Source organism: Heterodontus francisci, chromosome 1, assembly GCF_036365525.1.
Source record: "Heterodontus francisci isolate sHetFra1 chromosome 1, sHetFra1.hap1, whole genome shotgun sequence".
NCBI lineage: Eukaryota > Metazoa > Chordata > Chondrichthyes > Heterodontiformes > Heterodontidae > Heterodontus > Heterodontus francisci.
Genome location: NC_090371.1, coordinates 37,558,907 through 37,847,264, shown reverse-complemented (window position 1 = coordinate 37,847,264; position 288,358 = coordinate 37,558,907). Strand labels below are relative to the sequence as shown.

Genomic DNA, 288,358 nt, shown 5'->3' with positions numbered 1-288,358 from the left:
TCTCAATTGTGTTGTTTCATGTCAGGATTATAGAGGGATAATGGAGAGTAGATAACCCCAGGTCAGGTCTCTGTCAATGTTAGTCTCGATTTGGACACTGAAAGCAATGTTAGAGTAGTCCAAGGTTGACAAAGCTGTCACCCTGAGAAGCAGTGCCTTCTTTCCACTCAACCACAAAGATCGAGAGACACGAGGCACCAGAAATTGGGGCTCCAACTTACACTGGTGCAGCACTTTGTGGGGCTCTATTCGTGAGCAGCCCCTCAGGCTCTAATGCTGTTTCATATCTTGTAATTATTAACTCTTGCTATTTATTTGGGAAAACCTGTAAATAAATAAGTGCTCTATGAAGCACTTTAATAGCATATTATAGGCCTAGGCTCACCAGGATCCATTTTGATGCAAGGTAAAATTGAGTGTTAAAATTGAACCTGGTGTGTTAAAACCTGAATTCATTTCAGATGTCTGAGTTCATTAGTGCATTTGGATTAAATGCTCATGTAGTTATTGCCTGACTGAGATGGAGTGAAACTATGTATCTTTTATGGGTTTTACAATAGCTTTCAGCTAACCTGACTTCGCCTTTAAGTCTGTCCCTAATACAAAACACATTTGACTGCCAACAGCTGCTAGTAAACTCAGTACTCTATGGGTTAATTAATCTCATCCTATTCCGCATGGTCTACTACTAATTCCTATCATAAATTACTTTCTGCCATTTCAGGAATGATCCAGCGAAGGAGCAGCATTTCACAGGAACATCACACAGTGAGCTGGTGTCTAGCCAACACTGACAGGGGAAGCAGACGTATAGGAAATTGAAGACCAGATATAGGATTGCAGGAGATGTTGTGCAGAAGAGAGGTTAATCCAAAAGAAATGATGTTGACTGTTAGAAAAAAAAAAGAAGCCACTTTTCTTGCGAATCCACGATCAGCCTCTAAGAACAGTCAGATTCCTAGACGTGCAATCTGTTCGGCACTTTCTCTTCTTGTTTTGTTGAAGGATGATGTTGGTTTTGGGCCATCACTGACAGCACAGATAACAGGGTAAAGAGGAATCATGCAATTTTATGTTGATAGTTTTGTTTTTAAAGTCAGGAGAGTTAAACTCAAGCCTCTGACACTGAATTTGCTATAAACACATGTTGGTCCACTGGGTACAATGTAATGCATAGTGTTTTTGTGGCTGGTTAACAAGAATTTATACAACTTTAGAGGAGTTTATAACAATCATCTGTGTACTGGGATTAATTGCATATTTTTGATATTGTGAATCTGAATAACTTGCTGTAAAAGGGTCTGGTAAATTTGATGAATTAAGCTAAAACTAGTGCTAACAATGCTAGTTATTTTGAAACGCCAATATTTTTGGTCAGTTGGTTATAGTGCTGATGACCCCACCTGTGATCTCATGTGTATTTTCAGCTTGTTTTCTGATTGTGTCCTGGCAAGATCTCCTGCTGATAGCAAATTGCAGCAGGGACTCTGGCAATCTTCGAAGAAACAAGTGGTCAGACAATCAGAAAGCCTAGTGATATGACATGCACTTTATGATCTATGTAATCACACTGTCCTTTCTATTATTGCGGGGTTATTATAATACAAATGTTTATAAAGGTATTTGAAACATTGGATGGCATTTGGAAGTCAACTATTGTGTTATGAAGAAGTTTATGTACACGTAGTCATGAATGTGTACTTTTCTGGAATATTTTTCAACATCAGAAAGGTCAGCCATACAGATTAGCACATTAATATAAAAGCAAAATACTGCAGATGCTGGAAGTCTGAAATAAAAACAAGAAATGCTGGAACCACTCAGCAGGCCTGGCAGCATCTGTGGAAAGAGAAGCAGAGTTAACGTTTCGGGTCAGTGACCCTTCTTCGGAACTAGCAAATATTAGAAATGTCAAAGGTTATAAGCAAGTGAGCCGGGGGTGGGGCAAGAGATAACAAAGGAGAAGGTGTAGATTGGACAAGGCCACATAGCTGACCAAGAGGTCATGGAGCGAAGGCAAACAATATGTTAATGGTGTGTTGAAAGACAAAGCATTAGTACAGATAGGGTGTTAACAAACTGAAGATTGAACAGCAGCAAGTACAAACATGATAAAAAAACAGTGGGTGAACAAATTACAATGAAATGAAGTAAACAAAAGAAAAAAAATTGTAAAAAATGTAAAAAAGAATAAAGAAAAAATAACTAAAAATAAAAGTAAAATGGGGGGCCCGTCATGCTCTGAAATTATTGAACTCAATGTTCAGTCCGGCAGGCTGTAGTGTGCCTAATCGGTAGATGAGATGCTGTTCCTCAAGCTTGCGTTGATGTTCACTGGAACACTGCAGCAAGCCCAGGACAGAGATGTGAGCATGAGAGCAGGGGGGAGTGTTGAAATGGCAAGCAACCGGAAGCTCAGGGTCCTTCTTGCGGACTGAGCGGAGGTGTTCCGCAAAGCGGTCACCCAGTCTGTGTTTGGTCTCCCCAATGTAGAGGAGACCACATTGTGAGCAGCGAATATGGTATACTACATTGAAAGAAGTACAAGTAAATCGCTGCTTCACCTGAAAGGAGTGTTTGGGGCCTGGGATAGTGAGGAGAGAGGAGGTAAATGGGCAGGTATTACACCTCCTGCGATTGCAGGGGAAGGTGCCATGGGACGGGTACGAGGTGGTGGGGGTAATGGAGGAGTGGGCCAGGATGTTGCAGAGGGAATGATCCCTTCGGAATGCTGACAGGGGAAGGAAGGGGAAGATGCGTTTGGTAATGGCATCACGCTGGAGGTGGCGGAAATGGTGGAGGATGATCCTTTGGATATGGAGGCTGATGGGGTGGAAAGTGAGGACAAGGGGAACCCTGTCACGGTTCTGGGAGGGAGGGGTAGGGGTGAGGGTAGAGGTGCGGGAAATGGGCCGGACACGGTTGAGGGCCCTGTCGACAACAGTGGGGGCTCAACGCCAACTCACAGACACTTCTTCCTACCTCCCTCTGGACCATGACCCCACCACCGAACATCAAGCCACTGTCCAAAGGACTGTCACTGACCTCATCTCCTCTGGAGATCTTCCGTCTACAGCTTCCAACCTCATAGTCCCGCAACCCCGGACAGCCCGCTTCTACCTCCTTCCCAAAATCCACAAACGGGACTGTCCCGGCAGACCCATTGTGTCAGCCTGCTCCTGCCCCACTGAACTTATTTCTTCCTATCTTGACTCTATCTTTTCTCCGCTGGTCCAGTCTCTTCCCACCTACATCCGTGACTCTTCTGATGCACTATGTCATTTTGACAATTTCCAGTTTCCTGGTCCCAATCTCCATCCCCCACCAGGATGGTTTAAGGGCTCTCCGCTTCTTCCTTGAAAGAGGCCCAACCAGTCCCCATCCACCACCACCCTCCTCCGCCTGGCTGAACTTGTTCTCACATTGAACAACTTCTCCTTCAATCCACTCACTTCCTTCAAGTAAAAGGTGTTGCTATGGGTACCCACATGGGTCCTAGTTATGCCTGTCTTTTTGTGGGATATGTTGAGCATTCTTTGTTCCAGTCCTACTCAGGCCACCTCCCCCAACTGTTTTTCCAGTACATTGATGACTGTATTGGTGCCGTTTCCTGCTCCCGCCCTGAACTGGAAAACTTGTATCAATTTTGCTTCCAATTTCCACCCTTCTCTCACCTTTACATGGTCCATCTCGGACACTTCCCTTCCCTTCCTCGACTTCTCTGTCTCCATCTCTGGGGATAGGTTGTCTACTAATATCCATTATAAGCCCACTGACTCCTACAGCTACCTCGACTACACTTCTTCACACCCTACCTCCTGTAAGGACTCTATTCCATTCTCCCAGTTTCTCCGTCTCCGACGCATCTGCTCTGATAATGCCACCTTCCATGACCGTGCTTCTGATATGACCTTTTTCCTCAGCCGAGGATTTCCCCCCACTGTTGTCGACAGGGCCCTCAACCATGTCCGGCCCATTTCCCACACCTCTACCCTCACCCCTTCCCCTCACTCCCAGAACCGTGACAGGGTTCCCCTTGTCCTCACTTTCCACCCCATCAGCCTCCCTATCCAAAGGATCATCCTCCACCATTTCCGCCTCCTCCAGCGTGATGCCATTACCAAACGCATCTTCCCCTTCCTTCCCCTGTCAGCATTCCGAAGGGATCGTTCCCTCCGCGACACCCTGGTCCACTCTTCCATTACCCCCACCACCTCGTCCCCGTCCCATGGCACCTTCCCCTGCAATCGCAGGAGGTGTAATACCTGCCCATTTACCTCCTCTCTCCTCACTATCCCAGGCCCCAAACACTCCTTTCAGGTGAAGCAGCGATTTACTTGTACTTCTTTCAATGTAGTATACTGTATTCGCTGCTCACAATGTGGTCTCCTCTACATTGGGGAGACCAAACGCAGACTGGGTGACCGCTTTGCGGAACACCTCCGCTCAGTCCACAAGAAGGACCCTGAGCTTCCGGTTGCTTGCCATTTCAACACTCACCCCTGCTCTCATGCTCACATCTCTATCCTGGGCTTGCTGCACTGTTCCACTGAACATCAACGCAAGCTCGAGGAACAGCATCTCATTTTCCGATTAGGCACACTACAGCCTACCGGACTGAACATTGAGTTCAATAATTTCAGAGCATGACGGGCCCCCCATTTTACTTTTATTTTTAGTTCTTTTTTCGTTTTTACATTTTTTACAATTTTTTTTCTTTTGTTTATTTCATTTCATTGTAGTTTGTTCAGTTTGCTTACCCACTGTTTTTTTCATGTTTGTACTTGCTGCTGTTCAATCTTCAGTTCGTTAACACCCTATCTGTACTAATGCTTTGTTTAGTTTTAGTTTAGAGATACGGCACTGAAACAGGCCCTTCGGCCCACCGAGTCTATGCCGACCATCAACCACCCACTTATACTAATCCTACCCTAATTCCATATTCCTACCACATCCCCACCTGTCCCTATATTTCCCTACCACCTACCTATACTAGGGGCAATTTATAATGGCCAATTAACCTATCACCCTGCAAGTCTTTGGCATGTGGGAGGAAACCGGAGCACCCGGAGGAAACCCACGCAGACACAGGGAGAACTTGCAAACTCCACACAGGCAGTACCCAGAATTGAACCCGGGTTGCCGGAGCTGTGAGGCTGCGGTGCTAACCACTGCGCCACTGTGCCGCCCTTTGTCTTTCAACACACCATTAACATATTGTTTGCCTTTGCTCCATGACCTTTTGGTCTGCTATGTGGCCTTGTCCAATCTACACCTTCTCCTTTGTTATCTCTTGCCCCGCTGCCGGCTCACTTGCTTATAACCTTTGACATTTCTAATATTTGCTCGTTCCGAAGAAGGGTCACTGACCCGAAACGTTAACTCTGCTTCTCTTTCCACAGATGCTGCCAGACCTGCTGAGTGGTTCCAGCATTTCTTGTTTTTATTTCAGATTAGCACATTTCCTGAGTTAGCCAGTCTCAGCCAAGGTTGTAGGTAGGACCAATGCAATTGGTCTCTGTGCTCGTTTGATGAAAATTGTCCAGTGTGCCTGCTCCTGATTGATATCCACAGACCCCTGCTGGAAGTACACATGTATGGATGTTACATGAGGGCTACAAGTAGGTTTGGTTATGATGCCCCTTTGTCAAAAGACCTGTCATGAATGATGAACACTTGGAATAATGGCCATATAGCCTACAGTACCTACTAGAGGGTATAATTAGCACCTGTGGAACCAGAAACTATCAGGTGGCAAGAGGAGAGCAGAAAACTGGTCAAGAGAAAAGTCATACAGTCATAACGGCACAGAAGGAGGCCATTCCGCCCAGCGAGTCCATGCCAGCTCGCTGTAGAACAATCCAATTAGTCCCATTCCCCTGCTCTATCCCCGTAGCCCTACAAATTTATTTCCCTCAAGTGCCCATCCAATTTCCTTTTGAAATCATTGATCGTCTCCGCTTCCACCACCCTCATAGGCAGCGAGTTCCAGGGCATTACCACTCGCTGCATAAAAAAGTGCTTCCTCACATTCCCCCTGCATCTCTTACCCAAAACCTTCAATTGGTGTCCTTTAGTCCTTGTACAATTAGCTAATGTGAACAGCTTTACTTTGTCTACCTTATTCAAACCTGTCATAATCATGTACACTTTTATCAAATCTTCCCTCAATCTCCTTTGTTCCAGGAGAACAACTCCAGTTTCTCCAACCTAACTTTATAGCTAAGAACAGTCATCCCTGGAACCATTCTGGCAAATCTCCTTTACACCTTCTTAAGGACCCTCACATCCTTCCTAAAGCGTGGTGATCAGAACTGGACACAGTACTCTAGTTGTGGCCTAACAAGAGCTTTATAAAGGTTCAGCATAACTTCCCTGATTTTGCACTCAATGCCTCTATTTCTCGATTTATAAGCCCAAGATCCCATATGTTTTGCTAACTGCTCTCTCATTATGATCTGCCACCTTAAAGATTGATGCACATAAATCCCCAGGTCCCTCTGTTCCTGCGCACTCTTTAGAACTCTGCCAAAAGTCTTTAAAAGTCTTTATTGCTTCTCCCTGTCCCTTCTACGAAAAAGCATCACCTAACACAGTATTGAATTCCGTTTGCCACTTGGCTGCCCATTTTGCTAGCCTATCTAGAGTTTAGAAGAATGAGAGGGGATCTCATAGAAACCTACAAAATTCTAACAGGACTGGACAGACTAGATGCAGGAAGGATGTTCCCGATGGCGGGGGAGTCCAGGACCAGGGGTCACAGTCTAAGCATAACGGGTAAGCCATTTAGGACTGAGATGAGGAGGGATTTCTTCACCCAGAGAGTGGTGAACCTGTGGAATTCTCTACCACAGAAAGCAGTTGAGGCCAAATCATTAGATATATTCAAGAAAGAGTTAGATATAGTTCTTAGGACTAAAGGGATCATAGAACATAGAACATAGAACATACAGCACAGAACAGGCCCTTCGGCCCACAATGTTGTGCCGATCCTTTGTCCTCTGTCAAGGACAATTTAATCTATACCCCATCATTCTCCTTTATCCATATACCTATCCAAAAGCCTTTTGAAAGTCCCTAAAGTTTCTGACTCAACAACTTCCCCGGGCAAGGCATTCCATGCCTCGACCACTCTCTGGGTAAAGAACCTTCCCCTGACATCCCCCTTATATCTCCCACCCTTCACCTTAAATTTATGACCCCTTGTAACGCTTTGCTCCACCCGGGGAAAAGGTTTCTGACTGTCTACCCTATCTATTCCCCTGATCATCTTATAAACCTCTATCATGTCACCCCTCATCCTTCTCCTTTCTAATGAGAAGAGGCCTAGAATGTTCAGCCTTTCCTCGTAAGACTTATTCTCCATTCCAGGCAACATCCTGGTAAATCTCCTCTGCACCCTCTCCAAGGCTTCCACATCCTTCCTAAAATGAGGCGACCAGAACTGCACACAGTACTCCAAATGAGGCCTTACCAAGGTCCTGTACAGCTGCATCATCACCTCACGGTTCTTAAATTCAATCCCTCTGCTAATGAACGCTAACACCCCATATGCCTTCTTCACAGCCCTATCCACTTGAGTTGCAACTTTCAATGATCTATGCACATAGACCCCAAGGTCTCTCTGCTCCTCCACATGCCCAAGAACCCTACCGTTAACCCAGTATTTTGCATTCGTGTTTGTCCTTCCAAAATGGACGACCTCACACTTTTCAGGGTTAAACTCCATCTGCCACTTTTCAGCCCAGCACTGCAACCTATCCAAGTCCCTTTGCAGACGACAATAGCCCTCCTCGGTATCCACAACTCCACCAACCTTTGTATCATCTGCAAATTTACTGACCCACCCTTCGACTTCCTCATCCAAGTCGTTAATAAAAATCACAAACAGGAGAGGACCCAGAACTGATCCCTGCGGCACGCCACTGGTAACGGGGCTCCAGGCTGAGTATTTACCATCTAAGACCACTCTCTGCCTTCTATCAGTTAGCCAATTCTTAATCCAACTGGCCACATTCCCCACTATCCCATGCCTCCTGACTTTCTCCATAAGTCTACCATGGGGGACCTTATCAAATGCCTTACTAAAATCCATGTACACCACATCCACTGGTTTACCCTCATCCACTTGCTTGGTCACCTGCTCAAAGAATTCAATCAGGCTTGTGAGGCAAGACCTACCCCTCACAAAACCGTGCTGACTGTCCCGAATCAAGCAGTGTCTTTCCAGATGCTCAGAAATCCTATCCCTCAGCACCTTTTCCATCAACTTGCCTACCACCGAAGTAAGACTAACTGGCCTGTAATTCCCAGGGTTGTTCCTATTCCCTTTCTTGAACAGGGGCACAACATTTGCCACCCTCCAATCACCTGGTACCACCCCCGTCAGCAGAGAAGATGAAAAGATCATTGCCAGCGGCTCTGCAATTTCATCCCTTGCTTCCCATAACATCCTTGGATATACCCCGTCAGGCCCGGGAGACTTGTCTATCTTCAAGTTATTCAAAAACCCCAACACATCTTCCCTCCTAACGAGCACTTCCTCGAGCTTACCAGTCTGTTTCACACCGTCCTCTTCAGTAATACACCCCTTCTCATTCGTAAATACCGAAGAGAAGTACTCATTCAAAACCTCACTTATCTCTTCCGGCTCAACACACAGTCTCCCGCTATTGTCCTTGACCGGACCTACGGTCCCCCTGGTCATCCTCATATTTCTGACATACGCGTAAAAGGCCTTGGGGTTTTCTTTTATCCTACCCGCCAAGCATTTTTCATGCCCTCTCTTAGCTCTCCTAATCCCTTTCTTCAGATCCTTCCTGGCCATCTTGTATCCCTCCAGAGCTATGCCTGTGCCCTTTTTCCTCAACTTTATATACGCATCCTTCTTCTTCCTAACAAGACTCTCAACCTCTCTTGTCAACCACGGTTCCCTCACATGACCATCCCTTCCCTGTCTGACAGGGACATGCTTATCAATGGCCCCTACTATCTGCTCCTTGAAAAAGTTCCACATTTCGACCGTGCCCTTCCCTGCCAGCATATGCTCCCAACTTATGCTCCTCAGTTCCTGCCTGACAGCATCATATCTACCCTTCCCCCAATTGTAAACCTTGCCCTGTTGCACATACCTATCTCTCTCCATTACCACAGTGAATGCTACAGAATTGTGATCACTATCTCCAAAGTGCTCGCCCACCAACAGCTCTATCACTTGCCCTGGTTCATTACCTAGTACCAAATCCAATATTGCCTCCCCTCTGGTCGGGCAGTCTACATACTGAGTCAGAAAAGCTTCCTGGACATACTGCACAAACACTACCCCATCCAAACTATTCGATCTAAAGAGTTGCCAATCAATATTTGGGAAGTTGAAATCCCCCATAATTACTACCCTGTGACTTCTGCTCCTTTCCAAAATCTGTTTCCCAATCTGCTCTTCCACCTCCCTGCTGCTATTGGGGGGCCTATAGAAAACTCCCATCAAGGTGACTGCTCCTTTCCTGTTCCTGACCTCAACCCACAGTGCCTCAGTCGGCAGATCCTCCTCGAAAATTCTTTCAGCAGTTGTTACACTATTTCTAACTAACAATGCCACCCCCCCACCTCTTTTACCACCATTCCTAATCTTATGAAAACATCTATAACCAGGTACCTCCAAAAACCATTCCTCCCCCTCACCTATCCACGTTTCAGTGATGGCCACAACATCGTAGTCCCAAGTGCCCATCCACGCCTTCAATTCACTCACCTTATTCCTGATGCTTCTTGCGTTGAAGTATACGCACTTTAACCCTTCTCCGTGCCCATCTGTCCTCTGTGACAGTGCTACCTTCCCCAATACCTCACTACGCTCTTTGTCTTTCTGAGTGGACCCACTGGTCCCTGGATTACAAGTCCGGTTCCTATCCCCCTCCCAAACTAGTTTAAACCCTCCCGAACAGTACTAGCAAACCTCCCTCCCAGGATATTGGTGCCCCTCTGGTTCAGATGCAGCCCGTCCTGTTTGAACAGGTCCCATCTTCCCCAGAATGCAGTCCAATTATCCAAGAACTGGAAGCCCTCCCTCCTACACCATTCCTGCAGCCACGTGTTCAGCTGTGCTCTCTCCCTATTCCTAGCCTCACTATCACGTGGCGCCGGCAACAAACCAGAGATAACAACTCTGTCCGTCCGAGCTTTCAGCTTCCAGCCTAACTCCCTAAACTCACTTCTAACATCTGTGCCACCCTTCCTTCCTACGTCGTTGGTGCCAATGTGCACCACGACCTCTGGCTGCTCCCCCTCCCCTTTAAGGATCCTGAAGACGCGATCACAAACATCACGGACCCTGGCACCAGGGAGGCAACAAACCATCCGTGCGTCTCGCCTGCGCCCACAGAACCGCCTGTCCGTACTCCTCACCATCGAGTCCCCGATGACTAGTGCTCTCCCATTTTCCCTCCTTCCCTTCTGAGCCACAGTGCAGGACCCCGTGCCAGAGGCCCGGTCACTGCAGCCTGCCCCCGATAGGCCGTCCCCCCCAACAGTATCTAAAACTGTATACTTGTTGTTGAGGGGAACGACCACAGGAGATCCCTGCACTGACCTCTTCCCACCTCTAACTGTTACCCAGCTGCCTTTGATTTGTGGAGTAACGACCTCCGTGTAGCTTCTATCTATCAACCCCTCAGCTTCCCGAATGATCCTCAGTTCATCCAGCTCCAGCTCCAATTCCCTAACACGGTCTGATAGGAGCTGGAGACGGATGCACTTCCAGCAGGTGAAGTCGGCAGGGCCACCGGAGGTTCCCCTCACCTCGAACATTCTGCAGGAGGAGCAATACACTACACTGGCTGCCATTTCTTTTATTCAATTACCCCTTAGTTAAGTACAACTATAGATATTAACAAAAACAGTAAATAGCTTACCTGCTCAGTCCTTTTTGGTTAGAGGAGGAGGGTAAAAAGGGTCTTATTATTAGGTTAGAGGAGGAGGATGGGTGGGAGACACTACATGTGTAGTGGCTCGGGTTTACTCAGCTCCGCACCTTTAAGGAAAATACCTACCCAGGAGTCCTCGCTGCCGACCAGCTTCCGGTTCCTCCGGCGCCAAAAGAAACTCAAAGACAAGGAAAACAGTAAGTAAAACAGTAAGTACTTACTTTTAAAACACAGCTCCTGATGCCTTCACTCACCCAACGAAGAGTCGCTACCTTCTCCTGCTGCTCCGCCGGGAAATGAGGCCGAGTCCACGGAGCTCCGCACCTTTAAGGAAAATACCTACCCAGGAGTCCTCGCTGCCGACCAGCTTCCGGTTCCTCCGGCGCCAAAAGAAACTCAAAGACAAGGAAAACAGTAAGTAAAACAGTAAGTACTTACTTTTAAAACACAGCTCCTGATGCCTTCACTCACCCAACGAAGAGTCGCTACCTTCTCCTGCTGCTCCGCCGGGAAATGAGGCCGAGTCCACGGAGCTCCGCACCTTTAAGGAAAATACCTACCCAGGAGTCCTCGCTGCCGACCAGCTTCCGGTTCCTCCGGCGCCAAAAGAAACTCAAAGACAAGGAAAACAGTAAGTAAAACAGTAAGTACTTACTTTTAAAACACAGCTCCTGATGCCTTCACTCACCCAACGAAGAGTCGCTACCTTCTCCTGCTGCTCCACCGGGAAATGAGGCCGAGTCCACGGAGCTCCGCACCTTTAAGGAAAATACCTACCCAGGAGTCCTCGCTGCCGACCAGCTTCCGGTTCCTCCGGCGCCAAAAGAAACTCAAAGACAAGGAAAACAGTAAGTAAAACAGTAAGTACTTACTTTTAAAACACAGCTCCTGATGCCTTCACTCACCCAACGAAGAGTCGCTACCTTCTCCTGCTGCTCCGCCGGGAAATGAGGCCGAGTCCACGGAGCTCCGCACCTTTAAGGAAAATACCTACCCAGGAGTCCGCGCTGCCGACCAGCTTCCGGTTCCTCCGGCGCCAAAAGAAACTCAAAGACAAGGAAAACAGTAAGTAAAACAGTAAGTACTTACTTTTAAAACACAGCTCCTGATGCCTTCACTCACCCAACGAAGAGTCGCTACCTTCTCCTGCTGCTCCGCCGGGAAATGAGGCCGAGTCCACGGAGCTCCGCACCTTTAAGGAAAATACCTACCCAGGAGTCCTCGCTGCCGACCAGCTTCCGGTTCCTCCGGCGCCAAAAGAAACTCAAAGACAAGGAAAACAGTAAGTAAAACAGTAAGTACTTACTTTTAAAACACAGCTCCTGATGCCTTCACTCACCCAACGAAGAGTCGCTACCTTCTCCTGCTGCTCCGCCGGGAAATGAGGCCGAGTCCACGGAGCTCCGCACCTTTAAGGAAAATACCTACCCAGGAGTCCGCGCTGCCGACCAGCTTCCGGTTCCTCCGGCGCCAAAATAAACTCAAAGACAAGGAAAACAGTAAGTAAAACAGTAAGTACTTACTTTTAAAACACAGCTCCTGATGCCTTCACTCACCCAACGAAGAGTCGCTACCTTCTCCTGCTGCTCCGCCGGGAAATGATACCGGGAGAAAGCGGGAACAGGGTACTGAATTTGGATGATCGGCCATGATTGTATTGAATGGCAGTGCAGGCTCGAAGGGCCGAGTGACCTACTCCTGTTCTTATTTTTCTATGTTTTTATCTATGTCCTGTTGCAGTCAGTTGGTATCATCCTCACTGTTTGCCACTCCTCCAAGTTTGGTATCACCTGCAAATTTTGAAATTTTACTCTGTATTATGATATCCAAGTCATTTATATATATTTACAAAAACAGTTGTGCTATGACTCTAGCACTGACCCTTGGGGAACAGCACTGTCTACCATCCTCTGGTCTGAAAAACAACCATTTACCATAAAATGATTCATGGTTTTCTGTCCTTTAACCAATTTTGTTTATCCAAGCTGACATTGACCCTCCTATTCCATGAGCCTCAATTTTGTGAACCAACTTTTTCTGTTACTTATGTTACTTTTATTTTACTTTGTCAAACACTTTGTTAAAATCCTTGTAGACAGCATTCATTGGCTTTTCTTCTTCAACCTTCTCTGTTACTTCAACAAAAAATTCAATTAGATTAGTCAAACACGATCTGGCTTTTATAAATCCATGCTGGCTCTCCTTAATTAACTCAAATCTCTCAAAGTGCCTGTTGATTTTTTCCCTAATATTATTTCTAATGTCTTACCCACCACTGATGTTAAACTGACTGGCCTGTAGTTACCAGGAATATCCTTACACCCTTTCCTGGATAAGGATGTCACAGTCAGGAATGAAAAAAGGCCACTTGGCTGATTGATGCTTGTCCCTCAAACCTGCTTCAGATTAATATAAAAGAACATGAGTCCTATATTGAGTTTTGTCTCAAGTGGTATCCATGACGTGGAACTGGTTATAACCATGATGCCCAAACTGGTCTAAGATCCAATAAGGTAAATTAACTATAAAGTCATGTCAGTATTAAACAATCCCACCCAGTGGAATGAATTTCATCTTGTCCTATGGGTAATTCACATGAAAATGCTTTTCAGCCAAACCAAAAGTAACACATCAGCCTCAAAGATGGAAACCCTCCCACCGACATTGAGACTTTGACAGCAAACATTAAAGATATGGACAACTTAGGTTGGCACTTCTGATTCACTGTGCTTGCTATTGTCAAACCATTAATTGCAAGTTCAGGACTATAGTATATGAACAGACAGGTTGAATATTAGCTGGTGTGTGATTACACAAAAAGACTGTAAAATGATGATTGTCCTAAATTGCATGTATTTTAATTTGAAAGGACTTTATCTGACTTGTCAAAGGGAGCAGTTCCTCAGTGTAGAGATGGAGGGGAATGATGAGGCATGTAATGTATTTATACAGCATGTGCTCACTGAAAACTCATGAGCAAAGAGGTTGAGCCCAGCACCCTAAATTATATGTATCTCAAACTCTACATTACGCACTTGGTAACACTCTGCTATTTGTTACAGAGTTTAGAGAGTGGTTGAGTGCCAAGGGGAGGATTTGTTTTTAAGTCAAGCTAATGCCCTTAATTTTCACGAATTATAAAAAATATATCGGATGATTGTGCCATCATGTGCAGCATAAATATCTGAGTGCCTAAATGTGGGACAGGGACATAGGGATCTGGGGGGTGGGGGGAGGTGGCGGTGTGCGGGAGGGGGTGGTGGTACAGATACACAGATCACTAGAAGTAGCAACCCTGGTTAATAAGGCTACAAGAAAACAAACAAAGCACTGGGGTTTTGCATTTAAAACATACGAACATACGAATTAGGAACAGGAGTAGGCCACTTGGCCACTCGAGCCTGCTCCATCATTCAATAAGTTCATGGCTGAACTGATTACTTCACATTTCCACCTACCCCCGATCACCTGTCACCCCCTTGTTTATCAAGAATCTATCTACCTCTGCCTTTTAAACAGTGACTCCTAGTTCTAGATTCTCTCACAAGGGGAACCATCCTTTCCACATCCACCCTGTCAAGACCCCTCAGGATCTTATATGTTTCAATCAAGTCACCTGTTACTCTTCTAAATTCCAACGGATACAAGACTAGCCTGTCCAACTTTCCACATAAGACAGCCTGCCCAATCCAGGTATTAGTCTATAAACCTCTATACTGCCTCCAATGCATTTATATCCTTCCTTAAATAAAGAGACCTGTACTGTACACAGTATTCCAGATGTGGTCTCACCAATGCCCTGTATAATTGAAGCATAACCTCCCTACTTTTGTATTCAATTTCCCTCGCGATAAACGATAACATTCTATTAACTTTCCCAATTACGTGCTGTACCTGCATACTAACATTTGCGATTCATGCACTAGGACACCCAGATCCCTCTGCATCTCAGAGCTTTGCAATCTCTCAGCATTTAGATAATATGCTTCTTTTTTATTCTTCCTGCCAAAGTGGACAATTTCCCACATTATACTCCATTTGCCAGGTCTTTGCCCACTCACTTAACCTATCTATATTCCTTTGTAGCCTCCTTATGTCCTCATCACAAATTACTTTCCTTTGTGTCATCAGAAAATTTAGCAACCATACCTTTGGTCCCTTCATCAAAGTCATTTATATAAATTGCAAAAAGTTGAGGTCCCAGCACTGATCCCTCATTATATCTTGCCAACCAGAAAATGACCCATTTATGCCTACTCTCTGTTTTCTGTTAGCCAGTTCTAAGGCAGGGGTGTCCTACCTTTTTGTGTTGGCAGCCACATTACAATTTTTGACTTACATAGGGGGCCGGTGAGACAATTTTGGAAAGATAAAGGTATTAAAAATTTAAGTATTAATCAAAACAACAACAAATGTGCATTTTTGTAAAGAAGATTTAAATGAACTAATTTATTGACTTACTTTCTCTTCACTATGTTGGACACTGATTTAGTGCCCATTTTTTTTCTTGCACAAGTCATCAATGTTTGCTCACACACTTCTTGTAGCGATGCCGAGTATTCTGGATAGATGTTCATCTGTTGGGAGTGATCTTGATCACTCTCCCTCCCTCCTCTCTCTCTCTGTCTCTCTCGCTCTCTGTGTTCCCCTCTCTCCCTGTGTTTCCTCCTCTCTGTGTTCCCCCCTCTGTGTTGATCTCCCCTTTCTGATCCTCCTCTCTTTGTCTTCCTCCCTCTGTCTCTGTCCCCACCTCTCTCTCTGCCCCCTCTCTCTTTGTTCCTCTCTCTGTTCCCTTTTCTTTATACCTCTCTCTCTCTCTGTCCCTATTTCTCTCTGTCCCCCTCTCTTTCCTTGCTTCCATCTCTCTCACTCTCTCTGTTTCTTTCCACCACCACCCCCCCCCCACCCCCCGACAGTTGCTGAGAGTGAGAATGTTCAACAGAGCAGCTTTGTGGTTGGTCAGTTTTTTTAAAAATCGGAATGTCAGTTTCACAGCTCACAAGTGCTGAGAGCAGGAACATCAGTTTCCCAAACATTAGGCAGCTTTGGGATTTTCCAACAGGCTTTTCAATAAAAAAGTTGGAACCCGCTGGTAAACCCTGAATCTGCCCAAAGTTCGGAAACCAAAGCGGCACTTCCGCTTCTGCAATTTTTGCCGGTTCCCATGCAATCGCATATTTAAATTTATGTTCCAGCAGTGGGCATGAGGGACATGTGTGATCATGTGGCGGGAACAGCTTTCTATTTCTTCCTATCGTGACTCTATCTTTTCTCCCCTGATCCAGTCTCTTCCCACCTACATCCGTGACTCTTCTGACACCCTACGTCATTTTGATAATTTCCAGTTTCCTGGCCCTAACCACCTCCTCTTCACTATGGACGTCCAATCTCTCTACACCTCCATCCCCCACCAGGACAGTCTGAGGGCTCTCCGCTTCTTCCTTGAACAGAGACCCAACCAGTCTCCATCCACTATCACCCTCCTCCACCTGGCTGAACTTGTTCTCACATTGAACAACTTCTCCTTCAACTCCACTCACTTCCTTCAAGTAAAAGATGCTGCTATGGGTCCCAGTTATGCCTGTCTTTTTGTGGGATATGTCGAACATTCCTTGTTCCTGTCCTACTCAGGCCACCTCCCCCAACTCTTTTTCCGGTACATTGATGACTGTATTGGTGCCATTTCCTGATCCCACCCGGAACAAGAAAACTTTATTAACTTTGCTTCTAATTTCCACCCTTCTCTCACCTTTACATGGTCCATCTCCGACACTTCCCTGCCCTTCCTCGACTTCTCTGTCTGCATCTCTGGGGATAGGCTGTCTACGAATATTCATTATAAGCCCACCAACTCCCACAGCTACCCTGACGACACTTCTTCACACCCTACCTCCTGTAAGGACTCCATTTCATTCTCCCAGTTTCTCCGACTCCGATGCATTTGCTCTGATGATGCTACCTTCCACGACAGTGCTTCCGATATGTCTTCCTTTTTCCTCAACCGAGGATTCCCCCCCGCTCCCCCACTGTGGTTGACAGGACCCTCAACCGTGTCCAGCCCATTCCCCGCACCTCTACCCTCACCCCTTCCCCTCCCTCCCAGAACCGCGACAGGGATCCCCTTGTCCTCACTTTCCACTCCACCAGCCTCCAGATCCAAAGGATCATCCTCCGCCACATCCAGCATGATGCCACTACCAAATGCATCTTCCTCTCCCTTCCCCTGACAGCATTCCGAAGGGATTGTTCCCTCCGCGACACCCTTGTCCACTCTTCCATTACCCCCACCACCTCGTCCCCGTCCCATGGCACCTTCCCCTACAATCGCAGGAGGTGTAATACCTGCCCATTTACCTCCTCTCTCCTCACTATCCAAGGCTCCAAACACTCCTTTCAAGTGAAGCAGTGATTTACTTGCACTTCTTTCAATGTAGTATACTGTATTCGCTGCTCACAATGTGGTCTCCTCTACATTGGGGAGACCAAACGCAGACTGGGTGACCGCTTTGTGGAACACCTGCGCTCAATCCATAAGCATGACCCTGAGCTTCCGTTTCCTGACCATTTCAACACACTTCCCTGTCCTGATGCTCACATCTCTGCCCTGGGATTGCTGCAGTGTTCCAACGAACATCAACGCAAGCTCGAGGAACAGCATCTCATTTACTGATTAGGCACACTACAGCCTGCTGGACTGAACATTGAGTTCATTAATTTCAGAGCATGACAAGCCCCCCTTTCTATGCTTAGTTATTTTTTCTTTTTTTCTTTTCCCTTTTTTACTTGGTTATTTTATTTTAGGTTTTTCAGTTTGTTTAGTTTGTTTTCACTGTGCTTACCCACTGTTTTGGTTTTTTAATGTGTGTGCTTGGAGTGCTCTGTGCTTTACAGTCATTCACACCCTCTCTATAATAACGCTTCGTCTTTCAACACACCATTAACATACCATTCGCCTTTGTTCCATGACCTTCTGGTCAGTTATTCTCTGTAACCTTGTCCTATCAACTCCTTCACCTTTGTTATCTCTCGCCCCATCCCCGCTTTACTTGCTTAAAACCTTTTACATTTCTAATATTGGTTAGTTCTGAAGAAGGGTCTCTGACCTGAAACGTTAACTCTGCTTCTCTCTGCACAGATGCAACCAGACCTGCTGAGTATTTCTAGCATTTCTTGTTTTTATTTCAGATTTCCAGCATCTGCAGTATTTTGCTTTTATTTCTATTGGTGGATCCCGCCGTCACTGCAAAACACCATTAGTGGCAGGGCTATAAAGCATTCTGTATTGCAATCATGGATACTGACCAGCCTGCACTCTCTCATTTCCTTTGCACAAATTTATGAGTAATATAGCTTCAATCATTTTTATTTATCACCCTACTTCATCTTTTATTTTTTCTCTCCCACCCCAGCACCAAATTCCAGTACCACGTGCTAGTGAGCATAGGAATAGGAGGATTAAGCAATTTAATACGTGGCTGAAGAATTGATGCAGGAGGGAGGGTTTCAGATTTCTGAGACATTGGAACCTGTTCTGGGGTAGGTGGGACCTGTACAAGATGGAGGGGTTGCACCTTAGCAGGAGCGGGACTATCATCCTCGCAGGGAGATTTGCTAGTGCTGTTGGGAGGGTTTAAACTAAATTGTCAGGGGGTTGGGAACCTAAGAGGGAGCTCAGATTAGAGAGAAGCAAAACTGGTACCAGGAAGTAGAAAAGTAGTAAGCAAAATTGGAAGGCAGACGAGACAAAGGTAAACATCAAATAGGATTGGAATGTTGAATAATGTTAAGATAAAGTTAAGGGCACTCTATCTGAATACATGCAGCATTCGCAACAAGGTAGATCATTTGAAGGCACAAATAGAGGTAAATGGGTATGATTTAACTGCCATTACGGAGACATGGTTACAGGGTGACCAGGACTGGGAATTGAATATTCAGGGATATTTGTCATTTAGGAGGGATAAGCAGAGGGGAAAAGGAGGTGGGGTAGCGCTGTTAATAAGGGACAAGATCAGTACATTCGTGAGAGAGGATCTGAGATCGAAGGAGAAAGATGTAGAATCAGTTTGGGTGGAGCTGAGGAACAGCAAGGGGCAGTAACATTGGTGGGAGTTGTTTACAGACCACCAAACTGTAGTGGTAATGGTGTAGTTGGGCATGGTATAAATCAGGAAATTAGAGCTGCATGTAGCATGGACAATATAATAGGTGACTTCAATTTACATATAGATTGGGCAAACCTAATTAGCACTAATGCTGTGGAGGATGAATTCCTGGAGTGTGTACGAGATGGGTTTCTGGAGCAGTATGTTGAAGAACCAACGAGGGATTGGGCTATTTTAGATTTAGTATTGTGTTATGAGAAAGCGCTAATTAATAATCTTGCTGTAAAGGAGCCATTAGGAAATAGTGACCACAATACAATAATATTCTACATTACATTTGAAAGAGGTATAGTTAATTCTGAAACTAGGGTTTTAAATCTGAACAAAGGAAGTTATGAAGATTTGAGGAGCAAGTTTGTTATGGTGGATATACATTAAAAGATTTGACGGTAGACAGGCAATGGCTAGTATTTAAAGAAATATTAAACAGTTTACAACAAATATACATTCCTCTAAGACAAAAAAAATTAAAGCAAATGGGATTGGGAGTAATATACGGCAATGGATTGAGAATTTGTTAACAGACAGAAAGCAGAGAGTAGGAATAAATGGGTCATTCTCAGGATGGCAGGCTGTTACTAGTGGGGTACCGCAAGGATCAGTGCTTGGACCACAGCCGTTCACAATCTATATAAATGACTTAGATGTGGGGACCAAATGTAGTATTTCCAAATGTGCTGATGACACAAAACTAGGAAGGAATGTAAGTTGTGAGGAGGATGCAAGAAGGCTACAAGGGAATTTGGACAGGCTAAGAAAATGGGCAAGAATATGGCAGATGGAATATAATGTGGATAAGTGTGAAGTGATCCACTTCGGTGGAAAAAAAAACAGAAAGGCAGAGTATCTCTCAAATGGTAAGAGGTTGGGCAGTGTTGATGTCCAAAGAGACTTGGGTGTCCTTGTTCACTGTCACTAAAAGCTAGTAAGTAGATGAAGCAGCCAATTAAGAAGGCAAATGGTCTCATTACAAGGGGTTTTGAGCCCAGCAGTAAAGATGTCTTGCTGCAATTATATAAAGCCTAAGTGAGACCGCACCTGGAGTATTGTGTACAGTTTTAGTCTCCTTATCCAAGGAAGGATATATTGGCCATAGAGGAAGTTTGCCAGACTAATTCCTTATGAGGAGAGATTGTAGAAACTGGGCCTGTACTCCCTAGAGTTTGGAAGAATGAGAGGTGATCTCACTGAAACTTACTAAAGGTTCTTACAGGGTTCGACAGGGTAGATGTGGATAGGATGTTTCCCCTGGCTGGGAGGTCTAGAACCAGGGGACACAGTGTCAGAATAAAGGGCAGGCCATTTAAGACTGAGATGAGGAGGAATTTCTTTACTCAGAGGGTGGTGAATCTGTGGAATTCTCTACCCCAGAGGGCTGTGGAAGCTCAATCATTGAGCATGTTCAAGATAGAAATTGATAGATTTCTGAATACTAATGACATCAAGGGATATGGGGATAATGGGGAAAAATGGCATCGAGGTAGATGATTAACCATGATCTGTTTAAATGGTGGAGCAGGCGCAATAGGCCAAATGGCCTACTCCTTTTCCTATTTCCTATCCAATGATCCTATGACCCAGCTTTCCTTCTTTACTCATGGCTCCATCATCACCACCATCCTCCCCCACCCAATAGTAGCAAAGAAAACAGCTAGTACAGACTCTGAACGCTATACCATACTTTGCCCTGAACAACCACCCACCCAATACCCTACCCTGTACCACCAATGCCCACACCCCCAATTCTTGCCCTGCCATCACAGCAGAAGAATCACACTTGATCGTCCAGAGCCTGGAGCCAAACATCTATTCCAATGTTGGCCTTCTTTGTGCCAAACAGTTCAAGAAATAAAACTGCTGACCTGAGACACAACTGCACAATGCCAACTGGTGTACACTATCTTTAAACAAATGTGAACCGGGTGCCACGAGATTCCCGTCCGCCACTGACTTAATCTTGCAGGTAGGATTTAATCTGAAATAACTATAGGGCAGTAAGAATTCATGCCCTGTAAATGTATGGAAAGTTGGAATCCGCCACAGGACAGGGTGAACCGCTAACACGCCACTGACTTAATCTGTTAATCAGTGTGGGCAAAGCTGTATCTATTGGCCACCCCTCATTGCCCTGAGTGTATTAAGACCCAACCACGTGGTGTGGGACTGGAGTTACATCTAGGCCAGACCAGGAAAGGGTGGTAGGCTCCCTTCCCTAAAGCACACATAGGAACAGGAATAGCCCATTCAGCCCTTCAAGCTTGTGTATTAGGTTTTCACTGTCATTTAACATGGTCATTTTATATGAGGCCAGTTCACAAATTAGTAGATTTATTGAACTCAGTTTGACAATCTTCCATGATAGAATTCGAACTCACCACCTCTGAGTTACTCATTCAGTAGCCTTTAAGCTACCACAGTTCAGCAAAGCTCTAATTGCAAATTGGCTTTGTAAATAAAATCTGTTCGTAATGTCTTGTATTATACAATTATTGGAAGGTTCCCAATAACACAGTTCCATATAGTTTAAAAGCCAAGTGCTGCAGATTAATTAATTATATATATTCACATTAATATAAGTAAGGCCTCTTTGGTGAGAGGTGGCTCCATAATAACATGCCTGGCAATGGAAGCTCAATACCAAGTCAACCTTCTGTGGTTGACTCGTTAATGCAGATAGCTAAGCAGCACTTTAGGACATTATTGATGATAAAGCAGCTGGCTTGGTTCATCAATGGAACATGAGTGGGACGATCTGTCACTAGGAGCTGGGATTAGTCCCACTCCGTTTCAGATAACCCCACAAGTCAGTGCTCTAACTGGTAGGATGGCCCTTGATGGATAAGGAGTGGGAAGCAGTGCTCTGTACTGGTAAGCTGCCCAGTTTTAGATGATTAAACTCCAGCATTACCCTTACACATTCTCGGGACTTCCTACGCCTTTGCTTAGTCAACCTATAACTCATTCCTATGGGCTTAGATCAGTGTAGTGTGTCCTTTTGTACAACAGATAGACAATGCACATTGGGACTTCAACTGAACCATGCTTGGACCAGTGTTCTAGCGAGTTGTATAACTAGGGAAGTAGAGAGGGCTTTAAACTACGTCGAGGGAGGAAAGGATCATGTAGGGAAATATTGAGTAAATTAAAGGGAAATGATAAGGCAATAGGTCAAGGTAGCAATAAAGGTAATGATAATCAGAGTACGGCAGGAAGGTACAGTGATTGCAAACTTAAGCGTGTGCCAGCAGATAGGGCCCGAGATTACAAAAACAGTTTAAAAAAAATTGAATTAAGGGCTCTGCATCCGAATGTCCACTGTCGAGCTGGGCCCCCACCTGCAAAGAATGAGGCACACTCATTTCGCCATATGGACATTAAATTTCAAATTGTTGCTAGGAAGACGAGAAGGCCTATTACAAGGGCTGCCAGACGTGGATGGAAAACATTTGCATACTAACAGATGGTGCTTGTGTAGACAAGGACCATTCCCTGACACATTCAACCTATAATGGATGTTTATCACTAGACAGTGAGGGAGTGGGGAAGCACATTCCAGGGCCTGCTCGAGTGATGCAATCCACAGGGGCCAGGACTTGTTGGAGCGGCTGGTCACATGACTAACTGGCTGTTCCAGGGTTTTTTGAACTAGCCGCAGAGTGCTTGAGGAGAAAAATTGTTTGCTCCCGGACTGAGAAAATCTCTCCTGTCTGCTCCCATCTCTTTCTCACAAGCCTCTGAATCCACTGAAGACACATGAACCCCAAGAGAGAAAAGTCTCCTACAGCGAACAAGGTTTAAAAAGAATACTGGGTCCCAACGAAAAGCACAATCTATCTACAATCAAGGACTCTACAGTGATCTCAAAGAACCGTAACAAAAACTCTTCAGATATTGCCTCAAACATTTCCACTTTATTTTTCTGCTGCTCTTTTCTGTCTCTATTTGCATGTGTGTATCGTGTATGCATGCTAGCGTGGGCGTGTCGTGTATCCATAGGCATCAACCGAATTAGAATATAAGTTAAAGTTTAATAAACCTTAAGAAAAGCTGTTTGTGCTGGTTTCTTTGCCTTATAATTGGACAGCGGTGAACAAGGATTCACCAGGGGGGAACTAAAAACATGGTGTGTTTAAAAGTAAACCCAGTTACGGTAAGACCAGGTGAAGGCTGAGAGGGACCCCTAGACCCCTTTCTCACCTGGTCGTAACACCACAATAAAACAGATGAATTGTCAGCTCAAATAGAAATTCATTTGTATGACCTGATAGCCATTACAAAGTTGGGGCTACAAGGAAACTAGAGCTGGGACCTGAATATCCAAGGATATTGGACATTCAGGAAGGAAAGGAAGGTGGGAAAAAGTGGTGGGGTATCTCTGTTAATGAAAAAAGGTATTAGTACTGTAGTGAGAGATGACCTTAGTTCTAAAGATCAAGACATAGAATCAGTTTGAGTGGAATTAAGAAACAGCAAGGGGCAGAAAACATTGGTGGGAGTTGTTTATAGGCCACCGAACAGCCATGATAATGAAAATCACAGTATAAATCAGGAAATTGGAGGTGTGTGTAACAAGGGTAATCATGGGGGATTTCAATCTACATATAGACTGGGTAAACATTATTGGCACTAATGTTATGGAGGATGAATTCTTGAAATGTATGCAAGATGGTTTTTCCAGAGCAGTATGTTGAGGAACCAACTAGGGAACAGGTTATTTTAGATCTAGTATTGTGCAATGAGAAAGGATTAATTAATAATCTTGTTGTATAGGAGACTGTAGGAAAGAGTGACCATAATATGATAGAATTTTACATTAAGTTTGAAAATAATGTAGTTCAATCAAAACTAGGGTCTTAAATCTAACAAAAGAAAACTATGAAGATATGAGGCGCAAATTGCCTATGGTGGATTGGGAAACCTTGTTGAAAGGTTTGATGTTTTAGTTTTAGTTTTAGAGATACAGCACTGAAACAGGCCCTTCAGCCCACCGAGTCTGTGCCGACCATCAACCACCCATTTATACTAATCCTACACTAATTCCATATTCCTACCACATCCCCACCTGTCCCTATATTTCCCTACCACCTACCTATACTAGGGGCAATTGCTAATGGCCAATTTACCTATCAACCTGCAAGTCTTTGGCATGTGGGAGGAAACCGGAGCACCCGGAGGAAACCCACGCAGACACAGGGAGAACTTGCAAACTCCACACAGGCAGTACCCAGAATTGAACCCGGGTCACAGGAGCTGTGAGGCTGCGGTGCTAACCACTGCGCCACTGTGCCGCCCAATGTTTGGTTTCTCTGCCACTTCCTTATTTCCCATTATAAATCCTCCTGACTCTGCTTGTAATGGACCCACATTTGTTTTTGCTAATCTTTTCATTTTTATATACCTATAGAAGCTTTTACAGTCTGTTTTTATGTTTCTCGTTTGATTACTCTCATAGTCTGTTTTCCCTTTCTTAATCTTTTTCTTGGTCCTCCTTTGCAGAATTCTAAATTGCTCCCAATCCTCAGGTTTACCAATTTTTTGGGCAAATTTATACACCTCTTCCTTTGCTCTAATACAATCCTTGATTTCTTTTGTTAGCCATGGTTGGAACACTTTCCTTGTTGGGTTTTTGTGCATTAAAGGAATGTATTTTTATTGCAAACTATGTATTATTTCTTTAAATGTTAGCCATTGCCTGTCCACCATCAAACCTTTCAACAAGGTTTCCCAATCCACCATAGGCAATTTGCACCTCATATCTTCATAGTTTCCTTTCGTTAGATGACACAAAACTAGGTGGAAGTGTGAGTTGTGAGGAAGATACAAAGACACTTCAAGGGGATTTGCAGAGGCTAAGCGAGTGGGCAAAAATTTGGCAGATGGAATACAATGTGGAGAAATGTGAAGTTATCCACTTTGGTAGGAAAAACAGAACTGCAGAGTATTTCTTAAATGGTGAGAGGCTGGGAAGTGTTGAACTTCAAAGTGATTGGGTGCCCTTGTTCATGAGTCACTGAAAGCCAACATGCAGGTACAGTAAGCAATTAAGAAGGTAAATGGCATGTTGGTCTGTATTACAAGGGGATTTGAGCATAGGAGTAAAGATGTCTTGTTGCAATTATATAGAGCTTTGTGAGACCACACCTGGAGTATTGTGAAAGTAAAATAATGCAGTTGCTGGAAATCTGAAATAAAAGCAGAAAGTGCTGGCCAAACTTAGCAGGTCTGGCAGCATCTGTGGAGAGAGAAACAGAGTTAACATTTCCAATCGATGACCTTTCATCAGAACTGAAAACATTAGAGACCTATCAGGTTTAAAGAAGTACAGAGGCAGGGAATGGGGGGGAAAACAAAAGGGAAAGTCCACGATGGGGACAGGAGAGATTAAATGACAAAAGGGATGATGGTGCAAGACAAAATGATAAGCATGATGATGGATTGTCACATGAGTCAGATACCCATCGATCAAAAAATAGGATATTCATTTCATTACATGACTGCCAGGAAACAGCACATATTTGTACCAAAAGCTTATTGCATTTTTGAGACACCAGTGATGAATAAGACACCTGAGGTTTTCCTTCTGCTGCTCCAAGTACAAAACAATTAATCATTAGACAGTATACTCCTGTGTATCCTTATTCTGTTACCTGAAACCAGAACAAGGATGTTATAAATGTGGTATACTCTCAGTGGAGTTGAGCATGTAGCTTGGAAAAGTAAAGCTAATAGGAATTCTGCTTCCATCTAGGTTTAACGTGAATGATGGAATCATAGTATCAAAGAAACATAGAGTGATACAGCACAGAAAGAGGCCCTTCTTCCCATTGTGCCTGTACTAGCTTTTTGAATGAGCTATCCAATTAGTCCCATTCCTCTGTTCTTTCCCTTTCTGGAATTATCCAATTCCCTTTGAAAGTTATTATTGAATCCATTTCCTCCACCCTTTCAGGCAATGCATTGATCATAACAATTCGCTGCGTAAAAAGGTCTCCTCATCTCGCCCCTGCTTCTTTTGCCAATTACCTTAAATCATTGTCCTCTAGTTACTGACCCTCTGCCACAATCTTGTTATGAAGGAAATCAGCCACTTGTGAGAAAACAGCAGTTCTTTGGCAGTTTGTTTTCCAAAAAATGTTCAGCATGCAAGCATCTCCTGGGGTTCCTTACAATGTGTTGACAGGATACAACTTGGGCCAACGTTTGATATTCTGTTGATAGGTTGTTTCTTTTTCTGTTGGAGAGTCGTGCATCTCATGCTTCTTTTCTCAGTGGCATTTCAATAAAAATCATAAGAATCATGACCTGTTATCTTGTCAGAGATTAAAATTTAATTGTTACCATTCAGCCCTTAATGACGGTGTCCCCACACATCCAGTTCCAGTTTCCAGTATCCTTAACCCAGGACTAGTTGTCATCTTGTTATGACTTAAAGCTTGATAATTCATCCTATCTTGTTCCACTGTTAGATCCAAAACAGTGAGTCTCAGATGCTCATTAAATTATTTGAATTGTCTGATAGCATAACCATCAGCTGTAAATGGTTCATTTTACTGAGAATATTTCACGCTGAACAATCCTGACCAAGAAGTGAAGGCCATCCCAAATTAAAATTCACTTGTACAGTTTTTGTAAACTTGCCATTTACTCTGCAGCACTTCCTATTAAATTGATAATCATTCTAATGCACATTTCCCTCTTTATTGTAATTATGATCGCCTACCTACCTGTCTTAGCAAAAGTCTTTTTGTTTTGATGATCTGGTTATGATATGTAAATAAAGTTGCTGTCACTTATATGTAAAATGAAGCAATACTGACTTGGGTCAGTTGATAATCATGTTTATCAATGTTTCCAGTCCAATTTTCAATTCAGTCGCGTCTGATTTTAGCTAGGTATCAGTGTGTAAATTCTCTCAACTATAACCTGTGTAGCGTTTTTTAATTTCTCAAATACAATATCCACATATCCAGTACCTTCCCTGTGTCAAATTCAAAATTGATCACACTATGTCCTTCTGGAAACCCATTCTTTCCCAGCACCTCAGAACTGTGGAACTCCTTGCATTCATTGGGCTCCCTTTCCTCTCAGAACACATATAGTCTTCAAAAAAATAAACAAACTTGGAGTCACCTGATCACTATTTTTAGATTTATCATGTCATCCATATTTTCAACTGGGTGATCTTCTGCACTCTGGGCCTTGATTCTAGTACCTGCTGCTTCCTCTGTCTCAGCCATATCATTAGCCATCTCCAAGTTTTATCCTTTAGCTTATATTTGTGTATAGAATCATAGAATGTTGCATTTGGCCTATCATGTCTGTGCTGGCATAAAAACAGAAAATGTGGGAAATACTGAGCAGGTCTGTCAGCATCTGTGGAGAGAGAAACAGAGTTAACGGGCAAGATTTATTGAGGGGTGTGAAGAAACCGACAGCGCTGCAAAAAGCGGGTTGCAAGTCTGCACTTGCCGGCAGTGGGACTGCCTCGGCAATTTTACCACAGGTGGCCTCCTAATTGGCCACCTGTGTGCCTGCTGTCCAATTAAGGACGGTGGGCAGGCTCCTGATGCTGCCTGATGAAAGGTCATAGAACTGAAACGTTGGGCTGGATTTTAAGAGCCTACCGCCGAGCCACCGCAGCGGCTCATTTAAATACTCAGGACGGCCCTTGCACCCCCTCCCCCCCACAATCTTATGGAGAGGGCGGGCTTTCCGACGCCAGCAGCCTGTGCGCAGGCATGGCGCCATTATTAAAGGGCAGCCATCCCTGCCGGTGAAATTAAATGTTTAAAGTCATAACCCCAGCCCCAACTATTACAATAAAAATGTTATCATCCCTTTCCCATCCACCCAATACCAGTAACATTAAGTATTTGCCCTTCGCCACAAAAAGCACTTACCCTTGAAATATGACCTTTCCCCCCAGACTGTACAAAGTTAAAAGTTCACCCTTTCCCACCAGCCCCTACACTCATGATGATTATTTGACCCCGTCCCTCCCCCCACCCCCATTAAAAATCTTAACTACTCAGCCCACCCCCACCAGTATGCTTTCCCAGAAGGGGAAGTGAAGGCGTGGGAACGCCGGCCGTTCCACTGAAGATTCTGCCCGATCTGCTGAGTATTGCCAGCATTTTCTGTTTTTATTATCGATGCAAGTCTTGTTTCCTTCTTTTAAAAAAATTCTCAACCATTTCTGTGGAGCCAGGAGGAGCGGGAGTGCTTCCCCTTCTCCACAGTATTCACAATTGCCGCCCAACATTCATCTTTTTAAAATGGTGGAGCTGGCTGTGGAGGTATAACAGGCGGCAACGACTCACTGAAATAATGTTAATGAGGCCTGAGGCCTAATGTCAGGCCAGCCTTGCGCCTCCTGGTCAGGGTATACTCTCGGTGTGTGAGACCCATTTCAGGCCCAAAAACGGGCTAAAGGAACTTCTAGACCGTGGTGTTTAACTGAAGCCAGAAACGACAGCTATCTGACAGAAACAAATGAGTCTATGAGTACAGGAACTAAAAGTTTTTAAGGATTTGTTGGAGCTGTGTCAGTGTGAGCTGCTACCCTCTACAGGCCAATTTTTGATGTCTTACGTAAACAAATTTCAAAGTTCCATTAACGGGTCACCTAATCTTGCCAAATCAAACAAACAAAAAGATGCTGCAGATTGTGGTAAAAAGGAGAAATTATGAATTTTAGAAAACCTCAAATAAAATCAGAAAATGCTGGGATTGCTGAGAAGATAGGTTAATATTTTACATGTGCCCGTCACCACAACTAGCCAAGAGTGACACTTGAAACCACAGGGGGCGATTTTCCTTATTCTCCCTCCTGGTGGGGAAACACATCCATGGGAAATGTATCACATGAATTTGGAAAGAGAGGTCACTATTTTAAATAGTCAAACAATCAAGCACAGACAATGTCCAAGGGCTGGATTTTCTCAGCCCTGTGGAGACAGGGTTGGAGGCGGGGTGGGGCGGGGGGGTTTTCCAGGAAAATATAGGGGAGCCGTGTTGGGAGGGCTCCCCGATGCATTCCTGCATCTGGGGGACTTTCCCAGGAGTGAACTGGGAACTGGGTAGGCTGCTTGCTCCAGGAAGGTGGGCAGCCAATTAAGGCCCCACTTAGGGGCCATCTTGCAATGGCGCTGGTATTTTGCCACTGTTGGAGTTGCCCCCTGCTGTGTGCGGAGGCCGCCAGCTCAACCGCATCTGAAAACAATCCTGCGGAGGGGCTTTCCTCCATTCCAATGGCCCTACCGGCTCCAGACTTCTATGTTTGAGGACATCAATGCAGGCAACCAAGGGTGCCCCGTTGAGGTGCCCACTTGCTCGCCTGCCTGCCTCGTCAGTGCCTACCTCTCTCAATGAGGATGCCAGCCCTCTAATTGGACCTGGGGAACCCACCCGCCGTCCTTAATAGGATGGCGAGCATGAAGGTAGCCAATTAGGAGGCCACCACCTGGAATGTTGCGCAGGTGGGCGCCCTGATGACAGTGACAGGCTCGGGACCCCAATATGGCCCAACGCCTGCTGGAAAATCCAGTCCCAAGTTTCTGATATATAATCCTGCTGGGATAGGTATTCCCATCCCGAGGATCAAATAAAACAAAAACTATTGTCCTGTCTTTTCTCTTCCATGTCCTGATTGACCTGCTGTCCTTTTCCAGAGATTTCCCTTTTAATTTTGTGCTTTCTACGTTTGTGTGTTTTTAATCATTATCCACCTCCCCACTCCACATCCTCTACATCGTGCAGCATTAAATGTGCATGGCCTTTATCGCCTTTTTAATCTGGCTAATGCAGCATTAATTACTAAATTGCTGCAGGCCTGTTTGTTACAGCTGTTAGACTATTCACAGATTTTGCTCACCAGGCACAAATGTCTCATGGAGCATGTGACATACTTGGCTGAATTGTGGGGTCTCACAACTAACACCCCTGGGCTTCCCCTAGCACAGTAATCAAAACATGCTACATCTTGTGTTTCAGGCTCAGTGTGCTCTCATCTCTTACACAAATATCCTGGGGGAAGTCAGAGTGTGAGCTGCTACCCTCTACTGGCAAATTTCTGATGTCTTATATCAACAAAGTTACAAACTTCAGAGACCCATTTATGGGTCACCTAATCCTGTTAAGCAAATGAACAAAAAGAATCCCCCAATTCGTGATAAACCGGGGAAATGGTAAATTTCAGGAAACCGGAAATAAAATCAGAAACTGCACAGCAGTTCAGATAGGTTAACTTTTATTATTCGAAAGACAGGGAGAGGATTAGCCAAGATCTAATTGAATGGCAGTCTCTTCCAGTCATGGATGAGCTGGATGAACAGCCAACAAAATCGGAACACAGTGATGCCATTGATTCTCTAGCCAGCGGAAAAGCCCCTGGGAAGGACGGCATTACCCCTGAAATAATCAAGAGTGCCAAGCCTGCTATACTCTCAGCACTCCATGAACTGCCTTGCCTGTGCTGGGATGAGGGAGCAGTACCACAGGACACGTGCAATGCCAATATCATCACCCTCTATAAGAACAAGGGTGACCGCGGTGACTGCAACAACTACCGTGGAATCTCCCTGCTCAGCATAGTGAGGAAAGTCTTCGCTCGAGTCATTTTAAACAGACTCCAGAAGCTGGCTGAGCGTGTCTACCCTGAGGCACAGTGTGGCTTTGGAGCAGAGAGATCCACCATTGACATGCTGTTCTCCCTTCGTCAGATACAGGAGAAATGCCGCGAACAACAGATGCCCCTCTACGTTGCTTTCATAGATCTCACCGAAGCCTTTGACCTCGTCAGCAGACGTGATCTCTTCAGACTACTAGAAAAGATCCGATGTCCACCAAAGCTACTAAGTATCATCACCTCATTCCATGACAATATGAAAGGCACAATTCAGCATAGCAGTGCCTCATCAGAGCCCTTTCCTATCCTGAGTGATGTGAAACAGGGCTGTGTTCTCGCACCTACACTGTTGGGAATCTTCTTCTCCCTGCTGCTCTCACATGCGTTCAAGTCTTCAGAAGAAGGAATTTTCCTCCACACAAGATCAGATGGCAGGTTGTTCAACCCTGCCCGTCTAAGAGCGAAGACCAAAGTACGGAAGGTCCTCATCAGGGAACTCCTCTTTGTTGACGATGCTGCATTAACATCCCACACAGAAGAGTGTTTGCAGAGACTCATCGACAGGATTGCGGCTGCCTGCAATGAATTTGGCCTAACCATCAGCCTCAAGAAAACGAACATCATGGGACAGGACATCAGAAATGCTCCAACCATCAATATCGGCGATCACGCTCTGGAAGTGGTTCAAGAGTTCACCTACCTAGGCTCAACTATCACCAGTAACCTGTCTCTCGATGCAGAAATCAACAAGCGCATGGGAAAGGCTTCCACTGCTATGTCCAGACTGGCCAAGAGAGTGTGCGAAAATGGCGCACTAACACGGAACACGAAATTCCGATTGTATCAAGCCTGTGTCCTCAGCACCTTGCTCTACGGCAGCGAGGCCTGGACAACATATGTCAGCCAAGAGCGACGTCTCAATTCATTCCATCTTCGCTGCCTCTGGAGAATCCTTGGCATCAGGTGGCAGGACCGTATCTCCAACGCAGAAGTCCTCGAGGCGGCCAACATCCCCAGCATATACACCCTACTGAGCCAATGGCGCTTGAGATGGCTTGGCCATGTGAGCCACGTGGAAGATGGCAGGATCCCCAAGGACGCATTGGACAGCGAGCTCATCACTGGCATCAGACCCACCAGCTGCCCAGACGTCTGCAAACAGGACATGAAGTCCTGTGACATTGACCACGTCGTGGGCATCAGTTACCAGTGATCGCCAGAGCCGGCGGACAGCCATAAAGGCGGGGCTAAAGAGTGACGAGTCGAAGAGACTTAGCTGTTGGCAGGAAAAAAGACAAAAGCGCAAGGGGAGAGCCAACTGTGTAACAGCCCTGACAAACAAATTTATCTGCAGCACCTGTGGAAGAGTCTGTCACTCTAGAATTAGCCTTTATAGCCACTCCAGGTGCTGCTTCACAAACCACTGATCACCTCTAGGTGCTTACCCATTGTCTCTCGAGACAAGGAGGCCAAAGAAATTGAATGGTGCAACAGATTGGAGGAGCTGAATGGCCTACTCCTGTTCCTATGAGTTCTCCTGTTGTTCTGGTCAGTATCCCTCAAACATCACCTAAAGCAGATTATCTGATCATCTGTCTTGTTGTTTGCGGCAGCTTGCTGTGCATAAATTGTTGTTTCCAATATTACAACAGATTTACATTTTAAAAGTATTTAATTGGCTGTAAAGCATTTGGGAATTCCTAAAGTTGAGAAAGGGTCTATATATATACAACATTTTTTTCTGTTATGGAGCCTAATACTTCAGGTGCTGAAGAGTTAGAGGTGGCCAAGATGGGGTCTTGAGTTGTAATGCTGGTTTAGCCCATGTTTAGCCATCTTGGTAAAGGAGTTGAATCTTGCACTAGGAACGGCCACCCTGAGGATTATCACTTAAAATGCCTGCTAGATCTCACAAGGAGGTTCACGGCATTTTGGTGGCTACCGCTACAATGAATGTGCTCTCCTAACAGCAACCAACTGTTTGGGAGTAAACCCAGTGCTGATGTTGATATCAAGTGCTAGTTGAAAGGATACTCGACATTTCATGGTAATTGTAGTATAAGGGTATCAAAGGGTGAATCTTGAGAGAATGTAAAGATTATCGCCCAGCATGATGAGGTAAGAGATCATGTAGGAGAGACTAGTTACAGCATAGCTTTTGAAGGAGACACACAGGCTAGTGTGGAGCATATATAGTTGCTATACAATAAAGATTAATGTTTAAATAATACAGTCGAAGAACCTCTGGCTAGACTCTATATGGTGGCAGCATAAAGAAGCAAATATATAACAGTAATTGCTGCTGGAGCTGTGAAAAGGACCTCTGAAACACTTTGGGAGACTTTCTGTGACACTTTGTCAAGACTTCTCCAACACTCAAGTGATACTTATTCTGGAAATTCTCTGAGGATTTCACTTAAAAGAGTAAGTGCTTTGTTACTCCAACTTACTTGGTAACTGTTATGAGTCACCAGGAGAAAAGGAGTGCTTGGTGACTTGCCATCTTGCTCGTGGTCCCCCTTGGTCTTCTGGAAGAATGCGAGGACAGGAGACCAGGCAGAACTGCAGCAGCTGCTACAGGAAAGAGGAACAGGAGGCGCATCTACAATGACGTCTACAATTTTTCAACTTCTTGGCACCATACATTCCAAATTTTTCTGACAAAGCATCATCACTGAGAGAACCCTTAAAGAAAGACAGATGTATGGCAGGAGGACCATCAGCATATGTTTGAGTCTCTCAAACAAGCATTGTCAGCTGCAGTACTACGATCCAAAGAAGATGATGATCCTCGAAGTCAACACCTCATAGAAAGCGCGAGGAGTGTGCATCCTGCAGGATGGCAAACCAATTGCATTCGAATCCAAAAGTTTATCCTCAGCACAGTCCAATTACTTAAACAGAGCGTGAAACACTTGCCCCAGTATTTGGGATCACAGGGTTCCACTTTTACCTGTTCGGTTAGCAGTTCATTGTGGAAACTGACCACAAACCACTGGAGATGATCTGGCGCAAACCATTGAGAAGCACACCACCTTGACTACAGTGACATTTAGTGAAAGTACAGGGGTACGACTTTGACGTCTGCTACAAACCGGGTAGCAAAATGGTCACCTCAGATTCACTGAGCAGATTGCCAAACCTGAGCAAGAGTGAAGAAGTTCCACTGGATCTACAAGTAGACAGCATAGACATCGAGGTGGAAGATGTGCTCAAAATCGATTTATTACATTTTGGTCAGCACAAATGTGACCAACTACAAACAGAAACAGCCAAAGACCCACAACTGAAGGCACTGTGGAGAGTCATCATAGAAGGTAGGCCAGACACAGTAAAACAGGTGCCAGGGACCCTCATATGCTTCTGGCCTTACAGAGATGAACTCGGTATCTCAAGAGGCGTAACACCCAAAGGAAAAGAAGTGATTGTGCCCAAAGTTCTCCGACAGGACATCTTGTCACAACTTCACCAAGGCCACATGGGTATAGAGTGAATGAGATGACTGGCACAAGACACTGTTTATTGGCCAGGGATCAATGGTGACATAGCAAGGTTAGTCAGGATATGCGAGGCATGCCCGAGCCACCAGACACAACGTAAAGAGCCTTTACACCCAAGATTCCATCAGTCCCTTGGTCCAAAATCGCCACTGATCGATTTACTGTGAATGGAGATTACTTTATCTTAGTCATCGATTATCTCTCCAAGTTTCCAATTAGCAGACAGGTAAAAGCCACTTCAAGCGTGGTTATCGCAGACACATTGAGTGCTATATTCAGTCTGTTCGGTGCACCTGAAGAAATTATTTTTGACAATGGGCCACAGTATAGGGGCAGACCTTCCAGGGATATATGTGCCAAATGGGGTGTAAACCATGTGACATCCTCACCACACTACCCTATATCTAACGGTCTTGCCGAGTGAATGGTTCACACAGTTAAATTGCTTATCCTGAAGTGTAGGACAACGAAACAAAACTGTCGTGTTGCCAAGTTACATCTCAGAGCTACACCTATGGATATAGACTTACCGTCACCAGCAGAGATCATGTTCGGCAAACAAGTGAGAACAACTCTGCCAACCCATCATCAGTCCAAATTCTCCAAGATGCAGGAAACACTGTTCGAAAAACAGGGGAGAATGAAGATAGTGCCTGACCGACATGCAGGGGCAGAACTACCTCAACTAGACGTAGGACAAAAGGTCAGGGTCATACATCCCACAATGTGAACATAGTTACCCGCAGGGGTATCCGAAGTATGCAGTCAGCCCCAGTCTTATGAGGTTACAACATCTAATGGAGCAGTGCTGGGGAGGAACTGAAGCCAAGAGAAGTGTACAATACTCGAATTGCACACAGCAGACTCGAAAGAGCAGACTCCAACGATGAGGGTGTGGCGGAACAACAACCAGCACATTGACAACACGTATGCAAGCCAAAAACAGCCAAGGGTAAAATCCACATCCCCAGAAGGTTATACCATAACAAGATCTGGAACAGTTGTTAAACCACCGAAACGATATACGGGCCAGAATTTTGCACTTGTCAGACAGGAGCCATCCACCAATTGAAAAGTTGATGGCGATCCCGCCTCCACCGGGCCTGGGGATCCAGACTGGATTTAACGGTCCCAGGCCCTTAATTGGTCTTAGGCGGGACTTCCACCTCATTGAGGCAGGAATTCCAGCCTAATGGAGCTGCTAGCCAATCAGCGACTTGACAGCTCTTAGTCTCAGCAGTGCCACCGGGAGCAGTGGCCAATCCTGGGACTGCAGCCCAGCTTCAAGATCAAGATGATGGAGAGGACGGAAAAGAGGTACGTTTTGGGGGTCTCGCCAGGGTGTTCAATCGGGCCCCAGTGAGGCAAGGGGGATCGATTGGGGGTCGGGGGGCGTGTTGGGCGTCGGGGTGGTTGGGGCATTGGGGGCGGCCCTCCGTTGGTCACATGGTGCCCGATCAGGCGCCACCACCGCCACCCCCCCCAGGCCATTAGAAGGCCGCCGACTTTTTACAGGCAACTTTTCTCAGGCCTGGGTTGCCTGCCTGCCTACAGTAAAATCTCTGTGACGGCAGGCAGAGGCCCTTAAGTGGCTGTTAAGTGCCCACTTAAGGGCCTTGATTGGCCTGGGGCTGGTGGGCTGTTTCTCACCGCCGCCCCGCGTAAAATGGCGGCGGAGGCTTGAGCGGGTTGAGAGGACCCCCAGCCTCCCACTCCAGTGTAGCCTTCAAAAAGTAGAGACACGCATCCATAATGATAGAGGAGGGACTCAAAGCCCTCTTTGTGGGGTTACAGTTACATTTACAGGTGGCTGTGTGAATGGGAGCAGCTGAGAAATTTTCCAGCGCATGTTAACATTTAAGAATAAGTTAGATAGATAGCTGAAATAAAAAGGGATGTGGGAACAGCACAAACACGTGGGATTAGGACTATTTCTCACGTAGAGCCTGGACTGGCTTCCCTAACTCTAAAGTAGTCAGCATTAGCTCCCATAGTGTTTCAGTGGGTTTACCCAGTAAGTACTGAGATATACATATTACAAATGAACCAAGTTCTATCCCCAGGTCAATTTGTGAGGGAATAGGGCACTAATCTTGTACAGGTCAATGGGAAACCACAAGCAAAGAGAGCAAGGCTCAGAGAGTTGGCATGTCCCCTCAATAGCATGTGATTTTCTTTGGTTGTTGGTGGGCCTTGTGCTCAGTGAGGTGAAGTATGTCAATACTAGAGAATAAAACATTTTCATTTCTGGCAATTCATGTGGATATCAAACACTCACAGATCAGCTATAACATGCTGAGTACCTCACCCACAACCTTACATAACCATCATCTGCTATATCAATGCAATACTACATGCTTTCCACATTAACATTACTATGGGCTTTCTGAGTGACAGTGCCAATTTAGTGTCAAGGAGAATAAAATTGTATAGAATTATCGCCTAATTACAACACAGAAACAGGATTTCAGCTCCACCAATCTATGTTGCTGTTTATCTTCCACTCCAGCTGTAGTCCTAATCCCAATTTCCTGCTCTCTTCCTTTTATTTCTATTTCCTTAACCACCTATCTAATCCATTGTTCAATGTTGACATGGACCAGGAGGTTCCTCGGTGCCGCTGTGCCAGCAACACTTTAAGGTAACTGGCGTTTCTGCTGCACTTCCAGTGAAGTAGCGCTGGGATAATGGGAGCAGCTGCTGGGAATTTCCTTGCCATGGTCACTGCTTCAATCACTCATTCTGGCAGTGCTTTCCACAACCTCACAACCCTCAGTGTAAAAAGATCCCTCCTGTCCTTTGTCCTATGGTGTCAGTCTTGGCTTAGAAGGTCACGGTCTTGCCTCTGAGTTAGAAAGTTGTGGGTTCAAGTTCCACTCTAGAGACTAAAGCACAACAATCTATGCTGGCATTGCAGGGGTACTGACTTCTGGATGAGACATTAAACTGCCCTGTCAGGTTGATTGTAGAAGATCCCATGGTGCTGTTTTGAAGAAGAGCCGAGGAGTTCTCCCCAATGTCCTGGACAATATTTATCCTTGGACTAACATCACGTAAAACAGGTTATTAATTCATTGTCATATTGCTGTTTGTGGGAGCTTGCTGTGCATAAATTGACTTCAGCATTTCTTATGTTACAACAACAACTTGGCTTTAAATTGAGGCATTACTAGACTAGAAAACAATACAGATCAGCGAGTGCAGGAGTGATGGTCGAATGGAATTTGATACAAGTTTGGATAAAGGCAGCAGAATTTTGGGTGGGCTCAAGTTTCTGGAGGCCAGTCAGGAGAGCATTGGAGTAGTTGAGTCTCGAGGTAACAAAGGTATGGATGAGGGCTTCAGCAACAAAGAAACTGAGGCAAAGGTATAGACAGCATTGTTACGAAGGTGGAAGTAGATAGTCTTGGTGGGCAAACTCAGCTCAGGATCAAGAAGGACACCAAGGTTGTGAACAGTTCGTTACAACAGTGCAAACAGCGGAAGGAGCATTCGGAATTTTGAGCATCCCATTCACTCAGCTCACCAAACAGCACCTGCCCCACCTGTGGCAGAGTGTGCGGATCCAGAATTGGACTATTTAGTCACCTAAGAACCCACAACCCTGGAGTGGAAGGTGGTCATCCTCGTTCCCGAGGGACTACCTCAGAAGCAGACAACAGTGCGTACACTTCAAAAGAAGTATTGCTGAAAATAGAGACATGTTGTAGAAGCTTTTCGTCTTGCACTCATCGGGACAATCCACAAGAATAACAAAAGTAAGGGAGAACAACAACTTATACCGCATGAGAAGAGAGTGCTGATTGGTTGACAAGTGAACTTTAATTGGTAGAGGCGTTGTCATGGAGAGTGCCTCAGTTTATGGTGACTGACAGTTAACTGCCAAGCTTTGTTTGAAATTTAAATCAGGCAGCTTGACTCTGATTGGTCAAGGCATTGCCCTGAGGAATGAACCAGTGAATGGCTGTCACTTATTTTGTTCAGCTGAAACAGGCACAATGTTTGTACATATTCTTCCTGTCTGCAAAGTACAGGGTATTAATATATGTGCTATATAAATGCAAGTACTTCTTTCTTTTTCAACCAATTACACTTAATCTTGTATCTAGTGTCAGCTGTGGCTTAGTTGGTAGCACTCTTACTTCCGAGTTGCAGCAATTCTGGGATCATGCCTTACTCCAGGGCTTGAGCAACAAAATCTTTGCTGACGTTACAGTGCATTACTGAGGGATTGTTGTGCCATCTTTTGGATGAGACATTAAACCAAGGCCCTCTCTGCCTCCTGGGATGGATGTAAACGATCCCATGGCACTATTTCAAAGAAGAACAGGGGAGTTATCCCTCATTCAATATCACAAAATAGATTATCTGGTCATCATCACATTGCTGTTTGTGGGAGCTTGCTGTGCACAATGTGGCTGCTGTGTTTTCCTAACTTACAACCGTGATCACATTTTAAAAGTACTTCATTGGCTGTAAAGCACTTTGAGACATCCGGTGGCTGTGAAAAGTGCTATATAAATGCAAATGTTTGTTTCTTTTTATCTACGCTTTGACCTCTTTGTAGTAGGTCATGCCCAGTAGGAACCAGATTAAGACCACACCAAGCTCCTTTAACTAGAATCCTAACACCAAATGAGGGCCATCTCACCAGTCTTCCCTGGATTTGAACCAAGATCCTAGCAGTAAATGGTATACACCAACCAGTTCCCAGCACCCATGATAGTTTATCAAAATAGGACATAGATATTCTGTAGGAAACTGATATGCATGGAATTTAGCCTGTGAGTGATGAGGAACACAATAATTCAAGAGCAGACAGGTACAAATGAGTCACAGGCCCCACTCACGAATGTGATAAATTCTGTATTCTGTGTCTTAGTATTCTGCCTTCTCCTCAATATGTGAGAAAAACTGCAGGAGGCTTTACTTGATTTATTGTTGAATTACCTTAGTTTAATGTTGGATTACTATTGTTGTGCAGTGGGCTTTAATAGATCCCCATCTATGTGGCTTGTCTTTCTCCTCTCTTCAAAGGTATTTTCTCTGCCAGCATAAAAGTCTCATGAGCAGGGATTAAAGTTATAAATTATGGATAAAGACATCACAAAACCAAGTGTTATAATAAAACATTGTAAATGCATCTTATATTAACATCCCGACTGCTTGGCACTCTAAATGCTCAGAAAAATGTAAAGCGACAGTTTCCCTGAACCTTGCTGCTGGAGAAATTCTATGTTCCTGGACAGAACCATATTGTTCTTTCATTGCCTTCCACCTATATCCATAGGAAACAAGGAACAAAGTACTGAAATAAAAGCAAAATACTGCAGATGCTAGAACAAAGTAATGTTGCTTGTATACAAGAAAACCTGTTTGTTTACCCTTCCACAATTTAGAGGTCAATTTTCCCTCCCGTTTTCCAAATTTCCCGTTTGTCTGGCAGTTCAGATCCCAGACAAGCCCCCAATTGGTTACGGCCACCTGGTGAGGGTGGTTTGCACTGTTCAACTCCCACCTGACTGCAGCAAGTATTTTTTGGTTATGAGGGTATAACCCTAACTTGTTTTATTTGTCAAATGAACAGCTGCCTTGTGGGCGTCTCGGGAGAGACCACGGCTAAGGGAGTAAACCCTAACAGAAAATCCGGAGTGGAACCCCGTAGGCGGTCATGTGTCACCTTTGGCATGTTTCCGGCAGTTCCTGCAGCCATACCGGTGCCAAACGTCGTGCTCTGCACTCCTTTGGACCCCACCAGAAAGGCCGAGAGGGGGGTTTTGACGCTTGGGCAGCTCTCAACCTCCATACATTCGCCCAGGCATGCGCCATGGAGAGGTCACTCCATAGTTGCCTCACAGCGACTGACACCACTGACCACCTCTAGGCGCTTACCCATTGTCTCTCGAGACAAGGAGGCCAAAGAAGATATCCATAGGACTCATACAGGAACAGTAGAAGGCCATTCAGCCCCTTGAGTCAGTTCCACCACACAATAAAGCTGTAGCTGAAAATTGAAAGTCTTGGCGTGCGTACACCCCAACACACACACGCACATGCACACACACGCACATGCACACACATTCCTGCACACGTAAGAATGCTATGGCACAACTTAATGACACCCATAATTGGCTTCAGTTGCAGCACATTTCTGTCACTGTGCATGTGTACCTTCAATTTGCAACATGTCAAGAGTACTTCTTTGCTAACAAGATAAAGTGGCACCTAATACAAGGGCACTGATGTGAACCAGAGTTCTGGGCTTTGGACTGCCTTGTAGGATGCCGCCAAGGCCACCCTTGCCTACAACAGTAGGCCTCCTCCAAGCTATGGGCTAGTATCATCCATTCTTATGTCTTACACCCGTTCTTCATTCACTCCCATGCATCCAAACAAACAATATAAACAGTGTTCCGAAGAAGGGTCACTGACCCGAAACATTAACTCTGCTTCTCTCTCCACAGATGCCGCCAGACCTGCTGAGTATTTCCAGCATTTCTTGTTTTTATTTCAGATTTCCAGCATCCGCAGTATTTTGCTTTTAATATAAACAGTTAATTAGTGTGTTGAAATGCAATCTCTGTTGGAAGACAACTTTTGAAGACAGCACAAGATCACTTTTCTGTAACTATAGAGCTGGAATAGCAGCCTCCCAGTGAAATGAGTTCTTTATGTTGTCTGATGCAACATAACTGAGATGCGTGGAGTCCAGTTTGCTGAAGATCTCTAACAGGTTTATTACAGCTAAACTATTATATACAGTACAGAGCAAACTATTTACAGAATCTTCGTCTGGATATTATAGTTGTAGTGACTCTGGCTTGTAGTCACATGACTATGTCCTGGTACTTAGCTTATTAGCATACTGAGATCTTAAAGCGACATCACTCTTAAGGCGATCATACAATACCCAGCATTGCTATTGGGTTATAATAAGATAGCACCTCACAGCACTCTTTGATTCTCTCATTAACCTTTGCAAGTACAGCACACATCCCAAGAATGCAGTTTGCAAGCTTGATTTGCAACAATTTTTAGGGAGGGAGGGAGCTCCAGAATTTCGACCCAGCAACAGTGGAGGAATGGTGATATATTTCCAAGTCAGGATGGTGAGATATTTAGAGGGGAACTTGCAGGTAATGGTGTTCTCATGCATCTGCTGCCCTTGTCCTTCCAGGTGGTAGAGGTAGTGTTTTGAGAATTGCCTGATACATATTGTTCACTTGAGGCTACCATGCACATATGAGCCAGCAGAGGGAGCTGAAAGAGAAAGTGAAAGTAAAACAGAATAAAGAAGACTCCATTATGTTCAACAGCATGCTTCCTCCGTCTTTGCCTCATACGTTTTACTAATCTTGGCTAAACCTCACTCTAGTCCCGGGAATATCATAGTAGAGGTCACAGGTTTAGAAAGTGCTGTCGAAGGAGCCTTGGTGGGTTGCTGCAATGCATCTTGTAGATTGTACACACTGCTGCCAATGGTGAAGTGAATGAATATTTAAGGTGGTGAATGGTGTTCCAATCAAGCAGGCTGCTTTGTCTTCGATTATTTTAATGCATGCTAGGTCCCTGCTGTCTTCCGCATTGTCCACATAATCTTCTCTTTAACTTTTACAAAAAGCACTTCAGATTTCTCACTTGATGGGTTATTATTCCTTCCCTTGAATACTTCTGAAAAGCACAGCTCTTTCACTTGCTCCCTTGCTGTTTCTGACGCCCTACATGTGTGCACTGCTATATTTGATTGTGCTCTCACAGTAGGTTTTTCTTTCAGCAGCTTATTGGGTATTGCGTACAATAATCTCTCCCTATTCATGATTTTGTTAGTTACTTAAATTCAAACTTGTAACAAGCTCCTACTTCAGTTAGTTAGGACGTTTCCACTTGTGGGGATGACCAAAACTGAAGATCATAAATCTAAGACAGACACTAACAAATCCAGTACTGAATTCAGGAGAAATTCTTTACCCATAGAGTAGTTGAGGCGAATAATGCAGTTGCATTTGAGGAGAAGCTAGATAAACACCTGAGGGAGAAAGGAACAGAACGATATGCTGATCAAGTTAGATGAAGTAAGGTGGGAAGAGCGTCATATGGATTATGAACACTGGCATAGACTAACTGGGCCGAAAGACCCGTTTCTGTGCTGTACATTCTATGTAATTACATACCAATGAATGGTTTGTCCTGTTTTCTGCATGTTTTGCTATTCATGCTCACGCTTCATTTAGCGTTTTGTTCAGTATCCCTTAAACTTAATCATGGCTAAGTTCAGAAAGATACTGTTACTCTGCTTCAAAGTTCAATTTATGATATCTAGTGCTCCTGAGTTTTCAACCTGTAATGAGACGATTACTGGGTCCACAGCCCAAAATGGTTTTGGCACAACTGGCAGCACAATTCCAAGCGGGTTCATGTGCCTACTTGCCCAATTTTATGATGAACTCTCACCCCCAGTGAGGTTCTGTATGGGGAGTGAAGCTTTGTGAAGCGTATACATATATCTTTAGGAGAATTATCTCAGCCAGGAAGCAGGAAGGGGACAGTATGTTCTAATCCCTGGATTAGAGGAGGGAAAGTTGCTCAGAGATTCTGCTCCTGATCCCTATTCAGGAAGCGAGTCATGTAAATATTGGGTGTAGACAGGATCCAATTGGGTTGTGATGGCACTTTTTTGTATTTATTCTTTCATGGGATGTGGGTGTCGCTGGCAAGGTCAGCATTTGTTGCCCATCCTTAAATGCCCTTGCCAACTGAGTGGCTTGCCTATTCCATTTCTGAGGGCAGTTAAGAGTCAACCACATTGCTGTGAGTCTGGAGTTGCATGTAGGCCAGACCAGGTAAGGACAGCAGATTTCCTTCCCTAAAGGACATTAGCAAAGCAGATGGGTTTTTACAACAATCAATGATAGTTTCATGGCACCATTACTGAGACTAGCTTTCAATTCCAGATTTTCCTTAATTAATTGAATTTAATTCCACCAGCTGCTATGTTGGGATTTGAAACAGTGCCCCCAGGGGATTAGCCTGGGCCTCTTGATTACTAGTCCAGTTAGTATTACCACTATGCCACCATCTCCCTCCTTCCTAACATCCCTCTACACCCCCTGCACCACCCCCCACCACCACCATGATTGTGTAGTCTCACTGTTTGAGCCAGACATGAAGAGTCACTACTTTGGTGAGGTACTAGGGGCAGTCAATATCTGTGGAGCAGTACTTCAACAAGGAGACAACACCTACTAGAAAGGGGGCCAGGATGTGAGGCAGGGTATTGGCAGAAGAGGAGCAAAAATAAGGCTTTTCCCTCTGTGGCCTATCCACTCAAGTTGACTCTCTGATTGTCTCTGCATGTCGAAATTGTTTCTGAAAGAAAAAGCCAGGCCTCTTCCTCTGGTGCCAACTGAGTCTGTCTCCCCTGCTCAATGGGGAGTCAAACTCTTACTCCTAATACTCATTGGCTTTAGCTTTCCTTACTGCTGCAATATATTACTCGAGCATAAACTGAGTCAGTTCTAGGGGACTGAGTGCAACCAGTAAAAGCACATCTGAATACATTATTGACAGAGAAAAAAAAAGACTTCCAATTATGTAGCATTTTCCACAACCTCAGGATATCCCAAACCACTTCTGAAGCGTAGTCACTGTTGTGATGTACGAAACATGGGAGCCAATTTGCACATGTAGCAATGTCATAATGATCAGATAATCTGCCTTTAGTGATGTTGGCTGAAGGATAAATATTAGACAGGACATTGGGGAGAACTCCCAGCTTTTGTTTGAAATAGTACCCTGGGATCTTTCCCGTCCATGTAAGAGAGCTGGCGGCACCTCAATTTAATGTCTCATCCAAAAGACGACACCTCTGACAATGCAGCACTCCCTCAGTGCAGTACTGGAGTGTCAGCCTAGTTTCTGTACTCAAGTCTCTGGAGTGGGTATTGAACCCACAATCTTCTGACTCACAGATGACAGCACTACCCATTCAACCATGGCTGACACCTACCAAGTTCCACTGAGAATGACAGAAAAAGCATCCTGTCATGGAAATGTTATCCAAATAAGTAACTCCATCGTCACACAGCTTTTATGATGGGATGACAACTTTCTGACTTCACAAAGTTGCTTGATTGCTTGCTGTGTTTCAATCTCAGATAAAGGGCCAATGTAGCTTACTAACTGTTAAATAAATGAAGTGCCAAAGCAGCTAATACTTGAAAACTGGCACAACATAATTCATCTTTTACATTATATAATAAATAGTATAAAACAGATTACACATGCAACATTTTACTGATAAGGATCACAAACCACATCGCACACATGACTGCATTGCTCATGCCTCAAGAGTTCTAGGTATTTCACACTTATTCATTACGTGTCCTCTGTTTATCAAGAGGACTTATTTCTAATAACAATTTAAACCACAGGGATTGGTTTGGCAGACTGGGAGTTTTCCAGTTTGAAAGTATGTGTTTCCTGGCTCCAACCAGCACTATATCATTCACTTAGTATGTGCCTCACACTGGGTTGTCATACAGTTGGCCCGAATCAAAGCATGAGACTCTCATTGGTAGCACAATGCAGATTATACGCTGTTCATCAACTTTATCTTTTGCACAATGCAATGCGTCGTTAACAGAGTGTTATTAATTGTTCATGTTGTGAGTTTTCCCCTCACCCTCCTGCACACTAAGTCCAATCATTTGTTATCAGGAAATAAATACAGAAAACAACTCAAGTGGGTGACCTTTGGCCCATTAACTGAGTGAGAACAGCTCTTTTTTTTTGCCTTGAGAGTTAGGATTTGCTTACAGAGCAGAGAGAATACTTTCAGAAGAGCAAACTGCTTCCTCAGATAATAAAGTGAATCTTCGCACACTTTAGGGGTTGAGATTGTGCTGCATGATATCAGTAATATCACGCTGGTTGCATTTTTAGGATTAACTCAGATATATTTCATGTGCTTGCCCATTTCTATAAGCCCCTTTATATACCCAATATCTGATAATGTGGCTTTGTCTGGGGGAGGGTCAAACAGAAACCATTCTTACTGTAGTACCCTGCAGCCTTTGCCATGAGGCCTTGTTTACTCCTCGCCTACAACTATTGGAAATCTGATCAGTCTAGCGGACTGCATGATTTCGGTTTGAGCCTACAAATCATGTTTATTAAAAGTAAAGGTTAAACTGTAGCAACTTTAGCAGATTTCACTGGGTTACAGAGTTTCTAACTTACACTTCCTTGGAAGTTCAAAAACAACAAAAGATATGGCAAATTCTCTTAGCAAACCTGGACTGCGGTCTGCATAATAAAACTTATGCAGCAAAAACAGCCTTCATTTATTTATAACACCTGCTTCACTGGTGTTATCAAACAAAATCTGACACTGATTCACATAAGGAGCTATTCGGACAGGTGACCAAAAGCTTGGTCAAACAGATAGGTTTTGAGGAGCATCTTAAAGGTGGAAAGAGAGGTAGAGAGGTGAAGAGGTTTAGGGAGGGAATTCCAGAGCTTGGGGCCCAGGTAGCTGAAGGCATGGCCACCAATGGTGGCGTTCTTAAAATCAGGGATGCACGAGAGGTCAGAATTAGAAGAGTGCAGATATCTTGGATGGTTGTAGGGCTGGAAGGGATTACAGAGATAGAGAGGGATGAGGCCATGTAGAGATTTGAAAACAAGGATCACAATTTTTAAATTGAGGCATTTTCTGACTGGAGGCCAGTGGAGGTCAGTGAACACAGAGCGGTGGGTGAATGGGACTTGATGAGGGCAGCAAAGTTTTAAATGAGCTCAAGTTTACGGATGGTGGACAATGGGAGGCCAGCCAGGAGAGCATTGGAATAGTCACGTCTACTGGTAATAAAGACATATACAGCGTTACAGCAGTAGACAAGCTAAGGCAAGAAGGGAGACAGGGGATGTTACATAGTTAGAATGACACAGTTTTGGTGATGGAGATGAATGAGGTCAGTATCTCAGCTCAGGGTCAAATAGGGCACAAAGATTGCTGAACAGAAGCTTTAGTCTAACTGCCACAGAGACTCTTTGGCTTAGAAATTTGCAGGAATGCAGGATGCGTTACCTGCTCCTGAATGGTGAAGGGCAAGTCACCCCTGTTGTTGGGTGGCTGGCCTCTTCTCAATGGAGCTAGTGTGGTACAAACAGCATACTGACACAGAGGAGGCTAACATCAGGCCACTGCTAGTGTCACAGCAGCCCTCAGCTAAGTGAAGATCACATGTAACAAAGGAGGATTAGAGGTCAGAATTGGAGTCAGATGCCATGATCGGAGGCCGGCTGTGCTGGGGGTGGGGCTGGGGGTGGTTGGAGGGGCGGTGGAAGATCAGACATTGGGTGGTTGGTAGGGGAGAATTAGAGGCCAGGGTGGGGGGGATTGGAGGGTTGGGAGAGAGGAGGGGATTGGAGGTTGAGGGGAGGCTGGAGGATTGCAAGCTGTGGGAGGATCCATGGCTGGGATGGGGTGGATTGGAGACAGGGTCGGGGTTGATCGGAAGCTGGGACGGGGTTGATCGGAAGCTGGGACGGGGTAGATCGGAGACAGGGACGGGGTGGATCGGAAGCTGGGACGGGGTGGATCGGAAGCTGGGACGGGGTGGATCGGAAGCTGGGACGGGGTGGATCGGAGACAGGGACGGGGTGGATCGGAAACAGGGACGGGGTGGATCGGAGGCTGGCATTGGGTGGATCGGAGACTGGATAGGAATGGACTGGAACCTGCAGGTGAATAGAGTCTGGAAATGGGATGGATCAAAGGCATATGTGTGGGGGAGGGAGGATTAGAAGTCAGAGCAGGAGAGATTGCAGGCTGGGGGAATGGCGGGGGTGGGGGAGGTGGGTGCGATGCGGGGGAATCGAATGCCAGGTTAGGGGGGATGCTGGAGGATTGGAGGTGGCTAGGGGAGACGCAGAATCTGATGAGAGTGGGACAATCAGAGGTTTTGGATCAGAAGCTGGGTGGAAGGTCCAGAGGCTGAGGAGAAGGGAGGATCAGAGGCCAGGGAGAGGATCGGAGGACAGGGGCAGGATGGGTAGATCGGAGATTGTGGGGCAGATCGGAGGCCAGTGGTGGGGGAAGGATGGGAACTGAGGGGCACTTGGAGAATTGGAGGCAGGTGTAGAGGGGGTAATATCACAGGCTTAGGACTGGGATCAGAAGGCAGGTGTTGGATTGGCAGTGATCTTACATTAAATATGTGGCAAGAGGATCACTCTGGCTCCCCTTGGGTTCCACAATCATCTAAGTACATTTGAGAAAGTTACCTTTTGAGGAGCGAGCGATCACAAGGCCTGACTTTACTGACTGTAGCTGGCACCGGAACTAGCTGCCTCAGGGCAGTGGGGGCCTCAAAAATGTGCCAAGCTCCCTATTATTATTTTAGGGTCTAATGCCTGTTGCCCATTTCTTTTCCTTCATCAATATGGCTGGTGGCCCACTTACAGCCAGAAATGGACAAGCAATTCCTGTCCGCCATATTAGAGGCTTAGTTGGCCAGTTAGTGCCCAAGTTACAGGCTAAATGTATATGCCTATATGTCACTTTCACACAAGATGCAATACATTGATATCAGAAGTGATACAGTAAAACTATCGAAGATGATTCACAATGGAAGCAGCATGTTATAGACAGAGCTAAGCAACTCCCACAACCAATGGATCAGATCAAAGCACTGCATTCTTACCACATCCAGTCATGAATAGTGATGGACAATTAAACAACTATTGGAAGGAAGAGACTCCATGAACATCCCCTCCCTAAACACTGGCAGAGCCCAAATGTCAGTGTAGAAGACAAGATGGAAGTGCTCGCAATCATCTTCAGCCAGAAGTGCCAAATGGATGATCCATTTTGCCCTCATCCTGAGGTCCACAGCATCACAGAGCCCAGTCTTCAGCCAATTCAATTCACTCAACATGCTATCAAACAGCTGAGCGCATTGGATGCAACAAAGGCTGCAGGCCCTGGCAACACCCCGGTTGTAGCGCTGAAGACATTAGTTCCAGAACTAGCCACTTCTCTAGTCAAGCTGTTCCTATACAGCTTCAATACTGGTATCTATCTGACACAGTAAAAAATTGCCCAGGTTTGCCCTGCCCAGAAAAAGCAGGACAAATCCAATGTGGCCAACTACCCCCTTTATTCTCAATCACCAGCAAAGTGATGGAAGGGGTCGTTGACAGTGCGATCAAGCAGCACTTATTCACCAATAAACTGCTCACTGATGCCCAGTTTGGGTTCCACCAGGACCACTTAGTTCCAGACCTCATCACAGCCTTGGTCCAAACATGGATAAAAGAGCTGAATTCCAAAGGTGAGGTGAGAGTGTTTGCCCTTGATATCAAGGCAGCATTTGACCAAGTATGGCAGCAAGGAGCCCTAGCAAAATTTAAGTCAATGGGGATCAGGAGGAAAACTCTCCACTGGTTGGAATCATACCTAGCACAAAGGAGGATGGTTATGGTTGTTGGAGGCCAATCCTCTCAGCCCGAAGACATCACTGCAGAAGTTCATCAGGACAGTGTCCTAGGCCCAACCATCTTCAGCTGTTTCATCAATAACCTCCCCTCTGTCACAACATCAGAAATGAGGATGTCCTTTCGTTAATGATTGGGTAGTGTTCAGTTCCTATGCAACTCCTCAGATAATGAAGCAGTCTATGCCTGCATACAGCAAGAACTGAACAATATTTAGGTTTGGTCTGATAAGCAGCAGTAACATTCGTGCCACACAAGTGCCAAGCAAAGACCATCTCCAGCGAGAGAGTCTAACCACCCCCCTTTGACATTCAATGGTATTAAATTGTTGAATTCCCCCACCATCAAGTTCCTAAGGGGCGCCATTGACCAGAAACTTAACCGGACTAGCCACATAAAGACTGTGGTTACAAGAGCAGGGAATTCTATGGTGAGTAATTCACCTCCTGACTCCCCAAAGCCTGTCCACCAGGCACAAGCCAGGAGTCTGATGGAATACTCTCCACTTGCCTGGATGGGTGCAGCTCCAACAACACTCAAGAAGCTCAACACCATCCAGGACAAAGCAGTCCGCTTGATTGGCACCCTGCATCCACCACCTTCAACATTCACTTCCTCCACCGCGGGCACAAAGTGGCTGCAGTATATACGGTATCTACAAAATGCACTGTAGCAACTTGCCAAGGCTTCTTCAACAGCATCTCCCAAATCCACAATCTCTACCAGTTAGAAGAACAAGGGCAGCACATGGAAACACCACTACCTCCAAGTCACACACCAATCTGCTTGAAAATATATTGCCGTTCCTTCATCATAACTGGGTCAAAATCTTGGAAGTTCCTAACTAGTAGTATTGTGGGAGAACTTTCACCATATGGACTACAGCGGCTCACCACCACCTTCACAAGGGAAACTAGGAATGGGCCTTGCCAGCGACAGCTACATCCCATGAATTAATAAATAATAAAAAAATACTTTCTATCAATTTTAGAGTTCATTTAGGAACTAAGAAATACAAACATGTACCTTTCACAATTGAAATAATGTTATCAAACATAAACAGGATTTAAAGTACATTAGGATGCTTGGAACCAGGAGACCACAGCTCTTCATGTGCCAGAAGTTTCAAATTGAGCTCGGCTCCATCCTGGAATCAAATTAAATTATTTTAACACTTTGCTAAACCACAAGATCTTTTCTCATCTATTGAAGAATTTTCTTACATGACTACTCTCAGGACAAAGCACGCAGTTAAACAAATCAGTGCTACTTAACCTCTTGACATTTTGTGGAACACTAGGCTGATTTCCTGAGCAGTGCAGAACCTCAGCTGCTGGCCACATTTACGAGAAGAATGGGCCCTACTGTTTCATCACAGCCAGTGTGACTGTAGGACTGAGTTATATGAGGCTGCGTAATTTTCAAAAGAATAAATTTTCACCCTGCAAATACTGGAAAGAAAATGAAAGTAACATTTATAGGACAAAATGGTGTTAGCTGTGATTCAGTGGCAGCACTCCCACTCCAAGGACTTGAGCACAAAATCTAGGCTGACACTCCAGTGCAGTAGTAAATGATTGCTGCATCATCGAAGATGCCATCTTTCCAGTGAGACATTGAACTGAGGCCTCCTAATGCCCATAAACTAAGGCCATAAAATTACATTTGGGTGGATCCACTAGGCTCATATCTTGCTTTTTAGTATACGAGATATGTCATTTTATATTCGCCATTCCAGGCCTTCCATGCCACTCACCACTTCTCAGACCTGTTCCTAAGCTTCTGCTGATGTGACAGGCAGTCTGGATGTGCCTGAAAGGGTACAGGGATTCCCTCCCTGCCTATATGGAAACATCTATTTTGTATGTTCTCCTGATGGCAAGACTAAGATAGGAAGCTCATTGCATGGGGGCAATGGGCTTCATCATATTGTCCCACTCGATGGGCTGGATTTTGTTCTCAGTCCAACATTAGGTTCTGTGGCGGGTGGGGGAGTGGGGGGGAGCTGGAGAATCAGAGCTGCAGCGGCCCGCCACGGAACGAGACACCGGGATTGCCGGGCCCGATCTGCGACGGGACCCAAGTTCGCATATTTAAATTACTTAGAATATTGCGTGCAATTCTGGTCGCCACACTACCAGAAGGACGTGGAGGCTTTGGAGAGGGTACAGAGGAGGTTTACCAGGATGTTGCCTGGTCTGGAGGGCATTAGCTATGAGGAGAGGTTGGATAAACTCGGATTGTTTTCACTGGAACGACGGAGGTGGAGGGCCGACATGATAGAGGTTTACAAAGTTATAAGCGGCATGGACAGAGTGGATAGTCAGAAACTTTTTCCCAGGGTGGAAGAGTCAGTTACTGGGGGACATAGGTTTAAGGTGCGAGGGGCAAAGTTTAGAGGGGCTGTGCGAGGCAAGTTTTTTTTGCACAGAGGGTAGTGAGTGCCTGGAACTTGCTGCCAGAGGAGGTGGTGGAAGCAGATTCGATAGCGACGTTTAAGAGACATCTTGACAAATATATGAATAGGAAGGGAATAGAGGGATATGGGACCCAGAAGCGCAGAAGGTGTTCGTTTCAGCAGGCATCAAGATCGGCGCAGGCTTGGAGGGCCGAATGGCCTGTTCCTGTGCTGTTCTTTGTTCTTTGTACATCTTTGCATTAATTAACATGTAATCCGCAGAGATCTTACCTTCAGTTCTCAATCTTCAGTGCGACGTGCGGCACTCTTGTGCCTTCGCTTTCCCGTCCAGGGAATGTTGGTGCCAGCAAGGTGGGGAAGGGGTAAACTCTACACTATGTTATGTATGGGGGTGAGGGGGGGGGGGGGGAAGGGTCCACTCTGCACTATGTTGTGTTGGTTGCAGGGCTGGTAGTGTTTCAAAAATGGCACCAGCAACTGCTCCTTCATCAGGTGCTGCTGTGAACAGTGATGCTGAGGCTGCTCCCACCACATGATTGGGGGCGGTGGCTGCCGTGCATATGCTAATTAGGCGCCGGACACAAGATCATGGCAGTCTGGCGATGCAGGGCCCGTGCATGGTGGCTGCCATTTTCTTCACCCCGCCGCTGCTCTCGGCAGCAGGAGAACAAGATCCAGCCCTGTGTGCCATTTGTCAATATGTATTTATTATTTCTACATTATTCTACCTGTCCAAAAAATTATGGCCAAGATTCCAAAGTACATTTGTGTGGAAGAAAGTTATTAACTATTATGGTGATGAGAGCTCACCAATGTCTCTATGCTTTTGTCCTGTGAACAACTGAGCCACATTAAATCAGGAAGACCCCAGATTCGAACCCCAGTCTGTGCTAAGTTAGCCAATCTGAGCCAGGGCAACGGTAGGGGTAATACAGCTAGCCTCTCAGCCCCAGAGGTCGGGAGTGAAGTAAGTCAGCACGGATTACCATGCGTTAACTTTGCAGTGACTCCTGCTGCAAAATTACACTGATGCAGATTAGTTGAGGACAGGATTTGGTACGTTGGGACTGTAATGACCCATGTGGCAGTATAGCATGCAGCCATTCACTCTTGAGGCTCACACAAGGAAGAATGGGTGAGGTACTATCGGGAAAGTGGCAACTGCGGAATTGCTATCACAGTGAGGAGTCACTGTCTTCAGGGGTTTGAGAGGGAAGGAAGGGATAAAATTGGAGAGAGCAAAATAGTAAAGAAAAAAATTGATTACTGTTGAAGATAAACATCTGGAAAAGTGCTACTGTCTGTGTAAGCAACTGCAGCACCAACATTTTCACTCCCAATGCTGCCAATCAAAACACAATTATAATTCTTTGGAACAAAGCTGAGGCAAAACGTTCCCCTGACAGTTCAGAGAATTCCTTCATACAGAAAACACAGATTGATCATATTTTAATTAGGTTTCACTATGTTATTCACAGTTCTCAGCTTTTCAGATTTTTTAAACCAGTTTTTCAACATTCTATTCTGTACAAAGGCCCCGAACCTGATCTTTACCCCCTACCCACCCCCATTACCACTGCTCTTCTCCTCACTCATGTTCTATGAACACTTCCACCTCTCTGATACCTTCCCCAGGCCACCATCTCCATACAGGAAGCTTGGCACTGACAGCTGGCAAGTTATTCAACCATGGAGAACATCATAAACCCAACATCGCTATCAGCTGATTGTTAATTGTACGTTAATAGTGTGTTTAATTGTATGCAGGTGGTGGGCATTAGCTGGGGATTCATTTGTGCTCCTATAAATGGGAACAGACTGAAACTGTGGTTGTTGGGTTTGTAGGTGCATGTTTGTAATGTGTATCTCTGTAAATAAAAGTTTATAAAGGTGTGTAACGTTTAGGCTGCAGTTCTATCCTTCACTGCTTGGCTTCATGGAATAGAACATTGATGTCCATATATGATGTTGCTAGGCTGGATAGAGGCCCCTCATGTTTAAGAATTAAAATGATAACAGGAAACCCTACAAGAAAACTGACTTTTCAAATAATGTGGGATAATGGCAATCTCCCATTTCTGTCAGTCTCCAGTTATGATTAGCACATGGGCCATGCAGATCAAAAGGGCAAAACATACAACACATGAGATCCTGAGCTTTATAAATAAAGGCCTAGAGTACAGAAGCCTGAAAGTTACACTAAACCTATAAAATACTAGATCGACCTCAGCTGGGTTATTGTATCCCTTTCTGAACACCACACTTTAGGAAGGAAGTGAAGGGTTTGGAGAGGATAGGTTTTAAGGACCATCTTAAAGAAAGAAAGAGAGTTAGCGAGGTTTAGGCAAGGGGAATTCCAGAGCTTATTGGCTAGGCAGCAGAAGGCATGGCCACCACTGGGGAATTAAAACTGGGGAAGCTCAAGTGGCCAGAATTAGATGAGTGCAGGTATCTCAGAGGTTTGTCGACCTGGAGGAGATTATAGATAGGAAGGGGTGAGGCCATGGAGGGGTTTGAAAACAAGGATGAGAATTTTAAAATCAAGGCATTGCTTGACATAGGTTAGCAAATATAGCAGTGATAGGTGAATGGGACTTTGTGCAAATAAGGATAAGGGCAGCAGAGTTTTGGATGACCTCAATTTTACAGAGGGTAGAATGTTGGAGACCAGCCAGGATTGCATAGGAATTTTCAAGTCGAGAAGTAACAAAGGCATAAATGTGAATTTCCGCAGCAGATGAGGTGAGGCAGGGTGAAGTTAGGCGATGTTCTGGAGGTGGAAATATGTCGCCTTAGTGGTAGCCCAGATATGTGGTTGGAAGCTCATCTCAGGGTCAGATGTGACATCAAGGTTGCTTAGTCTCAAACAGCTGTCAGGGTGAAGGATGGAGTCAGTGGCTACAGAATGGAGCTTGGAGCAGGGACCGAAGATATTGACTTCAGTCTTCTGAATATTTAACTGGTTGAAATTTCTGCTTAATCAGTACTGAATGTCAGATAAGCAGTCTGATAAGTTAGCAACAGTGGAGGAGCCAAAAGAGGTGGTGGTGAGGTAGAGCTGGGTGTCATCAGCGTACATGTGAAAACTAATGCTGTGCTTTCAGATGATGTTGCCGAGGGGCAGCAGATAGATGAGAAATAGGAGGGCGCCAGGAATAGATCCTTGGGGAACACCAGAGGTGACGTTGCAGGACTGGGAAGAGAAGGCATTGCACATGATACTCTGGTTATATCGATAAGAATGGAATCAAGCAATTGTGATCACACCCAGTTGGACGACAGTGGAGAGGCATTGGAAGAGGATGGTGTGGTCAACCGTATTAAAGGCCACAGACAGATCCAAAAGGACAAGGCAAAGTTTACTTCTGTCACAGTCGCACAGAATGTCATTTGTGACTTTGATAAGAGCTGCTTCACTACTGTAGAGGGGAGAAAACCTGAATGGAGGGATTCAAGAATTGAGTTCCAGAAAAGATGGGGACAGATTTGGGAGGTGATAACATGTTCAAAGACCTGAGAGGTAAGGGAGGTTATTAAAAGCTTACAGAAGAGGCCACTCAGCCAATCGTGCCTGCACCGGCTGAAAAACGGGCCACCCAGCCTAATCCCACCTTCCCCTGCAGGTTACGGCACTTGAGGTGCATATCCAGGCACCTTTTAAATGAATTGAGGGTTTCTGCCTCTACTACCCTTTCAGGCAGTGAGTTCCAGACCCCCACCATCCTTTGAGTGAAAAAGCTTTTCCTCATCTTCCCTCTAATCTTTCTACCAATCACTTTAAATATATGCCCTCTCGTCACTGACCTCTCTGCTAAGGTAAATAGGCCCTCACATTTACTCTATCCCGGCCCCTCACAATTTTGTACATTTCAATCAGATCTCCCCTCAGCCTTCTCTGTTCCAAGGAGAACAACCCCAGCCTGTGCAATCTTTCCTCATAGCTACATTTTCCCTGTCCTGTCAACATCCTCATAAATCTCCTCTGTACCCTCTCTAGTGTATTTACATCCTTTCTGTAATGAGGTGACCAGAACTGCACACATTACTCAAATAGTGGCCTAACCAATGATTTTTACAGTTCCAGCATAACCTCCCTGTTCTTATATTCTATACCTTGGCTAATAAAGAAACGGATTCCATATGCCTTCTTAACCATCTTATTGGCCTGTTCTGCTACCTTCAGGGATCTGTGGGCATTCACTCTAAGGCCTCTCACTTCCTCTACACCTGTCAGTATTCTCCCATTAATAGTGTATTCCTTTGCCTTGTTTGACCTCCCCAAATGCATCACCTCACACTTCTCTGGGTTGAATTCCATTTGCCACTTTTCTACCCACCTAACCAGTTCATCGATATCTTCCTGCAGCCTACAGCTATCCTCCTCGCTATCAACCTCACGACCAGTTTTTGTGTCATCTACAAACTTCTTTTACATTTACACGCAAATTGTTAATATATACCACAAAAAGCAGGGGGCCCAGTACTGTGCCCTGCGGAGGTTGGAGATGGTGCCGTAGTTTGCAACAACGATAGAGTCAAGGGTTGATTTTTTTGAGGAGAGGAGAAGGACAGCACCTGAACAGAGAGAACCATTAACAATATATCAGCTAACATTTGGATTTTTGAAAAGCATTTCATAAGGTACCATAGAAGAGGTTATTACACAAAATTACAGAACATGGGATTAGGGGTTAGTTAACAGAATGAAAAGAGTAAAATAAATGGGTAATTTTCTAGTTGACAGACTGTAACTAGTGGGATACCACAAGGATCAGTGCTTGGGCCTCAGCTGTTTACGATCTATATCAATGATTAGATGAGAGGACTAAATGTAATGTATCCAAGTTTGCTGACGATAAAAATTTAGGTGGGAAAGCTGTGAGGAGAGAGCAAAGAAACTGCAAAGGGATATAGACAGTGTAAGTGAGTGGGCAAGAACATGGCAGGTGGAATATAAGTCACTGATGGAAGTAGTTTATAGGCCCCGACCAGTAGCTACAAAGTAGGACAGAGTATACATTAAGAAATAGTGGGAGCTTACAAGAAAGGGACAGCAATAATCGTGGGTGATTTTAATTTTCACATCGATGGGACAAATCAAATTAGCAAAGGTAGCCTGGAGGATGAGTTCATAGAGAGTATTTGGGACAGTTTCTTGGAACAATACGTTCTAGAACCTACCAGGGACCAAGCTATTTTGGACCTGGTAATGTGTAATGAAACAGGACTCATTAAAGACCTCATAGTAAAGGATTCTCTAGACAGGTCTGATCAGAACATGATAGAATTTCACATTCAGTTTGAGGGTGAGAAATGTGGGTCCATAACTAGTGACTTAAACTTAAATAAAGGCAATTACAAGGGGATGAAGATTGAGTTGCCTAAAGTGGCCTGGGAAAACAGGCTAAAAGGTAAGAAGGTAGATAAGCAGTGGCTGACATTTAAGGTGATATTTCATAACTCTCAACAAAGACATATTCCATTGAGGAAGAAAGACTCTACTAGAAGGATGCACCATCCATGGCTAACTAAGGAAATTAAGGGTGGTGTCAAATTGAAAGAAAAGGCGTAGAATGTTGTAAAGATTAGCGATAGACCAGAAGATTGGGAAAATTTTAGAAACAAGCAAAGGATGACTAAAAGAATAATAAAGAGGGAGAAATTAGAGTATGAGAGAAAACTAGCAAGAAATATAAAAAGACAGTAAAAGCTTCTACAAATACATAAAAAGGAAAAGAGTAGCTAAAGTGTACATTGGTTCCTTAGAGGGTGAGACTGGGAAATCAATCATGGGAAACGAGGAAATGGCAGAGGCTTTGAACAAGTATTTTGTCTGTCTTCACAGCATCCCAAGAATAGTAGAAAATCAGGAGGCAAAAGGGAGAGAGAAATGTAAAACAATCACTATCACTAGAGAAAAATTCATGAGACTACTAATGGGGATAAAAGCTGACAAGTCCCCTGGACCTGAAGGCCTGCATATGAGGACCTTTAAGGAAAGGGCTGCAGAAATTATGGATGCATTCTGGATGCATCCTAGATTCTGGAAAGGACCCAATGGATTTGAAAACCGCAAATGCAACACTTCTGTTCAAGAAAGGAGGGAGACAGAAAGCAGGAAACTATAGGCCAGTAAGTCTAACATCTGTTGTCCATTATTAAAGAGGTAGTAGCAGGATATTAGAAAATCACAATGCAATCAGGCAGAGTCAACATGGTTTGAAAGGGAGGTCATGTTTGACAAATTTGCTGGAGTTCTTTGAGGATGTAACAAGCAGAGTGGATAAAGGGGAACCAGTAAATGTAGTGTATTTGGATTTCCAAAAGGCATTCGATAAGGTGCCACATAAAAGGTTACTACACAAGATAAGAGCCCGTAGTGTTGTGGGTGAATATATTAACATTGATAGAGGTCTGGCTAACTAATAGTAAACAGAGAGTCAGGAGAAATGGGGCGTTTTCAGGATGTCAAACTGCACCTAGTGGAGTGCCACAGGGATGAGTACTGGGGCCTCAACTATTTGCGATCTATATTAAAGATTTGGATGAAGGGATCAAGTGTATTGTAGCCAAATTTGAGGATGATACAAAGATAGGTAGGAAAGCAAGTTGTGAGGAGGATTGGGATCAAATGGATATAGATAAGGTTAAGTGATAGGCAAAAATTTGGCAGATGGAGTATAATGTGGGAAAATGTGAGGTTGCCGACTTTGGCAAGAAGAATAGAAATGCAGAATATTATTTAAATGGAGAGAGGCTGCAGTACAGAGGGACCTGGGTATCCTTGTACATTAATCACAAAAAGTCCGCATGCCAGTACAGCAAGTATTTAGGAAGGCAAATGGAATGTAGGCCTTTATTGCAAGGAGGATGGAGTATAAAAGTGGGGAGGTTTTGCTACAACTGTATTGGGGAGACTGCACCTGGAGTACTGTGTGCAGTTTTGGTCACCTTATTTAAGGAGGGATATACTTGCATTGGAAGCAGTTCAGAGAAGGTTCACTAGGTTGATTCCTGGGATGATGGGTTTGTCTTATGAGGAAAGGTTGAGCACGTTGGGACTATACTCATTGGAGTTTAGAAAAATGAGAGGTGATCTTATTGAAATGCAAAAGATTCTGAGGGAGTTTGATAGGGTAGATGCTGAGAGGATGTTTCCCTTCGTAGGGGAATCTGGAACCAGGGGTCACAGTTTCAAATTAAGGCGTCTCCCATTTAAGGCTGAGATGAGGAGGAACTTCTGATGGGTCGCTGGTGTTTGGAATTCTCTTTCCCAGCGAACAGTGGAGGCTGGGTCATTGAATATATTCAAGGTTGAGTTAGACAGATTTTTGATCTATAAGGGAATCAGAGGTTATGGGGACAGGCAGGAAACTGGACTTAAGGGCACAATCAGATCAGCCATGATCTTATTGAATAATGGAGCAGACTTGAAGGGCTGAATGGCCTACTTCTCCTAATTTTTATGATCTTATTATCTCACACAACCTTCCACTCCCCTTCTTTTAGTTGAGAATCTGATTGAGTATCAAGGGGAATCTTCTGTTCTCAGAGACATGAGATGCACTTAACAGATTGGGGTATCTTACTTTCACTGCTATTTTACTTCCTCTCCACCAGTCAATGCAACAATTATTACTTCGCAGCCTGGTTGATAAACTGCTTGTACAAGGTGTCAGTAAGGCTACGATTGGATTGAAATCTGACTCTCCGAATGCTGTATCACCAGAACATGGAATGAGAAAAAACGATTTAGTTCATCAAGCCACTTCTTCTGCAGACTACATCCATTTTAACTTGCCATGGGCTCAATTGATATAATCTCCTGAAGGAATGTTTCTGTCCAAATATTCCCTGTTCAGCCATCTTCCAATTTACTCCAATCCCAGCAGCAATGGACCATTGTGTCTGATGGTGTGGTTCATTATTGGTACCTATATTCATCTCTGTAACATTCAATACTGTTCTTAATCACATATGTGGGTTAACATCTACATTGAGAGATTTTGTTAAGTAAATAGGGAAAAGCGATTCACACTGGTGAGTCAGTGACTAGATGATGTAATTTTTAGATCACCAGGCGCTGCTTCACAAACTACTGACCACCTCCAGGTGCTTATCCATTGTCTCTCGAGATAAGGAGTCCAAAGAAGAAGAAGAACAAAAAGAATAAAGGGAAGAGGTTCGAAGTTTTTTTGCGCTGTCATGAAGACCAAGAATGAGGCATATTAATTACATATGAACATTAATTTTAAACTGTTGCTGGAGTGAAGAAATGACTTGTTTTACAAGAGATCACCTGACACTTGGCTGGAGGACATTTGCATACTAAGAGACAGTGCTTGAAGAGACAAAAGAATTGCTCACTGATTCAATTAACAGAGATTGCACTGGGCAATGGTGATCCACATCTTATCAGTGTAAGAGACAGCACTACATCTCCAGCTTTGAAATCCACAAATGCAGAAGTGGTTAAACCAGCTGGTCACATGACTAACCTGCTAGTCCAAGCTTTTTGAACTAGGCACAGGACAGTTTGAATTCAGATGGAAGTTTGCAACTGAACCTGGAACAAGAAAGTCTCTATCCTGGCTGGCTCTCGCTCGCTCACAAGTCTCCGGACCCGCTAAAGACACGTAAACCTCAAGAGAGAAAAGACTCCTACATCAAAACAAGTTAAAGCGTGCACTGGGCCCCAATGAACAGCAAGACTTACCGGCAACCAAAGACTCAACATCAAACTCAAAGGACCATAGCTACAATCCATCTATTGCCTCAAATATTTCCCCTTTATTCTTTTCTACTTTTTCTGTCTCTATCTGCGTGTGTGTTTATCGTGTATACATGCTAGCATGGTCGTTTTTTAAAAAATTTTTTTTAGAGATACAGCACTGAAACAGGCCCTTCGGCCCACCGAGTCTGTGCCGACCATCAACCACACATTTATACTAATCCTACACTAATTCCATATTCTTACCACATCCCCACCTGTCTCTATATTTCCCTACCACCTACCTATACTAGGGGCAATTTATAATGGCCAATTAACCTATCAACCTGCAAGTCTTTGGCATGTGGGAGGAAACCAGAGCACCCGACGGAATCCCACGCAGACACAGGGAGAACTTGCAAACTCCACACAGGCAGTACCCAGAATTGAACCTGGGTCACTGGAGCTGTGAGGCTGCGGTGCTAACCACTGCGCCACTGTGCTGCCTATTCGTGTTGCATATTCGTAGCCATTACCCGAATTAGAGTTTAAGATTAATAAACTTGTACCTTTCTTGTTTAAATCTAAGAAAACCTATCTTATTGATTTATTTGCCTTACAATTGGAAAGAGGTGAACAAGGATTCACTGAGGGGGAGCTAAAAACATGGTGTTTTTAAAATTAAACCCTGTTATGGTTAGACCAGGCAAAGGCTGAGAAGGAACCCCTAGACCCCAATCTCACCTGGTCGTAACAAAACAAAGGTCTGTGAGGACAGGGAATGCTCTAACCAGAAGCATTATGAAAGTACAACCTTTATTACATTTTAAGAGGGAAATGGATATATATTTGGAGAAAAAATGTTTAAAAGATAAAAAGGCAATGGGACTAAGCAGATTGCCCCTTTAGGGGTCACTGTTTAAAAATAAGGGTTGCCCATTTAAGACAAAGATGAGGTGAAATTTTTTCTCTCAGAGGGTTGTGAGTCTTTGGAACTCTCTTCCTCAATAGGCAGTGGAAGCAGAGTCTTTGAATATTTTTAAGGCAGAGGTAGAAAGATTCTTGATAAGCAAGGGGGTGGAAGGTTATTGGGGGTAGGTGGAAATGTGGAGTAATCAGTTCAGCCATAAACTTATTGAATGGCGGAGCAGGCTCGAAGGGCCGAGTGGCCTACTCCTGCTCCTAATTCGTATGTGCATACGCATGTTCGTATGTTTATAGAGAAGGTAAGGGTAAGAGTGCTGTAACATTCTATGACCAGAATTCTTGGTTGCAGAGTTGGCTGTCCCACACTCTACACACACCCAACCACAGACCCCTGTCTCCACATCACCCCATTCATTTTCATGGAAAGAAAATCATGTGCTAACAAGCTCAGAAGTGGAAAACCACAGCTTATGATTCGATAAAATGGTAACGTGAGGAATTTTGGCAAAAGAACCATCAGTATTCACATAAGCACTACGCAATCATAATTCCTACACTATTTATCCAGCTCTTTTTTTTTTGGTAGAGTTAATCATTTCAGACTCAAATAGTTTCTTGACAGCCCATTCCAGACAACCAAGCTTCCTCTAATCTCTAATCCATCTGTGGTTTGTTAATTTGAAACCTGTGCCACCAGTTCTCTTGACTGCAATTCATCTTTTATTCCATGTTATCTTAACAATCATGTATCATCATGCCAGATGTTGCGTTACCATCCTACTTAAAGAAATTGGATGCAAAATAGTTGTATTTGAATTTCAGGTCCCAAAAAGTCCATGTGGCTCTTTGCAGTGAATTGGGGACAGGCCAGATGGATTTTAGGGTCTAGCTGGTTGCTCCAGCTCTCTCCTCTGTGCAGCACTGTGACTTCAACCTGACATTATGTCCAACATAACACAAAAGCAAAATACTGCAGATGTTGTAAATCTGAAATAAAAACAGAAAATGCTGGAAATACTCAGCAGGCCTGGTAGCATCAATGAAGAGAGAGAAGAGTTAATATTTCACATTGATGGCCTTTCATGGCTAATGTGTCGAACAAGATGGCATCACCAGCTGGAAGCCCTGCCAATCCTGCCTCTGATGCCTCTACAAGCATTCAGAAGTTTCAAGAAGGTGGCAGTGGGGCCCACCAGATTCTGAAAGGCTAGTCTCCTTACAATAGCCACTATTTCCATTCCAAATCCACAGGGCCAGGTGTGTAAATGTCCCAGTGGAGAACTCCCCAGTTCACCATGGTGACTCACCGATTTTTAGCCCCTGATCGGCACTGAACAAAATCTTTATTTTGTGCTGCATTTAAAATTGGTACAATCCAAAACTGAATCTGTTAACAATGTAACTTCAGTTCTCTGAAAATGTGCTTACTAGCATCTTTATTACTAAAGGAATTTGTGTCATTTTTTCCATTAGATCATAAACTTCATATTAATTTGCTTTAAAGCTGTTCCAGGGCTGTAAAATGAAACATCTGGTAAAAGGACAGGATATATATGAGGAATTCCTAAAGACTGTCCTTGGAAATGCATTGAGTTACCCTAAAATATTTTATCATGTGGCTGATATTTCAACAACATGACCAAGTTGTGGAAAAAGAATAAATGGGTTGAACAGTTAAACAATTTGAATCAGAATGAGGAAAATATTTTCTGCATGCGTTTGCGGCTTAATTAAGTTAAAGGGGCATTCTGTGGAACAGAGTGTCATTGCCAACGGAGAGGAAATGTTTACACCTGCAGCAACCCAGAGCCACCATGTGAGCTCTGGCTTACCGGCCTGTGAATCCTCCGTTCCTAAGCTCCATTTTCCACCTGTGCCTTTTCACTCTTTAATTATATTTCTCTCATTGTTTGCCTTGGTTTAATGCAGAGAAGCTCCTTTGCTAGATGCGAGGTGGTGGCCTTTTGAGTGGGAGATCTGAAACAGACGCCTTCAAAATCTGGACCCGCTGTCAAGCAAGGCTGTGTGAAAGCCCCCATACCATTTATAATCTACCTACAGTGGCTCTTCACCTCATGAAAGATCAGCTGCCCTCAATTGGTGGACTGTCGAGCAAATGCTAGTGTTCTTCTTGAAGCCAGCTCCACAAGCATTCAGGCAAAACTCCTGCAAAACCAACTTCGATGGACTGGACACTGTGTCTGGATGGCCAAAAACTGTCTCCCCAGCCAGGTCCTGTTTTTTCAACTCTCAAAATTCCAGGGGAGAACAAAGAAAATGCTTCAAAGACACTCTGAAGCTCTCTTTGAAGCGCGACAGCATTGACATTGATGACTGGGAGGAGCTTGCAACCAACTATTCAAAATGACGACAATTTGTCCATCAAGCTGTATCATGCTTTGAGTCCAAACCCCTTAATGAAGAGGCAGAGCGGTGGCAGAGAAGGAAAGAAAAGGAAGAAAATCCAGCACTCCGGATCCCACTACCTCGTGGGATGTCCTGCCACATGTGTCCAAAGACCTGCGGGTCGAGAATCGGCCTGTTCAGTCATCTGAAGGCCCATGGCAGAAACCCGCAACCCTGAGTAGATGTCATCCTTGAATCGAGGGACAGCCGATGATGAAGGTAGAGAAACTCCTTTGCTAGATGTGAGGTAGCGGCCTTTTGAAATGGCCCTGGGCTGAGAAGTTCAAAAACCAAAATCAACATAGGAAACAAAATATAGTTAAAGGAGGTGACCATCGAGTATAAAAGGGAACTTAAGGAGAGATGGTGGCTTAGTGGTAATGTCACTGAACTAGTAATCCAGAGGTCCAGGCTAAATCCCTGGGGACACAGTTCAAATCCCACCACAGCATCTGGTAGAAATTAAATTCAATTAATTAAAAAAGAAAATCTGGAATTGAAAGCCAGCCTCAGTAATGGTGCCATGAAACTATCATCAATTGTTGTAAACACTCATCTGGTTCACTAATGCCCTTTAGGGAAGGAAATCTGCTGTCCTTACCTGGTCTGGCCTACATATGACTCCAGACCCACAGCAATGTGGTTGACTCTTAACTGCCCTCGGAAATAGCCGAGCAAGCCACTCAGTTGTCAAGGGCAATTAAGGATGGGCAACAAATGCTGGTCTTGCCAGCGATGCCCACATCCGATGAAAGAATTAAAAAAGCAAGAGATACTGTCATCAGATAATGCTCAGTCTCACACAGGCAGACGCTAAAGCACTGCTATTCAGTATATTACCATGTCAGTAGTGCTTGAAGAGGTGTTTGCAGACAGAATTCTACAATATATTCCACATTAGGGGTCACTTTAACCTAACCCACCCAGCAGCAAACTGTCAGGAGCAGCCAGATGAGATTAAAATAACTCCATTTCTTTCTCTTAGCATCCAAGAACTACCGAAAGTTCTCAATGTCCCCGAAAATGCCAGCAGCACATAGCACAGAACATTATTCACTCCACCTATCAAAAGCAGCACATAGCACAGATTTACATCCACCCTGGGGATTCAGATAGTCACCAGGTGACTGTGAAGGGGTCTGATGGTCAAAGGCCTGGATCACATCTTCCCTCCCATGGCATCTTGGGTTTCAGAACATCTTGGGCGGCACAGTGGCGCAGTGGTTAGCACCGCAGCCTCACAGCTCCAGGGACCCGGGTTCGATTCCGGGTACTGCCTGTGTGGAGTTTGCAAGTTCTCCCTGTGTCTGCGTGGGTTTCCTCCGGGTGCTCCGGTTTCCTCCCACAAGCCAAAAGACTTGCAGGTTGATAGGTAAATTGGCCATTATAAATTGTCACTAGTATAGGTAGGTGGTAGGGAAATATAGGGACAGGTGGGGATGTTTGGTAGGAATATGGGATTAGTGTAGGATTAGTATAAATGGGTGGTTGATGTTCGGCACAGACTCGGTGGGCCGAAGGGCCTGTTTCAGTGCTGTATCTCTAATCTAATCTAATCTAAACACATAGGACTCATGCATTACAAAGAATTGTCAGCAGAATGCAGTCATTCTGTGCATTTTGCCCCTCCTGTAACATTGGCTTCATTGGAGAAGGCTGAATCCTTCTCTGTGCAATCCATTGTGGAAAGCATAACAATTCCAAGGCTTCTGCAGTGAAGCTCTCTTAACAGAGGTTCGTCGTTCATGTTGCTAGTTTTACTCATAGGGAGGCTTTGAGCTCTCCTCAATGGGCTGGGGAATCAGATGAGAAAACAATTGAGTTGCTGCCCAGTTCCTCTCATGCAACTTAGTGGACACAGTGAGCAAATGCCAGGTGGTATGGGAGATGTTTGGAGTACGCATGGATAAAGATGCAGCATCCCGGGGTGACTCAGTATCTGGCCAATCCCAGCAACTTGCTGGACTTCAGTGACATGTCATGGATTGCAGCACATTTGGCCTATCCCAGCTGTGCTGACTATTTGACAAAGCTATCCAATTAGTCCCACTCCCCTGTTGTTTCCCCATAGCCCTGCAAATGTTTCCTTTTCAAGTATTTACCCAATTCCCTTTTGAATGTTATTACTGAATTTGCTTTCACCATCCTTTCATGCAGTACATTCCAGATTGTAACAACTCACTGTGTAAAAGAAAATCTTCTCATCTCCACCCTGGTTCAAATGATATTGCAGAAAGCAAGCTGGACCAGTCAGGCAATGCAGTTCAAGATTGTGGCATCAGTTGCAGGACATTTCCTGATCCAGTACGAGCTTGTACAGGGCCACGTCCGTCCGAAGGGCGGCTAGCTATCTTGCTTACACCTGCTTGTGGAAAAGCTTTTGGAAGTACCACTAAGTTATTTCATAGAAAAAACACATCATGCACTGTCACCAAAGAGACACGTGGAAAGCAGACAAGGTGCATAGATTTATCAATTTTATATTACAAATTTGATTGGCCTTAATTTTAATGTTGCTCAGAGAGTTTTCTTCTGAAGGTCGAAAATAAGATAGCAGCAGATCAACGGATGGCTGTCTATGAGATAGTGCAGAGGACAATGTTGGTGAAGGTTTATTGGTTCACTACATATTACACACGGTTAACTCTCTATGAGAGCCCGATGAATGACTCTTGCTACTTGTGGCTTTCTCCTTGGTCAATTTTATCATCGTATTCTGCTCGATGGAGGCTGAGCATCTATCTCCATGTTAGATCTCTGGATGGTAAAATTGTGCAGCGTGGCAGTAGTGATGGTCGTCGAGGTGGGGCTGTACTGTAATATCACCTGATCTATCCAGGCATCGAAAATGTTGCTTTAAGCTCAACAGTAGTTTTATTGGCTACATTAGCCTACTTGTATCTATAATTACCTGGTGTTCATGGCTGTTGCATAGGAATCATAAGCCAAGTCTGAAATCAATAGACTTTGTCTCCTAGAGGCCATCCTTCTGCTTTGACATTCCCTTTAAATAATTCAGGTACAAGGGATTGCTTTAACATGAATAATATCATGACTGCTGTGATGAAGCATGACACTGAATGCAATGATCCTGCATTTCTGGTCACTGTCCAGCTGGACGCTGTTGGTGATTCTTGAAGTCCATGCAATTGCTCAGCTGGAAGACTATGACACATTCAGGGGCTTAGCCAAGAAAAGGAAGTAAGAGATGTGGCAGTAGTTGAGAGTACAGATGGGTTTGATCAGAAGTGGCAATGACAACAATTTTGAAAGGAAAAATATTGTTTAACTATGGGGAATCACAAAGACAGTGAAGTATTGAGGCTGAGAAAGATAAATTAGTGGTATTCGTTGGGGTGAGGATCAAGAGGGTAGTACGTGGGTCTCATAAAAAGGATAAGCAGGTAGGAATGATATCGAAGAGAAGCTTTGGCAGGATGGGGGTGGGTAGAGTTGGGATGAGCAGGGCATTAGGGGGAGCAATAGCAGCTCGGGGAGGGCAAGGTGAGTAAGGTGGTGCATGATTTAGTCTAATTTTTGCACCTCTTATGTATGTCAAAAGCAATACTGCCTTCAATAAAGTATCCTCTAAATTTGGCATATACATCCCTGGGTTGTGGGAAGGGTTTGGGGGTGGGGAGGACAGGGTCGGGGGGTGGGGGGTAGGGGGGTGCCATGATAAGCACTGAGTGGTCAACCACATGTTGAGGAGACATATTTTTCATAAGAGATTTTATTAACAGGGACAGGCCATTAAAGCCGACCAGCCCCCTTGCCTTCTGGCCAGGCTTCTCAGTCTCTTCTTTCTCCAAGAGTACACTTAATTATCTTTTAAACCCTCCTAACTCTGACCCCTCAAACAGCCTTTCTTGGTAACCTATTCCACTACTCTATTACCAGTTTTGTAAAAGCGGAGATAACAGGGGCAGTTTTGAGTTCTCGCCATCAACTAGCAGAACAGAAATGTGGGTGCACAGTGCCCACAGTTTTCCAAGCAATGGTCTGAAAATTGTGAACAGCCTGCACTGAATTTTTGATATGTGCTGCTAGTCAGAGAGGCTGCCTACTGGACTGCTGGCTCTAAACATACCATCAATGGCCAAAGCAAGTCAAAAACTGAGCTCAGTAAAACTGACCTTGTCTTTCTAAATATTGACCATTTCTTTTGAATTTGGCCACAAAACCATCAAGCAGTGATACCAACATGTTAATAGTAAACGGGTAGTAAATTGTGTGGTGGGGCCAATTAGGTATAGTATATGCTTCGAGGTGTAGGGCAAGGCTAGAATACTGAATGAGTACTTTGTATTGGTGTTTACTAGGGCAGAGGATGCTGACAAAATATTGGTAGAAACAGAGATGATAGAGGTAATGAATGGGGTAAAAGTTGATGCAGGATGGCTGTGCTTAGAGTGGATAAGTCGCCTGCATCCCAGGTTGCTAAAGGGAGTGAGTGTGGAGATAACAGAAAGGCTTGCCATGATCTTCCCTAGATATGGGGGAGGTGCCAGAGGATTGGAGAGTGGCAAATGTGACGCCCTTATTCAAGAAAGGGTGTAAGGACATTCCTAGAAACTACAGACTGGTCAGTTTATCATCAATGCTGGGTAAGTTTCAGAAACAATAATCAGGGAAAACAATTAGTAGGTGCTTGGAGAGGTTTTAGTTAATGAAGGATTGTCAACATGGGTTTGTAAAAGGCAGACCATGTTTGACTAACCTAATTTAATTTTTTGATGAAGTAACAGAGAAGGTTGATGAAGGGAATGCGGTGGATGTTGTTCATGTGGATTTTAAGAAAGTGTTTGGCAAAGTACCAAATAAAGGGCTGGTTAACAAAATGATGACTCATGGAATAGGAGGGTCAGTGTTCAATTGGATAAAAAAAAAATTGGCTTAAGGACAGAAAACAAAGTAAAATTTCAAATTTTCTGATGATACCGGCCTTGGAGGTGTGACAGACAGTGAGAATGATACCAATCGACAGTAACAAGACATAGATAAGCTAGCAGAATGGACAGACAAGTGGCCTAAGAAATTTAATACACAGAATTGTGAGGTGATGCATTTTGGCAGAGGGATAGGGAGAGGCAATAAAGACTAAGTGGCACAGTTCTAAAATAAAAGTAAAATACTGCAGATGCTGGAAATCTGAAATAAAAACAAGAAATGCTGGAACCACTCAGCAGGTCTGGCAGCATCTGTGGAAAGAGAAGCACAGTTAACGTTTCAGGTCAGTGACCCTTCTTCGGAACTAGCAAATATTAGAAATGTCAAAGGTTATAAGCAAGTGAGCTGGGGGTGGGGCAAGAGATAACCAAGGAGAAGGTTTAGATTGGACAAGGCCACATAGCTGACCAAGAGGTCATGGAGCAAAGGCAAACAATATGTTAATGGTGTGTTGAAAGACAAAGCATTAGTACAGATAGGGTGTTAACGAACTGAAGATTGAACAGCAGCAAGTACAAACATGAAAAAAAACAGTGGGTAAGCAAAGTGAACAAAGTACAATGAAATGAAATAAAGAAAAGAAAAAAAATTAGCAAAGCATATGGAATCCTGAGCGTCATAAATGGAGATATTGGGCAGCATTTTACATTCCAGCAGCGGATGTAAACAATGGTAAACAACGCCCGCGCGGACCGCACGTCGGGGAGCCACCATGATATTAAATGCTGCGGTTCATTTAAATGGCCGGGGCGGACCACCTACCTCCCCCCCTCCCCCCCACCATGACATGGAGGGGATGGGCGGTCTGTCCATTGCCTTTGAGAAGGTACTGACACCATTTTTAAAGGGCTTCGAGCTCTTCCATTTAATTTAAATATTTAAAGAAAGAGGTTACAACAAATTTTAAAAACATTTGCCCCTCTCCCATCCCCCAATAACCATGCAATTCACTATTTGCCCTCCCCACCCCTCCCAAAACACTTCCCCTGCCCACCTGACCTTTACCCCCCAACAAAGTTCATAAACTGTGCATTGCAACCCTTCCCACCTTCTCCTATACCAATCAGATGAGTTTGACCCTGCTCCCCCTCTCCCGCACTGGAAAACTTACCGGCTCCCCCCTCCCCACCAGTGTTCCGCCTCAGATCGCTGGACGGGGATCCAAAGACGTGGAGGTACCGGCCACCAGCACTAATATCGCTCCTGGACAGACAGCAGGAGCACAACGGGCATTAATTCAGGTATTTACATTAACTTATATATTGAAATTGGGTTCCATTCACTGGGTGGTGGGGGGGGGGGGGGGGGGGGGGGTGGGGCCGCCACAAGGCCTTGCTGCTGCCAGCCATATGGGGCGTCGAGGTCCCTGGTGGGCCTCTCCCGGAGGCATTTTCCAGTTGCTCCCCCCCAACCCCCGCCATGAGCCCCAATGTCGGGGGGTCTGTAAAATCCAGCCCATTGAGTACAAAAGCAGGGAGATTATGCTGTCAGCCACAACTAGAGTATTGCATCCAGTTCTGGTCTCGATACTATAGGAAGAATGTAAGGGTCCTTGGGAGGGTGCAGAGATTTACCAGAATGGGTCCAGGGATGAGGGATTTTAGCTACCAGGTTAGGTTGGAGAAGCTGGGGCTGTTCTCCTTGGAGCAAAGGAGATCGAGGGAAGATTTGATAGAAGTGTACAAGATTATGACAGGTTCAGATAAGGTAGATAAAGAAAAGCTGCTCCCCATAGCTGATGGTACAAGGACTGGGGGTCACAGATTTAAGATTTTGGGCAAGGGATGCAGGAAGAATGTGGGGAAGCAGTTTTTACGTAGAGAGTGGTAATGACCTGGAACTCATTGCCTAAGAGGAGATGATGAATGATTTCAAAAGGAAATTGGATAGGCACTTGAGGGAAATAATGATGCATGGCAACGGAGTAGAGCGGGAGAATGGGACTGACGGGATGGCTCTACAGAGAGTCATCATGGATTCGATGGGTCAAATGGCCTCATTCTATGCTGTGATGACTCTACGACTATATGACTCTATGGAACATATCCCACTGCACCTTCACAGTGTTAATTGCGCAAAACTCTCCTCTTTCCCTGAATAAAATAAAGATTTGTTACACATTTTATCAAGATGTCTGTGCCTTGTTAAGCCACATCAAAGAACAAAGAACAGTACAGCACAGGAACAGGCCATTCGGCCCTCCAAGCCTGTGCCGAACATCAATCAAGTGGACCACAAAGATGCAGGAATTCCTTATTTTATTTAAGTATTATACATGAATAATCATAGACAAGGAACAGACTCCCTAGAGGGGTGGTAATAGCAATTAGTATTCAGAAATAACATTTTGGGGTACAGTATATGAGGAATTTAAGACATGACATGTGGTAAGGATAGTATAAGAACATAAGAAATAAATAGCAGTAGGCCAGCCAGCCTTTTGAGCCTGCTCCACCATTCAATGAGATCATGGCTGATCTTCTACTTCAACACCATTTTCCTGCACTATCTTCATATCCCTTGATGTTTTTAATATGTAGAAATCTATCCACCTCAGTCTTGAACATGCTCAATGACTGAGCCTCCACAGCCGTTTGGGGCAGAGAATTCCAAAGATTCACCACCCTCTGAGTGAAGAAATTCCTCCTCATCTCAGTTCTAAATGGCCTGCCCCTTATTCGGAGACTGTGTTCCCTGGTCTAGACTCCCCAGCCAGGGGAAACATCCTTCCTGCACCTACCCTGTCAATCCCTGTAAGAATTTTATATGTTTGAGTGAGATCACCTCTCTTTCTTCCAAGCTCCAGAGAATAAAGGCCCAGTCTATTTAATCTTTACTCATAAGACAATCCCTCCACCCCAGGAATTAGTTCGGTGAACCTTCGTTCCACTCCCTCGATGACAAGTATAACTTTCCTTAGGTAAAGAGACCAAAACTGCATGCTTGAGAGGAACAGGTGGCTTTGGACATATGGGCCCAGATTTTGCTGTGGGAATGACAATGAAACTGTCAGCACGCACTGTCATTAATCCATTAAAACAGCGATTCTACACTTTTCCAGAGGGTGCTCTGTTAAGGCACCCCCCAACTGTAATCAATGGGAAATCTATGAATTGACAAGACGACTTCCATCTTAGACTGTTAGCCTCACTGTAAAAATTCTTGGAAAAGGTTACGCTATGTTGAATGAGGTATAATGAGGTTTTTAACAGTGTACTAACTTCATAATTACTGCTAAACAACCTCACTGGCCCTGGAAAGCTAATGTTATATTTGTAGATGGTCAAATTTCTCATAATGATAAAAATGTCCTTATATTTTAAAAATTAATATTTTCTAACTTAAAAGTTTGTTTATCTGTATTTTAGCTTCAATCTTAATCCAACCATAACTATTTATTTTGATATCTGAAAATTTAAATGAAAAGTGAAGGATATTAAGATCCTTTAACGTCCTGGTTTGCTGTGTGACTACGTCAATGTGATTGGCCACTTAACTGCTTGCTGACATCACTGCCTCTGCACACCAAGTGATCCCTTTGACTTGGCACTAGATTTAAAATGTCGCTGGGAAATGGGAAAAATGCACCATAGAGATCGCGAAACCTTTGCTTTGCCACTGACTGCAAAATTCTGGACGTGTTTTCCAATGTTCTCTGCCACTGGGGCATTTCTCATGTCATGTCTGGGTCTGTTGCAGACTAATTGATAGAGATTGATTGCTATGATCAGTCAACAAGTCCATGATCATTGTATCCTGCGACTACCAAACTGGTCTTTTTTCATCTAGCAATTCCTATGTTCCTATATTTCACCAAAGAAACAGATTCAGTGCAATGTGGCTATGCTGGTTCCAGCTACTTTGGACTTAACTACTCTAATTCCATTTCACTTTTCTTTCTGCATGCCCTTCAATATTTTTCTAATAATTAATGCCTTTTTAAATGATGTGATTGACTGTACTTCAATAATTATCTGTGGTAATGCATTAATATTGTAATATACAATTAGAACACGCACAATGAAACAATGAATGGCTTAGAATTTTTTGTACCTATCATACTTTAATTAAACTTTACAACTTGCACACGTCAGTGAGAAAAGCAGCATATATAATTTAGGTCACAGACAGCAATGAGCAATTTAGTTGTAATCTAATCACAGGTTTCAAATGATGGTTGGAAACTGCTTGTGGTTAACAATCTCAGTCGTGTCATTATTCCTTTGTATGTTCTATTCAGCATTTATTTTAATTGCTACTAGAAGTTATCCTGCAGCAGTATTTCTGTATCACAAATAAAATATAAAGTGACATTCCAACATTCCCTTTACTGCACACAGCACTGTAAATATGGTTTTATAATGCCCTAGGGCAAATTTTACAAGGTTCTCCACAGCCACTGGGTCCAGTGCCTTTCAGAAAACTACAGTCAAACTGTCTGTGGTTCTTCATCTATTGATTATCCAATATTCGCTGTCTATCAGCTGGGTCGTACCAGCTGTGTGGCCTTTCCAAGGTTACCTTTGTATCTGACCATATTTAACCATGTTCTATAATAAAGATGCTTTTCTCACAGACATGCACAAGTTGTAGAATTTGCTGTTAAAGTATGATAGGTACAAAAAGTCCTATGCCATTCATTGTTGCATTTGTGCTTAGGAGAAATGGTAATCATGCAAAAATTGCACTGAGCACTGTTCTAACAACTAATTTCTATCATTCGTGCAGCAGAGAATTAACAGCAGTGTTTGATGTAACTTATTTCTAATCTCCCCTCCAATTTTCTATCCTCTTCTGAAGATGCTGACTCAGACTGGGTCAAGCTCCTTACCTAATTGACCAGTCATTATGTTTGGACAGTGAGTGGAATCAGGTTGGTCAACATTTGGGACATTACAGATAAAAGCATTTACTTTTATCTGTAAGGAAAGTAAGGATCTTACTTGCCCTCCTTTCAGAGCCCTGGGGCATCAAAGCCTTTTGTAGCAAATGCATTGTTACCCCAATTGAGATCAGCTAGCCCAGTGGAAAATGAGGATCTTCCTGGTTTAGTAATACACACCTGACATGACATTTACCACAGGGAGGGCCTTAGGTTTTGACAACTTCTGAAGAATATTGTCCTTCAGATGATGTGAAACTCACCTTCAGCAGGGAGTGGTGCTCGGAACGACTACATGGTGGAAAAACGTATGGAAACATTCCATGACTTTCCACCTGTTAAAATCCTCAAGAATGATGCTTCCCACAAGGAACAGATGAGCATTTGTCATCATTAACATTACTTTTATTAATTATTTAAGGGAACAGCTTTTCCTTGTCTAGATAAGGAAAGACAAAAACAAATTCAACCTAACCTAATACTGTGGGGTAAAAGCAAATGTAAGTAAATATAAATAGGTTAATATAAGTAAAAACAAGAACATATTGGGATCTTCGATGGTTCAGCAGCACTGCCTTGTGTGATGCTGAGTCACACAGATTGGGAAGATCCTAAATTTGATCTTCAGTCTGTACTAATTTGAGTGATCTCTGTACTGGTGGTCTCAGCATCTCCAGACTATGAAAGATTTAAATTGCCCATGGTCTCCTTTCACAATGACTGCAGGTGGCCTTACCTGATACAATGCATATCAGTCCTGGATATGATCATGACTATTGAGAGAGTGGTTAGTAAAGCATATGGGATCTTGGGTTTCATAAATAGAGGCATTGAGTACAAAAGCAGGGAAGTAATGCTGAACCTCTGAAAAGCTCTGGTTAGGCCCCAACTGGAGTACTGAGTCCAGTTCTGGTCATCACACTTCAGAAAGGATGTGAGGGCCCTTGAGAGGGTACAGAGGAGATTTACCAGAATGGTTCCAATGATGGAGGGATTTTAGTTACAAGGTTAGGTTGGAAAAGCTGGGTTTGTTCTCCTCAGAACAAAAGAGATTGAGGGGAAATTTAATAGAAGTGTACAAGATTATGACAGGCTCAGATAAGTTAGACAAGGGAAAGCTGTTCCCATTAACAAATGATACAAGGACTAGGGGACACAGATTGAAAGTTTTGGACAAAAGATGCAGGGGGAATATGAGGAAGGACTTTTTTACGCAGCGGGTGGTAATGACCTGAAACTCACTGCCTACAAGGGTGATGGAAGTGGAGAGGATCAGTGACTTCAAGAGGAAGTTGGATGGTCACCTGAGAGAAATAGACTTGCAGGGCTATGGGGATCGAGCCAGGGAGTGGGACCGACAGCATAGCTCCGTGGAGAGCAGGCATGGACTCAATGGGCTGAATGGCCTCCTTTTGTGCTGGATGTGACTCCATAAACAGTGAAGCTCCTCATGATCAATTAGTCTGCAAGCATTCACTCTCCAGACTAACATATGATGGATGTTCAATAATAAAAACAGAAAATGTTAGAGATACTCAATAGGTCTGGCAACATCTGCGGGGAGAAAAACGGACTTATGGAGTGGAATTTTCCCAGGCAGCTGGAGGCAGGTCCAGGGCTGGGAAAATTGCAGAAAATGACATCAGGTCAGGAACCTGACGTGATCCTGCTTTCCCTGTCATGGGTTGGGAGCACAGCGGGGAGCACCCGTGCCTGAGGCGGGAAGCCAACTGAAGTACTTTAGAGGGCAATTAAAAGTGATTTTGCACCAAATTCCCTCTTTCCCAACAGCACAGGAGTTACACTTAGATTAGAGAAGGTGAATGCATGGCAGGAAGAACTTCCTCACTGAAACTGACAAGCTGTGAAGGCTTTGATCAGTTAGACTGAAGTGCTCCAGCCTTGACCAGGTGAGAGGCTAATGTTCAAAGCACTGCTTCTGTCAGAGAGTGCTATCACTGCTTAACAGGTGATTTCCAAATGCTTGAAAGTCTCCTCACCTGTCCAGCATTTCATCCACCCTCAGCTGCATGTCCCTGCAGCCATCCTTCAGAGTGGCACAGGGGCAGCTGGTGCAGCTCTACCATCCACCTCTCCTGAGGATCTGGGACAGCGGGCTCACCACCACCAAATGCTCCAGCAGCAAAGGTAGAGACACCAGCACCATCTCCAGCTGCTTTCTCCTCAGCCACATGCCCCTCCACAGGACAGAGGGGATGGACACCGAGATCCAGCTGGAAGGAGGCGAGACCCCCAACACAGGGTGTGCAGGCAGAGGATCAGCTCTCCCAACATGTCTGTGCACCAGGGTCGATGCTGACAACTGCATATCTTCCTGGAACAGGACCTCCTTCCTAATGGATCAGGTGGGCACACATTAACAAGGTGTCTGCTGCTGGAAGCCTATGCCTCCTGCCTCCCCCCAACTCATGTCTCTGCCTCTCGCCAAGTTGCGCATTCTCTTCGCCTGCAAGGAGAAAAAGTAGTTAAGTGTGAATGCTGGTAATGGCTTGTGTGCAGAGGAGGGAAAGTCACTGTGATGTATGGGTGCAAGAGGGTAATAGGCTGAGGGAAAGTGTGAGTGTTGGCTGGTGAGATGGGGATGTGAGGTGCCAACAGGGAGAGGAATGAGTGGAGCTGCAAGCTGTGTTTCCCTGAGGCAGGACAATGCTGTGCAAGTCAGAGTGTGCTTGAAAGTAATAGGCTATTCACCTCTCATGCCCTCCTGCGATCCGGGATCCTCTTGGTCCATGGTCTCCAGGTTGAAAGGAACAACCTCCTGCGGCTGACTTCCTCGGTTACGCCCATCACTCCTGTCCACACCTGCTTGGATGGAGAGATTGGCCTCTTCCTTCCATCCTTGAGAGAGCTCACCTCACTGCAGCCCTCAGCTCCCACAGCAGGATCTCCAGGTAAGAGTGAGCGACTCAGATGGGTGGGCTCTCCTCACTATTCCTGTGGTTGCTGCAGCCTGAAAATCCAATTTCTCTTGAGCTTTTCTGAAACATATTGTGGTCCCTTTAAACAGAAATCCTTCTCCAGCAAAATGCTCACATCATTCCGCCCACCCTCTCTGATTGGTCGGGAGCTTGGACATGGACATTTAATTGGTGTGTTGTGGTAAAGAGCAACCGGAAGGCCTGCTAATCGGGAGTCAAGTTCGTGACCCGAAAGTGGTCTCACCGTTGCACCAGAGAATAAGGCGGTAAGATTCCACCCAACATTACAGGTCGGTGACCTTGCATCAGAACTGGAAGTTGGAGTTTTAACAATTTTTAAGCAAGTGCAGAGGAAAGAAAGGGGGAGGGGGGGGTGTGGAGGAACGGATGCTGCCTGACCTGCTGAGGGTTTCCAGCATTTCTGTTTTTATTTCAGATTTCCAGCCTCCACAGTATTTTGGTTTAGTCATAGTGATGAATGGTCAATTGGATGACGTACAGAGAACTGTGCTTATCTATATGAAACTGTATCACTGCCCAAACTGAAATTGAAGAAGAGGGAGTCCCTGAGTGCTACTTTTTAAAGAATGAGGTACTGATGAGAAGATGGAGTTCTCCTTACAGACCTGCAGACGAAGAGTGGACAGTGGTTCACCAGATAGTGGTGCTGCCGAGGTACCGTAAAGAAATATTAAGAATAGCCCAGGAGCTTCCAATGGCTGTACATGTCAGTATAGGAAAAACCAAAGCCCACATAAGACAGCATTTTGACTGGCCAAAACTCCACAAAGATGTGGTGGAGTACTGTAAAACTTGCCACACATGCCAGGTTGTAGGGAAGCCCCAACCTGCAGTAAAACCTGCACCCCTAATTCCCATACCAGCTTTTGGGGAATCCTTCAGCAGAGTGCTGGTGGACTGTGTAGGACACCTACTGAAATCAAAAAGAGAAGCACAGATATGTCAGACAGTTCAGGAGGAAGGACAGTGAGGACAGGTTAGAGGAGGGCCTGGAGGATTCCCAAACCGAACACCCGACTGTCCGGTTAGGCAACCCTGAAATGTTGCAAAAATTAGACCCCACACTCTCCTACGTAAATTCAGGCCAAAGAGGAACCCGATCAAGGCTGCAAACAGCATTTACAGAAACCAGCAGGTACTAGGAAAGTTCCCAAAAAGCCAAACCAACAGTGAGGGCGATGCCTCGCCTGATCGAAGTGCCATAGGGGAGTGCAGTGAAAGCTGGACAGACACCTGCGAGCAGGAATGTCCCAGAGAATATGGGGCAGATTAGCAAAGACACCCTCCCCACAGTAAAGGGAAAAGAGAAACAAAAATGCCCGAAAGTAAACAGCACTTGTGCAACTCACCAGAAAACTAAAGGTGAGGTCAGAATGGATCTACCCACTGAAGAACCCAACAATCAGGGCCACAGCCCAAACTTAATCAAACCCAATTTCAATGTTCTGATGAAAGGTCACAGTCCTGAAACGTTAACTCTGTTTCTCTCTCCATAGATGCTGCCTGACCTGCTGAGTATTTCCAGGCATTTTCTGTCTTTGTTTTAGATTTCGAGCATCTGCAGTATTTTGATTTTGTTTTCATTTAAAAGAACTTTGATTATGGGCGGGGACATGGGGAAGGAAGAGGAAAAGCAAGAGTAGAAGATAAGGAGAGAAAAACACTAAGGGAGATGGTGGTGTTGTGCAGAGCATGGCTACCCGACTCGAACCCGACAGGACCCGACAACATGTGTCGGGGTTCGGGTCAAGTCGGGCGCTCTTCCGGGTCCGGAATTCTTCGAGGATGTAACTAGTAGTTAATGAGGGGGAGCCAGTGGATGTGGTTTATTTGGACTTTCAGAAGGCTTTTGACAAAGTCCCAGGTAAGAGATTAGCGTGTAAAATTAAAGCATGGGATTGGGGGTAGTGTATTGCGATGGATAGAAAATTGGTTGGCAGACAGGAAACAAAGGGTATGGATAAATGGGTCTTTTTCCCAATGGCAGGCAGTGACTAGTGGGGTACCACAGGGATCGGTGCTAGGACCCCAGCTATTCACAATATATATTAATAATTTAGATGAGGGAGCCAAATGTAATATTCCAAATTTGCAGATGACACAAAACTGGATGGGAGGGCGAGTTGTGAGGAGGATGCAGAGAGGCTTCACAGTGATTTGGACAAGTTGAGTGAGTGGGCTAATGCATGGCAGATGCAGTATAATGTGGATAAATGTGAGGTTATCCACTTTGATAGCAAAAACAGGAAGGCAGATTATCTGAACGGCTATAAACTGAGAGAGGGGAATATGCAGCAAGACCTGGGTGTTCTCGTACAACAGTCGATGAAGGTAAGCATGCAGGTGCAACAGGCAGTAAAAAAGGCAAATGGTATGTTGACCTTCATAGCGAGAGGATTCGAAAACAGGAGCAGGGATGTCTTGCTGCAATTATACAGGGCCTTAGTGAGTCCACACCTGGAATATTGTGTGCAGTTTTGGTCTCCTTATCTGAGGAAGGATGTTCTTGCTATAGAGGGAGTGCAGCAAAGATTTACCAGACTGATTCCTGGGATGGCGGGTCTGACGTATGAGGAGAGATTGAGTCGGTTGGGCTTATATTCACTGGTGTTCAGAAGAGTGAGGGGGGATCTCACAGAAACCTATAAAACTCTTGACAGGGTAGATGCAGGAAGGATGTTCCCGATGGTGGGGGAGTCCAGAACCAGGGGTCATAGTCTAAGGATACGGGGTAAACCTTTCAAGACTGAGATGAGGAGAAATTTCTTCACCCAGAGAGTGGTGAGCCTGTGGAATTCGCTACCATAGAAAGCAGTTGAGGCCAAAACATTGTATGTTTTCAAGAAGGAGTTAGGTATAGCTCTTGGGTCTAAAGGAATCAAAGGGTATGGGGCGAAAGCGGGAACAGGTTACTGAGTTGGATGATCAGCCATGATCATAATGAATGGTGGAGCAGGCTCAAAGGGCCAAATGGCCTACTCCTGCTCCTATTTTCTATGTTTCTATGGGTCGAGTCGGACACACTCTATCACTACCTCCGGTACTTGGCTCCAATCTTAATGTACTTTTTAAACAATCTTTCAAGTCCAGTTACAGTTTTTGTTGTTTATCTGCACAAGCTTAAAAAGTGAGAAACGGAAGCTAGGTTAACGGAACATTCCAGGGGTCGGGTCGGATACGGGAATAAAATGAAAGGACTGGGCCGGGTCAGGCTCGGGTTGGATGTGGTTGTCGGGCTCGGGTCGGGTTTCATTTGCAGACCCGAACTGGCCTTTAGTGTAGTGGTAATGGCACTGGACTAGTAATCCAGAGGCCCAGGCGAATGCCCTGGGGACAGCGGTTCAAATCCCTTGGCAGCTGGTGGAATTTAAATTCAATTAATTAATAAAAATAATCTGGAACTGAAAGCTAGTCGTTACAAAAAAAGACTATCTGACTGCTGTAGATTCACCATTGAGGTATGAATATGTCAAGAGTACATTCCTAACTGGCTGTATACACTTGAAGAATGTACTGTGTATCCTTCCTGACACGAGCCAGCTGCTAGGCACTTGACGGAGCCGTTTATGAAACTGATTGAAGCCTGCGGATTTGCTGCAGCAACACGGCCAGAAAAGTGGATTCTTCTTGAATAACAACTGCAAAATCGAACAGAGGAAGGATGATAAAGGTTCCCAAAACGGTAGGACGATGCTTCAAAAAGATCTGCCTATTGCTGGCTGGGACTCTGCTAAGTAAGGAACCGAATTATTTCTTCTGTGAAAAAAAAAACTTCATAACGTTGTAGAAACAAAACTGCAACCAGCCTTTGACGGAGCATCTTCTTCCTTCTGAAATCAACACGAGGACAGAGCGGCCAGGAAATTATCAAGGAATTGAAAGCTGCAGGAATGGAGCAGAGCAACAGGAAATAATCACTGCAAAGTCATTGAATTTACATATCGATGTAAAAAATATAAAACACGGTTACCTTTCAGCATTAAGATTTAAAGGGCAGTGTCAAAATCGAGCAACTGGTTTGCAAAGCAACACTCAACCAGATTCAAAAATGAATTAAAAAAAACAAAACCATGTGCACACAATGTGCGACGAAAATAAGACTTTCCACTTGGTGTGTTGTGGCCTACGTGCCTGACTTCTTTCTTTTGGGCCTCCTTATCTCGAGAGACAATGGATACGCGCCTGGAGGTGGTCAGTGGTTTGTGAAGCAGCGCCTGGAGTGGCTATAAAGGCCAATTCTGGAGTGACAGGCTCTTCCACAGGTGCTGCAGAGAAATTTGTTTGTTGGGGCTGTTGCACAGTTGGCTCTCCCCTTGCGCCTCTGTCTTTTTTCCTGCCAACTACTAAGTCTCTTCGACTCGCCACAATTTAGCCCTGTCTTTATGGCTGCCCGCCAGCTCTGGCGAATGCTGGCAACTGACTCCCACGACTTGTGATCAATGTCACACGATTTCATGTCGCGTTTGCAGACGTCTTTATAACGGAGACATGGACGGCCGGTGGGTCTGATACCAGTGGCGAGCTCGCTGTACAATGTGTCTTTGGGGATCCTGCCATCTTCCATGCGGCTCACATGGCCAAGCCATCTCAAGCGCCGCTGACTCAGTAGTGTGTATAAGCTGGGGGTGTTGGCCGCTTCAAGGACTTCTGTGTTGGAGATATAGTCCTGCCACCTGATGCCAAGTATTCTCCGAAGGCAGCGAAGATGGAATGAATTGAGACGTCGCTCTTGGCTGGCATACGTTGTCCAGGCCTCGCTGCCGTAGAGCAAGGTACTGAGGACACAGGCCTGATACACTCGGACTTTTGTGTTCCGTGTCAGTGCGCCATTTTCCCACACTCTCTTGGCCAGTCTGGACATAGCAGTGGAAGCCTTACCCATGCGCTTGTTGATTTCTGCATCTAGAGACAGGTTACTGGTGATAGTTGAGCCTAGGTAGGTGAACTCTTGAACCACTTCCAGAGCGTGGTCGCCAATATTGATGGATGGAGCATTTCTGACATCCTGCCCCATGATGTTCGTTTTCTTGAGGCTGATGGTTAGGCCAAATTCATTGCAGGCAGACGCAAACCTGTCGATGAGACTCTGCAGGCATTCTTCAGTGTGAGATGTTAAAGCAGCATCGTCAGCAAAGAGGAGTTCTCTGATGAGGACTTTCCGTACTTTGGACTTCGCTCTTAGACGGGCAAGGTTGAACAACCTGCCCCCTGATCTTGTGTGGAGGAAAATTCCTTCTTCAGAGGATTTGAACGCATGTGAAAGCAGCAGGGAGAAGAAAATCCCAAAAAGTGTGGGTGCGAGAACACAGCCCTGTTTCACACCACTCAGGATAGGAAAGGGCTCTGAAAAACAAAACCATGTGCACACAATGTGCGACGAAAATAAGACTTTCCACTTGGTGTGTTGTGGCCTACGTGCCTGACTAAACGTCAAGAAACAGCAAAATGCCAAATCCACAAGCTTCCTCCTCCTGCTTTTTCCCTCTTCACTCTGTGATCTTGCGCTTTTCCCTCTCCTGGGATCTCCAGAATCTGACAGCAACAGCTGTTCCCAAAGCACCGGTTCAAAAGAAAAAGCTTCAATCGACTACACATGACTGAATTTTTCACTGATATAATCAAGGACATGTGTGGAGAGATGAACAGACAGGCTGTCGACTTTAAAGTGACGCCATAATGAAATGTGGTCTTAATACTTTGAAGGGATTCCTAAGGATGTGCTGATCCCAGAATATTGTTCACAGGGGTGATGGGCATGAGATAGATGGTGCATTTAGACTGTTGAGTGGATTGCAGTAGTGCTCAGAAAGCCCTGTTCACCTCATCTATGAAATTATACAGTTACAGAATCTTCAACATAGAAACAGGCCATTCGGCCCTCTTGGTCTGTGCCGGCGCTTATGGAGCTTCTTCCTATGACTCTTCATTCAACCCTTTCAGCATACACTTCTATTCCTTTCTCCCTCATATGTTTATCTAGCTTCCCCTTAAATGCTTCTGTACTATTCGTCTCCTTCTGGTAATGAGTTCAATCAGCATTTGAGTAAAGAAGGTTCTTCTGAATTCTCTGTTAGATTTATTAGTGACTATCTTATATTAATAACCTCTAGTTTTGGACTTTTCTCTACATCTATCCTCTCAAACCCTTTTATAAGCTTAAAGAGCTCTATCATGTCTATAAAAAGCAGAATAAATCTAAACTGGCCAAATAGACCCCATCAGTCTACTCTCGATCATCAGCAATGTAATGGAAGGTGTCGTCTACAGTTTTGTCAAGTGGCATTTACTCAGCAACAGGCTGCTCACTGACAGTCAGTTTGGGTTCCACCAGGATCACTCAGATACTGACCTCATATCAGCCTTGGTCCAAACATAGACAGAAGAGCTGAATTCCAGAGGTGACAGTGACTGCCCTTGACATCAAGGCAGCATTTGACTGAGTATGGCATTAAGGGGCCCTAGCAAAAGTGAAGTTAATGGAAATCGAGAGGAAAACTCTCCGCTGGTTGGAGTCATACCCAGCACAGAGGATGATGGTTGTGGTTTTTGGAGGTCAATCATCTCAGCCCCAGGACATCACTGCAGGAGTTCCTCAGGGTAGTGTCCTAGACCCAACCATCTTCAGCTGCTTCATCAATGACCTTTCCTCCATCATAAGGTCAGAAGTGGGGATGTTCACTGATGATTGCACAGTGTTCAGCACCATTTGCAATGCCTCAGATACTGAAGCAGTCTGTGCCTACATACAGCAAGATCTGGACAACGTTCAGACTTAAGCTGATAAGGGCAAGTAACATTTGCACCACACAAGTGCCTGGCAAAGACCATCTCCAACAAGAGAGAATCTAACCATCTCTCCTTAGCATTCAGCAGCATTACCATCGCTGAATCCCCCACCATCAAAATCCTCGGGGGGGGGTGGGGGGGGATGGTCACCATTGACCAGAAACTGAACTGCACCAGCCATATAAATACTGTGGTTACAAGAGCAGGTCAGAGGCTGGGAATTCTGCTGAGAGTAACTCACCTCCTGACTCCCCAAAGCCTGTCCACCATCTACAAGGCACAAGTCAGGAGTGTGATGGAATACTCTCCACTTGCCTCGATGAGTGCAGCTCCAACAACACTAAAGAAGTTCAACACCATCCAGATTAAATTAGTGTGCTTGATCAGCATCCCATCCACCACCTTAAACACTCACTCCCTCCATCACAGGCGGAGAGTGGCTGCAGTGTGTACCATCTACAAGATGCACTGCAGCAATTCACCAAGGATTCTTCAACAGCACCTTCCAAACCCACGATCGCTACCATCTAGAAGGACAAGGGCAGTAGATGCATAGCAACGCCACCACCTGCAAGTTCCCCTCCAAGCCACGCACCGTCCTGACTTGGAACTGTTTCACCATTCCTTCACTGTTGCTGGGTCAAAATCCTGGAACTCCCTACTAATAACTGTGGGTGTACCTACCCCACATGGACTGCTGTGCTTCAAGAAGACGACTCACCACCACCTTCTCAAGGGTAATTGGGGATGGGCAATAAATGCTGGCCACTTCCTATGAACAAATTTTTTAAAAAGCACAATCAATGGCTTGGTGCATTGGTGGGCCTTTCCAGAAAGCCTGCATTCAATTTAACGAGCATGAAGGAGTCTTGCAATAAACTTGGCACAGGCTTTGTGCGGACCTTGGAGCCCATCCTTTCCAGCATGCAAGTGATGGCCAACTCTGTTAGCATACTTGCGGACCCAACAATGATGCAGCATCTGATGGCCAATGTTTCAGCTTCCATTGCAGCACAAGCAAAAGCTGTTGCCTGTCAGCCATAGAGTCATAGAGTTACAGAAACAGGCCCTTTGGCCCATTGTGTCCATGCCAGCCATCAAACACCTATCTATTTTAATCCCATTTTCCAGCACTTGGCCTGTAGTTTTGTATGCTTTGGCGTTTCAAGTGCTCATCTAAATACTTCTTAAATGTTGTGAGGGTTCCTGCCTGTACCACCCCTTCAGGCAGTGTGTTCCAGATTCCAACCACCCTCTGGGTGAAACATTTTTCCTCAAATACCCTCTAAACCTCCTGCCCCTTTCCTTAAATCTATGCCCCTGGTTATTGACAGGGAAAACGTTTCTTCCTATCTACCCTGTCTATGCCCCTCATAATTTTGTATACCTCAATCATGTGCCCCCCTCAGCCTTCTCTGCTCTAAGGAAAACAGCCCTAGCCTATCCAGTCTCTCTTCATAGCTGAAATGCTCCAGCCCAGGCAAAATCCTGGTGAATCTCCTCTGCACCCTCTCCAGTGCAATCACATCCTATAGCATGGCGACCAGAACTGTACACAGTACTCCAGCTGTGGCCTAACTAGCGTTTTATACAGCTCCATCATTACCTCCCTGCTCTTATATTCTATGCCTTGGCTAATAAAGGCACGTATGGGCCGAAGGGCCTCTTCTGCACTGTATTATTCTGTATCCCATATGCCTTCCTAACCACTTTATCTACCTGTGCTGCTGCCTTCAGTGATCTATGTTCAAGTACACCAAGGTTTCTCTCAAGCCACACAGCCGCCACCCAAACTGAGAAGCTAGGGCCAGAGCTGCTAGAGGTCATCCATCCTCCAAGGCCACCTGCACTTAACAATCAGCAGCCTTCCACCAGCCACGCTGCAATCACTGGGGTAGCACTGTGTAGGAGCACTAGGACTGGCAAATGCACACATGGAAGACAGGCGCTAACAGAAAGGAAAGGGTGATTAGCTGACATTTGAATACATTATGACATACTTTGATTTATAAATTTGGTTTGGAATGTTTATTTTCTGGTGACTTTTATTTTAGCAATTTGGCCAAGCAGACATTGTGATCGTCAGTAACAGGTGGAAGTTAAGGTGCGGGCCTATTAGTGACTGGGGAATTGGGGTTGCGCTTATTGGTGCCGCAGTTGGTTGAGGCGATCACTGACAGCCCAGTCTGAAAGGTGCCTTCTCCCTTCCTCTTCTGCCTCCTGCTCCTCAGCTGGTCACCAAATAGCTGGTGGCAGGGCTGTGCTCTCATGATGGTGAGGTTCTGCAACATACAGCAGACCACTATGAATCTTGACATGTGTTCTGCTGAGTACAGCAGGGCTCTCCAGAGCAGTTCAGATAGAGGAAGCGTGGTTTCAGCACACCAGTAGTCTGCTCTATCACTTTTCCTGTGGCTGAATAGCTTCAGTTTTATTTAAGCTGTGCACATGTGCATAGATTGTACACCGGAGTCATGAGCCATGTTGCCAAATGATAGCCTCTGTCGCCTGGTAGCCACCTTCTGGTGGCAGTTCAAATGCAGATGGCACAACAGACTGCCACAGAATGAGGGCGTCACGATTGACCGACATGATTTGCTGCGTATGGTCGCAGAAGCGTTCCGAAGAAGGGTCACTGACCCGAAACGTTAACTGTGCTTCTCTTTTCACAGATGCTGCCAGACCTGCTGAGTGCTTCCAGCATTTCTTGTTTTTATTAGCACAATATTATACTCATTTATTTTCCAAGACTTCAAAACTGAAATGTATATATTCTTTTTTGTTCTATTTAGCATTGGTAGTGTCCTAAATAGATATTAATTAATATTAGCTAAGTAATGAAACTTAGAGACTTGTATTCTTGGTATTGATTTGGTTACATTCTGTCTAACTCAACATTGTTTGCTTTGTTGATTGGTGCTCTCCATTGCTTGTTTATGTTAAATAATAAGGTACCGAAGACATTTTCAATTTCATCCTTAGATATTTCAATACCATTCAATTGCAAGCAATTATAGGGAATTCTATGACGTTAACCTTGTGAAGATAAAGGAATGTCAATATACGTCCAAGACAGGATGGTTACTGCCTTTGCCAACATTGCTTAAATAGTCTTTCTCAGTGGCAAGGTTGCAGGGCAGCAATATACTTATGAAATAACCTTGCTGAATAGCTGGAGTGTATCTGTAGACCATAACATATGGCAGCCACAGTCTGCTGGTGGTAGAGGTTGAGTTTAGGGTGTGGCAAGGACACTGATCAAGCAAACTGCTCTGTTGTGGATGTTGTTGAAGTGAGTGTTGCACCAAACTAGGTTGTTGGTTTCAAATCTTTAAACTTTTCCCTTGAGAGAAGTAGCATGAAGTGGAGGCGTTTGCTGATTAGCAGTCTGACAGGCTATGTTGTGAACATGCGTTCCATGACAGTAACCATCTAGGTAATAGATTAGCTGCACACACATGTGTCTGCATGTGCACCCAGAAAATGCAAGCATCCAATTGGATGTCAGCTTCGAATTTAGAGCTGGAGCTCGGATCTCCATTTAAAGGCAAAGTTATCAGCCGGGGATTTTGTGTTGGAGGCGGGGCTTCTGGCATCGGGCCGAAAAGGCGGGGGAAAGCCTGCCTCTGCCTTTCGTGCCCTCAGAGCGATCCTCCAGTCTTGTTAAATCTTAGCTTCATGAGCCGGGATCTGCCTTCCTTTTAAGTCGGGGATCCTGCCTCAGAGAGCTGCCAGCCAATCAGAGGGCCAGCAGCTCAGCAGTATCAGCAGCTCCACTCGGAGCAGTGGCCCTGCTCATAATGCAGAGGCCTTGGACACAGGCCCAGCTCTAGCACCCTGGACCTTAGGTAAGTGAGGCGGAGTCACCAAAGCCAGTTTGGAAGTGGCTCCCAGTGGGAGTCCTCTGTGAGTCACAGATTTCCTATGGCAGAGGGAGGGTGCCTCATGTTACAAGGCGCCCTTCCCACATGGCAGAGGCCCCACCCTGCCACTGGTAATATCTCAGCGGTGGCAGTAAGAGGCACTTAGCAGGCCATTAATAGGCCTCCTAAGGGCTTCAGTTGGCCTCTGGGCAGGAAGGCAGTCATCAGCCTATCCTGACCCCGGTAAGATCGCATGGAGGCAGGCCCTTTGCACAACCACCACCACCCTCACCCCCAATTCCTGCCACCAGTCAAACTGCTGTCTTATGCGGCTTTGGTCTTTCGTATACCAGCATGTACAGCCACTGTAGTCTCGTGGGCCCTTAATATTTCTCTCCGGTACCTCTGCGGCATCACTAACTGGTGAACTACTGCCCACTCCTTGCTCTCAGGTCTGTGAGGAGAACTTAATTTCCTTCTTTAAATTGTAACAATCAGGGACTCCCTCTGCTTTACTTTCAGACGGGGCAGCCTGTGCTAACTCTCACAACACTGGGTCGGCTCACTGAGCCTCAGCTAGGGAAAATTTATTTAACTCATTCTCTGGGTCTTCTAACTTTCCAAAGAAAGTCTTGGACAGACAGACATTGTGGTCATTTGCTGGCAGTGTCAATGCAGTCTCCTCTGGTGGAGCTGGTTTGATCATGGCCTGATCCACTACACAATCAGGGTAACTGCAGGGGACCGTCTCCTACCACTGCTGACTTACAAATTAAAACAAACGCATCGGCCAGAATGGCCGTTTGCTGGGCTCTCTGAACCTGCTAATCCTCTACATGTGTCTTTAAGGAGAGTGGGAGAGTGTTTTTAAATTCCTCTAACAGAATTACTTCTCAGATTCTCATAGCTGAGCTGTACATTTAAGACCCATCAGCTTCTGGCTTTCAAACTCACTTCTTTCAAACTCCAGATAAGTTTGATTAGCTTGCTTCTTGAGGGTTCTAAACTTTTGGTGGTGAGCTTCGGGTACTAATTCATTTGCCCCGAGGGTAGCATTTTTTGTTAGTTCATATTTTGATGAACTCGCATCTGGCAACAAGGAATAAACCTCATGGGCTTTTCCAGTTAGCTTGCTTTGAAATAAAAGAGGACAGGTCTCAGCTGGCCATTTTAGCTGCCTTGCCAGTTTCTCAAAGGACACTGAAAATTCTTCAACATCCTCCTCATTGAATTTTGGAATTGTTGAGCTTGTTTTAACAATTCTGTACCCAGCCCTGAATTACATTCCTCCATATTGGCTATGCTTTCACTGGGGTTACTCTGTCACCCCCTAGTTAACTCAAGCTGCTTCAGCTCTTCGCATTCTTTCTGGAAGGTTCTCTCTCTCTCGCTCTCCTCAAATTCATGTTTCCTCTGTTCCAATTGTATCTTTGCTAACAATACCCTGTCTGGGTCTACTTCTAACCCAGTTTCTGCTCTTCAGATTCAAGGGAAAAATGGTTGGCCACCAGCCTTAGGAGTTCAGACTTCCTAGCTTTGCCACGTACAGTGATCCCACACTGCTCAGCCATTTTCTTCAACTCCTCCTTAGACAGTGCATTTAATTTATCCCAAGTTACTTTCCCCTGGCTTGGGGAGCTACTAGCTTCAGTTGCAGACATGTTAGTATTCAAGCACACACAACCACAAGAAAACCTGTATTGAAATCTTGCTCTTTTTGATTGGGAACAATTTGGCTTCCCACTTCCAATTTCTCTCATTTGTCTGTGGGTAAAATCCAGGATGGTGGCCCCCAAATTTCTGTTATGACCAGGTGAGAAAGGTGTCTAGGGGTTCCTCTCAGCCTTCACCTGGTCTTACCGTAACAGGGTTTAATTTTTAAAACAGTGTTTTTATTTCTCCCTTGGTGAAATCTCGTTTACCACTTTACAATTATAAGGCAAAAGTTTTCTTAGGTTTAAAGAATAAAAGTTGAAATTTATTAAACTTGAACTCTAATTTGGTTGACGCCTACGGATACACGACTTGCCCACGCTAGCATGCATACGCGATACACACATGCAAATAGAGACAGAAAAGAGATGAAAAAAAGTGGAAACGTTTGAGGCAATATCTGAAGAGTTTTTGTTATGGTTCTTCGAGCTCACTGTAGAGTCCTTGATTGTAGATCTTGCTGTTTGTTGGGACCCAGTATTCTTCTTAAACCTTGTTCATTGTAGGAGACTTTTCTCTCTTGTGGTTCATGTGTTTTCAGTGGATTCAGAGGCTTGTAAGAAAGAGATGGAAGCAGACAGGAGAGATCTTCTCAGACAGGAGTAAACAGTTTTTCTCAATTCAAACTCTCTGTGGCTAGTTCAAAAGACTCTGGAACAGCCAGTTAGTGATGTGACCAGCTGCTCCAACCAGTCCTGGCCCCTGTGGATTGCGTCACCCCAGCAGGCCCTGGAATGCACTTCCCCAGCCCCTCACTGTCCGGTGATCAGCATCAATCGTGGTTGTATGTGTGGGAATGGTCCTTTGTCTACACAAGCACCGTCTGTTAGTATGCAAATGTTTCCCACCCAAGTCTGGCAGCCCTTGTAACAGGCCTTCTCTTCGCCCCAGCAACAATTTGAAATTTAATGTCCATATGGCGAAATTAATATGCCACATTCTTGGCATGTGGGGGCCCAGCATGACACAATGGTTAAAAATATTCTGAGTGCATTTTCACCATCCTACTTCAGACACTCTCCATGATTCAGCCTGCTACTAACTTCATTACCAGAGGTTTAAAAAATCTGAACAGAACTAGAAATTAACAGTAAAATAAAAGCAAAATACTGCGGATGCTGGAAATCTGAAACAAAAACAAGAAATGCTGGATTCACTCAGCAGGTCTGGCAGCATCTGTGGAAAGAGAAGCAGAGTTAACGTTAACTCTGCTTCTCTTTCCACAGATGCTGCCAGACCTGCTGAGTGAATCCAGCATTTCTTGTTTTTGTTTGTGTTAGAAATTAACAGTAACCACTTGTTATGAAAGAAGTTTTTTGTTGCTGTTATGCACATTGGAAGTGCGATGATGCAACATTCACGGACTAACTGAAGAGTATTGAAACAGCATGGATTTACCCAATGAAGAATCACATGATCAGGTTCCAAACCCGAAACTAATCAAACCAACATTTTAGAGTCAGAACCCCACCAGAACAAGGGGCAGGAAGAAATCCAAGATGCCTCACAGGGGCTTAAAAATGTATAACCCACTATCAACCTAGAAATAAGAATTATCAATGTGCAAGAACCTGAATGGTTAACACCATGTATTGTGGAATCAGTAGTCAAGGCGTTAAAGCTTGTACAAACAGAGGATCTCGTCACAAGCAGTAACAGCTATTTGCATACTATAAGCTTCACCAATGATCACTTGGTCCTAGAGATTAACATTCTCAAAGTAGTACAAATGGTGTGAGAGAAACTACAACCCCATTTGACAACATGTAACCAAAAGAAATGCAATTTTTTGATGGTACCTCATCCAAAGTAAGGATGATGGAAATAACAAAGGCTGGAAGCCTGAGGAGTGAATGAAATGAATCTGTAAAGTGGTGTGACCCTATCTTACTGTTTCTTTTTCCCTTTTTCTAAATCCAAAAAAACATGAAAATGAAATCCTAGGAATTTCTCTTTTTCCCTTTTGGGGGAGGTGTCACGCACATCGGAAATGTGATGATACAACATTCAGGGACTAACTCTGAAGAGTTATGAAACAATGAACTTTGTCTTTAAAAAATGAATCTTTATTTTTAAAAAGTGAGCAATGGTCTAAAATGGCTGCTGAAGAAAAAGGGATACAGCCTTTTGCATATTCAAACAGTCTGACAAAGGACAAATCTTCAAAGCCAATAACTGTTAATGAAATCAATTTTACACCTATCTTTCAAAAAATTCCAGAATTGAATGTCTTTTTCTAAAACAATGGAGGTGTGAAGTATTCACGTTCTAGGCCATTGTGTGATCACCATGGGGAAGAAATCAGAGTGTCTCCTAACAGGAAGTGAGAAGTGACGCAGTTTTATCATCAAACAAAGACAGAGAGAGACTGACCCAGAAGGTAAAGCTACTTTTAACAGCTGGCATTCCAGCAAGTGAGAAAGCACAGGCCCTGCTGAAAAAAATCCAACATCTACATTATACAGCAGAGAGAGAGCTAGAAGTGACCCACCATCTTCAACAGAATCTTCAATCAAGAGAGAAATCTACAATCATCTCAGGCCTGCAACGATCTATAACTTAAGTCTCAAGAGAATTCAACAGGCTTATCGTTGCCGTTCTCCCACAACAAAAATCCACCTAACTCTTTCCCTTCTCTATCTTGTGTGTGTGTGCCCGAGTGAATGTGTGAGCGAATGGGGTTGTTACAATTTCAGGATAAGGTATATTGATCAACAAACAATTGACTTTCTGTTTTTTCAAAACCTAGAAGAAAACCTGTCGCTGTCTGTTTATTTGAAAAATAAAATCTCAATGGGCTAAACTCTTAATATAAATACACTTGCTGCAGTCAGATGGTGAGTTGAACAGTGGGAAGCACCCAAGTCACACCATGTGGCCGTAACAAATTGGGGGCTTGAAGCCAGGATCTGAGCTGCCAGACAAATGAGAGATTTGGAAAATGGGAGGAAAATTGACCTCTAAAATTGTGGAAAAATAAACAGATTTTTTTGTATGTCTGTTTTTTCTCTATGGTGCTAGAAACAAAAGAAATGGCTGCATTTAATGCTAAAGAGATTGTAGAGCAGGGAGAGATATCCCATAGTAAATTAAACAAATTAAGTGTTGAAGATACAAAAAGCTTAATTACAGAGGTGGGAATCACTTTCAGACAAAAAGCAAAGAAGCCTGAACTGTCTAGCCAGTTCAGGTGAAAAGTCTAGCCAATAATTTTAAACTTACATAAAATAAAAGCAAAATACTGCGGATGCTGGAAATCTGAAATAAAAACAAGAAATGCTGGAAATACTCAGCAGGTCTGGCAGCTTCTGTGAAGAGAGAAGCAGAGTTAACGTTTCAGGTTAAAAAAGGTTTTAAACTTACCCCTGAACTAGAAGAAGAAAGCCTAGAATCAGAGTCTGAAAAAATAATTCTAGTTAGAATCCAGTTACAGTTGAAAAGGGAAGAGAGGCATCTTCAAAATGAAAAGGAAGAGAGTTTCAAAAGGAAAAAAAGAGGAAGGGAGATGCAAAAAGGGGAAGCAGCAAGAAGGCTGGAGTTACAGAGACTGCAAACCCAAAATGAAAATGCTGCTGGTCACTCAAACCTTATCCCCAATTCAGAGCAAACATTTTACGTGCTGAGACACTCAAGACTAGTGCCAAAAATTAATGATGAGGAGTTTGAGTCATATTTTATCTCATTTGATAAAACAGCTACCAGGCTAAAATGGCCAAAAGAATTTTGGACTTTCCTCTTACAAGGTGAGTTATGGGTAGGGCTCGTAAAGCTCTTTCCCTGTTATCAGAAGGAAGTTCCTCTGATTATGGACAAACTAAAACTGCAATTCTAAATGCATATGAGCTTGTACCGGATGCATATAGACAGAGATTCCGACTCACTCAGAAAAGAGCCACACAGACTTGAATTCGAAAGAATCAAACATATGGCTTTTGATTGCTGGATATGTCTCTCAAGCTAGAACCTCATATGAAAATTTGAGAGAAGTGATGTTGATGGAAGAGTTTAAAAATAGCATCCCAAGTAGCATAAGAACCCATATCAAGAACAAAGAGTCACAAGAGTAAGGGAAACTGCAAAAATGGCCGATGACTATGAATGAATACAAAATCGCTAACTCCGAATAAATTTGGGTCTAGTAACTTGTATAAGCGAGGGAGAGATAGCAGGGATGCAGAATTGGACTGGAGAGAAAAGGAGAGTAGGGAAGGAAAACCTGACCAGTCTCCAACTTAAAAAGAAAGAACCCAGGGATAAACCAGTAGGGATCCGCCAACCATGTTTCCTGTGTGGCAAATCTGGGCATGTCCATGCCAATTGTTGGTATGCCAAAATTCCAGCAGGAGGCACTGTAGTCAAGCCTGTGTTCTAATATAACGCAAGAGCAGAGCACCTATCAGAACTTTTTGCACAAAGGAAAAATGACTCCTTTTTTGTCCCAGGCACCAGATAAGGAGACAAACCATCCTCAGGGATACCAGTTGTTTTCAAACCCTACTAGCAGCCGAACTAACAGAAATGCAATCAGAAAACAGAGCAAATACCATAGTATTAGTAAAAGGACTTACTGACAAATGCCTGAACATTCCCTTAGTTAAAATTTACCTACAGAGTAAGTTGGTCACTGGGTTAGTGACAGTCAGAATCATTCTGAGCTTACCCATGCAATGGGGTAGACCTATTGCTTGGCAATGACTTGGCAGGAAGCACAGTATTGCACCTAGAGGATCCAGAACAGTCCATGGAGACTACATATGAGCATACAAATTAGGAGCAGGAGTAGGCCACTCAAGCCTGCTCTGCCATTCAATAAGTTTATGGCTGAACAGATTACTCCATATTTCCACCTACCTCTGATAAACTTTCACCCTATTGCTTATCAAGAATCTATCTACCTCAAAAATATTCAAAGACTCTGCTTCCACCACCTTTTGAGGAGGAGAATTCAAAAGACTCATGACCCTCAGAGAAACAATTTCTCATCTCTGTCTTAAATGGGCGACACCTTATTTTTAAACAGTGACCCCTGGTTCTAGATTCTCCCACAAGGGGAAACATCTTTTCCAGATCCACCCTGTCAAGACCCCTCAGGATCTTGTATGTTTCAATCAAGCCACCTCATACTCTTCAAAATTCCAACGGATACAAGCCGAGCCTGTCCAATCTTTCCTCATAAGACACCCCCCCATTCCAGGTATTAGTCTAGTAAACCTGCTTCCTATACATTTATATCCTTCCTTAAATGAGACCAATACTGTACAGAGTATTCCAGATGTGGTCTCACCAATGCCCTGTATACTGAAGCATAACCTCCCTACTTTTGTATTCAATTCCCCTCGCGATAAATGATAACATTCTATTAGCTTTCCCAATTACGTGCAGTACCTGCAGACTAAGCTTTTGCGATTCGTGCACTAGGACACCCAGATCCCTCTGCATCTCAGAGTTCTGCAATCTCTCACCATTTAGATTATATGCTTCTTTTTTATTCTTCCTGCCGAAGTGGACAATTTCCCACTTTCCCACATTATACTCCATTTGCCAGGTCTTTGCCAACTCACTTAACCTATCTATATCCCTTTGTAGCCCCCTTATGTCCTTTTCACAAGTTACTTTCCTACCTAACTTTGTGTCATCTGCAAATTTAGCAACCATACCTTCAGTCCCTTCATCTAAGTCATTTCTATAAATTGTAAAAAGTTGAGGCCCCAGCACAGATCCCTGTGGCACACCAATCGTTACCTCTTGCCAACCAGAAAATGACCCATTTATGCCTACTCTTTGTTTCCTGTTAGCTAGCCAATCTTCTATCCATGCCAATATGTTACCCCCTACACCATGAGCTTTTACTTTCTGCAAAAAACTTTGATGTGGCACCTTATCAAATGCCTTCTGGAAATATAAGTACAATACATCCACCTGTTCCCCTTTACCCACAGCACATGTAACTCCCTCAAAGAATTCCAATGAACTGGTTAAACATGATTTCCCTTTCATAAAACCATGTTGACTCTGCCTGATTACTGGAGAAACTGAGGGAAGAAAACTGAAGTCTGTACAACTGCAGAGGGCTGGGAATGTCCCAAAAATTCCACAGGGGCTGATAGAGCCAGAAGAATTTAAAGGGCCTAGATAGAGCCAAAACGATTTAAAGAAGCTACGATAAAAGCATGAAAAAAACTGACAAAGGCAACTGAGATATGGTTAGCTGAAACCATTTTTAAAGATTTAAATAGGGACAAGGAAAGCTCCCAAACAGGAAGGTCAAGAGTGAGGAAGATGTCTCATCTAGTTGAATTGCCACAGGTGCGTGCAGTGGAAGCTGGACAACCACCTAAGAGCAGTAGTATCCCAGAGGACAGAGGGGAAAATTAGGGAAACACCTATTTCTGAAGTAAAGGAAAAGGGAAGGTAATATTCCCTAAAGTGAACCACACCTGTGAAAATCACAAGAAAACTAAAAGTGAGGTCAGCATGGATTTACCCACCAAAGAATCACATGATCAGGTTCCAAATCTAAAACTAATCAAACCAACAATTTAGAGTCAGAACCCCACCAGAACAAAAGGCAAGGCGAAATCCAAGATGCCTCATAGGGGCTAAAAAACAATGTATATCCCACTATCAACCTAGAAATAAGAATGATCAATGTGCCAGAACCTGAATGGTTAACACCACGTATTGTGGAAGCAATAGTCAAGGCGTTAAAGCTTGTACAAACAGAGAATCTCACTACAAGCTTCACCAATAATCACTTGGTCCAAGAGATTAACATTCTCAAAGTAGTACAAACTGGTGTGAGAGAAACAATAATCCCATTTGGCAACACGTAACCAAAAGAAATGCAATTTTTTGAGGCTGTGTTTGCTGACAATGCCACCACTAGGTGGTGCTGCAATGGCACATGCACAAATGCAGCCTGTGCCACTAAAGCGTCACAGTCTGCGACATCAGGCAGCTACCAGGATTAAGGATGGCGCTGCTCAACTAATCACACGATGGCAACCTAAAGACATGGCAGCACACAATGGCCGAAGGGGAGGGAGGGGAGCGAGTGGGCCGGGGAAGGGGGGGGAGCATGCGGGCCTGGGAGGGGAAGGAGTGGGGGGAGGGGAGAAGCAAGCAGGCCGGGGAGTGTGGGGGGGGGGGGGGGGGAAATCGAGCGGGCCGGGGTGGGGATAGGGGGAGTGAGCGGTGCGGGGGGGGGGGGGGTGGGGTCAGGGAGCAAGCGGTCGGGGGGGCTGGGCTGTGAGCAAGCGGTCAGGGGGTGCAGCTGTGAGCGAGCGGGCTGGGGTCGGTGAGCGAGTGGTCCGGGGTCTGTGAGCGAGCGGTCCAGGGTCTGTGAGTGAGCGGGCCAGGGGCTGTGAGCGAGCGGGTGGGAGGGTGAGCGAGCAGGTGGGCGGCGGGGGTCGGGAACGGGCGGCGGGGGGGGGGGGGGAAGGTGGAGAGTGCACCCGCCACCAGCAAGGTCTTCGGCTGCGCTCTCCCCGCACCCGCTCTCTACCCGCTCCCCAGACCCCCTCTGCCCGGCCCGGATCCCCCCACCATCAGCCCGCGTTACGCGATGACATCATCTGCGCATGCGCCAACCAGTCCTGGCATTGCGGAACGCATGTGCGCAGATTGACGCAGTCGGACGACATAAGCTGCCGGCTGCGTTGTCAGTAACCACTTTGATTTTTTGATGGTATCTCATCCAAAGTAAGGATGATGGAAATAACATAGGCTGGAAGCCTGATGAGTGAATGAGATGAATCGGTAAAGTGGTATGATCCTAAACTATTTTACTGGTTCTTTTTCCCGCTTTCTAAACACCTTCCCCACCAAAAAAAAAATGAAATCCAAGGAAGAGTTATGAAAAAATGAACTTTGTCTTTAAAAAGATGAATCTTTATTTTAAAAAAAGTGAGCATTGGTCCAAAATGACTGAAGAAAAAGGGATATAGCCTTTTGTGTATTCAAACAGTCTGACAAAAGACAAATCTTCAAAGCCAATAAGTGTTAATGAAATCCATTTTACACCTGTCCTTAAAAACATTCCAGAATTGAATGTCTTCTTCTAAAACAAAGGAGGTGTGAAATCGTCACGTTCTGGGCCATTGTGTGATCACCATGAGAAAGAAACCAGAGTGTCTCAGGAGGTGAGAGATGACACAGTTTTACCTTAAAAGAAAAACAGCCAGAGAGAGGAAGAGGGACTGACCCAGAAGGTGAAGCTACTTGCATTCCAGCAAGCCAGAAAGCACTTGCCCTGCAGAAAAAATCCAACATCTACATTATACAGCAGAGAGAGAGCTAGAAGTGACTCACCATCTTCAACAGAATCTTCAATCAAGAGAGAAATCTACAATCATCTCAGGCCTGCAACTATCTAGAACTTGAATCTCAAGAGAATTCAATAGGTTGATTGTCATCGTTCTCCCCCTCAAAAACCCCCCTACCTCTTTCCCTTCCCTATCTGTTTCTTGTGTTTTTGTGTGCACGAGTGAATGTGTGATTGAATGAGGTGATGACAATTTTGGGATAGGGCATATTGATCAATAAATAATTGACTTTCTGTTTTTTAAAATCTACAATCCTGTCGCTGTCTGTTTATTTGAAAAATAAATTCCTAAAGGGCTAAACCCTAACACGCTGCAGTCAGGTGGGGAGTTGAATAGTGGGAAGCACCCACATCATGCCACGTAGCCGTAACATTAGATGCAAGATTTTCCCCCTCACATTTCAAAGCAGAAAAAAAAGTTATACAACCACATTTAGATTCCTTTGTTTTGGAGCCCATCATAAAAATAAATCTGCATCAGGTATTAGTCCAAAACAAATTATGATTCTCAACATTCTACAAATGCGCTACTGCATTAAGTCACAGGCATTAATGGTTTGGTAATGCTCACATTTGGAGATAACATTCTCATTGCACTGACCTCTGCTCAGGTCAATTCTCCAAAGAATCAAGAGGCATTCTCCGGGACTATGCACTTTCTTCGATATTATGGAAGAAAATGTCATATATGCTCTGCTTCAGTCAGTTAGTTCACATTAAACTGGCAGGAAGCTGCGATCTCAAAAACTGACAACTAATGATTTTGGCCATAGAATCATGAAAAAAAACATACACTGAGTATTTAATTACAAAACAAATCGTATATCAAGGTCCGAACTCAAGTAACGTTACACAATTACTTTGCTTGTCCAAAATCCTCTATTGAAAGCAGGTGGAGACAGTGGTGTAGTGATGTTACTGGTAATCTGGAGGCCCAAGCTATGCCCTGGGTTCAGGGGTTCAATTTTCTCCATGGCAGCTGGTGAAATTTAAATTCAATTAATTCATTTAAAAAATATGGAGTTGGAAGCTGGTCTCAGTAATGGTGCCATGAAACTATCATTGCTTGTCATAAAAATCCATCTGGTTCATGCCTGTCTTTACCTGGTCTGGCCTACATGTGACTCCAGACCCACAGCAAAGTGGTTGACTCTTAAATGTCCTCTGAAATGGCCTAGCAAGCCACTAAGTTGTCAATTCAATTAGGGATGGGCAACAAATGCTGGCCTTGCCAGTGATGGCCACATCCCATGAAAAGAATAAAAAAATGATCAGATAGAATGGTAGAAGAGACTCAAAGGATTGAATGGCCTACTCCTATTACCTGCTGATCAATGTTTTACATGATCAAGCAAAGAATAACTGTAGCATGCAAGGGCTTCATTAAGCTCATAAGGAATAAGTGCAGCAGTAGGCCATTCGGCCCTTCGAGCCTGCTCCACCATTCAATAAGATCTTGGCTGATCTGATTGTGGTCTCAACTCCACTTTCCTGCCTGCCCCCATAACCCTCAACTCCCTTGTAGATCAAAAAGCTGTCTAACTCATTAAAACACAAGTTCACGTAAATACTAATTTTAAAAAGGTAACATTTTTGCACAAGTGTGTTGTATGTTATGTTAAAATACAATTTTGGCATATTTGTTGTAAATTCTATTTTTAAAGGCATTATTTTCACAATAGCTTATTTGTCAAGCAGAATATATGAATAGTATGTCACAACTGCAGCTCAGTAGATAGCACTTTTGCTTCAGTCAGAAGCCTGTGGGTTCAAGAACCATTCCAGAGGCTTGAGTACTAAATCTAGATTGACATTCTAGTGCTGTACCAAGGGACTGCTGCACTGTTGGAGGTGCTGTCTTTTGGAGGAGATGATAAACTGAGGCAGCCTGGCCACTCAGAGCTACGATACTATTTCAAAGAAGAGCCGGGTGTTCTGGTCAATATTTATCCCTCAGACAACATTACAGATAAAACAGATTATTTGATCATTGTCATGAAAACATGCTATGCTGAATGATGATTTTTAATCATCGGTGGAAAACCTAAATTAAACTTTTAAAAGGAAAGCCAAAATCCAAATTCAACTTTTTAAAAGACAGCAGCTAAGATGGCCACCACAATTTGTATTGAAATACTTCACATCCCAAGGTGTCAAGGTGGAGATGCATGTCTGAATAGCCCTCATCCAGAACAATAGCTTGAGCAGTTTGAATGCTACCTGGTATCACTTTCATTAGCAAGACATTCAAAGCCATCTTGGAACATTAACACCAGTGGAGACGAACCTTCAGGGGACTAATCATTGAAACAATAAGAGGAGAGAGATTGGAAATCTTACACTTGGAAATATTACACTTGGATTTCATTAAAGTGCAAAAGAGAATACACTGAGAGAATCATGTGACAGTCTCCCCAGTCTGCGTGAAAACTTGGAGCTTCCTTTGAACACATCAGACAAGCATCTGAGCTCTAACCAGTGCAGGACCCCATTGGCTGGTGTCTCTCTCTCTCTCCAGGTAGTACTGTAAGTTTGGAATCCTGTCTGCAGACTGCAAAACATCCAAGTCTATCATTGCTGCACACAGAGACTCTGGGGAGAAAACCATTTACGTTGCTGTCTCTAAGAAAATCCTGAATCGGGTGGCCACCTCTACCAACCAGAAACATTAGGACCACAAATGTAGCCAGAAGACAAATGAATTACCAGATTCCACTGACTGTATATTATTTTATTCTGAACTCTAATCCAACTGAACTATCCTTCACTCTGTAATCTATATGTGTGTGTGTGTGTGTGTGTGTGTGTGTGTGTGTGTGTGTGTGTGAATGTTGGAGCGTAATTTATTACTGTTTACTTAGATTGGGTTTTGATTATTTTAGTACAATAAACTAACCTCTTTCTTGTTTAAACTCAAGAAAACCTCTCCAATTGGTTCTTTTAGGATTATTGCACCTAAAAGGGTTAAAAACTCATTGAATTGGTAAGCACATTCAATATTTAAAAGAAATAAACCCTGTTGTGGTGAAACAAGGAGAGGGACAAGAGGGGCCTTTTGACCCCTCCTCAACTGATCGTAACAGAAAATTGGGGGCTCACGTCTGGATCAAAACCCCAAAACAAATGAGAAATTGGAATTGGGAAATCAAATTGATCCCTAGCAAAAATTTAAAAATGTCAATACAGGTTTTCTTGTGGTTTTCTGTGCTATAGTACTAAAATGTTCACAGTCGAGGTCAGAACCTTCCTAGACCCAAGTGACGTAATTTGGGACAGATTAAAAGCTCTATCTATTGAACAGTTAAGGAATGTAGCTGGACAGTTAGCGATTACTATCCGTCCAAAAGCTGGGAAACCCAAAATCCTACAACAAGTGGCCAACCATTTTGCACTTGAACCTGAAGACTCAGAGACAGGCTTAGAGTCAGAGTAACATTAGCTAAGATACAGCTAGAATAGAGGTGAGTAGTATTAGAATTCCAGAGAGAGAAAGAGGAGAGGGAGAGTGTATCAGGAAAGGGAAAATGAAAGCATTTTCCAAAGTAAATTAAGGCAGCTCAAAGTAACTAGGGGAAATCTCAATGCACCCCGTGAAGGCACTGCTAAAGCCTGGCTCAGGTATAAAATTAAAACCCGACCTGGGCCCGACCCAACAACAGCCAACCCGAATCTGACCCGGGCCCAAGTCCTTTAATTTTTTTTAATGCCCGATCCGACCCTAAAATACCAAATATATTATTGAAACAGAATAAAATAGTAGATTAAAACAAAAACAAAACGAAACAGAACAGTACAATCCAGCCCGACCCGACCCGAACCCGAATGCTGGACGCAGAATACAGACCCGACCCGAACCTGACACATGCAGTCGGGTTTGGTCGGGTTCGGGTCGGGTAGCCAGGCTTTAGGCACCATTAGTGATGGAACTACACCAAGCTCAGGACTGAGTGCTGAGCTCTTAAAGTTCTCCCCGTTGATACCAAAGTTCAATGAGGGGGATGTAGAAACATTTTTCATCTCTTCTGAAAAGCTTTCAAAACAGTTGAAGTGGCTGGCAGAGAGCTGGACTTTGCTATTGCAAAGCAAACTAACAAGAAAGCCAATGAGATTTATTCACTGTTGTCTGATGAGAGTTTATCAGATTCTGAGATAACAAAAAATGCTATCCTGGGTGCATATGAGCTGGTACCAGAGGCATACCGCCAGAAATTCTGAACCCGCTGAAAGCAGCCTGAACAAACTTACCTCAAGTTTGAAAGAGTTAAGCAACTCGTTGTTGACCAATGGATGCGGGCACTCAAGATACAGCCCATATATGAAAACCTCAGAGAGGTGATCATTCTCGAGTTCAAAAACTCACTTCCCCTTTCCATTAAAACTCATGTACAGGAATAAAAGGTTCCAAGAGCCAGCCAGGCAGCAACCCTGGCTGATGTATTTACGCTTGTCCACAAACCCTTACCCCAAGGGAAACACTTCCCTACTCACCTCCAAAAACATGAAAAGGATAAAAGGTGGGAGGGTGATAAGAGCCTGAACAGTCCTGGGTGAGAAGGGAAAGCTGGATACACGGGGGTTCCACCTCAGGACAAAAGGGATGGTGCTGAGAGCAGGATTGACACCCGGAAACCTGTGTGTTTCCATTGTATCAAGGTAGGTCATCTTCGAGCTGATGCTGTAAGTTACAGGGAAAAACCTGTATTAATCAGGGCACACTGGACCAGTGCAGGAAAAGGGACCCTGATGGAAAGCACAGCAGACCAGGCTGTGGCTTTAACTGTGGCAGCAAATGACTGTCGATGGTTTGGTTGAGTGGGTGGAGAAGTGGCAAATAGAATTCAATCCAGAGAAGTGTGAGGCAATGCATTTGGGGAGGGCAAACAAAGCGAGGGAATACACAATAAACGGCAGGATATTGAGAAGGGTTGAGGAAGTGAGAGATCTTGGAGTGCGTCCACAGGTCCCTGAAGGTGACAGGACAGGTGGATAGAGAGGTGAAGAAGGCATATGGAATGCTTTCCTTTATTGGCCAAGGTATAGAATACAAAAGCAGGGATGTAATGCTGGAACTGTACAAAATGCTGGTTAGGCCTTAGCTGGAGTATTGCATACAGTTCTGATCACATTACAGGAAGGACATAGTTGCTCTGGAGATAGTACAGAGCAAATTTACAAGAATGTTGCCAGGGCTGGAAAGTTGCAGCTATGAGGAAAGATTGGATAGGCTAGAGTTGTTTTCCTTAAAACAGAGGAGGCTGAGGAGTGACTTAATTGAGGTGGACAAAATTATGAGGGACCTAGATAGAGTAGACAGGAAGGACCTGTTTCCCCTCGTGGAGAGGGTCAATTACGAGGGGACACAGATTTAAGGTGATTAGTAGAAGGACTAGAGAGGACATGAGGAAAACCTTTTTCACCCAGAGGGTGATGGGTGTCTGGAATTCACTGCCCGGATCGGTGGTGGAGGCAGAAACCCTCAACTCATTTAAAAGGTACCTGGACCTACACCTGAAGTGCTGTAACCTGCAAGGCTACAGACCTGGTGCTGGAAGGTGGGATTAGAGTGGACGGCTAGTTTTTTTTTTTAGCTGGCGCAGACACGATGGGCTGAATGGCCTCTTTCTGTGCCAGAACCTTTCTATGATTCTAAAACCCAGTAAACCTAACACTGAGTGTGGGAAAACTTAACAAAATCCCTGAGATTTACCAGGATTTTTCACCCCAAGGAAAAGTGACCCCATGCCCCTCGAGTGAAGCAAGCAAGCCCATAGTCAGACTCATGGGATACAGGGGCCACCCAATCCTTACTACTGGGAAAAGGCATGACCTTTCCCCCAAAGAGTGCATTGAATGCTAGAGTGCTAGTAAATGGTATCGGAGGAATGTATACGCCCATACCTTTATATCAGGTGCACCTGGAGTGCGACCTTGTTTCAGGACTGGTAATCATGGGGATTGTCCCTAGTTTACTCGTGGACGGGGTCGACCTGCTCCTGGGTAATGATCTGGTGGGGGGCAAAGGCTGTAGCTTCTCCAGTGGTTTTAGAGAGACTGAAAGAGGTCAGGGAGACAGAGAAGTTGCAGGAGACAGTCCCCAGCATCTTCCTTGATTGTGTGGTGACCCAGTCCATGGCCAGGAAAGCTCCAAGGAGGATGAATTGGCACGACAGACAGGTGACCCTAATGTCTGGTTATCTGAAACCTTCTTTGGGAAGTTAGAGGATCCAAGGGATATGTTAAACAGGTCTTCCTTCGTTGAGGCTCAGCAAGCCAACTCAGTGTTTAAAGAGTTAGCACAGCACTCGGGAGGGTTTAAACTAGTCTTGCAGGGTGGTGGGACCCAATGTAGTAGTCTCTCAGATGAGATAGCTGAGGCAAATGTAGAGGTTAATGCAAGCAAGTCCAGTAGGCAGGCCCGGCAGGGGCAGGACAGGAAGCGTGGAAGGTCTGGTAGGCTAAACTGCATTTACTTTAATGCAAGAAGCCTTACAGGTAGGCAGATGAACTCAGAGCATGGATCGGTATATGGGATTGTGATATTATAGCTATTACGGAAATGTGGTTGAGGGATGGGCAGGACTGGCAGCTAAATGTTCCGAGGTACCGATCCTTCTGGCGTGACAGAGGTGGAGGTAAGAGAGGGGGACGAGTCGCACTATTGATGAGGGAGAACATCACGGCAGTACTTAGAGAGGATATCCTGGGGGGAATGTCTGGCGAGGCCATATGAGTAGAACTTAGAAATAAGAAAGGGGTGATCACTTTGATGGGATTATACTATAGGCCCCCCAATAGTCAGAGGGAAGTGGAGGAGCATAAATGTAGGGAAATCACAGATAGGTGTAGGAATTATAGGGTTGTAATAGGTGATTTTAACTTCCCTAATATTGACTGGGACTGCCTTAGTGCTAAGGGATCAGATGGGGAAGAATTTGTTAAGTGTGTCCAGGATAGTTTTCTGAAGCAGTATGTGGATGGCCCTACTAGAGAAGGGGCTACACTCGACCTCGTCTTAGGAAATGAGGATGGGTAGGTGGTTGATGTGTCAGTGGAGGAGCACTTTGGGACCAGTGACCATAACTCTATTAGCTTCAAGATAGTTATGGAAAAGGATAGGACTGGTCCTCAGGTTGAAGTCCTAAATTGGGGGGAAGACTAATTTCGATGGCATCAGACAGAAACTCTCAAAAGTTGAATAGGAGAGGCTGTTTACAGGTAAAGGGACGTCTGGCAAGTGGGAAGCTTTTAAAAGTGAGATAGGAAGAGTTCAGGGCCAGCATGTTCCTGCTAGATGGAAGGGCAAGGCTGGCAAGTTTAGGGAACCATGGTTGACTAGGGATATTGAGGGTCTGGTTAGGACAAAGAAGGAAGCATATGTCAGGTATAGGCAGCTAGGATCGAGCGAGTCCCTCGAGGAGTAAAGGGGATGTAGGACTACACTTAAGAAGGAAATAACGAGGGCGAAAAGAGGCCATGAGATTTCCCTGGCAGATAAGAGAAAGGAGAATCCTAAAAGATTCTATACGTATATTAAGGGTAAAAGGGTAGCGAGGGAGAGAGTAGGTCCCCTTAAGGATCAGTGTGGTAATCTATGTGTGGAGCCACGGGAAATGGGCGAGGTCTTAAATGAATATTTCTCGTCCGTATTTACATGGAGAAGGTCATGGAAGCTAGTGAGTTCAAGGGAGGGAACACTGATATCCTGGAGCATATCAACATTACAAAGGAGGTGGTGTTGGAGGTATTGAAGCACATTAAGGTGGATAAATCCCCAGGACCTGACCAGGTGTATCCTAGGATGCAATGGGAAGCAAGGGAGGAGATTGCTGGGGCCCTGGCAGAGATTTATGCATCATCGTTAGCCACGGGTGAGGTACCAGAAGACTGGAGGATAGCTAATGTTGTGCCTTTATTTAAGAAGGGCTGCAGGGATAAGCCAGGGAACTACAGGCCGGTGAGCCTTCCATCAGTGGTGGGAAAGTTATTGAGAGGGATTCTGAGAGACAGGATTTATGTGCATCTGGAAAGGCATGGTCTGATTAGGGATAGTCAGCATGGCTTTGTACGTGGGAAATCATGTCTCACGAATTTGATTGAGTTTTTCAAGGAGGTGACCAAGAAGATTGATGAGGGCAGGGCCGTGGACGTTGTCTACATAGACTTTAGCAAGGCCTTTGACAAGGCCCCGCATGATAGGCTGGTCCAGAAGGTTCGAACACATGGGATCCAGGGTGAGCTCGCAAATTGGAATCAAAATTGGCTTGGTGATAGGAGGCAGAGGGTGGTAGTGGAGGGTTGTTTTTCAGATTGGAGGCCGGTGACCAGTGGTGTGCCGCTGGGATTGGTGCTGGGCCCTCTGTTGTTTGTCCTATATATTAATGATTTGGATGTGAATGTAAGGGGCATGATTAGTAAGTTTGCAGATGACACCAAAATTGGTGGTATCGTGGACAGTGAAGAAGGTTGGGAAGTTAAACTTGGGCAGGACATATACAGTGAATGGTAGGGCCCTGGGGAGTGTTCTTGAGCAGAGAGACCTTGGGGTGCAAGTACATAGCTCCCTGAAAGTGGCAACACAGGTAGACAGGGTGGTGAAGGCATATGGCATGCTTGCCTTCATCGGCTGAGGCATTGAGTACAAGAGTTGGGACGTTATGTTACAGTTATACATAACGGTCGGTTAGGCTGCATTTGGAGTACTGTGTGCAGTTCTGGTTGCCGCACTACAGGAAAGATGTGATTAAGCTAGAGAGGGTGCAGAAAAGATTCACTAGGATGTTGCCTGGTTTGGAGGGCTTGAGTTATAAAGAGAGATTGGATAGGCTGGGTCTGTTTTCCCTGGAGCGAAGCAGGCTGAGAGGGGACATGATAGAGGTATATAAAATTATGAGAGGCACAGATAGGGTAGATATCCAGAGTCTGTTTCCCATGGTAGGGGTGACTAAAACTAGAGGGCATAGATTTAAGGTGAGAGAGAGGAGGTTTAAAGGGGATCAAAGGGTAAATTTTTCACACAAAGAATAGTGGGTATCTGGAATGAGCTGCCTGAGGAGGTGGTGGAGGCAGGAACAGTAGCGACATTTAAGAGGCATCTGGACAGGTACTTGAATGAGCAAGGCATAGAGGGATATGGAATTAATGCAGGCAGGTGGGAGTAGTATAGATAGGCATTATGGTCGGCATGGACGCAGTGGGCCGAAGGGCCTGTTTCTATGCAGTACGACTCTGACTCCAGATTGCCCAAACTGATGCTGAAGCAGAGGGAGTCCCAGAGCGCTACCATTTAAAGAATGAGGTGCTGATGAGGAAGAGGAGACCTAGTCGCAGACAAAAATTGGAGAGTGATTCACCAGATAGTGGTGCCGCTGAGGTACCAAAAGGAAATATGAATAGCCCACGGACTTACAATGGCTGGACATGTTGGTGAATGAAAACCCCAAGTCCGCATAAGATACCATTTTGACAGGCCAAAACTCCACAAAGATGTGGAGGAGTTCTGGAAAACTTGCCACAGGTGCCCGGTTGTGGGGACGCCCAAATCTGCAATAGAACCTGTACCCCTAATTCCCATACTGGCTTATGGGGACGACTTCAGCAAGAGTTTTTTTTTCATTCCTTCCTGGGATGTGGGCATCGCTGGCTAGGCCACCTTTGACTGTCTATCGCTAATTGCCCATGAGAAGGTGATGGTGAGCTGTCTTCTTTAACCACTGCAGTCTATGTGGGGTAGGTACACCCACAGTGCTGTTAGGAAGGGAGCTGCAGGAACTTGACCCAGTGACGTTGAAAGAACGGCGATATATTTCCAAGTCAGGCTGGTGTGTGACTTGAACGGGAACTTGCAAGTGGTGATGTTCCCATGCATCGGCTGCTCTTGTCCTTTGCGGTGATAGAGGCCGTGGGTTTGGAAGGTGCTGTCTAAGGAGCCTTGGTGAGTTGCTGTGATGTATCTTGTAGATGGCACACACTGCTGTCACTCTGCGTCGGTGGTGGAGGGAGTAAATGTTTGTAGATGGGGTGCCAATCAAGCGGGTTGCTTTGTCCTGGATGATATCGAGCTTCCTGAGTGTTATTGGAGCTGCACCCATCCAGGCAAGTGGTGAGTATTCCATCACACTCCTGACTTGTGCCTTGTAGATGGTGGACATGCATTGGGGAGTCAGGAGGTGAGTTACTTGCCGCAGGACGCCCAGCATCTAACCTGCTCTTGGAGCCATGGTGCTTATATGGCTACTCCAGCTCAGTTTCTGGTCAATGATAAGCCCCCAGGATATTGATAGTGGGGGATTTAGCAATCATAATGCCATTGAATGTCATGGGGAGATGGTTAGATTCTCTCTTGTTGGAGATGGTCATTGTCTGGCATTTGCGTGGAGCGAATGTTACTTGCCACTTACAGCCCAAGCCTGGATATTGTCCAGATCTTGCTACATTTCTACATGGACTGCTTCGGTATCTGAGGAGTCGCGAATGGTGCTGAACATTGTGCCATCAATGAACATCTCCACTTCTGACCTTATGATTGAAGGAAGGTCATTGATGAAGCAGCTGAAGATGGTTGGGCCCAGGACACTACCCTGAGGAACTCCTGCAGTGATGTCCTGGAGCTCAGATGATGGATCGCCAACAACCACAACCATCTTCCTTTGCGCAAGGTATGACTCCAACCAGCGAAGAGTTTTCCCCGATTCCATTGACTCGAGTTTTGTTAGGGCACCTTGTTGCCATCCTCAGTCAAATGCGACCTTGATGTCAAAGGGCAGTCACTCTCGCCTCACCTCGAGTTCAGTACTTTTGTCCATGTTTGAACCAAGGCTGTAATGAAGAGCAGTAGGTCAGCAAGTGAAATAACTGAAGGGGAACATGTGAATAAGGCCAGTAAGACCAAGAGGAAGAGCAAGCAGGGAGATGTTGCTGAGCACAGCGGGACTGGTGGTCTGAAGTGCATTTGTTTCAATGCGAGACGTATAACAGGTAAGGCAGATGAACTTAGAGCTTGGATTAGTACTTGGAACTATGATGTTGTGGCTATTACAGAGACTTGGTTGAGGGAAGGACAGGATTGGCAGCTAAACGTTCCGGGATTTAGATGCTTAAGGTGGGATAGAGGGGGATGTAAAAGGGGTGGGGGAGTTGCATAACTGGTTAAGGAGAATATCACAGCGGTACTGCGGGAAAACACCTCGGAGGGCTCATGCAGCGAGGCAATATGGGTAGAGCTCAGGAATAGGAAGGGTGCAGTCACAATGTTGGGGGTTTACTACAGGCCTCCCAACAACCAGCAGGAGGTAGAGGAGCAGATATGTAGACAGATTTTGGAAAGATGTAAAGGTAACAGGGTTGTAGTGGTGGGTGATTTTAACTTCCCCGATATTGACTGGGACTCACTTAGTCCTAGGGGCTTGGATGGGGCAGAATTTGTGAGGAGCATCCAGGAGGGCTTCTTGAAACAATATGTAGATAGTCCAACTAGGGAAGGGGCCGTACTGGACCTGGTATTGGGGAATGAGCCCGGCCAGGTGGTCGAAGTTTCAGTAGGGGAGCATTTCGGGAACAGTGACCATAATTCCATAAGTTTTAAGGTACTTGTGGATAAAGATAAGAGTAGTCCTCAGGTGAAGGTGCTAAATTGGGGGAAGGCTAATTATAACAATATTGGGCAGGAACTGAAGAATTTAGATTGGGGGCGGCTGTTTGAGGGTAAATCAACATCTGACCTGTGGGAGTCTTTCAAATGTCAGTTGAATAGAATCCAGGACCAGCATGTTCCTGTGAGGATGAAGGATAAGTTTGGCAAGTTTTGGGAACCTTGGATAATGAGGGATATTGTGAGCCTAGTCGAAAAGAAAAAGGAAGCTTTCATAAGGGCCAGAAGGCTGGGAACAGCCAAAGCCCTTGAGGAATATAAAGAAAGTAGGAAGGAACTAAAGCAAGGAGTCAGGAGGGCTAAAAGGGGTCATGAAAAGTCATTGGCAAACAGGATTAAAGAGAATCCCAAGGCTTTTTATACATATATAAAGAGCAAGAGAGTAGCCAGGGAAAGGGTTGGCCCACTCATGGACAGAGGAGGCAATCTATGCTTGTGCCTGAGGAAATGGGCGAAGTATTAAATGAGTACTTTGTATCAGTATTCACCAAAGAGAAGGACTTGGTGGGTGATGAGTCTAGGGAAGGGTGTGTAGATAGTTTGGGTCATGTCGATATCAGAAAGGAGGTGGTGTTGGGCATCTTGAAAAACATTAAGGTAGATAAGTCCCTAGGGCCTGATGGGATCTACCCCAGAATACTGAGGGAGGCAAGGGAGGAAATTGCTGGGGCCTTGACAGAAATCTTTGTATCCTCATTGGCTACAGGTGAGGTCCCAGAGGACTGGAGAATAGGCAATGTTGTTCCTTTCTTTAAGAAGGGTAGCAAGGATAATCCAGGAAATTACAGGCCAGTGAGCCTTACGTCAGTGGTGGGGAAATTATGAGAGGGGATTCTTCGGGACAGGATTTACTCCCAATTGGAAACAAATGGACTTATTAGCGAGAGGCAGCATGGTTTTGTTAAGGGGAGGTCGTGTCTCACTAATTTGATCGAGTTTTTTGAGGAAGTGACGAAGATGATTGATGAAGGGCAGTGGATGTTATCTATATGGACTTCAGTAAAGCCTTTGACAAGGTGCCTCATGGCAGACTGGTACAAAAGGTGAAGTCACATGGGATCAGAGGTGAGCTGGCAAGATGGATACAGAACTGGCTCGGTCATAGAAGATAGAGGGTAGCAGTGGAAGGGTGCTTTTCTGAATGGAGGGATGTGACTAGTTGTATTCCGCAGGGATCAATGCTGGGACCTTTGCTGTTTGTAGTATATATAAATGATTTGGAGGAAAATGTAGCTGGTCTGATTAGTAAGTTTGCGGACGACACAAAAGGTTGGTGGAGTTGCGGATAGTGATGAGGATTGTCAGAGGATACAGCAGGATATAGATCGGTTGGAGGCTTGGGCGGAGAAATGGCAGATGGAGTTTAATCCGGACAAATGTGAGGTAATGCATTTTGGAAGGTCTAATGCAGGTGGGAAGTATACAGTAAATGGCAGAACCCTTCGGAGTATTGACAGGCAGAGAGATCTGGGTGTACAGGTCCACAGGTCACTGAAAGTGGCAACGCAGGTGGATAAGGTAGTCAAGAAGGCATATGGTATGCTTGCCTTCATCGGTCGGGGCATAGAGTATAAAAATTGGAAAGTCATGCTGCAGCTGTACAGAACCTTAGTTAGGCCACACTTAGAATATTGCGTGCAATTCTGGTCGCCACACTACCAGAAGGACATGGAGGCTTTGGAGAGGGTACAGAGGAGGTTTACCAGGACGTTGCCTGGTCTGGAGGGCATTAGCTATGAGGAGAGGTTGGATAAACTCTGATTGTTTTCACTGGAACGACAGAGGTGGAGGGGCGACAGAGGTGGAGGGGCGACATAATAAAGGTTTACAAAGTTATGAGCGGCATGGACAGAGTGGATAATCAGAAGCTTTTTCCCAGGGTGGAAGAGTCAATTACGAGGGGACATAGGTTTCAGGTGTGAGGGGCAAAGTTTAGACGGGATGTGCGAGGCAAGTTCTTTACACAGAGGGTGGTGAGTGCCTGGAACTTGCTGACGGGGGAGGTCGTGGAAGTAGGTACGATAGCAACGTTTAAGAGGCATCTTGACAAATACATAAATAGGATGGGAATAGATGGATACAGTCCACGTAAGTGCAGGTTTTAGTTTAGGCAGGCATCAAGATCGGTGCAGGCTTGGAGGGCCGAATGGCCTGTTCCTGTGCTGGACTGTTCTTTGTTCACACATTTTTTCAAGGAGCAAGAACTATTACTAATGTAGTACCGTTCATATCCTCCAGATGAACCAATGCACTTTACAGCCAATGAAATACTCTTGAAGTGTAATCACTATTGTAATGTACAAAAACCAATTAGTAGACAGCAATGTCCCACAAATGACGAAATAAATGACGAGATAATCTATTTTAATTATGTTGATTTGAGGAATAAATGCTGGTCAAGATAGTGGAAAAGTTCACAGCTCTTCAATGTGATGGGACTTTTGTATCTACTTAAAAGGGCAGGCAAGATTTCAGTTTAATGTCTCACGTGAAAGACAGACAATACATTGCAGTACCATACGAATTAGGAGCAGAAATAGGCCATTCAGCCCATCGAGCCTGCTCCGCCATTTAATAAGATCATGACTGATCTGTTCCTGTTTCGAATTCCACACTCCCATCTACCCCTGAAGAACTTCTGATTCCAAAGCTGCCATTGAGCCAAGGTTTGCACTTTCCTTTTGACACAGCAAATTTGTTGGAGGAAGAATGTTTGCATTTGTTAGCTTTGTTTATTAAAGGAAGGGATCAGTGCAGTTGACAGTAATGATATAGGTGTAATCAGTCGGGATGTAGAATCAGTTTGGGTGGAAATAAGGAATAGCAAGGGAAAGAAATCACAGGTGGGAGTGGTCTGTTGGTCCCCAAGGAGTTGCCTCTCTGTCGGACAAAATATTAATCAGGAAATAATGGAGGTGTGTAAGAAGGGCACTGCAATTATTCTGGGTGATTTTAATCTGCATATAGACTGGACAAATCAAATTGGCAAGGGTAACATGGAAGACTAATTTGTCGAGTGCATCAGGGATTGTTTCTTAGAACAATACATTGCAGAACCTACCCAGGAACAGGCTATTTTAGATTTGGTAATGTTTAGTTTAGTTTAGAGATACAGCACTGAAACAGGCCCTTCGGCCCACCGAGACTGTGCTGACCATCAACCACCCATTTATCCTAATCCTACACTAATTCTATGTTCCTACCACATCCCCACCTGTCCCTATCACCTACCTATACTAGGGGCAATTTATAATGGCCAATTTACCTATCAACCTGCAAGTCTTTGGCATGTGGGAGGAAACCGGAACACCCGGAGGAAACTCACGCAGACACAGAGAGAACTTGCAAACTCCACACAGGCATTGTCCGGAACTGAACCCGGGTCGCTGGAGCTGTGAGGCTGCGGTGCTAACCATTGTGCCACTGTGCCGCCCTAATGTGTAATGAGGTAGGATTAATAAGAGATCTCGTAGTTAAGGATCCTCTAGGGGGAAGCGATTATAACATGGTAGAGTTTCAAATTCAGTTTGAGGGTGAGCAACTCGGGTCTCAAACCAGTGTTTTCAACTTAAACAAGGGCGATTACAAAGGTATGAAGAAAGAGTTGTCTAAAGCGGGTTGGGAAAATAAACTACAGGGAAAGTCAGTGGAGGAGCAGTGGCAGACTTTTAAGCAGATATTTCATAACACTTATGACAGAATGATGAACCACTCGTGGATAACGAGGTTAAGGAGAGTATCAAATCAAAAACAAAGGTGTACAAAGCAGCGAAAGCTAGTGGTAGGCCAGAGGATTGGGAATTTTTTAGAAACCAGCAGCAGATGATTTAAAAAACTAATGAAGAGGGAGAAAATTGAGAGTAAATTGACAAGAAATATAAAAACATATAGTAAGAGCTTCTAAGGGTATATAAAAAGGAGGAGAGTAGCTAAAGTATGTGTGGGACCCTTGGAAGATGAAACTGGGGTATTAATAACAGGGAACAGTGAAATGGCAGATAATTTAAACCAATATTTTGCATCGGTCTTCATGGTGGAGGACACTATAAACATCCCAACAATAATAGATGAGCAAGGTGTAAATGGGAGGGAGGAACTTGTAACAATCTCTTATCATGAGGGAAAAGGTGCTGGACAAACTGGTGGGACTAAAGGCAGACAAGTCGCCAGGACCTGATGGCCTGCAACCAAGGATTTTAAAAGAAGTGACTGCAGAGATACTGGAGGCATTGGTCATAATATACCAAAACTCACTGGATTCCGGTAGGGTACCAGCAGATTGGAAAACTGCTAATGTGACACCCCTATTCAAGAAAGGAGGGCGACAGAAAGCAGGAAACTATAGACCTGTTAGCTTAACATCGGTCATTGGGAAAATGCTAGACTCCATTATTAAGGAAGAAATAGGACATTTAGAAAAACATAATGCAATCAAACAGAGTCAACATGGTTTTATGAAAGGGAAATCATGTCTGACAAATTTGTTCTTTGATTTGAGTTCTTTGAGGATATAACAAGCAGACTGGATAAAGAGGAACCGGTTGATGTAGTGTATTTGGATTTTCAGAAGGTGTTCGATAAGGTGCCACATAAAAGGTTATTGCACAAAATAAGAGCTCAGGGTATTGAGGGTAATGTGTTGGCATGGATTGAAGATTGGCTAACACACAGAAGGCAGAGAGTCGGGACCAATGGGTCTTTTTCAGGTTGGAAAGCCGTAACTAATGGGGTGCCACAAGAATTGGTCCATGGGGCCTCAACTATTTACTAATATCAATGATTTGGAGGAAGGGATAGAGTATAGTGTATCCAGATTTGCTGCTGATACAAAAATAGGTGGGAAGGCATGTTGTGATGAGGACACAGAATCTGCAAAGGGATATAGATAGGTTAAGTGAGTGGGCAAAAACTTGGCAGATGGAGTTCAATGTGGGAAAGTGTGAGGTAATCCACTTTGGCAGGAAGAATAAAAAGGCAGATTATTTAGATGGAGAAAGACTACAAAATACTGCAGTACAGAGGGATCTGGGTGTTCTTGTATATGATGCACAAAATGTTAGCATGCAGGTGCAGCAAGTAATTAGGAAGGCTAATGGAATTTTGGCCTTTATTGCTCGGGGATTGGAGTTTAAAAATAGGGAAGTCTTGTTGCAACTGTACAGGGTGTTGGTGAGGCCACACCTGGAGTACTGCATACAGTGTTGGTCCCCGTATTTAAGGAAGGATATACTGGCATTGGAAGCAGTTCAGAAAAGGCTCACTAGGCTGATTCCTGGGATGAAGGGGTTGTCTTATCCAGAACGACTAAACAGGTTAGGCCTTTACTCATTGGAATTCAGAAGAATGAGGTGTGATCTGATTGAAACATATAAAATTTATGGGGGCTTGACAGGGTAGATGTTGAGAATATGTTTCCACTGGTGGGGGAATCTCGAACTAGGGGACGTAGTTACAGAATAAGGGGGCACACATTTAAAACTGAGATGCAAAGGAATTTCTTCTCTCAGAGGGTGGTGAGTCTCTGGAATTCTCTACCTCAAAGTTGCGGAGGCTAGGTCACTACATTTTCGGAGGAGGTAGATGGATTTTTGAAATCACGGGGAGTCAAGGGGTATGCGGAGCAGGCCTGAAAGAGGACAGATCAGCCATAATCTTATTGACTGGCAGGGCAGGCTTGAGGGGCTGAATGGCCTACTCGTGCTCCTTTTTTCTTATGTTCTGATTTCCCCACAAAATAAGATCTTGGTGACTCCCATATTAATTTGGCTGTAAAAACCATTCCATTTCATGATACTTGAAGTATGACTTTATCTTGAATATTTAAAATTCTTAGTGAATTAGATAAAATGATATATTTACTATTAGCACATTGAAAATGTTTATACAGCCTTTATTGATGCAGATATGTATTTAATTTGTTGTGGTTTATCTTTGTAGGTTCACTACCTTGATTGTGTTGTGTTTGTTCGTCCTTGGAACATTTCTGCACCAAGATTCTCTGAAAGATGATATATGGAGCTTGTACATGGTGAATCCTGAAAAAATAGAGGTGTGAGCTTGTCTTCACTTTTAGGAATGTATCTGCTATGTTTAAAACTTCTATCGTAATTTGTGTGGACTTTTGAGAATATTATATTACAGAATTATCTGGAAAAAATTCTACAGTACATTTATATCAACATTTTGTCAAGTGATTATAATGTTAAAACATTTTGTTGAGATGGGGATCAAGATAGCAAGGCTATAATTTGAGATTATTCTAACTTGCTGAAATTTGTTTAAAATCATGATGACCATTAGTTCTACCACAACTACTATCTTATTTTTGCAAACTGCTTACTTGTAAGGTACGCCGGTCCACAGATCACTGAAAGTGGAAACGCAGGTGGATAAGGTAGTCAAGAAGGCATACGGCATGCATGCCTTCATCGGTCGGGGCATTGCGTAAAAAAATTGGCAAGTTGTGCTGCTGCTGTACAGACCCTTAGTTAGGCCACACTTGGAATATTGCGTGCAATTCTGGTCACCACACTACCAGAAGGACGTGGAGGCTTTGGAGGGGGTACAGAGGAGGTTTATCAGGATATTGCCTGGTCTGGAGGGTATTAGTTATTACGAGAGGTTGGATAAACTCGGATTTTTTTCACTGGAACGACGGAGGTGGAGGGGGCCACCTGATAGAGGTTTACAAAATTATGAGTGGTATGGACAGAGTGGATAGCCAGAAGCTTTTTCCCAGGGTGGAAGAGTCAGTTACTAGGGGACATAGGTTTAAGGTGCGAGAGGCAAAGTTTAGAGGGGATGTGCGAGGTAAGCTTTCTTTACACAGAGGGTGGTGAGTGCTTGGAACTTGCTGCCGGGGGAGGTGGTGGAAGCAGGTACGATAGCGATGTTTAAAAGGCAGCTCGACAAATACATGAATAAGGTGAGAATAGAGGGATACGGACCCCGGAACGACCGAAGGTTTTAGTTTAGACAGGCATCAAGATCGGCGCAGTCTTGGAGGGCCGAATGACCTGTTCCTGTGCTGTTCTTTGAAGTCTGGAGCTGAGTGGCCCTGGCGAAACCCAAACTAAGTGTCAGCGAGCAGGTTATTGCTAAGCAAGTCCCACTTGATAACGCTGTCAATGACACCTTGCATCACTTTAATGATGATTGAGAGTAGACTGATGGAGCAGTAATTGGCTAGGTTGGTCTTGCCCTGCATTTTGTGTACAGGACATACCTGGGCAATTTTCCACATTGCCGAGTAGATGCCAGTGTTGTAGCTGAACTGAAACAGCTTGGCTAGGGGCGTGGTAAGTTCGGGAGCACAAGTCTTCAGTACTATTGCCAGAATGTTGTCAGGGTCCAGTGCCTTCAGTCATTTCTTGATATCACATGGAGTGAATCGAATTGGCTGAAGCCTAGCATCTATGATGCTGCGGACCTCAGGAGGAGGCCGAAATGGATCATCCACTTGGCACTTCTAGCTGAAGATGGATGCAAATGCTTCAGCCTTGTCTTTTGCACTTATGTGCTGGGCTCCTCCATCATTGATGATGGGGCTGTGTGTGGAGTTACCTCCTCACGTTAGTTGTTCAATTGTCCACCACCATTCACAACGAGATGTGGAAGTACTGCAGAGCTTAGACCTGATCTGTTGGTTATGGGATCGCTTAAGCTTGATCTATCACATGCTGCTTATGCTGTTTGGCATGGAGGTAGTCCTGGGTTGTAGTTTTACCAGGCTGAGAAATATTTCACACAATTATAGAATTATGCAAATTCATAAATAATTAATCTAAAGAGAAACCTTGTGGTGCAAAAGTGCAAATATTGACAACACTTTGAAATAACCCAGGACCCACAGATAGCCTGGGACCTCAAACTAATCCTGGACCTGGTTGAGGTACCTGGTGCTGCTCCTGGAATGCTTCCTGCACTCTTCATTGAACCAGGGTTGGTTCCCCAGCTTGATATGCTAGGCCATGAGGTTACATATTATGGTTGATTACAATTATGTTGTTGCTGATGGTCCACAGCTCCTTATGGTTGCCCAGTTTTGCATTGCAAAATCTGTTTGAAATCTATCCCATTTAGCATGGTGATAGTGCTACACAACACGATGGAGGGTATCCTCAATGTGAAGATGGGACTTTGTCTCCACAAGGACTGTGCGGTGGTCATTCCTACCAATACGGTCATGGACAGGTGCATCTGCGGCAGACAGATTGGTGAGGACAAGGTCAAGTATATTTTTCCCTCACCACTTGCTGCATTTCTCGTCTAGCAGCTACGTCCTTTAGGACTCGGCCAGCTTGGTCAGCAGTGATGCTACCGAGCCACTCTTGAGGATGGACATTGAAATCCCCCACCCAGAGTACATTCTGTGCCCTTGCCACCCTCAGTGCTTTATCCAAGTGTGTTCAACATGGAGGAGTACAGATACATCAGCTGAGGTGGGGTTGGGGGGGTGGGGGGGGGTGCGGGGGCAGGAAGTGGTAAACAGCAGGAGGTTTCTTTGCCCATATTTCACCTGACGCCATGAGACCTGGAGTTGATGTTGAGGACTCCCAGGGAAACTCGCTCGCAACTGTATACCACTGTGCCGCCACCTCTGCTGGATCTGTCTTGCCAGTGGGACAGGACATATCCAGGGATGGTGATGGCAGTGTCTGGGACACTTTCTGTAAGGTACCATTCCGTGAGTATGATTATGTCAGGCTGTTTGCTTGACTTATCTGTGGGACAGCTCTCCCAACTTTGGCACAAGCCCTCAGCTGTTAGTAAGGAGGACCTTTCCAGTCCCTAGGTCGATGCCAGGTGGTCTGGCCAGTTTCATTTCTTATTGGCTTTGTAGCAGTTAGGTACAACTGAACAGCTTGCTTGGCCATTTCAGAGGGCATGTAAGAGTCAACCGCATTGCTGCTGGTTTGAAGTCACATGTAGGGCAGACCAGGTAAGGACGGCAGATTTCCTTCCCTAAAGGATACATTTTTGCAACAACTGACATAGTTTCAAGGCCATCATTCGACTAGCTTTTTAATTCCAGATTTTTATTCATTGAATTCAAATTCCCACCTTCTGCTGGGGTGGGATTCGAACCCATGTCCCCAGAGCAATACTCTGGGTCACAAGCCGAGTGACAATACCACTATGCCACCACCTCCCCAGATTGCTGATGGTTTGTGTGGGACCTCTGCAAAAACATAAGGAGGCTACCAGTACCTTCTCAGCATTATAGATGTGGCTACCTAATTCCCAGAGACTATTCCCTTAAGAACTGACTCTACCAAGGTAGTGGTCTAGGGGCTAACCCAATTCTTTACCCGATCTGGCCTGCCTGCCGAGATCCAGTGGGATCTGGACATGAATTTCATGTCGGGTATCTTTCAAAAAGTCATACGAACATATGAATTCGGAGCAGGAGTCGGCCACTCGAGCCTGCTCAGCAATTCAACAAGATCATGGCTGATCGGATTGTAACCTCAACTCCATATTCCCACCTACCCGATAACCATTCATCCCCTTATCAAGAATCTATCTACCCAGCCTCTGCTTCCACTGCCTTTTGAGGAGAGAATTCCGAAGAGTCATGACACTGAAAGAAAACAATTAGCCACATCTATCTTAAATGAACGACCCCTTATTTTTAAACAGTGACTCCCAGTTCTTGATTCTGCCACAAGAGGAAACATCCTTTCCACATCCACCCTGTCAAGACTCCTCAGGATCTTGTTTCAATCAAGTCACCTCTTATTCTTCTACACTCCAACAGATACAAGCCTTGCCTGTCTAATCCTTCCTCCTAAGACAATGCGCCCATTCTAGGTATTAGTCGAGTAAACCTTCTCTGAACTGCTTCCAATGCATTTACATCCTTCCTTAAATAAGGAGATCACTACTCTACACAGCACTCCAGATGTGGTCTCACCAATGCCCCAAATAACTGAAGCATAGCCTCCCTACTTTTGTATTCAATTACCCTCACAATAAACAATAATATTCTATTAGCTTTCCTAATTACTTTCGATAGCTGCATACTGACCTTTTGCGATTGGCTACGTTTTCTGACAACACAACCACTAGGTGGCACAGTACTTGCACCTGCGCAAATGCAGGCCCATGCACTGAAACGTCACTGTGACATTTTGGCAGGTGCCAGTAGTAAAGATGGCACTGCTCAATTTATCACAAACAAAAAATACCCAAATGCCCACAGTGGCTGCAATCGCCACTTCCATCTCACTCCCAACAGCACCCCGCTCCCTCCTGCCATTGCGCTTCTCTTCACCACTGCCTCCCGCGCCAGTCTGCTCACCACATGCTCCATGCCTCGCCACTTCTCCCCCCTCAGCCACTCGCTCACCGCTTCACCCCCAACCTGTGTGCCACTTGCTCCTGGCCTCGCCCCTTCATCCTCTCTGCTCTGCCTCTGCTCCCTCTCCAACCCCCCCCCCCCCACCCAACCTCCCTATCTTGTCACTCTCTCCTCTCTCTCCTCCGCTTCCCCCGTGCAGGGAAGAAAGGCATCGAAGGCAGCAGGGAGGTGGGACCAGAAGTCTGCTCCCATGACTCTTTCATCCAGTTGGGTGGGACTGCTTGCAACCAGTTCCATTCTTATCTAATCGTAGCCAAAGAATCACTTGCAATGGCTTCTCTTCCTGTCGCCCGAACTGTTACCGCTGATGTCCCCCAAGGATCTATCCTTTGCCCCCCATTTCTCATAGACATACTGCCTTTGGCGACATCACCCAAAAGCATGGCATTAGTTTCCACATATATGCTGACAACTCTCAGTTCTACCTTACAACCACTTCTCTCGACTTTACTGTTGCTAAATTATCAGACTGCTTATCCGATATTGAATACTGGATAAGCAGACGTTTCCTCCAATTAAATATTGGGAAGAATGAAGCCATTGTTTTCACTCCCTGCTCAAAACTCTGTTCCCTAGTTATTGACTCCATCCTTCTCCCTAGCAACAGTCTAAGGTTAAGCCAGTCTGTTCACAACCTTGCTATCACATTTGACCCAGAGATAAGCTTCTAACTTCGTATCACTAAGACCACTTATTTCCATCTCTGTAACATCATCCAACTTCAACCATTTCAGCTCATTTGTTGCTGAAACCCTCATTCATGCCTTCGTTACCTCTGGACTTGCTTATTCCAAAGCCTCCCACATTCTACTCTCAAATTTGAGGTCACCCAAAACTCTGTTGCCAGTATCGTAACGTGCATCAAGTCCCCTTCCCCCATCACCCCTACACTGGCTCCCAGTCAAGCAACATCCTAATTTTAAAATTTGCATCTTTGTTTTCAAATCCCTCCCTAGCGTCGCTCCTCCCAATCTCTAATCTCCACCAGCCACACAACCTTCCAAGATATTTACGCTCCTCTAAGTGCAGCCTCTTGTGGGTCCATTTTAATTGCTCCACCAGTGGTGGCTGCACCTTCAGTTGCCTTGGCCCCAAGCTCTGGAATCTCTCCATCTTGCTTTCCTACTTTTAAAGACTCCTTAGAACGTACCAGTTTGACCAAGCTTTTGGTCATCTAACTTAATAACTCCTTTTGTGGCTCAGCGTCATACTTTATTTTATAATGCTCCTGTAACGAGCCTTGGAACTTTTTTTTAAAAATTCAGTTGTGGGACATGGGCATCACTGTTTAAGCCAGCATTTGTTGACCATCCCCAATTGCCTTGAGTAGGTGTGGTGAATTACCTTCATGAACTGCTGCAGTCCTTGGGATGTAGGTACTGCTGCTAGGGAGTTCTAGGATTTTGATCCAGCAAAAGCGAAGGAACATTGATTTGGCTTCAAGGCAGGATCATGTGCGGCTTGGAGGAGAACTTGCAGGTGGTGGTACTCCCATGGATCGGCTGCCCTTGTCCTTTTAGGTGGTAAGGGTCGTGGATTTAGAAGGTGCTGTCGAAGGAGCCTTGGTGAATTGCTGCAGAGCATCTTTTCATGGTAAAGAGAGCTGCCACTGTATGTTCGTGGCAGAGGGACCTTATGTGCAAGTTGGCTGCCATATTTCCTTCATTGCAACAGTGACTGTACTTGAAAAATACTTCATTGGCTGTAAAGTGCTTTAGGATAATTTGAGGCTATAAATGACATTATATAAAATATACAAACTTTGCTTTAGATTTAGTTTATGTATTCCTACTTTTCAATGGTATAGAACAGGACATCATTGCAAGAGTTCCTTAGGGTGGTGTCCTCGGCCCAACCAATCTTTTGCTGCTTCATCAATGACCTTTCTTCAATCATAAGGTCAGAAGTGGGGATGTTTGCTGATGATTGCACAATGTTCAGCACCATTCGTGACTCCTCAGATACTTTTTTTTTTATTATTCATTCATGGGATGTGGGCGTCGCTGGCCAGGCCAGCATTTATTGCCCATCCCCAATTGCCCTTGAGAAGGTAGTGGTGAGCTGCCTTTTTGAACCGCTGCAGTCCATGTGGGGTAGGTACACCCACAGTGCTGTTAGGAAGGGAGTTCCAGGATTTTGACCCAGCAACAGTGAAGGAACGGTTCCAAGTCAGGATGGTGTGTGACTTGGAGGGGAACTTGCAGGTGGTGGTGATTCCACGTATTTGCTGCCCTTGTCCTTCTAGTTGGTAGAGGTTGCGGGTTTGGAAGGTGCTGTCGAAGGAGTCTTGGTGCATTGCTGCAGTGAATTTTGTAGATGGTACACACTGCTGCCACTGTGCGTCGGTGGTGGAGGGAGTGAATGTTTGTAGATGGGGTGCCAATCAAGCGGGCTGCTTTGTCCTGGATGGTGTCGAGCTTCTTGTGTTGTTGCAGCTGCACCCATCGAGGCAAGTGGAGAATGTTCCATCACACTCCTGACTTGTGCCTTGTAGATTGTGGACAGGCTTTGAGGAGACAGGAGGTGAGTTACTCGCCTCAAGATTCCTAGCCTCTGACCTGCTCTTGTAGCCACGGTATTTATATGGCTACTCCAGTTCAGTTTCTGGTCAATGGTAGCCCCCTAGGATGTTGATAGTGGGGGATTCAGCGATGGTAATGCCGTTGAATGTCAAGGGGAGATGGTTGGATTCTCTTTTGTTGGAGATGGTCATTGCCTGGCACTTGTGTGGCGCGAATGTTACTTGCCACTTATCAGCCCAAGCCTGGATATTGTCCAGGTCTTGCTGCATTTCTACACGGACTGCTTCAGTATCTGAGGAGTTGCGAATGGAGCTGACCTAGGGGTGCTACTTTATACCAAGCTGAAAACCAGACCAAGCCAGTACATAATTGGGATTACAGCCCGAGTCCAGATATTTTACCTGTTACTACTGAGAATTTATTGAAACTTGAGTAACTAATGCTTCCACATTTTAAGACACAAAAAGAAATGGGAAATTAACTACTTTCAAAAATCAGACTTTTGGTGTTAGTTACATTACAGGGATATCTAAATAACCCATTCAAAAACTGGACGGTCCAGTCCAAATTTGGAGAAGTAGGAATTCTAGTGCATATTTAACAAAACAATTTAATACGTGACAAGCCAAAAAAAGACCATGGCAGAGAAGTACATTACAGCTTCAGTACTGTAAATACACTCATTAAAAATAATATACACCACCTAATGGCTACTTCCATTTATTCATTATTCTAAGTTCAATTTACTATCTAAAACAAATTCACATTTCATATTTACAGAAAATATTTAATTTTGCAATGAAAAACAAGTTGAGACACAAAACAAACTTACAATTTCTGTAACACATTGCTGTCAGTCAAAACCTGGTTAAGATCACATCACTGGGTCACAAATTTGAAGTAATATTTTATTGTTCCCAACCAACATCTCTTCCTCAAAACACCGCCACAAACCGTAAAGGGGCAGATTTTACTAATTAGCTTACTGAATTTTGACCTACCCTTGGAAGCATGCAAACAAAATGACAGGGGGCACTATTTGATATTGCCTGGGCACCCTGCCGTTTTGTTCAGGACTGGGGAGGCCAAGGACACTCAAGGGCCTATTCCTGCCTCCACCTCAATTTTGCTGAAGGTAGAGGGTCCTGCTGCCACGAGGAGGTGCCAAATAAAGTCTGGCACCCTCCTAGCAGGGTTGGGAGGTGGTCCCTCCTTTGTGGTCAATCTGACACCCAAAGAACTCCTCCAGCAGTGACGACCACTCCCACGGGAAGGCCCCTCCCCCCACCCCATCGCTGGGGCCTGCCTGAATGGCCCCAGCAACCCTGACCCCAGTTACCTCTCCTGGGGTCTTCTCTAGTGCCTCTGCCGGTACTGCAGAGCAGCTGGCCTTCTGTTCTGCTGGCAGGTCTGGAGGCAGGAGCTCGTCCCTTAAAAGGATGGTGTCCGCGACTAGGGGCAGTTAATTGGCTGCTTGTCGTTAATTAGCTACTGAGGTCCAACGGAGGGCCAAGGCGGGTCCTCCCTCAACAGAATAAAATCCAACCCAACATTTCAGCTTTGTGACCTTTCATCAGAACTGGCATTTCCAGCATTTTCTGTTTTTGTGCTATCAAGATGTTTGTCTCTCAAGTCCCCCTGAACAGCAATCTAACCTTATTTAACTCTTCAGGTAGCTCAGGTGGTTCACTCAGTGCTTCAATCCTTAGAGAAGCATTGCTTACGATAGGTTCAGAAAGCCGAATGACAACTGATGAGCTGAATGGACAACAGTGAGATGACGCTTTACAAACAATTTTTAAAAATGAACAGTGCAATGAACAAGATTCATTTCAAATAGAACGCAAAGTGCAGCACTGGGAGAAAACTGGCAAGACCTCAGCTTTTGTTGACATCTAGTTGTAAAGATGTAATCTTTTCAGGTTTTGCCTACCTTGATTTTTTTCGTCTTTCAATATACTTGTTCTTGCAGCAGATAGAACTTATTCGTTTCTGCCCAAATTATAATGAAATACAATTATTTGCTGCGCTATAAAACATTTTGGTACAAAACTCATTAGTAGCTTTTCCATGAGTATTGATTCCAGTTCCAGTAATCATATTTGCACGAAACGTAGAAATTTGTAGATGCCATTACTTATTATAAACACATTGCAGTACATTTCCTTCATTTGCTTGCATTAGCAAACAAAAAAGTTGCTTTTTTCACTAACTTCAGGAAAAAGAGGAACAATAGCTCCAGCATGAAGCAGTATCCTTTTAGGGTCATACATTACCCAAATATTAGGTAAAGTATCTCAAACTGACTAGAATTTCATTGTCCCAATGCTGATTAATCATTTACAAAAATCATAACTGAAGAATGGAAAAAGGATTTTTGACATTTCCCAAGTCAATGAAACAAACTGCACATATTACTTATTTTCCTCTGTAAGCTAAAATATTTAAAATGTAATCACTAGCACGTTCCACCCGAAATGCCATCAATTGTCAAAGAAAATGATGTTAATCAATAAGACTCCTTGCATTTGACATTAGTTAAGAAGTATAATCAATTGGCTACGTCTGTACATATAAAATATACAAACAAGTTGTATTGAATTTTACAGTAATATACATCAGCATAAAGTTAGAAAACATGTCTGCGACTAACTGCACACAATTAAGATTCAATTACCTGACATTTCTACAGGAAGCAGAATTTAATGTCACTTTATCTTCTGAGTATTGACCAACTTCCATTAAATGACTTCGGTAAACTTTTAAAAACTTTTCAGCAATGGACCATTTTTAGGTGCCTTGGCTAAAATTGACTTCAGCAGTAGTGCAAATTGGGTGACAGTGAACCTGTAACCCATTATACACCGATTTTCTTTAAAAGAAACCAGCGTAAAACGAGCTGTTAGTTCGCTATCGTCTCTTGTACACTACTACTAAAGTCCCCTCATTTTCACAGTATCCATGTAACAAAAAGACGATTCTGGGCGATAAACATTTTATATCTCTGTACTTTAGCTAGCATGGTTCTATTAGCATGTAGTAAATTTACTTTTGATATCTCTAGACAACTAGAATTGCTATCTGAAAAGCAGCAGGGAGTGGCTGCCAGACAAGCACAGTTAACTCTGAAGACTTCTCTTTGGGCATTCTGCGTATAAGAAGAATGTGTCAGCTAACCTCTAGGACTGACCTTTGTGCACTTTTTTTTCTAATTAAGAGGTGATGTAACTGCCAGACTATGCTATCAGATTAACATGGATATGCACTGTTCCAAAACAAATATATAACATCGGCAGCATTTAAATTATACTATACTCTCCAAAGCACAGAGACGCCTTTCCCTAGATACATCAAATTTACCTCTAAAATACCATGTTTTCCAAAGATGCCAACTTCATTAGTGCAATTTAAATAAGGGGATATGCAAATTAATATTGCCTTAATTAATATTAAGCTGGGCTTAAAGTCTCCAAGTGACATCTAGGGACAACATTTTTAAAATTCATACAAGAGAATGATATGCGTTGGATATTACAATATCAATTTAACACATCATAAATGCGCTGTGACAATATTATCTATTTCATCAAAAGCTGCACAAATATTGATGCCAATTTAGCTCAATATCCAAATTAACTCAGCTAGTCACATATTTTCTTTCAAAATTAAATTTCCTGCGTTTGATGAATAATGGCAAAAAATAATTCCTACAAGTCTCCAGTAGGAACATGCAAGACTCTGCAATATTTCCTTAATGGCAGCACTGAAAAGGCCTTAGCTAATAGGCCTCGAATGTCTTCTCCAGGAAGAGAATTTCTTATTCTTATTAGAAACTTTCATGCTTTCCCTCTCATTGCAAAATTTGCAGTGAATCCCTCCACTGAGGTCTGTCACAACACCTGCTTTAACTAAATCTTCCAAGAAACTCCTCTCAGTTTTCACATCGTGCATAGTTTGGGCCTTCATAACACCCATCTGGATATTTTCATAATAGTGCAACGGTGTTTGTGGTTGGCTAAGGTTGTATCCAAATCCTGCCAAGCTGACTTCATCGCATAAATGAGTAGCCAGAACAACAGCGCTGACTCCCAATGTAGGAATATTCTAAAATATAAATCAGACAATAAGCACGTTACTAATGCAAGACCTATTTATTTTTATAAACAAAGTACAAGTCTAGTGCCACATTGGAACATTAATAAAAATCTGAAATTGTTAGTTGCTTCAAAAAAGAACACAACAAACTATAACAAGTTGACAGCTGGTCCATCAACTCAGTCCCATAGTCATGTCACAAATAAACATCATGACCCACCCATCCCAACAACGCAACCCACCCACCAGCAGCTACATAATCTCCTTGGAGAAGCAAAGAGCAGAGCAAGAAAATGCCAGTAACTAAATATACTGTGACAGCTGCTGCTTACCATATTGGAAAAAAACAGAAGCACAGCACATACATGCTTTCACTTTCTGTTCACAGCTACTTCACTAATTTCTACAACTAAAATTTCAAATATAGTATTCACAATCATTTAAAACCACCAAATTTATTCAGTTTAATTAAACTTTCCTTTTGAAAAAAAAATACTAACAAAATATGCAACAAAGAAACAATGGTGATAACTTGGTATTAGGGCACAATTTCAAAATTTGCAGACGACACGAAACTTGGAAGGATTATGAATTGTGAGGAGGATAATATAGAACTTCAGAAGGACATAGACAAGTTGGTGGAATGAGCGGACAAGTGGCCGATGAAGTCCAATGCAAAGCAGTATGAAGTGAGTCACTTTGTAGGAAGAACATGGAGAGACAATAGAAAATAAAGGGTACAATTCTAAAAGGGGGTGCAGGAGCAGCAGGACCTGGGTGCATATGTGCATAAGCCAATGAAAGTGGCAGGACAGGTTGAGAGCACGGTTAATAAAGCATAGGCTTTATTAATAGGGGCATAGTGTACAAGAGCAAGGAGGTAAACACTGGTTAGGCCTCCATTGGAATATTGTATCCTGTTCTGGGCACTGCACTTTAGGAAAGATGTGAAGGCATTGGAAAGAGTGCAGAAAAGATTCATGAGAATGAAGTTCCTCATCCCTTGAAACATTTACAAATATAGGCTGGAGAAGTTGGGACTCTTTTCCTTGCAGAAGACGAGGCTGAGAGGAGATTTGATCATGAGGGGTCTGGACAGATTAGATAGGGGAAAACTGCTCCCATTCCTGAAAGGATAAAGAACAAGGGGGTACAGATTTAAGGTAATTGGCAAAATGAGCAATGGCGACATGAGGAAAAACTTTTTTCACGCAGTGAGCGGTTAGGCTCTGGAATGCATTGCCTGAGAGTGTGGTGGGGACAGGTTCAATTGAGGCCAAGAGGGAGTGGGATTGTTAACTGTGTTAATATGCAAAGTTACGGAGCAAAGGCGGGCGAATGGCACTAGGTAAATTGCTCTTTCGGAGAGGCAGTGCAGACACCATGGGCTGAATGGCCTCCTTCTGCACTGTAACAATTCTGTGATTAAGAATGTTTCCAGTAAATGTATAATGCTAATCAAGGAGTAGAAAAAAATATGGAAGAAAAGAAAAACTCTCAAGAACAAAAAACTGAAATATTTAATTTAATGACTCAATAGTCTGCTTTATAACAGGTAGTGAATAAATCAAAACGTACTGCAATTGCCTGCTTCAGTCATTTCCAGCAATACTTACTTGTTTTAGTGTACCAATAAGATCAGCTGATGCTGCACAAAGTTCACCTTACATCCACACACAACCACAGCACCCAAGCTGTCAGAGACCAGAGATGGCCAGCACAGGAACACATGACTTTATGATGGAGGGAAGGTCATTGATGAAGCAGCTGAAGATGGTTGGGCCTAGGACACTATCCTGAAGAACTCCTGCAATGATGTCCTGGGACTGAGATGATTGACCTCTAACTACAAGCATCTTCCTTTGTGCTACGTATGACTCTAGCCAACGGAGAGTGTTTTCCCCTTGATTCCCGTTGACTCCAGTTTTGCTCGGGCTCCTTGATGCCATACTCGGTCAAATGCTGCCTTGATGTCGAGGGCAGTCACTATCACCTCACCTGTGGAGTTCAGCTCTTTTGTCCATGTTTGGACGAAGGCTGTAATGAGGTCAGGGGCTGAGGGGCCCTGCCAGAACCCAAACTGAGCAAGTGCCACTTGATAGCACTGTTGACGACCCCTTCCATCACTTGGCCGATGAATGAGAGTAGACCGATAGGGCGATAATTGGCTGGGTTGGATTAATCTTGCTTTTTGTGTACAGGACATAGCTGGGAAATTTTCCACATTGCCGGATAGATGCCAGTGTTGTAGTTGTACTGGAACAGCTTGGCTCGGGGCACGGCTAATTCTGCAGAACGTCTTCAGTACTATTGCCGGAATATTGTCAGGACCCATAGCCTTTGCAGTGTCCAGTGCCTTCAGCCGTTTCTTGATATCTTGTGGAGTGAATCGAGTTATCTGAAGACTGGCATCTATGATGCTGGGGACCTCAGAAGAGGCCAAGATGGATCATTCATGCAGCATTTTTGGCTGAAGATAGTTGCAAATGCTTCAGTCGTGTCTTTTGCACTGATGTGCTGGGCTCCCCCATCGTTGAGGATGAGGTTTTTGTGGAGCCACCTCCTCCTTTCAGTTGCTTAATTGTCCACCACCATTCACGACTGGATGTGGCAGGGTTGCAGAGCTTAGATCGGATCTGTTGGTTGAGGGATCGCTTAGCCCTGTCTATTGCATGCCGCCTTAGCTGTGTGGTTGGTCCACCGGTTTGATAGTAATGGTAAATTGGGGGAATGTGCTGGGTCATGAGGTTACAGATTGTGGTTGAATACAATCAGTTGCTGCTGATGGCCCACAGCGCCTCATGGCTGCCCAGTTCTGAGTTGCTAGATCTGTTTGAAATCTATTCCATTTAGCATAGTGGTCGTACCACACATGATGGTGAATACCCTCAATGTGAAGATGGAACTTAGTCTCCCCAAGGACTGTGCAGTGGTCATTCCTAACAGTACTGTCATGGACAGATGCATCTGCTACAGATAGATAGGGCAAGTAGGTTTTTCTCTCTAGTTGGTTCCCTCACCATCTGCCGCAGACCCAGTCCAGCAGCTATGCCCTTTAGGACTCAGCCAGCTCGGTCAGGAGTGGTGTTACCGAGCCATTCTTAGTGATGGACATTGAAGTCCCCCACCCAGAGTACAGTTTGTGCCCTTGCTACCCTCAGTGCTTCTTCCAATTGGCGTTCAACATGGAGCAGCACTGATTCATCAGCTGAGATGGGGTGGTAGGTGGTAATCTGCAGGAGGTTTCCTGCCCTGTTTGACCTGATGCCATGAAATTTCATGGGGTCCAGAATTAATGTTCAGGACTCCCAGGTTAACTCCCACATGTCTATATATCACTGTGCCACCACCGCTGGTGGGTCTATCCTGGCTGTGGGACAGGGCATACCCAGGGATGGTCATGATGATCTGGGACATTGTCTGCAAGGTATGATTCCGCGAGTATGACTATGTCAGGCTGTTGCTTAACTAGTCTGTGGGGCAGTTCTTTCAATTTTGACACAAGCCCCAATTTTAGTAAGGAGGACTTTGCAAGGTCGATAGAGCTGGGTTTGCCATTGTCGTTTCTGGTGCCTAGGTCGATGCTAGGTTGTCTGTCCAGTTTCATTCTTTATTTTTAAGACTTTGTGGCAGTTTGATACAACTGAGTGGCTTGCTAGGCCATTTCAGAGGGCATTTAAGAGTCAATCACATGCATTTATCCAGTGCCTTGCACAACCGCCAGATGTCTCAAAGTACTTTACAGCCAATAAAGTATTTTTGAAGTGTTATCACATAGGAAACAGGGCATTCAGCCCATCAAACTCACTCCATCTAGTCCATGTATGAATATGTATGGACTTGCTCCTGAGCTACATGCAAGAAACATCAAGTTTCCCTTACCTCCCTCGGGGAGAAAAACTGTCAAATAATCCTCAAACCTCATCAGATATCGATCAAGCTTACAATCATAGAATGGCACAACACAGGAGGTGGCCATTTGACCCATTGCGCCTGCGCTGGCTGCATGGTACAACTAACCAAATAGTCCTACTTCCTGACTCTGTCCCATGGCCCAATAAATTTTCTTCCCCTTCAAGTAGTTATCCAATTCCCTTTTGAAAGTGACTGCCAAATCTGCTTCCATCACTGTCAGGCAGTGCAGCTTGGACTTAAAGGTCAAGACTGACGAAATCAAGATATTCCACCTATCTCAAGCAGATCTTTTCAGAATAGCCATGTTCATACATCTCGTAATCGACTGTGGTATAGCAGTTCATTTTGGAAGGCTTCACATACAGATAATTACTTTTAATTGCAGTATTATGTAACCAAATTAAACAGCCATTTTGTATACAGCAAGATCCCATAAGCAGGTAAATTATGAATTTGTTTCAGTGGTGTGCTTGAGCGAAGAATGTTAGTGAGAACACCAGGAGAACATACTCTTCTGAACAGACAGATGGTGCTGTTAAGCATCAACCTAGTTTCTGTGTTCAAGTCCCAACATAAGCTCTTATTGGCAAGTTACAAAACACAACACTGGCAAGAGGCCACTTGTTGGTTCTTTCAATCAGGAAATGTCCTCTCCGAAGAACTAATGAGCCACTCGCCTGTCCTTTTGGTCAGAAATATCATGCAAGATATAGAGTCATAAAGTTATTTACGGCACAGGAGGCAGCCATTCAGCCCATCAAGTCCATGCCGGCTCTTCACAGAACTATTCAGTCAGTCCCACTCCCCATTCAATCACCACAGCCCTGCAAGTCTATTTCCTTCAAGTGGCCATCCAATTTCCTTTTAAAGTCATTGATTGTCTGCACTCCCACTATCCTTGTGGGCAGCAAATTCCAAGTCATTACCACCCAGTGTAAAAAGTTCTTCCTCACATTTCCCTTGCATCTCTTGCCCAAAACCTTAAATCTGTGCCCCCTACTCCTTTAACCATCAGCTAATGGGAACAGGTTTTCCTTAAAAATAAAAGCAAAATACTGCAGATGTTGGAAACCTGAAATAAAAACTGCTGCCAGACCTGAGTATTTCCAGCACTTTGTTTTTATAACAGGTTTTCCTTATCTAACCTATCCAAGCCTATCATAACCTTGTACATCTCTATTAGGTCTTCCCTCAATCTAAGGAGAATGACCCCAGCTTTTCCCAACCTAACCTTGTAACTAAAATCCCCCATCCCTGGAATCACTCTTGCAAATCTGCTCTGCACATTCTCAAGGACCCTCCTATCCTTCCTAAAGTGTGGTGAGCAGAACTGGATGCAATACTCCAGTAGAAGCCAAACCAGAGGTTTATAAAAGGTTCAGCATCGCCTCCATGCTATTGAACCCAGTGCCTGTGTTTCTGAAGCTCAAAATCCCATACGTTTTTCTAATCACTCTCTCAATACGCCCTGCCACCTTCAAAGATCGATGCACATGAATCCCCAGCTCCCTCTGCTCCTGCACATTTTAGAACTGTGACATTAAGTATATATTGCCGCTCCCTATTCCTTCTGCCAAAATGCATCACATCACAGTTGTCAGTATTAAATTCCATCTGCCACCTCTCTGCCCATGCTGCTAGCCGATGCCCTGTTGCAGGCAGCTCATATTATCCTCACTGTTTGCCACTCCAAGTGGGGAGACATGGAAAAGTTTTGCAATTTTATCCTGTATTCCAAAGCGGTCCCAGCACTGACCCTTGGGGAACACAAATTTATATCATCCTCCAGTCCGAAAAGCAATCAATTACTATGACTCGCTGTTTTTTGCCCTTAAGCCAATTTTTTTTTATCCAATTGGACACTGACCCTCCTATTCCATGAGACTCAATTTTGTTAGCCAGCCTTTTATGTGGTACCTTATCACTCATTCTCAAAATCCATAAAAACAACATCCACCGCATTCCCTTCGTTAACTTTCTCTGTTACTTCATCAAAAAATTCAATTAGATTAGCCAAGCATGATCTGCCCTTTACAAATCCATGCTGACTGTCCTTAATTAACTCAAACCTCTCCAACTGTCTTGATTTTTTCCTCACATAGTTTCTAAAACCTTACCCACCACTGATGTTAAAATAACTGGTGCTGCTCACCAATCTTCTGGCACCTCCCACACATCCAGTGGAAGCCTGTGACCAGTGGTGCACCACAGGGATCGGTGCTGGGACCCTTGTTGTTTGTCGTGTACATTAATGATTTAGACGTGAATATAGGAGGTCAGATCAGTAATTTCGCAGATGACACGAAAATTGGTGGTGTCGTAAACAGTGAGGAGGAAAGCCTTAGATTACAGGAAGATATAGATGGGCTAAGATGGATGCAGCAATGGCAAATGGAATTTAATCCTGAGAAGTGTGAGGTGATGCATTTTGGGAGGACTAATAAGGCAAGGGAATATACAATGGATGGTAGGACCCTAGGAAGTGGAGAGGGTCAGAGGGATCTTGGTGTACTTGTCCACAGATCACTGAAGGCAGCAGCACAAGTAGATAAAGTGGTTAGGAAGGCATATGGGATACTTGCCTTTATTAGCCAAGGCAGAGAATATAAGGACAGGGAGGTTATGATGGAGCTGTATAAGACGCTAGTTAGGCCACAGCTGGAGTACTGTGTACAGTTCTGGGCACCACACTATAGGAAGGGTGTGATTGCACTGGAGATGATGCACAGGAGGTTCACCAGGATTTTGCCTGGGCTAGAGCATTTCAGCTATGAAGAGATACTGAAAAGACTAGGGTTGTTTTCCTTACAGCAGAGAAAGCTGAGGGGAGATATGATTGAGGTATACAAGATTATGAGGGGCATCGATAGGTTAGATAGGAAGAAACTTTTTCCCTTAGCAGAGGGGTCAATAACCAGGGGGCATAGATTTAAGGTAAGGTGCAGGAGGTTGAGAGGGAATTTGAGGAAAATTTTTCCACCGAGTGTGGTTGGAATCTGGAACACACTGCCTGAAGAGGTGGTAGAGGCAGGAACCCTCACAACATTTTAGTATTTAGATGAGCACTTGAAACACCATAGCATACAAGGCTACAGGCCAAGTGCCAGAAAACGGGATTAGAATAGGTAGGTGCTTGATGGCACCACGATGGGCCGAACGGCGTGTTTCTGTGCTGTATAACTCTGACTCTATGACTCCTCTTCCCCTCCCAACTTATTGTATATGGCCTGGTTCTCACTTGAAGATGTGGAAACCTAGACAAACAAAAATAAAGGCAGTGGCGGACAGCTGATTATTAGAATAAAGAACAAAAGAACAAAGAACAGTACAGCACAGGAACAGGCCATTCGGCCCTCCAAGCCTGCGCCGATCTTGTTGCCTGCCTAAACTAACACCTTCTGCACTTCCGGGGCCCATATTCCTCTATTCCCTTCCTATTCATGGATTTGTCAATATGTCTCTTAAACGTCGCTCTTGTATCTGCTTCCACCACCTCCCCTGGCAGCAAGTTCCAGGCACTCACCACCCTCTGTGTAAAAAACTTGCCTCGCACATCCCCTCTAAACTTTGCCCCTCTCACCTTGAACCTATGACCACTAGTAACTGACTCTTCCCCCCCTGGGAAAAAGCTTCTGACTATCCACTCTGTCCATGCCACTCATAACTTTGTAAACCTCTATCATGTCGCCCCTCCACCTCCGTCGTTCCAGTGAAAACAATCCGAGTTTTTCCAACCTCTCCAGAATCGTCACTATAAATCAGCCCTTAAAAATGACAAAAACAGGAAATGCTAGAAATACTCAGCAGCATCTGTGGAAAGTAACAGAGTTAATGGGCTAGATTTTCAAAGAGCGACAGGCATGGGAGCCAGAGTGGGTATAATCTGAAGATCGGAGTCCCAGAGGTCACCTCCAGAACCCAACGCCTTGGGGGACTGGTTGCGATTTTCGATGTCAGGACATTTGGTGGGGGAAGGTAACAGGGAAGCCGTTCCCTGCAATTAAGAACCAATTAAGCTCCTTCAAGAACTTGATAACAGGCTGAGGAGGTTGGTACTGCAATTTTGGAAGAGGATTCCAGCGAATCCGTACAGTCTGCTGCATGTTAGTGTCACTGCGGAGCAAAGGGAAAGTTTCTTTTAAAAGTGTAAAACTTTCGGGAGCACCAGTATCCTGCGTGGGTCATGTGCAATACCTTTGTTTTGGCCGTTTTGCCTCCGTTCCATTCACTATTTGGTGCTGTCCCTCTGAGGAGCTGCCTGCTCTCCCTGACAAGGCAGCGGCAGGCCCCATCATGGTTGCTGCTTGCCTTTACCTCTGGCACCAGACAGCAGTTCCCACCTCCTGGAGGCGCCCAGCAACTCTACTTGGGCGCCAAGCTCGCCACCTGCCCAATCAGGCCATTAGCATTTAAAATTAGTGGAGGAGAGGGGTCAGGACCCAAACATGATCCAGGCGTTGGGTTCCCAATCCTGGATTGAAAATCAATCCCAACTTTTTGGGTCTGGCACCTTTCATGAAAAAAAAGACAATGGCTGGGAATTTCCTGCAATAATTCTGGCGATAAATCTCAAGTTCGACCATTGCGGATTCCAATTCATCAACGGAAAACTGACATCAGAATCTATAGGTGAACTAATTTGAATATGGCACACAATGAGCACAGTGACAAAATCAAAAGCAGCACAGGTCAAGGCCAAAAAAAGTCACCAAAAACACAGTACCTAAAGTATTTTGCATAATTGCCAACGTTCAAAAAGTTCAACTAAGAAAAAACACCACCTATTTTCATAGCTTTTCATTTTATTTCAGAAGTGTTTACGGAAACAACCATCACAAAGAACAAAGAAAATTACAGCACAGGAACAGGCCCTTCGGCCCTCCAAGTCTACGCCGATCCAGATCCTCTATCTAAACCTGTCGCCTATTTTCTAAGGGTCTGTATCTCTTTACTTCCTGCCCATTCATATATCTGTCTAGATACATCTTAAAAGACGCTATCGTGCCCGCGTCTACCACCTCCGCTGGCAACGCGTTCCAGGCACCCACCACCCTCTGCGTAAAGAACTTTCCACGCATATCCCTCCTAAACTTTTCCCCTTTCACTTTGAACTCGTGTCCCCTAGTAATTGAATCCCCCACTCTGGGAAAAAGCTTCTTGCTATCCAACCTGTCTATACCTCTCATGATTTTGTACACCTCAATCAGGTCCCCCCTCAACCTCCATCTTTCTAATGAAAATAATCCTAATCTACTCAACCTCTCTGCATAGCTAGCGCCCTCCATACCAGGCAACATCCTGGTGAACCTCCTCTGCACCCTCTCCAAAGCATCTACATCCTTTTGGTAATGTGGCGACCAGAACTGCACGCAGTATTCCAAATGTGGCTGAACCAAAGTCCTATATAACTGTAACAAGACCTGCCAACTCTTGTACTCAATACCCCGTCCGATGAAGGAAAGCATGCCGTATGCCTTCTTGACCACTCTATTGACCTGCGTTGCCACCTTCAGGGAACAATGGACCTGAACACCCAAATCTCCCTGTACATCAATTTTCCCCAGGACTTTTCCATTTACTGTATAGTTCACTCTTGAATTGGATCTTCCAAAATGCATCAGCTCGCATTTGCCCTGATTGAACTCCATCTGCCATTTCTCTGCCCAACTCTCCAATCTATCTATATTCTGCTGTATTCTGACAGTCCCCTTCACTATCTGCTACTCCACCAATCTTAGTGTCGTCTGCAAACTTGCTAATCAGACCACCTATACTTTCCTCCAAATCATTTATGTATATCACGGTTAGCATCAGGCAGGGATAAGTGCACACAAGGACTCACTGTAGCCACTGCAATGCAGAGCCAAGCTACCATTCTATCGAATGAAGAATATTCCACAGAAAATCTTGTAGGCACTCTGAGAAAAAGGGAATTAAATTCCCGCACAAGCCCTAAGAAAAACATCACAGCTGCAGAATGCTGTTTCCATTTCTATATCAGATTGGCCACTTTCATGCTCACCAGTTTGAGCCTCAAGACTGATGCATGTACACTCCTTTCTTTATCAGCATGCAGTCCAGCAGCCAGAAAACTAGCACGAATCAAGGAAATTCACCATGTGATTTGATGTGATGTGATTTTGGACAGGACAGAGTTATTACAATTAAATTTTACCTGTTTCAGGAAGGCTTTCTGAAGTTGTAGAACTGATTCAGAAAATTCTGATGTGGTCTAAAAACTAATATAACTAATAACGGCACAATTTCCTGGAACTTCTACACTGGAATAATGGTATACGTGCAGGTTTTCAATAAATTTCAGATCATTATGATGATTCTATAATAAAACTGCAATTCAATAGATGACCACTAAGTGGTGCCAAACATCCAATTAATTTTTTTATATGTATACAATGCAGATATTTAACAATGTAGTGTTTGCTATGTATTTTTGCAAAAGTCATTAATTAAGGCAAACAACAAGATATAGCAGTTATTTTTTTTTTTAATTCATTCATGGGATGTGGGCATTGCTGGCCAGGCCAGCATTTATTGCCCATCCCTAATTGCCCTTGAGAAGGTGGTGGTGAGCTGCCTTCTTGAACCGCTGCAGTCCATTTGGGGTAGGTACACCCACAGTGCTGTTAGGAAGGGAGTTCCAGGATTTTGACCCAGCGACCGTGAAGGAAAGGCGATATAGTTCCAAGTCAGGATGGTGTGTGACTTGGACGGGAACTTGCAGGTGATGTTCCCATGCATCTGCTTCTTCTAGGTGGTAGAGGTCACGGGTTTGGAAGGTGCTGTCTAAGCAGCCTTGGTGCGTTATTGCAGTGCATCTTGTAGATGGTACACACTGCTGCCACTGTGCGTCGGTGGTGGAGGGAGTGAATGTTTGTGCATGGTGTGCCAATCAAGTAGGCTGCTTTGTTCTGGATGGTGTCGAGCTTCTTGAGTGTTATTGGAGCTGCAACCATCCAGGCAAGTGGAGAGAATTCCATCACACTCCTGACTTGTGCCTTGCAGATGGTGGACAAGTCCTGGGGAATCAGGTCAGTTACTCACTGCAGGATTCCTAGCCTCTGACCTGCTCTTGTAGCCACGGTATTTATATGGCTACTCCAGTTCAGTTTCTGGTCAATGGTAGCCCCTAGGATGTTGATAGTAGGGGATTCAGCGATGGTAATGCCGCTAAATGTCAAGGGGAGATGGTTAGATTCTCTCTTGTTGGAGATGGTCATTGCCTGGCACTTGTGTGGCACAAATGTTACTTGCCACTTATCAGTCCAAGCCTGGATATTGTCCAAGACTTGCTGCATTTCTACACGGACTGCTTCAGTATTTGAGTCGTGAATGGTGCTGAACATTGCGCAATCATCAGCGAACATCCCCACTTCTGACCTTATGATTGAAGGAAGGTCGTTGATGAAGCAGCTGAAGATGGTTGGGCCAAGGACACTACCCTGAGAAACTCCTGCAGCGATGTCCTAGAGCTCAGATGATTGACCTGAAACAACCACAGCCATCTTCCTTTGTGCTAGGTATGACTCCAACCAGCAGAGAATTTTTCCCGATTCCCATTGACTCGTTTTGCTAGTGCTCCTCGATGCCATACTCGGTCAAATGCTGCCTTGATGTCAAGGTCAGTCACTCTCACCTCACCTCGAGTTCAGCTCTTTTGTCCATGTTTGAATCAAGGCTGTATGAGGTCAGGAGCTGAGTGGCCCTGGCAGAACCCAAACTGCGCGTCACTGAGCAGGTTATTGCTAAGCAAGTGCTGCTTGATGGCACTGTTGATGACACCTTCCATCACTTTACTGATGATGGAGAGTAGACTGATGGGGCGGTAATTGGCCGGGTTGGATTTGTCCTGCTTTTTGTGTACAGGACATACCTGGGCAATTTTCCACATTGCCAGGTAGATGCCAGTGTTGTAGCTGTACTGGAACAGCTTGGCTAGGGGTGCGGCAAGTTCTGGAGCATAGGTCTTCAGTACTATTGCCGGAATATTGTCAGGCCCCATAGCCTTAGCAGTATCTAGTGTCTTCAGTCGTTTCTTGATATCATGCGGAGTGAATCGAATTGGCTGAAGTCTGGCATCTGTAATGCTGGGGACTTCAGGAGGAGGCCGAGATGGATCATCAACTCGACACTTTTGGCTGAAGATTGTTGCAAATGCTTCTGCCTTCTCTTTCGCACTGATGTGCTGTGCTCCCCCATCATTGAGGATGGGGATGGTTGTGGAGCCACCTCCTCCAGTTAGGTGTTTAATTGTCCACCACCATTCACGACTGGATGTGGCAGGACTGTAGAGCTTAGATCTGATCCGTTGGTTATGGGATCGCTTAGCTCTGTCTATTGCATGCTGCTTACGCAGTTTGGTGTGCAAGTAGTCCTGGGTTGTTGTTTCACCAGGTTGGCGCCTCATTTTGAGGTATGCCTGGTGCTGCTCCTGGCATGCCCTCCTGCACTCTTCATTGAACCAGGGTTGGTCTGCTGGCTTGATGGTAATGGTAGAGTGGGGGATATGCCAGGCCATGAGGTTACAGATCGTGGTTGAGTACAATTCTGCTGCTGCTGATGGCCCACAGTGCCTCCTGGATGCCCAGTTTTGCATTGCTAGCTCTGTTCGAAATCTAACCCATTTAGCTCAGTGATAGTGCCACACAACACGATGGACGGTTTCCTCAATGTGAAGGCAGGACTTCGTCTCCACAAGGACTATGCGGTAGTCACTCCTACCAATACAGTCATGGACAGAAGCATCTGCGGCAGGCAGATTGGTAAGGACAAGGTCAAGTATATTTTTCCCTCATGTTGGTTCCCCACCACCTGCCGCAGACCCAGTCTAGCAGCTATGTCCTTTAGTACTCGGCCAGTAGTGGTGCTACCGAGCCACTCTTGGTGAGGGACATTGAGGTCCCCCACCCAAAGTACATTTTGTGCCCTTGCCACCCTTAGTGCTTCCTCCAAGTGCTGTTCAAATGGAGGAGTACTGACTCATCAGCTGAGGGAGGGCAGTAGGTGGTAATCAGTAGGAGGTTGCCTTGCCCATGTCTGACCTGATGCCATGAGACTTCATGGGGTCTGGAGTCTATGCAAAGGTCTCCCAGGGCAACTCCCTCCCTACTGTAGACCACTGTCCCACCACCCCTGCTGGGTCTGTCCTGCCGGTGGGACAGAACATACCCAGGGATAGTGATTGCAGTGTCTGGGACATCGTCTGTAAGGTCTGATTCCGCGAGTATGACTATGTCAGGCTGTTGCTTGACTAGTCTGTGGGACAGCTCTCCCAACTTTGGCACAAGCCCCCAGACGTTTGTAAGGAGGACTTTGCAGAGTCGACAGGGCTGGGTTTGCCGTTGTCGTTTCCGGTACCTAGGTCGACGCCGGATGGTCCGTCCGGTTTCATTCCTTTTTATTGGTTTCGTAGCAGTTAGGTACAACTGAGTGGCTTGCTGGGCCATTTCAGAGGGCATGCAAGAGTTAATCACATTGCTGTGGGTCTGGAGTCACATGTAGGCCAGACCAAGTAAGGACAGCAGATTTCCTTCCCTGGTTTGGAAACACTACATAATTGCACTACAAATTGGCAATGAGTTACAACTGCTTCAATGGAACACAAAGGGCAGTGGGAATCGCCTCCATTGCTGGATTCTCACAGGTGCAGGGCATCATTGCACCCATGTGGCTATCAAGGCACTGAGTGAGTGACCAGTGAGATTCATCAACAGAATGGGCATTCACTCCCTAAATGTCCAGCTGGTGTGCAATCACAACAAGAGCTTCATGTACCTGTGCACTCAATATCCTGGTAACTGGCTTGATGCCTTCATCCTCCAGCAGTCCAGAGTGCTGCAGCTCTTCATGTCACCACTGAAACTCTGTGGATGGATTCTAGGGACAAGGGACATCCCTTGAAGACATGGCCACTCACACCTTTACGTGACCATGAGATGGACGCTGTTGAGATTGGGGGGTGGTTGGGCTGATAAATGCCACAAATCATGTAATGCAGGAGAAAAAAAAATTCAAGAGATTGGGAAAAGAGAAGTAGTAATGGCAATATAAGCTAAATGATAGGTCTGGCAGCATCTCTACAGAGATAAAGAGAGTTAATATTTCAGGTTGATGACCTTCCATTAGCTCTGATAAAACATCAGCACGAGACATTAACTGTTTCTTTCTCCACAGATGCTGTCAGACTTGCTAAGTACTTCCAGCATCTGTAGCATTTTGCTTTCATACAAGCTGGTACTATTTTACAGGGCACAGCACAGTAGATCGATTTAGGAGGCCTGTTGGATATAATCACAGTGTATAAAGGCAGTAAAAGATCAAATAGGATCTTCAGCCATAGGAAGAGAGCACAAATTACAGGAAGTGACTGAGTTTGTAGAGAGTACAGGTCTGAACCTGCCCTGAGTACTATGCATAATTTTGGTCACACTACAAGAAAGACAACCAGCCATTGGAAAGGATACAGTAAACGGCAGATAGATTGATACGTGGAATGAAGCACCTAATTTATGAGAAGTTGTACAAGTACGGAATGGCTACACTGGAGAAGAGAAGATTAGGGGTGAAAACTCATCTCGTCATTCGGGATCCTTAAGGATACAGAAATGATGCACAGTAAGGGCTAATAGAGTAACATGGAAAGGGGATGAAAAAGTGGCCACCTTGGAAATAATGCAGTGAGAACAAGGAAAAAACAGGGCATAAAACATATTCTTTTTAGTCAATATTCAGTTCTATCCATTCCTGCAATATAACAGCAACTACACTTCAAAAATACTTCATTTGTCTATAAAGTGCTTTGAGATGTCCAGTAGTCATGAAAGACACTAATATAAATGCAAGCCTTTTTGTTCTTTGAAATTTTCACAAACAAAATTGCCCTATGCATCAAGGGACCTGTTTATACAACATTCACCATAACGGATACAAAAGTGGATCACTGGTCCACATTGGGCGGCACAGTGGTTAACACCGCAGCCTCACAGCTCCAGCGACCCGGTTTAATTCTGGGTACTGCCTGTGTGGAGTTTGCAAGTTCTCCCTGTGTCTGCGTGGGTTTTCTCCGGGTGCTCCGGTTTCCTCCCACAGCCAAAAGACTTGCAGGTTGGTAGGTAAATTGGCCATTATAAATTGCCCCGAGTATAGGTAGGTGGTAGGGAAATATAGGGACAGGTGGGGATGTGGTAGGAATATGGGATTAGTGTAGGATTAGTATAAATGGGTGGTTGATGGTCGGCACAGACTCAGTGGGCCGAAGGGCCTGTTTCAGTGCTGTATCTCTAAATAAAAAATAAAAAAATAATTTTAAAAAGTGTTTCCAAAATTATTATATTCTACAGTCAGAACTGCATTTTTGATTCCAACAAACAATCACAGTCTAGGGCATCCTTTATCAAATATCCATAATCATGTTTCTGAAAACTTTAATTTTTCATCAACTCATTTGCTAGCCGACGAGCCCAAATTCAGCCCATACCTGGTCCCAGCCCCAGAATTTTGATCGAGGCTCAGGTAACTGCAACAGATCTATAGCCGTCTCTCTTATAATCTCAGGGTTCAGAATTCGAAACTGCGATGGTTCAATTGGTACTTCCTTTGCAACATCCTGCCAGAACCAAATTCTTTCCCACAATGACTAGAGTAGGCAATGGTTAAAAAAAAAAGACTGGTAATTAACAAATGCCTTATGTACTGCTAAATGATTGTTACAAAATGTTTATGCTAATTAAGTTAATTCACTAACTTGTATACATTGTTTAGGCCCAACTTCATTAAAACCAATGCTGGGTGACAATTTTGCAACATTTACATTTCTTTCTTACAATTTAATTTATTAAACAGTTCCATTTGAATGTTTAACGAATAATTAAATAAGGAAATTTTACCATTGTATTTGAAAGTGTACTGTTCATATAGTTGTGGCCATTTTTAGGCAAAAATATATCAAACCTACATATACTGTGCTCTGGCAATGGAGATAGCCATGTTCCAATGTAAAGCTCTCATTAGGATATTCATCATAATGCTTTCTTCCACAATTATGCTCATGAAATTGAGCTTTGAGGATTAATACCAGCTTCAAGCTGGTGCAGGTATGGTGTTATATCATCCTCTCCCATCAGCGTGAACAGTCAGAGTCCCACATTTTGTGTTGCCTTCCTGGTGACAGGATAAAGGACATCACCAAGATGGTGCAGGATATTTGGAAGGGAGAGAGTCAGAGTGTTTATTTATTTATTTAGAGATACAGCACTGAAACAGGCCCTTCTGCCCATCGTGTCTGTGCCGAGCAGCAACCACCCATTTTATACTTCTTTGGCCTCCTTATCTCCAGAGACAATGGATAAGCGCGTGGAGGTGGTCAGTGGTGTGTGGAGCAGCGCCTGGAGTGGCCATAAAGGCCAATTCTAGAGTGACAGGCTCTTCCACAGGTGCTGCAGAAAAATGTGTTTGTCGGGGCTGTTACACAGTTGGCTCTCCCCTTGCGCTTCTGTCTTTTTTCCTGCCAACTGCTAAGTCTCTTCGACTCGCCACACTTTAGCCCCGCCTTTATGACTGCCTGCCAGCTCTGCCGAACGCTGGCAACTGACTCCCACGACTTGTGATCAATGTCAAAGGACTTCATGTCGCGTTTGCAGATGTCTTTAAAGTGGAGACATGGACGGCCGGTGGGTCTGATACCAGAGTCGAGCTCGCTGTACAATGTGTCTTTGGGGATCCTGCCATCTTCCATGCGGCTCACATGGCCAAGCCATCTCAAGAGCTGCTGACTCAGTAGTGTGTATAAGCTGGGGATGTTGGCCACCTCGAGGACTTGTGTGTTAAAGATGTGGTCCTGCCACCTGATGCCAAGTATTCTCCGGAGGCAGCGAAGATGGAATGAATTGAGACGTCGCTCTTGGCTGACATAAGTTGTCCAGGCCTCGCTGCCATGGACACAGGCTTGATACACTCGGACTTTTGTGTTCCGTGTATTTTATACTAACCCTACAGTAATCCCATATTCCCTACCACCTACCTACACTAGGGGCAATTTACAATGGCCAATTTACTCATCAACCTGCAAGTCTTTGGCTGTGGGAGGAAACCGGAGCACCCAGCGAAAACCCACGCGGTCACAGGGAGAACTTGCAAACACCGCACAGGCAGTACCCAGAATCAAACACGGGTCCCTGGAGCTGTGAGGCTGCGGTGCTAACCACTGTGCCGCACTTTCTTTTAATAGGGGTAAAGTAGATTAGTATTGGATACGTTCATTATTAGCAGTAATGAATGTTATTAATACTATTGGTAAGGTTTATTACTATTGCTAGGGTTATCAAAAAAAATTCAAGATAATCAGGCAGAGTCAACATGGTTTTAAGAAAGGGAAATCATGTTTAACCAATTTATTGGAGTTATTTGAAAAAGTAAGAACAAAGAACAGTACAGCACAGGAACAGGCCATTCGGCCCTCCAAGCCTGCACCGATCTTGATGCCTGCCTAAACTAAAACCTTCTGCACTTCTGGGGACCGTATCCCTCTATTCCCATCCTATTCATGTATTTGTCAAGATGCCTCTTAAACGTCGCTATCGTACCTGCTTCCACCACCTCCCCCGGCAGCAAGCTCCAGGCACTCACTACCCTCTGTGTAAAGAACTTGCCTCGCACATCGCCTCTAAACTTTGCCCCTCTCACCTTAAACCTATGTCCACTAGTAACTGACTCTTCCACCCTGGGAAAAAGCTCCCAACTATCCACTCTGTCCATGCCGCTCATAACTTTGTAAACCTCCATCATGTCGCCCCTCCACCTCTGTCGTTCCAGTGAAAACAATCCGAGTTTATCCAACCTCTCCTCATAGCTAATACCCTCCAGACCAGGCAACATCCTGGTAAACCTCCTCTGTACCCTCTCCAAAGCCTCCACATCCTTCTGGTAGTGTGTCGACCAGAATTGCACGCAATATTCTAAGTGTGGCCTAAAGTTCTGTGCAGCTGCAGCATGACTTGCCAATTTTTATACTCTATGCCCTGACCGATAAAGGCAAGCATGCCATATGCCTTCTTGACTACCTTATTCACCTGCGTTGCCACTTTCAGTGACCTGTGGACCTGTCTGCCCAGATCTCTCTGCCTGTCAATACACCTAAGGGTTCTGCCATTTACTGTATACTTCCCACATGCATTACCTCACATTTGTCCGGATTAAACTCCATCTGCCATTTCTCCACCCAAGTCTCCAACCGATCTATATCCTGCTGTATCATCTGACAATCCTCATCATTATCTGCAACTCCACCAACCTTTGTGTCGTCCGCAAACTTACTAATCAGATCAGCTACAGTTTCCTCCAAATCATTTACATATACTATAAACAGCAAAGGTCTCAGCACTGATCCCTGCGGAACACCACTAGTCACATCCCTCCATACAGAAAAGCACCCTTCCACTAATACCCTCTGTCTTCTATGACCGAGCCAGTTCTGTATCCATCTTGCCAGCTCACCTCTGATCCCGTGTGACTTCACCTTTTGTACCAGTCTGCCATGAAGGACCTTGTCAAAGGCTTTACTGAAGTCCATATACATAACATCCACTGCCCTTCCTTCATCAATCATCTTCGTCACTTCCTCAAAAAACTCAATCAAATTAGTAAGACACGACCTCCCCTTCACAAAACTATGCTGCCTCTCGCTAATAAGTTAGTTTGTTTCCAAACGGGAGTAAATCCTGTCCCGAAGAATCCTCTCCAATAATTTCCCTACCACTGATGTAAGGCTCACCGGCCTATAATTTCCTGGATTATCCTTGCTACCCTTCTTAAACAAAAGGAACAACATTGGCTATTCTCCAGTCCAGTGGTGGTACATATTGGTACCAACAGCCTAGCACGGGCAGATATTGAGTTCCTACAGTCAGATTTTCAGCAGCTGGGGAGGAAGTTAAAGAGTAGGACCTCGAAGGTAGCCTCTGCATTATGCCCAGTGCCATGTGCTAGTAATAGGAGAAATAGGAGGATAGGGAGGATCAATGAGTGACTTGAAGCATGGTGCAATGAGGGAGTTCTTCAAATTCTTGGGGCATTAGGGCAAGTTCTGCAGCAGAAGGCATCTATTCAAAAGGGACAGGTCGTCCCTCAACAGCACTGGGATCAATGTCCTCACGGGGAGGCTCACTCGTGTAGTTGGGGAGAGTTTTAACTAAATTGGCAGAGGGATGGGCACCAGCATATCGAAAAGAGGAATAAGGTGCATAATGTGAGCATGTTGGACAAGATCAGAAAAGAAAGTAGTTCCCTATTAGGCAGCAGCAGACTGAGAAGGACTACGTGGAATACAAAGACAGGATTACAACGTATGTATGTAAATGAACAAAGTGTGGTGAATAAGATTGGTGAGCGACAAGCACAAATAGCAGTATGGGAATATGACGTATTGGCAATAATGGAAATGTGGCTTAAAAGTAGTGAGAACTGGGCATTTAATATACAAGGATATAAAGTGTTCAGAAAAGATAGAGAAGGAAAAAAGGGAAGTGGGGTGGCAGTACTGATCAGGAAAGACATGTTGAAAACAATCTCAGTTAAGGTGCCCCTAGGTAGCAGCGATCATATGATTAAATTTTACATTCAGTTTGAAGAAAAGTGGGTCCAAGACTAGTATTTTAAACTTAAATAAGGGCAATTATGAGGGCATGAAAGCAGAGCTAGCTAAAGTGAACTGGCAAATCAAGTTAAGGGATAGGTTACTAGAGATGCAGTGGCAGACATTTAAGGGGATATTTCAGAATACAGAGAATAGATACATTTCAACGAGAAATAAAAATTCTAAGGGTGGGAGCCGCCATCCGCGGTTAACAAACAGCTAAAGATAGTATCAAATTTCAAGAAAAAGCTTATAATTGCGCAAAGATGGGAGGCAGGTCAGGAGATTGGACAGAATATAAAAAACAGAAAAGAATGACTAAAAGATTGATAAGGAAGGTAAAATTAGATTACGAGAGAAAGCCAGCTAGAAACATAAAGACAGATTGTAAGAGTTTCTGTAGATATTTTAAAAAGTAAAGAGTTAACAAAGTGAGTATTGGTCCTTGAGAAAGTGAGTCTGGGGAATTAATAATGGATAAGGAGGAGATGGCAGATGAATTGAACAGGTATTTTGCATCGGTCTTCACTATTGAGGATGGTATGTTGCCTCCCTGGTGTTAGGGTCAAGGATGTTTCTGAGCAGCTGCAGGGCATTGAGGGGGGAGGGCAGAGCAGCTCGTTGTCGTGGTACAGATCAGTACCAATGACATAGGTTAAAAAAAAGGGATGAGTTCCTACAAGCTGAATATAGGGAGTTAGGACGCAAGTTATTAAGTAGGACCTCAAAGCTAGTAATCTCAGGATTACTACCAGTGCCACATGCTAGTGAGATATATCAGGAATATACAGCAGGATGTATCAAATGAATACATGGCTGGAGAAATGGTCTAGAGGGGAAGGATTCAGATTCCTGTGACACTGGGACCAGTTCTGGGGAAGGTGGGACCAGTACAAGCTGGACAGGTTGCATTTGGGCAGGGCTGGGACCAATTTCCTCAGACGGTGGGGGTGTTAACTAGTGTTGAAGAGGGTTCAAACTAGAATGGCAGGGGGTGGGAATCTCAGCAGGGAGACAGAGTAGGAGGAAAACAAGGATAGAAATGAAAGACAGAAAGGTAAGTAGCAAAAGTGGAAGGCAGAGAAAACAAGGGAGAGAAACAAATGGGGCCATAGTGCAAAATGAAGCTGAGATGACTAACAATGTTAAAAAGACAAGTCTAAAGGCATTCTGTCTTAATGTGCAGAGTATTCGCATTAAGGTAGATGAATTAACAGCACAAATAGATATAAACAGTTATGATATAGGTGCAATTATGCAGACATGGCTGCAGGGTGATCAAGGTTGGGAACTGAACATCAGGGGTATTCAATATTTAGGAAGGACAGGCAAAAAGGGAAAGAAGATGGGGTGGTGTTATTAGTAAAGGAGGAAATCAATGCAATAGTGAAGAAGGATACTGGCTCGGAAAATCATGATGTGGAATCTGTATGGGTGGAGCTAAGAAACACCAAAGGGGCAGAAAATGTTGGTGAGTGTTGTCTATAGGCCCCCAAAAAGTAGATGGCATTAAACAGGAAATTAGAGACGCATGCAATAAGGGTACAACTGTAATCATGGGTGACTTCAACCTACATATAGATTGGGCAAACCAAAATAGCAATAATACTGCGGAGGAGGATTTCCTGGAGTGTGTACGCGAGTGAGTTTTTTAGACCAATATGTTGAGGAACTAACTCGAGAACAGGCTATCCTAGACTGGATACTGTGCAATGAGAAAGGATTGTTGTGCGGGGTCCCTTGGGGAGGAGCGACCATAACATGATAGAATTCTTCATGAAGATAGAGAGTGAAGTAGTTGAATCCGAAACTAGGTTCCTGAATCTAAATAAAGGAAACTACAAAGGTACGAGGCGCGTTTTGGCTATTGTAGATGGGGGAACTTTAATATAAGGGTTGATAATGGATAGGCAATGGATAATATTTAAAGAACGTGAGCATGAATTACAACAATTATTCATTCCTGTCTGGTGCAAAGACAAAAGTGGGTCAACCGTGATTTACAAAAGAAATTAGGGATAGTATTCGATCCAAAGAGGAGGCACACAAAATTGCCAGTAAAAAGCAGCAAGTCTGAGGATTGGCAGTTTAGAATTCAGCAAAGGAGGACAAAGAAGTTGATTAAGCAGGGGAAAATAGAGTACAAGAGTAAACTTGCTGGGAACATAAAAACTGACTGTAAAAGCTTCTATAAATATGAGAAAAAGATTAGGTCCCTTACAGTCAGAAATGGAGGAAATTATAATGGGGAACAAAGAAATGGCACAACAATTAAACACATACTTTGGTTCTGTCTTCACAAAGGAGGACACAGATAACCTCCCAGAAATGTTAGGGAACCAAGGGTCTAATGAGAGGGAGGAACTGAAGGAAATCAGTATTAGCAACAACAAAAAATAGTGCTAGGGAAATTAATGGGATTAAAGCCTGACAAATCCCCAGGGCCTAATAATCTACATCCTAGAGTACTAAAGGAAGTGGCTCTGGAAATAGTGGATGCATTGGAGGTCATCTTCCAAAATTCTAGACTCAGGAGCAGTTCCTACAAATTGGAGGGTGGCAAATGTAACCCCACTATTTAATAGAGGGAGAGAAAAAAAAACAGGGAATTACAGACCAGTTAGCCTTACATAAGTAGTAGGGTCTAGAGTCTATTATAAAGGATGCGATAGCAGAACACCTGGAAAGCATAAACGGGACTGGACAAAGTCAGCATGGGTTTACAAAAGGGAAATCATGTTTGACAAATCGACTGGAGTTTTTTTTGAGGATGTAACCAGTAGAATTGATAAAGGAGAACCAGTGGATGTGATGTATTTGGATTTTCAGAAGGCTTTTGATAAGGTCCCAGATAACAGGTTAATGTGCAAAATTAAAGCACATGGGATTGGGGGTAATATACTGGCATAGATTGAGAATTGGTTGACAGACAGGAAACAGGAGAGTAGGAATAAATGGGTCTTTTTCCGGGTGGCAGGCAGTGACTAGTGGGGTACTGCTTGGGCCGCAGCTATTCACAATACATATTAATGACTTGGGTGAGGGAACTAAATGTAACAAGTTTACAGCTTGATACAAAGCTGGGGAAGAAAGTGAGCTGTGAGGAGGATGCAAAGAGGCTCCAATGTGATTTGGACAAGTTGGGAGAGTGGACAAATGCATGGCAGATGCAGTATAACGTGGATAAATGTGAGGTTATCCACTTTGACTGTAAAAACAGTCAATGGTGATAGATTGGGAAAGGGGAAGGTGCAACGAGACCTGGGTGTCCTTGTACACCAGTAGCTGAAAGCAAGCATTCAGGTGCAGCAAGCAGTTAGGAAGGCGAATGGTATGTTGGCCTTCATTGCAAGAGGATTTTTGAGTACAGGAGCAAGGATGTCTTACTGCAGTTATACAGTGCCTTGGTGAGACCACATCTAGAGTATTATGTACAGTTTAGGTCTCCTTATGAGGAAGAATGTTCTTGCCTTGGAGGGAGTGCAAAAAAGATTTACTAGGCTGATTCCTAGGATGGCAGGAGTGACGAATGAGGAGAGAATGGGTCGACTAGGCCTATATTCACTAGAGTTGAGAAGAATGAGAGGGGATCTCAGAAACCTATAAAGTTCTAACAGGATTAGACAGGCTAGATGCAGGGAGGATGTTCCCTGTGGCTGGGGAGTCCAAAACCAGGCATCACAGTCTCAGGATACAGGGTATGCCATTTAGAACAGAGATGAGGGGAAACTTCCCTCAGAGGGCGGTGAACCTGTGGAATTCTCTACCGCAGAAGGCAGTGGAGGCCAAGTCATTAAATTTATTCAAGAAGGAGATAGATATATTTCTTAATGCCAAAGGGATCAAGGGATATGGAGAAAGCGGGAACAGGGTACTGAATTAGACGATCAGCCATGATCTTTTTTGAATGGTGGAGCACACCCGAAGGGCTGAATGGCATACTGCTGCTCCTATCTTTCTATGTTTCTAAATTGTGTGAGATCGCAGAACTCTGAGACGCAGAGGGATCTGGGTGTCCCAGTGCATGAATCACCAAAAGGTTAGTATGCAGGTACAGCACGTAATTAAGAAAGCTAATAGAATATCATTTATCGCGAGGGGAATTGAATACACAAGTAGGGAGATTATGCTTCAGCTATACAGGGCATTAGTGAGACCACACCTAGAGTACTGTGTACAGTACTGTTCTCCTTATTTAAGGAAGGGTGGAAATGCGTTGGAAGCAGTACAGAGAAGGTTTACTAGACTAACACCTGGAATGGGTGGGCTGTCTTAGGAGGAAAGATTGGACAGGCTAGGCTTGTATCTGCTGGAATTTAGAAAAGTAAGAGATGATTTGATTGAAACATACAAGATCTTGAGGGGTCTTGGCAGAGTGGATGTGGAAAGGATGTTTCCCCTTGAGAGATTCTAGAACTAGGGGTTACTGTTTAAAAATAAGGGGTCGCCCATATAAGACAGAGATGAGGAGACATTTTTTCTCTGAGGGTCGTGAGCTTTTGGAATTCTTTTCCCCAAAAGGCGGTGGAAGCAGAGTCTTTAAATATTTTTAAGACAGGGTAGACAGATTCTTGATAAGCAAGGGGTTGGAAGGTTATCGGGGGTAGGTGGAAATGTGGAGTAATCAGTTCAGCCATGAACTTATTGAATGGTGGAGCAGGCTCGAAGGGCCGGGTGGACTATTCCTGTTCCTAATTCGTATGTTTGTATGTTCGTAGAAGAAGGGATGTCCTTGAGGGGACAAACAGGATATGATCATGCTACTAGTGGTATTCTATAGGCCTCCAAAGAGTGAGTGTGGCAAGTAAGAAAAGCAAACCTGGAAGGAAATCACAGATGCCCAAAAACTATCGAGTGGTGATACTGGGGACTTTAATTACCCAAATGTGGATTGAGATAATTTTAGAGTAGAGTAAAGAGTAGGGAGGGGGGAGGAATTTCTCAATTGCGTTTTCCATTGCCCTGATCGATATGCTCTCGGCTCAACTTGAAAGGAGACGTTGCTGGATCTGATATCGGAAAGTGAGGTGGGCCACGTGGACCCAATGTCTCTGGGAGAGCACTTGGGTAAGAGTGATCATTGTATTATAAAGGTTTAGACTCATAATGCAGAAAAACAAGGGACAATAAGGTAGAATGACTAGATTGGCAGAGGGCTAATTTCATGGCAATGAGAAGGGCTCCAGCCAAGATAAAATGGAACCAAAGACTGACAGAAAAAACTAAAGCAACAATGGGTTATTTTTAAATGAAGAGATGCTTCAGGTACAGGCTTGGTACACTCGAACATGGGCAAATGACAGGAGAACCAAGAACAGGACTCCTTGGAGAACGAGGGAGATAGTCATTTTGGTGTAACAAAAAAAAGTGTACGATACAAGTCACGTGAATGCTTCAAGTGAGAACCAGGCCAAATACAATAAGTTGAGACGGGAGGTGAAGAGGAAAATAAGACTGGAAAAGTGAGAATAGAATGACAATCAACATAAAAGGGAACCCAAAAATCTTGTATTGATATGCTTTTTATTCATTCATTGGATGTGGATGTCACTGGCTAGGCCAGCATTTATTGCCCACCTCTAATTGCCCTTGAGAAGGTGGTGAGCTGCCTTCTTGAAATGCGGCAGTCCATGTGGGGTAGGTACACCACAGTGCTGTTACGAAGTTCCAGTATTTTAACCCAGCGACAGTGAAGGGAAGGCGATATAGTTCCAAGTCAGGATGGTGTGTGGCTTGGAGGGGAACTTGCAGGTGGTGTTCCCATGCATCTGCTGCCCATCTGCAGTGCATCTTGTAAATGGTACACACTGCTGCCACTGTGTGTTGGTGATGGAGTGAGTGAATGTTGGTGGATTGGGGGCCAATCAAGTGCTATGTTTTGTCCTGGATGCTGTTGAGCTTCCAGGGTGTTGTTGGAGCGCCACCCATCCAGGCAAGTGGACAGTATTCCATCACACTCCTGACTTGTGCCTTGTAGATGGTGGACAGGCTTTGGGGAGACAGGAGGCGAGTTATTCGCCACAGGATTCCTAGCCTCTGACCTGCTCTTGTAGCCATGGTATTTATATGGCTACTCCAATTCAGTTTCTGGTCAATGGTAACCCCCAGGATGTTGACAGTGGGGGATTCAGCGATCGTAATGCCATTGAATGTCAAGGGGAAATAATCAGATTCTCTCTGGTCGGAGATGGTTATTGCCTGGCACTTGTGTGGTGCAAATATTACTTGCCGCTTATCGGCCCAAGCCTGGATATTGCTCAGGCTTTGCTGAATCTGGACATGGGCTGCTTCAATATCTGAGGAGTTGCAAATGGTATTGAACACTGTACAGTGAACATCCCCACTTCTGACCTTATGACTGAAGGAAGGTCATTGATGAAGCAGCTGAATATGGTTGGGCCTAAGACACTACCCTGAGGAACTCCTGCAGTAATGTCCTGGAGCTGAGGCAATTGGCATCCAACAACCACAACCATCTTCCTTTGTGCTAGGTACAACTCCAACCAGCAGAGAGTTTTCCCCAATTCCCATTGATTCCAGTTTTGCTAGGGCTCCTTGATGGCATACTCGGTCAAATGCTGCCTTGATGTCAAGACTGCGATGGAATATTGTCCACTGGCCTGGATGGGTGGAGCTCCAACACCACTCGGGAAGCTTGACAGCATCCAGAACAAAGCAGATCACTTGATTGGCACCCCATCCACAAACATTGACTCCCGCCACCACCAACACACAGTGGCAGCAGTGTGTACCATCTACAAGATACACTGCACCTCACCACTGGAGTTCAGCTCTTTTGTCCATGTTTGAACCAAGGCTGTAATGAGGTCAGGAGCGGAGTGGGCCTGGCGGAACCCAAACTGAGCGTCACTGAGCAGGTTATTGCTGAGCAAGTGCTGCTTGATAGCATTGTTGATGACACCTTCCATCACTTGACTGATGGGGTGGCAATTGGCCAGGTTGGATTTGTCCTGCTTTTTGTGCACAGAAAATACCTGGGCAATTTTCCACATTGCCGAGAAGATGCCAGTGTTGTAGCTGTATTGGAACAGTCTGGCTAGAAGCATGGCACGTTCTGGAGCACGGGTCTTCTGTACTATTGCCGGAATGTTGTCAGGGCCCATAGCCTTTGCAGTATCCAGGGCCTTCAGTTGTTTCTTGATCGAATTGGCCGAAGACTGACATCTTGCAGGGAACATAGAAACTTTTACAGTCAGTTTTTATGTGAAGAGAAAAAGATTGGTGAAGACAAATGTAGGTCCCTTACAGTCAGAAACAGGGGAATTTATTATGGGGAACAAAGAAATGGCTGACCAACTAAATGCATACTTTGGTTCTGTCTTCACATAGGACACAAATATCATACCAGAAATGTTGGGGAACACAGGGCTTAGTGTGAGAGAAGGACAGAGAGAAATCAGTATTAGTAGAGAAATGGTGTTGGGGAAATTGATGGGATTGAAGGCCGATTAAATCACCAGGGCCTGATGGTATGCATCCCAGAGTACTTAAGATAGTGGCCCTAGAAATAGTGGATGCATTGGTGGTCATCTTCCAAAAATCTATAGACTCTGGAACAGTTCCTACAGATTGGAGGGTAGCTAACGTTTACCTCCCTTTTTAAATAGTGGGGTTGAGAGAAAGCAGGGAATTATAGACCAGTCAGCCTGACGTCGGTAGTGGGGAAAATTCTAGAGTCCATTATCAAAGATTTTATAGCAGAGCATTAAAGAACAGTGGTAGAACGGGGCAGCGTCAGCATGGATTTACAAAAGGGAAATCATGCTCGACAAATCTACTCGAATTCTTCGAGGACGTAACTAGTAGAGTTGAAGAGGGGGAGCCAGTGGATGTGGTTTATTTGGACTTTCAGAAGGCTTTCGACAAAGTCCCACATAAGAGATTAGCATGTAAAATTAAAGCGCATGGGATTGGGGGTAGTATATTGTGATGGATAGAAAATTGGTTGGCGGACAGGAAACAAAGTAGGGATAAATGGGTCTTTTTCCGAATGGCAGGCAGTGACTAGTGGGGTACCGCAGGGATCGGTGCTAAGCCCCCAGCTATTCACAATATACATTAATGATTTAGATGAGGGAACTAAATGTAATATCACCAAATTTGCAGATGACACAAAACTGGGTGGGAGGATGAGTTGTGAGGAAGATGCAGAGAGGCTTCAGGGTGATTTGGACAAGTTGAGTGAGTGGGCAAATGCAAGGCAGATGCAGTAGAATGTGGATAAATGTGAGGTTATCCACTTTGGTAGCAAAAATAGGAAGGCAGATTATCTGAACGGCTATAAACAGAGAGGGGAATATGCAGCGAGACTGGGTGTTCTCGTACACCAGTCGCTGAAGGTAAGCATGCAGGTGCAACAGGCAATAAAGGTAAATGGTATGTTGACCTTCATAGCGAGAGGATTCAAGTACAGGAGCAGGGATGTCTTGCTGCAATTATACAGGGCCTTGGTGAGTCCACACCTGGAATATTATGTGCAGTTTTCGTCTCCTTATCTGAGGAAGGATGCATTTGCTATAGAGGGAGTGCAGCGAAGATTTACCAGACTGATTCCTGGGATGGCGGGACTGACATATGAGAAGAGATTGAGTTGGTTAGGATTATATTCGCTGGAGCTCCGAAGAGTGAAGCGGGATCTCATTGAAACCTATAAAATTCTAACAGGACTTGACAGGCTAGATGCAGGAAGGATGTTCCCGATGGTGGGGGAGTCCAGAACCAGGGGTCATAGTCTAAGGATGCGAGGTAAACCTTTTAGGACTGAGATGAGGAGAAATTTCTTCACCCAGAGAGTGGTGAGCCAGTGGAATTCACTACCACAGAAAGCAGTTGAAGCCACAAGATTGTATGTTTTCAAGAAGGAGTTAGATATAGCTCTTGGGTCTAAAGGGATCAAAGGATATGGGGGGGTAAGTGGGAACAGGTTACTGAGTTGGATGATCAGCCAGATCATAATGAAGGGCAGAGCAGGCTCGAAGGGCCAAATGGCCTACTTCTGCTCCTATTTTCTATGTTTCTATCTGTGATTCTGGGGACTTCAGGAGGAGGCAGAGATGGATCATCCACTCAGCACTTCTGGAAGATTATTGCAAATGCTTCAGCCTTATCATAAATAGTAAGTGGGTAGTAAGAGGTGGAGTGGGGGCCGATTAGGGACATAGAGGGTAATATGTGGTTAGAGGCACAGGGCAAGGCTAGAATGCTTACTGAGTACTTTCTGTCAGTGTTTACTAAGGAAATAAATTTCTGAAAATATCAGTAGAATAGACGAGAGTAGAGGCAATGGATAGGGTAAAAATTGAGAAGGGAGCTGGCACTGGAAAGGCTGGCTATGCTTCGGGTAGGTAAGTCACCTGCTCCAGATGGCTTGCATACCAGGTTGCTAAAGGAAGTGAGGGTGGAGATAGTGGAAGGGCTTGCCGTAATGGTCCGATTTGCCCGAGATATATGCAAAGTGCCAGAGGATTGGAGAGTGGCAAATGTGACACCCTTATACAAGAAAGGGTGTAAGGACAGTCCTAGTAAATTCAGGCAAGTTATTTTATCAATGGTGGGTAAGGTTCTAGAAACAATAAATCAGGGGAAAAAAAAAATCAATAGGCACTTGAAGAGGTTTGAGTTAATTAAGGGTAGCCAGCACAAATTTATACAAGGCAGATCAGCCTTGACTAATCAAATTGAATTTGTTGAAGTTACAAAGGTTGATGAAGGAAATGCGATCGATGTTGTTTATACAAATTTTAAAAAGCGTTTGATAAAGTACCACATAAGAGGCTGGTTAACAAAATTGAGGCTCATGGAATAGGAAGGTCAGTGACCAGCTGAATTTAAAAAAAATTGGCTTAAGGACAGAAAACAAGTCATGACAAATGGTTGTTCTTCAAGCTGAAGGATGGTGCTGCCCAAGTGTTAGTGCTGGGACCACTGCTTTTTTTTTCTATATTCAAGTGACTTGGACATTGGAATACAGAGTAGAATTTCAAAATTTGCCGACAATACCAGACTTGGAGGAGTGGCAAACAGTGAGAATGATTTGAACCACCTGCAACAGGACACAGCTAGGCTCGCAGAATGGGCACTGAGGTTAAATGGAATTTAATATAGACAAGTGTGAGTTGATGCATTTTGGCAGAAGGGATAGGGTGCGGCAATGTCAACTTAAAGGCATAGTTCTAAAGAATATGCAGGAACAGAGGAACCTGGAGGTGCACGTGCATAGATCTTTAAAGGTGGCAGGAAATATTGAGAGTGGATAGCAAAGCATAAGGTTCATAAATAGAGGCAGAGAGTACAAAAGCAGGAAGTTTTTCTGAACCTTATAAATCTCTGGTTAGACCCCAACTGGAGTATTGCAACCAGCTCTGGTCACCATGCTTTAGTAAGGATGCGAGGGTCCTCCAGAGAGTGCAGGGATTTACCAGAATGGTCCAAATGGTGGATTTTAGTCACAAAGTTAGGTTGGAAAAGCTGGATTTGTTCTCCCTGGAGTAAGGGATAGAGGGGCACAAGATTATAACAAGTTTAGTTGAGTTGGACAAGAAACTGTTGCCATTAACTGATGGTACAAGGACTAGGTTTTGGGCAAGAGATGCAGGGGGAATGTGAGGAAGAACCTTTTATGCAGAGGATGGCAATGACCTGGAACACTCCGCCCACCAGGGTGATGGAAGCAGAGATAATTATTTCATAAAGGAAATTCAATGGGCACTCGAAAGAAATAAACCTGCAGGGCTACAAGGAATTGAGCAGGGGAGTGGGACTGACTGGATTGCTCCGCGGAGAGCCGGCAAGGACCAAATGGGCCAAATGGCAGCCTTCTATGCCATAAATGAAGATGAAAAATCACTAAAATGACTGCGACTAACGACTCTCACTTTGTGCAGGATTAAGGAGAGTTCCTTAAAACGTAGCATGTATGTTCTAATCCATCCTCTCTCTGACAGTGAAGTACGCCAAAGTACCAACCCTATGACTGAAAGAGAAAACTAAATACTCAGCTCTTCACCAATAGAAAAGAAATTTGCAGCACAGGAGGTTATCCTGATTTATAAAAGAGACAAATAAAGATTATATAAAGTTCTGACTAGAGTTAAATTGTGTCTGGCACAAAGAGAAATCAGTTCCAGATTGTGTCTTAGAGGTAAACTTTATTACTTTGGTGCAGTTAGGGTTGAGAGGGAGCTGCTGGCACTACTGCAGTAGGGAACTGCTAAGAGAAGGTCAGGTACTTCCTGCAAGGGAGGCAAGATCAGCGAGAAATCACCTGGCTGTTCTTGTGGACTGTCAAATGACCAGTTTAGAGTGGCAACGTTGTTTTCCTGCCTATAGGCAGGCAGCCATTTGTTTCAACTCAATTTCATGTTTCTCAGGAATAAAAAATAAAGATACCTTTTGGGTCATTTCCATCTTCAGCTCTATATAAAGACCGAAGAACCCATTAAGTAATTTCCTCCTGATTCAATATGATCTGAAATGAATGAATTCCCCGCCTGTAAAGCTATCGCTTGCCGACTGAAAGAAGAACAGATGATCCTGCACATATTGCAAACTTATTGCCTCAGACACAGAACACAGAAGTCAGAGTGTATCAAGCCTGTATCCACAGTACCTTGCTCTATGGCAGTGAGGACTGGACAACGTATGTCAGCCAAGAGCGACGTCTCAATTCATTCCATCTTCGCTGCCTCCGGAGAATCCTTGGCATCAGGTGGCAGGACCATATCTCCAACGCAGAAGTCCTCGAGACGGCCAACATCCCCAGCATATACACCCTACTGAGCCAGCGGAGCTTGAGATGACTTGGCCATGTGAGCTGCATGGAAGATGGTAGGATCCCCAAAGACACATGGTGCAGCGAACTTGTCACTGGTATCAGACCCACCGGCAGTCCAGGTCTCCGCTTTAAATACGTCTGCAAACGCGACATGAAGTCCTGTGACATTGATCACAAGTCACGGCTGAGCGGTCAATTTCAGTGTAAGTTACAAGTTAATCCCCTTTTGTTTCGGAGGACCAGGGGACTGCTGGGTAAGGGAAAACTATTTATTTGGGCAGTGGCAGTACCCGAGACACTACACGTGTAGTGTCTCCCACCCACCCTCCTCCTCTAACCAAAAAAAAAGGACTCTGGTGTGTTGATAAGGTAAGCTTTTTATTTAAAAAGTTCAGTCCGTCGGATTGCTAAGCGAACAAGTTTTGACTTTATTTTTTCGTTTGGTTTTTCAGTAGATTTGTTGGGAATCTAGAATAGTGGGAATGGAGGTAAAGGCAGTTGTATGTTCCTCCTGCAGAATGTGGGAGGTAGGGGTCGCCAAGAGTGTCCCTGCTGACTGCATCTGCGGGAAGTGCACCCAACTCCAGCTCCTCGCAGACCACGTTAGGGAACTGGAGCTGGAGCTGGATGAACTTCGGATCATTCGGGAGGCGGAGGGGATTATTGACAGGAGTTATAGGGAGGCAGTCACACCTCAGGTAAAAGAAGTAGGTAGATGGGTTACCGTCAGGGGAAGGAAAGGGAACCAGCAGGCAGTGCAGGGATCCCCTGTGGCCGTTTCCCTCAACAACAGGTATACCGTTTTGGATACTGTTGAGGGGGACGACTTACCAGGGGTAAGCAATGGGGTGCAGGTCTCTGGCACAGAGTCTGTCCCTGTTGCTCAGAAGGGAAAGGGGAAGAGGAGCAGAGCATTAGTCATTGGGGACTCCATAGTTAGGGGAACAGATAGGAGGTTCTGTGGGAACGAGAGAGACTCACGGTTGGTGTGTTGCCTCCCAGGTGCCAGGGTACGTGATGTCTCTGATCGTGTTTTTGGGATCCTTAAGGGGGAGGGGGAGCACCCCCAAGTCGTGGTCCACATAGGCACCAACGACATAGGTAGGAAGAGAGATGGGGATTTAAGGCAGAAATTCAGGGAGCTAGGGTGGAAGCTTAGAGCGAGAACAACCAGAGTTGTTATCTCTGGGTTGTTGCCCGTGCCACGTGCTAGCGAAAAGAGGAATAGGGAGAGAGAGGAGTTGAACACGTGGCTGCAGGGATGGTGTAGGAGGGAGGGTTTTGGTTTCCTGGATAATTGGGGCTCTTTCTGGGGTGGGTGGGACCTCTACAAACAGGATGGTCTTCACCTGAACCAGAGGGGTACCAATATCCTGGGGGGGAGATTTGTTAGTGCTCTTCGGGGGGGGTTTAAACTAAATCAGCAGGGGAATGGGAACCTAAATTGTAGTTCCAGTGTACAGGCTGTTGAGAGTAGTGAGGTAGGGGATAAGGTTACAGGGACGCAAGAGGGCACTGGCAAGCAAGAACTTGGTTTAAAGTGTGTCTACTTCAACGCCAGGAGCATCCGGAATAAGGTGGGTGAGCTTGCAGCATGGGTTGGTACCTGGGATCCTGATGTTGTGGCCATTTCAGAGACATGGGTAGAGCAGGGGCAGGAATGGATGTTGCAGGTTCCGGGATTTAGATGTTTCAGTAAGAACAGAGAAGAGGGTAAAAGAGGGGGGGGGTGTGGCATTGTTAATCAAGGAAAGTATTACAGCGGCAGAAAGGACGCTTGAGGACTCGTCTACTGAGGTAGTATGGGCCGAGGTTAGAAACAGGAGAGGAGAGGAGAGGTCACCCTGTTGGGAGTTTTCTATAGACCTCCGAATAGTTCCAGAGATGTAGAGGAAAGGATAGCGAAGATGATTCTCGACAGGAGCGAGAGTAACAGGGTAGTGGTTATGGGGGACTTTAACTTTCCAAATATTGACTGGAAATACTATAGTTCGAGTACTTTAGATGGGTCTGTTTTTGTCCAGTGTGTGCAGGAGGGTTTTCTGACACAGTATGTGGACAGGCCAACCAGGGGCGATGCCACATTGGATTTGGTACTGGGTAATGAAACCGGCCAGTTGTTCAATTTAGATGTAGGTGAGCACTTTGGCGATAGTGATCACAATTCGGTTAGGTTTACCTAAGCGATGGGCAGGGACAGGTATATACCGCAGGGCAAGAATTATAGCTGGGGGAAAGGAAATTATGACGCGATTAGGCAAGATTTAGGATGTGTAGGATGGGGAAGGAAACTGCAGGGGATGGGCACAAACGAAATGTGGAGCTTATTCAAGGAGCAGCTAATGCGTGTCCTTGATGAGTATGTACCTGTCAGGCAGGGAGGAAGTTGTCGAGCGAGGGAGCCGTGGTTTACTCAAGAAGTTGAAGCGCTTGTCAAGAGGAAGAGGGCGGCTTATGTTAGGATGAGACGTGAAGGTTCAGTTAGGGCGCTTGCGAGTTACAAGCTAGCCAGGAAGGATCTAAAGGGAGGGCTAAGAAGAGCAAGGAGAGGACACGAGAAGTCATTGGCGGATAGGATCCAAGAAAACCCTAAGGCTTTCTATAGGTATATCAGGAATAAAAGAATGATAAGAGTTAGAACAGGGCCAATCAAGGATAGTAGTGGGAAGTTGTGTGCGGAATCAGAGGAGATAGGGGAAGCGTTAAATGAATATTTTTCGTCAGTATTTACAGTAGAGAAAGAAAATGTTGCCGAGGAGATTACTGAGATACAGCCTACTAGGCTAGATGGGATTGAGATTCACAAGGAGGAGGTGTTAGCAATTTTGGAAAGAGTGAAAATAGATAAGTCCCCTGGGCCAGATGGGATTTATCCTAGGATTCTCTGGGAAGCCAGGGAGGAGATTGCAGAGCCGTTGTTGTTGATCTTTATGTCGTCATTGTCGACAGGAGTAGTGCCGGAAGACTGGAGGATAGCAAATGTTGTCCCCTTGTTCAAGAAGGGAAGTAGACACAGCCCTGGTAATTATAGACCTGTGAGCCTTACTTCGGTTGTGGGTAAAATGTTGGAAAAGGTTATAAGAGATAGGATTTATAATCATCTTGAAAAGAATAAGTTCATTTGCGATAGTCAGCACGGTTTTGTGAAAGGTAGGTCGTGCCTCACAAACCTTATTGAGTTTTTCGAGAAGGTGACCAAACAGGTGGATGAGGGTAAAGCCGTGGATGTGGTGTATATGGATTTCAGTAAGGCATTTGATAAGGTTCCCCATGGTAGGCTATTGCAGAAAATACAGAAGTATGGGATTGAAGGTGATTTAGAGCTTTGGATCAGAAATTGGCTAGCTGAAAGAAGACAGAGGGTGGTGGTTGATGGCAAATGTTCATCCTGGAGTTTAGTTACTAGTGGTGTACCGCAAGGTTCTGTTTTGGGGCCACTGCTGTTTGTCATTTTTATAAACGACCTGGATGAGGGTGTAGAAGGGTGGGTTAGTAAATTTGCGGATGACACGAAGGTCGGTGGAGTTGTGGATAGTGTCGAAGGGTGTTGTAGGGTACAGAGGGACATAGATAGGCTGCAGAGCTGGGCTGAGAGATGGCAAATGGAGTTTAATGCGGAGAAGTGTGAGGTGATTCACTTTGGAAGGAGTAACAGCAATGCAGAGTACTGGGCTAATGGGAAGATTCTTGGTAGTGTAGATGAGCAGAGAGATCTTGGTGTCCAGGTACATAAATCCCTGAAAGTTGCTACCCAGGTTAATAGGGCTGTTAAGAAGGCATATGGTGTGTTAGCTTTTATTAGTAGGGGGATCGAGTTTCGGAGCCACGAGGTCATGATGCAGCTGTACAAAACTCTGGTGAGGCCGCACCTTGAGTATTGCGTGCAGTTCTGGTCACCGCATTATAGGAAGGATGTGGAAGCTTTGGAAAGGGTGCAGAGGAGATTTACTAGGATGTTGCCTGGTATGGAAGGAAGGTCTTACGAGGAAAGGCTGAGGGACTTGGGGTTGTTTTCGTTGGAGAGAAGGAGGAGGAGAGGTGACTTAATAGAGACATACAAGATAATCAGAGGGTTAGATAGGGTGGATAGTGAGAGTCTTTTTCCTCGGATGATGATGGCAAACACGAGGGGACATAGCTTTAAGTTGAGGGGTGAAAGATATAGGACAGATGTCAGAGGTAGTTTCTTTACGCAGAGAGTAGTAGGGGCGTGGAACGCCCTGCCTGCAACAGTAGTAGACTCGCCAACTTTAAGGGCATTTAAGTGGTCATTGGATAGACATATGGATGAAAATGGAATAGTGTAGGTCAGATGGTCGGCGCAACATCGAGGGCCGAAGGGCCTGTACTGCGCTGTAATGTTCTAATTCTAAAAAAAAAAATTCTAATTCTAATGGGAGTCAGTTGCCAGTGATTGCCAGAGCTGGCGGGCAGCCATAAAGGCGGGGCTAAAGTGTGGTGAGTCGAACAGACTTAGCAGTTGGCAGGAAAAAAGACAGAAGCGCAAGGGGAGAGCCAACTGTGTAACAGCCCTGACAACCAATTTTATCTGCAGCACCTGTGGAAGAGTCTGTCACCCATAGAATTGGCCTTTATAGCCACTCCAGGCGCTGCTTCACAAACCACTGACTGCCTCTAGGCGCTTGAGACAAGGAGGCCAAAGAAAGAAGAAAGAAACCTCAAGATGTTACGCTTTCACTGGAGTATTGGCAGATGTAACAGTCGAGGAGTTTTAAACTTAAGTCTGAGTGCAGTTGCCTTTTCTAGATATGTTATGGAGCAGATGGCCTGAGAATGCAGAGATACAGGAAATGAATAACCTACAGAACTACTGCAAAAGTACTACAATCTACTGCAAAAAAAAGTCAACCATTTACGCATTTTGAGGGACGGGCTCGGTAGAGGCCGTGACTGAGGTTTGCCAATGGTTCTTGAAGATCTGCATGGACAGATCATTAACAGCAGCAATGAAGCTCACATACTGCCAGCCAACTGTAATGCCACAAGGGCCATCCACCACCTCGAGAGGTCATTACTGAAATCAGCTGTCGTGCAGTTGCAAATAATATGCTTCAGTATGAAGTGTTGAAATTTTAGTACAGCTACTTACCACTTTTTCTTTTTTAATCATAGCCTTCAGCCAGCTGAAATCTACTCCCTTATACATTACAGCAACAAACAGCATATAAGGATCATAGTCAAGTGGAGATTTTGGTGCTCCTTCTGGATAGCTCATTCTGATAGTGGTTTTGTTACCAACATCTCGAGTGAATCCTTGGATTGGTGCATTGTTCAGCCTAGGTGGGAAGCATATAACATTAGTCAGTCATTTACAGCACAGAAGGCAGCCATTTGGCCCATCAAGTCCACGCTGGCTCTCTACGAGAGATGCAGTCATTGTATGCATTCAAATCAAAAAAATATTCCAAGCATCTTGAAGCTGCACTCATAAATACGTTCCCTGCAGCGGGGAACCAGGAGTTCTAAGTTTGTGTTGCCTGCCTGGTGCCAAGTGTAAGGATATCACCTTGTGGTTGGAGAAGAACTTGGGAGTGGGAGGGTAAACATCAAGTTATCGTGGTTCACATCGGATGCAAGAACACAAGCAGAACCTTATTTCTCTTTCTGCGAAGGGAGCTCGCGAGCTCGTGTTGAAATTAAAAGGCAGAATCGCTCAGGTAATAATCTCTGGTTGGGGCGGCACAGTGGTTAGCACCGCAGCCGCTCAGCTCCAGCGACCCGGGTTCAGTTCTGGGTACTGCCTGTGTGGAATTTGCAAGTTTTCCCTGTGACCGCGTGGGTTTCCACCGGGTGCTCCAGTTTCTTCCCACAGCCAAAGACTTGCAGGTTGATAGGTAAATTGGCCATTGTAAATTGCCCCTAGTGTAGGTAGGTGGTAGGAGAATGGTGGGGATGTGACAAGGAATTTTGGATTAATGTAGGATTAGTGTAAATGGGCGGTTGTTGGTCGGCACAGACTCGGTGGGCCGAAGCATCTGTTTCAGTTCTGTATCTCTCTATGTCTATGTTACCCGAGCCATTTGCAAACTTGGATTAGAAGCTTAAATGCGTGGCTGTAAGTGTGGTGTGGGTGGCAGGGAATTTGATTCATGGGGCTCTGACACCAACACAAGAAAGAGGAAGCTGTTCCTTGGGGCACTTAAACTGGGCCGGAACCAGTGACTCCTGGCAAATCAAAATAACTAGGACATTAGATACAACTTTAAATGAAGGGGTAGGGGAGGGAACATTTAGGAAAGGGTAAATTCAAAAGCAATAAAAAGGGAAATGTCAAGTCTATAGACAAGGGTTGTCCGACATACGGCCCGCCAGAGGTTTCCATCAGGCCCGCGTATATGAACTGCACCTGGGCCATTTCTCATTCTCGCCAAGGGTCCGTGACTGGAGATGAAAATTTCCCACTGCCAGAAGAGCTTTTAAAAAAGATCGGAAGTCAGTTTCACAGCTGACAGCGGGGAACAGTAGTTTCCAAACTTCAGACAGACACAGGGTATTCTGGCAGGTTCCAACTTTTTTCTTCAAAAGCCCTGTTGGAAACCCTGCCCCCCGCCCACCTCGCCTAGTCTGTCTGAAGCTGGGAAACCACTGTTGCTGATGTCAGCAGCTGCCAGTTCTGAAACAAACTTGCGATCTTCTAAAAAAAAAACTGACCAACCATCTGCTGAGTGTTCCCGCTCCCGGAGGCAGAGAGCGAGGGGGGGTGGGCAGAGAACACAGAGAGTGGATAATACAAGGAGTGACAGACAGAGCGAAAGTAGAGTGATCAAGAATATTCCTGACAGATGGACATCTATCCGGAATACTGTGCATCGCCACAACAAGCAGATAGTGACGACTTGTGCAAGCAAAAGAAAATGCCAGGTATCTCACTGAATCAGTGTCCAAAGTGATGAGAAAGCAAGTCAATAATCCTTTCTTTTAAAACTTCTTCACAAAGGTGCACATTTGTTTTAGTTTTAATTGTGAGATAAATGTTTAATGCCTTTATCTTTCTGAATCTGTCTCACTGGCCCCTTAAGACAAATATTGTATTGTGGCCCCCCCTCCCAAACATGAAAAGATTGCACAACCCTGCTGTAGACAATATACAGTGACTTGGATAAAAGCCCCGAGTCAGGAAGGGACAAAGAATGTAATAAAGGTAATGCGGTATTAGTAACTAGGATGACATGAAAGAAAGATATAGTCAGGCACTATATTTGAATGCACAAAGCTTTCTCAACAAAATAGATGAATTAATAGCACAAATAAAAATCAATGGGTTGATCTAATAACCATTTCAGAAAAATGGTTGCAGAGTGAACAAAGTTGGGAATTAAGTATTCCATTATACTGAATTTTAGAAGAGATAGACAAATTGGAAAAGGAGGGCAGGGGGGAGGGGGGCTGACCTGATAAAAAAAAAAATATGGGATAAGGATAGTAGGAAGAAAAGGCTTTAGCTCAGAAAATCACATTGTTGATTCAGTTTGAGTAGAGCTGAAGAAGGGGCAAAAAACACTAGTGGATGTAGTTTACAGGCCCCTTAACAATAGTTATAGAGTTAGACAGTGTATAAAGCAAGAAATTAAAGATGCATATAACAAGGGTGGTACAGTAATCACAGCTCACCTAAATCTTCATAGAGACTACGCAATCCAAATTTGCAGTAATGGTATGGAGGACAAATTCATGGAATGCATTCAAAATAGTTTTCTAGATCAGTTTGTCAAGAAACCAACCAGGGAGTGGGTCATTTTAGATCTAGTATTGTGCAAACAGGGTTATTTAATAGCTTGTAGTAAAGGAGACTCTGGGGAATTGCGATCATGTTATGATGAATTTTATATTGAATCCAAGAGTGATTTAGTTAAGTCCGAAACTAGGGTCTTAAATCAAATTATGTAGGTAGCAGGGTGAAATAGCTACGGTAGACTGGGAGACTAGATTAAAAGATATGACTGTCGATAAGCAATGGAAAACTTTTGAAGAATTAACTCATAATTCACAATAAATACACATTCCATTAAAGAATAAAAACCTCACCGGAAAAGTTAACCCAACTGTGGCCAACAGGATAAGTTAAGGTTCGTATTAGATTAAAGGAAGAGGCTTATAATCTTGCCAAAGAGTAGTAAACCTGAAGATTGGGAGGATTTTAGAACTTAGCAAAGAATGACAAAGAAATTGATAAACAATAAGAAAACAGAATGAGTGTAAACTAACCAAACACAAAATAAAGATCGGAAAACCTTCCATAGATATGTAAAAAAGGAAGAAATTAGTGAAAGTAAGCCTGAATCCTTTACAGGCAGAGACTGGAGAAATTATAATGGGGAATAAGGAAATGGGGGAAGACATTCAACCAATACACTAGGCTGGATTTTCAGTGAAGGCGGCAAGTTCAGAGGCGGGCATGCCGGCAATTTCATGCTAGCAGCCGGTGTGCCTGCCTACATGTTCCTGCCTCCGGCTTATTTTCAGTGAGACCACTGGCTACCCATCGTCCGGCGACAGGAAGCCATTAAGGTCAATTAAAGTGACAATTGAGGGCACTCATCATACACAGATGAGCCCCCCAGCTGAGGCTGAAGCGCAGCAGATGGATGGAGGGGGCCTCCTGGCAGCAGGCTGGGGCATCAGTGATGTCTCCTTTAATTCCTCCACAATGAGGATTTGACAGGTGCGGCCACATTTTATTTTTAAACTTTCTAAAGTCTTCACAGAGCGCCTCTGCCTTGAGGTGCCCTCATTTTTCTACCTACACCGGCAAAGCCCACCTCTCCTGTTGGGGCTGCTGGCCACCCAGAGCCTCAAGCACTCTGATTAGCTCTCCTGGCTGTGGAGTCGACCACCCACCGTCCTTAACTGGGCAGGGCTCACAGAGACAGCCTCGTAATCGGCTGGCTCCTCGAAAATCTCCTTCCGGTTTCTACTTCACCTGTAGGGAAGTCCCTAGCACCATTATCTTGAGATGACAGGTTATATTTTAGAATTGCATCATACAGGAATAGATCTGTGCAGCATTTAGTTATCGATACGAAAGATCTTTGAATTACACTTAAATTTTTATTTCATTGAGAAAAGCTGGTGATGTATTTAGATAGGCAGATCGTCGAACATAAACGAATGTTTTTAAAGCATCACAAGTCATTTGAACAGTAAAATAAAAGCAAAAGTAGAAACAGAAAGTGCTGGAAATACTCAGCAGGTCAGGCAGCATCTGTGGACAGAGAAGCAGAGTTAACTTTTCAGGTCGGTGACCTTTCTTCAGAACTGGCTTTACCAGTCCTGATGAAAGGTCACAGACCTGAAAAGTTAACTCTGCTTCTCTCTCCACAGATGCTGCCTGACCTGCTGAGTATTTCCAGCACTTTCTGTTTCTATTTCATTTGAGCAGTATTCTCTTCTGGAAATGTGATTGGTATACACAAAGATGCAATATTCTGTACCTGATGACAACATCAAATTTATTCAAATAGGGTCCAAGACCTAACCCCCGTAGTATTCCACCACTTCCTAAGACAATACAGCGCTTGCAGGGCTTTCTTTCTAGTTCTTCTGGCAATGATACCATGGGCATGAGAACAATGAGTTGGTTAAAACTATTCTGGTGCATGTGAAAGCCAAATGGAGTGTTATACTTGAATACAGAGTCACGTAAAATGGAATCTCTCTCCAGGAAGGGACGCATGCTGAGGTCATATTTGTGAGGAAACAAAATAGCCATCTCTTGCTCAACAAAGGATTTCCGACATTTTTGCCCCAACACTTTTTCAGCATATCTCTGGGCATCCTGTAAAAGGAAAATAAACAATTAATATAAGAACTAAAGAACATCAGAAATAGGAACAGGAGTAGGCCAATTGGCCCTTTGATCCCATTCCACCATTCAGTAAGATCATGGTCATCTTCCACCTCAACTCCACCTTCCCGCGCTATTCCTATATCCCTCGACAACCACAGGAATAGCGCCGGAAGACTGGAGGATAGCAAATGTTGTCCCCTTGTTCAAGAAGGGGAGTAGAGACAGCCCTGGTAATTATAGACCTGTGAGCCTTACTTTGGTAGTGGGTAAAATGTTAGAAAAGGTTGTAAGAGATAGGATTTATAATCATCTTGAAAAGAATAAGTTCATTAGCGATCGTCAGCACAGTTTTGTGAAGGGTAGGTCGTGCCTCACAAACCTTATTGAGTTTTTCGAGAAGGTGACCAAACAGGTGGATGAGGGTAAAGCATGGATGTGGTGTATATGGATTTCAGTAGGGCGTTTGATAAGGTTCCCCATGGTAGGCTATTGCAGAAAATACGGAAGTATGGGGTTGAAGGTAGATTTCGTGCTTTGGATCAGAAATTGGCTAGCTGAAAGAAGACAGAGGGTGGTGGTTGATGGCAAATGTTCATCCTGGAGTTTAGTTACTAGTGGTGTACCGCAAGGATCTGTTTTGGGGCCACTGCTGTTTGTCATTTTTATAAATGACCTGGAAGAGGGTGTAGAAGGGTGGGTTAGTAAATTTGCGGATGACACGAAGGTCGGTGGAGTTGTGGATAGTGCCGAAGGATGTTGTAGGGTACAGAGGGACATAGATAGGCTGCAGAGCTGGGCTGAGAGATGGCAAATGGAGTTTAATGCGGAAAAGTGCGAGGTGATTCACTTTGGAAGGAGTAACAGCAATGCAGAGTACTGGACCATTGGGAAGATTCTTGTTAGTGTAGATGAGCAGAGAGATCTTGGTGTCCAGGTACATAAATCCCTGAAAGTTGCCACCCAGGTTAATAGGGCTGTTAAGAAGGCATATGGTGTGTTAGCTTTTATTAGTAGGGGGATCGAGTTTAGGAGCCACGAGGTCATGCTGCAGCTGTACAAAACTCTGGTGCGGCCGCACCTGGAGTATTGCGTGCAGTTCTGGTCACCGCATTATAGGAAGGATGTGGAAGCTTTGGAAAGGGTGCAGAGGAGATTTACTAGGATGTTGCCTGGTATGGAGGGAAGGTCTTATGAGGAAAGGCTAAGGGACTTGAGGTTGTTTTCGTTAGAGAGAAGGAGGAGGAGAGGTGACTTAATAGAGACATATAAGATAATCAGAGGGTTAGATAGGGTGGATAGTGAGAGTCTTTTTCCTCGGATGGTGATGGCAAACACGAGGGGACATAGCTTTAAGTTGAGGGGTGATAGATATAGGACAAATGTCAGAGGTAGTTTCTTTACTCAGAGAGTAGTAGGGGTGTGGAACGCCCAGCCTGCAACAGTAGTAGACTCGCCAACTTTAAGGACATTTAAGTGGTCATTGGATAGACATATGGATGACAATGGAATAGTGTAGGTTAGATGGTTTCACAGGTCGGCGCAACATCGAGGGCCGAAGGGCCTGTACTGTGCTGTAATGTTCTAATGTTCTAACCAAATGGAGTCATCACATCATTTACAGCACAGGAGGAGGCCACTTGATCCATCAAGTCCATGCCGCCTCTCTATGGAGCTAGGCAGTCAGTCCCACTTCCCGGCTCAACCCCCAAGCCCTGCAAGTCTATTTCTCTCAGGTGGTCACCCAACTTCCTCTTGAAGTCATTGATCGTCTCCGCTTCCACCACCCTTATGGGCAGAGTGTTCCAAGTCATCACCACCCGCTGCATAAAAAAAGTGCTTCCTCATATTCCCCCTGCATCTTTTGCTCAAAAAACTTTCAATCGGTGTCCTTGTACCATTTGTTAACGAGAGCAGTTTGTCCTTGTCTAACTTATCGAAGTCTGTCATAATATTGTATACTTCTATTAATGCTCCCCACAATCTCCTTTGTTCTAAGGAGAACAATTACAGCTTTTCCAACCTAATCTTGTAACTAAAATCTTCCATCCCTGGAACCATTCTAGCAAATCTCCCCTGTGCCCTCTTAAAGGCCCTCACATCTTCGTGTGCGGTGACCAGAACTGGACACAACACTTCAGTTGGGCCTAACCAGATCAATCTGTCTTGAATATACTCAACAAATGAGCAACCACAGCTCTGGGGTAGAGAATTCCAAAGATTCACAACTCTATGAGTGACATAATTTCTCCTCATCTCAGTCTTAAAATGCCAACCCTATATAATCGGAGACTGTGATCCATAGTCTAGACTCCCCAGCAGGGAAAACATCTTCCCAGCAATCAGTGAACATCCCCACTTCTGACCTTATGATGGAGGAAAGGTCACTGATGAAGCAGCTGGAGATGATTTTGCCTAGGACACTACCCTGAGGAACTCCTGCACTGATGTCCTGGGACCGAGATTACTGGCCTCCAACAGCCACAATCATCTCCCTTTGTGCTAGGTATAACTCCAACCAGTGGAGACTTTCCGAGTCCCAATGACTCCAGTTTTGCTAGGGCTCCTTGATGCCACACAGTCAAATGCTGCCTTCATGTCAAGTATAGTCACTCCCATCTGACCTCTTGAGTTCAGCTCTTTTGTCGATGTAACTGGCTCCACTCACCACAGATTTCAGCTCATTCGGAACTCTGTTGCCCATCTCCTAACTAGTATTTGACAAATCTAGGTTTCTTTTTTGAGGATGTAACTTGTATGGTAGATAAAGGGGAACCAATCAAGGCAGTATATTTGGATTTCAAAAGACATTCAATAAAGTGCCAATTAAAAGGTTATTACACAAGATATGAGCCCAAGCAGTTGGAGATAATATATCAACATGGATAGAGGATTGAACAGATTAGGGATAAACAGGTTATTTTTAGATTGGCAGGCTGTTACTAGTAGGGTGCTGCAAGGATCAATGCTGGGATGTTAAATTATTTACAATCTATATTACACTCAGTGTCTTCTAATTTTGCCGACAATAGAAAGATGGGGGGAAATTCAGCTGTGAGGAGGACATAGAGCCTGCCAAGCAGCATAAAGAAGAAAGCAAGAAATAGGAGCATGAGGCCATATGGCCCCATGAGCTTGCTCCACTATTCAAGATCACAGTTGATCTGATCTTGGCTTTAACTCCACGGTCCTGCCTATTCTCAATACCCTCCACTCCCATGGAGTTCAAAAATCTGTCCATCTCAGCCTTGAATATATTCAATGACCCAGCCTCCACTGTTCCCTGGGGTAGGAAATTCCAAAGATGCACAACACTCGAGAAGAAATTCCTCCTCATCGCTGTCTTAAACGGGTGGCCCCTTATTCTGAATATGCACCCCCCCCCCCACAACCAGCGGTTAAGCGAAAGGAGAGGGGGTGGGGGGAGTCACACCCACTGTAGATGATAGCAATCCACTGCAAGAGGACTTAGGCTTGCACCGACAAGTGGCAGATGGAATTGAATTTAATTGAAAGGGAAATCATGCTTGACAAATCTACTAGAATTCTTCAAGGACATAACTAGTAGAGTTGATGAGGGGGAGTCAGTGGATGTGGTTTACTTGGACTTTCAGATGGCTTTCGACAAAGTCCCACTTAAGAGATTTGCGTGTAAAATTAAAGTGCATGGGATTGGGGATAGTGTATTGCGATGGATAGAAATTTGGTTGGCAGCCAGGAAACAAAGAGTAGGGATAAATGGGTCTTTTTCCGAATGGCAGGCAGTGACTAATGGGGTACCACAGGGATCGGTGCTAGGACCCCAACTATTCACAATATACATTAATGATTTAGATGAGGGAACTAAATGTAATATCACCAAATTTGCAGATGAAACAAAACTGGGTGGGAGGATGAGTTGTGAGGAGGATGCAGAGAGGCTTCAGGGTGATTTGGACAAATTGAGTGAGTGGACAAGTACATGGCAGATGCAGTAGAATGTGGATAAATGTGAGGTTATCCACTTTGGTAGCAAATACAGGAGGGCAGATTATCTGAACGGCTATAAACAGAGAGGGGAATATGCAGCGAGATCTGGGTGTTCTCGTACACCAGTCGCTGAAGATAAGCATGCAGGTGCAACAGGCGGTAAAAAAGGCAAATGGTATGTTGGTCTTCACAGCGTGGGGATTCGAGTACAGGAGCAGGAATGTCTTGCTGCAATTATACAGGGCCTTGTGAGGCCACACCCGGAATATTATGTGCAGTTTTCGTCTCTTTATCTGAGGAAGGATGTTCTTGCTATAGAGGGAGTGCAGCAAAGGTTTACCAGACTGATTCCTGGGATGACGGGACTGACGTATGAGGAGAGATCGAGTCGGTTAGGATTATATTCGCTGGAGTTCAGAAGAGTGAGGCGGGATCTCATAGAAACCTATAAAATTCTAACAGGACTTGACAGGGTAGATGCAGGAAGGATGTTCCCGATGCTGGGGGAGTCCAGAACCAGGGGCCATAGTCTAAGGAAACAGGGTAAACCTTTCAGGACTGAGATGAGGAGAAATTTCTTCCCCCAGACAGTGGTGAGCCTGTGGAATTCACTACCACAGAAAGCAGTTGAGGCCAAAACGTTGTATGTTTTCAAGGAGTTAGATATAGCTCTTGGGTCTAAAGGGATCAAAGTGTATAGCGCGAAAGCATGAACAGGTTACTGAGTTGGATGATCAGCCATGATCATAACGAATGGCGGAGCAGGTTTGAAGGGCCAAATGGCCTACTCCTGCTCCTATTTTCTATGTTTCTATGAATAAACACGTGTAAACTGATGCATTTTGGCAGAAGGGATAAGGAGAGACAATAAAGAAAGACTTAACTGTGCAGTTCTGAGGAGTGTGCAGGGACCAAGGAACGGAGTTCATGTGCATCAATTTTTGAAGCTGGCAGGACATATTGAGAGAATAGATAGCAAAACATATGGGATTTTGATCTTCATAAATAGAGGTTGAGTACACCAGCAGGGAATCTATGCTGAACCTTTATAAAGCTCTGGTTAGGACAAAATTAGAGAGTACTGCGTCCAATTCTGCTCAGCAAACTTTAGGAAGGATGTGAGGGTGCAGAGGACATTAACCAGAATGGTTCCAGGGATGAATGATTTTAGCTACGCTTAGGTTAGAGAAGTTGGTGTCGTTCTCCTTAGAGCAAAGGAAATTGAAATTAGATTTGATAGAGGTATACAAGATTATGACAGGTTTAGATAACATAGACCAAGAAAAGCTGCTCCCATTAGTTGATGGCACAAGAATTAGGGGGACACAGCTTTATGATTTTGGGCAAGAGATTCAGTGAGGGGATGCGAGAAAGAACTTTAAGAGCAAGCAGTAATGATCCGAAACACACTGCATACGAGGGTGGTGGAAGTAGAAACGATGAATGATTTCAAAAGGAAATGGGATGGACATTTGAAGAAAATAAACTTCCACGGCTACAGGGATGCAGCAGAGAAATGGAACAGACTGGATTTCTCTGCAGAGAGCTGGCATGATTTCGATGGTCCAAAAGGCCTCCCTCTGTGTCGAAATGACTGATTGTTCACTAGACCCATTTGGCTGAAGAATCGACTCAGTATTTTTTTTTAAATGCAGTCACGTGCTGAGCTTCATTCAGCATGCTCACAAAGCTTTCTTTATTAGTTGTCCGCCAACATTCTTGACCAGATGTGGTAGCACTTATAGAGCTTCCACTGATCTAATGTTTCATTCAAAAATACACCACCCCAATAATGCACACACTGAGTACTGCACTGGTGTCAGCCTAGATCAAGTGCTCAAGTCTGTACTGGACTTAAACTTGATCTTCTGCTCAAAAGGTAGGAATACTACCAACTCAGTTTAGTTGACTCTTAACTGAGTAACGCAAGTAGCTCCTGTTTCTAATATTTAAGACTGCTAAAATCTCTTCCAAGATCAGTGACACTTCCTATTATAAAGGCCAGACAATTTGCAATGGCTTAATTGATCATACCACGGGCTAAATTTGTGAGCTCCAAACTGGGTGGCTTAAAAATATATCCATAACCTGTGATCTCTGTGCTATCACCTTGAAACCTTAATGGCAGGTCAACACAGAAAACACATTTCCCTGAACTGGATACATGCCTAACTAATCAAAATATCAGAAATTTAACAGCAACAGAACCAGCTACTAAACTGAAAAATGCGGCTTTTCAACATGCCCTCAAACCTTGCTCTACAAATGAGTCTAATTTATTTTATTTACCTCTAACTTTTCCTTCTATCTGAATGTACAAATCTATTTTTCTGGATGAAAAAAATTACAAAACTCCCTTCTAATCTTTAACTTGCAGTGCCCGATGCTATAATTCAAACTGGATTCAAACAAATTTGTTTCCACTGATTTTTCATTAATTCTTCAATCTGAACATTTGGAACCTTAAAATCTTTTCCCAAAAGAAAACCCAAATTCCATATTTTCCACAAAATTAACTAGAATGATGTTGTTTCCTTGCCTCCAAACTAAATCATGGACAATAATTACTATGATTTGGCAAGCAAAATGGATTTTGAATATCTTGCACGCCAACAATACATTTATCTCTGCTCATGCAACGAGCAATTTATTTGTCGTTTCGACAGCCAAGTATTGTGGGTTTAATTATCGGAGCAAGAGAGATTCAAAGAGATACTTGACAGAGATATTTGTCTGAGGACATGGAGGTTACAGAATTACTAAATTATTTGGTGGATTTTATTTTTCAAAAACACTGAAAGTGGGAGGGAGAGAGAGAGATTGGAAAAACCCTAGTAACACAAGAACACTATCTTAGAAAGGTTCAGGAAGCGGAGATAAACAAGGCTCCTAGCTCTGACAATTTCCATCCAAGAGTGAATTTAGCTGAAGTCACTGTAAACCCCCACACAAATAGCTTTTAAAAGATCATTTGTATCAGAAAGCATTCCAAGGGATTTGAGGTAACAGTAAGACTACAACCTTTAAAACTGAGTTACAGAAATGTGAATCTTATTTCAAATTTAAAGTATTTGAGAATTTGATGAAGGACAGCAGAACAGATCATCTACTCGTCTACTGAGGTAGTATGGGCCGAGGTTAGAAACAGGAGAGGTGAGGTCACCCTGTTGGGAGTCTTTTATAGACCTCCAAATAGTTCCAGAGATGTAGAGGAAAGGATAGCAAAGATGATTCTCGACAGGGGCGAGAGTAACAGGGTAGTTGTTATGGGGGACTTTAACTTTCCAAATATCGACTGGAAATACTATAGTTCGAGTACTTTAGATGGGTCAGTTTTTGTCCAGTGTGTGCAGGAGGGTTTTCTGACACAGTATGTAGACAGGCCAAACAGGGGCGATGCCACATTGGATTTGGTACTGGGTAATGAACCCGGCCAGGTGTTAGATTTAGATGTAGGTGAGCACTTTGGTGATAGTGATCACAATTCGGTTAGGTTTACCTTAGCGATGGGCAGGGACAGGTATATACTGCAGGGCAAGAATTATAGCTGGGGGAAAGGAAATTATGATGCAATTAGGCAAGATTTAGGATGCGTAGGATGGGGAAGGAAACTGCAGGGGATGGGAACAATCGAAATGTGGAGCTTATTCAAAGAGCAGCTACTGCGTGTCCTTGATAAGTATGTACCTGTGAGGCAGGGAGGAAGTTGTCGAGCGAGGGAGCCGTGGTTTACTAAAGAAGTTGAAGCGCTTGTCAAGAGGAAGAAGGCGGCTTATGTTAGGATGAGACGTGAAGGCTCAGTTAGGGCGCTTGAGAGTTACAAGCTAGCCAGGAAGGATCTAAAGGGAAAGCTAAGAAGAGCAAGGAGAGGACACGAGAAGTCATTGGCGGATAGGATCAGGGAAAACCCTAAGGCTTTCTATAGGTATATCAGGAATAAAAGAATGACTAGAGTTAGATTAGGGCCAATCAAGGATAGTAGTTGGAAGTTGTGTGTGGAATCAGAGGAGGTAGGGGAAGTGTTAAATGAATATTTTGCGTCAGTATTTACAGTAGAGAAAGAAAATGTTGTCGAGGAGAATACTGAGATTCAGGCTACTAGGCTAGATGGGATTGAGGTTCACAAGGAGGAGGTGTTATCAATTTTGGAAAGTGTGAAAATAGATAAGTCCCCTGGGCCAGATGGGATTTATCCTAGGATTCTCTGGGAAGCTAGGGAGGAGATTGCAGAGCCTTTGTCCTTGATCTTTATGTCGTCAATGTCGGCAGGAATAGTGCCGGAAGACTGGAGGATAGCAAATGTTGTCCCCTTGTTCAAGAAGGGGAGTAGAGACAGCCTTGGTAATTATAGACCTGTGAGCCTTACTTCGGTTGTGGGTAAAATGTTGGAAAAGGTTATAAGAGATAGGATTTATAATCATCTTGAAAAGAATAAGTTCATTAGCGATAGTCAGCACGGTTTTGTGACGGGTAGGTCGTGCCTCACAAACCTTATTGAGTTTTTCGAGAAGGTGACCAAACAGGTGGATGAGGGTAAAGCAGTGGATGTGGTGTATATGGATTTCAGTAAGGCGTTTGATAAGGTTCCCCATGGTAGGCTATTGCAGAAAATACGGAAGTATGGGTTGAAGGTGATTTCGAGCTTTGGATCAGAAATTGGCTAGCTGAAAGAAGACAGAGGGTGGTGGTTGATGGCCAATGTTCATCCTGGAGTTTAGTTACTAGTGGTGTACCGCAAGGATCTGTTTTGGGGCCACTGCTGTTTGTCATTTTTATAAATGACCTGGAAGAGGGTGTAGAAGGGTGGGTTAGTAAATTTGCGGATGACACTAAGGTCGGTGGAGTTGTGGATAGTGCCGAAGGATGTTGTAGGGTACAGAGGGACATAGATAGGCTGCAGAGCTGGGCTGAGAGATGGCAAATGGCGTTTAATGCGGAAAAGTGCGAGGTGATTCACTTTGGAAGGAGTAACAGGAATGCAGAGTACTGGGCTAATGGGAAGATTCTTGGTAGTGTAGATGAACAGACAGATCTTGGTGTCCAGGTACATAAATCCCTGAAGGTTGCTACACAGGTTAATAGGGCTGTTAAAAAGGCATATGGTGTGTTAGCTTTTATTAGTAGGGGAATCGAGTTTCGGAGCCACGATGTCATGCTGCAGCTGTACAAAACTCTGGTGAGACCGCACCTGGAGTATTGCGTGCAGTTCTGGTCACCGCATTATAGGAAGGATGTGGAAGCTATGGAAAGGGTGCAGAGAAGATTTACTAGGATGTTGCCTGGTATGGAGGGAAGGTCTTATGAGGAAAGGCTGAGGGACTTGAGGTTGTTTTCGTTAGAGAGGAGGAGGAGGAGAGGTGACTTAATAGAGACATATAAGGTAATCAGAGGGTTAGACAGGGTGGATAGTGAGAGTCTTTTTCCTCGGATGGTGATGGCAAACACGAGGGGACATAGCTTTAAGTTGAGGGGTGATAGATATAGGACAGATGTCAGAGGTAGTTTCTTTACTCAGAGAGTAGTAGGGGCGTGGAACACACTGCCTGCAACAGTAGTAGACTCGCCAACTTTAAGGGCATTCAAGTGGTCATTGGATAGACATATGGATGAAAATGGAATAGTGTAGGTCAGATGGTTTCACAGGTCGGCGCAACATCGAGGGCCGAAGGGCCTGTACTGCGCTGTAATGTTCTAATGTAATCTGCAAGCACAGGGTCTAATTAGAAAGAGCCAGATAAGTTCCAAAAGGAACCGGTCATGTCTGCACCGCAGCCTCACAGCTCCAGCTACCCGGGTTCGGTTCTGGGTACTCCGTGTGGAGTTTGCAAGTTCTCCCTGTGACCACGTGGGTTTCCGCTGGGTGCTCCGGTTTCCTCCCACAGCCAAAGACTTGCAGGTTGATAGGTAAAATTGGCCATTGTAAATTGCCCCTAGTGTAGGTAGATGGTAGGAGAATTGAGGGGATGTGATAGGGAGAATGGGATTAACGTAGGATTAGTATAAATGGGTGGTTGATGGTTGGCACAGACATAGTGGGCCAAAGGGCCTGTTTTAGTGCTATATCTCCCTCTGACCAATTTAGTGGATTTCTTTGAGTCATTGAACATTATCTATCTGGATTTCAAAAATGCAGCTGACCCTATTTCACACAGCAGGATGATTGCCATCTATTCCATGGGCATCCACCTTGTCAAAGTAGTAGGTTGGATTAATTCATGACTGAAAGGAAGACATCAAATGGTGGTGGTGTGCAGTAAAGTGTCAGAATAGAAACCAGTTACCAGCAGTTTCCCACAGGGATCAGTGTTCAAGCCACTCTAGTTTACAGTTTTTATAAATGACTTAGAGTAATGTTTGAATTTATGATTGAAGTCAACTGGGTGTCATTGCATAGTCTACAAAACAGAATTCATCATATCTTCAGAAGGGGCAGATCCTGCCGGTCTAACTTCCTTGACTTTTGAAATCCAGCCGTCTCAAAAATTCTACACAAAAGTCTAGTAGTTAAGCTCAAAACTACGGCGATTCAGGTAAAATATTGGGAATGAACATACCAATGACTGAAAGGTAGCGAACAGACACTTATTGGAGGAGATGCATTGGGACAGGAGAACACACCATGTGGCATGCTCAGAGCTCAGTGCTAGGGCCACTACTGTTTCTAATTGTCAATGATTTGGATTCAGAGACTCGGTGAAAATTAGTCAAATTTCCAGATACCAAGCTAGAATCGTGGAGGAATATATTCTTATCGATACTGGCGTACCTTACAAGTAAGCAGTCTGCAAAAATAAGATAGCAGTTGTGGTAGAACTAATGGTTATCATGATTTTAAACAAGCTTCTGCAAGTTAGAATAATCTCAAATTATAGCCTTGCTATCTTGATCCCCATCTCAACAAAATGTTTTAACATTATAATCACTCGACAAAATGTTGATATAAATGTACTGTAGAATTTTTTCCAGATAATTCTGTAATATAATATTCTCAAAAGTCCACACAAATTACGATAGAAGTTTTAAACATAGCAGATACATTCCTAAAAGTGAAGACAAGCTCACACCTCTATTTTTTCAGGATTCACCATGTACAAGCTCCATATATCATCTTTCAGAGAATCTTGGTGCAGAAATGTTCCAAGGACGAACAAACACAACACAATCAAGGTAGTGAACCTACAAAGATAAACCACAACAAATTAAATACATATCTGCATCAATAAAGGCTGTATAAACATTTTCAATGTGCTAATAGTAAATATATCATTTTATCTAATTCACTAAGAATTTTAAATATTCAAGATAAAGTCATACTTCAAGTATCATGAAATGGAATGGTTTTTACAGCCAAATTAATATGGGAGTCACCAAGATCTTATTTTGTTGGGAAATCAGAACATAAGAAAAAAGGAGCACGAGTAGGCCATTCAGCCCCTCAAGCCTGCCCTGCCAGTCAATAAGATTATGGCTGATCTGTCCTCTTTCAGGCCTGCTCCGCATACCCCTTGACTCCCCGTGATTTCAAAAATCCATCTACCTCCTCCGAAAATTTAGTGACCTAGCCTCCGCAACTTTGAGGTAGAGAATTCCAGAGACTCACCACCCTCAGAGAAGAAATTCCTTTGCATCTCAGTTTTAAATGTGTGCCCCCTTATTCTGTAACTACGTCCCCTAGTTCGAGATTCCCCCACCAGTGGAAACATATTCTCAACATCTACCCTGTCAAGCCCCCATAAATTTTATATGTTTCAATCAGATCACACCTCATTCTTCTGAATTCCAATGAGTAAAGGCCTAACCTGTTTAGTCGTTCTGGATAAGACAACCCCTTCATCCCAGGAATCAGCCTAGTGAGCCTTTTCTGAACTGCTTCCAATGCTAGTATATCCTTCCTTAAATACGGGGACCAACATTGTATGCAGTACTCCAGGTGTGGCCTCACCAACATCCTGTACAGTTGTAACAAGACTTCCCTATTTTTAAACTCCAATCCCCGAGCAATAAAGGCCAAAATTCCATTTGCCTTCCTAATTACTTGCTGCACCTGCATGCTAACTTTTTGTGTTTCATCTACAAGAACAGCCAGATCCCTCTGTACTGCAGTATTTTGTAGTCTTTCTCCATCTAAATAATAATCTGCCTTTTTATTCTTCCTACCAAAGTGGATGACCTCACATTTTCCCACATTGAACTCCATCTGCCAAGTTTTTGCCCACTCACTTAACCTATCTATATCCCTTTGCAGATTCTGTGTCCTCATCACAACATGCCTTCCCACCTATTTTTGTATCAGCAGCAAATCTGGATACACTATACTCTATCCCTTCCTCCAAATCATTGATATTAGTAAATAGTTGAGGCCCCAGGACCAATCCTTGTGGCACCCCATTAGTTACGGCTTTCCAACCTGAAAAAGACCCATTGATCCCGACTCTCTGCCTTCTGTGTGTTAGCCAATCTTCAATCCATGCCAACACATTACCCTCAATACCCTGAGCTCTTATTTTGTGCAATAACCTTATTGAACACCTTCTGAAAATCCAAATACACTACATCTACCGGTTCCTCTTTATCCAGTCTGCTTGTTATATCCTCAAAGAACTCTAACAAATTTGTCAGACGTGATTTCCCTTTCATAAAACCATGTCGGCTCTGTTTGATTGCATTATGTTTTTTTAAATGTCCTATTTCTTCCTTAATAATGGAGTCTAGCATTTTCCCAATGACCGATGTTAAGCTAACTGGTCTATAGTTTCCTGCTTTCTGTCGCCCTCCTTTCTTGAGTAGGAGCGTCACATTAGCAGTTTTCCAATCTGCTGGTACCCTACCAGAATCCAGTGAGTTTTGGTATATTATGACCAATGCCTCCAGTATCTCTGCAGTCACTTCTTTTAAAATCCTTGGTTGCAGGCCATCAGGTCCTGGCGACTTGTCTGCCTTTAGTCCCATCAGTTTGTCCAGCACCTTTTCCCTCATGATAAGTGATTGTTACAAGTTCCTCCCTCCCATTTACACCTTGCTCATCTATTATTGTTGGGATGTTTATAGTGTGCTCCACCATGAAGACCGATGCAAAATATTGGTTTAAATTATCTGCCATTTCAATGTTCCCAGTTATTAATACCCCAGTTTCATCTTCCAAGGGTACCACACATACTTTAGCTACTCTCCTTTTTATATACCTGTAGACGCTCTTACCGTATATTTTTATATTTCTTGCCAATTTACTCTCAATTTTCTCCCTCTTCGTTAGTTTTTTTAAATCATCTGCTGCTGGTTTCTAAAAAAATTCCCAATCCTCTGGCCTACCACTAGCTTTCGCTGCTTTGTACACCTTTGTTTTTGATTTGATACTCACCTTAACCTTGTTATCCACAGTTGGTTCATCATTCTCAGAGTCCTTCCTTCTGACCGGAATAAATGTTTGCTGAGTGTTATGAAATATCTGCTTAAAAGTCTGCCACTGCTCCTCTACGGACTTTCCCTGCAGTCTATTTTCCCAACCCGCTTTAGCCAACTCTTTCTTCATACTTCTGTAATCGCCCTTGTTTAAGTTGAAAATACTGGTTTGAGACCAGAGTTGCTAACCCTCAAACTGAATTTGAAACGCGACCATGTTATAATCGCTTCCCCCCAGAGGATCCTTAACTACAATATCTTTTATTAATCCTACCTCATTACACATTACGAAATCTAAAATAGCCTGTTCCTGGGTAGGTTCTGCAATGTATTGTTCTAAGAAACAATCCCTGATGCACTCGACAAATTAGTCTTCCATGTTACCCTTGCCAATTTGATTTGTCCAATCTATATGCAGATTAAAATCACCCAGAATAATTGCAGTGCCCTTCTTACACACCTCCATTATTACCCGATTAATATTTTGTCCTAGTGTGGCAACTCCTCGGGAACCTGTAGACCACTCCCACCTGTGATTTCTTTCCCTTGCTATTCCTTATTTCCACCCAAACTGACTCTACATCCCGATTGATTACACCTATATCATTACTGTCAACTGCACTGATCCCTTCCTTTAATAAACAAAGCTAACAAATGCAAACATTCTTCCTCAAACAAATTTGCTGTGTCAAAAGGAAAGTGCAAACCTTGGCTCAATGGTAGCTTTGGAATCAGAAATTCTTCAGGGGTAGATGGGGGTGTGGAATTCGAAACAGGAACAGATCAGTCATGATCTTATTAAATGGCGGAGCAGGCTCGATGGGCTGAATGGCCTATTTCTGCTCCTAATTCGTATGGTCGAATGGTAAACCTGAGGTTTGAGTATATAATCTGGGATTACACATCTGCAGCTCCAAGGGAGTACTGCAATGTATTGTCTGTCTTTCAAGTGAGACATTAAACTGAAATCTTGCCTGCCCTTTTAAGTAGGTACAAAAGTCCCATCACATTAAAGAGCTGTGAACTTTTCCACTATCTTGACCAGCATTTATTCCTCAAATCAACATAATTAAAATAGATTATCTCGTCATTTATTTCATCGTCATTTGTGCGACATTGCTGTCTACTAATGGATTTTTGTACATTACAATAGTAATAACACTTCAAGAGTATTTCATTGGCTGTAAAGTGCGTTGGTTCATCTGGAGGATGTGAACGGTGCTACATTATTCCAAGTTCTTGCTCCTTTAAAAAATGTGTGAACAAAGAACAGTCCAGCACAGGAACTGGCCATTCGGCCCTCCAAGCCTGCATCGATCTTGATGCCTGCCTAAACTAAAACCTTCTGCACTTCCGTGGACTGTATCCCTCTATTCCCATTCTATTCATGTATTTGTCAAGATGCCTCTTAAACGTCGCTATCGTACCTGCTTCCACCACCTCCTCCGTCAGCAAGTTCCAGGCACTCACCACTCCCTGTGTAAAGAACTTGCCTCGCACATCCCCTCTAAACTTTGCCCCTCTCACCTTAAACCTATGTCCCCTAGTAACTGACTCTTCCACCCTGGGAAAAAGCTTCTGACTATCCACTCTGTCCATGCTGCTCATAAGTTTGTAAACCTCTATCATGTCACCCCTCCACCTCCGTCGCTCCAGTGAAAACAATCCGAGTTTATCCAACTTCTCATAGCTAATGCCCTCCAGACCAGGCAACATCCTGGTAAACCTCCTCTGTACCCTCTCCAAAGCCTCCACGTCCTTCTGGTAGTGTGGCGACCAGAATTGCACACAATATTCCAAGTGTGGCCTAACTAAAGTTCTGTACAGCTGCAGCATGACTTGCCAATTTTTATACACTATGACCCGACCGATGAAGGCAAGCATGCCGCATGCCTTCTTGACTACCTTATCCACCTGCGTTGCCACTTTGTGACCTGTGGACCTGTACGCCCAGATCTCTCTGCCTGTCAATACTCCTAAGGTTTCTGCCATTTACTGTATACTTCCCACCTGCATTAGACCTTCCAAAATGCATTATCTCACATTTGTCCGGATTAAACTTTTCTCCATTTCTCCGCCCAAGCCTCCAACCGATCTATATCCTGCTGTATCCTCTGACAATCCTCATCACTATCCGCAACTCCTCCAACCTTTGTGTCGTCCGCAAACTTACTAAACAGACCAGCTACATTTTCCTCCAAATCATTTATATATACTACAAAGAGCAAAGGTCCCAGCATTGATCGCTGCGGTTCACAACTAGTCACAACCCTCCATTCAGAAAAGCACCCTTCCACTGCTATTCTCTGTCTTCTATGACCGAGCCAGTTCTGTATCCATCTTGCCAGCTCACCTCTGATCCCGTGTGACTTCACCTTTTGCACCAGTCTGCCATGAGGAACCTTGTCAAAGGCTTTACTGAAGTCCATATAGATAACATCCACTGCCCTTCCTTCATCAATCATCTTTAAGTCACTTCCTCAAAAAACTCAATCAAATTAGTGAGACAATCAAATTAGTGTGGTATAGACAGGTGAGGGGAATGGAATATAAAAGTAGAGATGTTTTACTGCAGCTGTGCAGGGCATAGTGGGACCACATCTAGAGTATTATGTATAGTTTTGGTCTCTTTACTTATAAAGATATAACTGCATTAGAACAGAAGGTTCACTCAGCTGATTCCTGGGATGAGGAGGTTATCTTATGAGGAAAGGTTGGACAGGTTGTGTCTGTATTCATTGGAGTTTAGAAAGATGAGAGGTGATCTTATTGAAGCATATAAAGATCCTGAGGGGATTTGACAGGGTGGATGTTGAAAGGATGTTTACCCTTGTGGGAGATACTAAAATTAGGGGGCACAGTTTAAAAAATAAGGGGTCTCCAATTTAAGACAGAGATGGAGACATTTTTTCTCTGAGGGTCGTGAATCTGTGGAATTCTCTTGCCCGGAGAGCAGCGGAGGCAGGGATAGTGAATGTTTTTAAGGCAGAGCTAAACAGATTTTTGACAAACAAGGTCGTCAAAGGGCATTGGGGATAGGCAGGAAAAGTGGAGTTGAGTCCACAAACAAATCAGGTACGATCTTCTAAAATGGCAGAGCAAGCTCGAGGGGCCAAATGGCCTACGCCTGCTCAGAGTTCATATATTTTATGTTTGCATGCACGTATGTTGGTATGTCATGTGCCTGCAATGTCTTTCAGCAAGTGTCTGGGGTCTATTTTTCAGTTTGATGTTAGCCTTCAGTCCTCAATGATGGCTGTATCACGTCTGCATACTTTTCAAATGTTCAAATTACAAATGTGCCTTCCATCTTTGGATCTGTGGTCAAATCCTTACTTCCCTAGCACTGTTGTGTTCCCCATTGTATCATAGCCTAGAGAACATTGCATCTGCTGGTCAGGTCAAAATGTTGCAACGTTGTAGCTTCCCATATGTGTAAGTTAATGTCTTGATGCAGTACAATATTTTCAATGTAGACGCATGTTTTTTTAATGAAGTGGATAGCATACAGGCCATTTGCCACATCACTGCAGGATCATGTGCTGTTGTCAGAAGAGTCCTTCTTTTTGACTGTAGCAGTGATTAAGACCTCATGCATATGTGATCATATTGGGAGAATGTAGGCTTTCTCCTCCCAACATTGCTTTTTAAAACTGACTTATTGTTGGTTGAAGCGTGCAAAAATGAGGTGTTCCCTGATGTCCCTTGCATGTCTCTCCACGGTCCTTATATCTTTCAACAGCATTGTTTGCATTGTGGTCCTCCTCCTCACCCTCTTCACAGTCATTCTCATCTGAAGATTGGTGTCAGTCCTATTCCTCCACCTGCAGAAAATACCTGGGTCTAAGTGCCAGACTGTGTAATGCACAGCAGATGATGCACAAACCCTCTCTGGCATGCCATAAAGAGCCCCAACAGACTGGTCCAGGCAGTGTAAGTGCAGTTCCAGCATGCTAATCGGGTTATTGATGATACCTCTGGTAGATGCGCGAGTAGCACTGCATCTCTTCAGCTGCACTTTGGAGACGACGCACTGGTGTCATCAACCATGTACAAAGGAAGCAACCCAGGATTCCAGCCATCCACTTCCGCTTATTCTTCAAAAACTCCTGGCAGCTGTGATTTCCTCAAAATGTGAGAATCCTGACAGCTCCCTTGGAAACATTTGCAAACCTGCATTATTTTTCTCCTGTGGTCACAAACCAGTTGTACGTTCAAAGATTGGAAGTTGTTACAAATCACAAATGCTGCTCCCAGTAAGCTCCAAAGGCCACACGAATGCAATCGATCACCCCTTGCACTCTAGGGAACCCACCGATGGCGACAAAAGCCGCAGACCTTACTATATGTCTGTTATCGTCGACAGGTAAGTAGATGAACTCATGAGGATTGTACAAATTCCTATGACCATTTCATGTGACATCCTTAGACATCTCTGACATTACCTCCGACATTTGGCAGTGATTTGTCCTGGTCCTGAGGATGCGATGACATGCCAGGGCCTATCTTCGATAATGCCATTCCTTCATGCTGTCAGTCGCAGCATCCTCAGCCTCTTGTCCTGCCTGTTTTTGGCATTCAATCATGTATTGAAGTAAAAGGTCCATAACATGGTGGTTCCCATTGCTCCTCTTCCCATGGTCTGCAAAAAATTGGGATATGACACCCATGTCACTGTAGCTTTGCAAATAATGAAATGAGCAAAATGTTCCAATTCAGCCTTCTGCTGCCAGTCAGCTGAATCATCCAGGCCATGTGCAGTTTTCATTTCTGTGCCTTAGAAATGCAGCCAGGTTGAGTACCCATCCACAATCATGTGTCGCCTCCCACTTACCTTGCAATCCTTTATTAGCCATGTTGTTTTCATTATAGTGAGAAAATGATGAGTGTACAATTTAAGGCAATTCTCCCCACCTTCCAACCTGCCACCATTACTCTTAACCCAACTAATGTAACCTTATCCCTTCTCTCCATTACCATTGAACCTCCCCCCATTACACTGGTGTCACAATTTATTCATGCGATCCCTCCCCTCTATTCCTACTCCTATTACGACCAAAATGCTCACTCTGACCCTTGATCTTCCTGAAATCCAACTGATTATTGTAGAGTCCTGCTCCCCTCTCTATGATGCTGTAGATTAACCAACCCGACAAGTCTCAATTTCCCCCGCCCTACAGAATCCATTTTCCCCCCAATGACTGACGGTTCTCTCTGCCAGCCAGTACCCGGAGTTCGCCCCTCAACCTTGACAGCACTCATTCCTCCCTTTAGGCCTTTCATGACAATCTATTGACTAATACTGAAATTAGAACACCCCGTAGCCGCCCACTAACAGCTTTAGCAGCAATAACAACCACTACGCACTCGCGATGCTCCCTCTTCCCTCCCCTACTCCTCCATGCACATGGTAACCCCACCTCACTCCCTTACTCCTCCATGAATGCCATCACCCCACCCTTTGTCCTCTCAGAGTATGCGCCGCTGCTCCTTCATGTAGATGGGCGGCACAGTGGCGCAGTGGTTAGCACTGCAGCCTCACAGCTGCAGGGACCCGGGTTCGATTCTGGGTACTGCCTGTGTGGAGTTTGCAAGTTCTCCCTGTGTCTGCGTGGGTTTTCTCCGGGTGCTCCGGTTTCCTCCCACAAGCCAAAGACTTGCAGGTTGGTAGGTAAATTGGCCATTATAAATTGTCATTAGTATAGGTAGGTGGTAGGGAAATATAGGGACAGGTGGGGATGTTTGGTAGGAATATGGGATTAGTGTAGGATTAGTATAAATGGGTGGTTGATGGTCGGCACAGACTCGGTGGGCCGAAGGGCCTGTTTCAGTGCTGTATCTCTAATCTAATCTAATCATCCACCCATGCCTTCACCGCTACCCCGAGAAGATCACCCTTCCTGGTGCCAAGCCTGGAGGCAAACAACCATTCCAAAGTTGGGGGTCTTCTTTTTGCCGACGAGTTTAAGAAAAAAAAACTGACCTCAGACAACTGCACATTTGCGCCGCACAAGTGCCAAGCAATGACCATCTCAAACGAGAGAATCTAACCATCCCTCCCCCTGACATCCAACGGCATTACCATCACTAAATCCACCATTAACACCCTGGGAGTTACCACTGACCAGAAACTGAACCGGACCAGCCATATAAATGCTGTGGCTACAAGAGCAGGTCATAGGCTAGGAATTCTGCAGCAAGTAACTCACCGCTCATCTCACCAATGCCTGGTCATCATTTGCAAGGCACAAATCAGGATTGTGATAGAATATTCTCCACTTGCCTGGATGACAACACTAAAGATGCTTTACAGCATCCAGGACAAAAGCAGCCTGCTTGATTGGCACCCCATCCACCATCTTCAACATTCACTCCCTTCATCACCAATACACAGTGGCAGCAGTGCGTACCATCTACAAGATGCACTGCAACAACTCACCAAGGCTTCTTTGAGAGCACCTTTCAAACCTGTGACTTCTACCATCTAGCAGGACAAAGGCAGCAGATGCATGGGAACAGCACTACCTGCAAGTTCCCCTCCAAGCCACACACCATCCTGACTTGGAACTATATTGTGTTTCTTCACTGCCAGTCAAAATTCTGGAACTCCCTTCCTAACAGCACTGTTGGTATCCCTACACCCCACCACCTGCTTCTCAAAGGCAATTAGACATGAATAATAAATGCTGGCCTAGCCAGCGACGCCCACAAGTCATGAACGAGTAATAAAAAAACAAAGCTGGCTGATGCAGGCCAACAAACATGAAGTGGATGGCACACCATTACTGCTCACCGTTCATTTAATCTGGCAGGTAGGACTTAACTCGAACTAAGTGTAGGGTCATCAGCAATTATGGCATGGAAATGAATGCAAAGCTGCAATCCGCCACCATGCGAGGGGGCCCCGGAACGATGCAGACAAGCGCCAATTTCAGTAAATAATGCTGCCGTCGAAAATCTGAAAAAAAACTTGCGCCGAATTAAATCACCAGCATGCCACCAAATCTGCTCTTGCAGGGCCCATAAAATGCCACCCTTGGAGTTTACTGAAACTAGAATCATTTTTCAGAAGAGTCACCTCATTGTTACTTTAGTTAAGAAAAAAAAATCAAAATAATGTTATGGCTCATTCACATTTTATTTTGTGGGAACTTGTGGTTTTCATTGCTTAAAAAAAAAATCATCAGCATTTCATCAAAAATCAAGCAAAGCAGTAAACATAACGGGCACATAGGTTAGTCCCACTGTGACACAGTGAACTAAAAATAATTCTGGAAATACTCAGCAGGTCTTAGCAGCATCTGTGGAGAGAGAAGCAGAGTTAACATTTCAGGTCAGTGACCCTTCATCAGACACTGTGAAGCTTGATTTCAGCTGAAATTTCTTCTCCATTTCCAAATAAACACGGATGCACAGAATAATTTTCAATTGAAATGAAAAAAGAGCTGTGAGCTTAATTGCTAAATACTGCTTCTAGCTGAGCCATGTAGACAATAAGGTCCCAACTCGCACTCCAGTAATCAACCTCAACACCTCTGGGCTAAGGGAAGAAAAATCAGCTGGGTCCCTAATTCTGATCCCCATCAATTGATCCCTGCTTGAAAGTGAATAATTACGATCAGATGAGGGCAGATTAGCCTTTGCCAATGGTCTTCTTAATCAAGTCCATTGTTCAATACAGTGGTCAATATCTCCAAGCAAGTATGCCAGGAACACATGATCTGTAATAAGGATTGCTGCAATATTTGCAAAAATGCCTGTCATAGACACTTTGACAAGGTTTCCACTTGTGCATTCAACAGCTGAAAAACGCTCTCATACATTTTAGATTAGATTAGAGATACAGCACTGAAACAGGCCCTTCGGCCCACCGAGTCTGTGCCGACCATCAACCACCCATTTATACTAATCCTACACGAATCCCATATTCCTACCAAACATCCCCACCTGTCCCTATATTTTCCTACCACCTACCTATACTAGTGACAATTTATAATGGCCAATTTACCTATCAACCTGCAAGTCTTTTGGCTTGTGGGAGGAAACCGGAGCACCCGGAGAAAACCCACGCAGACACAGGGAGAACTTGCAAACTCCACACAGGCAGTACCCGTATTGCTGGACAAGAAAATCGTAGTCACAGCAGAAAACTTTAGATTCCTAGTCTATCGCATAATACTATCCAACACATCATTAATCAAGACTGAGTTCCCATTAACTGACGGTACAAGGATTAAAGGACACAGATTGAAGGTTTTGGGCAAGACATGCAGAGGAAATGTGAGGAAGAACTTTTTTTTTTTTAAACGCAGCAAGTGGTAATGACCTGGTACTCACTGCTCATGTGGGTAGTGAAAGCAGAGACAATGATTTCAAAAGGAAATTAGATCAGCACTTGAAGGAAATAAACGTGCAGGCCTGAGGATCAAGCGGGGGAGTGGGACTGACTGGATTGCTTCGCGGAGAGCAGCATGGACTCAACGGGCTGAGTGGCCTCTGACCATGCTGTAAAATGACTCCTCTTCGGAGAGACAGGCTTAGTGAGTCCATCTAATTCATACAGATCAGGGAGCTTGATTACACATGGATAAAATGCAAGATTAGGTATTCCTATAGCTTTCAACTTCCACTGGGAAATAAGGTATTCGCTCTAATTACTTCTATAAAGTGGGGTTCTGGAAATGTCGAGTGGTCTGCAAAACTGTGTTTGCAGCACTGTATTGCTGCTAGCACTTCCAGATTAATGCCATCTTACACTGTCTTACTACCCAAAACAAAATTCTGTCTGCATAAGCAAAAAGGTGATCCAAAATTATTAAGTGATAGATCTATGACCAAGCTTTACCCCTCAGTGACCCTATTAGGCACTTTTCAAGTTATTTCCCAGTCTAATGCCATTCAAGGTTTACTTAAATGAAGCATCAGCAAATGAGGGGTCGTTTGTTGTCATTCTGAAGATAGAGGTCACATTGTAGCTCTGTCTATAGTTGGTACTAATCAGTTTGAGGGTGGAGGCTGGACAATTCCCTCAGAAAGCATAGTTATTTTGCTTACTATCTCAGGAGCTAAGCACCCCGTGCAGGTTTAAGAGCAATTTATATGGAGAACTTAAGAGCTGTAATATTAAAACTGATTAACGAGTCATTTATCACATTAGTGCTTTGTTAAATCTTCACCTGAATAAATTGACTGCAGTGCCAAAAGCTGACAAGTGCTTTAGGATGTCCTGACAACATGAATCATAGAATACCATTCAGCTCATTATGCCTGTGCCAGCATTTGAAACAGCTATCCAATTAGTCCCAATTCTTGCTCTTTCCCAATACACTACAAAAGTTTCCTTTGCAGGTATGTTACAGCCAGGTGGGTGATAACATGGCTTGTTCGCACTGTTCAGCTCCCAAATGACCACAGCAAATGTTTCTGTTACAAGGGTTTAAACCTCTTGCCTTTTTGTCAAACTAACAGGCAGCAGCAGGTTTTCTTGTAGGTTTGAAAAAGAAACTATTTATTGAGTATTCATTCCCAAAATGGTCACAACTGCACCCATGCACGCATTCACACACACGCAACAAAGAACAGATAGAAAAAGGGTAAGTGGGTTGAAGTGAGGTAGGTACTCAGGGTTCATGGAAACTTGTTGAATCTTCCTGGGGGAACAGTTTGTTTTGAAAATTGCAGGCCTGGGTCTTTGTCATTTTCTGGTGGTTAAGACTTCAGACTGGAGGTGGTGATGACTTTTAGTTCTCTGCTGCAACAAGCTAAAGTATAGAATTCGCAGCAGGGCTGCTTTCTTGTTTTGGCTGGCCTTTCCATAACCACTGGCTGGACTTCCTTAACGTGATGTTGTTGTGATCTTCCTCTCTCTGGACAGTTAGCTTTTTAAAGTTAAAATCTCTTACATTAGCTTCTGTTAGGAGACGCATGGCCCCTCCCTCATGACCAATGAACCAGGATGTGGCTACTTCATACCTTCTTCGTTACAGAAGAACCCAGTTAATTCAGGAATATCACTTGATGGTTTCAGGCTAGGTGTGGCTGAACCTGTAATGCATCCTTTTGTCCTTGGACAGTGTAATAGTTTGGCGGCAGCCATTTTGGAGCACACTGACTTTTCCTTTAAAAAATTGACAATTTAAAAAACTCTTCAGTTTGGTTCTGTATTTTCATTGCTGCACTTCTCGTGAGCATGAGAAGTATTTACCGAATTCCCTTTTGAGAGTTTTGACTGAATCAACGTCCATCACCTTTTTAGTCAGTGCATGCCAGATCATAACTCACTACATAAGTATTTCTGCATGTCACCTCTGGTTACAAACCTTTTTGCCACTGAAACGGTTTTTCATTATTTACTATCAAAACTATGATTTTGACCACCGTTATTAAATTCCTCCTTAACCTCTAAAATAAAAGCAAAATACTGCGGATGCTGGAAATCTGAAATAAAAACGAGAAATGCTGGAACCACTCAGCAGGTCTGGCAGCATCTGTGAAAAGAGAAGCAGAGTTAACGTTTCGGGGCAGGGTTCCGAAGAAGGGTTACTGACCCGAAACGTTAACTCTGCTTCTCTTTTCACAGATGCTGCCAGACCTGCTGAGTGGTTCCAGCATTTCTTGTTTTTATTCCTCCTTAACCTCTCTGCTTTCAAAGAGTACAATCCCCGATTCGCCAATCTGGCCCCAACACTGTCAAAGTTTCAATGCCAGAGGTATAAAAAGTACAATGAACAACTTTTCAACAATAGCACAAGCATCAGGCATGCAGTTAATCACTTCTGACTTTTGAAGAGCCACATCTGTGCAAACATTTTCAACCATTGTCATTGGTGCACCAATCTACCCAGAGTATAAACACGATCATATAAATTAAGAGCAGGAGCAGGTCACTTGGCCCCTCGAGTCTGCTCTGCCATTCAATAAGTTCATGGCTGACCTGATTGCAACCTCAACTCCACATTCCCACCCAACAATAACATTTCATCCCCTCGCTCATCAAGAATCTATCTACCTCTACCTTAAAAATATTCAAAGACTCTGATCGCTTTCTGAGGAAGAGAGTTCCAAAGACTTCTCACCCACAGAAAAACATTTCTCAGGTCTTAAATGGGCGACCCTGTATTTTTAAACAATGACCTCTGATTCTAGATTCTCCCACAAAGGCAACATCCTTTGCACATCCACTCTGTTTCAAACAAGTCGCCTCTTACTCCTAAGCTCCAGCGGATACAAGCCTAGCAAGTCCAACCTTTCCTCATAAGGCAACCTGACCATTTCAGGTATTAGTCCATGAAATCTTCTCTGAACTGCTTCCAACATATTTACATCCCTCCTTAATTAAGGAGACCAATACTGTACACAGTACTCCAGATGTGGTCTCACCAATGCCTTGCATAGCTGAAGCATAACCTCCCCACTTTTGTATTCAATTCCCCTCGTGATAAATAAAATTCAATTAGCTTTTCTAATTACTTGCTGTACCTGAATACTAATCTTTGCGATTCATGCACTAGGACACCCAGATCCCTCTGCATCTCGGAGCTCTGCAATCTCTCACCATTTAGATAACATGCTTTTTTATTCCTCCTGCCAAAATGGACAATATCACATCTTCCCACATTATACTCCATTTGCCAGATCTTTGCCCACTCACTTAACCTATCTAGATCCCTTTGTAGTCTCATATCCTCTTCACAACTGACTTTCCCACCTATCTTTGTGTCATCAGCAAATTTAGCAACCATGCCTTCAGTCCTTTCATCCAAGTCACTGATATAAAAAGTTGAGGCCCCAGCACTGATCCTTGTGGCACACCACATTACATCTTACCAACCAGAAAATGACCCATTTGTGCCTACTCTGTTTCCAGTTAGCTAGCCATTCTATCCACGCCAAAATGTTACTCCCTACACCATAAGCTTTTATTTTCCACAATCAGCTTTGATGTGGCAACTTATCAAATGCCTTCTGGAAATCTAAGTACAGTCCATCCACCGGTTCCCGTTTATCCACAGCACACGCTACTTCTTCAAAGAAGTCCAATAAGTTGGTTAAACATGATTTCCCTTTCACAAAACCATGTTGACTCTGCCTGATTACCTTGAATTTTAAGTGCCCTGCTATAAGGTCTTTAATAATAGTTAACATTTTCCCTATGACAAATGTTAAGCTAACTGGCCTGTATTTTCCTGCTTTCTGTCTCCATCCATTTTGAATAAAGGAGTTACATTCACTATTTTCCAATCGAATGGGACCTTCCCCGAATCTAGAGAATTCTGGAAAATCAAAACAATGCATCAACTATCTCAGTAGTGTCAGGCAAATCACCACCTGCCAAGACTAAGACGCACATTATTTCGCCACATGAACATTAAAACTGCAAGCCATGACCGGAAAGTGATTGTTACCATGGTAACAATGTTGAAACAATGGGGAGACTGCAGTTGCTCTCCACACACAGAAGTGGTCAGACTAGTTTTAGTCACATGGTTAGCTGGTTGGGGTAGAGCAATTTGAGCCTCCAACAAGGGATGTGAAGAGATTGTTCCATATAAGGAACTAGTCACATGCATAACCTGCTGAGCACCCTGGGAGCTTTTTGAATTTGAACTCCCAAAGGGTTTTGAGGCAGAACGCGTGTGCTCTCCTGGAAGGAAGACCGCCTCCTGCCTGCCTATCTCTGAGGGAACTCAAACCATTGAAGACACATGAAACTCAGAGAAAAAGATTTGCCATGTGAACAAGGTTTTAAGACTTCATTGGGCCCCAACGAAACACAAGAATACAACTACAATCAAGGACTACAGTGAGCTCCAGAAACAATAACAAGATGTTTCCTCCAACTGCTCTACTTATCTCTTCTCTCCCTACCTTGCATGTTTACATCCCGTGTGCGTGCTAGCGTGAGCGTGTCGTATATCCAAAGGCATGAACCATATTTGTAGTATATATGAATGATTTGGAGGAAAATGTAGCTGGTCTGATTAGTAAGTTTGCGGATGACACAAAGGTTGGTGGAGTTGCAGATAGTGATGAAGATTGTCAGAGGATACAGATCAGTTGGAGACTTGGGCAGAGAAATGGCAGATGTAGTTTAATCCAGACGAATGTGAGGTAATGCATTTTGGAAGGTCTAATGCAGGTGGGAAGTATACAGTAAATGGCAGAACCCTTAGGAGTATTGACAGGCAGAGAGATCTGGGCGTACAGGTCCACAGGTCACTGAAAGTGGCAACGCAGGTAGATAAAGTAGTCAAGAAGGCATACGGCATGCTTGCCTTCATCGATCGGGGCATTGAGTATAAAAATTGGCAAGTTATGCTGCAGCTGTACAGAATCTTAGTTAGGCCACACTTGGAATATTGCGTGCAATTCTGGTCGCCACACTACCAGAAGGACGTGGAGGCTTTGGAGAGGGTACAGAAGAGGTTTACCAGGATGTTGCCTGGTCTGGAAGGCATTGGCTATGAGGAGAGGCTGGATAAACGGATTGTTTTCACTGGAACGACAGAGGTGGAGGGGCGACATGATAGAGGTTTACAAAGTTATGAGCGGCACGGACAGAGTGGATAGTCAGAAGCTTTTTCCCAGGGTGGAAGAGTCAGTTACTGGGGGATATAGGTTTAAGGTGCGAGGGTCAAAGTTTAGAGGGGATGTGCGAGGCAAGTTCTTTACACAGAGGGTGGTGAGTGCCTGGAACTTGCTGCCGGGAGAGGTGGTGGAAGTAGGTACGATAGCGACGTTTAAGAGGCATCTTGACCAACACATGAATAAGATGGGAATAGAGGGATACGGTCCCCGGAAGTGCAGAAGGTTTTAGTTTATCAGGCATCAAGATCGGCGCAGGCTTGGAGGGCCAAATGGCCTGTTCCTGTGCTGTACTGTTCTTTGTTCTTTTGTTCTTAGAATTGATTTAAGGTTTAATAAATTTCATCTTTCTACTTTAAATCAAAGAAAGCCTGTTTGTGCTGTTATTTGCCTGATAATTGGAAATTGTGAACACTGATTCACAAAAAGGGGAGCTCAAAACAGTGTGTTTAAAAATAAAACCCTGTTACAATATGACCAGGCGATGATGGCAAGAGCCCCCTAGGCACAATGCTCACCTGGTCGTAACACTAGCCACTTCTTTTAGGACTCTAGAATGAAGTCCATCAGGACCCAGGACTTGTCAGCCTGCAGCTCCAAACAACTTTCTCAGCACCACTTCCCTGGTGAAAGTAATTTTCTGGGGCTCCTCCCTCCCTTCCATTTCCTGACTTAGTATTTTCTAGGACGTTACTTGTATCCTCTATAGTGAAGACTGATGCAAAATACCTGTTGAATTCATCTGCCATCTCCTTATTTTCCCCTATTAATGGTCCAATTAAGAGCACAAGAGGGCATGCCAGGAGCAGCACTAGGCATACCTCAAAATGAGGTGTCACCCTGGAGAAGCTACAACCCAGGACTACTTACATGCCAAATTCAATTCACTTCGCGTGGTATCACGAAATGACTGAAGGCACTGGATACTGCAAAGGCTACAGGCCCTGACAATATTCCAGCAATAGTAATGAAGACCTGTGCTCCAGAACTTGCCGAGCCCCTAGCCCAGCTGTTCCAGTACAGCTACAACACCGGCATCTACCCGGCAATGTGGAAAATTACCCAGGTATGTCCTGTACACAAAATGCAGGACAAATCCAACCCAACCAATTACCGCCCCAGTCTACTCTCGATCATTAGTAAAGTGATGGGAGGTGTCATCTACAGTGCTATCAAGCGGCACATGCGTAGCAATAACCTGCTCAGTGATGCTCTGTTTGGGTTCTGCTCGGACCACTCAGCTCCTGACCATATTACAACCTTGGTTCAAACATGGACAAAAGAGCTGAACTCTAGATGAGGAGAGAGTGACTGCCCTTGACACCAAGGCAGCATTTGATAGAGTGTCGCATCAAGGAGCCCTAGCAAAACTGGAGTCAATGGGACTCGTTGGGGTGGGGCGGGGGGAGACTCAGCTAGTTGGAACCATACCTAGCGCAAAGGAATCTGGTTGTGATTGTTGGAGGTCAATCATCTCCGCTCCAGGACATCAGTGCATGAATTCCTCAGGGTAGTGTCCTCGGCACAACCATCTTCAGCTGCATCATCAATTACCTTTCTTCAATCATCAGGTCAGAAGTGGCGATGTTCGCTGATGATTGCACAATGTTCAGCACCATTCGTGACTCCTCAGATACTGAAGCAGTCCATGTAGAAATGCAGCAAGACCTGGACAATATCCAGACTTGGGCTGATAAGTGGCAAGTAACATTCGCGTCACTACTTCTCCAATGAGAAAGAATCTAATCATCTTCCCTCGACATTCAATGGCATTACGATCGCTGAATCCCCTATTAACAACATCCTGGGGTCACCATTGACCAGAAACTGAACTGGAGTAGTCATATAAATACTGTGGCTACATGAACACGTCAGAGGCTAGGAATCCTGTGGCAAGTAACTCACCTCCTGACTCCCCAAATCCTTTTCATCTACTGGGCACAAGTCAGGAATGTGATAGAACACTCTCCACTTGCTTGGATGGGTGCAGCTGCAACACTCAAGAAGCTCGACACCCTCCAGGAAAAGCAGCCCACTTGACTGGCACCCCATTCACAAGCATTCCCTCCCTCCACCACCGGCGCACAGTGGCAGCAGTGTGTACCATCACAAGATGCACGACAGCAATGCACTGATGCTACTCGGGCAGCACTTTCCAAACCTGCAACCTCTACCATCGAGAAAGACAAGGGCAACAGATGCATAGGAACACCACCACATGCAAGTTCCCCTCCTAGCCACACACCATCCTGACTTGGAACTAGATCGCCGTTCCTTCACTGTCGCTGGGTCAAAATCCAGGAACTCCCTTCCTAACAGCACTGTGGGTGTACCTACCGACAGACTGCCGCGGTTCAAGAAGGCAGCTCACCACTACTTACTCATGGGCAATAATTGCTGGTTGTTCCAGTGACGCCACATCCCAGGAAACAAAAACAAAAATTCCCAGACTCACTTTCTACAGGACCAACACTCACTAACTTTTCTTCAATGATCTATAGAAACTCTTACTGCCTGTTTTATAAATCTAGCTAGCTTTCTCTTACTCTGATTTTTCCCTCCTTATTCATCCTTTAGTCATTCTTTGTTGTTTTTAAATTCTGTTCAATCTTCTGACCTGCCACCCACCTTTGCACAATTATATGCTTTTTCTTTAAGTTTGGTACTATCCTTACCTTTTTTAGTTAGTCATGGATGGTGGGTCCTCCCCTTGGAATTTTTCTCTCATTGGAATGTATCTATTGTGTCTGCCTCTCTATTGACCTCTTAACCTACTTTGCCAGTTCACTTTTGTTAGCTCTGCTTTCATGCCCTCATAATTACCATATTTAAGTTTAAAATATTAGTCTTAGACCCACTCTTCTCTCCCTCAAACTTAATGTAAAATTCAATCATATTCTGATCACTGCTGCCTAGGAGTACTTCACTATCAGGTCATTAATTAATCCTATTTCGTTGCACAATACCAGCTTTAGTATAACCTGCTCTCTGGTTGGCTCCAGAACGTACTGTTCTGAGAAACTATGCCAAAAACATTCTATGAACTCCTCATCTAGACTACCTTTGCCCATCTGATTTTTCCAATCTATATGTAGATTAAAATTCCCCCATGATTATCGCCATACCTTTCTGACAAGCTCCCATTATTTCTTCCTTTATACCCCATCCTACTGTGGTTACTGTTGGAAGACTGTACACAATTCCCACAAGTAACTTACTGCCTTTATCACTTATCATCTCAAGCCACACCGCTCTACAACCTGGTTTCCTTAACTTAGTTCATCCCTCTCTATTGTGCTAACACCAGCGTTAATTAACAGAGCCACCCCTCCACATTTTCCTCACTTCTTCTCCTTCCTAAATGTCATGTGCCCTTCAATATTCAGGTCCCAATCTATGCTATCCTGCAGCCATGTCTCTGTAATGGCTATCATATCTTACTTGTTTATTTGCACTCAGTTCATCTGTTTTGTTTCGAATGCTACGTGCAGATACAGAGAGCCTTTAAGTTTTATCTTTATTTTTGCAACCTCTAGCCTTGTCTACTGATTTATTCTTAGATGTGTATTCATTGGCCCTTCCCATCAGGGTCTGTTCATCTTTTCCCATATTAATACCTTTCTCTCTTGCCCTGTCTCTACTCTTCAATTTACCAGATCTTCCCAAATTTGAACGCTTGCCTCCACAATTTAGTTTTAAACCCTCTCTACTTACCTAGTTATGCGACTCGCTAGAACACTGGTCCCAGCACGGTTCAGGTGTAAACTATCCCAGGGGTACAACCCCCACTTTTCCCAGTATTGGTGCCAGTGCCCCACAAACCAGAACCCACTTCGACCATACCAGTCTTTGAGTCACACATTCATTTTTCTAATCTTATTTACCCTAACCCAATTTGCACATGGCTCAGGTAATAATCCAGAGATTACTACCTTTGAGGTTCTGCTTCTTAATTTGGTGCCTTGCTCCACATACTGGCTATGCAGCACCTCTTTCCTTGTCCTGCCTATTTCATTGGTATACGACGACGATGGTATATGGATGACGGTGACTGGATCCGGCTCCTCCCACTGTAAATTCCTCTCTAGCCCTGAGCAGATGTCCCGGACCCTGACACTGGGCAGGCAACACAGCCTTCTGGACTCTCACTCTTTGCTGCAGAGAACAGTGTCAATCCCCCTCACTATATTGTCTCCTACTACCACTACTTTCCTTTTTGTTCCTCCCACTTGAACATGGTGCCATGGTCAGTCTGCTCATCCTCACTATAGCCCTCGTGCTTGCCCATACAAGCTGCATGAACCTCCAACTTGTTGCTCAATTGTAAGGGCCGAGGATCCTCCACTCCCACCCTTGATCCCCTTACCTGCCTGACTTGCGGTATTACCCCCGTCCTTGACCACTGACCAAAACAGATGACACTATGAAGGGGTGTGAGTGTCCTCTGGAACAAAGTATCGCGGTAACTTTCCCCCTCCCTGATGCATGGCAGTGTCTGCAGCTCGGCCTCCAGCTCAATGACTGAGCCAAAGCTCCTCAAGCCATAGGCACTTACTACAGACGTGGTTGCCATGGATTTCCGTGGCATCCAGGAGCTCCCACATACTGCATCCACAACACGTCACCTGTCCTGCCATCTTTGTTGTTAATTTCATTAAATTTATTTTCTCAATTATAGTTCCCCTCCTTAACGAACTCCCTCATTACCAAACTCTCTTCACACTGTGCCCTCCAGCAGCACTCAGTGCTATTCTAAGTGGTGCCACAATATCAGTGCAGAGGAATGTATCCTATTGTAACTGTTCTATTATAGTATGTGGATTTTTTTTTTAAACACACTGAAATAAGCACACCTTAAAATGGCCTCCATTAATCTGAAATCCAACCAAAAAAGGGTGATTTTTTTCCCCCCTAAATTAGGCTGCCTGTTGCACCAAATGTTGATGCACAGAGGTCACCTGCCATTTCCTGCATTGCTGCTGGAATGCTGCCATTACAGCTCTGAACTCAGATTGCAAAACTTTCTGACACTTGCTCACAAACATTCCAGACACACACGTTTCCCAAGAGTCCACTAAATAACTAGCCGCTGATTAATAAGCACGATACCTCAATTCTGAAAGACCAGGACTTTCGGATAAATATTTCTTCATTCAGGCCTCAAGAACAAACCTATCTTTTTGTAAAAAATAAAGTTGGTCCTTAAATATTCTCTATCACAAGTAGGTGGCTCCAATGTTCATTTAATTTTTGGACTAGAAAGATGGTTTTGCTACAGTTATTTTAAGCTTGCGCAGATCAGCAACAAAGTCAAAAACGGAAGGTACGTTAATTGATGATCGGTTAGAGTCGGGCGCAGGAAAAAATGGAAGAACTCAGGCTGAGTTGGGTTTTTTTTTTTTGCAGACCCGAGAAGGCCTTTAGCTCAGCTGGTCCAGGTGATTAACCAAAGTACTACCTCTTTATTGACAGAAACGTAGAAAAATAGGAACAGGGGTAGACCATTCGGCCCTTCGAGCCTGCTCCGCCATTCATTATGATCATGGCTGATCATCTAACTCAGTAGCCTGTTCCCGCTTTCGCCCCATACCCTTGATCCCTTTAGACCCAAGAGCTATATCTAACTCCCTCTTGAAAACATACAATGTTTTGGCCTCAACTGCTTTCTGTGGTAGCAAATTCCACAGGCTCACCACTCTCTGGGTGAAGCCATTTCTCCTCATCTCAGTCTTGAAAGGTTTACCCCGTATCCTTAGACTATGACCCCTGGTTCTCGACTCCCCCACCATCGGGAACATCCTTCCTGCGTCTCCCAGTCAAGTCCTGTTAGAATTTTATAGGTTTCTACGAGATCCCCCTCTCACTCTTCTGAACTCCAGCAAATATAAACGAACCAACTCAATCTCTCCTTATACGTCAGTCCCATCATCCCAGGAATCAGTCTGGTAAACCTCCGCTGCACTCCCTCTATAGCAAGAACATCCTTCCTCAGATAAGGAGACCAAAACTGCACACAATATGCCAGGTGTGGACTCACCAAGGCCCTGTATAACTGCAGCAAGGACATCCCTGCTCCTGTACTTGAATCCTCTTGCTATGAAGGCCAACATACCATTTGCCTTTTTTACCACCTGTTGCACCTGCATGCTTACCTTCAGCAACTGGTGTACTAGAACACCCAGGTCTCCTTGCATATTCCCCTCAGTTTATAGCCGTTCAGATAATAATCTGCCTTCCTGTTTTTGCCACCAAAGTGGACAACCTCCCATTTATCCACATTATACTGCAGCTGCCATGCATTAGCCCACTCACTCAACTTGTCCAAATCACCCTGAAGCCCCTCTGCATCCTCCTCACAACTCACCCTCCCACCCAGTTTTGTGTCATCTGCAAATATGGAGATATTATATTTAGTTCCCTCATCTAAATCATTAAAGTACATTGCGAATAGCTGGGGGCCTAGCACCGATCCCTGCGGTACCCCACTAGTCACTGCCTGACTTTCGGAAAAAGACCAGTTTATCCCTACTCTTTGTTTCCTGTCCGCCAACCAATTTTCTATCCATCGCAAAACACAACCCCTAATCCCATGCGCATTAATTTTACATGCTAATCTCTTATGTGGGACTTTGTCAAAAGTTTTCTGAAAGTCCAAATAAACCACATCCACTGGCTCCCCCTCATCAACACGACTCGTTACATCCTCGAAGAATTCTAGTAGATTCGTCAAGAATGATTTCCCTTTCGTAAATCCATGCTGATTCTGCCCAATTCTATCACTGTTCTCTAAGTGCTCTGCTATAAAATCTTTGATAATGGACTCTAGAATTTTCCCCACTACCGACGCCAGGCTGACTGGTCTATAATTCCCTGCTTTCTCTCTACCTCCCTTTTTAAATAGTGGGGTTACATTAGCTACCCTCCAATCTGTAGGAACTGTTCCAGAGTCTTATAAAATCTTGGATGATGACCACCAATGCATCCACTATTTCCAGGGCCACTTCCTTAAGTACTCTGGGATGCATACCATCAGGCCCTGGTGATTTAATCGGCCTTCAATCCCATCAATTTCCCCAATGCCATTTCTCTACTAATACTGATTTCTTTCAGTTCCTCCCTCTCACTAAACCCTGGGTTCCCCAACATTTCTGGTCTGATATTTGTGTCCTCCTTTGTGAAGGCAGAACCAAAGTATGCATTTAGTTGGTCAGCCATTTCTTTGTTCCCCATAATAAATTCCCCTGTTTCTGACTGTAAGGGACCTACATTTGTCTTTACCAATCTTTTTCTCTTCACATACCTATAGAAACTTTTCCAGTCAGTTTTTATGTTCTCCGCAAGTTTGCTCTCGTACTCTATTTTCCCCTTCTTAATCAATCCCTTGGTCCTCCTTTGCTGAATTCTAAACTGCTCCCAATCCTCAGGTCTGTTGTTTTTTTCTGGCAAATTTATATGCCTCTTCCTTGGATCTAATGGTATCCCTAATTTCTCTTGCATGCCATGGTTTGGCTAACTTTCCCATTTTACTTTTGCGCCAGACAGGGATAAACAATTGTTGCAGTGCATCCAAGCACTCTTTAAATGTTTGCCATTGCCTATCCACAGTCATTCCTTTAAGTAACGTTTCCCAATCCATCATGGCCAACTCGCGCCTTATACCTTCGTAGTTTCCATTACTAAGATTCTGGACCCTAGCCTCAATCAATTAAGTCACTCTCCATCTTGATGAAGAATTCTATCATATTATGGTCACTCGTCCCCAAGGGGTCTCACACCACTAGATTGTCAATTATTCCTTTCTCATTACACAATACCCAGTCTAGGATGGCCTGTTCTCTAGTTGGTTCAATGTATTGGCCCAGAAAACCATCCCGTATACACTCCAAGAATTCCACCTCTACAGTATTGTGACTAATTTGATTTGCCCAATCTACATGCAGATTAAAATCACCCATAATTACAGAAGTTCCTTTATCACATGCATCTCTAATTTCCTTTTAATGCCATTCCCAACATGACCACTACAGTTTGGGGGTCTACATATAACCCCCACTAATGTTTTGCCCCTTCGTGTTTCTCAGCTCTACCCATACAGATTCCACATCGTCAGAGCGTTCCTCACTATTGCATTAATTTCCTCTTTAACCAGCAATGCAACTCCATCTCTTTTTGCTTTTTTTCTGCCCTTCCTAAATACTGAATACCCCAGATGTTCATTCCCCATCCCTGGTCACCTTGCAGCCATGTCTCCGTAATCCCGACAAGATCATACCCGTTTACATCGATTTGTGCAATTAATTATCCACTTTATTGCGAATGCTCCACACGTTAAGGCACAAAGCCTTAAGGCTGATCTTTTTAACATTACTTGGCCCCTTCCCACTATTTTTCACTGTGGCCCTGTTTGATTCTGGCCCTTGATTTCTCTGCCTATCACTTTTCTTATTCCCCTTACTGCCTTTTGTTCTGGTCATTGACCCCCCACCTCCTCTGACTCCTTGCAAAGGTTCCCATCCCCCTGCCATTTTAGTTTAGACCCTCCCCAACCACTCTAGCAAATACACCCCCCAGGACATGTCCTGGTTCTGCCCAGGTGTAACCCGTCCTGTTTGTACTGGTCCCCCAGAACCAGTCCCAATGCCCCAAGAATCTAAAACCCTCCCCCTCACACCATCTCGTCAGCCATGTATTCATCCGATATATCCTGCTATTTCTACTCTGACTAGCATGCGGCACTGGTAGTAATCCTGAGATAACTACCTTTGAGGTCATACTTTTCAACTTACTTCCTAACTCCCTATATTCTGCATTTAGTACCTCATCCTTTTTTTCCTATGTTGTTTGTACCAATGTGTATCACGACCACTGACTGTTCACCCTCCCCGTTCAGAATGTCTGATAATCGCTCCGAGACATCCTTGACCCGAGCACCAGGGAGGCAACATACCATCCTGGAGTCTCTTTTGCGGCCATAGAAATGCCTATCTATTCCCCTTACAATTGAATCCCCTATAACTATTGCATTCCCACACTTTTTACTCCTCCCCTGTGCAGCAGAGCCAACCGTGGTGCAACGAATTGGGCTGTTGCTGCTTTCCCGAGAGGCCATTCCACCCCCCCCCCCCCCAATAGTATCCAAAGCAGTATATCTTTTTTTGTAGGGGAATAGCCACAGGAGATTCCTGAACTGCCTGCCTAGTCCTCTTGCTCTGCCTGGTGGTCATCCATTCCCCTCCTGTCCGTGGGGTCTGAGCCTGCAGTGTGACCACCTCTCTATACACGCTATCCATGATACTCTCCGCCTCGTGGATGCTCCACAGTATCCCCAGCTGCCACTTCAGCTCCGAAACCCAGGCTTCCAGGAGCTGCAGCTGGAGACACTTCCTGCACACATGCTGGTCCCGGGCACTGGAATTGTTCCCAGCTTCCGACATGGAGCACACCAAGGCTTTAAGCTCTCCTGCTATGACTTAACCCTTTAAATTAAATCAAACCTTCTGGAAGATCTTAATGTCCAATAATATCAGTTACTCTAGGGCCTTTCTTTCCCTGGTCCTCGTTACTACAGAACTCCCTTAAAACAAAACTACTTACTGTATTTGATATAAATTTTTCTTACCTGAGATACTTACCCAGCTATTTAGAGCTATTCCCTAACAGCAGTGACTCACCAACCAATCACCTTCCAGGTCTCCTGTGAAATCACCGTTGGCTTTTTTTTTTGCAGAACTCCTCTGCCTCTGCACTTTTAAAGTCTGCCGGTCAGACTCAGTCTCGCTCCTTCCCGCTGCCGCTGCACTTTTAAACTCTGCTGGTCCTATTTCTTTCACTTCCTCAGTTTTACAAATCCCTAGGTTCCCTAGTATTTATGGGAGATTTTCTCGTATCTTCCTCCATGAAGACAAACACAAACTAATGGGTTAGTTTCTTCGCCATTACCCTATTCTCTATTATAAATTCTCCTGTCTCCGCCTGTAATTAAACCAAATTTGTCCTTGCTCTTTTCATTTTCACATACCTAAAGAAGCTTTTACAGTCCACCTCTTTTTTGCTGGCTGGCTTCCATTCATATTCTCTTTTCCCTTTATCAATTGCTTCATCATCCTTTGCTGGATTCTAAATTGCTCCCAATCCTCAGGCTTACCACTTTTTCTGGCAACCTTATAAGTTACTTCCTTTGATCTAATGTAATCAGTTAGCCAGTTGATTTATCTTTCCTGTTGGGTTTTTGTGTCTTTGAGGAATATATATTTGTTGTAGACCAAGTACTACTTTAAATGCTAACCATTGCCTGCTTACCATCAAATTTTAGTGCATTTTCTCAATTCACCATAGCCAACTTGCCCCTCATAACTCCTTCATAATTTCCTTCACTTGTCTATTAAATTCCACCTGCCATTTGTCTGCCCATTCTGCTAGCCTATGTCCTGTTTGTCAATCCTCTAAATTTAGTAACATTGGCAAATTTTGAAATTCTACTGTATTCCATGACCCAAGTCATTTATATATAATTTTTAAAAAAGCAATGGTACCAACACTAACCCTTGGGGAACACCACTGTCTGCCATCCACCAATCTGAAAAACAACCATTTACCGCAACTTTGTTTTCTGTCCTTCAGCCAATTTTTTTATCCAATTGGACAATGACCCTTCTATTCCATGAGCCTCAATTTTGTTACCCAGCTTTTTTATGTGGTACTTTATCAAACGCTTTCTTAAAATCCATATAGATAACATCCACCACCTTCTCTTCAACAACCTTCTCTGTTAATACATCAAAAAATTCAATTAGATTAATCTGCCTTTTACAAATTCATGTTGGCTCTCCTTAATTAACTCAAACTTTTCCAAGTGCCTGTTGGGTTTTTCCCTAATTGTTGTTACTAAAACCTTACCCACCACTGATGTTAAAGTAACAACCCAGTAGTTGGTAAGATTGTCCTTACACCCTTTCTTGAATAAAGGGGTCACATGCCACTTCCCAATCCTCTGGTATGTCCCCCATATCTAGGGAAGATTGGAAGATTATGACAAGCCCTTCTGCTATCACCACCCCCGTTTTCCTTAGCGACCTGGGATGCAAGCTACCCAGACCAATGACTTACCCACCCTAAGCATAGCCAGCCTTTCCAGTACCTCCACCCGCTTCATTTTTACCCTATTCATTGCCTCTTTCTGCTTCTACCGATATATTGTCAGATTCCTCTTCCTTTGTAAACGATACAACGTTCTCATCAAGTATTCTAGCCTTACCCTGTGCCTCTTAAGCATATATTACCCACTCTGTCCCCAGTTGCCCCCATTCCACCTCTTACTCCCCACTATTTACATCAGTTCTCACTTGAAGAATTCACCTGGCATGCATTATACACCCTCTTTTGTTTCATCATAATCTTTATTTCCCTCGTCATTCAAGGAGCCCTGTTTTTAGTTCCTCTACCTTTTGCCCTTGTTGGAACGTACCTCGCCTGTAGCTGAAGCATCTCTTCCTTAAGAAGCACAGTGGCGCAGTGGTTAGCACCACAGCCTCACAGCTCCTGCGACCCGGGTTCAACTCTGGGTACTGTCTGTGTGGAGTTTGCAAGTTCTCCCTGTGTCTGCGTGGGTTTTCGCCGGGTGCTCCGGTTTCCTCCCACAGCCAAAGAGTTGCAGGTGGATAAGTAAATTGGCCATTATAAATTGCCCCTAGTATAGGTAATATAGGGACAGGTGGGGATGTGGTAGGAATATGGGATTAGTGTAGGATTAGTATAAATGGGTGGTTGATGGTCGGCACAGGGTGGGCCGAAGGGCCTGTTTCAGTGCTGTATCTCTAAATAAAATAAATAGAATAACCCAGTATTGTGTTACAGGCATCTTTTCTTTACAAACCTCAAATTGCTTTTTAAAAAAAAAGAAAACTAAGATCAAAACATTCCTGCTTACAAGTCTAGTTTTTAAATATTACATTTATTGCCAACTTCACATATCTTACATTAGAGCTCCTTTGAAGATAAATTTAGTTTTCCTCATTTTTCCACAGTCACTGGCAGTTCTGTTATTACAGAAAAAAGTAGGGACAGCAATTTTTCAGTGGTCCAGGAAGATTTCGAATAAGGATAGCTGCAAAGAAAACAAAATAATTACTTGAGAGACAAGAGAAGAACTGTGTTTCCCAGAGCTTGCTCACTGCAACAAATTTCAAGATCGGGAATAAATTTTAACATCTGGAATCCAGATTGGCAAATTTCCTGACAGTATCAATTAACAAATGCTTGCAGTTACTATGTGACTATAACCTTTAGTCAATCTATATAATTTAGAGGTCTATCATCATTCTTGTCAGAATATAAAGTAAAAACTTTTATTGCATCGAAGCAAACATATTGGAATTAATCTGAATATAAATCATTTAAATAATTTTCAGTTGCACTATAGTGATGTATTACAATTCAAGTAAACGTGAAACTCATTCAATACAAGTCAATGCATATTCATCTGCGACAGAATAGCAGATTTCTGGCAAGATTCTTACTTCCTGAGAATGTGATCTTCTACTGTTACTGTTGGAACTTTGCAATGGCATTTTCCACCCTGAGGAAAAGTCCAGTTCAAAAAGATTGCATGAAGTTAATCTAAAAAGACCAGGCACCAAAATGGTGAAGTACAGCAAAAGACAGTACAATGCAGTAGATTCATGATGAAAATTGCAATTGACATATGCAAAATGCCTCCAGTAATGTATAATTTCTGCTCAAGTCTCATGCCCCACTCATTTCCCAAATGATGTGGAATTGCTGTGGGTTGAAAGCTCCAAGTGCTACAGTGCTGAAGTCAAACATTACAGTCATTAACATGGTTACTGCTGCGATAAAAGCTTAAGAATAAAGCCCACCATATTTGGTCAAGCTCCTTCCAGTCTAACTCTAAGGGCATCTGCAGCATTAGCCAGTTTGCTACCCACATATGTATCAAGGTGGTCACAGACACCAGGGTCAAAACCCCTTTCCCACCAATTGGCAGTAACACTAGAGAGAAACAATTTATAAATCTGCGCGTTGTCATGGTCCAGGGGATCACTAATTACAACTGTGCTGTTGCAGCAACAGGGATTTTATTCTCTCAGAGCATGCAAGTCATTACTATAGCGCACGGGAAGCCTAGCGCTGCTTTGCTGGGGTGCGATGTGCCACCAGCCACTTCCTGTGTACCCACTTGACATTCCATCAGGAAAAGGGTGCACATGGGGGGCACCCTCAGCTTGTGCTAGGAAGCTGTGAACGCAAATGTCATGTATGGGCCATCTTAAGCTGGACTCAAAAAAACAAATACTCATTTAAAATCAAGTACAGTGCATTCATTGTTTAGTACAAGAACATGATCAGCTTGATTTGGTACAATGCTGTCTTTTGTGCTCAGTTTCAGATATGCAATGTCTGTTCTACTACTTTTAAATAATTTTGCTACAGGATTCCAACATCCTTCTGCTGGGATTCTGATGACTTCAGACTTCCTTGGACCATGAATTGCAACAGCTTGCACAGAGTCAGCCATATCTGGTACTGCCTGCTTTTATCACATTCTCCCTGCAACACATATTTCTGAAGGATGGCCATTAGGTCTTATAACAGGCTCCATCCGGTCCTTGTCTTTGGAAGGTAGGACTGAAACCTGCTTGCTGAGAACAACTTGCAGAAGAGTGGGACATTAAAGCAAGTTATGCTAAATCTTTATTTAAAAGATGGCAGGCATCAGCAGGAATACTGCATTGAATTCTAGGCCCTACAATTTAAGCAGCATGTTAAGGACTTGGAAAAGGTACAAAGAAGATTTACCAGAATGAAACCAAGGATGAGACACTTCAGTTATGTGGAGAGGATAAAGATTTCATGCATTCAAAATTACGAAGATAACGTATAAGGTTATGTTTCCAATGGCAGGTGGAGCGGTTACTAGAGCACAGATATCAGAAGCTTGCCGAAAGAACCAGGGGGAAGAAAAGAAATGGAATTGGAATAGCCCATTTGGCCCTTTGAGCCTGCTCTGCCATTCAACAAAATCATGTCTGATCATCTAGCTCAAATCCACCTTCCCACACTACACCCATATTCCTTAGCAACCAAACATTTATCAAAAATTTGATCTGAGCAATCCAATCTGAATTAGATAGTACATCTTTCACCAAATTCCAATATACTCAACAACCGAGCATCCAAGAATTCCAAAGATTCACAATCCTTTGAGTGATGAGAGCTTTGCACACAGCAACTTGTGCTGCACGATTCTATTGTTATTAATTAACAGCCTTCACTATACCACTTCAGCTATTTATGCTTCGGTTTCATTGGCTATTCTGCTGTATGGATATCAAAACCAACTTTTTAACCTGCATGATGAAAACAGTAAAATGTGTTGAGCAACTTTCTGTGTAATCCATAAAATAGCAAAAGTAACCTCTAGCTATCTTCTCAACAGGGGCACAAGCAGTAAATAAAATCTAGGTGGTGTGATCACCTTTTTAATCTCTAGAGAGCTGCAAATTCAATGTGACTAAGGCTATTACCTACAAATTGTCAATATTACTGTACAATATTCGACACAAAAATAAACCAATGTTCATTATTCATACAATAGCATCCTCAATAGTTATTTCAAAGCTCAAAATAATGCTGGATCAAAGCATTTTCCACTCTATTCATAAAGTTAATGAAATACCATAAAGACTTAAATATAAAGTAGACTGACCAGGTCAAGTCAGCCAATATGGGTTAGTTCATGAGTTCTAATTCCATATTTGTCTGTCAAAATAATGCTACAAACTTTACCTGCCACTGTCCTGTTTCTGTGCTGTATATTATATGCAAATTCAAATCTTAAAAGCGATCTGAACAATCCAATCTGAACATCTTTCAAATTCCAAGCCTCTCACTAATACCTCGAGACTCAAGAAAATGACATCATAGCTAGGATCTTGCAGACCTAGGCCATTTTCTGCAGTCAGATAAATTGCATTTTTTCAGCCTGCACCAGCAAAGCCCACCCCACCTGGAAATAGTATGGAAATTGGCTATGGCAGGCACCTTTTGCCAGTGATTAAAATAAATTTCAATTTTAAAAAAAACGTGCCCAAACATGGATTCACCTGCAATCAACTGCATAGTTTTTTTATCCTTTGACATGATTCAGCTGCCACCCACAGTAAAACTGATGCCAGGAAAAATTAGGTGCCCTTGCGCCAAGTACTTATATAGAGCATGTGACAGAAAATATATCAGAAAATGCATTAGTCATTTACATATTATAATATGGTCACCCTGATACTATTGGAAATAACTGTACTTCATTCCTCACCCCACCCAGCACCCTGAAAATATTGGAAGCAGGAACAGCTGCAAATATACATCAGAAATCTTTTACTTTTGTGTACCATTTTGCATGAGAAACTGGCACAACTTGAGAATACTTAATACATATTTAATGATTTCAGTATATTTTTACTTTCTGAAATGAGGCCCATCAGGAACTTGCTTAAACATAGCCATCAATCACTTCCTTGCTAGGTTAAGTGCAGACTTACCGTCAACACAATTAACACATCGAAAAAGAAAACAATAGCCTTTAGATTGAGGCAAGTCAAGAGAACCTGTAATTTGATTCCCTTCTTCTGAACTGGCTTTCTTGACACTCCCCTCCCATTTTGCAAGAAGTCTGAAACTGCTCAATATTGTCCATTTAGTGGCTGGGGCAATTTTACACTTTAAAATGAAAATACCAATGCTAGTGAATGAGTACTCAACATTATTCTGTGAATACTGCTTCACTGCTCATCATCTAAGCAAGGTATTTCATTCTGTACAGAATATCAAAGCAAGGTCACTTTTCATAATATGTATGTTAAAGGACGAAAAATATTCTGAACAGATCCAAGCTGATTTCCCCAAGGGACTGTGAATTAGTTACAATGGAAGACAAGCATCTATTATCATAACCCTATTTCCTGAGAAAGCTGTGTAACCAATCCATATCAAGCAAACCGTTTAATTTCTGAAGCATGGCCCATTATGTTCAAAACTAAATTACAACCAGATAACACACTGTGGTGATTAAGATGCAACAACTTCCTATTCACTACAACTAGTGAGTTTTGGCCAATTGGTGATATGAATACTAGTTTAGTTAAAGGTTTGACTTGAGACTCTTGTTGCACTAGGCACATACTGCATTCTAATCTGAAGTAACAGCATAAATTGACATTGTTTTAATCCAAGAAAGTGGATTCTCAGATAGGACCTTAAGAATTTAAACAACTATGCCATTTTTAGCATTTCCAGAGCCAGACTTATTGTGCGACACATTTAACCTTTCTATGCTCGATCACAATTTAAGTATTTGGATTTCTACAATTGTGTTTCTCATTTTTTTTAAATTTAGTAATCAAAATTGCCATTAGCCTCATCTGGATCCCCTAGTTAGTGTATTGGACAACAATGGTTCACAGTTTCTCATTAAGTCAGAGCCTTAGGATCCAAACTTTCAGTCTTTTCTTTCAGGTCCCACCAGACGGCAAACCAGAACCTCTCCTTTCCCACCTGCTTGTTGTTCAATACTTCTTAGAACATCCAAATGTTCTTAGAAGACCAAAGCTTGCCCATCCACCCCAAATATTTGGGAGGGCAAAGCAATTCCTTCCAGTCGGACCACAGTTTTTAACAAAGTCATCCATTTTTGAAATTAAGATTCTTCATGCTAAACAGCCTCAGCAGTATGCCAGAGACTTCATACATAAGCCAGGTTATGTTTCCCCTAAACATAAGACACATGTGGCCCAAGTATTCACTGACATTTAAAGTATGTTAAATCATGAATGATATCTTAAGTCAATATGTCAATTAGAGACATGGACGGAACATAAACTTCTCAGTTGAAGGCTATGCCCTCTTCACTCCTCATATTGTTTAATGCCATATTAGCTAGAAGCCCTTATATTAACGGCAAGGCAGGAAGGAGGAGGAGTCTGGTCGTGGGTGAAAACCAAGGACCTTAAAATCAGTGTGCGCAGACACCCAGTCAAACTGATGTGACGGTAGAGGGTAGGAATCTCAGTGACCATTCCTATGGCCTGCTACCATAACAGTCAGTGGAGGAGGAAGGCTCCAGTCACAATCCTGATCAGCTGAGCACCAGGGTTTGGGGAAGCTTCCCTTTGAGGGAAGGGAGAGCATTTCTAATGCTCCTGATCCACTACTGTCTTAAAGACAGGCAAATTTGTAAAAAAAAAAGTTACATGGCCTGATCTGTCCAGTCAGGTCCTCCCACATTTCTGCTACCAGCAGAAAAACAATCTAGACTCCCCACGGTGAGGTTAAAAAGTATATTGCAGCGCCGATAGGATCATCAGTTTTAACAGGAGCCCTGTCCAGGGTCTGAATCGCTGCCGTAAATATTATGGCAACCAGGAATGCAGTGGGTTGGCGTCGGGTTGAGAAATTCGACTATTATAACTGTACCATCCACCTCCCTCTGACCTCCCACCCCTCCCCGAAAGCCCTCTCCCACGCAACAGGGTGGGGGTGTTCAGATCGAGTTCCATGCCTCATGTGGCAATTCAACATTTCTGATACCACACCAAGAAAGCTTGAAGACAGTTCTGTACTGCACTAAGATACCAACTTATTACATTTAATTACTTTTTGACCAGCAAGATCCATCCATCTGATTGTTTCTTCAGAGCTTCATAGTTCAGTATCGAAGATGCATTCCTTTGTTCTATATATTTTGATTACTGAAAAGGCTCAACAAAGTTTGTGGTGTGGCTCAGGAGCACCTTAAAGCATCACAAGCCAATATGAAAAAAATGGGCAGACAAAAATGCAAAAGACCCACAATTTTCAACCAGGGGACGAAGGATTGGTGTTGCTACTGTTACATGAGGAACCGACATAAACACTGGACAGTGGCCCATATAGAGTGGGTAAGGTAGACTACTTGATTGACATCCCTGATCACCGGAACAACCAGTTGTGTCACATCAATATGTTAAAGCATTATTATTAAGAAATAATTAAGAGTGCTAAGCCTGCTATACTCTCAGCACTCTACGAACTGCTTTGCCTGTGCTGGGATGAGGGAGCAGTACCACAGGACATGCGCGATGCCAATATTATCACCCTCTACAAAAACAAAGGTGACCGCGGCGACGGCAACAACTACCATGGAATCTCCCTGCTCAGCGTAGTGGGGAAAGTCTTCGCTCAAGTCACTTTAAACAGACTCCAGAAGCTGGCTGAGCGGGTCTAACCTGAGGCACAGTGTGGTTTTCGAGCAGAGAGATCCACCATTGACATGCTATTCTCCCTTCGTCAGCTACAGGAGAAATGCCACGAACAGATGCCCCTCTACGTTGCTTTCATAGATCTCACCAAAGCCTTTGACCTCGTCAGCAGACGTGGTCTCTTCAGACTACTAGGAAAGATCGGATGTCCACCAAAGCTACTAAGTATCACCACCTCATTCCATGACAATATGAAAAGCACAATTCAGCATAGCGGCGCCTCATCAGACCCCTTTCCTGTCCTGAGTGGCATGAAACAGGGCTGTGTTCTCGCACCTGCACTGTTTGGGATCTTCTTCTCCCTGCTGCTCTCACATGCGTTCAAGTCTTCAGAAGAAGGAATTTTCCTCCACGCAAGATCTGTTGGCAGGTTGTTCAACCTTGCCCGTCTAAGAGCGAAAACCAAAAGTACGGTAAGTTCTCATCAGGGAACTTCCCTTTGCTGACGATGCTGCTTTAACATCTCACAGTGAAGAGTGTCTGCAGAATCTCGACAGGTTTGCGGCTGCCTGCAACGAATTTGGCCTAACCATCAGCCTCAAGAAAACGATCATGGGACAGGACATCACAAATGCTCCATCCATCAATATCGGCGACCACGCTCTGGAAGTGGTTCAAGAGTTCACCTACCTAGGCTCAACTATCACCAGTAACCTGTCTCTAGATGCAGAAATCAACAAGTGAATGGGAAAGGCTTCCACTGCTATGTCCAGACTGATCAAGAGTGTGTGGGAAAATGGCGCACTGACATGGAACACAAAAGTCCGGGTGTATCAAGCCTGTGTCCTCAGTACCTTGCTCTACGGCAGCGAGGCCTGGGCAACTTATGTCAGCCAAGAGCAACGTCTCAATTCATTCCACCTTCGCTGCCTCCGGCGAATCCTTGGCATCAGGTGGCAGGACCGTATCTCCAACGCAGAAGTCCTTGAGGCGGCCAACATCCCCAGCTTATATACCCTACTGAGTCAGTGGCACTTGAGATGGCTTGGCCATGTGAGCCGCATGGAAGATGGTAGGATCCCCAAGGACACATTGTACAGCGAGCTCGCCACTGATATCAGACCCACCAGCCGTCCATGTTTCTGCTTTAAAGATGTCTGCAAACACGACATGAAGTCCTGTGACAGTGATCACAAGTCGTGGGAATCAGTTACCAGCGATCGCCAGAGCTGGCGGGCAGCCATAAAGGTGGGGCTAAAGTGTGGCGAGTCGAAGAGACTTAGCAGTTGGCAGGAAAAAAAGACAGAAGTGCAAGGGGAGAGCCAACTGCTTAACAGTCCTGACAACCAATTTTACCTGCAGCACCTGTGGAAGAGTCTGTCACTCTAGAATTGGCCTTTATAGTCACTCCAGGCACTGCTCCACAAACCACTGACCACCTCCAGGCGCTTACCCATTGTCCCCTGAGACAAGGAGGCCAAAGAAGAAGAGATGATTATTGCAGGGAGGAGGATAAGCCAATATAGGTATATCAGGTATCCGGGACTGTTGAGAAGGAAAAGGATAGTGAGGATGAGGCAGAAGGCCTAGACAATTCCCAGATTGAACCTCCAACTATCAGATTTGCGAATACAGAATGGGTAGGAAAATTGGACATCATGTTTTTGCACTTAGAGGAAAAACAATGTGAAGACCTAAATAGGCTTTTCACAACATTTAAAATAATCTGTGGGGATAAGTCAGGATGTACAACCTTGTATCCACATCACGTGTGGCTAAGGGAATCCGTTCCTTAAAAGCAATATCCGGTTTCTTGCCATTTCAACACACTAAATCATCAAAACTAAATCATCAAAAAAAGCATTCCACAGTGGAAAAAGGAACATTAGGACTTTTGCTGGCTCTCAAACATTGTCCAAGACTATAAAGAAACCATTAACCATAACCCATTAACGTTTGTGGAAAAATTAAAAAACCAAAATGCTAGAATACTTAGATGTTGTTTGTTGTTACAGCCTTATCATTTGAAAAGTGTTTTTCCCCGAAATATGTACAATGTTATCGCCGATGCTTTGTCATGAATTTAACCATGTTAAGCTACATGGATGGTGATGGTACAAAGAAAATTCTATAAATTATCAGTAGAGCGAATGGGGGCATGAATGAGAAAAAAAATTTTAAAAGTGTGTTTGTTTCCTGGTTGTTTTTAGAATGGCATTTCATTTCGACAAGGGCAGAGGTGTCACAAAACCTGCTTTTTTTCTTTGTTTAAAAAGGGTGTGCCTTTAAGAATGAGCACAGTGTGCCAGCAACTGCACCTGTTTCTTAGGGCACAGCAGGAGAGAGAGGTCACATGGTATACTGTAACTTTTAAGTGTGGAAAAAACAGATAAAACCAGTTTGAACTGAGACACCGGCAAAGCGTGCTTGTCTTTAACGAAGAGAATTCTCTCAGCAGAAATCTACCATGAGCTAGTGGCTGTGTTTATTACCCAAGGAGGGAAAAAACCCTTGGAAGAGAACATTTGTATTGCTAGAAGTTATAGCAAAATTCCTTTTCTTTACTTCCAATCTATGAAGTCTTTGCTTCAAGACTGACACTCTCTTGACGGTTTCATGGAAGTCGCAGTAAAGTTTCGACTGAAAGACTACCAATCTTATAACACAAATATAGACCGGTCTTATACTTAGTGTTGAAAGAAAGAACTGTGTGACGTCTGCTGCAACCAAAGTGCTTTGATTATCTACTGTCAAATTTACTTGGCGACTTCAAGTGGCATCTGATTGGCGAGGTGTCCCAGATTAGAACAATCAGGAACATAACTCACCAGGACTTAAAATAAGTAGCTAGATTGTATTCCTAAGAAATACTTTTTTTTTTAAAAAGTTAACTGCTGATTTTTGAAGGTGAGAGAGAGAATGGGGGAGTTAGGATAAATACGTTATAAGGTCATTAGACATAAATTTAATAGTGTTTAAGATTTTGTTTATTTATAAATACTTACTTTGTTGTTCTCCGAAGATACCTGGTTTGGTCTGTTTTATTATGGGGGTTAATAAAGTGTTTAATTTGGCTAATTTCCAGTAGCTGGTAAAAAAAAAACTTTAATATGCTGCGACCTGTGGAGTATTGGAACTGCACCGACAGTGCATCCTCCCACCTCGGTCGTAACCCTTGGCAATGCTCTCATGGATAGTTATGATGTTGCGGTCCTTACAAGCTGGTAGTCCTTCCACTGGCGGTCTGCTCGTGTTCACTAAGTAGAATGTTTGTGGTTTTTATATCGACTTGCCATATCTGCATTGCATAGTTAGTGTGCCATTGCAAGGGATGGATGACCCATTTTACGCAGCTAGCTTGGCAGTTAATCAGTTGTAGCACTGATTTCCAACTGCCTCGGTAAATATCTGAGTATTTGGACTGGTAGAATATTTGCAATCTTGACCCCCAAGTGTATGTTTGAGCTTTCATTGGCCATGTGATATCATTAACAGTGGCAAAAGCATCCAGATGTTTGACTTCATCAACTTGGTGCATCAAAATCACACTGTGGCACCTCTTCTCGTCTTTTAGCAGAGAATTGCTTCTCTCCGTGTCATGTCTCAGGTCGGTTTTATTCATGGACTTGTGTATCAGCTTGTGTTTGCACCAGTCTCTGCTCTCCTTGTTGCTGATGCCCTGTATCAGCACCTGTCATCTGTTTGCCTGCGCCTTACTGTGACTTCTGGCCGCATCTTCGGAGCCAGATTTCTTGCACAGCCTGGCCCAGTGTCCTTTTGCACTGCACACATTGCACATATCTGCATTGCATAGTTAGTGTGCCATTGCAAGGGATGGATGGCCCATTTTACACAGTTGCCGTGAGTGGGAACAACCACACTTACCACACAGCTTGCTTGCTCTTTTCGACCTGGTTATTGTGCTGATACTGTTGGCTGATCTAGTGCTTACAGGTGCTGTTGTCCAGCTACAATGACTTTGTATTTCCTGCCATCTTCCAGCAGTGCATCAATGCTGTGACCTTCCTTCCCCACCGCCAAGAGGTCCTTCTGAAACACTTCAATGTGTGATGATACAAACAGCATTAGTTGCTCTGAGATCTCAGTTTCTGAGAAGTCACATTTGTGACCCTTATTACAGCATCTACTGATGAACTGGATTATTAGGATTATTTTCATTAGAAAGACGGAGGTTGAGGGGGGACCTGATTGAGGTGTACAAAATCATGAGAGGTATAGACAGGGTGAAAAGCAAGAAGCTTTTTCCCCCAGAGTGGGGGATTCAATTACAAGGGGACACGAGTTCAAAGTGAAAGGGGAAAAGTTTAGGCGGGATATGCGTGGAAAGTTCTTTACGCAGAGGGTGGCGGGTGCATGGAACGCATTGCCAGCGGAGGTGGTAGACGCGGGCACGATAGCGTCTTTTAAGATGTATCTAGACAGATACATGAATGGGCAGGAAGTAAAGAGATACAGACCCTTAGAAAATAGGCGACAGGTTTAGATAGAGGATTTGGATCGGCGTCGGCTTGGAGGGCCGAAGGGCCTGTTCCTGTGCTGTAATTTTCTTTGTTCTTTGAACTGTTCTATTGATTCCTGTGCAGATCAATTCCAGGCAGTGAATTCAAAAAAAAATCACTCAATCTGATCTGATCTTCTAGCACTCTCCAAATCTTTGTAGGATCTTTCTGGTCCTCTTCAGATATGCCCGAGGTATTGATTCTGTGTTAATTTTCAATTCCAACTGCTTCTCTGGTTCCGGAATCACTTGGTTGATGAAGCATAACTGGATATCCATGGTCTTCCAGTTCATGCTGGGAAATTTGGTACCCATATGACCATACGAATTAGGAGCAGAAGTAGGCCATTCATTAAGATCTTGGCTGATCTATCTCTAACACAAATTCCACACTTTCATCTATCCCCGATAATCGCCGATTCCCTTGCCCAAAGATCTGTCCACTCCGCCTTAAAAATATTCAATGACCCCGCCTTCACCATCTTCTGAGGCAGAGAATTCCAAAGTCGCACAACCCTCAAAAAAATTTCTCCTCATTTCAGTCCTAAAAGGGCGTCCCCTAATTTTAAAACAATGCCCTCTAGTTCAGGACTCACCCACAAGAGGAAACGTCCTCTCCACATCCACCTTGTCTAGACAGTTCAGGATCTTATATGCTTCAATCAAGCCTCCCCTCACTCTTTTAAACTCCAGTGAAAATAAGCCCAGTATATTCAACCTTTCCTCGTAAGACAACCGGCTCATTCCAGGTATCAATCTAGTCAACTTCCTCTGAACCGCCTCCAATGCATTTACATCCTTTCTTAAATAAGGAGACCAAAACTGCACACAGTATTTGAGATGTGGTCTCACCAATGCCCTGTATAACTAAAACATAACATCCTTACTTTTATTTTCAATTCCTGTCATAATAAAGGATAGCATTCCATTTGCCTTCTTTATTCCTTGCTGTACCTGCATACTAACCTTTTGTGACTCATGCACTAGAACACCTAGATCCCTCTGCACTTCGGAATTCTGCAATCGTTCTCTATTTAAGTAATGCGCTGCTTTTTTTATTCTTCATGCCAAAGTGAAGAACTTCATATTTTTCCACAACATACTCCATCTGCCAAATGTGTCCACTCACTCAACCTATCTATAATCGGTCTGCAACCTCATGTCCTCTTCACAATATACTTTCCTACCTATCTTTGTCTCATCTGCAAATTTAGCTACCATGCCATCACTCCCCTCATCCAAGTCATTGATATAAATTGTAAAAGGTTAAGCCCCAGCACAGACCCCTGTGGGACTCCACTCGTCACATCCTGTGAATCAGAAAAGGACCCATTTATTTATTTATTTTATTTAGAGATACAGCACTGAAACAGGCCCTTCAGCCCACCGAGTCTGTACCGACCAACAATCACCCATTTATACTAACCCTACAGTAATCCCATATTCCCTACCTACACTAGGGCTAATTTACCTATCACCTGCAAGTCTTTGGCTATACAAACTATTTTCTGCCAGCCAGCCAGCCAATCCTCTATCCATGGCAATATGTTACCCCCTACACCATGAGCTCCTACTTTGCGCAATAACCTTTTATAATGGCACCTTGTCAAATGCCTTCTGGAAATCCAAGTACAGCACATTAGTCCTTCAAACAGCTCCACTAAATTGGTTAAACATGATTTCCCTTTCACAAAACCATGCTGACTATTCCAGATTACCTTGAGTTTTTCCAAGTGCCCAGCTATATTCTGCTTAATGATCGATTCTAACAACTTCCTCACGACAGACGTCAAGCTAACTGGCCTATAGTTACCCGTTTTCTGCCTCCACCCCCTCCCCACCTTCTTGAATAGAGGGGTTATATTTGCTACTTTCCAGTCTGATGGGATCTTTCCGGAATCTAGAAAATATTAAAATTACTACCTCATTAACCACCTCTTTTAAGACCCTAGGATGAAGCCCATCAGGACCCAGGGACTTGTCAGCCTGCAGCTTTCTGCTGTTCTTTTGCTTAAGAACTTGCTTTATGCCTCTGCACAGTTTCCCCTTTAAGAAACTCTGTTGCTTTGATTGACAGGAGGGATTTAGCAGTGCTTGTGTTTATCTAGCTTTCAGCACTCTAACCTGTGGCGCAGTGGTTAGCACTGCAGCCTCGCAGCTCCAGCAACCCGGGTTCAATTCTGGGTACTGCCTGTGTGGAGTTTGCAAGTTCTCCCTGTGTCTGTGTGGGTTTCCTCCGGGTGCTCCGGTTTCCTCCCACATGCCAAACGACTTTCAGGTTGATAGGTAAATTGGCCATTATAAATTTTCCCTAGTATAGGTAGGTGGTAGGGAAATATAGGGACAGATGGGGATGTGGTAGGAATATGGGATTAGTGTAGGATTAGTATAAATGGGTGGCTGATGGTCGGTACAGACTCGGTGGGCCGAAGGGCCTGTTTCAGTGCTGTATCTCTAATTAACTAACTAAACAGATGTGCAATAGGCATTTCAAGCACTTTATTTCCCTGCTAAAGTTTTATACCGCCGTTCAATATGCAATTTTTCACACCAGAGTAGTTTTTGGGTTTTGTTTAAACTTTGGCTGAGTCAGTGAAATCTCTTCATGCTGGAGTGATTTAATGGGATTTCTTCTATTACTCTAGCTGCATGAATGGAGCACTTTTTGCTGTCTGACGCCTCCTGTAATGGTGCCGACATTGATCAGCCTGGGAAGGAAGCCTTTGAAAACAACTGAGCAGCCCGAGGTAGGAATTGAGTTTTCCCTGTTTTTTTTCCTTTTACTGAGCCTTTAAAAAGAAAATCAACTTGGCAAGCATCTCAAAGCTCCCCCGCCCCAAACAGGGATTCCTGCACAATCAGGACAATGATTTACCCGACAGCAGTGATTGATTTGTAGCCTGTTATTCAGCGCTCTATCTTCTACAAGTGTTTTCTTCTTTCCCTGTTTGGCCCAGTACTTTTTTTTTAATCTTTCTCTTTTAGCTGTAGGAAGGTAACTTTTAAAAGCAGTCTTCCCTGTGGTCTTCAATCGTAGACTTTGTCTTCTCACCACAGCTGCCACCATATAATGTTCTTATGTTGTCTGATGCATCATAAATGAGATGCGTGGAGTCCAGTTGGTTGAAGACCTCGAACAAGTTTATTAATAGCTAACAAGTATATACTGTGCAGGGTTAACTAACTGCCTCTAGGTGTTACAGTAGCAGAGTGACTCAGCCTGGTAGTCACATGGCTGCATCCTGGTACTTGGTTCATTAGAATACCAAGATCTTAAAGGGGCATCACTCTTAAAAGGTAATCACACAACAGTGCCAATCAAGCGGGCTGCTTTGTCCTGGATGGTGTCAAGCTACCCGAGTGTTGCTGAAGCTGCACTCATCTAGGCAAGTGGAGAGTATTCCATCACACTCCTGAATTGTGCCTCGACAGGCTTTGGGAAGTCAAGAGGTGATTTCCTCACAGCAGAATTCCCAGTTTCTGGCCTGCTCTTATAGCCAGATGGTCCAGTTCAGTTTCTGGTCAATAGTAACCCCCAGGATGTTGATAGTGGTGGATTTAGCGATGGCAATGTCATTGAATGTCAAGGGGAGATGGTTGCATTCTCTTTTTTTGGTAGATAGTCATTGACTAGCACTTACGTGGCACAAATGTTCCTTGCCACTTATCAGCCCTAGCCTGATGTTGTCCAGATCTTGCTGCGTATGGACGCGGACTGCCTCAGTATCTGAGTAGTCACGAATGAACATTGTGCCATCAGCCAACATCCCCACCTCTGACCTTATGATGGAGGGAAGTTATTAATGAAGTATCTGAAGATGGTTGGGCCTAGGACACTACTCTGAGGAAGTCCTACAGTGATGTCCTGGGACTGAGATGATTGACCTCCGACAACCACAACCAGCAACATTCAGTTTGGGTTCCGCCAGGGCCACTCAGCTCCTGACCTCATTTCAGCCTTGGTACAAATATGGACAAAAGAGCTGAACTCAAGAGGTGAGGCAAGAGTAACTGCCCTTGACATCAAAGCAGCATTTGACAGAGTATGGCAACAAGGAATCCTAGCAAAACTGGAGTCAATGGGAATCAGGGGGAAACTCTCAGCTGGTTGGAGTCATATCTAGCGCAAAGGAAGATGGCTGTGGTTGATGGAGGTCAATCATCTCAGCTCCAGGACATCACTGCAGGAGCTTCTCAGGGTAGTGTCCTAGGCCCAACCACCTTCAGCTGCTTCATCAATGGCCTTCCTTCAATCATAAGGTCAGAAGTGGGGATGTTCGCCAATGATTGCGATGTTCAGCACCATTTGCAACTCCTCAAACACTGAAACAGTCCATTTAGAAATGCAGCAAGACCTGGACAACTTCCAGGCTTGGGTTAAGTGGCAAGTAACATTCGCGCCACACAAGTGTCAGGCAATGACCATCTCTAACAAGGGATAATCTAATCATCTCCCCTGAACATTCAATGACATTACAATCGCTAAATCCCCCACTAACATTCTGGGGGGGTTACCATTGACCAGAAACGGAACTGGAGTAGCCATATAAATACCATGGCTACAAGAACAGGTCAGAGGCTAGGAATCTTATGATGAGTAACACCTCGCGACTCCCCAAAGCCTGACCGCCATCTACAGGGCAGAAGTCAGGAATGTGATGGAATACTCACCACTTGCCTGGATGGGTGCAGATCCAACACTCAAGAAGCTCGACACCATCTAGGACAAAGCAGCCTACTTGATTGGCACCCCATGGACAAACAAACATTCACTCTTCCACCACCGAAACACAGTGGCAGCAGCGTGTACCATCTGCAAGCTGCACTGCAGTAACTCACCAAGACTCCTTCAACAGCACCTTCCACCTAAAAGGATAAGAGCAGCAGCCGCATGGGACCACCAACTGCAAGTACCCCTCCAAGCCACACACAATCTTGACTTGGAACTATTTTGCCATTCCTTCACTGTCGCTGGGTCAAAATCCTGGAACTCCCTTCCTAAAAGCACTGTTGGTGTACCTACCCCACATGGACTGCAGTGCTTCAAGAAGGCAGTTCACCACCACCTTCTCAAGGGCAATTAGGGATGGGCAATAAATGCTGGCCTAGCCAGCGATGGCCACATCCCATGAATGACTTTAAAAAATCTTCCTAGCAATCAGGAAATGAAATGGCCTTTATTGCAAGGGCACTAGAGTACAAGAATAAGGAAGTTTTAAATACTGTGTGCAATTTTTGGTCCCAAATTCAAGGAAAGATATACTTGCATTGGAGACAGTACAATGAAGGTTCACTAGATTGGTCCCTGGGATGAGAGGGTTGCCCTCTGATCAGAAGCTGAGTAAATTGGGCCTGTACTCTGTGGCATTTAGAAGAATGAGAGGTGATCTCACTGAAACATTCAAGATTATGAAGGAGCTTGACAGGCTCAATAGAGAGAGATGGTTGCTTTGGAATTCTCCACCCGAGAATTGCGGATACGCACCGTTGAATATACTTAAGGCTGCGATAGGAAGATTTTTGGTCTCTCAGGGATCAAGGGATATGTGGAGCAGGAAGGAAAGTGGAGTAAAAGCCCAAGATCAGACTGAATGGCACAGCAGACTCGAACAGCTGTATGATCTACTCCTACTCTTATTTCTATGTTCTTAAAGTGCATTCTTAATTTTTTTTCTCTGTCTTGTTTCAAATAAAAGGCCACATTACAATTTGTTGTGCTGGCAGTCTATATAGAACACATCTTCACATATCTAATCCCAATTTTTCCAGCTCAAGCAGCTCCCATTTGGTCTCGAGATCAGGGTTGCTAATTAGCTATTTAAGCAGAGCTGTGCACTAACTGACAAAAGATCAGGACTGGTGCACCACCATGACAAAAACATAAAATTAAGTGTCTTCAAATCAGTAAGAGATTTTCACACAATTTAGTGGGATGGATAGAGGGTGATGTACTTTACATGACTCCTTCTGGAACATATGTGCTACTTACAGCTTAAACTGTATATGAATTAAATCATGCCAGTGATGAAATCAGTATTCATCTTTAAAATTCAATTATGGGACACTGCCTTAAGAAGTCCCATTTATCCGCCTATTCTGTCAAATGGGAAAATGAAGATTTAAAATTTACATGAAAAGAAACATTTTATAATTTAAATAAATCATACCCCCCCAAGGGAATTACATTGGTTAGACAAATGATGCAATTATCCTCTCCACAAACTGGCACATTAAGTTGAAAATGGTTTTTCCTATCAGTTTTTTTGGGCAGTGTTGCAAGTCTGGCACTCCATTGGGAGTCTGCCATCTGCTTAATTCCAGATGAAAATATTGCTGTTAAGATCTTAACTATTTGTTCACAGGCTGGCCAGCACTATAAGTGCGCCTGGTGTCAGTTTCAGTCCGGCACCTTTTTAAGCATCCAATGCATCACCTGCCTGAAACAGCAGGCATTTAATTAATCTAAATTAGGGATCAGCAGCTGTTTCAGCCCCAAATGCCATTCTTAACTGCTGCAGCATGCTATTTGCCAGTTCTGCAAGAGGCCCTCAAATCAGGACAGGAATGAGTCACTTGGTGCCATTTTAAAGGAGTTCTGAACTGCTCTCAGACAAGTCACAGATTTTTTTCTTTTGTTATTTTAGCTGCTTTGTCTTGTAGCTTTTTTTAAACTTTAACTTTTAAGTTTTTTCAAAGTTTATTTGCCAAGTAGAATTTTGATCAGTGCCTTCTAATAAAATCTCTTGCTGGCATCATGGACAAGATAATCCATAGGCCTGGAGAAGAGGCAGGAGGAGAGAAGCTCGCAGGAAATCTCATCCTACTCGAGTGTACATGCCAAGAACCTCATACTTGCAGTTCAACAAGGAGGCTCTGCTTTATCAGGGAGGCTGTCAAGAGTTAAGTCATCTGTTGCAGCACAAACTGCAGCATAGCATCAGGTCACACATCCTTGTCTGTGGCTTTGAATTGACCATAGCCCTATGCCTTACCATCATTCCAGACAGCAGCAGCTGGCATTAGTAACATTAGTCAATCTGCAATCTATGCCGGCAAACAGTGGACAGATCCATTGTTTGACAGACCAACAACTTCATCACATTCCCTATGGAGGCCATGAAGCAAAAAGACATAGCTCTGGACTTTGTCAGAATTGCAGACTAACAGTTGAAAATCACTCCTATGCATCTGAAGAAAGGCAGACATTACCAGCAGCAGCAGAAAGTAAATTAAGTGATGGCAGGCGTGAAAATTCAGAACACAGAATATTATAGGATTTTACAGCTTTTGTGTTGTGATTTCAATATAGTGGGAAATGGCAGAGAAAAGTATATTTAGGATGCATGCTTGGAGTTTACAAGGAACAAGATAGTTAAAATCAAAGGAACAGTGAATATATTAAACAAAGACAAGAATGGTCGGGAATCCAAAGTACAAGACAGGTGCTAGGAGAGTCTGCAATACTTGAGTAGACTTGCGCTTGATTGAATAAAGATCTCAGTAATTAGGGAAACAGAACAGTTTAAGTAGTTTTCAGAATATTTGCTACATTAGTATACTGGTTATGGCACTAACTTAATAACCCAAAGGTCAGGAGTTTAAAATCACATAGAAAAATTGTGAAAATTAATTTAACGATCATTTGTAAGTGAGTTAGAAACAATTGCCCCTACCTGGTCTGGGTACAAATGACTCTGGTCCATTCAAAGAACCGGTCATCTCAGGGTAACCAGATATGGGCGATAAATGCAACCTTGCCAGTTTTTCCCACATCCAGAAATAATTTTTTTTTAAATGAAGTTTTCCCAAATCGAAGTTACCTTAATAGAACCAAAGTAATTATCTTTAAATGTACATATACTCAAACAGATATCAGGAATTGTCCTTCTATCCAGTAGCCAAGAACAAATCAAACCCAACATTCACTTCAAGGTTCCTCACTTCCTCTACAGCTCTCAGTATTCTCCCATTAATCGTGTATTCCTTTGACTTGTTTGACCTTCCGAAATGCATCACCTCACACTTCTCCAGCTTGAATTCCATTTGCCACTTTTCTGTCTACCTGACCAGTCCAGCAATATCTTCCTGCAGCTATCCTCCATGCTACCACATGGCTATTTTTGTGTCATCTACAAACGTCTTGATCATGCCCCCTACACTTACATCCAAATCTTTTAACCACAAAAAGCAGGGGACCCAGTACCGAGCCCTATGAAATGCCACTGGAAATAGCCCTCCAGTCACAAAAACACCTGTCAATAATTACTCTTTGTTCCCTGCCACTGAGCCAATTTTGTATCCACCTTGCTACATTTCCCTGGATCCCATGTGCTCTTATTTTTTTAATCTGTCTGCCATGTGGGACTTATCAAAAGCCTTGCTAAAATCCATGTTGACCACACCAACTGCACGATCTTCGTTAATCTTCCTTGTGTGAGAATAAGAAATACTGAAATGTTGTTTCTACAGCTTGTGGAAAATTACCAAGAAGTCATTTCTACACAACATAATGAAATCACTGAACAAGGGAACTGATAAGGGTATGTAAGTAAAGACCTTGAGACAGTACGGCAGTTAAAAATTGTGCTTAGGCAGAGAAAAGAAAAACAGCAAGAGTTAGAACAAAGGATGTAGTGAATGAGAAACTGCCCCACTAAGATAAAGGCTGACAGCTGCAAGTTAACACACACAATGGAGAGCCAAGTAAGGTAAAACAAAAACAAAAGTTAGGGGCTAGAAAGTTAGAGTAGGGGGAGAAGTAAACAGAGGAGGAGACTGTAGCAACCATAGGATAGGTTAGTGTCATAATACGTTATAACCAATAATGTAAAATAAAGGCGTGGACAAATGGATTTGTTTTGTATAAACATGAACTGAATATGTTGATCGGTGTCAAAAACAAGAAATGCTGGATTCACTCAGCAGGTCTGGCAGCATCTGTGGAAAGAGAAGCAGAGTTAACGTTTCGGGTCAGTGACTCTTCTTCGGAACAGGGTTCTGAAGGGTCTCATACTGCATTATATACTTGGACGGAATTAATGTCCATTATGAACATCTTATTTACGAGTGAAGAAAGGGGAATGATTAGACGGTCTGCAGTGAAAATTTGGGAAAGAGAAAACCCTCCCGGGGTAGGGGGAAACGAACCAGCCGAACAAAAATACCCTAATCAAGACCCGCAGTGGCAGAACAATAACGTCGGCCATAGGGGCCAGATGAAAGACCTTAGAAATCTGATAGTAAAAGGCATTAGGGAATCTGTCCCGAAATCACAAAATTTGAATAAGGCCTTCGAAGTAAGACAGGAAAAGGGTGAGACTCCCTCAAATTTCTTAGAGATTACGGGACACAATGAGGAAATATTCAGGTTTAGATCCAGAAGACCCGGTTGCCCAAGGACTCCTTAGAGTCCATTTTGTAACAAAATCATGGCCAGACATCCAAAAGAAAATTCAAAAGATAGATGGATGGAGTGAAAAACAATTGGACGAACTGCTCAGAGAAGCGCAGAAAGTTTTCGTTAATAGAGATGAAGCCAGAGAAAAACAGTGAAGCTTAAATGAGATGGTAATTGTACAAGTGTTCCACCCTTTTATGTTGTAAACAAGTAGTTGAAGCCCCTGCAAAACTTATGCCTTTACAGAGTTACCGCAGGCCCCTCTTATGGCACAAGCAGGCGACGTATTGAGTGCGACCCCTCTGGGTGTTGAAGGCTGTTTCTAGACAAATAGAGACCATTAAAGGCACCTAGGTGGGATCAAGGGATTGATTTTTAAAAATGTTTTGAAGAATCAAACGGTGGACTGTGAGAACAGAATTTAGATTTTAGAATTTAAGAACAGAATTACATGGGAACATTTAAGATGAAACAATTAATCAGTCATGTATTGCTAACAAGCTAGCTTCAGTGCTGCAGGGAGGGACAGCTCATCAGAGAGACAGACAGACAGAGAGACAGACAGAGAGAGACAGACAGAGAGAGACAGACAGAGAGAGACAGACAGAGAGAGACAGACAGAGAGAGACAGACAGAGAGAGACAGAGAGAGACAGAGAGAGACAGAGAGAGACAGAGAGAGCAACAGCACTCTTCTTATCACCCAGACATGACAATCCTAGGGGAAAGTTAGAATGAAAAACATACCGACCAGGCTAAGACACGCCCCCTTGTTAGAGGGTGGCTCAGCCTACCCTTCTGATTCAGCAGTTGCTGAGTTTTTTATATTTGCTTTTATATTATACTGTTTAAATGTTATTTGAGTAAATAGATCCACATAATCCTAGTGAATATATATAATCATATATAAGTTGATCAGTAGAGAGAAGGTTATCATAGAATGATAAAAGGGGGGAATGTGGAAGTGAGCAGAAAGGCATGGCACTGGTACTTGAAACAAGGTTACCCTGGACAAAATGTTTACCTATAGCGATACTCAGAATTCGGACAGCCCCTAGAAAAGATGTGGGACTGTCCCCCTATGAAATGCTATTCGGATTACCCTATATGGGAACCAGGGGCGAGATGCCAACCTTGGAAACTAAAGATTCGTTTCTAAAGAACTATATACTGGCGTTGTCTTCCTCATTGTCATTCCTCAGGAAGCAAGGCCTGTTAGCACAGACCCCACCTCTCGAATTTGCAGTACACAAGATCCAACCAGGAGATTGGGTTCTGGTGAAATCGTGGAAAGAGACTAAACTACAACCGAACTGGGAAGGACCATACCAGACTCTCCTGACCACTGAAACAGCCATAAGAACGGCAGAAAGAGGTTGGACCCACTACACAAGAATCAAGGGGCCGGTACAACCCCCCGGCCGAGGAAGGAACTTGGACAACCAAATTAACAGAAGAACCATTGAAACTAAAGCTAAAAAGACTTTGAGTAACAAACTTTTTTTATATAGCGGCGCGAGAGCGGAAATACTGTCTGTAGTATTGTGTGTCTTTTCTCTTTCTCTCTCTCTCTCTTTCTTTTCAAAAGTAGCCAGGAAATAAAATGGGTTGGATGTTTTTGTATGCAGTATTAGTCATCCCAGTAATGGGAAAAATAACAATGTGGGACGGAACTGACGGGGACAACGGTACACGAATTGAAATCCCCAAGAGCCAGGACCCTCTGGTGGTAGAAGTAGGCTTATGTTTCCTAATCCCATGTGGGGGCATACATAACCAAAGAAATTATTATGTGGAGTCCCTCCATTATTATGGGGATGGACTACTAACAGGAGACCCACTCCCACCAATTATATCCATTCACCAGAGCCCCATAAAACCAGGCCCAGATTGTCCAGATAAGGAATGCAACCCGATATATATTTGACAATAAAAAGAACCGAGTGGACAGAAACGCCTGGTGGAATATCCATCCAACGCCATCGGAATGGCTCAATAACAGAAGAACGACAAATCAAAAATACCCACTTCCAATTAGACAACAAGGTGTTTGGAGTAACAGTTAGAGAAGGGAAAAAGAAAGGTGAATTAAAATGTTGTTTTCAGGTAACAATAGATAAGACTGGTAAACCATCTAACAAACTAAAAGGGACCTCTCATAACGATCCTAACATAGTAAAAATAATAGAGGTAAAAGACTTGAGAAAGACAATTGAGATAGAAACCGGTTACGGGGACACAAATGCCTGGGTAGAATGGATAAAATATACTGTAAAAAGTTTGAACAAAAACAACTGCTATGCTTGTGCATCTGGTCGACCGATAGCTCAAGTAGTACCTTTCCCACTGGGGTGGGAGCGTGACCGAAAGGGCATGGAATGCATGTTAGCCCTATATCAGGATAAGACGGCTTGGGGTATTCAAAACTTGCATATCCTTGTCATTAATGTTCACTCCCCTAGAGAAAAAAGATTCAAGGACTCCCCCTTCATTTTTAGCCACCAGTGTGAATCACACATCATGCGTAAGTCGACACGGTGCGGAGCTAGCCAGAAATATGGGAGAGTTGAAGTCATGCATAGAGACTGAGGACGTAACAGGAAGAGTCAGGAGAGGGAACTACTCATCATTGAATGTCCCCAGAGCGGATTTATGGTGGTATTGCGGAGGAAAAATCCTGAGACAGACCCTACCCTCCCAGTGGAAGGGGACGTGCGCAATTGTTCAATTGGCAATACCATTCACCTTGGCATTTGAGAAACAAAAGATAATAACAAGGGAAAGGGGTAAAAGGGAAGCGATAGCGAACTCTTTTGACGACCAGGTGTACATGGATTCCATAGGGGTCCCAAGAGGGGTACCTGATGAATTCAAGGCCCAAAACCAAATAACCGCCGGTTTCGAGTCTTTGTTTTGGTGGGTCACGATTAACAAAAATGTAGATTGGATAAATTATATTTATTACAACCAACAAAGATTTATAAATTATGACAGAGTGGATAGTATCAATGGAAATACAGACATTGAAAAGGCGACTGAAATAATGCTCAAAGAATTTGAGAGGACATATATGAGACCCCTCCTCAGTATGTAGAAAACAACAAGGATTAAGTAAAAGAAAAGGGGGAATTGTGAGAATAAGAAATACTGAAATGTTGTTTCTACAGCTTGTGGAAAATTACCAAGAAGTCATTGCTACACAACATAATGAAATCACTGAACAAGGGAACTGATAAGGGTATGTAAGTAAAGACCTTGAGACAGTACGGCAGTTAAAAATTGTGCTTAGGCAGAGAAAAGAAAAACAGCAAGAGTTAGAACAAAGGATGTAGTGAATGAGAAACTGCCCCACTAAGATAAAGGCTGACAGCTGCAAGTTAACACACACAATGGAGAGCCAAATAAGGTAAAACAAAAACAAGAGTTAGGGGCTAGAAAGTTAGAGTAGGGGGAGAAGTAAACAGAGGAGACGACTGTAGCAACCATAGGATAGGTTAGCGTCTTTTCTTTCTTTCTTCTTTTGGGCCTCCTTATCTCGAGAGACAATGGATACGCGCCTGGAGGTGGTCAGTGGTTTGTGAAGCAGCGCCTGGAGTGGCTATAAAGGCCAATTCTGGAGTGACAGGCTCTTCCACAGGTGCTGCAGAGAAATTTGTTTGTCGGGGCTGTTGCACAGTTGGCTCTCCCCTTGCGCCTCTGTCTTTTTTCCTGCCAACTACTAAGTCTCTTCGACTCGCCACAATTTAGCCCTGTCTTTATGGCTGCCCGCCAGCTCTGGCGAATGCTGGCAACTGACTCCCAGTGTCATATACTGTATAGTGTCATAATGCGTTATAACCAATAATGTAAAATAAAGGCGTAGACAAATGGATTTGTATTGTATAAACATGAACTGAATATGTTGATCAGTGTGCCTGCTTGTAGGACACCCGATCTTGCAAGAACGTTAAATAAACTTACTTCTTCAGACTTGGTGTAAATTATCAAGTGGGCTACGTTTCTCACACTTGTTACTTCTTCAAAAAATTCAATCAAGTTGGTCAGACAAGATCCTCCCTTAACAAATCCATACCGACTATCCTTGATTAATCTGTGCCCTTCTAAGTGAGTTTATCCTGTCAGAATTGATTCCAATAATTTGCCCGCTACTAAGGCTAGACTGACTACCCTGTAAATTGTTCAGTCTATCCCTCGCTCCCTTTTTAAACTGAGGTACAAGGTTAGCAGCCCTCCAATCCTCCAGCACCACACCTGCATCTAGTGAGGACTGAAAAATGATGGTCAGACCTTCTGCTATTTCCTCTCTTGCTTCTTTTAACAGCCTGGGTACACTTTATCCAGCCCTGGTGGTTTATAAACTTTCAAGGATGCTAATCCCATTAACACTTCCTCTCTCCTTATATTTATCCCATCCAATACTTCACACCCCTCTTTAACTACCAGCTCTCTTTTGTGAAGGCAGATGCAAAGTATTCATTAAGAACAATGCCAACATCTTCTGCCCCTACACATAGGTTACCCTTTTGGTCTTTTATGGGCCCTACTCTTTTTAGTTATCCTCTTCATTGATAAAACATCTTTGGGTTCACCTTGATACTGTTTGCCAATATTCTTTCATGCCCTCTCTTAGCTTTCCTAATTTCCTTTTTGATCTCACCCCTCCACTTTCTATACTTCTCTCGGCTTTCTGTAGCGTTAAGTTCTCGATGCTGGACATAAGCTTTCCTTCCTGCTTCATCTTACCCTGTAAGCTCCTTGACGTTCATGAGGCTCTAGATTTGGCCATCCCACCCTTTTCGTTGTGGGTAGATGCTTACTCTGACCCCCTTGAATGCCTCCCACTGCTTTGACACTGATTTACCTCCAAGTAGCTACTTCTCGTCCATTTTCACTAAATCACTCTTTAGCTTAGTAAAATTGGCCTTGCTCCAATTGAGAACTCTAACTCCTGTTTCATCCTTGTCCTTTTCCATAATTATGTTAAAACTGACTGAATTATGATCCCTAGCAAAATGCTCTCCCACTGCCACTCCTTCCGCTGCCCATCTTCATTTCCTCAAACTAAGTCTAAAACTGTGCCCTCACTTATTGGACTTGCTACATACTGGCCAAAAAAGTTCTCCTCAATGCACCTCAAGAATTCTGCTCCCTTAATTCCTTTCACACAAACTATCCCAGATAATACTGGGGTAGTTAAAATCCCCTATTACTGTCCTATCATTATGCACTTCTCAGATTTGCCTACATATCTGCTCTTCCATCTCCCTCTGACTGTTTTTTTTTGGGGGGGGGGGGGGGTCTATCGTACACTCCCAGCAGCATGATTTCCCATTTAGTTTCTTAGCTCAATCCATATGGCTTCATTTGATGAGCCTTCCAACAGATCATCCCCTCCTCAGCTGTAACTGTTTATTTAACCAAAATTGCCACTCCCCCTCCCCATCACATCTGAAAACCCTGTAACCAGGAACATTGAGCTGCCATTCCTGTCCCTCAAGACATGTTTCTGCAATAGCAATGATATCACAGTCACATCTGTGCCCTCAGCTTTATTTGCTACATCCTCGAATTGAAGTAGATACCCTTGAGCAAAAACAAGAAATGCTGGATTCACTCAGCAGGTCTGGCAGCATCTGTGGAAAGAGAAGCAGAGTTAACGTTTCGGGTCAGTGACCCTTCTTCGGAACCCTTGAGCACTGCCAAACTCTTTTTTCTAACCTTAGTTTCCTCTTCTGCCTTGCAGACTCATCCATTATCATTTCTGATTTTGTCCCAACTGAGTCTACCTTCTGGTCCCCACTCCCCATCAAACAAGTTTAAACCCTCCCCAACAGCACTAGCAAAATATCCCACAAAGAACTCAGTCCCAACTCTCTTCAGGTGCACTCCGTCCCGGCTGGTACAGGTCCGATCTTCCCCAGAACAGGTCCCAATATGCCAAGAATCTAAAGCCCTCTCTCCTGCACCAACTTTCCAGCCACGCACTCATCTGTCTTATCCTTCTATTTCTGTACTCACTTTCACGTGGCACTGGGAGTAATCCAGAGATTACTACTTTTGAGGCCCTGCTTGCTAATTTCTTACCTAGCTCAGTAAAAAAATCTTTCAGCAAGACCACACCTCTTTTTACCCATGCCATTTGTACTAACGTGGACCACAACTGCTGGCTGTTCACCCTCCCCACTCAAGATGCTCTGCAGCCGCACAGTGATATCCTTGACCATGGCACCAGGGAGGCCACACACTATCCTGGATTTATTTCTGCAGCCACAGAAACACCTGTCTGTTTCCCTGACTACTGAATCACCAATCACTACCGTGCTTCCAGACTTTTGTGCCCCCCTGTGCAGCTGAGCCACCCATGGTGCCATGGCCTTGGCTCTGACTGCACTCCCCAGATGAACCATCACCTTCCTCAGCATTAAAAAGTGAATACCTGTTGGAGAGAAAGGCGCAGTCAAGGGTCTCCTGCACCACCTGCCTGGCGATCACCCATCCCCATCCTCGCGGATGCAGCGCAATGTCACCAGCTGCTGCTCAAGTTCCAAAACCCGGAATTAAGCTGCTGCAACTGACGACACTTCCTGCACATATGGCTATCCAGGATACAAGAAGCATCCTGGAGTTGCCTCAAAGTACAGGATGTGCACTCTAGAGGCTGGAGCAGCCCTGCCATTCCTTTATTAGTTAATAAGCTTGCTACTGCTAATAAACCTTTACCAATACTAAGAAATCTTAATAAACCTTACTACTGTTACCATGAATACTGATAAACCATATTGACAGTAGTAAAGGTTACCATAAAAATAGCTAAGATACACCAGGTTATTTCTTAGTTTAGTAACTAGGAAATACTCGGCAGCCAGTCACCTACCTGCTTCCCTCTGATGTCACACCTCGATTTTTCTTTCCAAACTCCGGTAGACTGGCAGCAGCAATAACAACTAACTCCACTCCTCTCTCACTATTTCCCGATCGGAGTGAACTCTCCATCTCTCTTTCTCTCCTCTGGGCTCTTTATGCTCTGCTCCTCTCAGTGACCTTCCTTCCATTATAAGGTCAGAAATGGGGATGTTTGCTGATGATTACACAATGTTCAGCACCATTCACAACTCCTCAGATACTGAAACAGTCCAAGTCCATATGCAACAAGACCTGGACAATATTCAGGCTTGGGCTGATAAGCGGCAACTTACATTTGAGCCACACAAGTGCCAAGCAATGACCATCTACAAACAAAGAGAATCTAACCATCTCCCCCAGACATTTAATGGCAATACCATCACAGAATACCCCATTATCAACATCTTGAAGGTTACCACTGACCTGAAACTGAACTGCAATAATACAAGTACTGTGGCTACAACAGCAGGTCAGAGGCTGGGAAATCTGCGATGAGTAACTCACTTCCCAAAGCCTGTCCACCATCTACAAGGCACAAGTCAGGAGTGTGATGGAATACTCTTCACTTGTCTGGATTAGTGCAGTCCCACTCAAGAAGCTCGACACCATCCAGGACAAAGCAGCTCACTTGATTGGCACACCATCTTCAACATTCACTCACTTCATCACCGAAGCACAGAGGCAGTAGTGCACCATCTACAAGCTGCACTGCAGCAACTCACTAAGGCTCCTTCGACAGCATCTTCCAAACCCACGATCTCTACCATCTAGAAGGACAAGGGCAGCAGATGCATGGGTACAACACTACCTGCAAGTTCCCTTCCAAGCCACACACCATCCTGACTTGGAATTAATCACCATTCCTTCACTGTCGCTGGGTCAAACTCAGCCTTAGGGGTATGGAATTCCACCAATGTTTGTACTTTTGCTGTTCTTGACAACACTTGTCCTTGCACTACTATATGCCTGAAATAAGTCACTCTCACTTTTGAGAATTCACTTTTGGCAAGGTTTATTACTAAGTCAGCCATTGTAATTTTCTAAACAGAGCTTCTAGTTGTTTCAATTGATCCTTCCAAGTGTCACTGTATACCAGCACAGCATCAAGGTAAACTAAACAGTTCGGAACACTTGGTTCATTAGTTTCTGAAAGGTTGAGATTTTTTTTTTTTTTTAAGTCCAAATGGCATCACTCGGCACTAGAAAAGACTGCCCGGCGTGACAAAAGCCAATATTTCTTTAGCTTGGGATGTTAAAGGAACTTGCTGGTACCCCTTTAACAAATCTATCTTTGTAAGAAACATGTTACTGCCCACTCTGTCAATATTGTCTTCCAAGTGAGGGATTGGGGAGGAGTCTGCCTCTGTGACTGCATTAACTTTTCTGTGGTCTATGCAAACTCTCGTTGAACCATCAGGTTAGGGCACTAATACTACTGGTGAACTCCAGCTGCTTTGACTGGGTTCTATTATGTGGTTTTCCAGCATGTATTGGATTTCTGCTTTTATCTGGGCCTGTTTCTCTGGACTTTAGCAGTTAAGATGCTGTTTCATAGGAAAGGATTCCTTACATCCACATCATGCATGGCTAAGGTTGTACATGCTGGTTTATCCCTACAGACTCTTAAATGCTACGAGTAGCCTCGTTAGGTCTTCTCATTGTTCTGAATCTAAATATGAAAACATAGTGTCCAATCTCCCTAGCAATTCAATATTAGTTAAGCAGACAGCAGGGGGTTCAATTTGAGAGTTGTCTAAACCTCCTTCTGCCTCATCCTCACTATCCCTATCTGACATACCTGCGCTTGCTTATCCTCCTCCCAGCGATAATATTGTTTTAACATATTGATATGACAGTCGTTATTTTTCCAGCGATCTGAGGTGTCAATTAAATAATTTACTTTATCAATTCTCTTGCCCACTTTATATGGACCACTGAACTATGCTTTCAACAGTTCACCCCATAAAGGTAGTAATACAAGCACTCATTCCTTGGTTGAAATGTTCAGGTCTTAGCATCCTTCTCTGCTCATTTCTTCATGGTTGTTTGGGAAGCTTCAAGGTATTCCTGAGCCACTTTGCATGCTCTCGTGAGCCAAACATGGATACATAATCGAAGTACAGAAGATTCGTCCCTCTGTGGTAAAAACCTTTTAATTAGTTTTAGAAGACCTCTTATCTCATTTTATAAACTAATCAAAAGGACTAAAACCTGTAGACTCATTAGGTTAATCCCTAGTGGCAAACAAAGAAATTTATCCCTTTATCCCAATCATGAGGATATTCATGACAGTATGCCCTGATCAACATTTTGAAGGTCCGATATTACCTTTCTAAAGCTCTGTGCCTGTGGGTGGTTTGCTGAAGACTTTACCTGTGTTACATCCAAATTATCCATAATTTCCTGAAAAATTTTAGACACAAAATTTGAACCTTAATCCGAGTGAATCTCAAATGGGTAATCCATATCTAGTAAAGAACTGGGTTAACTTCTCTACCACTACCTTAGCAGAAATTGTTCTCAAGGGAATGGCCTCAGAGCAAAATAGCCATATCCATGATAGTGAGTATATACTGATGTCCCGCTTTTGTTTTTGGTAAAGGACCTACACAGTCTAACACCCTAGTAAAATGGTTCCCCAAAAGCTGGTATGGGAATTAGAGGTGCTGATTTTATAGCAGGTTTTCCCACAATCTGGCACATTTTACAAAACTGAACTGCATCCTTGGAAAGATTTGGCTAGTAAAAATGTCTACTTAGATGTGATTGGGTCTTCTGGATCCCCACATGTCCGGCTATAGGAATTTCATGCGCTCTCTTTAATAGTTCCCGGCGGTACCACTATCTAAGGAACTACCATCCATTCTTTGCCCGCAGGTCTGAGAGGAGGTCTCCACTTCCTCATCAGAATCCCATTTTTAATATAATTACCTTCTAGAACTCCTTTTGCCTCAGCTTCTGTTTGAACTGATTGATCCAGAGTTAAATAAAGTTGCACAGCTTGCCGAACCATGATGAGAGAAGACATACGAACATACAAATTAGGAGGAGTAGGCCATTCGAGCCTGCTCCACTATTCAATAAGTTCATGGCTGAACTGATTTCTCAACATTTCCACCGACCCCTGATAACCTTTCACCCCCTTGCTCATCAAGAACCTACCAACCTCTGCCGTAAAAATATTTTCAGACTCTGTTTCCATCACCTTTTGAGGAAGAGAGTTCCAAAGACTCACCACCCTCAGAAAAAAAGCTCTCCTCATCTCGGTCTTAAAATGGGCGACCCCTATTCTAGATTCTCCCACAAGGGGAAACATCCTTTCCACGTCCACCCTGTCAAGACCCCTCAGGATCTTATATGTTTCAATCAAGCCACCTTATTCTTCTAAATTCCAGCGGACACAAGCCGAGCCTATCCAAACTTTCCATGTAAGACAGCCCGCCTATTCCAGGTATTAGTCTAGTAAACCTTCTCTGAACATCCTTCCTGAATTGAGACCAATACTGTACACAGTACTTCAGACGTCTCACCAATGCCCTGTATAACTGAAGCATAACCTCCTACTTTTGTATTCAGTTCCCCTCGTGATAAACAATAACATTCCATTAGCTTTCCTTATTACTTGCTGTACCTGCATACTAACCTTTTGCGATTCATGCACTAAGACGCCCAGATCCCTCTACATCTCAGAGCTCTGCAATCTCTCACCATTTAATATACAAAGATAATATACTTTGTTATTCTTCCTGCCAAAATGGACAACTTCGCTTTTTCCCACATTATACTCCATTTGCCAGGTCTTTGCCCACTCACTTAATCTATCTATATCCCTTTGTAGCCTCCTCATGTCCTCTTCACAAGTTATTTTCCTACCTATCTTGGTGTCATCAGCAAATTTAGCAACCACACCTTCAGCCCCTTCATCAGAGTCACCTATATTAATTGTAAAACGTCGAGGCCCCAGCACAGATCCCTGTGGCACACCACTCGATACATCTTGCCAACCAGAAAATGACTCATTTATGCCTACTCTTTGTTTCCTGTTAGCTAGCCAATCTTCTATCCATGCCTATATGTTATCCCCTACAACATGAGCTTTTATTTTCTGCAATAACCACTGATCCTCCAACAATGGAACTTGTTTAGCCATTGCTCGGATTACTACATACTAAGGAAATTTTTCTGGAACCTTTTCCTGTAACTATTGTGACTAACTGCTCTTGGTTTTTCCGTGACTACTGGAGAGAGCTGGGTCTTCTTTGGCAGGCAAAAACCAACTGTCTGTTCAATAGTTCAAACTGAAACTAAAAACATTCTAGAAGCCAAGCCTCCTGACCTCTATAAATCTTGACCTGTCACTTCTTTGTAAACATCTCCCCAAGTCAAAAATCACCCCTGCTGGGTGATTATCCACAGATAGGTGCAAGCCAGTAGGACCTGATTACAAGCCAAATCCAGGATCCTTCTGGTGACTTTATTTTTTAAAAAAACACCAAGTTCAGTATCTTTCAAGATTCCAAAGGAATCCTGTCCGTAATTCAACACAAATATCCTTAAGACATATTTTACAACAAAAAGGGAGAAGCACTCTCAATACATTGCCGCTATGCCACAGTCGCCCCCAAAATGCTTGCCGTATCTTTTCAAGTCTGCAACCCCTGGACGTACAGGGGCAGAGATGAGGCCTGGTAGATGGCCAAGATATGAGAGGGATGGTTTCAATGGGAAAAGATGGCAGTGAGGTAGCAGTACTGATTAGGTAAAACATTGTAGTATTGGAAAGAGAGGATACCCTTGAGGGGGCAAAGGCAATATCCATTTGTTTAGAGTGGAGAGCAAAAAGGGGATGATCATGCCACTGGGGCTATTCTATAGGCTTGTTACCAAAACTGAGGCTCATCTAATAGGATGGTCAGCGTCAGCTTGGATAAAAAAAATTGATTCAGGAACAGAAAACAGCACGTTGTAGTAAATGGCCATTTTCCAGACTGAAGGGCGGTAGACAACGGTGCTTACCACAGTTTAGCACTACGACCACTGCTTTTTTTAATATACATGAATGACTTGGATATTGGAAGAGAGTTAAAATTGCAAAATTTGCCAATGATGTCAAACTTAGGTGTGGCAAATAGCGATTAAAATCACCACAGATAGGCTAGCAGAATGGGCAGACAAGTGGCAAATGGAATTTAATACAGAGAAATGTGAGATGATACATTCTGGCGAAAGGAATAGGAAGAGGCACAATAGACTAAACATAAAAACACAAGAAATAAGAGAAGTAGACCATATGGCCCATTGAGCCTGCTCCACCATTCAATACGATCATGGCAGATCTTGGGCTTCAATTCCACTTTCCTGCCCACTCCCCATAACGCTTGATTCCTTGTGAGACCAGAAATCTATTTATCCTAGCCTTAAATGTATTCAATGATGGAGTATCCACAACTCTCTGTGGCACAGAATTCCAAAGATTCACAACCCTTTGAATGTAGTAATTTCTCCCCATCTCAGTCCTGAATGGTTGACCCCTTATCCTGAGACTGTGTCCCCATGTTCCAGATTCCCTGACCAGTGGGAACAAATCTCTCAGCTTCTAACTTATCAAGCCCCTTCAGAATCTTGTATGTCTCAATTAGATCACCTTTCCTTCTAAACTCCAGATAGTATAGGCCCAATTTACTCAACCTGTCATAGGACAACCCCCTCATCCCAGGGACCAATTTAGTAAATATTCGCTGCACTGCCTCTAGTGCAAATATATCCTTTCTTAAATTTGGAGACTAAAACTGCACACAGTATTCAAGGTGCGGTCTCACCAAAGCCCTGTACAATTTTAGTAAGACTTCTTTATTCCTGCACTCTAATCCACTTGCAATAAAGGCCAACATGCCTTTTGCCTTCCTAATAGCCTGCTGCACCTGCACGTTAACCTTGCGCGTTCCTTATCAGAGTACCCCCAAATCTCTCTGATCAACACTTATCAGTTTCGCACCTTGTAAAAAATATTCTGCTTTTCTATTTTTCAACTAAAGTGAACAACTTCACACTTCCCTACATTATACTCCATTTGCCATCTTGCTCCCACTCACTTAACCTATCCATATCTCTTTGCAGCCTCTCTACATTCTCCCCGCGGCTTACCTTTCAATTGAGCTTTGCATCATCAGCAAACTCAAAGAACAGCACAGAAGGAGGCCATCGGGTCCATGCTGGCTCTCTGCACAGCAATCCAGTCAGACTCTCTGTCTCTTCATCCAAGTCATTAAAATAGAGTGTAAATAGCAGAGGCCCCAGCATTGATCCTTACGGCACTCCACTATTCATTGCCTGTCAACTTGAAAATTCCCCATCTATGCCCACTCTCTGATTCCTGTGTCTGTTAATCAATCCTCTATGCACACTACTATATTATCCCCAACACCATGAGCCCTTATCTTGCCTATTAATCTTTTATGGGTCACCTTATCAAATGCCTTTTGAAAATCCAGGTATACTACATCTACTGGTAAATGGTACAGTTTTGAAGAGTGTACAGGCACAGAGGGACCTGGGGGTTCATATGCATAGATCGTTAAAGGTGACAGGGCATATTAAGAGAGTAGTTAAAACAAATAGGATCCTGGGCTTCATAAACAGTGGTATTGAGTACAAAAGCAGGTGGTTATGCTGAACCTTTATAAAGCATGGTACCCGTTAAGCCACACTGGTTAGGCCACAACTTGAGCACTATGTGCAGTTCTGGTCACCTCATTACTGAAAGGATATAATTGGACCAGACAGGATACAGAGGAGGAGATTTATGAGGATGTTGCCAGGGCTGGAAAAATGCAGCTATGAGGAAAGACTGGATAGGCTGGGGTTGTTCTCCTTGGAACAGAGAAGACTGAGGGGAGATCTGATTGAAGTGTACAAAATTTTGAGGGGCCCGGATAGAGTGGAGGTGAAGGGTCTATTCACCTCAGTGACGACTGGATATAGATTTAAAGTGATTGGCAGAAAAAGTATAGGGTAGAAGAAAAACTTACACCCAGAGGGTGGTGGGGGTCTGGAAATCACTGCCTGTAGGAGTAGTTGAGGTAGAAACCCTCAACTCATTCAAAAAGAGTTTGGATATGCACCTCAAGTATTGCAATCTGCAGGGCTACAGACCAAATGCTGGAAGGTGGGATTAGAATAGGTGGATTGTTTTAAGGCTGGCAGAAACACGGTGGGCCAAGTGGCCTCTTTCTGTGCCTTTAACTTTCTACAATTCTATGAACTAGAGTATTGCATTCAGTTCTGGTCACTGATGTGCAGGAAGGATGCAAGGGTCCTTGTGAGAATGCAGAGGAGGTTTACCAGAATGGTTCCAGAAATTAGAGATTTTAGTTGCAAGGTTAGGTTGGAGAAGCTGGGGTTGTTCTCCTTGGATCAAAGGAGATTGAAGGGAGGTTTGATAGAGGCGTACAAGGTTTGAATAGGGTTAACAAAGAAAAGTTGTTCCCCATAGCTGATGGTACTAGGACTAGGGGACACATACAAGGTTGTGATCAAAAGATGCAAGGGGAAATGTGAGAAAGAACTTTTTTTTTTAAATACACAAGTGATAACGACCTGTTACTCACTACTAATGATGGTGATGGAAGCAGAGACAATCAATAATTTCAAAAGTACATTGGATGGGCACTTATGGGAAATAAACGTACAGGGCTACAGGATAGAGTCAAGGAATGGGACTGACTGGATTGCTCTGCAGAGAGCCAGCATGGGCTCGATGGCCTCCTTCTGTGCCGTTCTATGACTGAGAGGGTGCGGTTGAGCGAATCACTAACTGCAGAAATGGCATACGACTAGACAGTTGAAGAAGTTTAAAAGTGCAGTTGTAATTGAATTGAGGTAGTTTTTTTCAGTGATTGGACACAGAAGGAATTAGGAAGGAAGGTGTGTGTGGGTTTGAAATAAGGAAGTGGTTAGACATGACCTTATATGTGATTTATATGACAGAAGTAGCAATCTCGTCTTTAGTCATAAGGTTGTGGATTCAAGTCCCATGTCATAGATTTGAGCATATAATTCAGGATGACCCTTCAAGCGTCATTACCAGCACTGTTGGAAGAATTGACTTTTGGATGAAATGTTAAACCAAGGCCCCCATCTGTCCTCTCAGGTGGAGGCTTTTTTTTTTGAAGAACACACGAGTTCCCCGCCCTGCGCTAGGTGTCCTGGCCAATATTTAATCCTCAACCAAAACAGCGAGTAAATATCTGGTCTAAAGCCTAGCTACCCGACACGAACCCGACTAGACCTGACTACATGTGTCCGGGAAGTCACAGAATCAGACTCACCAATGATTCCCCACAACACCAGCTACAGGAATAGCCTGCTGCCGGAGCAGATGAAGGAGATTCGGGTCTTGTCGGGTGAGAAAAAAAAAATCAAAGGGTTCGGGCTGGGTTCAAGTTGGCTATGGTCGGGTCGGGTTTTAATTTTATACCTGAGCCAGGCTTTAATCTGGTCATGGTACTACTGTTTGTGGGACCTTGCTAGATGCAAACAGTCCGCCACATTTCCGATATTATAACAGTGGCTCTTCTTCAAAAGTACTCTGGGATATCCTGAGGTCATGAAAGATGCCATATGGTTCACTAATGTCCTTTAGGGGAGGAAATCTGCGGTCCTTACCTGGTCTGGCCTACATGTGACTCCAGACCCATAGCAATGTGGTTGATTCTTCCATACCCTCTGAAATGGCCACTCAGTTGTACCTAACCGCTACGAAGTCAATAAACAGGAATTAAACCAGACGGACCACCCAGCATCGGCCTAGGCACCGGAAATGACAACGGCAAACCCAGCCCGGTCGACCCTGCAAAGTCCTCCTTACTAACATCTGGGGGCTTGTGCCAAAGTTGGGAGAGCTGTTCCACAGACTAGTCAAGCAGCAGCCTGACAGTCAGACTCATGGAACCATACCTTCCAGACAATGTCCCAGACACTGCAATCCCACCAGCAGGACAGACCCACCAGAGGTGGCGGGACAGTGGTCTACAGTAGGGAGGGAGTTGCCCTGGGAATCCTCAACATCGACTCTGGACCCCATGAAGTCTCATGGCATCAGGTCAAACATGGGCAAGGTAACCTCCTACTGATTACCACCTACTGCCCTCCCTCAGCTGATTAGTCAGTACTCCTCCATGTTGGACAGAACTTGGAGAAAGCACTGAGGGTGGATAGGACACAAAATGCACTCTGGGTGGGGGACTTCAATGTCCATCACCAAGAGTGGCCGGGCAGCACCACTACTGACCGAGCACTAAAGGACATATCTGCCAGACTGGGTCTGCGGCAGGTGGTGGGGGAACCAACACGAGGAAAACACATACTTGACCTTGTCCTCACCAATCTGCCTGCCGCAGATGCTTCTTTCCATGACTGTATTGGTAGGAGTGACCACCGCACAGTTCTTGTGGAGACAAAGTCCCGCCTTCACATTGAGGATGCTGACCATCATGTTGTGTGGCACTACCACCGTGCTAAATGGGATAGATTTCAAACAGATCTAGCAATGCAAAACTGGGCATTCATGAGGCACTGTGGGCCATCAGCAGCAGCATTGTACTCGACCATAATCTAACCTCATGGCCTGGCATATTCCCCACTCTACCATTACCATCAAGCCAGCAGACCAACCCTGGTTCAATGAAGAGTGCAGGAGGGCATGCCAGGAGCATGAGGAATACCTCAAAATGAGGTGTCAACCTGGTGAAGCTACAACCCAGGACTACTTGCATGCCAAACTGTATAAACAGCATGCAATAGACAGAGCTAAGCAAACCCATAACCAACGGATCAGATCAAAGCTCTGCAGTCCTGCTACATCCAGCCGTGAATGGTGGCGGACAATTAAACAACTAGCTGGAGGAGGCGGCTCCACAAATATCCCCATTCTCAATGATGGGGGAGCCCAGTACATCAGTGCAAAAGATAAGGCAGAAGCATTTGCAACAATCTTCAGCCAGAAGTGCCGAGTCGATAATCCATCTCGGCCCCCTCCTGAAGTCCCCAACATTAGATGCCAGACTTCAGCCATTTCAATTCACTCCACGTGATATCAAAAAATGACCGAGGGCACTGGATACTCTATGGGTCCTGACAATATTCCGGCAAAAATACTGAAGACCTGTGCTCCAGAACTTGCCGTGCCTCTAGCCAAACTGTTCCAGTTCAGCTACAACACTGGCATTTACACTGCAATGTGGAAAATTGCCCAGGTCTGTCCTGTACACAAATAGCAGGACAAGTCCAACCCAGCCAATTACCGCCCCATCAGTCTACTCTCAATCATCAGTAAAGTGATGGAAGGTGTCATCAACAGTGCCATCAAGCAGCACTTGCTTAGCAATAACCTGCTCAGTTTGGGTTCCGACAAGGCCATTCAGCTCCTGACCTCATTACAGCATTGATTCAAACATGGACAAAAGAGCTGAGCTCAAGAGGTGAGGTGAGAGCGACTGCCCTTGAAACCAAGACAGCATTTGACAGAGTATGGCATCAAGCAGCCCTAGCAAAACTGGAGTCAATGGGAATCAGGGGGAAAACTCTCTGCTGGTTGGAGTCATACCTAGCACAAAGGAAGATGGCTGTGGTTGTTGGAGGTCAATCATCTCAGTTCCAGGACATCACTACAGGAGTTCCTCAGGGTACTGTCCGAGGCCCAACCATCTTCAGCTCACATTAAAAAAAAATCAAAGTCTTTCTTTAACAACTTTGCCAAGTGGTATTAAAATCTTGGACGTTGAACGTAACTTTTTTTTAAACCAAGGACAAAGTCCCACTTTTAAAATAATGGCACACTGAACTACTGCTGTGCCATGATTAGATTGTCAATTAACAGTATTAGTGCTGAATGGCATTACCTATCTCATAGATGTTGTTAAATATAGTGTTAATACAACGCAACTCCGAATACTTCAGCAAACTAGTCCAAAGTGTATAGTATTATGTAATTCGCACCACACAAGATGGAAGGTGTCATTGACAGTGCTATGAAGTGGCACTTCCTTACCTAAAATCTGCTCAGGTGACGCAGAGTTTGGGTTCCACCAGGGCAAACATGGACAAAACAGCTGAGCTCCAGAGGCGAGGGGAGAGTGACTGCCCTTGACATAAAGACAGCATTTGACTGAGTACGGCATCAAGGACCCCTAGCAAAACTGGAGTCAATGGGAATTGGGGGAAAACTCTCTCCAGAGTTCCTCAGGGTAGTGTCCTAAGCCCAACCACTTTCAGTTGCTTCATCAATGACCTCCCTGCAATCGTAAGATCAGAAGTGGGGATGTTCGCTGATGATTGCACAATGTTCAGCACCATTCTCAACTCCTCAGATACTGAAGCAGTCTGCGTAGAAATGCAGCAAGACCTGAGCAACATCCAGACTTGAGCTGATAAGTGGCAAATAACATTTGTGCCACACAAGTGCCAGGCAATAACTATCTCCAACAAGAGAAAATCTAACCATCTCCCCTTGACATTCAACGACATTACGATTGCTGAATCCACCACTGTCAACATCCTGGGGGTTGTGGCTACAAGAATTCTGCAACGAGGAACTCACCTGGCCCCCCCAAAGCCTGTCCACCATTTACAAGGCACAAGTCAGGAGTGTGATGGAATACTCTCCACTTGCCTGGATGGGTGCAGCTCCAACAACACAAGAAGCTCGACACCATCCAGGACAAAGCATACCACTTGATTGGCACCCCATCTACAAACATTCGCTCCCTCCACCACCGACACAATGGCAGCAGTGTGTACCATCTACAAGATGCACTGCAGCAACATACCAAGGCTACTGAGACAGCACCTTCCAAACCCCGACCTCTACCACCGAGAAGGGCAAGGTCAGCAGATGCCCGGTAACACTACCATCTGCAAGTACCCCTCCAAGCCACAAACCATCGTGACTTAGAACTATATCACCGTTCCTTCACTGTTGCTGGGTCAAAATCCTGGAACTCCTTGCTAATAGCACTGTGCGTGTACTTACCCGACATGGACTGCAACGGTTCAAGAAGGCAGTTCGCCACCACCTTCGCATGGGCAATTAGGGATGGGTAATAAATGCTGGCTTAGCCAGCGACGCCCATATCCCATGATCGATTAAAAAATTATGTGGGACAAGCTCTATACTGCTATTGTTGATTGTGCCATGATGTGCTATGTGAATATCAGAGTGGCTTTGAGGGGAGGCCGTGGTGTAGTGGTAGTGTCACTGGACTAGTAATCCAGATCCCCAGGCTAATGCTCTGGGTCATGGTTTGGAATCCTACCATGGCAGATGGTGAAATTTCAACTCAATTAATAAATCTGGAATTAAAAGCTACTCTAATGATGGCCATTAAACTATTGTTGATTGTTGTAAAAACCCATCTGGTTCACTGATGTCCTTCAGGGAAGGAAATCTGTCCTCCTCACTTGGTCTGGTCTACATGTGACTCCAGACCCACAGGAATGTGGTTGACTCTTAAATGCCCTTTGAAATGGCCTAGCAAGCCACTCAGTTCAAGGGCAATTAGGGAAGGGCAACAAATGCTGTCCTAGCCAGCGACGCCCACGTCCCATGAATGAATTTTAAAAATTGTAGTTGCACGAGTACTGAGAATAAGAGTAACCTAAAAAGGTAAAGTTTTTTCTTTTAATTTTTTTTTTCCAAAATATACTTTATTCATAAAAATCTGTAAAAAAAATACAGATTCAGACAGCACCAAGTGAAAAAGTTACAGACAGTGCAAAGGAGGTCCGTTTGCTTCAATACAATCATGAGTTGCCACACAACCTTTCCATTTCACATTTGTCGTGCCAGATACATTTTTACATTGTACAGCAAACGAAAATTTTCCCAATAGAGTTCAAGGGGTTTCCCATGGATCCAGCCCCTCAGTTCAGCTTGGTGGGGGGACCTTACACAGTGGTCTTTCCCCGTTGAGCCTTTGCTGCGGCTGCCCCAAGCTTTAGTGCGCCCCTCAGCACGTAGTCCTGGACCTTGGAATGTGCCAGTCTACAACATTCGGTCGTGGACAACTCTTTGCGCTGGAAGAGCAGCATGTTTCGGGCAGACAAAAGGGCGTCTTTCACCGAATTGATTGTCCTCCAGCAGCAGTTGATGTTTGTCTCGGTGTGCGTCCTTGGGAACAGCCAGTGGAGCACAGACTCCTGTGTTACCGAGCTGCTTGGGATGAACCTCGACAAAAACCACTGCATCTCTTTCCACACCTGCTTTGCAAAGACACATTCCAGAAGGAGGTGGGCAACCGTCTCTTCCCCACCACAGCCACCAAGGGGGCATTGTGCGGAGGGGGCGAGACTTCGGGCGTGCAGGAGGGATCTGATGGGGAGGGCCCTTCTCACCACCAGCCAAGCGACATCTTGGTGCGTGTTTGAAAGTTCTGGTGATGAAGCATTCCGCCAAATGACTTTGGCAGTCTGCTCGGGGAACCGTTCGACAGGATCCACCGTCTCCTTTTCCCGTAGGGCCTTAAGGACATTCCGTGCGGACCACTGCCCGACGGATCGGTGGTCAAAGGCGTTTTCCCGCAGAAACTGCTCCACGAAGGATAGGTGGTACGGCACGGTCCAACTGCATGGAGCGTTCCGTGGCAATGTGACCAGGCCCATCCTTCGCAACACCGGGGACAGATAGAACCTCAGCACGTAGTGACACTTGGAGTTTGCGTACTGGAGATCTACACACAGCTTGAAGCAGCCGCACACGAAGGTGGTCATCAGGATGAGGGTCATCAAGATAAGGCCCCGCCCTTATCCAGAGGTTTAAACATCGTGTCCCTCCGGACCCAGTCCATTTTAGATCACCAGATGAAGCGGGAAATGGCTCAGGTGACCGCCACAGCGCAGCAACGTGAGCACCTCGCACCTGATGACCAGGTTCTTACCCACAATGGAGAGAGATCACTGCCCCCACATGTTCAACTTGTGTTGTACCTTGGCTACTCGCTCCTCCCAGGTTTTGGTGCACGCCCCGGCCCTTCCAAACCATATCCCTAACATTTTCAGGTAGTCTGACCTGACGGTGAAGGGGACACACGATCAGCCAGCCCAGTTCCCAAAGAACATGGCCTCGCTCTTGCCGTGGTTAACTTTGGCTCCCGAGGCCAGTTCGAACTGGTCACAGATGCTCAGTCTGCGCACCGACAGCAGATCCGAGCAGAAGACGGCAATGTCATCCATGTACAGGGAGGTTTTACCGAGTGCCTCCACTGCCTGGGTTTGTCACCCCTCTTATGCTCACATCCTTCCTAATAGACTCAGCAAAGGGTTCAATACAGCAAACAAACAAGACAGGAGAGAGAGGACAGCCCTGAATGACTCCAGATTGGATTGGGAAACTTTCCGATTCCCACCCATTGATTGAGACTGCACTACTGATGTTTGTGTAGAGCAGTTTGATCCAATTGCAGATTCCCTCCCCAAACCGCATTTTGGAAAGCATGTCCATCCTGTCAAAAGCCTTCCCCTGGTCCAGGCTGACGAGGCAGGTGTCCACCCTCCTGTCTCGCACATAGGCGATCGTATCCCTGAGTAGCGCGAGACTATCAGAAATCTTCCTGCCGGGTACAGTACAGTCTTATCAGGGTGGATCACCGACTCCAGAGCAGACTTGACTCGACTGGCTATGACTTTGGACAGAATCTTGTAGTCAACATTAAGCAATGAGATGGGCTGCCAATTTCTGATATCTGCCCTCTCCCCCCTTCCACTTGTAGGTGAGGGTGATGATGCCTTTCCTCATGGATTCTGACATGCTGCTGGCCAGGAGCGTACTCTCATATACTTCCAGCAGGTCCGGGCCGACCCAGTCCCACAGGGCCGAATACAACTCGACCAGTAAGCCGTCGCTTCCAGGAGTTTTACTGGTCTCGAAAGACTTGACGGCCTTTGTCAGCTCGTCCAGAGTTAGCGGCTTGTCCAGTCTCTCCCTCGTGCTGTCATCCAAGACCTCTGTGATCGATGACAGGAAGGACTGGGAGGCTCTGCTGTCTGTGGGCTTCGCGTCATACAGCCCAGCATAAAAGGATTTGTTGATCCTTAGTATGTCGGACTGCAAAGACGTTACCGAGCCATCCTTTTCCTTCAGGCTGCTGCTAAGAGCTCTCTCTGGGTACCTTTTGGAAGAAGTAACGCGAGCATGTCTCATCCTGCTCAATGGAACAGACTCTGGTCCGGAAGATGATCTTGGATGCCTCCGTGGCAAAGAGCGAGGCCTGCTGGCTCTTCACCTCTTGGAGGTCCTGCTTGACCTCGACCCCAATCAACTGCAGCCGGAGCAGATTTTGCATACTTTTCTGGAGTTGGGACATTTCCCTCTGTCTCTCTCGCGCCCTCTGAACACCTTTCTGGATAAAGAACCTCTTGATGTTCTCCTTGATCGCTTCCCACCAGTGAACTGGAGACTCAGAGGGGTTTCATGGTCCTCCAACCTGCGTAATCCCTTTTGAGTTCCTCGACGTTCTCTGGGGTTAGCAGTGTAGCATTGAGCTTCCACGTCCCTCTGCCAACCCGCTGGTCGTCCTGTAAGTGACAGTCGGCCAGTAAGAGGCAGTGGTCGGAGATGACCGGCTTGACGTTGGTGGATCCGACCGTGACAGCACAGGACACAAACAGGAAGTTAATCCTGGAACGGTCAGACCTGTCCGATCTTGACCATGTGTATCTGCACTGCGCTCAGTCTGCAGGTTTGCTGAAGACGTCGTGCAGTTTGGCATCTTTAACCGTTTCTATTAGGAATCTGGACGTAGTGTCCAGTTTGCTGTCGTCTCTGCCGGATTGTCCAGCCGCACCGATGATGCAGTTGAAGTCACCGCCTAGGATGACTGGCCTGGACGTCGCCAGCAGCAGTGGGAGCTGCTGGAAGACGGTCAGCCGCTCGCTGCATTGTACCAGGGCATACACGTTGATCAACCGGAGCGGAGCGTTGTTGCACATTACATCTGCTACGAGGAGGCGACCGCCCACCACCTCCTTAACTTCGGAGATGGTGAAGTTACCTCCCCGCAGCAGAATACTCAGGCCGGAGGAACGGCAATCATTATCCCCTGACCAGATCGATGGCCCATGGGACCACCATCCTAACAACTGCCCATACGTGCTGAGGTGTGGTATTCCACACTCCTGCAGAAACAGTAGGTCGGCTTTGACCTTAGCGAGGTAATCCAAGGTTGAAACACATCGCGTAGTGGATTTAATGTTACGCACATTAATGGAAGCAATCCTTATACCCATTTTTTTTTTTAAAGTTAGTTGTTGCTTCCCATACCATTTGTCCTTGCTAGTCCCAGTCCTTCGGGATGTTCCTGCATACCCATAGTGTGTGCAAGCTGTTTCACATTAGTTGGGCTCAGAAACCCCTCCTGGTTTTTCATGCAGGGTTTATTCCGCTGGGGTGACATCGGGGGGCGGGGGGGGGGGGGAGGGTCTTGTAGGCAGCAAGGATTGGGTTGGCCTCTGCTGCTTCCCTCTGTTCCTCCTCGAAAACATCACTGCTCCCGGCTTCCCGGAGTTGAGGTGCGCCAGACGTGTCTTTGCTCTCGGTGTCCCGGAGCTGGGATGCGCTGGCCGTGTCATTCGGTGTGGCACTTTGGGATTGGGTCACGCTGGGCCCATCATAGCTTCCAGTGCTCGGGGGCTGGGATGCTTTATCTTCCAGTTCCTTGGAGTTCTGCCGCCTCTTTTGAAGGGGCCGTCGTTATAGCATTTCCTTGTCCAGTGAAGAGGAGCTGTTGTAGTCTGTCTCAGAAAGTAGCCTCCTCTTGCCACTGGTTTGGGTGGGGGCCTGTTCTGCTTTTGGAGGTCTTTTATTTGTGGTTTTCCTTTGTACCACTTGCCACTGACCTGTTTGTCCATCAGCTGCCTCCTCCTCCATTGATTCTGTCTGAGGAGGAGGGGTTTCCGGGCGCAGGGTAGGTGCTGGGTCGCTGGCTTCAGCTACCTCCCCTTTCTTCTCTTTCTCAGATAAAAGTTCCTCACTGCGGGGAAGGTTGCTTGTATCCTTTCCAGCACCGGATGCCTTCGACGAACCTTCTCTCGGCCTTTCCTTGGACCTTGCCGCCTGAACATAACTGAGGCAGCGTTTGGGGCAGGTTTTGTAGATGTGGCCTGCCGCACCGCACAATTTGCAACACTTAGTCTGCTTACAGTCCTTGGTCTGATGGCCTTCCTCCTTGCAGTTCTTGCAAACAACCGTGCTGCAGTTTGCTGCCATGTGACCAGATTTGCCACAGGTGCAGCAAACTCTGAGCTGCCCAGCGTAGACCAAGAAGCCTCGACTTCCCCCGATAGCAAAGCTGGAGGGAGAGTGGATAATGGCTCCACTGGCATCAACCTTCAAGGTCACCTTGACCTGCCGCTTGCTGGTCCAAATCCCAAAAGGGTCTTTGACATCAGTGCTGCTGCCGGCCACCTCGACGTACCTGGCGAGAAAGGTGAGTACATCCACCACCGGGGGTTATAGAGGTGAAATGTCACCACCTGGTACGGTTGTGACAGAAGCGCGAAGAGTAGTCCCGCTGTGAGGATCGACAGTGGCGCCCGGTCCCCTTTCTCCTTGAACGCCTTCAGGAACTTGATGCATCCCGCCATATTCTTGAACTTCACTTCAAAGTTTCCACTGCTGGGGAAATCCTGCAGGCAGAAGATGGCCGTAGCTTGAAATCCACAGCAATCGAGGAGGATTTTCTTGATGAAGAAGGTGCGATCGGCCGGTGCATCTCCTTCCTTGTTCTTCACAACCACCCGAACGGTGTTCCGCACTCCCTGGCCTGAAGCTCGAAGATTGGTTATAGCCATTTTACTCAAAGCCTACCCAGGATCAAAAGGCAATGATCATAGTCCCTTCGCTGCCAAGTAAGCATTGATAAGAACAGATACTACACTTGATCTTAGCCAAATAAAACTCCTGCGCCACACCCTCTGATTGTTACCTAAAGTCAGCTTACAGAAAGTGAATAGGACTGTTTGAAAAGCTAATTACATTACATTTGTGCTAGCGAGTTCAGAACTACTCATTCTAGCATCGAGTCACAATCAAGTTCTTTTAAAACAAACTAAATAAGCAATTTCCTTAAGAATCCACGATGACAAATTCAGAGCACTGCATCAGGTAAAACATACAAAAATGGGAGGAGTAGGCCATGCGGCTCTTCGATGCTGCACCACCATTCAATACGATCATGGCTGATCATCCAAACTCAGTACCCTGTTCCTGCTTTCTCCCCGTATCCCTTGATCACTTTAGCCCCAAGAACTATATCTAACTCTTTCTTGAATATATTTAATGATTTGGCCTCAACTGCTTTCTGTGGCAGAGAATTCCACAGGTTCACCACCCTCTGGGTGAAGAAATCCCTCCTCATCAGTCCGAAATAGCTTACCCCTTATCCTTCGACTGCGATCCCTGGTCCTGGACTGTCCCATCATCGGGAACATCTTCCTGCATCTAGTCTGTCCAGTCCTGTTAGAATTTTATAGGTTTCTATGAGATCCCCTTTCATTCTTTTACACTCTAGCGAATACAAGCCTAATCGACCCAATCTCTCTTCATACCTCAGTCCTGCCATCCCAGGAATCAGTCTGGTGAACCTTCGCTGCACTTCCTCCATAGTAAGAACATCCTTCCTCAGATAAAGGAGGCCAAAACTGCACACAATACTCCAGATGTGGTCTCACCAAGGCCTTATATAATTGCAGCAAGACATCCTTGCTCCTGTACTCGAATCCTCTCGCTATGAAGGCCAACATTCCATTTGCTTTATTAACTGCCTGCTACACCTGCATGCTTACTTTCAGCGACTGGTGCACAAGGACACCCAGATCTTGCTGCACCTCCTCCCCCTTTCCCAATCTATCACCGTTCAGATAATAATCTGCCTGTTTTTGCTAAAGTGGATAACCTCATATTTATCCACATTATACTGCGTCTGCAATGTATTTGCCCACTCACTCAACCTGTCCAAATCACACTGTAGCTTCTCTGCATCCTCCTCACAGCTCACACTCCCACCCAGCTTTGTGTAATCTGCAAACTTGGATAAATTACATTTAATTCCCTCATCTATATCATTAATGTATATTGTATATAGCAGGGGTCATAGCACTCATCCCTGCGTTACCCCACTAGTCACTGCCTGCCACTCGGAAAAAGACCCGTTTATTCCTACTCTGCTTCCTGTCTGCCAACCAGTTCTCTATCCATGTCAGTACCTTACCCCCAATCCCACATGCGCTAATCTTCTATGTGAGACCTTATCGAAAGCCTTCTGAAAGTCCAAATACACCACATCCACTGGTTCTCCCTTAACTATTCTATTAGTTATATCCTCAAACAACTCCAGTAGATTTGTCAAGCACGATTTCCCTTTCATAAATCCATGTTGACTTTGTCCAATCTAGTCATTGTTTTCCAAGTGCTCTGCTATTACATCATTTATAGTGGACTGTAGCATTTTGCCCACTAAAGTCAGACTATCTGGTCTACAATTCCCCGTTTCCTCTCTACCACCTTTTTTTTAAAAAAAAAACAGTGGGGCTACATTAGCTACCCTCCAATCTGTTGGAACTGTTCCACAGTCGACAGAATTTTGAAAAATGACCACCAATGCATCTACTATTTCTTAGGGCCACTTCCTTAAGTATTCTAGGATGTGGACCATCAGGTCCGGGGGATTTACCAGCCTTCAATCCCATCAATTTCCCTAACACCATTTCCGTAATACTGATTTCATACAGTTCCTCCTTTTCACTAAACACTATGTTCCCCAACATTTCTGGGAGGTAATTTGTGCCGTCCTTTGTGAAGACAGAACCAAAGTATGTATTTAATTGGTCTGCCATTTCTTTGTTCCCCATTATAAATTCCCCGTTTTTTTAATTCATTTTCACCTTGTAGGACGAGTTAACCAGGGACTTACAGAAGAGGCAGAACGGCAGTCCACGCAAAGCTTCAGATTTGCTTAGCAACAACCTGGACTAGTGTTATGAAAGTGCCTCTGTTTTGTTAAACATATTTTTTGAGGATTAATTTTTGAAAGATTGAAACAATGTTCAACTTTTGGGGTTTTCAAAGGGGGTCATGTAAAGGCCACTTGACATTTTTTTTTTAAAAAGGGGCCCTGTGAGGAAAGCAAGCCTTTCTGGGAAACCACCTGACTTCCAGCTCAATAAACAGAGAACTTTAGACACCTGGAGAATTTGTTTACAAAGAAGTGACAGGTCAAGATGTCAGTTTCATTTTTGAATTGTATTGAGTTGGGGTTGAACTGTATAAAAAGGGAATGAACAGAAGACCACAACCTAGCTCCACTTTCCAGTGCCTCTCTAAAAGACCCCGAAAAGTCCACTGTGGCAACTCATCTCCTGTCTTTGAACGAAAGCCTGTTAAATGAATTCTCAAAAGCATCTCATCTGTTGTTTCTTCAAGAATGAAGAAGTGTTCAGCCTAAGTGTTTTTTTGTCTGTAATAGAGCTCCAAAAACAAAAATCATTTTATTTTTCCAGTTAACCAGTGCATCTGAGTGTGAGGGCCCAAGATAAAAAAGGGAACTTTAATATTTCAATCTGTGTGTTTATGCTTTACCTCATTACTGGTTAAGGCTTGTTTTATAATAAACTGATAATTTTCTTGTTTATTAAAGAAACTTTGGTGTGTATGATTGACTATCGGTAAGTGGGAACTAGAATAAACAACACACTATCCCGCCTCAGTCTTAACACTGGTGTTTTTGGAATCTGCAGCTCTCCACTTGAGCAATGTCTGGGTGGGGTCACTAAGCGTGCAGATGTTTTGAGTTTAATTTTGGTCTCCAATCAAATAAAACTTTTGCAACACCTTCCACAGCTGTTCTGGGCACTGAAATGCAGAGTGTCTAGAATTCGGTGTGGCTTTATAGTTTTTTGGCATCTATTTTAACAAATCTCAAATCAACGGAACTAGTAAAAGCTAGTACCAGTGGTTCATTTTGTGAAACAGCTGCCTGATGTGTCCAGCTTCACAAGCCAAGCAGATTCCAAAGCTGAATCCCCAGTCAGAGCAGAATCAACTGAAATAAAAACAAAATGCTGGCAAGGTTCAAGTCTTCAAATTTTTTTTAGAGTGAGAAACAGTTAACTTTTCACGCTTGTGACCTTTCATCAGCACTAATTCATCTGCAGGAGAGGAGGGGTTACAATTAAGCTCTTGGAATGTGGACAACACTGCCAAGGCCACATTTATTGTCCATCCCCAGTTTCCCTGAAAGCCTAAAGTTGTGAAAATTACATGTAGCACTCCAATTCCTGTAATATAAGGGTCTGAAAGAGTTAATGTAGAAAGGGCAAAGAAGGCCTCCTGTCGTGATGACACGAGATCACGTGAGAGAGAACATAGATGCAGCAAGGCTTTGGGGGGGGGGGGGGGGGGGGGCGTGGAGTCACACAGACTGGCGTGAAGCTATACATACCGATAATGTAATAGAGGTTAATGTACGAATTACTGCAGATTAAGGAAGGCTGGCTAAACTAGAGTCAATGAGAATTGGGGGAAATCTGTCTGCTGGTTGGTGTCATACCCAGCACAACTGAAGGTGGTTGTGATTGTTGGAGGTCAATTATCTCAGTCCAGGACATCGCTGTAGGCGTCCCTCAGGGTGTCCCAGCCCGAACCATCTTCAGCTGCTTCATCAATGACCTTCCCTCCATCATAAATTCAGAAGTGGGGACATTCGCTGAACATTGCACGATATTCAACACCCTGGGAGTCCTCAACATCGACACTGGACCCCAGTAAGTCTCATGGCATCAGGTCAAACATAGGCAAGAAACCTCTTGTTGACTACCACCTACCGCCCTCCCTCAGCTGACGAGTCAGTACTCCTTCATGTTGAACAGCACTTGGAAGAAGCAAGGACACAGAATGTACTCTAGGTGGGGGACTTCAATGTCCATCATCAAGAACGACTCGGTAGCACCACTACTGACCGAGCAGGCAGAGTCCTAGATCTGCTAGATTGGGTATACGGCAGGGTGAGGGAACCAACAAGAGGGGAAAACATACTTGACATTGTCCGCACCAATCTGCCTGCTGCAAATGTATCTGTCCATGACAGTACTGGTTGGAGTGACCACCGCACAGTCCTTGTGGAGACAAAGTCCCGCCTTCACATTGAGGATACCGTCCTTCGTGTTGTGTGGCACTACCACCATGCTAAATGGAATAGATTTTGAACAGATCTAGCAATGCAAAACTGGGCATCCATGAGGCACTGTGGGCCATCAGCAGCAGCAGAATTGCACTCAACCACAATCTGTAACCTCACGGCCCAGCATATCCCACACTCTACCATTACCATCAAGCCAGGAGACCAACCCTGGTTCAATGAAGAGTGCAGGAGGGCATGCCAGGAGCTGCACCAGGCATACCTCAAAATGAGGCATTAACCTGGTGAAGCTACAACACAGGACTATCTGCATGCCAAACTGTGTAAGCAGCATGCAATAGACAGAGCTAAGCAATCCCATAACCAATGGATCAGATCTAAGCTCTGCAGTCCTGCCACATCCAGCCATGAATGGTGGTGGACACTTAAACAAACTGGAAGTGGTGGCTCCACAAATATCCCAACTTCAATGATGGGGAGCCCAGCACATCAGTGCAAAACATAAGGCAGCAGCAGCATCTGCAACAATCTTCAGCCAGAAGTGTCGAGTTGATGATCCATCTCAGCCTCCTCCTGAAGTCCCCAACATCACAGATGCCAGACTTCAGCCAATTCAATTCACTTCGCGCGATATCAAGAAACGACTGAAGGCACCTGGATACTGCAAAAGCTATGGGTCCTGGCAATATCCCAGCAATATTACTGAAGACCTGTGCTCCAGAACTTGCTGCACCCCTAGCCATGCTGTTTCAGTACAGCTACAACACTGGCATCTACCCTGCAATGTGGAAAATTGCCCAGGTATGTCCTGTACACAAAAAGCAGGACAAGACAAACCCAGCCAATTACTGCCCCATAAGCCTACCCTCAATCATCAGTCAAGTGATGAGGTGTCATCAACAGTGCCATCAAGCAGCACTTGCTGAGCAAAAACCTGCTCAGTGATGCTCACTTTGGGTTCCGCCAGGGCCACTCAGCTCCTGACCTCATTACAGCCTTGGTTCAAACATGGACAAAAGAGCTCAACTCAAGAGGTGAGGTGAGAGTGACTGCCCTTGACATCAAGGCAGCATATGACAGAGTATGGCATCAAGGAGCCCTAGCAAAACGGAGGTCAACGGGAATCAGGGGGAAAACCCTCCGCTGGCTGGAGTCATACCTAGCGCAAAGGAAGATGGTTGTGGTTGTTGGAGGTCAATCATCTGAGCTCCAGGACATCACTGCAGGAGTTCCTCAGGGTACTGTCAGAGGCCCAACCATCTTCAGCCGCTTGATCATAATCATAATCGCTTGATCATAATTCCTTCAATCATAAGGTCAGAAGTGGGGATGTTCGCTGATGATTGCACAATGTTCAGCACCATTCGTGACTCCTCAGATACTGAAGCAACAGTGTAGAAATGCAGCAAGACTTGGAGAGTATCCAGGCTTGGGCTGATAAGTGGCAAGTAACATTTGCGGCACAGAAGTGCTGGGCAATGACTATCTCAAACAAGAAAGAGCCTAGCCATCTTCCCTGGACATTCAATGGCATTACGATCGCTGAATCCACCACTGTCAACATCCTAGGGGCTACCATTGACCAGAAACTGAACTGGAGTAGCCATATAAATACCATGGCTACAAGAGCAGGTCAGAGGCTAGGAATCCTACAGCGAGTAACTCACCTCCTGGCTCACCAAAGCCTGTCCACCATCTACAAGGCACAAGTCAGGAGTGTGATGGAATACTCTCCACTTGCCTGGATGGGTGCAGCTCCAACAACACTCAAGAAGCTCAATACCATCCAGGACAAAGCAGCCCGCTTGATTGGCAGCCCATCTACAAAAAACATTCACTCCCTCCACCATCGACGCACAGTGGCAGCAGTGCATCTACAAGATGCACTGCAGCAAGGCACCAAGGCTCCTTAGACAGCACCTTCCAAACCCACGACCTCTACCAACTAGAAGGACAAGGGCAGCAGATGCATGGGAACACCACCACCTGCAAGTTCCCCTCCAAGTCACACACCATCCTGACTTGGAACAATATCGCAATTCTTTCACTGTGGCTGGGTCAAAATCCTGGAACACCCTTCCTAACAGCACTGTAGGTGTACCTACCCCACATGGACTACAGCAGCTCAAGAAGGCAGCTCACCACCACCTTCTCAAGGGCAATTAGGGATGGGCAATAAATGGCCAGCGATGCCCCTATCCCATGCATGAATTAAAAAAAACATTTGAGACTTCTCAGATACTGAAGCAGTTTGCGTCCATATGCAGCAAGACCTGGACACCATCCAGGGTTGGGCTGATAATTGACAAGTAACATTCGTGCCAGGCAGTGACCATTTCAAACGGGAGAATCTAACCATCTCCTCTTGATGTTCAATGTTAATATCCTAACCAGTGACCAGAAAGTGAACTGGACCAGCCACAAACACTGTGGCGACAAGAGCAGGTCAGAGGCTGGGAATTCTGCGGTAAGTAACTCACCTCCTGTCTCCCCAATGCCTGTCCACCACCTTCAAGGCACAAGTCAGGATTGTAATGGAATACTCTCCGCTTGCCTCGATTAGTGCAGTTCCAACAACACTCAAAAAGCCTGACACCATCCAGGACACAGCAGCCTGCTTGATTGGCACACCATCCACCGTCTTCAACATTCACTCCCTTCACCATCAATGCACAGTGGCAGCAGAGTGTACCATCTACAAGAAGCACTGCAGCAACTCACCAAGGCATCTTCAACAGCACCTTCCAAATCTGTATCCTCTACCACAGAAGGACAAGAGCAGCAGATGCATGGGAACGCCACCACCTGCAAATTCTCCTCCAAGCCAACACCATCCTGACTTGGAACTATATCGCCATCAAAATCCTTTGAACTCCCTTCCTAACAGCACTGTGGGTGTGCCTATCCGACCGTGGACTCCTGCGGTTCAAGAAGGCATCTAACCACCACCTTCTCAAGGGCAACTAGGGAACGGCAATAAATGCTGGCCTAGCCAGCAATGTCCACATCCCATGAAAGAATTTTTAAAAATGTACTCGGGTTGAATGAAAAGCACTGGAACCGCTGGGAGAGTACATTTTGAACAATATTCCTGCAAAACATGACCAGCCTGCCTGTTTATGTCAGACTCAAATAGAACTTTTTTTTTTATTTCCAAAATATACTTTATTCATAAAAATCTGTAAAAATTACATTGCCAAACAGTTTCAAACAGCACCAAAAAATACAAACATTGCAAAGGAGATCAGTTTCCTTCAATACTATCATGAGTTTCTTCACAACCCTTCCATTTCACAATTGTCATGCCAATTATAGTTTTACATTTACAGCAAACGAAAATATTAATGATACAGTTCGAGCAGTTTCCCATGGATCCAGCCCCTCAGTTCAGCTTGGTGGGGGGGACCTTACACTGTGGTCTTTCCCCATTGAGCCTTTGCTGCGGCTGCCCCAAGCTTTAGTGCGCCCCTCAGCACGTAGTCCTGGACCTTGGAATGTGCCAGTCTGCAACATTCGGTGGTTGACAACTCTTTGCGTTGGAAGACCAGCAAGTTTCGGGCAGACCAAAGGGCATCTTTCACCGAATTGATAGTCCTCCAGCAGCAGTTGATGTTTGTCTCGGTGTGCGTCCTTGGGAACAGCCAGTAGAGCACAGACTCCTGTGTTACAGAGCTGCTTGGGATGAACCTCGACAAAAACCACTGCATCTCTTTCCACACCTGCTTTGCGAAGACACATTCCAGGAGGAGGTTAGAGGGTTAGATAGGGTGGATAGTGAGAGTCTTTTTCCTCGGATGGTGATGGCAAACACGAGGGGACATAGCTTTAAGTTGAGGGGTGATAGATATAGGACAAATGTCAGAGGTAGTTTCTTTACTCAGAGAGTAGTAGGGGCGTGGAACGCCCTGCCTGCAACAGTAGTAGACTCGCCAACTTTAAGGGCATTTAAGTGGTCATTGGATAGACATATGGATGAAAATGGAATAGTGTAGGTCAGATGGTTTCACAGGTCGGCGCAACATCGAGGGCCGAAGGGCCTGTACTGTGCTGTAATGTTCTATGTGGGCAACCGTCTCTTCCCCACCACAGCCACCGCGGGGGCATTGTGCGGAGGGGGCGAGACTTCAGGTGTGCGTGAAGGATCTGACGGGGAGGGCCCTTCTCACCACCAGCCAAGCTAAGTCTTGGTGCTTGTTTGAAAGTTCTGGTGATGAGGCATTCTGCCAAATGACTTTGACGGTCTGCTCGGGGAACCATCCGACACGATCCACCGTCTCCTCTTCCCGTAGGGCCTTGAGGACATTCCGTGCAGACCACTGCCTGATGGACTAGAACAAACAAACCGACAACTCCCTCATTCATTTTATGCAGAAATAAGAACACAGATCTGGATGAATTAAAGAAGCTCTTGAGTTTCACGGACCCACCTTCATGTTTTTGGATACTTAAAACAAGAAAGACTTGGACCCAAAAAAGGAATCGAGTCGAATGCTGCCAAGAACATAGAACAAAATCTCATCTTTTAAGCTGGAACCTGCGTAAATTTTCGTGCAGCAAATTTTCTCATTATATATTAACAATTTGAGCACCTAACTTGTTCGTTTTTAAAAAAGACAAACCGCATTATAAATATTCTTTTTCAACGCTGAGATTTCGGTTTCAGACCAAGCCTTTTGCGTTTGAAGTGATCGTGTGAAAACGAATTGTTCTAGCCATAGCTCCAAAGGACCAGAGGTATCTCTCCCCATTTGAGAGACAGGGTCACCACTCAAGCGTCAGGCAAGGCGAGTGTAAATTAATAGAACATTAATAAATTACGTGGAAAATTGCTGAACACTCCCGCTGTTTTCACTGTCGGAAAGATGGTTATGGGTGAGTGAGCTATAAGATAATTTAAACTAAAATAACCGGTTTCATCGCGCACAAATCGCTTCTGTGCCTTACTTTTTGGTGTATTCCCGCTTCCTCTTCATAAGAGCATCCAACAACGCGGCGGTCTTGGCCATTCAACATCCAGCAGCGTTTCCTTCGCTATTTTCATTATTTTTTGTCGCAGGCGAGAATGAAGGTGGTTTTATAAAAGGGAGAATTGGAGGGGGGGGGGGGGGGTTAAAACCCTCTCAATCGTGATTTTTTTTTAAAGATTATAAAAAACTACATCATGTCCCGTGGAAAACCATTCCTCCGCATAATAAAGCAAATTTGAAGACAAGCAACAAATTCCTACACATTCTGCATCGCTACCCTGAGCAAACAGAAAGCGAAAAAATAACCGTCGTCGGTGGCTCCGTGAGATGGGCGGGGCGAGAGACACAGGACGAGGCATTGGGAGGATTGTGTCGTGTCTGTTGAGTGGCAGATGCCATCTCCAATAGGAGCGTGAATTGTGTCGTCCATTGCGTGTGATGGCTTTGGGGGGGGGGGAAGGGGCTCTTTGATGAGGTTAAAAAGGGGCGGGACTGAGGAGGCGCGTGGAGACAGGTGATTGCCGTTTATTAAAAATCATGGACATCCTTGAGGTGGTATTAATGTCGACGAAAACATGCCTGGGAGGAAATCACAATTAATTGAAACTCAAATCGTGAAAAAAGAGAGAATTTTAAATGAAATGAAAAGAGTTCGTTGATTCTGACTGTCGTGGCAGGAGCGTCGAAGCTGTGGAGATGCAGTAGACTTGGAAAAGTGCAAACGCCAAATAATTTCACAGACTGAAACAAAGCTAATGGGTTTTTTTTCACATAATCGGGGGGGGTTTTTTTGGAAAAAAAGACTCAAGGTTTCAGCTCAGAAGCTGAATTCTGTTCTCTTTGTTTTCCTTTAGCATAATTATTATTTGACGTTCGTGAACTCAAATGCTCCGACTGTTGGTGTAAATAACTGTTTTGCAAGATGCAAATGGCTGTCTATAACCTCGACCTGATAGGCTTAGTGATGTTCAAAGGATGGTGTCAACTCCATTTGCCGTAACACTTGATTCCCTTGTCTATCAAGAATCTTTCTAACTCCGCCTTGAGTATATCAATGGCACAGCCTCTACTGCTGTCTGAAGAAGTGAATTCCACTAACGACCTTCTAAGAAAATAAATTCTCCTCATCTCTGTCTTAAATGGGAGGTCCTGTATTTTTAAACCATGTCCCCTAGTTCTAGTCTTGTTAATAAGTGGAAACATCTCAGCACCCACCCTGTCAAGTCCCCTCAGGATCTTTATTTCAATAAAATCACCTCTCATTCTTCTAAATTTCAATAGGTATAGGCCTAACCTGTTCAACCTTTCCTCATAAGATAACCCCTTCATCCCAGGAATCAGTCAAGTGAACGTTTTCTGAACTGCATCAATGCAATTTTATCCTTTCTTAAGTAAGGAGACCAAAACTGTTCACAGTACTCCAGATGTGATCTCACTAAAGCCCTGTACAGCTGCAGTAAAACTTCCTTACATATTCTATTTGCCTTGCAATAAACGACAACATTCCATTTACCTTCTGTTATGAACAAGGTGGGAGGAGTGCACTGTTAATTCAGTCCCACTCCTCCACAGGTCACAACATATATTTTATTTCAGATTTCCAGCATCCGCAGTATTTTGCTTTTATATATTTTAATGTTCCACCTTACCTCAACAGTCACTTGCCCCCAGAATAAAGCACACCAATCAGGTTCCTTTAATAAGTAACAAAACTATCTGTTTATTATAAACCAAGTCTTAACCAACAATGACGTAAAACATACAAATTGAATTATTACAGCCCCTATTTATCCTAGTCCTCACACTTACACAACCAGTTAACCAAGAAAAAAGGATTTCTGATTACAGCTGTTACAAAGAAATGGAAGGAAAAAAAAACACAGGCTTAAAAGAAGGTATGGAAGGAAGTCCTTTGTTTTAGCGAGGTGTCCCAAAGGTGAATAGGTGGCTGTCAATGGAATCTTCCTGGAACAGTTCTTTCCAGGCGATGTTGATGAGCAATCTGGTAGGCTTTCAAAGAGATGCAGCGACAGAAGGCTTCACATAGGTCTTGCATCAGGTGTGCAGCAACAAAGGGCGGCACAGTGGCGCAGTGGTTAGCACCGCAGCCTCACAGCTCCAGCGACCCGGGTTCAATTCTGGGTACTGCCTGTGTGGAGTTTGCAAGTTCTCCCTGTGTCTGCGTGGGTTTCCTCCGGGTGCTCCGGTTTCCTCCCACAGCCAAAAGACTTGCAGGTTGGTAGGTAAATTGGCCATTATAAATTGCCCCGAGTATAGGTAGGTGCTAGGGAAATATCGGGACAGGTGGGGATGTGGTAGGAATATGGTATTAGTGTAGGATTAGTATAAATGGGTGGTTGATGGTCGGCACAGACTCGGTGGGCCGAAGGGCCTGTTTCAGTGCTGTAACTCTAAAAAAAAAGCTTTCAATTCTCGCACATTCGATGCAAAGCTCCTTCAAAGATGCAAGGTTTCTGCAAACATGCAAGATTTCTTCAAATACAGGAGGCAACAGGAAACACACTTGACACAGGATTTGCTTTTTAAGAGAAAAATGGGCTGGCTGGATCTTCTGTTCTCCTGGCAGGTCAATAAGCAAACTCCAGCTGCCTGTTTTTAACAGTTCAAAATGAAACTAAAACTTTTCCAGAGGCATGTCTTGTGACAACTATAAATCCTGGCTTGTCAGGATTATAGCTCTTCCAGCCAAAACCCAACACCACCGCACCTCCCCCCCCCCCCGCCACTGGGTTCTTTGCAAACAGGTGCCTTCCAGTAAAACTTGCTTACGTTCAGTCCATCCTTCTGGTAACGTCTTTTAAGAAAAACACCCACAGTTCAGCTTCTTCAAGATTCCAGTATCCATGGAATCTCTTTTCAGTTGTAAGATATAGACTCTCAAGTCTTAACAAAAGATGGAAACCCTCGTAACACTTCCTAATCACTTGCTGTACCTGCATATTAACTTTTTGTCATTCATATACAAAGACACCCAGATCCCTCTTCTGTAGAGTTCTGTAGTCTGTTACGACTGACTGCTCCTGTCCAAAACCTCCAATCAAAATATACAATTCTGATTGTAGTGGGAGAAGCGCACTGATAATTCAATCCCGTCCCTCCACAGATTGGCTAACATATCATAACTTTCCAAATTAAGCAAAGACCCACCAAATTGTACCATCTATTAACCCCCGAATGAGGCTAACCAAACCAGGTGTCTTTAAATCAACAAATTAACTCTTTAATTAGAAGAACTAAATTCTTCAACACTATGAACATTTAAAAATAGAAAACATTAGAGTCCTTGCAAATTTGCAGTCCACGTCGTTCGAAGTCCTCGCAGAATGTTGTTCAAAGTCCCTGCAGAATGTTGCTTTCTTTCTCAAGTGAATTTCAACAATTAACAACTTGCAAACACTTTCAATGGAAACAATCTGACTTTAGAGTTTTTTAAGGGATAAAAGATTGTCACAGTCTAACTTCCCTTTCTTCAATTTAAATTACCAGAGATCTCTGTCTTTGCATGCTTTTTTAGAATTTCAAGACATAATAATTAAACAGACAAAAATCCTATTTCCTTCAGTTTAAATGGTTGAGAGCTCTTTTTTACTGCTGACACCACAGATGTCTCTGTCTTCTGTCTGTGTTCAAACTGTCTTACTACCTGCTAGTTCAAACTGAATTGTAACAAATGTATCGCATCAGGCTCACTCCCAGTGGCTGTTTCCATGTAATTGAGATGCACTCTTTGAATTGCAGTCTCCAAATGGCCGTTTCTGTACACAGCTGTACTGCGGGAGGACACCTTGGAGGGGTCGTGCAGCGAGGCAATATGGGTGGAGCTCAGGAATAGGAAGGGTGCAGTCACAATGTTGGGGGTTTTCTACAGGCCTCCCAACAGCCAGCGGGAGGTAGAGGAGCAGATATGTAGACAGATTTTGGAAAGATGTAAAGGTAACAGGGTTGTAGTGGTGGGTGATTTTAAATTCCCCTATATTGACTGGGACTCACTTAGTGCTAGGGGCTTGGATGGGGCAGAATTTGTAAGGAGTATCCAGGAGAGCTTCTTGAAACAATATGTAGATAGTTCAACTAGGGATGGGGCCGTACTGGACCTGGTATTGGGGAATGAGCCCGGCCAGGTGGTCGAAGTTTCAGTAGGGGAGCATTTCGGGAACAGTGACCATAATTCCATAAGTTTTAAGGTACTTGTGGATAAGGATAAGAGTAGTCCTCGGGTGAAGGTGCTAAATTGGGGGAAGGCTAATTATAACAATATTAGGCAGGAACTGAAGAATTTAGATTGGGGGCGGCTGTTTGAAGGTAAATCAACATCTGACATGTGGGAGTCTTTCAAACGTCAGTTGATTAGAATCCAGGACGAGCATGTTCCTGTGAGGAAGAAGGATAAGTTTGGCAAGTTTCGGGAACCTTGGGTAATGAGGGATATTGTGAGCCTAGTAAAAAAGAAAAAGGAAGCATTCGTAAGGGCTGGAAGGCTAGGAACAGATGAATCCCTTGAGGAATATAAAGACAGTAGGAAGGAACTTAAGCAAGGAGTCAGGAGGACTAAAAGGGGTCAAGAACAAAGAACAAAGAAAATTACAGCACAGGAACAGGCCCTTCGGCCCTCCAAGCCTGCGCCGATCCAGATCCTCTATCTAAACATGTCGCCTATTTTCTAAGGGTCTGTATCTCTTTGCTTCCTGCCCATTCATGTATCTGTCTAGATACATCTTAAAAGACGCTATCGTGCCCGTGTCTACCACCTCCGCTGGCAACGCGTTCCAGGCACCCACCACCCTCTGCGTAAAGAACTTTCCACGCATATCCCCCCTGAACTTTTCCCCTCTCACTTTGAACTCGTGACCCCTTGTAATTGAATCCCCCACTCTGGGAAAAAGCTTCTTGCTATCCACCTTGTCTATACCTCTCATGATTTTGTACACCTCAATCAGATCCCCCCTCAACCTCCGTCTTTCTAATGAAAATAATCCTAATCTGCTCAACATGAAAAGTCATTGGCAAACAGGATTAAGGAAAATCCCAAGGCTTTTTATACGTATATAAAGAGTAAGAGGGTAACTAGGGAAAGGGTTGGCCCACTCAAGGACAGAGAAGGGAATCTATGTGTGGAGCCAGAGGAAATGGGCGAGGTTCTAAATGAGTACTTTGCATCAGTATTCACCGAAGAGAAGGACTTGGTGGATGATGAGCCCAGGGAAGGGAGTGGAGATAGTCTCAGTCATCTCATGAACAAAAAGGAGGAGGTGTTGGGTGTCTTGCAAAGCACTAAGGTAGATAAGTCCCAGGGCCTGATGGGATCTACCCCAGAATACTGAGGAAGGCAAGGGAAGAGATTGCTGGGGCCTTGACAGAAATCTTTGCATCCTCATTGGCTACAGGTGAGTTCCCAGAGGACTGGAGAATAGCCACTGTTGTTCCTTTGTTTAAGAAGGGTAGCAAGGATAATCCAGGAAATTATAGGCCGGTGAGCCTTACGTCAGTGGTAGGGAAATTATTAGAGAGGATTCTTCGGGACAGAATTTACTCCCATTTGGAAACAAATGAACTTATGAGCGAGAAGCAGCATGGTTTTGTGAAGGGGAGGTCGTGTCTCACTATTTTCATTGAGTCCCGCATGGCAGACTGGAACAAAAGGTGAAGTCACATGGGATCAGAGGTGAGCTGGCAAGATGGATACAGAACTGGCTCAGTCATAGAAGACAGAGGGTAGCAGTGGAAGGGTGCTTTTCTGAATGGGGGGATGTGACTAGTAGTGTTCCGCAGGGATCAGTGCGGGGACCTTTGCTGTTTGTAGTATATATAAATGATTTGGAGGAAAATGTAGCTGGTCTGATCAGTAAGTTTGCGGATGACACAAAGGTGGTGGAGTCGCGGATAGTGATGAGGATTGTCAGTGGATACAGCAGGATATAGATCGGTTGGAGACTTGGGCGGAGAAATGGCAGATGGAGTTTAATCCGGACAAATGTGAGGTAATGCATTTTGGAAGGTCTAATGCAGGTGGGAAGTATACAGTAAATGGCAGAACCCTTAGGAGTATTGACAGGCAGAGAGATCTGGGCGTACAGGTCCACAGGTCACTGAAAGTGGCAACGCAGGTGGACAAGGTAGTGAAGAAGGCATACGGCATGCTTGCCTTCATCGGGCGGGGCATAGAGTATAAAAATTGGCAAGTCATGCTGCTGCTGCACAGAACTTTAGTTCGGCCACACTTAGAATATTGCGTGCAATTCTGGTCGCCACACTACCAGAAGGACGTGGAGGCTTTGGAGAGGGTACAGAAGAGGTTTACCAGGATGTTGCCTGGTCTGGAGGGCATTAGCTATGAGGAGAGGTTGGATAAACTTGGATTGTTTTCACTGGAACAACGGAGGTGGAGGGGCGACATGATAGAGGTTTACAAAATTATGAGCGGCATGGACAGTGGATAGTCAGAAGCTTTTTCTCAGGGTGGAAGAGTCAGTTACTAGGGTACATAGGTTTAAGGTGAGAGGGGCAAAGTCTAGAGGGGATGTGCGAGGCAAGTTCTTTACACAGAGGGTGGTGAGTGCCTGGAACTTGCTGCCGGGGGAGGTGGTGGAAGCAGGTATGATAGCGACATTTAAGAGGCATCTTGACAAAGACATGAATAGGATGGGAATAGAGGGATACAGTCCCTGGAAGTGCAGATGGTTTTAGTTTAGGCAGGCATCAAGATCGGCGCAGGCTTGGAGGGCTGAATGGCCTGTTCCTGTGCTGTACTGTTCTTTGTTCTACGGCAACAAAAATGCACCTTCCTATAACTCCTAAGGCTTGCCGTTTCTTAAAGCAATACTGATCCTCTGCAAACTTTAAAGGCAAACCACATATTCTGACAAAAAATAACTACAGGACCATGACAAGTCTTAGACCTACACTTTTCACCCTCAAACTGAATGTGAAATTCTATCATATTGTCACTGTTGCCTTGAAGTCATTAATTAATCATGTTTCATTGTACATTACCTGGTCTAGAATGGCCTTTTCCTTGGTTGGCACTAAAACATACTGCTCTAAGAAATCGTCCCGAATACACTCTATGAGCTCATCTTCCAAGCTACCTTTGCCAATCTGATCCATCCAATCTATACGTAGATTAAAATCATTCATGATTATTGCAGTACGTTTCTTACAAGCTCTCATTATTTCTTCCTATATATGCTATCCTACAGTGTCCATACTGTTAGGGGGCCTGTAAGCTGCTCCCACAAGTGACTTCTTTCCTTTGCTAGTTCTTATCTCGACCCAAATGTATTATACATCTTGATTTTTTGAACTACTGTCATCTCTCACTGCTGTGCTAATGTCCCTCTTAATTAACAGAGCTACTTTTTCATTTATCTAAGTTTCAGACTAAGTTAAGTTTAAGATTAAAAATGGCAGGAGATCTCAGACCCGTGTTATACTCCTCTTGCTCAAGGTGGGAGCTCAGGGACACGGCTGATGTCCCTGACTCCTTCACGTGCAGGAAGTGTGTCCAGCTGCAGCTCTTGTTAGACCGCATGACGGCTCTGGAGCAGCGGATGGACTCACTTTGGAGCATCTGCGATGCTGAGGAGGTAGTGGATAGCACGTTTAGCGAATTGGTCACACCGCAGATTAGGATTGCTGAGGGAGAAAGGGAATGGGTGACCAAAAGGCAGAGAAAGAGCAGGAAGGCAGCGCAGGTGTCCCCTGCGGTCATCTCCCTCCACAACAGATATACCGTTTTGGATACTGTTGAGGGAGATGGCTCACCAGGGGAAGGCAGCAGTAGCCAGGTTCATGGCACCGTGGCTGGCTCTGCTGTTCAGAAGGGGGGCAAAAAGAGTGGAAGGGCTATAGTCATAGGGGATTCGATTGTAAGTTGATAGGCGGTTCTGTGGTCGAAAACGAGACTCCCGAATGGTATGTTGCCTCCCAGGTGCACGGGTCAGGGATGTCTCAGATCGGCTGCAGAACATTCTGAAGGGGGAGGGTGAACAGCCAGTTGTCGTTGTGCACATAGGCACCAATGATATAGGTAAAGAACAGGATGAGGTCCTACAAGCAGAATTTAGGGAGTTAGGAGCCAAGTTAAAAAGTAGGACCTCAGAGGTAGTAATCTCAGGATTGCTACCAGTGCCACGAGATAGTCAGAGTAGAAATGAAAGAATAGTCAGGATGAATGCGTGGCTTGAGAGATGGTGCAGGAGGGAGGGGTTCAGATTTTTGGGACATTGGGACCGGTTCTGGGGGAGGTGGGACTATTACAAATTGGATGGTCTACACCTGGGCCGGACTGGAACCAATGTCCTTGGGGGTGCTTTTGCTAACGCTGGTGGGGAGGGTTTAAACTAATGTGGCAGGGTGATGGGAACCAAATGAGGTCAGTGGACAGTATGGAGGTAGTAACTAAAGCCTGTAAGGAACGAGATAATGAAGTCAGCGTGACTAAGGGAAAGAGTAGGCAGGGAGCAGATGATGAAAGCAAAGGGTCTGGTGGTCTGAGGTGCATTTGTTTTAATGCAAGAAGTGTAGTAGGTAAGGCAGATGAACTTAGGGCTTGGATTAGTACCTGGGAGTACGATGTTATTGCTATTACTGAGACTTGGTTGACGGATGGGCATGATTGGCAACTAAATATCCCAGGATATCGATGCTTCAGGCGGGATAGAGAGGGAGGTAAAAGGGGTGGAGGAGTTGCATTATTGGTCAAAGAGGATATCACAGCTCTGCTGAAGGAAGGCACTATGGAGGACTCGAGCTGTGAGGCAATATGGGCAGAACTCAGAAATAGGAAGGGTGCGGTAACAATGTTGGGGCTGTACTACAGGCCTCCCAACAGCGAGCGTGAAATAGAGGTACAAATATGTAAACAGATTATGGAAAGATGTAGGAGCAACAGGGTGGTGGTGATAGGAGATTTTAATTTTCCCAACATTGACTGGGATTCAGTGTTAGAGGTCTAGATGGAGCAGAATTTGTAAGGAGCATCCAGGAGGGTTTTCTAGAGCAGTATGTAAATAGTCCAACTCGGGAAGGGGCCATACTGGACCTGGTGTTGGGGAATGAGCCCGGCCAGGTGGTTGAAGTTTCAGTAGGGGACTACTTTGGGAATAGTGATCACAATTCCGTAAGTTTTAGAATACTCATGGACAAAGACGAGAGTGGTCCTAAAGGAAGAGTGCTAAATTGGGGGAAGGCCAACTATACCAAAATTCAGCAGGAGCTGGGGAATGTAGATTGGGAGCAGCTGTTTGAAGGTAAATCCACATGTGATATGTGGGAGGCTTTTAAAGAGAGGCTGATTAGCGTGCAGGAGAGACATGTTCCTGTGAAAATGAGGGATAGAAATGGCAAGATTAGGGAACCATGGATGACAGGTGAAATTGTGAGACTAGCTAAGAGGAAAAAGGAAGCAAACATAAGGTCGAGGCGGCTGAAGAAAGACGAAGCTTTGAAAGAATATCGGGATTGTAGGCGCAATCTGAAACGAGGAATTAAGAGCGCTAAAAGGGGTCATGAAACATCTTTAGCAAACAGGGTTAAGGAAAATCCCAAAGCCTTTTATTCATATATAAGGAGCAAGAGGGTAACTAGAGAAAGGATTGGCCCACTCAAGGACAAAGGAGGAAAGTTATGCGTGGAGTCAGAGAAAATGGGTGAGATTCTAAACGAGTACTTTGCATCGGTATTCACCGAGGAGAGGGACATGACGGATGTTGAGGTTAGGGACAGATGTTTGATTACTCTAGGTCAAGTCGGCATAAGGAGGGAGGAAGTGTTGGGTATTCTAAAAGGCATTAAGGTGGACAAGTCCCCAGGTCCGGATGGGATCTATCCCAGGTTACTGAGGGAAGCGAGAGAGGAAATAGCTGGGGCCTTAACAGATATCATTGCAACATCCTTAAACACGGGTGAGGTCCCGGGGGACTGGAGAATTACTAATGTTGTCCCCTTGTTTAAGAAAGGTAGCAGGGATAATCCAGGTAATTATAGACCGGTGAGCCTGACATCAGTGGTAGGGAAGCTGCTGGAGAAGATACTGAGGAATAGGATCTATTCCCATTTGGAAGAAAATGGGCTTATCAGTGATAGGCAACATGGTTTTGTGCAGGGAAGGTCATGTCTTACCAACTTAATAGAATTCTTTGAGGAAGTGACAAAGTTGATTGATGAGGGAAGGGCTGTAGATGTCATATACATGGACTTCAGTAAGGCGTTCGATAAAGTTCCCCATGGTAGGCTGATGGAGAAAGTGAAGGCGCATGGGGTCCAAGGTGTACTAGCTAGATGGATAAAGAACTGGCTGGGCAACAGGAGACAGAGAGGAGCAGTGGAAGGGAGTTTCTCAAAATGGAGACGTGTGACCAGTGGTGTTCCACAGGGATCCATGCTGGGACCACTGTTGTTTGTGATATACATAAATGATTTGGAGGAAAGTATAGGTGGTCTGATTAGCAAGTTTGCAGACGACACTAAGATTGGTGGAGTAGCAGATAGTGAAGGGGACTGTCAGAGAATACAGCAGAATATAGATAGATTGGAGAGTTGGGCAGAGAAATGGCAGATGGAGTTCAATCAGGGCAAATGCGAGGTGATGCATTTTGGAAGATCCAATTCAAGAGTGAACTATACAGTAAATGGAAAAGTCCTGGGGAAAATTGATGTACAGAGAGATTTGGGTGTTCAGGTCCATTGTTCCCTGAAGGTGGCAACGCAGGTCAATAGAGTGGTCAAGAAGGCATACGGCATGCTTTCCTTCATCGGACGGGGTATTGAGTACAAGAGTTGGCAGGTCATGTTACAGTTGTATAGGACTTTGGTTCGGCCACATTTGGAATACTGCATGCAGTTCTGGTCGCCACATTACCAAAAGGATGTGGATGCTTTGGAGAGGGTGCAGAGGAGGTTCACCAGGATGTTGCCTGGTATGGAGGGCGCTAGCTATGAAGAGAGGTTGAGTAGATTAGGATTATTTTCATTAGAAAGACGGAGGTTGAGGGGGGACCTGATTGAGGTGTACAAAATCATGAGAGGTATAGACAGGGTGGAAAGCAAGAAGCTTTTTCCCAGAGTGGGGGATTCAATTACTCGGGGACACGAGTTCAAAATGAGAGGGGAAAAGTTTAGGGGGGATATGCGTGGAAAGTTCTTTCCGCAGAGGGTGGTGGGTGCATGGAACGCATTGCCAGCGGAGGTGGTAGACGCGGGCACGATAGCGTCTTTTAAGATGTATCTCGACAGACACATGAATGGGCAGGAAGTAAAGAGATACAGACCCTTAGAAAATAGGCGACAGGTTTAGATAGAGGATCTGGATCGGCGTAGGCTTGGAGGGCCGAAGGGCCTGTTCCTGTGCTGTAATTTTCTTTGTTCTTTGTTCTTTGTTCTACCTCACCACCTTTTTCTAGCTTCCTGTCCTTCTAAGATGTCAAATACCCTTGAATATTCAGGTCCCAGCCATGGTCACCTTGCAACCACTTCTCTGTACTTATACATATTTATTTCTATTTGTGCTAACAATTCATCCACTTTGTTATGAATGCTGCGCAGCCTTCAGTTCTGCCTTTTTACCATTTTTGCAAACTCTGGCCTTATTTATTTATTTATTTTATGATACAGCACTGAAACAGGCCCTTCGGCCCACCGAGTCTGTGCTGACCAACAACCACCCATTTATACTAACCCTGCAGTAATCCCATATTCCCTACCACCTACCTATACTCGGGGCAATTTCTAATGACCAATTTACCTATCAACCTGCAAGTCTTTGGCTGTGGGAGGAAACTGGAGCACCCGGCGAAAACCCACACGGTCACAGGGAGAACTTGCAAACTCCACACAGGCAGTACCCAGAATCAAACCCGGGTCCCTGGAGCTGTGAGGCTGTGGTGCTAACCACTGCGCCACTGTGCTGGTGCGCTGTTAGGTTTGTACGCTCTGTCCCTGCCTCACTCTGGTTTTTATTATCCAAGTCATTACCATGCACTATTGCCTTGTCATTTCCCTTTAATTTGCTGCATCTCCCCTCACTTGCTCCCTCCCCTTGCTATTTAATTTAAAGGCCTTGCTATCAATTTTTCCATCAGGACCAGTTATCCACTATTATAGGTTTCTTTGCACAAATGTTTCAGTTGCTTACATGTTCTGCATTCCAGCCTCTTGCAACTGCCAACTGCACAATTGATGATAAAACTTACACAACGTGTTTAGCATTAGGTAAAACGCACTTCACAGTGGCATAATCAGACCAAAATGGATTCCAGCCAAAGAAAGAAATATTTTGGGCGTGTTGGTGGGGGAGTGGGCCTTTTGTAGTTCCTAGTTCATACTGTCAGTCAGATTTTAACTTGGGAATGCAATTGAGAGTGCAGGGCCAAAGCAGGCAATGATCCATCTGGTCCTCTGAAGTGTGAAGCGTGGGAGATTTTAATGCCCTGCTACTGACTTTGCCCAAAGCCAGCAGAATGACATCACCAGGAAAGCCCAGGGCAGCAGTGGCACAAGGTATACTTGTGAAGCAGGAAGGAACACCTCTGCATCTCCTAGCCCACAAGGAATCTCTAAAAAGTTTTTTTAACAAATTAACTCACCGGGTCTCATGTGGCCAACATTCTGTCTGCTAGCTGGTTCGAAAATGCACAAACCTTAGTCGGGCCCACAGTTAAGTGGCTTCTGTGTCCCAGTGATCTCACCAGGATGTGGCTTTGCAATTTAAATTAGGCCCCCTGCTCCTCTGAACTTAAGGAAGTTATGAAAGGGTAGGGTGGAGGGTGGGAACATTTTCCCCTGCCATCTTACACCCCTGCTCGCATTGCTAGGGTAGAATGTTGTTGTAAAAATAGGCTTGAAGAAATAGTGTCAGACATTCAGCCTAAAGCATCTTTGTTCTTCTTATGGTGGTTTTCTAATGATTGAAAAGCTATCATACACTTACTAATATTGCCATCCCTTTTAAAATTTAGCATTAAATTAGATTGAATCCAAGATGAGTTGTGGGCTAAATGGTCTGCATGATTCCCTTGCAGACTCACTTCCAATATGTATTTTTCTATCATTTCAAGAGTATGGTGATGCTGTTTCTCTCTTCTCGCCATCTTTAAATCTGTATCTTTCTTCCTCATTTTGTCTATGACTAAATTTCTCCTTTTTTGCTTCATTGTTTTGCTTCACCAGTTTATTTCTCCCTGAAGTGTAGGCATCATTTTTTTAACTGCTGGAATCTGTTAATATTCTGCTTGTTTTAAATTTCACCTATGGTCTGTATGAGTTCTATGAAATCCAATTTACTGGCATCCTTATTTTATTTTCGGTTCTTTTCTGCGCTGGGTTGATTGGCTGTCATTTCTTGACCAATTCTTAGGTGAGTCCTAATTGACTGTGTTGCAATGTGAATTCAAAGTTATTATTTTATAAATAACTTTTAGATAAGCAGTGCTTCTTACTACTTGGGAGCTGTGCTAGCTGAACTGTTCCTTTGAAAGGTCCAAACTGACTCTAGGCCTCATTTGATATTAACAATGTGCACTCTTTCTTCATAAAGGCTTGGAGAATGTGCTCTGATAATGTAGCAATCGTAGTGCTTCTTCCTCTCCAGAACTCTGTTTAGTCTGAGCTGAAGAAGTCAATGTCCTTGAGGTGATGTTGGAAGCAGTATGTGACAACTATCTCCAGTAGTTTTACCAAGCAGTGGAACAGGCTTACAGATTCAAACAGTTACAGCCATCAAAATCATTACTGGGACTTCCTTTCAGTAACTTTTGATTGCATTCAAAAGTAAGTGAAAGTTGTGCATGAACTGAACAAATCATGCCGTATGTGTTTGTTCAGCTTTGCTTCTCTCTCGAACTTTGTAAATGAATGTGAAAACCGAAAACATTTATATGGCACATATTCTAATGATAATTTATATTTTTTTAACTCCTAAGGTTGGATTTTTCTATTTCTGCTATTTTTCTATTCATTCATGGCATGTAAGTGTTACTGGCAAGGCCAGGATTTGTTGTTTCCTTGAGAATGTGGTGGTGAGCCACCTTTTTGAAATACTGTGGTCCATGTACACCCACAGTGATGTTAGGGAGAGAGTTCCAGGTTTTTGACCCAGCAATGTTGAACAAATGGCAATATATTTCTCGGTCTGAATGATGTGTGACTTGGAGCAAAACCTGGAGACAGAGGTGTTCCCATGCACCTGCTACCCTTGTTCTTCTAGTTGGTCAAGGTTGCGGGTTTGTGAGGTGCTGTCGGTAAAACTTTGGCATGTTGCTGCAGTGAATCTTGTAGATGGCACACACTGCAGTTGTTCATCCATTTTTAGAGTCATACAGCACCTAAACAGGCCCTTCGGCCCATTATGTCTGTGCCGGCCATTAAGCATCTATCCTAATCCCATTCCAGCACTTGGCCCATAACTTTGTACGCTGTGGCGTTTCAAGTGCTCATCTAAATACTTCTTAAATGTTGTGAGGGTTCCTGCCTCTACCACCCCCTCAGGCAGTGTGTTCCAGATTCCAACTACCCTCTGGGTGAAAACCTTTTTCCTCAAATCCCCTTTAAACCTCCTGCCCCTTACCTTAAATCTATGCCCCCGATTATTGACACCTCCGCGAAGGGAAAAAGTTTCTTCCTATCTATCCTATCAATGCCCCTAATAATTTTGTATACCTCAATCATGTTCCCCCCCTCAGCCTTCGCTGCTCTAAGGAAAGCAACCCTAGCCTATCCAGTCTTTCTTTGTAGCTGAAATGCTGCAGCCCAGGTAACAGCCTGGTGAATCTCCTCTGCACCCTCTCCAGTGCAATCACATTTTTGAAAAATTTTGGGACACTACAGATCATAAGAACATAAGAAATAGGCGCATGAATAAGCCATAAGGTTCCTGTCCTATCCCCATATCCCTTAATTCTCTTTGTGTTCAAAAATCTATCAATCTCAGTCTTGAATATACTCAACAACTGAGCATCTACAGTCCTCTGAGGTAGAGAATTCCAAAGATTCACTCAAGAAAGTGAAATGGGCTGGGAAAAACTATTTCCCCAGAACGTTGCATAAAAATTACCCTTGGCCTGCAGTTACCACCTGCCTGAAACCCATCCTACTGTATATAAATGGGGGTAAATAGGCATGGTCAAAGGCTTTGTGTAATTTTCCGCAACTGCCATCCCAAACGTGACCAATGCGGACATCGTCACCATATTGGGGAGGCAGTGGCATAGTGGTATTGTGGTTAGCAACCCAGAGACTTAACGTATTGCTCTGGGGACAAGGGTTCAAATCCCACCGCACCAGAAGGTGGAATTTGAATTCAATTAATAAATCTGGAATTAAAAACCTAGTCTAATGATGGCCATGAAACCATTGTCGATTGTCGTAAAAACCCATCTGGTTCACTAATGTCCTTTAGGGAACAAAATCTGCTGTCCTTACCTGGTCTGGCCTACATGTGACTCCAGACCCACAGCAATGTGGTTGACTCTTAAATGCCCTCTAAAAAGGCCATCTCAGTTGTATCAAACCACTACAAAGTCAATAAAGAATGAAACCGGACGGACCGCCCGGCATCGACCTAGGCACCGGAAACGACAATGGCAAACTCAACCCTGTTGACCCTGCAAAGTCCTCCTTACTAACATCTGGGGGGCCTTGTGCCAAAGTTGGGAGAGCTGTCTCACAGACTGGTCAAGCAACAGCCTGACATAGTCAGACTCATCAAATCAACCTTACAGACAATGTCCCAGACACCACCATCACCATCTCTAGGTATGTCCTGTCCCACCAGCAGGACAGACACAGCAGAGGGGGCAGCACAGTGGTATACAGACAGGAAGGAGTAGCCCTGGGAGTCCTCAACATCCACTCCAGACCCCATAAAGTCTCATGGCATCAGGTCAAACATGGGCAAGGAAACCTCCTGCTGATTATCACCTACCACCACCTGCATTCCGCCGCCACCCCCCCAACCCCCCAGCTGTTGAATCAGTAGTCCTCCATGTTGAACACTATTTGGAGGAAGCACTGAGGGTGGCAAGGGCGCAGAATGTACTCTGGGTGGGAGACTTCAATGTCCATCATCAAGAGTGGCTCGGTAGCACCACTACTGGCCAAGTCCTCAAGGACATATACTGCTAGACTGGGACTGCGGTAGGTGGTAAGGGAACCAATAAGAGGGAAAAACATACTTGACCTCGACCTCACCAATCTGCCTGACACAGATGCATCTGTCCATGACAGTATTGCTAGGAGTGACCACAGTCCTTGTGGAGACGAAGTCCCGTCTTCACATTGAGGATACACTCCATCGTGTTGTGTGGCACTACCACCGTGGTAAATGGGATAGATTTCGAACAGGTCTAGCAACTCAAAACTGGACATCCATGAGGCGCTGTGGGCCATAAGCAGCAGCAGCAGAATTGTACTCAACCACAATCTGTAACCTTATGGACTGGCATATCCCCCACTCTACCATTACCATCAAGCCAGGTGGTCAACCCTAGTTCAATGAAAAGTACAGGAGGGCATGCCAGGAGCAGCACCAGGCATACCTAAAAATGAAATGTCAACCTGGTGAAGCTACAACACAGGACTACTTGTATGCCAAACAGGGTAAGTAGCATGCGATAGACAGAGCTAAGTAATCCCACAACAAACGGATCAGATCTAAGCTCTGCAGTCCTGCCACATGCAGTCATGAATGGTGGTGGACAACTAAACAACTAACTGGAGGAGGTGGCTCCACAAATATCCCCATCCTCAATGATGGGGGAGCCCAGCACATCAGTGCAAAAGGTAAGGCTGAAGCATTTGCAACAATCTTGGTGGTGGAGGAAGTGAATGTTTCCAATGTGCCAATCAAGCCAGCTGCTTTGTCCTGGATGGTGTCTGAAGACCTGTGCTCCAGAACTTGCCACACCCCTAGACAAGCTGTTCCAGTACAGCTACAACCTGACAACCTGGAAAATTGCCCAGATATGTCCTGTACATAAAAAGCAGGACAAATGCAACCTGGCCAATTACCGCCCCATCAGTCTACTCTCAGTAAAAGTGTTGGAAGGTGTTATCGACAGTGCTATCAAGCGGCACTTGCTCAGGAAGAACCTGCTCACTGATACTCAGCTTGGATTCTGCCAAGGTCTACTCAGCTCCTGACCTCGTTACAGCCTTGGTTCAAACATGGATAAAAGATGTGAATTCCAGAGGTGAGTTGAGAGTGACTGCCCTTGTCATCAAAGCAGCATTTGTCCGAGTATGGCATCAAGGAGCCCTAGCAAAACTGAAGTCAGTGGGAATCAGGGGTAAAACTCTCCGCTGGTTGGATTCATACTATAGGGGAAAAAATTGTGGCCGATGCAGCTAAATAAATATACACATATATACAAGATGAAAGTGTAGCCACATATTGGTACAAAATGGAGTATTTACCCGAGGCATTGTGAGACAAGTTAGTCAGCTTGCAGCCTTGAGCATGGTGCTGCTTAGCACAGGCAATTAGCCTGACCAAAGAGGGCCCCCCATATCAGTGCATAAGACAGCTGCTCTGTCTAATTGCGGACTACACAAAGCAACTAGGAATGCAGGCCTGATAGAGGTAGAAGGATTCATTGTGAAGACTCAAGGATAGTCGATAAGGGGGTTTGGTAAACAAACTGAGATGGTCAGGGGCGTACCATGAGCTATTCCCACAACCACATAATGCATAATTTTATTGGTAATGAATGTAATCAATAACTGTTATGATTGGATTGTGTCCAGCCAGGATGGGCAGAGTAACTGTACATCTTTATTTATTTATTTAGAGATACAGCACTGAAACAGGCCCTTCAGCCCACCGAGTCTGTGCCGACCATCAACCACCCATTTATACTAATCCCATATTCCTACCACATCCCCACCTGTCCCTATATTCCCCTACCACCTACCTATATTAGGGGCAATTTATAATGGCCAATTTACCTATCAACCTGCAAGTCTTTGGCTGTGGGAGGAAACTGGAGCACCTGGCGAAAACCCACGCGGTCACAGGGAGAACTTGCAAACTCCGCACAGACAGTACCCAGAATTGAACCTGGCTGACAAGCTGCAAGTAACATTCATGCCAGACAATGACTATCTCAAACAAGAGAGAATCTATCCATCTCCCCTTGACATTCAATGGCATTACCATCGCTGAATCCCCCACTATCAACATCCTGGGGTTTACCATTGACCAGAAACTGAACTGGAGTAGCCAAGGCTACAAGATCAGATCAGAGGCGAGGAATCCTGTGGCGAGTAACTCACCTCCTGACTCTCCAAAGCCTGTCCACCGTCTACAAGGCACAAGTCAGGAGTGTGATGGAATATCCTCCACTTGCTTGAATGGGTGCATCTCCAACAACACTCAAGAAGCTCGACACCATCCAGGACAAAGCAGCCCGCTTGATTGGCACATTGGAAACATTCACTCCCTCCACCACCGACGCACAGTGTGCAGCAACGCACCAAGGATCCTTAGACAGCACCTTTTTGCATGGAAACACCACTACATGCAAGTTCCCTCCAAGCCACACACCATCCTGACTTGGAACTACATCGCTGTTCCTTCACTGTCACTGGGTCAAAATTCTGGAACTCCCCTCCTAACAGCACTGTGGGTGTACCTACCCAACATGGACTGCAGTGGTTCAAGAAGGCATCTCACCACCACCCTCTCAAGGGCAATTAGGCATGGGCAATAACTGCTGCCCGAGCCAGCGACACCCACATCCCATGAATGACTTTTAAAAATATAAGCGGCATCCTGAACAGCAGAATAGTAAGACTGAAGCAGTTATTGCATTGAGTGGATCATCTTGTTTGGTAGATTGGAAACTTTATAATATTTTGCTTAGACATCAGTTTTGATATTTTGTGGTATGGAGCTTCCCTGTAGTGGATAATGACAAAAACTTTTCTAGCCTAGAAGTATGGATTTTCCAATGGAAATCCCTCTATTATTCTAAAAAGGAAATGAAATGATGTAGACTGGAGGATTTTTTTCACATCCATTCATGGGTCGTGGGTATTCTGTGAGTCACCTTCTTGAACCGCTACAATCTGTGTGGTGAAGGTGCTCCCACAGTTAGGTAAGGAATTTCAGGCTTTTGACCCAGCAACGATGTAGGAACGGCAATATATTTCCAAGTCAGGATGATGCCTGTTGCCCTTGATCTTCTTGGCGGTTGAGGTTGCTGGTTTGCGAGGTGCTGTTGAAGAAGCGTTGACGAGTTGTCGCAGTGAGTCTTGTACATGGTACACACTGCAGACATGGTGCGCTGTGGTGGAGGGAGTGAATTTTTGAGGTGGTGGGATGGTGTAGAGTGAGGCTTCACAATAGATACTTTTTTACAGCATCGGCTGGATTATCGGCCTGGGTCAGAGGCAGGTGAGACGTAAAAATAGCCCCCCCAGTTGGCGTGCCAGTTCCTCGGCTCCATCCTGCCTCCGGGCCATCTTTATGGAGGTGGGATCAGGGGCCATAAGGGCTACCCACCCATATGGGACGTGTAATCGATCAGGCACATTAAGAGCCTAATTGAGTTCAATTAAATGAGGCCAGCTTTAATTTTTCAGTCAGCGCCTCCAGATTCCTGCAGGCAGTGGGGGCCAGTTTAGATGCCTGGAGGTGGGCACCTGGCAGCAGGCCAGGGGGCTAGTGCTCCAAACAGGCCTTGAGGCCCTTCCTGCCTGCCTGGGTACAGGAGCAGCCACAGTCCACCCTGTAAAGGGGTTCCCCCCTCTTCCCAAAGTGGTGTGCTGGCTGCTGAATCCATTTTTTAATTGAAGATTTAAAAAAGTTGTAGAGGGGGTCTCTCTCTCTCTTATTTACCTTCCAGTACTGCCTGCTGCTGCTCTCAAGTTTGAAGGCCTCAGATTGGCCCTCCAGCTTCGAGAGCCTGCCCACCTTCCTTAATTAGTTGGTGAACCTGCTCTCTGGCCATTAATTGCTCACCCCAGGGAAAATTACAGGTGAGTGACTGTTTTCCTCCTGGGTTTGGAGGGGGTGGTGGAGCGAATGGGTGGGGGTGCAAGTTTGGAACCTGGAAACAATCCCAACCTCTGTTTCCCACCCCTGGAGGTCCAGCCCACAAATTCCAACTAAGCAAGGTTTACTGATTTGGGATATCTTGCTTACATGTCTTTGGCCATTAGTGCTTCAGAAGGTTGTGCTTCCCCACAAATGTATTGGGGAATTATGCCAGCAGTGCACTTCAATCATAAGAACAATATTGCCTTTAACACTTAAAAGTGAACACTGTCCTTGATTATTTTTGCCCCTGCATCTTTCCATGTAGCCTCGGGAATCCTTTGTTAAATTAGTCAAGCAGCAGCACATGATTGTATAAAGAAGTTCACTGATGCTTTCTTCAGCTGAGCCTCACAGTTTAATTATCTTCTTCATGGATTTTGCAAAACAAAGAGCTAGCAATCCAATTCTACAGACTGGCAGGGTTCCCACAGGAACAGCAGCAACTGCTGAAACTGTGTAGCACTGAAAGCTTCATGTGACAATTCCTCAAGCTCCAGAGAAGGAATTTAATTCTATTTCATTCAGCAAATGTACAGCTGGTGTGCACTGTGATTCCCCTGGAAGCTATCATCATATTTGTATCATGCACCTATCCACCAGATCAATCATAATGACTCAGAACCATGCATCAGGATAGTTGATGAAGGGTAAGGGTTATCCACTGCAGTCTTATGACTCTGGTAAAACATCTACAGACAGTGGGACAAAGAAATATTATAACAGCCATTGTCCTTGCATCAAAATGCATAGGAGGAAGAGGAGGACGAGCAAGAAAGCCATCAGGCTGCAGCCTAAGAAAGGAGGCAGCAAGTTATAACAGTAAATAACAGTTGAGAAACTGATTAAAATTCCTCCCATTACATATTCTTCCCTCACCACCCACTCACCCTGTCCCTCCCGCAACTACCTAATGAAGACCTGCATTACCAATGTTTTGTACCATGCCTTCATAATACAAAAGTTACATTCTCACATGTGATTATCCCACGTCCTGTAAGTTGCAGTCATCCTCAGAAATCAATTCTGGTCTATGTTAAAAAAGTGTCAGTACTTCTTACTTTCCAGAATAAAATTCATAAAAAAGATTCCAATAATTTCCTAAACTTGGTACAAATTTCCTAAACTTGGTACAAAAGGTGAAGTCACATGGGATCAGAGATGAGCTGGCAAGATGGATACAGAACTGGCTCGGTCACAGAAGACAGAGGGTAGCAGTGGAAGGGTGCTTTTCTGAATGGAGGGATGTGACGAGTGGTGTTCTGCAGGGATCAGTGCTGGGACCTTTGCTGTTTGTAGTATATATAAATGATTTGGAGGAAAATGTAGCTGGTCTGATTAGTAAGTTTGCGGATGACACAAAGGTTGGTGGAGTTGCGGATAGTGATGAGGATTGTCAGAGGATACAGCAGGATATAGATTGGTTGGAGACTTGGGCAGAGAAATGGCAGATGGAGTTTAATCCGGGCAAATGTGAGGTAATGCATTTTGGAAGATCTAATACAGGTGGGAAGTATATAGTAAATGGTAGAACCCTTAGGAGTATTGACAGGCAGAGAGATCTCGGTGTACAGGTCCACAGGTCACTGAAAATGGCAACGCAGGTGGATAGGGTAGTCAAGAAGGCATACGGCATGCTTGCCTTCATCGGTCGGGGCATTGAGTATAAAAATTGGCAAGTCATGCTGCAGCTATACAGAACCTTAGTTAGGCCATATTTGGCATATTGCGTGCAATTCTGGTCACCACACTAACAGAAGGATGTGGAGGCTTTGGAGAGGGTACAGAAGAGGTTTACCAGGATGTTGCCTGGTCTGGAGGGTATTCGCTATGAGGAGAGGTTGGATAAACTTGGATTGTTTTCACTGGAAAGACGGAGGTGGAGGGGTGACATGATAGAGGTTTACAAAGTTATGAGCGGCATGGACAGAGTGGATAGTCAGAAGCTTTTTCCCAGGGTGGGAGAATCAGTTACTAGGGGACATAGGTTTAAGGTGAGAGGGGCAAAGTTTAGAGGGGATGTGCGAGGCAAGTTCTTTACAATGAGGGTGGTGAATGCCTGGAACTTGCTGTCGCGGGAGGTGATGGAAGCAGGTACGATAGCGACGTTTAAGAGGCATCTTGACAAATACTTGACTAGGATGGGAATAGAGGGATACAGTCCCCGGAAGTGCAGAAGGTTTTAGTTTAGGCAGGCTTCAAGATCGGTGCAGGCTTGGAAGGCCCAATGGCCTGTTCCTGTGCTGTACTGTTCTTTGTTCTTTGTTTGTTCTTTGTACAATCTAAATTCCACTAATTAAAAAAAATACACTTGGAGTACTCATTTGAGGTCTTTTTTCAAATAAAATCAACATTCCTCTTATTTTTTAAGCTATTTAAATTGACTAACAGCTGTTACTTACCCAACCAATCACCTTGCAGATTTCCCGTGATGCCATTGTAAGCATTTTATTTCCTCTTTCGAGTCTCAGTGCACACCAAGAGACACAGGGAGCCTGCCGCCGATCCGGATCATCTTCCTCACAGGTCCGCCAATCGCCTCTCCGCTCCCAGGTAAGACAGGGCCTTGAGCCCTGCTCTGTATTTGTAGCCGCCGCTCCGGATCAGCTATCTCGCAGGTCCGCCAGTCGCCGTTCTGCTCCCAGTGAATTTTCCCCACTACTGACGTCAGGCTGACTGGTCTATAATTCCCTGTTTTCTCTCTACCTCCCTTTTTAAATAGTAGGGTTACATTAGCTACCCTCCAATCTGTAGGAACTGTTCTGGAGTCTATAGAATCTTGAAAGATGACCACCAGTGCATCCACTATTTCCAGGGCTACTTCCTTAAGTACTCTGGCATGTAGATTATCAGGCCCTGGGGATTTATCGGCCTTCAATCTCATCAATTCCCCCAACACCATTTCTCTACTGATGCTGATTTCCTTCAGTTCCTCCCTCTCACTAAACCCTGTGTTCCCCAACATGTCTGGTATGTTTTATGAGTCCTCCTGTGTGAAGACAGAGCCAAAGTATGCATTTAGTTGGTCAGCAGCCATTTCTTTGTTCCCCATAATAAATTCCCCTGTTTCTGATTGTAAGGGACCTACATTTGTCTTCACCAATCTTTTTCTCTTCACATACCTATAGAAACTTTTACAGTCAGTTTTTATGTTCCCCGCAAGCTTGCTCTCATACTCTATTTTCCCCTTCTTAATCAATCCCTTGGTCCTCCTTTGCTGAATTCTAAACTGCTCCCAATCCTCAGGTCTGTTGTTTTTTCTGGCAAATTTGTATGCCTCTTCCTTGGATTTAATGCTATCTCTAATTTCCCTTGCATGTCATGGTTTGGCTAACTTTCCCGTTTTACTTTTGCGCCAGACAGGAATAAACAATTGTTGCAGTTCATCCATGCGCTCTTTGAATGTTTGCCATTGCCTTTCCACCGTCATCCCTTTAAGTAATGTTTCCCAATCCATCATAGCCTACTCGCGCCTCATACCTTTGTAGTTTCCTTTATTAAGATTCAGGACCCTAGACTCAGAATTAACTACATCACTCTCCATCTTGATGAAGAATTCTGTCATATTATGGTTGCTCATCCCCAAGGGGTCTCGTACAACTAGAATGTCAATTATTCCTCTCTCATTACACAATGCCCAGTCTAGGATGGCCTGTGCTCTCGTTGGTTCCTCAACGTATTGATCCAGAAAACTATTCCGTATACACTCCATGAATCCCTCCTCTGCGGTATTGTGACTAATTTGATTTGCCCAATCCATATGCAGATTAAAATCACCCATAATTACAGAAGTTCCTTTATCGCATGCGTCTCTAATTTCCTGTTTAATGCCATTCCCAACATCACCACTACAGTTTGGGGGTCTATATACAACCTCCACAAATGTTTTTTGCCTCTTAGTGTTTCTCAGCTCTACCCATACAGATTCCACATCGTCAGAGCTAATATCCTTCCTCACTATTGCGTTAATTTCCTCTTTAACCAGCAATGCAACTCCACCGTCTTTTACTTTTTGTCTATCCTTCCTAAATACTGAATACCCCTGGATGTTCATTTCTCATCCCTGGTTGTCCTGCAGCCATGTCTCCGTAATCCCGACTATATTATACCCGTTTACATCTATTTGCGCGATTAATTCATCCACTTTATTGCGAATGCTCCGCGCGTTAAGGCACAAAGCCTTAAGGCTTGCCTTTTTAAAATTACCTGTCCTCTTCCCACTATTTTTCACTGTGGCCCTGTTTGATTCTGACCCTTGACTTTTCTGCCTATCACTTTTCTTATTCCCCTTACTGCCTTTAGTTCTTGTCCTTGATCCCCTCTCCTCTGACTCCTTGCAAAGGTTCCTATCCCCCCGCCATTTCAGTTTAAACCCTCCCCAACCACTCTCGCAAATACTCACCCTAGGACATCAGACCCAGTCCTGTCCAGGTGTTACCCATCCAGTTTGTACTGGTCCCACCTCCCCCAGAACCGGTCCCAATGTCCCAGGAATTTAAAACCCTCCCTCTCACACCATGTCTTCGGCCATGTATTCATCCAATATATCCTGCTATTTCTACTCTGACTAGCACATGACACTGGTAGTAATCCTGAGATCACTACCATTGAGGTCCTATTTTTCAACTTACTTCCAAACTCCCTATATTCTGCTTTTAGGACCTCATCCCTTTTTTTACCTACGTTGTTTGTACCAATGTGTACCACGCCCACTGACTGTTCACCCTCCCCCTTCAGAATGTCGTGTAACCGCTCTGAGACATCCTTGACCCTAGCACCAGGGAGGCAACATACCAACCTGAAGTCTCGTTTGTGGCCACAGAAATGCCCATCTATTCCCCTTACAATTGAATCCCCTATAACTATTGCATTCCCACACTTTTTACTCCTCCCCTGTGCAGCAGAGCAAACTGTGGTGCAACGAATTGGTCTGTTGCTGCTTTCCCCTGAGAAGCCATTCCCCCCAACAGTATCCTAAGCAGTATAATTGTTTTGCAGGGGAATAGCCACAGCAGATTCCTACACTGCCTGCCTAGTCCTCTTGCTCTGTCTGGTGGTGACCCATTCCCTTCCTGCCTGTGGAGTCTGAGCCTGCGATGTGACCACCTCTCTATACGTGCTATCCACGATACTCTCCGCCTCGCGGATGCACCACAGTATCCCCAGCCGCCGCTCCAGCTCTGAAACTCGGGCTTCCAGGAGCTGGAACTGGAGACACTTCCTGCACACATGCTGGCCCCGGGCACTGGAATTGTTCCCAGCTTCCGACATAGAGCACGAGGAGCACACCACAATTGGAGGGTAGCTAATGTAATCCCACTATTTAAAAAAGGAGGTAGAGAGAAAACAGGGAATTATAGACCAGTCAGCCTGACGTCGGTAGTGGAGAAAATTCAAGAGTCCATTATCAAAGATTTTATAGCAAAGCACTGGGAGAACAGTGGTAGAATCGGGCAGAGTCAGCATGAATTTACAAAAGGGAAATCATGCTTGACAAATCTACTAGAATTCTTTGAGGATGTAACTCGTAGAGTTGATGAGGGGGAGCCAGTGGATGTGGTTTATTTGGACTTTCAGAAGGCTTTCGACAAAGTCCCACATAAGAGGTTAGTGTGTAAAATTAAAGCGCATGGGATTGGGGGTTGTGTATTGCGATGGATAGAAAATTGGTTGGCAGACAGGAAACAAAGAGTAGGAATAAATGTTTTTTTTTCCGAATGGCAGGCAGTGACTTGTGGGGTACCGCAGGAATCGGTGCTCGGGCCCCAGCTATTCACAATATATATGAATGATTTAGATGAGGGAACTAAATGTAATATCTCCAAATTTGCAGATGACACAAAACTGGGTGGGAGGGTGAGTTGCGAGGAGGATGCAGAGAGGCTTCAGGGTGATTTGGATAACTTGAGTGAGTGGGCAAATGCATGGCAGATGCAGTAGAATGTGGATAAATGTGAGGTTATCCACTTTGGGAGCAAAAACAGGAAGGCAGATTATTATCTGAACGGCTATAAACTAAGAGAGAGGAATATGCAACGAGATCTGGGTGTTCTCGTACACCAGTCGCTGAAGGTAAGCATGCAGGTGCAATAGGCGGTAAAAAGGGCAAATGGTGTGTTGGCCTTAATAGCGAGAGGATCCAGGTACAGGAGAAGAAGCAGGGATGTCTTGCTGCAATTATACAGGGCCTTGGTGAGGCCGCACCTGCAATATTGTGTGCAGTTTTGGTCTCCTTATCTGAGGAAGGATGTTCTTGCTATAGAGGGAGTGCAGCAAAGGTTTACCAGACTGATTCCTGGGATGGCGGGACTGACGTATGAGGAGAGATTGAGTCAGTTAGGATTTTATTCGCTGGAGTTCAGAAGAGTAAGGGGGGATCTCATAGAAACCGATAAAATTCTAACAGGACTTGACAGGGTAGATGCAGGAAGGATGTTCCTGATGGCGGGGGAGTCCAGAACCAGGGGTCATAGTCTAAGGATACGGGGTAAACCTTTCAGGACTGAGATGAGGAGAAATTTCTTGACCCAGAGAGTGGTGAGCCTGTGGAATTCACTACCACAGAAAGCAATTGAGGCCAAAACATTGTATGTTTTCAAGGAGTTAGATATAGCTCTTGGGTCTAAAGGGATCAAAGTGTATAGCGCGAAAGCAGGAACAGGTTACTGAGTTGGATGATCAGCCATGATCATAACGAATGGCGGAGCAGGTTTGAAGGGCCAAATGGCCTACTCCTGCTCCTATTTTCTATGTTTCGATGAGCTCTCCTGCCATGACTTAACCCTTTAAATTAAACATTTTGGAAGATGCTTAACATCAAATAATATCAATTACTCTGGGGCCCTTCTTCCCTGCTCCTCGTTACGACAAAGAACAAAGAACAGTACAGCCAGGAACAGGCCATTCGGCCCTCCAAGCCTGCACCAATCTTGATGCCTGTCTAAACTAAAACCTTCTGCACTTCCGGGGACCGTATCCATCTATTCCCATCCTATTCATGTATTTGCCAAGATGCCTCTTAAACGTCGCTATCGTACCTGCTTCCACCACCTCCCCCGGCAACAAGTTCCAGGCACTCACCACCCTCTGTGTAAAGAACTTGCCTCGCACATCTCCTCTAAACATTGCCTCTCGCACCTTAAACCTATGTCCCCTAGTAACTGACTCTTCCACCCTGGGAAAAAACTTCTGATTATCCCTCTGTCCATGCCACTCATAACTTTGTAAACCTATATCATGTCGCCCCTCCACCTCCATTTACCAGTGAAAACAATCCGAGTTCTTCCAGCCTCTCCACATAGCCAATGCCCTCCAGACCAGGCAACATCCTGGTAAACCTCTTCTGTACCCTCTCCAAAGCCTCCACGTCCTTCTGGTAGTGTGGTGACCAGAATTGCACGCAATATTCCAAATGTGGCCGAACTAAAGTTCTGTACAGCTGCAACATGACTTGCCAATTTTTATACTCTATGCCCTGACCGATGAAGGCAGGCATGCCGTATGCCTTCTTGACTACCTTATCCACATGTGTTGCCACTTTCAGTGACCTGTACGCCCAGATCTCTCTGCCTGTCAATACTCCTAAGGGTTCTACCATTTACTGTATACTTCCCACCTGTATTAGATCTTCCAAAATGCATTACCTCACATTTGGCCGGATTAAACTCCATCTGCCATTTCTCCGCCCAAGTCACCAACCGATCTATATCCTGCTGTATCCTCTGACAATCCTCATCACTATCCGCACTCCACCAACCTTTGTGTCATCCGCAAACTTACTTATCAGACCAGCTACATTTTCCTCCAAATCATTTATATACACTATAAACAGCAAAGGTCCCAGCACTGATCCCTGCGAAACACCACTAGTCACAGCCGTCCATTCAGAAAAGCACCCTTCCACTGCTACCCTCTGTCTTCTATGACAGAGCCAGTTCTGTATCCATCCATTGAGTTCCGAAGAAGGGTCACTGACCCGAAACGTTAACTCTGCTTCTCTTTCCACAGATGCTGCCAGACCTGCTGTGTGGTTCCAGCATTTCTTGTTTTTATTTCAGATTTCCAGCATCCGCAGTATTTTGCTTTTATTATATCTGTATCCATTTTGACAGCTCACCTCTGATCCTGTGTGACTTCACCTTTATACCAGTCTGCCATGAGGGACCTTGTCAAAGGCTTTACTGAAGTCCATATAGGCAACATCCACTGCCCTTCCTTCATCAACCATCTTCGTCACTTCCTCAAAAAACTCAATCAAGTTAGTGAGACACGACCTCCCCTTCACAAAACCATGCTGCCTCTTGCTAATAAGTTCATTTGTTTCCAATTGGGAGTAAATCCTGTCCCGAAGAATCCTCTCTAATAATATCCCTACCACTGACGTAAGGCTCACCGGCCTATAATTTCCTGGATTATCCTTGCTACCCTTCTTAAACAAAGGAACAACATTGGCTATTCTCCAGTCCTCTGGGACCTCACCTGTAGCCAATGAGGATACAAAGATTTCTGTCAAGGCCCCAGCAATTTCATCCCTTGCCTCCCTCAGTATTCTGGGGTGGATCCCATCAGGCCCTGGGGACTTAACTACCTTAATGTTTTTCAAGATGCCCGACACCTCCTCCTTTTTGACAACGACATGACCCAGACTATCTACACTCCCTTCCCTAGACTCATCATCCACCAAGTCCTTCTTTTTGGT

At 44.5% G+C, this 288,358-nt stretch overlaps 2 protein-coding genes across 3 annotated transcripts in view; one reads left to right on the top strand and one right to left on the bottom strand.

Annotated features, from left to right (window-relative positions):
• Window positions 1–1,634, top strand: part of atoh8 (atonal bHLH transcription factor 8) — an 11,410-nt gene extending 9,776 nt beyond the window's left edge. Inside the window, exon 3 of the mRNA XM_068044191.1 lies at window positions 725–1,634. Within this exon, the coding sequence (XP_067900292.1) occupies window positions 725–730 (6 nt within the window). The 3' untranslated portion in view covers window positions 731–1,634. The remainder of the gene's footprint in view (window positions 1–724) is intronic.
• A 120,159-nt stretch (window positions 1,635–121,793) lies between these two features.
• Window positions 121,794–259,933, bottom strand: LOC137368956 (lactosylceramide alpha-2,3-sialyltransferase-like). Of its 2 annotated transcripts, XM_068029340.1 has the most exons (8): window positions 259,588–259,933; window positions 205,366–205,493; window positions 186,600–186,764; window positions 177,472–177,583; window positions 166,086–166,429; window positions 161,744–161,930; window positions 140,688–140,846; window positions 121,794–125,287 (listed from the first exon to the last, which is right to left on the bottom strand). In XM_068029340.1, exons 4-8 carry the CDS (start codon window positions 177,493–177,495, stop codon window positions 124,958–124,960), a joined length of 1,044 nt encoding a protein of 347 aa, XP_067885441.1. In that variant the 5' UTR covers window positions 177,496–177,583; window positions 186,600–186,764; window positions 205,366–205,493; window positions 259,588–259,933; the 3' UTR covers window positions 121,794–124,957. The 2 variants fall into 2 exon arrangements, with proteins under 2 accessions (XP_067885441.1, XP_067885431.1); XM_068029330.1 differs by lacking the exon at window positions 186,600–186,764.
• Between the last annotated feature and the right edge of the window lie 28,425 nt (window positions 259,934–288,358).

Bases quoted from the DNA above. Each gene is read 5' to 3' on its own strand.
- LOC137368956 (XM_068029330.1), bottom strand. From the start codon at position 205,403: ATGAGGAAAACTAAATTTATCTTCAAAGGAGCTCTAAT. The intron at 161,931-166,085 runs GTACAGAATATT...CTTCCCACCTAG, and splicing joins AAATTTGATGTTGTCATCAG to GCTGAACAATGCACCAATCC. The intron at 140,847-161,743 runs GTAAGTAGCTGT...TGCCTACTCTAG, and splicing joins TGATTAAAAAAGAAAAAGTG to TCATTGTGGGAAAGAATTTG.